The following is a 226,247-nucleotide window of genomic DNA, read 5'->3' on the forward strand; positions in this document are numbered from 1 at the left end:
AATTTCACTTTCAAGTATGCGCCAACGCCATGAGCTTTGGGCTTTCTATTTTCGCAGGTTAGCTAAAGTCGGACCCGGTCCAGATCTAATGGTGAAATACAACTGCTGTCTCAGTAGCTAACCCGTGTCGGCTCGGACCCGAGCGTTGAGCCGCCTGCAGTCATTCCCGGTGTTATCTGCCGGATTAAAGTCTGGCCCTCTGTACGGCTCGTCACACAGATATAAACAAACACACCACAAAGATCTCCACAAAACATACACTCATCCAGCCAAGCGTGCGGTGGAAGGCAGCCACTCGCTGGAGTCCAAAGGGAATGGCAGACATCAGTTGGAGATTTACTGGTGGGATTTGAGCGCCCCACCCCAGCAGCCCTCAAATACTGGATGCCTCAGAATAGCACAGAATGCAGACAGCGACACAAAGTGCAAATAAAAAGTGACAAAATAAAAAAGGTTCATCTAACAGTTCTGCTGGATTGTCAGGAAAGTATTTTCACACTGTGTTACACCCAGTGGCGAACTAGCTTCCTTTTACACCTTCATTCTCTCTTCACAATCACACTCAGGAAGTAGTAGATTACAGAACACCTTTTCTTTGAAAAGATTGCCAGTTTTCTAATGAATCAACTTGGAAGACTGAGTTATAGCATCATAGGGCTTCAATAAGAAGAGAACTGAAAAAAAGCAAATTGTTTGATTTGGGAGGAAGAAGTAAAATGTCCTTTCATTTATTTTCCATAGCACTTGTCCTCAAGAGAGTCACTGGTGAGCTGGAGCAAATCCCAGCTGAGTTCATGGAACAGGCTGGTCAAGCCTGCGACAGTTTGAAGTCTTCAGTCAACCTGATTTGCATGTTTTTAGAATGTGGAGGGGAAACTGGATTGCAAAGGAAGCAAAGAAAATTCCTTAAATGCGCGGAAGGAAGAGCAAATTCCAAACAAAAAGGGACAAAAATTTCAAGGAAGATATCCTCAAAACATTTTATAGGCCTATTTGACAGCGACATGTTCACTTGTTTGTCCATTTATTGGTTAACGTGGAATCATGACTACAAGATATATGTATTTTTAATCTATAAATTAATACTTTAGACACAATTATACCAAACACAAAAATTCCATCCAAGAATAGCTTGAAGTCTTCAATCAAATTAGGATGTTATTTTTAGGTTGTTTTTTTTTTGATGGGATTTTCTCAAATATAGAGAGCACATGCAAGCCCGTCACAGGAAAGCCTGGTATCAAACCCTCTACCTCACAACTGCAAGACACCTGTGCTAAACATGTGATCGCAGTGCTCCCAGCAAACCTGCTGAAAGTTTTGACGAATGAGAAGTACGCATACAACAACTTTATTTACATTGCGATTTAAAACAGCTTTTGATGTGTACAGAAAATGAAAACGTCATAGAGAGAGAAGAAATAGCAGAAGCTAGGCTAACTGGTAGCTTATGAGGTGACTATGTTTCAGTTAGAAACATCATTTTTCCTGTTCAGCTGTGATACATTACTTGAAAGAAACAAGCGTGCAACACAATTCACTACGCTGCTTCATGCAGACAGCAAACATAATTACCCAGTGTAAATATTGAATGTAAATATTTGATATTTAATGCTATAAATATTTAGTGGTTTAGCGGTTCACAATTTATTTTTTTCAAGTGACATATCCAAGACATAATTCCCCTTAACCTGTGCAAAGCATTTTGGTATTTAAAAAAAAAAAGACATGCCATCAGTGTCTGATTTATTCAATTTTACAACCATTCAAACTTTATTTTTATTGGTAGACGAAAAAGGAAAAAAAAAAGTTAAGTTCCCTCTTTTGGACCATAAAAGAAATCTCTTACGGAAACAAATTAAATTTAAAAAAAAATAAAGTGTCAGATCTTCTCTCAAAATGAAATTACTAGAAAACAAAATACTTGTCCTCAGACAAATATTAAACATAAATCATCCTCTTTTGTGATCACAGTAGGAATCTGTCCACTAAAATAAGTCATTAACTTAATATTAATAATTGTTCAACCACAAAAAATAAACATAACATGTCAGACCTGTTATCTCAAAAAAATATATTAAAAATAACTATTTGTTCACAGAAAAACAAAAAACTTATAGTACAGATATTTACCTGAAATATTTTATTAATTCAATAAGTATTTTGAGAGGATGTTTGCATGTTTGTTTGTTTTTATTTAAAATCTGGAGAACCCCCTGGAGTTCCTTCGAGTACCCACAGTGGTACCAGTACAACCCATTTGAGAACCACTGATTTAAACAATATAACATTTATGACTGTATTATTATTGGTAAATTGGGCAGAATGATGTGATTGGCATCAAAATCAAACCTTATTGCACCTGACAAAGGAAGCCAACTGACAAGGACTACAAGTTGGTTAACACTATTGCAGACCAGCATCAGCATTCAATTTGGCTTTCGTATCTTCCCACAACACAAGCGCAGCGACTTAGCCATCAGTTTTGCTAACCATGTGACCAAGCGGGTAAACAGAAGGTGGAGATATTGATCTTAAATTAAGGTCAAACACTCATGCGGCCACTCTTCAATTACACTGTCCAAGGACTCCAAGTGCGTTGGAGATTGACAGATCTGAGAAGACTAGATTGAGATGGGAAAAAATGATTATCAGGATGACAGATGCCAAACGTCCTGACCAGTCTTGATAAATAATCAAAGAGCTTTTTAGAGTGTGTGTGTGTGTTCATGTGTGTGTGTTTTGTTGACTAAATAACTGTGACATGCAATAAACTCTCAATTTTTTAGTTTTTGATAAACGGCTCCCGTCACCGAGCGATTACATGACATGTCGGTGATGAACAGACTGGGGAATTGAAGTATGATAAAAGTTGGATAAATCTCCATTAGAATGATGAGATAAGACAAACAAGTGAAATAAGCGCTGGTAAAAAATAGCCAAATGCAAAACAGATTTTGTTGAATTAAAGAAGAGATACAAGCGAAAACATTTTGTTTTCAAAAGAAAATTAATGGAGTTGAAAAGCGATTGCGAGAGGTGCTTCTCTGATTGCAAATCAAAGTTCAATGATGTTAAAAAGCAAAACCAAAAAAAAAAAAAAAATCACAAAGAATGTTACAATGCAGCAATTGTTAAATTTTGAAGCAAGTTAATTCATAAAAGTGAGTACAAAGTAGATTAAGTGCAATTTAGCCCATAAGAAAAGCAAGTTTCAACCTAAATTTGATAGGACAATACATTTTGGGTCATTTCTACAAAGCTGGAAAAGTGTCGTCAGCGATGGACATAAAAGATTTAGCAGTCACAGAGGGTTTTTTTTTTTCTTTGTCTGTTAGTTGTCATTGTATTCGTCACTCACCGGCAGAGCTGGGCATTTCGTTGGGAATGTTGCTTTGTCACGGATGGCAGTTTGTCCAGCAAAAAATTGTCAAATGTCCACCTTGTGAAAAGGTGATGACAAAAAAAATGCGTAAAATAAAACAATGGACCAAATCATTTAAGTATTTTTCGGCTTGTAAAAATGGCGGACTAAAGATGACAAGAGCGCCGATGAATGACTACAAGCAAAAGTTTGCCAAATGTCCACCTCTGATTTTCTCCCTGTCCAACAGTGTACCGTATTTTCCGCACTATATGGCGCACCTAAAAGCCTTAATTTTCTTTAAAAAGCTGACAATGCGCCTTATAATCAGGTGCGCCTTATATATGGATCAATATTGAGATTGGGATTGGTAGGTAGGGAATGAAGTGATAAAGTAAGCTTTACCTGTTTCTTTTGTGTGTTTACAGTTGAACAAGGTTGCTCATATTGACATTGAGTTATTATGCTATTGGGAGTTTAGAATTATTATTTGAGTTATTATTGAGTATTACTATATTGTGATTGAAAAAGTTTTAAAAAGTCATTAATTGAGGGTGCGCCTTATAATCCGGTGCACCTTATAGTGCGGAAAATACGGTAATATATTTTCAAACTACTATTTAATTTTGAGTGTTAAGTTCAAACGATGTCTACAACTTAAGATGTAAGTTAGCATCGATGCTACTACCAACACATGACAATAGTTTTCCCAGTTATTCCACCATTTAAAGCTAGGGTTTCTAATGGTAAGTGAGCTGTATGAAAAAAAGCTTTGGCCCATGTGGAGATAACATTATACTATGCAAAAGGCATAAAGGAAACATACTGTAAATATCATACCAACGTTTACTGTCAAACAGCTGCTAACATGTTTATAGGATGCATCGTTGTAAACCCGAAGGAATAATCAAGATGCAAGTTGATGCGGTGATATAAGTTTGAGGTTTAGCTTTAGGTTACTGTGCATCTGACCTTGCAACTCTAGACTAATAAAACAGAATATTAGAATTCACGCAAGAAGCTGCCTTGAACTCTTTTCCATTACCAAACTGTCAGGATGTCACGGTGGCGTTAAAGAAGAAGAGGCGAGTGCCGTATGAAAGGAAGTCTATCTGTGGAGCAACACAATGAGAGTCACTGGAGCTTGAAAATAGAACTAGATTTTTAAATTCATATTTGTGACTGCTCTGCAATTGCAAAACCTTCTTGAGACTCAAAATGGAAAAAAAAAAGTTAGGGAGACAAAAAAAAAAAGAATGTTTTGCGAAAAGATGTATTCATGCTTTTATCCGAACATTAAATCTAGTTAAAATACTAACATTGTCTAAACTATTGGGGCAATGAATACTTTGTTTTGTGTTACAATAATAATCTGGGTGGTTAACAGAATATTTTTTTAAAGTATTATTAATGAAACTTTTGGATTCGTTTCTGTGTTCAGCCTAATTTAGAATTTTAGGAATTTTAAGGTGAGAAAGGATGAAAGCTCAACAAACAACCAATAGCTTTAAATATATTTATATCCTTCTTTCTTCTATTCTTCGACCAGTACAGTTGAGAGCAAAATCGGAGATTACCTTTTAGACCCCACGCTCAGGTAGCGCTTGTGTATTTGGGGTTTATTTAAGGGATGCTGGGATTTGGAGGGGGTGGGGGGAGGTCATTATAGTCCGTCAGCCGTCAGAGTGTGGGTCTCCATCTTGCTGAGTGATTGAGCGATACGGCAGTCACAAGCCATGCAGGCGAGTCGTACATCAAGCAAATACAAGCCACCTCCGCACGCCCCTGCATCCCCAAGGTGATATTGACTTGGGCTTGATAAAGAAGGGGTGAGAGAGAAATTTCTGCACTAAGCATGCTAACGTCATACTTGAATCGAAAGCGTGTCAATGGCTGTAACTGTACTTTTGTGTGCCGCTGCTCACAACTAAAAAGGATCCTGGACTCCAGGCCATATTAGATTAGGGAGTTATATTAAGATTCTGCGTGATTGTCATGTGAAAGAGACAATCTTGTGTCAGTTTCCTAATTATGTTCCCTCGTTTTTTGCGGTTAAAATAAGTGAATTCCATCAATTTGAACCCCCCCCAACAAACATTGTACGTACATAAATAAAGTGTTTGAAATGTGTCTCCTTGGAAACAAACCTTTTCTTTTACAAAGCACAATGTATCAGAGCATGGTGAGCGGCTGCTAACTCTCCCCACAGCCCAAAGCACTACCCAAACCCCAGCCCTCTTTTTTTTTTTTTGCTTAGCTGATTTTTCTTTTTAAATACTATATTTTTTCAATTTTTTTAACTAGCCAAATTTTTCTTTGTATATAAATTGGGCTAAAATATTTTTGCTCATGTTAGTTGTGGCTAATATGTATTCAAATACTATGGTTTTCTGTTGTATTCATTATGTTTCATGGTATTTTTCATGAGATTTGTTTTTCTTACACAACTTTTTAACTTGCTTTTATCACATTAAATTGAGGTTCATCTTATGACATAAATTATTAAGACATGAAAAAATCAAGTAAGACTGAGCTATGATTAGCGTTTTTTATTATCTGATGCAGTATTTTGTAGCATTAATTTTTTCATATTATGGAAGTATGTATGATTGCTTGTGTTAATTGTGACAAATCTTTTTGGGTGCATCATAACTTTTTGTATGTTTAATTGTAAATTGTAAGATTATTTTTTCTCACACTACAGTTTAACTTCTTTTATCACGCTTATTTGAGGCTCATCTTTTGTCAGACTGTTAATTATCACATGAAACTCTAGTAACAATGCTTCATAATGCTTGAGAAAGTATACATTTTTAAACGGTTAACTATAATTATATTTTTCTTGCAATACTTTTTAACTTTTATCACACTAAATTTTGACTCATCTCTTTTTAGAATTCGTAGTAAATGACCTGTTCACCTAATAACGGATTGCACTGGCTGCCGTCAGCAGCTGTAAAAGAGGTCGAGAAATATTTGGCACTTTAGGTACTGCTGCTGGTTTTCACTGCGGAACATTAGGGAGAGCAAACACAAAACGAACTCAAATAAAAATTTATTTCGAGAGCAGCAAAAAATGGTGTTGAAACAAAATGCAGTACATAAATAAACCCAAACATAAAACGTGAAACATTGACAGCCAGTGACCTGCGCCGTGCTGCCATCACTGGTATCCAGGACACAATGAGTTAGACTGCACCATGTTTCAAAGTGCAGTGGCCCCTTACGCGTTAAGCACAAAAAAAAAAAAAAAATTGCCATTAAATCTTGTGAAAAAAAAATGTAATGTTAATACAAAACAGCTAAAATTGTGTTTTGATTAAGTTAAAGTGTTAGAGGGAGACAAACAAATATAATAGTGAGAATAAATCAATGGTGCCAATAATTTCAGGGACGGCAGTAACAATTGCTGCTAATTTAGGGCTGTTGACGACGCATGAGGTGGGCGTCTGCAGACGCAACACGCTGTGAAGACTCGGCACATTTAACAAGAAAGATTTTCATGGAGTTCAACAGTCAAAATAGAGAATAAAAAAAATGAAGAAAAAACATTCTAAACTTTATACTAAACTTTTGACATTTTCAGCTGTAAAAGCTTAATATTTTGTTTGTAATTTTATAACAGTTGTTTTTAACAAATGTGTTTAATGCACATAATGGTTTTAAAAGCATATTTTCCAACTTGCTGTCAACTGAAAATGATATGTGCTCAAGGGTCAAGTAATGTTTTCTAGGTTTGGGCATGTGACACACAAGCTGAGCAGTGATTGGTCATTACCAGAGCCTTGAGCACATGTGATTCCATTTTCTGCAAGTGGAATAATGTATGATGGTATTATTCATGAATAAACATTAATTTGGGAATGAACTTAAATATAGAGAGCAAAACAAGTTTAGTGCCCCATTAATGCCTGTGTAAAGGTTTCCTGAGCTGTGGGACACAAGACAAATGACACCAATGTGGTTTAAGAAAACACTAACTCAGTTTTCCCTGTGAAGGAATACATTGACAAGATAAATAACCCAAAAATGTGAACCAATCCGTTTAATTTATATAAAAGCCTTCCCCTCACCGCAGGATATTTACCTCACCGGGGTTCTGCGGAGGACACGCAACTTCATCAGGGACAATGCTCACCCACAGCACAACTTGTTTGAACTGCTGCCATCAGGCAGACACAACAGAAGACTGAGGGCCAGGACTGCCAGGCTAGCAAACAGCTTTTACACACAGGCCATCCGCATTCTGAACAAATCCCGCACGCACTCATCTACCTCATCACCAGTCACTTTACAAACCCTGCACAGTGCAGGAAAGCTCCTAAATACGTCATATTTTGCACTGCATGATATTTTGCACTATCATCCTCATATCTATAGTCCAGGGGTGTCCAAAGTCGGTACTCGTGGGCCGCTGTCCTACAGCTTTTCCAGGTTTCTTTTCCTGACACACCTGATTCAAATGCAAGCTCAGCAGAAACCTGATAACGATCCTGATCATTTGAATCAGGTGTGTCAGGAAAAGAAACCTGGAAGACATGTAGGACAGCGGCCCACGAGGACTGACTTTGGACACCCCTGTATACACTTTCTTCCACTCCATCTACTCCATAATATGCTCAGAATGTAAGTCTATCCATTTATTAGTGATTCATTATTACTGCCCTTATTGCTCTATTCATGTTTTTTTTTCTTTTTTTTAATTGCCTACTTTATTATTTGCTCGTGTATGGAATTTGGTCTGTTCAGGGATGTGAACAGAATAAGAATTTTATTTTGTACTATGCCTATGACAATAAAACTCTAGAAATGTGATTATTTCACAAAGCTATAACATAACCTTGCATCCTTTATTAAGTCACTACTTTAAATCCATATCCAAAAAAAAAAGAAAAATCACTATTTGTCACACCTTACATATAATGTGACTCTGTACCCACCAGTAGCAGCAGCACTCAGTCAATGTTTTTTGCAACTCATTTCAAGTCAGACCATTTTTTTTTTCCACGATTGTACTGTCAAACCCGCTGCTCTCACTGCGGCATAACCTTCTGCTAGGCGTCACATTTTCTTTTCTTCGTTGGGGTGCAGCCAAGGCCGCGCAACAATATCACCTTTCTTGCCTCTACCTTGTCAAGAACCTTGATTTGAGTCTGCTTTTTTTTTTTTTTTGTCCTTTTCATTTCACACACCATCATGATTGTCCTTTCAAATAGCTTTGACCAGCATGGCTAATTAATATTTGTGCATTGCTTTAAATTGACCATAAATGGTTGAAATGTGTTCACTTTGTTGTGTTCAAGTTGGGTGTGACCTGGCAAGAGGTAGGCAGGGGTGCACATAATTGATTACCAGGACATAGTATTTGGTATGTACCCTTTCTTTCATAAAAAAAAAAAAAAAAAAAAAAAAAACTGTCATCAACATCTTCTCAGTGTCCCACTTTAGCAGCGCACCGTTTGTGTGCACACATTCAGCCTGCATCTTCGAAAAGTTTCATAACAGGACCCAGTTTAATGAGTCCAAGGATGTCAGAGGTAAATTCTCCATCAGCTGCAAAGTGACAACATAAACGATTTCTTTCACACCTTGAAAAGAATGATACGCAGCCCCGACAGCCAGTCCAAATCACAAATGTAATCCAACTACTATCCTCAGAATAGGAAGAAAAGAAATGCGCTTTATGAAAGGGAAGGACAAAACTATTACAAGGATCTTGCGTTTTTCCTGCGGTTTTCTCGCCATCTAGCATGCGGGAAGCTATTGCTTCCTGGTTGGCTAGTTTGTTAGGCATAGGTTGCACTATATTCACATGTTCTTTTTATACTTGTCAAAAAAAGGATGACTGAAACGTTTCAACCCTGTATCAAACGCACCAGTTTTGTCTGCACCACATTTAAGTGTTCTTCAAGCCACAATGCATCTTGGAGCAACTTTTCAGGGAGAAAAAAAAAATCAGCTCAGGCTCGGTTGTTGTTATGGTTGAAAATTAGGTAGACATGCAAATGCGCAAAGTGATGCATGCGACATCTGTCATGCATACGTACCAGTTTGTTTATCCCTAACTTTAGGCTTGTTTTTTTTTTTTCTTTTTAAATCACATCCTATTCAGCTTTTTTGTTTCAATTTCCACAAGACAAAGTTAATGGCATTCCAACCAAACATGAGTCATCCTTGGATAGGCTTGGATGTCCTCTACAGAGTACACTAAGACAGTGGTTCTAAAATAGGGGTACATGACATTTCAACAGGGGTTTTACAGATATGTCAAATCTAAAAGAATCCTGTCTAGTGACAGGCACAAAATCTTACTCTTTTCAAATTAGGAGATGATTAATTGTAACATGAGGTATAGTCATTTGTAATGCAATTTTTCAGCAGTCGTACCATAATAAAAGAAATAATCTTACACAGTCTAACTTGTGAAGTTGAATAAAATAAAACTTGATGTCCCACAACGATGTCGAAGTTTAATAAATAAGTTTAATACATTTCCACTGCCATGGACACAAATGCCCAGGCTTACCTGGCAGGAGGCACTGCAAAAGTCGCAACTTACATTTTAGAAAATGCAAACTTTATTGATGCATCACTTTGATTGGATTTATTTCATCTTCATCACCTTAATACCTAAATCAAAATAATCCAGCGAGCATGCTTAAATACCACACATATCGATTTTATGACTCAAAATCTCTTATCGGCCATGCAAGTTAGGATGTGTGCACAAGCGTGTTGAGCATGCCTGCCAATCAAATTCCTAGCCATCCGGACTCTCGGAAACAGATCTCGCCAAACGCTGTCCGAGATTTGCCGCTGTGTTTGTTCACCCCTAATTGCCTGCTGTCAAAATGTCTTGAGTGAGATGATAGCAGGAAATAGGACAGGGCATGCATGAACCTCATTAACCCGTCACTCAGTGCCGCAGATGTGGCAGACTGAAACATAGAGTTACACAGGAAGATATTAGCAGTGTCACTGATGAGGGGTTGTGATTTTGATGAAAATTGTTTATTTTGGCAAATGGAATTGCCTGTGAAAGAAAAATAAGATCACATGGTACTTTGAATGAGACAGGCTACCTGACAATATGAGCCCTTGTATGAATGTCATTGGAATTTTTTGGTTCACTAGCCACTGTAGTTAGCGATTTGCCAAAGCTACTAGCTACTCAGTTTTTTCACTTGAAACGGTTTTAATGTTGAATAATTAAAAATTAGATAGAACAGAATTAGGACTGGGCAATATGGCCAAAAAATAACATCCAGTTTCCTCAATCATTCTGGACGAGTCCAATTTTAATGGAAGAAATTCAACACAACAGACATATCCTTTGAATAATATTCATACAAAAATAATCAATACTGATTTTAAACTGATTTAAATGTACAGAACACTTAACAATGCTTGTGTACAGTTTGCTTGCTTATTTCGTCTTTATTTTTAGGAGTAAAACTAAGCAATATTTTGCCTAATTAACTCTCCAAATAAATTATCCCTTATGTACACTTACATTCAACAATACAATTTTGTACTTGCTGTCAAGAAAATAACATAAAATAATTCTTGAATCAAAGGAGGTTGTGTGCTGTAAATTGCAGGTTGTGATATTTACTGTGATGTTTAATCAGTTAGTAGTTATTATGTTAGTAGTAGTTAGTAGTTCTTATGTACTTACATTCGAATAATACCGGAACAGAGAACGAAATACTTTTGTCCAACTGCTAATGTGCAGTTCTAGTCATGAGTTAAACTGTCAGAATTCCTCAAATATTTCGAATTCTGACTGACTGACCCACCTTTTTATTACATTCTGTTTATTTTTTGCGCTTTTTTGAAATGTCTATTAGATTAGAAATGAAGAACAGATCAAAAATACAGAAAATAAAAGTTTTTGCCTGACCTTGCCCTTTGTTTTTCTTCTTTTTCAAGTGTGTGATCGATTGCAATGATAGGGTAAAAACCTTGGTGTATTACGGGATCAGACGCTCAATCGAGTTTCACATTAGAGATAACACATGCCGCCTTTTTTTCCATCTCAAAACTGCAAAGATCATAGCAATTCTCCCAGTGAACGATGAAAAGACTAATTCATGCTTTTGTCACTTTTAGATTAGATTATCGCAACACTCTTTCATTGCAAAAAAATAAAAATACAAAAAATCTTCAAGGTCTACAGCAGGGGTCACCAACTCCGGTCCTCGAGGGCACCTATCCAGCATTTTTTCAGTGTAACCCTCCTCCACTGCACCTGATGCAAATTATCATGATCATTTTGGTGCTCCTGCAGAGCTTCTTGATGAGCACATCCTATGAATCAGGTGCAGTGGAGGAGGGTTACACTGAAAAAATGCTGGATAGGTGCCCTCGAGGACCGGAGTTGGTGACCCCTGGTCTACAGGTTGTCCAAAAAACAGCGACTCCGCTTTTCACTTAGTCACTTAAGTTTGACCTTGTTACTCTTCACTGAATTTCTGTCCTGTAGTATTCAGTGTTATTCAAAAGTTTTACTCTGTTGTACTTATATAATATTTTTTCAAGTTCTTTGACAAAAAAGCTCAATAAACCCATGTATTATACTAGTATCATAAAAGGTTCAAAGTACAAATTCTGTCCATGAATTAAAATTTAAAAGCGTAACTTATTTCCCCTTGGTGAATAAAAGAAGGGCTGCAATATGAGAGTAAGCAATTAAATAACAAAGAAACGTCTCTCTAAATAATTGAAAATAAATGTCTCCTAAGATGAATTTCCTGAAAATCCAAACCTTGAAAATGTCATATTTTGCCAATGCTCAGAGAGGCCCCTGTCAATCATGAGTTTAGAATCGTTTTCCCTCATTCTCCCCTGAATAGCGCACTGATCATCAGCAATGATTTCACTCTGTCCTGATGCGCGGGGTGTGACTGTGACTAAATTAGTGATGGCCGCACTGCATCCTTAATGTGTAAAACACATCAGAGTATCACGATTAATGGCTATTAGCAGAATCTACATTGCACCTAAGCACACAGAAATTGTTCATTTCAGGATTGGAATACACGATCCGTCTTCAGTGTCCGTGTTTTTCCACGATATTTGCCGGTCAGGCTACTTTTTAACCATTACACGCTTCAACCACTTAAGGAGTGATTTCTTTTTCAACTTACTCCAAAGAATGGAAAGAATTTAAAAGGTGGGGAAGTTAGGCATCACCTCATCACCCAAAAGTCCAAAGTCAGCCGTCAAATTTGAAAGCCCGGAGCCACAGTACCAATTTACGGAGTTGCTGTTATGGCCATGTCGGAATGTGAAATGTGAATCGTGCAGCCTAAATGAGTCCTAGCGAGAAAATGAGATTCTTGGGCAGAGCATTAAAAATACAAAGAATATACAGCGAAGGAACCCAGAGGGTGCATATCACTGAGATGTGGGCTATACATAATGCACAAGGCTGAAGATGCCATCTCAAATATGGTAATAAGACACTGGAATGGGGAGGGGGGGGGGGGGGCTAGCTAATGGATCAGCACATTAAGTACACTTCTGCGAGATGAAGCAGCATAAAATAAGAGGGAAAATTTGCTGGATTGTTAATGTCGCCAGACTGAGCTATTTGAATTATTCTTTCATTATTTATCAGGACTCTCTTCATCTAAGTCACAAAAGTCAGCAAGTTTAATTTACAGTAACTAATTACATAAAGCGTTAAGTTGCAGAAAAAGCCGGGAATTAAAAAAAGAAAATGAATTCAATGATAAGTTACGTTTTGCTCGGCCAAAAACTAAATGTACGGCTTAGCGAGAGACGCTAATGACCCCATCCCAATGAGGGGGGAAAACTTTGGTGAGTGTCGGCAAAGGTAGCGGCTCGTTTGATGTTGCCGGGGTTCGTTCGAGGGCACGAATGTTTTCCAAACGCCGCCAGCTTTACCGACACGCCAACGTTTGCCCTTCACTGGGATGGGGGCTTAAAGGTTTTACATAGCTCGAGATATAAGTGGCTCTGTCTCCGTCTCTGACATCCAATTATTTATAGCGCTATCAAGATCACTTTAAAAATTGATTATTAATTAGAATTTGGAATTAATTGATCTCATTAATCTCACCTAAAATTAGCTGATTGAAACCCTTTTTTTAAATTTAGATCTATTGCAGAGCATTATTATGGCAGACCAATAGATATACGACAACAAAATTGGCTTCAATCATTTTTTTTTTTTTTCAACAGAACTATTTACATTCTGCCTGTCCTGAATGCTGTCTGAATCTCAATTTCGACCACCGGTAGGAATAGAGCTATTTTCTCAAATCGACAAATAATTAAAAAAATATTTAAATTAAAATATATTGTAATACAGCAAATACAGGACACATCTGTGTGTTGGATGCACCCTTGATTTTAGGATCAATTTTTGGATGCACCAACAGTTTGGTGACTAAGTAAAATCTATAGCAAAATTCTCATCTGTGTAAATTCTTGGTATTTTCTTGTGTTCATATCTGTAAGTTATATATTAGTTGCAGGTTAAATTAAGTGTGTTTCAGATTTCCCACATTGTGAGCGGTCAATGAACGTTGCGCCTGTGTAACGCTGAATGCTCTCAAAGCTCTTTTTCCTTTTCCTCGTGACACAACTTGAGTTCATTTTTCCATAAATACCCAAAGCTGCGCTTCCACCAAGTTTATGATTGTGTGTACATGCAAAAAACCACAAGTGATAAACAAGTCAGATGGAATATCTTTCCATCTTGTCTAACCGGTGCATTCCTTATTAAATCAGACACCCTAACTTTTAACATTATATCATTATATTATTGTTTTTCCAAAAATCTAATTTAACTAATAAAGTATGTTGTGATTTTTTTGAAGATTTTGAAGATTTTTTTTTAAGTACCTAGTAATGTTTTTCTTTAACAGTACTTACATTTTACAATGGCTCATATCCCAGAATTTGTGTAGTCCAACAATACTAAAACACTGGCTCTCATAAATCCAATCTGGTGTAAATGCAGAATGTAAAACTTGCATATTTGGTGCCTTTATATTCGTGAAGCAGAATGCCAAAGCTTACAATACTTTCATTCTCTAAGGAGCAGTATAAACTGTTTCACTGCTGATCATAAGTTAAGACGCTGCTGATAATTGCCTCTGAATTAACACGTCTGTGATTCAAGCCTCGCCAAGCTAGGAAAGGATGGGTGTTTGTTAAAGAGGACAATCAATATGCTCTTCCGTTTCACAAACCCCTTCTCACCTTTCCTGAGCAGATGGCTTACTCGAGAGAGAGCGAAATAATAAAATAAAATAAAAAAGACGCCAACCGGTAATCATATGTGCAATAAATGGTGCCGGTTATGTTCCTGTGGAGTGACGACAGATGGCGTGGTGATGGTCCTGCCTCGGAGTGTGTATGCTCATTTTAGAGACACCCTCACACTGCCCCCGTAGGGGACTTGTTCAGCACAGTGGTTGTCACCACCTATCGCCAAGGCAACTATCCAAAGAAGCCATAGATCACACTGAAAGTGTCTTTCATTGACATCTCACTTTCTTTGCGGTACACTTGCTATCGCGGGAGAGTTAAAGCTAGTCAAAAATTAAAGTGGACAATGTTGACCTCGGAATTAGTTTAGCGTTAATTCAAATGATCTGTCTGGCGTTCGGGGACTGGAATTGATCACGTGAGTGGTGCAAGAAGGAGCTTCAAGTGGTCCCGTTTGGCTCATTTTTGAAAATATAGTGGAACAAACATCCTATTATGAAGTCAAATCAGTGTCTTAATGACATTTTCAATCATTTTAATTAGCCTCAAATACAAAAGAGACAAGATAAGTGCTTCCATGTGAAAACGTCAACCAACAAATATATTCTCTGTTCGGCACTTTCTTTCTCACGCAAACTTAATGCCAGTGACGGGTGTCGTGGATCTGAACCTTCTGTTTGTCTTTTTACCACTAGCTATTACTGATGGGTGAATAAAGAGTAAAGTTCGTGAATATTAGTTAAGAAATTAGAAATTCACAAATTAATGTCAATGGCAATGAGTGAACATTGCCCCTCCCAACATGGGCGCCATTTAGACACTGGCTAGCTGGGTTGTTGCAGTTTAAAGATTAATATCTTTAATATAGATGGATGGATGGATGGATGGATGGATGGATGGATGGATAGATAGATAGATAGATAGATAGATAGATAGATAGATAGATAGATAGATAGATAGATAGATAGATAGATAGATAGATAGATAGATAGATAGATAGATAGATAGATAGAACGAAATAGAGAGCTCGATAGCTAGAAATAGATTGAAAGAGATAGATATATACATATAGAGAGATAGAGAAAGATACAGATAAATAAAGAGAGATAGGTAGACAGATATCTGAAAGAAATTATATCTAAAACATATTATGAATAGATGAATGTTTTTACCAGCACTCAAGAGATGCTAGCATCTGTTGTGACTTGTTTACGTAAAATGCTACGCAGTGAATGAAACCTGACACCCACACTTTTCCCTTCACTTGAATGCAGATTCAAGGTACTTTAAAAGTGGCCTTGGGTTGCATCCATATCTGATTCATTTATAGCCGTCGGCCTCATATGTGATATGATCGTAGCAATCCTTTAAACACCGAATGCCAGATAAGTTGCACACATCCATTAGCTGATTGGCATCAGCACTTCCATTCAAGGCTCACAATCAGCGCTTCATTGTTTAGTCGCTTGGCCACCAGCTAGTAATCATCAGTCATACCTGTACCAATCCTGTCCCACCCTCACAAATAGAACACAGCACGCTTTAGTGCCAGACAAAGGATGCTTGCCATGATTAAGTAGCCTCTCATCTGACACGGTACATTGTGTTGCCTGCCAGCCAAATCTGTGGCCCAAAGGAATCGTGACTCAAGTTGTGTTGATCACATATGCTTCACCCTCTTCTTTTTTTTTCATGTGGATCACACGTCCAACTGTGCGCAAACATATGGGAGTGCTTGTGTCTCAGAGTGTGTGAAGTCTGCCTTCGTTGTTTCTGCCTCTCGAGTCTTGCCTCCGATGAAAATCTACCAGACAACTGACAGGATAAACAGCTAATATATATTTAATAATATGTCTCTCACTTACATAAACTAGTTCAAAGTCAAACTTTTCTAAGGATGAAAATACACAAATGCCAATTCTGATGAGAGTGCACTTTTATAATCCTCTTTTTGTCGTTGCCTTATTTTCCCTTTCACACAACACCATTATGTACATTATATGTGAGTAAATGGCTAGTTGTGATAGGCCTGAATAAAAGTTTATGCATAACAAGGCTCCATCGCTGGGAACAAGAAGTTTTAAATGTGAACATCTCCGTAAGAATATTCACAGCTCCAAATGATATGTGTGACTTGACGCCTAACCCGAGTATAACAGATGATTACCTCACTCATCACCTGCCAAACTGCCTGCTTAGTTTTTAATCAACACGGACAAAAATGAATTTTTACCCACAATTGACAGGTTCCTTGGTGTTGATTTGGATCCCTCGTTATATTACTAATTAACTTTTTTTTTTGTAGTTCACTTTATTTAATAATTTACATAAAATACTGATTGTTGCTACTTTTAGATGCTCTGTCATATTATGTATCGACTGTATACATGCTCACAGGGAGGGCAAGTGGATCCATTGTTTCATGCTACACTGCCATTGCAGCATAATTACGTAGAGTTAATTGTAGAGCTGTATTGTTGTGAAATGCATGCAAACTTGTATGTAGGCAAACAGGTCATGAAAACCTTTTAACCGATATACATCTCATCTTTTAATGTAGTGTTTCTGTGCATATTTCTTACAGTGTGTTAGCCACTTCTCTTTATGTTTAGTTTGATAAGAACTTTCAACTGAGAGTGGTATCCAACAGCTTGGAGCTTTTTTGTATATATATATATATATATATATATATATATATATATATATATATATATATATATATATATATATATATATATATATATATATATATATAGTATAGATTTATATATTTATAATATGACACAAAACTCCCACACTTTTATACTTTTACCAAATTGTGCAAATTGTGAAACAAAAAAGGCCCAGCCCAACAGCAGCACTATACAATATATACACAAGAAGCAGCTCATTTAAAGAATACACTTCTGTAGTATACATAAATATGATATTATAGAACAATTGAGGTTAGTTTGCTGGATTGGCCCTTAATGTTGCATTTCCGTCCAACCTTGGGTGAAGAAATACATGACGGGCATTTGACAGATTTTAAATATGCATTTATCTACGGGCATACAGTATTTGATCTCTGTAGCTAAGAAGTTACAACGGCCAGAACCTGTTCAAAGAGATGCCATTCGCCACTCGTTCCCACTCTAGCTTAGCCAGAGTGCGGATCGATTGCAGATCGATGCTCTGCGGGTAATTTGACAAGTGCTTTCATCTGGATGCGGCCCAGCCTTCTGCTTTGTGTCGTCATTACCGATTAAGTCGATGCCCCCAGAAGCTGACCCACAGTGGAAGGATTTAATGACAACCTGAACTACAGACAATTCTCCTATTATCTCCTAATCTCTTCCCTGTCTCACCGCTAGTTGATGCCTCTAACTGATTCATCATTTTCACGGCTTCAGCTCCCGGGCCTTTTGTTTTCATTTGAAACGTCCAATTTCATAAACTGAAGGTGATTTGGTGTCTGTGGCATGCTGGCATTAGAGGTGAAAAGAGTAAAGTGAATCACAATATTATTGTAATTCTACTGACTGACTTCAAGAATCCCGGCTGACTTTAGGTCTAAAACGGACCACATCCAGTAACGGTCAATCACAATGCTATTGGCTATTTTAGACTAGATTACACCCTGACAATGTTAATGGTGTCTCCATAATGGTATACATCAATTTTCAGAGCATCCCAATAACATGCAGTGTTAAGATGCCAATGTGAAGCCAACACAGACTGTTTGAATTAGGACACACACAATCTCCTCTAAAAAAATTAATCCGACCCAATTGCAATTTTCAATCAAAATTGGAGAGAAAAAGATAGGGTTTAAATTATTTACATTTAATTTCTACAAATCCAGCGATATACAAAAGAAAAATAGATGCGTACACAAACACATTTTATAGTACGCAACATAGTCAGATATAAATGTAGCCTGTGCGGGATTTTCTGGTATTTGTTGCGAGAAGCTAACAAGAAGTTAATGTCATGTAACAATTTTAATGTCTGTTGTATGAAAAGATTTTAAAACGGAGAGCGAAAAGAGTATGACAGCAACTTGCAATTGAAATATTTTACTTTGTTGAAACCGCTTCTCAGCTACCCAAATGGAAACTCATAATTGGTGCAGGTGACCCAAATGCGAGTATAAAGAAAATGTGATCTGGATTTCCGCATTTGAACATATATTAGAATGTATTTGGGAGTATATTTGAACATATTTACAAGTATGTTTTAGGCTATGAGCTAAAAACATAGAATGTGTTTCCCATCATGGCATGGGATATTGTCTCGCGTAAATGCTAACCTGTCGCATTAAGAGAAGAAAAACTAGTTATAAAGTGATCAAAATAAAACTAGAAAAAAATTTGAACATTTATTAACAAATGCCAAATGTGTAAAATGTCAAGGAATTGTATTTTTTTTACCGACAATACTTTGCAGCATTATGGGGGAAAAAGTACTTTATTTATAGTATTAGTCTATTATAGTCCATTTATTTATTTATTTACTTTTGCATTTAGCCTGGAATAGCAGTGCATTGCAACCTATTCAAACATGTCAAAACATTTAGTCTACATTGGGAACTTCCCACTCCAAATAACACAGGGGAAATAGAAAAAAAAACAGATTTACACTTGGCTAGAGTATGTAAAATGTAGCATAATAGTTGCCACACAACCTAAAATATATATATATATATATATATATATATATATATATATATATATATATATATATATATATATATATATATATATATATATATATATATATATATATATATATATAAAATAATTTTTTTCTTAATATTTTCCCATCTTTTACTTTTACACCAGACCACCATTATGCCGTCAATCTCGAAAGGTTCCCTTAAAATCAACTTGGACTCATGTCAGAATGTCAATACATAAAGTGTCAAATCATAACACAAAAGAGTTTTTCAGCCTCCATTAAAGCAGTATGTCCCTGGCTCCGACTATACACCTTCCATCCTCCACTAACACTACTTTATTATTCTTTGCATGCCTTCAGAAAAAACAAAACACTTGTGCCTCCACCAAGGTCAGAGCTGAAAACTTGCATTTATGACCAAGCATTTATATCGCTGTTTCTACATGTTTCGAAACAAAGGTTATTCCTTCATCTCTTGGCTTGCCGTGGCCTTTTCCTGATTGTATGGCTTTGTAAAGAACTACTCTTTGAAAACAAGCTGAGCCATGAAGCAGGAGTGAAGATCTTTAAGGTTGTTTTGAACTAATAATGATCCTGTAATATGCATAGTGAAATAATTCTATGGATTTTTTTGGGGGGTTGTTTAAGTATATTCCAAGTATATTCCATATGTGTTGTCACAAACCTTGGAGAATTTTTTTCTCTGTATGCAGCACTCCATTTGTGGGCATTTTAGGGTATTTTAGTTGAACTGGAATTGTTTTGATTCGTATTTTCACTGTTAGGAAACTCATTTCTTTCCATCATTTTCATGCTTCTGTGTTGTATTGTTTACTTTGGGGGTTTCTCCTAATATTTAGTGTCCCCAGCCTGCTCAGTTCTAATTTCATTTTTTTGTTCTCGTTCCTGTCTGGTAACCACCAATAAATGCTCGTGTTTTTTTTGTTTGTTTGTTTTAATGCAAGTTGTAGATATTGCCATTACAGACAACACTAATCTTAAAAGCACATTTATTTAGCTGAAAGGTTTAACAGGTGAGCCACCTTTTGTATTATATTCTACCCAATATTTTTTGGAACGTAATCATGTATTCTACATATTGAGCAAATGATTTTTAGACTATAATTGCATATATGTTTTATCATATAAAAACACATTTCTTGCACACCTACACACACACTGACGACATCTGTAACCAGCAACAGAAATTAAGACGGGGAGAAGACATGAACTGTGAAACTAGTCTTTTTTCTTTCGTCAACAAATGTTTTTCCTTTCCCAGTTGAGAGAAATGTGAGTACCACCAAACAGCTCAAAACACAGGGATTAAATGCTGCAATGACTAAATGCAGCCATAAAAAAAAAAAAAAAACATTTTTACATATATTTGCCACTTTGGATGAATAGCAGCGGGTTTCCATGTTATTAAATGGGATTTTAGCTTCACACATCATTAGATGCAGTTTTCCTCAAAAACAAAGCTGAATGCAGTTTTCGCTCCCAATTGCTAAACACTCTGCCATGCACTTCCAGGGTGCTTTTATTCGTCTTTGTCATCAAGCTTCTGCCTCACTTGGGTGCTGCAAACAGCTCATGAATATTTAGTGAGGGGTGGACATACAGTTTCATTGTTACATAATTCCGTCGATCAGATGTGAAGAGACCGGGTGAATGTTGACTACTTTAAGGAATGTACTGCAGTAATATTTTTCTTGAATATGTAAAGCATAAATATTTTTCACACGATACTCTCACGGTTTTTCGCTTTTCACTGTGGGATTCCAGTCCCCATTAACTACAAAAAATGAGAGATAACTGTACTGTTTATGCAATGATTTAAAAAAGTTACTTAAAAAGACATCTTGAGTTACGATTGGTATGAATACACTCACTGTTCACCCCAAGAAACTTCCGATCTACTTAAGTCTACTTTTGAAAACTTTTTTATTTCTTAATAAAATTCCAGTTTGTAACGTAAGTTTGTAAAGTTTGTATATGAACGTTGTCAAGAGAGGATAGGCTACCCTACTTCAACAGGATAAAAACTAACACGACTAATGAATTGAGACGTGTTCATCTTTATACTGTAGCAATGTCAAACATGTCAAAGAATGTGACATTAATGAAGTTTTCTTCATGTCTTGCAGCACCGGATGGACAGTCTTCTTATAATTAAATCAAAGTTCCATACACTATAAGAGTTATCTGGTCAGGGTGTCCTCGTCCATCTGTCAGTCCATGTTGCGTCTGTCAGAGCCTTTTGTCTCTTGCTCTAGTGGCTCTCTGCGAGAGCGTCTGCCCGCATGACACAGTCTGTCAGACGGTCACTTGCCTTAATGGCGGCCGCTGTCAGATCAGTCCCAGTGTACACTGTCGGGCTCCTCTCCCATCTGTCAGCTCCGTCTTCGTCCGACTAACTCCATCTCCTTACGAGCGTAACAAGAGCATTCAATGATGATGGCGCTCCCAAATGGGCCGTTAACCCAAATGGCGCAGGCGGAAGTTGAATGTCATCTTCTGCGCACGTTACAACAACGATTAAAGAAAGCGTCGGCCTGTCGTCAGCAAATATGCACATTTTGATGCTATACACTATCAATGTAATTTCCACTGTAGTCATCTAAATTATTTTATAGAACCACTTGGTTGTGACACTTGTTTGTTCATACTTGTTAATTTTCATTGGAAAGCATCAAAAAGAAAACTACTTTATCAGGAAGGCACCATTTTAATGCAGCAATATCAGCAAAGGAGATAGTTAAGATGCAGAGCTTTCAAGTATTTGATTTCATAATTCACATTCAGTCAAGTCCACATTTTTAGACTGACAAAAACCCTTAAGTACACATTCACAAGCACAAAGACCTGGAAGAACACTTTCTCAGAATTATACAACGCTTTAGGAATGTCAAATATGTTCAAGGTAGTAACTTTAGCATAATCATCTTGGAGTTTGTGCTGTAGCTGTGACCTCAGCTTAAGGCCTTTTTTTATACGTACTTTCACGTCGAGCAGAGGGAAAATCACCATCATGTATATTGCAAACCGAACCAAAGACCAAAATCAGATCCTTCAGTAGAAGAGCCCAACATAGGTTAGCTAAGGTCTAACCAAAGCAAGACAGTCAAAATCCAAAGTTTCTGTGGAGCATCACCCACCGTGAGTTCTTGCTACAGTGCCATTCGAACAGCATGCCTACAAAGATATCCTATGGCGTTTGCTTTGTTGAGAGTGCAAGAAAAAGCAAAGGTTGTGGTTGTTGCTTCACCATGACAGCACACATGCTTACATGTTAGCAGCCAACAGCTTCTGGCCGGGCAGACTATTGTAGTGATTCACACTGGAAGCTAGCTTCATGAAGGGTCAACGAGAAAATGTTTTTAAGAGAAAGAATCATAGTTACACAAGAATTTAATATCTAAAGACACATTTGGAATGTCCTCTGAGATTTGTATCACACACGTCTGAATATTTCCGAAATCCACATGTAAAGCAATTTCACATCAGTCTCATGGTGTGTTAGCGCCTTGTGTTGGTGGTTTGAGGCTTCCTTTGACATCTGTGTCAAAGCCTTCTCCAAAAATTCAAAAAGCATTGATCACCATTTAGTTTTCTGTGTAAGGAAAATGTGCAGCATATCTATGGTGTTGCACGCTTTTTAGCTAATATAAAGTAACCTCCGGTAGCCCTAACGGTGGATTGAGTAAACAGTTCTGTGATGACGCAAACTTTGCTAAGATCAGAAACACTTGGAATGTGTGATTAAAATAAGTGATCAACAGACTAAAAAAAAAAAAAGAAGAAATCTCGCCTTAGGTTTTTTTTTTTATTTAAAATTCATAAATGTGGCAGATTACCATTCATTGGACAGACAATTCTCACATGCTCTTCCATTTTCATGTCTTCATTCCACTCCTGAACTTACCCTACAGTTCATTCCTATGCAAGAACATGAGCCTACCAGGTTATGCCAATTACAGGAAACCAGTTTCCTCTTCAGAGTGTTATTGACCTTTGTTTTCCAGTCCCTGACAAGTCAAGCACAAGAAGCCTGATGCATAAAAATTGATCTTATCGACATACAGAAAGCATAAAGGTAAAGATGAAAATGAGATTATGCTTTAACTGCACTGTCAATATAGAACCTGAAATTGTAACTTTTTAGATTATGGGAATTATATAATGCCCCCCATTAACAGAAATGCTTGATTTTGTGAATACAAATAATGGACTTTTTTTTTTCTAAGTACTCATTTCTATTTCACAGTTTTAATTGGACTTACAGTTGTTGCAACGGTTAGTAGGGGGGAAAAACATTTCATTGAACTCGTCTCATAATTTTTGAAATTATTCACTATGACTAAGCTCATTAGGAAGGTAAAAGCGGTCATTACGGTGAGCTCGCCTTTTCTTATTGTAAACAACCTTGTATTTTTCTTCTGTGACCATTGTTTTACTTTAAAACCATTGCCCCTGGATTGCATTAGAACGCATATAATTATGCTTCTCTTGAATTATGAGCCCGCGTAGAGGCGTAAAGCACGCACCTGCCGAGCAAGTATACGCGCTAAATCATTTGTGTGAATGCAAACTGCTCTGCTTTCTACTGCAGCAAGTTGAAGAAGAAGCTGCTTGGATGGAGGAGTGGGTGTCGTCATTTTAAAAGGCTTTGCAATCCTCATCATCGCCTCAGAGGGAAATGATTTTTGTCAGCGTGACAGCATATCACCTCTGCTCGCAGTTCAACAGAATAATAATGTCATGTTATGGCATGCAGGCGTTATTATGACCTTGGTCAATTTACCATAGGAACATTGTTTTGGATGGTTAGGGTTAATGAAGTCATAAAAACCTAATATTGCATTTGAAAAAATAAATCTAGACATGACTATGATATATATACATTCTAGTTTAATTAAGGACAAGGTAGTTCAATAAATATAAAAAAAACGAGATTAGAATACACTAACATTTCTGATACCAGGTAAATGGCGAACCTAGTTGTCATAAATATTCAAAATTGAATAATAGTTGAGTAGATGATTAAAAGTTGGGTCCAATGGACACACGTTGATTTGAAAGTATGCTTCCCTGCCAAAAATGATGCGTTGAAGATGCAGGCAAACGAAGTAACTGCAGGTTTATTGCACACTTTAAATTGTCCCAAGGTGTGATTGGGTGCGTGAATGGCTCTTGGTCACTGTGTGGCCTGCGATTGGCTGGTTACCGTTCCAGGGTGTTGACAGCCGGGATGGTCACCAGCAAGCCAGTGACCCTAGTGAGGATTAGCAGCTACAGATAATGGAAGGATGGATAATGCAAAAACGGATGGATGACATATTAAGGCAAGCACTTCACACCAATTCAAAATTAAAATTTATGTACAATAGCCTGGCAAAACATCTTAAGACCTAGACAAAAACATGTATGCTTTTCTTGAACTGTTCCTCATAAATGAAATTTTCAGCTGAAAACATGTGATTTCCATAATACATATGAAAATGATTGCTCTTGGGATGTAATGCTGAGTATGGATAAAAGAAAGAAAATCAAAGAGGCCAAAAAAGAAAGATGATAATTAATCACCTACCGCCAAGACTGGAGTGGGGGTAGACCATGGTTGCAACTAAAAATTTCATGCCATACATGTCAATCGCTCAATAAAATGGAAATGAAACCACCACATATTGTGAGCACAATATGCAGCATCTTTATTAAAGTGTAAATCATGTTGTCACAGGTGGGTGCTAGGAAACAGATGCATACCCAGCGACTGTCATGGGAAATGAAATTCAAGGAAAAAAATGAACAAATGGAGAAGAATCAGGAAAATAGTCAGGTACATTTTCAGTTTCCGCAAGAAGGTTTAATAAATAAACCAGACAGCGGTTTTAAACAACTGCATGTTGACTGCTATGTATTAATGGGGACAGGGGGGTAAAAATGGTCAATCTTAAAGTGTTTCGTGTTTGGAAACCGTGTGTGTGTGTGTGTTTGTGCATCTGCTTGGGGAGTGTGGAGAGGGGGTCATAATGACTTAATAAAAGCTAAGAGTATGAAGCTGAGATGGAAAAAAAAAGGAAAATACAAGATGTACTTTAAGTTATTTCAGTGTGAAAAAAAAAACTTTTTTTAAATGAAATCATGGTCCACAAATATTAGCATATCTGAGGCTAATGCTTTGTACAACTCCTTTTTGTAGGGGTACACATAATTTTTTTTGGTGAGTTACAATCATGAGTATCTGGACATAGTATTTGGTACGCACATTTTTGTTCAATAAAAACACTCGGTGTTAAAAAGTAGTAAATCTTGCACCACATTTATGTGTGCTTCAAGCCGCGGCACATCTTGGAGCCACCTTTCAGGCAAATAGAAATGGTTCAGCTCAGGCTCAGTTGTTGTCATGGGTGAAAGTTAGGTATGATGGTACGCATGCAATTTTACTCAAGTCACTGTAAATTTTTGCCATGTAAAATTACAGTATGCAAATTGAAAAGATGATATATTAGCAAATACTGTCATTTCGTACCTCCCCAAAAATTCTGCAGCTAAATCATGTAGGCTGCAACCAACGGAAGAAGTTAGTACGAATTACCAGAGCAAAAAGTTAGGATCGAGACCTGCCTGTGTTAAAAAAAAAATAAATCAAGTAAAGAAAATACACCATTATCATCAGAGCGGATATTATTCATTCGCTATTTATAAAGCCAAGTCCCATCATAATAATATGAAGGAAAGTATATCTTCAGTCTCAAAAATAAAACATTCAGACCGATGATTCAAAATGAAAATGATTACCTATAAAAATGGAGCATTTATTGAATCGTCTGGCATTTTATTGAACATAATGGAACAGATTTGGCCAGGAACAATTGCATCAGTGGCAGCCTTGATGGTCGCAAGAAGCCTTTAGAGAGCAACAGCAGCAGCATCCTTTCTGTCAGTCGCTTCTTTTCTTCCAAGTTGGTGGAAACGTGCTTCAAGGAAACAAATTTCAATTCATAAGAAACCCAAGGACCGGGGCAAATATAAAAGCAATAAAAGATATCCAGGAGATAGGTCCTATCTCCAGTCATCACAGTGCAAAGCATGCATCACGTTTTTGTCCTTGAGACATTTTCCCCTCTCTATGCGTCCTTCTAATACTTACCCCCGTGATATGAAAAACGTGATTAAACCTTTCACTGCTGGGGAAAAAGGGGTAGTGATTTTCCCAGAGTCATTATTTCAGAAGCTGTCGATGTAGCGGCCAAGCTATCCTTCGCCCTTACTAGTATAATTTTATTTTGCTCCCTTTATGCCATTTTGAGGGACGTTTTCTAAAAAGTGACTGGTAATAAATACAATAAAGAAGTATGTTTTGTCATTTAGAGTCTACAAAACAGACACCTTTTGTTCTGATAGCAGGTTGCATATATTCACCTTTTTTTTTTTATTGCCCCAGTATCTACAGTGGCGTAGAATCCCTGCTAATCAGCGTTAGCAATAATAGTGGATGCAGAACATCATCTAGCAATTACAAAACAGGCCTAAAGCCATGCAACATATCTGTACAAGTGATTAATCCATCAATGTAACTGAGTTTGCTTTAATCATTGAGAATATAGCGAGAGCAGCATAAACAACTTATCTTGGCCCCATCAGAATCAAGAACGGGAACAGGAAAGTGGTGTCCAAACGCAATCGTATATTAATATTGATTTTATAGTGGTATATATTTTATACTGGTACACATTTTTGCAAAATGCACAACGTTATGCTCTACCACCTTGAAATGATTTGCAGCGTTGCGTTTATGTTAGCAATTTAAAATTTCTTGACTCAAATGTGTTTGTGACCATTTGAATTTGAACTTGTTTCCAAACATTGCTTGATTGAATGATAACGTTAATCCCTTTTGTCCATTGTTGTGTCCATTTTGTCTCTTCAAGACTGCAAACATTTCATCCAAATACTTGAGACGTTGTCGCTTGAGTCAAACAATATAGACCAAAAACTGACATTCAAAGTAGATTCAAATCAATAGGCTTGACCTCAGGAAGATTTTAAATACAAAAAAAAAATATATCAAAACAGATATTCTTAGCCCACTTGGAGCAGTACTGATGTCTCAGTAGACTGCAGCGATTGGCTGGCCTAAAAGTTGACATAACTGAGGAATTTACTGTAAGTGCATTCAAGTCAGCTTGTCGACAAAAGTCGCGGAAGTGCAGTGTCTCTTGATACACAACGTTGTGGAGCGACCACGTCAAGTGTCTACTAGAAAGCCCGTTGTCAAATTTGCCGTCTTCATGTCACTTTGCATAACACTCCACACTTCAAACTGCTTCAGTGCTGCTGTTTTGGCTCAGACAGATTCAGTCCATTAATGTTTGTGTGTGTCTATGAACAAAGCAAATCATATTTCAAAGATTGCCTCTATTTACGAGGCATTTGTCACTCTTAAGGAGATGCGTCAAATGTAAAAATTTCTTCTCAGTCACCTTGCTTTTTTTTTTCTATGAGGATACACTTAAGAGACAGGAATTGGATGGACGGATGAGGGGATGGATTTATGGAGAAATTGGATTAAGGTTACAGTTCAGGGATTTGAGAAAGAGTGATAGAGGCAAAGGAAAAGGACAACACAAATGCTGGAAAGAAAGGATGGATGGATGAAACAGTGGAAGCGGGAATATGCCAGAGATGAATGCAACGGTGAGGTCGGCTTTTCTTGCCTGGAGCATTTATGATGGATGACGTGTTTTTTCTCCTCAGTGCTTGCTTCAGTATGTCACTGCTGGCTGTTAAGGCATTGGGTGTGGTGCTTACACAAGAAAAATCAATTGATTGATTGTAAGTGCCAAGATGTATTTACTTGAGAAACTTAGTTTTGCAGAAAACCACACAAGTCATGTTGATGATGATATCGGTGTTTTATATCACCGCCATCCATGGCAAATTAGTCCAAATCCTTAATCGAAAGATGTAAATAAATAAATATCTTTGCAAGGAGGTTGACACTGTAGACAGACATTTGCCAAGGCCAAATTTTTAAAAAAAGATGAACAAAAAAAAATATTCGAATACAGTGTAAAGTGCACATAAAATATGAACTCACCAATACCACCAACCCAATGGATCTCTTGTTTCGAGATCAAGAGATCATGAATTCTCATTGTCATATGCTAAGTAACCCTATGAACTATTAACAATTAAATGTGTATTCTGTTCACTTCCCCAAGCAGACTTACATTCCACACAATAGATATCATAATAAAGTAGGTAATACAAAAACTAATAGGGCAATAGGGCAGTGACAATGAAGCATTAATAAAGGAATAGACTAACATTTTGAACATATTATGGAGTAGATGGTGGAAGAAACTATATGCAGTACATAGGAGTAAGATCATGTAGTGCAAAATATGTCGTTAGAGCGTTCCTGCACTGTGCAGGATTTGCAAAGTGCAAGTGTGCATGTGGAAAATTGACTGATGATGAGGAAGATGAGTGCGTGAGGTATTTGATGGCTGTTAGCTTACACAGATGGGCTGTTTCTTACAAATTTTCTGATTTGTGTGTGCATTTTTCAAGTGATTGAAACGAATCTAAGAGAATAAAAGAGCTTTCAGATTGATAATCCAGAAAAATGAAATACTATAGTTTATTTCTTTGGGTACTTGATCCATGGACCAGTACCGGGCCGCAAGCCTGTCCTTGGTCTACAAAACAGTACAGTGATAAAAATCAAACAAGTGTTGCTTTGTTAATGATGTCCTGGTGGAATAATTGCTCAATCTTGTAAAGTTTTACAAATTTGCTCAAGTAAACACATATTTTCAGACAAGAAAGGACGTCATCGGCACTCAAACGAAAGTCTTTAAAACTACTCTCGTAGTACTGATAACGTCTTAATGCTTGTCAGTTTACAAAACGCTAAGCTCAGCAAAGTATTGACTGTCACTTTGGGAAAATTGAGAAATTTGCCTGTCATGTTAGCTGACGTTACAAAGTGGATTATTGCCACCCCCCGAGGAGAAAATCCTATTTAAGCCACTATCTATTTATAGATAGCGATAGCGCAGAGGTTCAGACAATGGGGAGGGAGTCAAAGTCAAATTCAGCAAGGTCATTTTCAAAAGTGAACATTTTTAATTGCAAATAACACCACGGGGTCCCATCACGTAGATTTGGAATCGTATGCTAAAGAGAGCGTTATTCAGCAGGGGTTGAGGGTTAAGCACCTACAAATGTACCTGTCCTATTTATTTTGAGGTCACACATTGTATTCTTTGTCATTATTCCATAAAAATGCAACGTAAGATGCCATACGCATCATCTAAAAAAGATGTCAAGTTTGTATTCACATCAGCTTCACATTGCTGCTCTTTCTTATGCAAAACATGCTTCACTCACTCAATTATACACCTGCTGCGTCTACTTATTCACCCATAAGAAGATGCCATTAATGAGTCCGGCTCCATCTTTTTGACCAGTTTGATTAGGTCTCACATAGCACATGCATATCTTTATCAATAATTGACTAGATTCCACATTACGGCGTTTGCAAAGTACAAGCAGAAAGCCTGTTGCGTGAGAGAGAATTCAATTTTAAGATTTACGCTCATTACCTGGAGCTGTATAGACCTCACCTCAACCACCACACAAAATGGTAAAATGAAAAGCTCACGAGGCTCCAATGTTCAGTATTACTACTGGTAAAATGGTTTTGTAATGATTCAAAGAAAAATTCCAATGGAGGGGTAATTTGTTTTAGTGGTAAGGCTTCTAGATTTTAATTTATGACTCACTAATAACGATTTAAATCTGTATAAAGCTCGTAACAATTGGTGACATATAACGTTTTGCAAAGCAGTCACCGTGGTGCAATTCAGCAGGTTGCATCATGTTGTAATTAATTTGCTCTTAAAATGAAAAGAAAAATGTTGTGAAAAATTTGTGTGTCATGAAATTAAAAAGCATTACCGTATTTTCCGCACTATAAGGCACACCAGATTATATACTAAGGCGCACCCTCAATTCATGACACGTTTTAAAAATGTTTCCATATAAAAGGTGCACCGGATAATAAGGCGCACGCTCAATTAATGACATATTTTAAAATGTTTTCGATCACAATATAGTAATATTCAAAGTAATAACAGTAACAACTCAAATAACTCTAAACTCTAAATCGCATAATAACTCAATGTCAATATAACCAAACTTGTTCAACTGTAAACACACAAAAGAAACAGGTGAAGCTTACTTTATCACTTCATTCCCCATCTACGAATCCCAATCTCAATATTGACCCATATAGAAGGCGTACCGGATTATAAGGCGCACCATCAGCTTTTTAAAACAATTAAGGCTTTTAGGTGCGCCTTATACTGCGGAAAATACAGTAAATTAGTTTCGCTGGGACCTGCAAACACTAAAAATGTCCCGTTTTCCCCAAAGTGGTGACACTTCCCCCCATTTGAGAACCACTGATACAAAGTATATCCGAGGTAGTACAAGTCATGGGGTAAATTAAAAGAGCGTAGAGAGTAATCTACATCCCCCGCTAGCAAAACTAGTTGCTTGTGTTTTGGGCAAAAGGTGCTCAGCCCATCCTGCCCCCAAGCTAGGCAAGCCCCCAGGACAAGCAAGGATTTGACTACGTGCAATGTATTCATGATGGAACGTAATAGATGCTTTATATGTTTGCTAAAATGGTGAGTAGCTCAAAATGTGAATCGCTGTGTAATTCCGCTTCCACCACAGCCATCCTACAATTGATTTATGGTACAATTTTGTAAGAACTCCCCCTTTTTCCACAATCAAACAAAAGATTGAGAAGCATTGTAATTTCTTTCCAATTTCAGCTGCTCTTGACTTTGAATACAGTGCTCTCTCCATATGGTAACTTTGAAAATAGCCTGCAACATTGATTTTATTTCCGTCAGAAATACACACCTTGTCAGCTCATAGCGGCCATAACGGATGTAGCAATTACGCCGCGAGCGGCACGTCACAAGAAGAAGTGTAAATTGTGTTAATTAGACATTTTTTAAGAGGACGATTAGTATATCACCCACACAACCGCTCACAGCAACTTCATTGTGGCCGACCTTCCTCACGATTCTAAGGAACTCTCTTGTGGGTCGTTTAGAGGTTACGATTCTCAATTGATTATTTTTAGACTTCTCGTGATTGTTTTCTAATATTCAAACAGCTTTCATTGGATAGCCAATGACCAGGCAAAGTGAATTTAAATGTCTGAAAAGCATGTACAGTACAGCACTATTTTATGGTTATTGATGTAAAGCATAGTGAATACTTGTTGAAGAATCTCAAAAGAGAAGAAAGAATTGCAGTCTTGACCTCTAGCTAGCAGACAAGTTTATGAATACCCGCTGTTATGCTTTGACTCGAGAGCACAAACTTAAAATATCAGGTGTATGGTGGCAGATTATTCATCTCACTCTACAAGATTCACTTCATCAAACAAAACAAGCATGTTTTTTGTATAAACATAGCGCATAATATTTGGCTACTAAATAGTCTGTGTGAAATTTGTTGCCAAGAGGCATAGTTACTCAGACAGTAATTTTGGGGGGAATAATAAACTTCTTCTGTGATTGAGGATCTTAAAAAAAAGTCAAACATATCTGGGACTTAATGTTTTTTTTTTTTTTTTTTAATTTTAAGATCCACATACTTAATCGTAAACATTTGATTTTCAGATCCACTAACATTAATGATGACCCTGTGTTTTTCACATTCATTAATACATCCATGATTTTTACTTTTTGTTTCGGTTTTTTTTATGTTGGTGTGTGCATTTATCATTACTTACCATTTTTAAATGTTTAATTCTGCTTGTGAGTCATCAAATGTGTGCTTGTCAATCAGTGGGCAGGTGCATTTAGTTATGAGACAAACATCATGCACACAGGTACTTAAATATTCACATGCCAGGAGGCAAACACAAGCAGTCTCCAGTTTCTCATCTAAAATTGGATAACGAAATACTAAAAACAAGCCTTTATTTGACCTTCTATCAAGTATTTAAGACAAATTGGAAAACAACAACAATTTGATTCGCTTGAGCTTACACTTGGAAGAACATCTTGTGTTAATTTTTTCCTCCTACAATTTGAAATCAGCAGCGGCCAAACTTACAAAAGAAAGCTTAGGAGCAACAAATTTGGGTTGTATTTTGTTTCCCAACTTGCATTGAAAATCCCAAAATAGAAGGTCAGATAAAGGCTAATCTATTGGTTTTTCAGTTTCTTAGTTCAAATAAAAGAACGGAATAAAGCGTGTTTGCGTTCAATGGCGAAAGCAGCACCGCCCCCCTGTGGATGGAGGTGGAACAGGCCTAAAGACGTGACTGAAGACCTTGTAAATATTTTGCAACAGTGTTGATCTCAAAAATTAAAGCACGTGGCCACCGAACCACAAGCGCATATTCGATAACTCACAAGCACAATTTAAAATTTGCATGTGGTAAGCAATGATGAATGCATACAAAACATGAACAAGTGAAAATCACAGTATTTGAATTTTAAAAATGCCAAAACACAAAAGGGAAAATCACGAGTGTGTGTATCAGAAAAACATTTAATTTGTTAATATATATGTGGATCTTAAACATAATTATCACGAAAAATTTTGTGAATTTAAAAAGATGAGAGCATTATGTTTGTGGATCTGAAAAAAAATCTGAAAAAAGCCGATTTTTGCACATCTGAAAAAGGTACAAATTGGGTTTGTTTATTTGAAAAACGTGAAAATTGCTGACAAATTTGTGGATGTTAGAACTATGAAAATCACAAATATTCTGGTGGATCTGAAAAAAAAATGAAAATAATGAATGTGTGTATATCTGAAGAACATTAACTTTGCCAATACATAGACGTATATGTGGACCTTAAACATGGAAATCAATGACATATTTGGAAATTTGAAAAAGAAAACATGAACATCACAGTCAGTGGATCTGAAAAAAACGTGAAAATTGCAATTGTGTTTTGTTGATATGAAAAACGTGAACATTGCTAGTACATTTGTGCATCCTAGAAATGTGAAAATGGAAATAATAGTGGAAAATAGTGAAAATCGCAAGTATATTTATGTGAATAATTCAGAAAAATCTCCCCATAAAGTACACGAAAGGAAAAAAAAAAAGCAAACAAAAAAACTTACTTTTGTACCATTTATAAAACATATAGACAACAACTTCTTGATGGATTGCTTTCCGTGTGCTTAAAAAAATAAAGTGAAAGAATCTCAAAGTGGCCCTTGCATCCTTCGATTTTTCTATATGCTGTCTTCGGAGGAAAAAGTTTTGCTGCTCCTGCCTTAGGCGATATCTCACTGAAAGATGACCTGTGATTTAATACTAAGCTCACTCTCTTATACAGTGGGTTAAAAGGACCCCCCCCCCCCCCCCCCCCCAGTTCCAAAGAAACCTTCAAACTTTGTCTTTGAGTTTAAGCACAATAACATCTGCATTCTGAATGAGCAACTGCTTGTTTGGACTTGCAAATTGTTAATGACAGGTAAGAGATGTACAGGGAGTTCTGTCCGCATTCTACCTTGAAACCGCTTTTAAGAAAAGCGTTTGTGTGAGTTTGACATGATTATGGGATGGGATGATGGCGATCAAGGCGCGGCATTCGCTTTCACACAACGCTGCACTCTGTGCGCATCACCGAGGGGAAGAATCCTACACGCTCTGTATATTAAACAGGCCTGTCACCTTTCAAACTGCCAATTGTGACATCAAGGTATTGTTAGAGCTTTCATTTTCTTCCTTTTTACAAATCTCAGGACTTTATTTGTCTGCCCTTTTGACGTAACGTCGGGTTTATCGTCTAAGTCCTTTCACCCTATTAGGCTATAATTTGGAAATGACGGCTTTAAGAGACAGGAAATTAGTGCCAACGTGTCCTGTGATAAGACAAGGCTCTGAGGAAATCCTTTCAGTGACATTTCAGTTGGAGCTTTCGGAATCCATGTTCATACCAAAGCAGAGCAGGTTTAAAACGAAGGAAAAAAATGGTTTGGATGAGAACAATTCAGTGAAAGCCACTGAGGTCACATCAGTGCTTCTCAAGTACCGTATTTTCCGCACTGTAAGGCGCACCTAAAAGTCTTGATTTTTTTTTTAAAAACTGATGGTGCGCCTTATGATCAGGTGCGCCTTATAGATGAATCAATATTGAAATATTGGATTCGTGGATGGGAAATGAACTGATAAAGTAAGCTTTACCTGTTTCTTTTGTGTTTTTACAGTTGAACAAGGTTGGTCATATTGACTTTGAGTTATTATGCTATTGAGAGTTTAGAGTTATTATTTGAGATATTATTGTGGTTACTTTGAGTATTACTATACTGTGATTGAAAAAGTTTTAAAATATATCATTAATTGAGGGTGCGCCTTATAATCCAGTGCGCCTTATAGTGTGGAAAATATTTTGAAACATAAAATAAATGGATAGCTATGACCCTAGCAGTCATTCTTCGTTATTAAATGTAACAGTGCTCTAATCTGTGCATAAACCTTTTAAAAAATGAAAACTATAAGTGCTCATGTTTAACAACCTTAAAGCTGCTGAAACACATGCATGTGCATGCGTTTCAGCAGCCCAAAATGGTCGTGAATGTAAGAAAAAAAACCAAGAAAGTCAATTTGTATGCTAACATTGTTTTTCAATGGAAAAACTTTGCCCTCGTCTTTCTCTGTGATTTCCCGATTATTGTTTTGCTTTTGTTCATCGCGAATGCTTGAAAAACATTCCCCAAAAGACGAGCCGGTTGACCCCTTGGGGTTTACGCTTATAAATAAATGCATCAAATCGTTCACTTTCCACATGCAAATACATGTGTGGTCTCCGCATGCAAAGCAGAAGTGTCCGAAAAGGCAGTGTGTCAGATTGCCTCAGACGTCCTCGGCCAAAAGAGGCAAATTGTGTTTCTGTGGAGGTTAAGCCCACCGGCTTTCGAATCAATCTAATTGAGAGAAAAGGCCTTTGCTGTCAAGCCCCCGGGGCTCTTTTAAACATCGCTCCAGTGCCAGCATTAAGCAGGCCGCCTCCCCGCCGCCTTCCCTCGGACAAATCCCTAAGCTGCGCCAATGATCTCGATGCATTTGGGGAGGGGGGCTTCGCAATGAAAGGTCACAGTATTCTCCGACCAGCCGAGAGGTAAGCGCGGTCACGGCTGAATTATGAGGTGGCACGAGGCAGGGCGAGGCAAAATTGCATGACAAGCCCTCATTGTTGGACGGCTCCACCGTTGAAATCTTATCGAAAGCAACTGCTACCGCATATTATTGCATCTTATCTTTGCATTTCTAATAGAGTCTCATACATGAGCCGGTGGCACTTATGGGAAGATTAGCAAAATGAATCAGAAATCCAAAGCCTCTTTTATAGTACCCCGATCCCCCCTTGAGTTTATCATGATAACATTCTATGAAAAGTGCATGCTAATTGCAAATATTGAAATTAACTAAGAAACTAAAAGTAAATAAATCAACTAAATAATTAATCTCCCTTTCAAGAGGGTAATCCTTTGCATGCCTCCAGAAAAGACAGTTTGGGCCTGAACTACAAAGTTTTGCAAGAAAGAGTGCATATTTGATTGTGCACACATACATCCGAAGGATGTCCAAACTGGGAACTTCTAGTATTGAGTCCTCTGAATGACAAATATCCATGCATAGTTTGTATTGTATTGCACGCGCCAAAAAAAAAAAAATCCCGGAAACAAAAATGAGACTTTAAGAATCACAATAAGGCATTTTCCCTTGTTTAGAAGATTTTTTTTTTTTAAATAAAGGGCACAAAGTGGTCATACAAAAGGGTGCCTGCTAATCCCGAAACTGTGCACTTTATCTTTTGTATAACTTCTCAAAGTTTATGAATTCATTAGTTTAGGAATTACGTGCTTTTCTTCTGCAACAATGAGCTTTAATTACTGCAGCAGAAAACATAACAAGTTCATAACAGAAGATTCAGGGTAAAAAGATGGACAGATTAAAAGTGAAAAGTCCACCCAACATTCAAATTTCAGCTTCATTTTGTTTTAAAAGGTTAGCAGAAAGATAGCAACTGGACAAAACCCAAGATGGATGTTGCTCATCAGTGAGCAGTAATAGCGGTTTTACTGTGAAAAAAAAAATGAGTAGAATAAATCCACCAAAAGGGGTTGAAAATAGGACAATATGTAGTTTTAGACTACATTTCAATGCTGACAGATTTCTCTCCACAAAACGCAGAGTTGCTTCTGTGCTCCTGTTTCGGTTAGCAACGGTGGTCAATCTTGGATGAAGGCAGCTATTAATTGTTTCAAAACTAACGTTTGCATTGGTTCGGGTTTAATATGTCATGGTGAGTTGAGTTGGGCGGAGGAAGGAACGGGACCCAAAAATGCAGGAGAATTTAGAAATATTTGGCTCAAAAAGGAAGTTTTAACAAGGGAGTGAGGCAGGACCGAACGGGACCAAAACTGGACAAAGTGTCACCAGATAGGTGGACCAAATCAAGCTAACGAGAACGCAGACAATACAGACAGACGCAAATGGAACAGAAGCATGAATAAAACCCCACAACAATAAAAGCCAACCAAACATGACAATTGAACATGAATGACATAAATGATGAAAACATATTAACTCACTCATAACCGCTGTCCCCAAGCTATTTCAGTGCACAATCCATACTTCGTTTTTTCCTCAGAAAGACTTTCATGACTTGCTTGTAGAGTTTGTCTTCGCGTTTCATTTCCAATAATAAATCATCTGGTATTGACATCGACGCCGATGCAAAAGTCGAATTTCCGTTTTGCTCTTCAGCCGTTGTGGGTAATTAAAAATAAATAAATAAATAAATAATCTTGCTTTGATGTACGCTAACACTAAGGTTAACTGGTTGAGCAACATGTTATTTTCTCTTTTCTTTTTTTTAAATAACTCTATTTAACCACTTCACCGTTAAACCTGGTGGACCCACCGCCTGTGAGAGTCTAGTTACGTCACGTGAGGCCTCTAGATGGCGATCTTATGACTCGATCGGCTCATGCAGCCGTCTAACAAAAATATGGGCCCCGCACACAATACGTCATTGAACATTGCACAGAAGCCTTTTATAGAAACTGGCGATACACGTTAGCTGAAATCTAATTGGCTAAAAACTACACTAAAACTGCAGCACTTGTAGGAGTATAACCATATGGATATAATAAGACACAAAAAGAATATGGAGATTTTTTTTGTATAAAATACCGTGTATATATTTGTTAAAAAATAAATTTAAAATGAAATTGACTTTTATTATAATTATTATAGTTTATATTAGTTATGATAGTGTCAGGTTATTTTAGGTCAGCAGAGAAGGCCTTGCTGGCCCTGACGGACCACCATTGGTTGCACAGGATTTGTTCACGCAATTTTTCGCCAAGGTACCGCATGTCCATATTTGCTGATATACAGCTGTGTCAATTCGCATAGTGGAATTTCATGATGTAAACATTGACAGTGAAGTACATTTGAATATTGTTTTACAGTAACAAGAATTGTTTGCTACATTTAATTGTTGGCAGCCAGTACTTGCTGCCAAACCAAATATTTTGTATAAGTTGAAAACTGTTGTTTATGCTCCAAGGCTACAATGGTGCTTTGTACCTTTTCGTAGTTTTTTTTTGTTTTTTCAAGTTATTCTTAGTGATTGGGATGACTCTAAGAGAGAGCACATAGCACTGAAAAAAATATTGCGCCAGGCTTCACTTTTTGATGAGAGTTCTCGATAAGTGGATTTTTGGATTGTATCTGGCTGCCGTTCAGACAAACAAACAGCAGCTTCGTCAAGGCAAAATCTAATGCACTTAGGCGAGGACATTAGGAAGACATCCTATTTTATTAATGTGGTCAATACAGTCCATTAGGCCACGGATTTAGCTGCCACAAAGCTCTTGCTCCTGCATTAATATCTTCCTCCTCCAACTCATGCTAATCTGTTTTTTTTTTTTTTTTTTTAAGGGTGGGACGGAAGGATAAGCTATATCTCAATACTCAAAGAGTTTAAAATCAAATCCTTAGGCTGATTATGCATATTACGCAGGATTCTTTTCCCATATTTCTTACACATACATATTTGTGCTGAGTTCTATTCATGAAACTATGTATTTAGGACCACTCTTAGTTGAAGGTTACTGTCAAAGAGAAGAGAATTACACATTGGGTATAGAACGGAGCGTCAGTTAATCGTTAATGGCCAAGAGGACAAACTCCAAACATCAATGAACGTCGACCGCCATGTCCTTCCAGACGTCCATATGGAAATGTGTACTGTATTGTTCAACATTATACTTTGGCATCTTGAAGGTCAATTTATCTTGATTTCCATTCTATGAAAATCCATCTATCCATTTTCTATCACACATGTCCTCTTTAGGGTCACGGTTGAGCCGGACTCCATCCCATCCGAATAAAGGATCAAACTTTTGCTAGTGTAATAACATAGTAACTTGGAGCCGTACTTCTTGTGTTTTTTTTATTTTATTTTTTCAATTCGGACAAAATTCCTCAGCCATTTATTTAGATACATTGTATTATTGTGTCAGGTAAAAATAAAGAAATGAACTTCAGTCATTTTCTTTAAAGAAGGCACAGTTCTAACACCTGCTGCATTTGAGACAAGTCCCACATTAATATAAAACATCGGCCATCTTGTCTGTCATAGATTCCTCAAACGTGAGATGTTCAAGTTTAGCTTAGCAAAAAAGCATTGGTTGGCTTACTCCATTCGCAAATGTGTTGCTATCGTTAGCTGTGGCTGTAGTCATAGCCGGGTGCTTTGCATTTATGTAGTAGGCCAAACTTGAGCAGGCACTATGGTAAGCGATGTCCTTCTGAACAATGTATATCACTACCATTATCAAAATGTGCCATCAGGGAGTTTTTTTTCTTTGTTTTGTTTTAATTAATTCTCTGATATGCTTTTGCATTTTTGTCCCAGAACTTGTCCTTCACCTGCCAAACACAATGACAGCCAATGTCCATTTCAGCCTGTGATTAACCTTTGTTTTCAAAATACCCCAAACCTTAAGCACAATCAGCCCAATTCATAAAAACGGATCTTATTAGAGTACAGAAAGCATAAAATTTGTAATTCAAAATCACAACATGAGTGATAAAGGCTTTAACAATGACCAACTGCTTGCAATGAATCCGTTATTGAGACCCTTACAGATTGTATTGTATCCCTTGCATATTTTCATCATTTGAATCTGTTCTTTTATGTCTTAAAAACATAAATTTCACATGACATCAAAATATAACGCAATCCCTAGGATCAGAAATGATACAATCAAGAGGGTCAGGGCTGCTTATTTCATACATACTTGTGTATTGTTTACAGATTCTCAAGTAATCTCAAGCGTTTCAGCATTCACAATATGTATGAACAAACCCCTAACAAAAAGGGATTACGTTAAAACCAAAACCCAACTTGAGAATGCTGATACCCTCGAGGTCCTGGCGGTATTAGAACACAACAGAGCAGGTTCCCAATATAGCTGAGGTTGTTTGAAGAATTTTCCCTTCAAGGGTTATGATCCATGGTGTCAGACATTTACCTATGACAGTAATGACTCTTTAAAAGCTCAGCACAAGTTTATTTCCTTGTCTGCATGACAAGGTCTAAGAAAAAAAAAATGTCTATCAGTGGGTCTCAACAGCACTCTCACAAAAGTACTATTTTGGGTGTTCCCTAAGATCACGGCAGCAGTCGTCTCTAGAATATAGTGCATGGTAGAGAATGTGTTATGTGAGAAGTGAAAGAGCTTCATTCTTTCCTAAATGAAATGTACTATGAGGTCAGGTTTTGTCTGCCAGAAGTGATGTAACTCTTTTGTGCATTGAGGTAAACATGAGGTTCATGGACAGATGTGTACTGAGATACAGCTCTTCGTTTATCACAAAGGAGTAGGAAAACAGAATGTTAATTCTTCATCTTATCAGGACATTTTCTATCATAACTGTGATATCTGAAGAACTACTGGTGCAGTAAACTGGAGGTTTTGATCAGCTTACATCTATCTTTAAATAATGCATCACTCACAATATTGCATAAAACTTAATATTGAGGAAAATACTGTACATTGTTTCTCTGGGGGCTTGCTAATATACAACATAATAAAACACAAATGTGACAAAGTAAAAAGTGAAAATAAAGTCAGAATATCACATTTTTAATAAATTAAAAATCATATTTTATAATGTACCAGGGGTATACTATGAGGGGTGTGTGTGTGTGTAATTTACAAGTATTACGTCAAATGGCAGAAACACAATCATTTTAAGTATTAAGTATTAGGTCCAAAATTGAAGTTGAAATAAAGAAAGTGTAAATATGCAAAAATAAAGCTGTATTTTAAGAACTTAAAATGCATTAAACAGCTGTGCATAGTTAAATCCATAAAATGTGAAATTAAAAGGGAAATATTCAATGCTATGCAAATAAATTCAAAATAACAAAACGGATGTAATTTTACCATAAAAGTAAAAAAAAAAAAAAAAAAAACTATTGAAACACAGCAATAATAAACTGGAATCAAAACTGGAAATCAAACAAACATATTTAAAAGCAGTTTTAATACGTTAAATAAAAATCTGAACCCCCCCCACAGAAACACACAAGAGGTAAATAATAAGGAATGAGTTTAAAATGCAATCATACTTTATAGTCTACCAGATAATAATCATATGTAAAAAAACAAACAAACAAAAAAAAACATCTAATCAATCATACTTAAGGAAGATTCACCATGCAAGTTTTTCGAATGTGGGATGAAGGCGGGGAAAACCCACACGGGCATGGGAAGAAGATGCAAACTCCACTCAGGATAACCAGAGCGAGGTATGAATAATATTATCCGAATCCAACAACAAAGGAGAAAAAAGAAATACAGGTATGAACTCAAAATGCGACCAAAACCAAATGTTTTGGGAGGCGGATTTCATGAGTATTAAGTTCAGATTTACAGAAATCAAAAAGCATGTGTAATTATGCAAAAAATAAAATATGCAAAGACAGTAAAAACATTACAAGAATACAGGTGTAATTTCACCATAAATAATATATATATATATATATATATATATATATATATATATATATATATATATATATATATATATATATATATATATATATATATATATATATATATATATATTATTTTTTTTATTATTTTTTATTTTTATTTTTTTTAATGAGTGGACATTCAGTCTCATCAATAAACAACCATTACTGCACAAGAATCATTCTTTCATATCATGGAAATCAAAATGTTATTTGGATAGTCAAAATCCCATAACTGACCAACCCCAGAAACCCTTTTGCAATAATTTGTCCAACTTCAGAAAAGGGTTGACTGGAAGTGTAAGAGCATGATGTCATTGGCACCCTTGAAAATGACCTCATGCCTGGAAGCATGGAGGAAGGGATCTCTGGAGATCCACACAGAAACAAGACTTTTCAAATGAAGGCTTAGCCGCAAAGGAAGTCAATATTAGGACTGGAAAGACACCGGGCTGGGAGACAGAGAGCTTCCGATTGTGTTTAACGACTTCGGGACCAAGCAAGAAAGATTGTCCGTGACCAGGGTGGTTGACATCTATAACACAATGACCCCACAAGGGAAATCACGAACGGAACATTTTTTATTTATCTTTTAACCTTAAGGGTAGTAAGAACAGACTGTTGACTGCTGACTTTCGTGTTTGGGGACGGAAGAATGGTAAAACCCCAGACAGTCTGGGCAGCCGGCGAGACGCCAAGCTAGTAGCCAACTGGCATTGGGAGATCTCAGGGACAGGAAGGGCCAAAATGAGAGCTTTCAGCTTGGGCAAATGGCGTTGGGGGGAAGAAGATTTGGCCTCAATTATAGTGACGACGGCTTTGACTTAATTATGCTGAAAATATTTGACTTTCTTGCAGCTCATTTGGTCCTTTGTCGATGGGTGCTCAGTTTGCTTTGTCATAAGTGGCCAGAACATGATGGTTTGTAATGCTCAGTGGTTAAAAAGAAATATTTTGTCTCTCAGAACTGTGCATGAAAATTAGTATAGGGAATACTAGTATTTGGTCATTTGAATGTGGGCCCAGGCCTCTTTGTTGAATCACATGACTCTCTCCATACTTGTATGAGTTTTCTAACGGTGTATAGCATTCCTTCGCCACTTCACACTTAATCTTTACCGCAGCGCCTACCTGATGTCCTGCAATAACACTTCAACAAGCACCGGGAGCAAGCAACAAGGGAGCGGAGTCTGCAGGGGTACAACTAAAATAGCCAAGAAGGGTGCAAAAGGCAAAGTACAAAGCAAAAATCTCTAAAATTTCTAAATCTAAATCTCTAAATTTGGATGCAAAGTTAAGCAAGTACCCCGATCAAACTTGCGACTTTACAGTTAGAGGACAGAGCTAACCTCTGGTCTATAATGTTCCTTGTGAACGTATTGACTTGGAGACAATATTATAAGAACATCAACAGCCCACTTAGCAAAGAGATATTTGTGTCACATGAGATAAGCAAAAGTGGATACTGAGATGCGAAACGAGAGCGCGAGCAGGAGGCAGGCAACGTTCCAGGCTGCGGTAACCTTGATGACACCCTTCATTATGGCTGTGCCGGCTGACACCCTGACAGCGGCGTGCAGCACCAGATGGAGGGGAGGGACACACACAAGCGTTCCCATCCTTTTCGCTTGACTCGTCCTTTACAGAGAAGCCCGCGAGACGGAGGCAAAAGTTGCCGGTCGGGAACCAAGCGGGAGGGTCGTGTCGGCGGTCCGGCTTTTTGACTGGCTCAGCTCCGCGAGGCCGCCCTCGTCCTTGCGCCCGGGCAGCAGGCGGCCTCGACCGCTGCTCGACCTTGCCATATCAAAAACCCAAGCCTGCTCTGCGTGAAAGCGTGAGGACCCTCCTTCCAATAGCCTCTCGACGCCTCCCACAGAGACATCAACTTCAGTATGCTTCATCATAAATTTAAAATTGGCCCCTATGGGGAGAAAAGGGCTCTCGTACACGACAGACAGCTAGTCCTTTAAAAAGTAATCCGTTTAACGTTTACTTAACTTTAGAGAACATCTTACAGAAAACCAGAGAGATTTTTACACAAAGTGCATGTCTCATACAACATATCCTACCAGCCTGTTCCTTTGCGTCCATTCGTGTCCATTTTGTCTCAGTGATAAATCAGAAGTAGCTGTATCCCACCCAAAACACACGGGATATCAATGGAAAGGCCAGGATGTCCTTTACCGAGCACACCGGGACTTAGTAGGATCGTTCAAATGAATCAAAAGATGTCGACCCAAAACAAATGTCCCATCTAGTGGAAACAAATGAATAGGCTGGGTCTCAGGAGGATTTACGTGGATGAAGTGTGTCCAGAAAACAGTTTTCATGAACGCTTCGAATTAGGGATCTATCGTTTTCCTCATTTTTCAAACTAGGTCTAGTTTTAAACTGGTTAGCACAATATTGAGGAGAATAAGACATTTCTTGGATGAAGCCAAAAGGAGAAACCAAAGCTGAAAAATGCAAAACTTTAAAAGAAACAGTCAAGTCAGATGTTTTCATGTCACTATAATTAATACAATCCTCTAGCCATCCTCTAATTCTGATAAGTCGAGTGTATATTTTAACTATGCCATCAAAAGGAAAAAAAAAAAAAAAAATCTGAAAAACAATTGTTAAAGAAGCAGCTGGCAAAATGCTTTAAAACACAGCAAAAAAAACCTTTTCCCTTTTCACCCCACTATTTGAGAAGCACTGATATTATATATATATATATATATATATATATATATATATATATATATATATATATATATATATATATATATATTTACACACGTCGTAACAGATAAAACAGTAAAATCTTGAAGTCGACGAAAAAAAAAAATTATATATACATATATATATATATATATATATATATATATATATATATATATATATATATATATATATATATAGGGCGGGGATGACCCCAGGGGAAAGTTTTTTTTTTTTGCAATGTTTTAAAGCATTTTGCTCACTGTTTCATTATCATTTTTTTTTTTTAATATATAGTACTGTATAAGTTGCACTGGGTTACATCACAATACATCAACGTCACCTAAGTTTGAAGTGAATTTCACTCCAGTTGAATCGCCTGAAATGATCTTAAGTTTCATCTAAAAAGTGAAACAAATGGTTTGATCCCCTTCCAAGATTCTTTGGATGCCACAGTGCAGAGAAGCTAAACTATCACTCATACAGTCAGTCCTTCCCGACAGTGGCGCGGTGCTGCAGGAAATAAAGTCATGGTGGACTGATCAAAGGTGGCATTGCCAGTTAAGCCCCTTTTTGAGGGCATTTGCAGCGAGCAAAGAGGGGCTGCCAAGCTTCTTTGTCTCCCTGGCAGCCACTTTGATGGAAGGTCCCCTGGGGTGGTTCACTCTTACTTACACGAGTGAAGAATCACATCAAAACGCATTGAAAGGGCGTTTGAGGGGAGGCCAGAGCATCAAAAAATAAGCCGATCGATAGGGACGATAGATACGTCGGACAAGAGATTGATTTTGAATGAAATGTTAGGAAAAGTATTGACTCGACTTCCCCTTTAAATATTAGGGAATTCAAAGAGAGTCGCGGGGGCAGGTTTAAACAACTTGTGCATCTTTCAAAGTAGGTTTTTAAAGTCAGGTGATTGACAGCACAAGGGATAGATTTGTTAAAATTTGATTTTTAATATCATATCAGAAAAAATTCAATATACAGTCGCCGTTTCATGTTGAGTGCATGCAGCTTAGTCAGCATTGATTTATTTTATTATTTTCAATGACTGGCAGCGGTGCTGCTTCCTGCCTGTTGGCGCCAACAGCAAGAGACTCACATTAAACCTGCCCAGTTTTGGCGGCAGATGGCAAAACTGCGTGTGCTCCCAAGGGGGGGTCAGCAGCCAGCTTGTCCTCTCCCAAGATGGCCAACTGGAATGTTACTGCTTCCGTGGGCATGGGGCATCAGATATCACGTTGAAATGTACATGTAGCAGTGGACATTTTTTGCAGCGATTGTTGGGGTTTCAAACAAGAGCCTCGAGCCGGAGTTAAGGTTTCAAATTAGGTTTAGGAAGGCGGGTACCGGCACCAAATATCGACCTTACATTGAGGTAAATACTCACAATTGCATCCGATTATCAGACACTCTTTTGGAACAATTTTAAGATCAGAAACTTGAATTTACTCCAGAAAATATTCATTTAATGAATTTTTAATGAAAATTCTATATTGGAATCTGGTTGTCTTTTTTTGAATTTATAAACTCCTAGAGACTTGATTTTTTTTTTTTTTTTCGGACACCGCTTATGTTTCAAGCCAGGCTTGTGCATTCATTGGATTTAAGGATATGATAATGTCTTACTAGTAATCCTTGATGTTTATCTACACACACAGACACACACACAAGCACACACACAGGCCTCAGCAAGTTTTTGTGTTGCGTACAAAATAAGGCCGAGCTCATCGATTAGCATCGGCTGAACCGAGCACCTTTCGACAATAAGGTGAGCGTGCCGTCCCGTTAAATTCCTTAATTACATTTAGCCATTCGGGAATCACTTAAACTTGCGAAAATGTGCCTGTGCCACAGGAGGTTAATTGTGCATTTAGCACCGAGAGAGCTAGCCTCAAACCCCAAGGACAAGCTTGTCCCTGAAACAGACACAAGTCCTTATTAGTAAAAGTAGCACAGTGACCCTTTACAATATAAAATAACTACTTTCTTGTCTTTGGACGCCTCTCGTCCCTCCCAGCTCCTTCGCCTTGCACATACTCGTAAACGGATGAATGCCTCCACGTAATCCTATTCCGCCCTGCTACTGTCCTTTGGATGAGAGGGGAGGGAAAGGACATAAAGGTATTCCTCTTTTAATATTATGCCATTTTTTAAGGAGGGCAAAAAAAAGACAATTGTAGGTTGGAGTAAACCTGCCACCCCCTCAAAAATGTACTTTTTTAATCAAGAGCAAATTAATTGGAACATGAAGCAACATATTCCTAAATTGAGTTAGTGACTCCTACCTCCACGTAGAATGTTGGGCACCTTCATTTTGTCAAATTTGAGAAAGATTGTCATGTGAGTCAGTTTTTTGACATTTGAAATAAGTGCACTTTATAGCGCAAAAATCAGAAATGACACATTCCCATGTCAAATCATTAAAAGCTTGCCGAAAAAAACAAAAAAAGTTTGAGTCCAGGCTCTCTACTCGTTATTCATGAAGCAATTTATTATGGACCATGTCATGTAGTAGTCTGTTATCCTGCTGCTGAAAAAAAAATGCCAGGCCATCTTTTGTTATTCTCCATGAACCTGCTCAAAACCTAATACAAATGTTCACTCTTTGTCTTGTATGATAGGAATTCATTTCCAATGTGTTTTTCACGAAGCAAAAAGTAGCTAGCTAGCTTACGGACGTCACAATCTCGTTTATAAAACAAATGCCAACTGAGTCATGATGAAATTCATTTTGGTCAATAGGAGGAGACCACTTGATGAAAAACGGAATACAGAAGCTTTTCAATCATCTAACATCATCCTGTTCGAACCAGAAATTAGCTTGGCAACATTCGGAGAGACAAAACGCTTTTGCTAGCAGTGCAACCTTGGTGGAGATCTTGTCTTTAGTTGTGCCTTTGTTTGTGTGACAGAGACAGATGCAGTGCCTCTCACAACATTTACCAGCAGAAGCTTTTCACTGTTTTTTTTTTTTTTTTTCCACGAGAGGCTTTCACACACTGAAATATAGCTTTCTGTTCACCGCCATCAATTTGGCCTGTGACTGTTGAGGTGAGGCGTTTTTGTTCACATCTCCTAAAGGTTAGGCGAGGCTGTCGGGCGTCGATATGTAAATAAAACCCCCCATTCTATCCATCACGTGTGAAAGCTGGGGCAGTGAAAGTTAGTGAACAGCCTCAATGGAACACACATATGATACACACTATGGAGTAATAATGTCAAACAATAAGAAACAATTTGTTTATGGGGCTCCCAGTCCCCACCTACAATTGCAAATATAATTATTATCTATTAAAATTGTATATGAATTGTAATTGTATACGAATTTAATCCGTTCTGGGGTTGGATCGTAATCGTCGCATGGCGGGCAGTATAAACCTATGCTAATTAGCTATTGCATACAAAACAAAGACATTTTATTTACTTTGACTTGAGCTACTTACAGCCATAGTCCCTTGCAAAAGTATCCTAGCCTTCTTCGTATTTCTTGATTATTCCGAGCTTTGTTTCCATACAAACCATCTTCTTACTTCTCCCTTTAACATCACTAGCAATCTTAAGACCCATGACTAAAATAAGAAGAAAATAAGAGCAATTACCTAAAAACGTCTGAAGAGGGAGACAAAACAGCATAAACACAGCCAACCCCACAGGTCATGACAGTTCTTGATGCCGTAAAGCGAGAAAAATGCTGTGAAGAGGGGATGAAAAAGCATAGTATTCCACTTCGTAAAGTGAAAAAAACGTAAATTAGAGATGCTGTAATCCGGGGGTCAACTGTATACCTTAAACTGTACCCTTGTAAGGGCGCTAATATCCCAGCTAGCCAAGATGGATTCAACCAGTTTGTACGTTAACCTAATTTCAATTTTCACGTTTATGAAAACAAAGCATAACTTTGTTTTGCTCATGGGTATTAAATCAGGACACTTGTCAGAAGCACCCTGGGAAAGATTTAATAGCTAGCTTCTGTCTTACCTTCACAAATGACAATGTTGCTGTTTGACCATTTGAAACATTTCCTAGCTAAAAATGTCAGCTAACTCCTACCAAAGACATACAATGAACCAAAGTTTAATTCGGCAAAAATGATAATCATGAGAGTTGTTAAAAGTGGTACAAGGTAAGAACATTTCCACGAGGCAGGCTTAAGCTAGCTATATCGTCTGAGCTACTTTTTTTAGATGCTAACACTTGCTGCGTTTTCTGTAAATTTGAAGGTTATGCTTATGTCCTTGACATTTATTTGTATTTCCAAAAGTCTTTTTTGTTTTTTTCCCCTTCAATGTCATGTAACAGTTTGTAACCAATGTCAAAATTTCAAAACTTTCCGAAATGCATAAAAATGAAGACTTCTCCCCCTGACAGATGACAAGGATTTTGTTGTTTAGGACAATCCAGACATAAGCTTTTATGATGAGGTAAGCACTGACAGCTTTTCCAAAGTTCCCAGCTAATAAAATTGAAAGCTTCCATTATGATCCATCTTAACGTCCGCTCAGGTCAACCCTCTTTTTTTTTTCCCCTTCCCTTCCAAAATGTAATCCAACCCTACAGCTGGCGAGGCTCAGCACATAAAACAAAAACACACAATGGTGAATCCAATAACCTTAAAAGTCCTGACACCATTACACTGTGTGTGCACAGCTGTCTGCTCAAACCTCAGTTGACTTTCGCACCCTGGGAAAGCATGAAAAATCATCAACTGTCTTGACACATAAGGATATTGGAACGACATGAAAAAATAATGGAAATGGAAGACCAACTTTACAAACTTTCAACCTGAAGTTTTGATATAAATGTTGTCAGAGAGAAATACAAGTATGTTACAGAACATATTCGAGACTTGACACATTAGAAACCCGCCGGATTAAATTAACCAGCATTTCTAACACCCCCCCCCCCCCCCCCCCCACCCCTACACGCACACACACGCCTTAATTTTACATAATTACATTTGTTAAGGTCATTCAAATGCATTGCTTGAATGAGTTAGAAATGACTTCTTTTTCTATACATTGCATAGAAATTAGTTTTTGGAAAAAAAATCAAAGTAAAATACAAACTTAGTGCAACGTGAATCAAGCATAAACACATATTTCAACTACTTTAAACACAAACACATATGACAAGGAAACATTGTCTTAGAACTACATTAATGAAATGAATTGGGCCACACAAAGCATTCTGGGGACCTTTTTTAAAAATAATATTTACAGTTGATACATGTTCATTGGGAATAGGTATGAAGCTCTTCCACTCCACATAATGACATATTTGCATGTGTGATGCTCCCCCAGCAAGATAAAGTTGGTGTGCAACTTCTCTTCTGTTCAATTCACATAACAAAGTTAGCAGAGTACAGGTGATTTAGGGTGTTAGTTAAAATCCTTGGTGCCAATCAGCACCCAGTGGTCTTTATAGGTAGCCAAATGTTGGACCTTCTTGTGTTAAAATGCAGAGTGGAAACATGTTATTCCACTTGCCATCATATTTTAATTAATGAGCCGATAAATTCGAATTTTATATTTTTTTCTATCAAAATAATAATACTCCCAACACGAATACAAACATGACCAAATATGACTTTTTTTTAATTCAGTCAGTAAAGTTCTGTTTATCAGTTTCTTAAAAATGTTCTAAATCAAATCTTGAAAATCTTTCGCAGAAATTCACCCTTTTCATTTGTGTCTACTGCTGTGTCGATTTAATCTCAGCAGAATTGTTAATTGTAAAACACTAACACACAAGCCATTGCAAGTCTGGGATGTCCTCAATTGAGGACATTAGGACTTCACAGAGTAGCTTCAATGAGTGAAAAAAAAAGTCGAATAGGAAAAATAAAACCAAATGTCCACTACAGTGGAAAAAAAGGAGGACATGATGGACTGTCACCTTTTTGCTGAGGTGACCTTGCTTAGATTTTGGCCAATTTCAGGTCCACAATTTTTGCTGCATGCCATGGACGGTCGTGGCAATTCCATTTGGTGAAAAAACCTTGCGCATTTCATGTGCTTTCATATTGAATGGGCAACATTTGACATATGGAAGCAAAAGACTGCAAAATATGCTTAACAGCATTACATGTACTTTCATGACATTTTGCTTGTCTTTTCATCAGATTAATTCCAAGACAGCCAAATGCCCCAATACGGTTTTGGCACTTTTTTGTTTTTTTTAATCAAAATGAATCCAGGCTATGGACTATAATATTACATACTTGACTATGGAGAGTCGTGACTACATTATACTGTTTTTGTACTCATTTTTGGCCAGCAGTAGCACAACAATTTCCTGATTTGTAGCATTCAAAGCATTCTACAAAGGACAAAGAATAGCCATTAAAAAATAGAAAATTGTTTGGCATTACAAAAGATTAAAATTTAAAAGAATACTCAACAATGCTGGCTCAAAGTTTCCCCAAAATGCAACGTTAGTCTCAGTGTTGTGCTACTTTGCATTTTGGAAATGTTGTGATGCCTAATTTACTCCCGTCACAAACGGCTTAGTTTCCTCTTTGTGCAGCCATTAAAACGAAAAAAAAAAAGAAATTACATACAGCCTTGCTAATACAAAGTTTTTACCGGGAAACGACAACGAAACTTGAAGTCACTTCATTCCTGACAACACTTTGCATCCACCATATTTTTTAATGCTAAATGCCATGTTATTTTTGTTGGGAAAGAGGCTCTTGTTGCTGTCATAGCAACTCATTAGACAAGAACAACAGCCTTAAGGTGTTTGTGTTGAGCGTCTTCAATTATCAGGAGAGCTGGCAGCCAGCTTGTGCGGAATTCCTTTCAAGACAAATGGTACCTAACGAGTGTGTCATCCGAAGCAAGTACACACGTGCAAACAGTTAACCTCAACTGTTTCGCTCTGATGCCCTTTATTTATCTACAGGTTTGCCTTCTTCCCCTTGAACAAAGTGGGATCTGTCATTATTGTCCCACTTTTTACTCTCTCAAATATATGACTTGACTGCTTCACTATTGCCTGCAGGCTTTCGGGTTCTCTTGTGCTCTAAAATGTTTTGGAACGCAACAAGCAGAACTGATTGGTTGCGTTGGCAGAAAGAAATGAAATAAAGCAGGAGTTTGGAACAACATTTTTTTTTCATTCATTTGTATTATGGGATAAACACCAGCATGCCAGCGACCCTAGAAAATTAATGAATGCAAATGCCCTTTTCAGTCCCTCCTTCATTTTGAAAATAATGTTTATGTATGTATGTATATGTGTATATATATTTTTTTTTAAGTTAGTCTTGTATGAATATTTTCCTGAAAAAATAAAAATAAATAAAAAAATGTATATAAAAAATATATAAAAAAAAGTATATTAAGTATATATATATAAATATATATATATATATATATATAAATATATATATATATATATATATATATATATATATATATATATATATATATATATATATATATATATATATATATACTGTATTTTCTACACTATAAGGGGCACCAGATTATAAGGTGCACCCTCAATTAATGACATATTTTAAAACTTTTTCAATCACAATATAGTAATACTCAAAGTAATAAGAATAATAACTCAAATAATAACTCTAAACTTTCAGTAGCACAATAACTCAATGTCAATCTGACCAACCTTGTTCAAGTGTAAACACACAAAAGAAACAGGTAAAGCTTACTTTATTGGTTCATTCCCCATCTATGAATCCCAATCGCAATATTGATCCATATATTAGGCGTACCTGCTTATAAGGCGCACCATCAGCTTTTTAAAAAAAAAATTAAGGCTTTTAGGTGCCCCTTATAGTGCAGAAAATACGGTATATCTTAAAGGGACAGTGTGTAAGATTTAGTCCATTTTTTATTAAAAAGGAATACATTAAATGATTAAATGAATTTCAAAAACTTGCAAATGAATGTGTTCTTAATGACCAACAGACCGTACACGCACACACACATGTAATATACTGTAAATAATAAAATATCCCTAAAATAACCCTAAATGTACATGAATACCTGTTTATATAATTACATGTAGGAATACATGTTTATATAAGTACCTGGAATACATTTTTGGACTCCTAAATAAATGTTATAACTTTAGCCTTGAACGTTAGAACAGCTTTCCCTATCCACCAACATATGTGCCAAAAGAATAATAGGAAGATGTTTATTTATCCTCAGAGGGAGATGCATGAAGCGACTAATTGAGGCACAGCGTCTATTTGAGGGAAGACATTTATCAGACGCGAATGGAAACAACTCCTCCCCCATGAAAAAGGGAATTGTCTTTTTCAAATGATTCAAATAGATGACACACAATGGCGTATAGAATAGTAGGAAAGGCAGCAATTGATTAGCTCACTAGGTGACATCTATTTTGCCCATTTTTTTCTTCTTTCATCCTGAGTCGGTGACGCACTTGGGGACTAATTGGGGCACAGCATTTACTCATGAAAAAGCAATAGAAAATGAGACTTTCAAACCAAATAGCCATTTGTTTTTTTGTTCCCATGTAAAACAGGCCAACATCTATTTTCTTAAAGTGAACGTCGGCGCCGACGACTATGTAGGCCACTGCACCTATTCGTGGATGTCATGTATATGGGGGCAGATTTGTCTTGAAAAGTGGGAGGGAAAAAATACAGAATGTCAGTTATCAGATCCACAAATGCAGTCTGAGATTTTCTCTTACCATGACATGTCATCCATAAACATATAGCGTTCTGTAAAGTATTGAATAGGAGTGAGGCACATTAATTTTCCATCATATTTACCTTCTCCATCCACCAGAAGACATTGTAGCAGTATCCATTTAACGTGAATGAACCATCTCATTTGTTTAAAACAATGGAAATTCAAAAAATGGAAAATGATTTTCCAATGATTTCAGATTGTATAATATATAAATATAAATGTGCATATCAATAGGGTACGTGGTGGTATTTTTTTTTTTACTCCTCTAGATCAGGGGTTCTCAAACTTGTATAAATCTAGACATTTCCAAGGACCCCCATTGCAAATGTTTGTGGAAACAAAATTACAAATAATAATTTAAGCCCTTTTTATTCACCAACAGATTCAATATGACAACACGTATATTTTTTATTTTTCCGCTATACTGAAGTTTAGACATTAAAAATAAAACTGCAAATTGTGTGTTTCCTTATGACAAACTGGGTCAATTTCCAATTACTTAGTAAAAAAATGCATTATAAAATAAAAGACCACTTTAGCTTTGTTGGCTCTATCGCTTCTAGCAAGCAATTGTAGCAAAACACAGTTGGACGAATTTCAAAAGTACAACATTTTGTACTATATATATATATATATATATATATATATATATATATATATATATATATATATATATATATATATATATATATATATATATTTTTTTTTTTTTTTTTTTTTTTTTTTCCTACTGATAACACAAATTATTTCACGGCGCCCCGAGTGTCCACAGACCTTACTTTGAGAACCATTGCGCTGGATGGTGATATTAAAGACAAATTCTTGTGCAATGTGTATTATTAAATTTCTGGATCTTTAAACCAGGTGTGCATGTAAAAGACAAAAAAAGAAAAAGATTAAAAATGGTTGATGAGGCTTCTTTCTCCTATCCCTACAGCTTGTTGGGTCAACTTGACCCCATTTTATTTTATACAAAGAAAAAATTTGGTCCTCTTTTGACCCCATTTTTTTTTTCTATTATAAATTGTCTTTAAACTGGGCAGATTTTCATTATAGTATGCAAAAACAAAAGGTAAAGACTTCTTCAGTCTAACTTTCAAAAAGTAATGACGGGCTAAACTGGCAAATATTAAGTCAAAAAGAAATAGACCTACACACAAAACATCCTCCATTTTTTTTGTATGTAAGACGGCTACTTTTGCTTTAACTGGAGTGGAGTGCTCAAACGCTTAAACACAATGGGTTGCCTTTAAAGGCACTTTTCTCACTTTCTTATCCTTCCAACTAAAGACTGAATGGATGCGTGACTCCATGAAGTGTATGACAAAGAGTTCTAAGAAGCCTTTTACCAAAAAAAAAAAAAACCTCTCGGCGTTAACAATTGTATTAATTCCCCCTACTCAAGTTTATTTATATAACCCTTAGACACAAAAGAGTTTCAAAAGAAAGCACAATTCCACAATTCACAGGAATCAACAGCATCCGTCGTCAGGGCAAGGAGGAAAATATGTGAAATAAGAAGAAACCTTGAGAAGAGAATTCAGACTGAGTGATCTTTTTTCCAAGATGACCAGGCTTTAGTGTTGAATACTGTTAGTGATAGAATAGTTGTTAGTGATAAAATAGCTTCAGACTAAATGTGGTTTGCAAACGCATAACAAAGCAACACTAAAGAGCTTGTCAACGTTCTTAAAATAATTTGATAAAGTGTGAGGAGGTTTGTATCGCATTGACAAGGCAATTTTCAAGTGGGTGGCAGGAACCCGGTCACACTAAAAAACTACAAACATGGAGACCGCTATAAAACGCGTTTTTCCCCATACGTTACAAATATGGCAGTTGATATGATTGTCGATTACTGCTGTCGTGGCAAAAGATGCAAAAACAACTGAATAAAAACAAAAATATTTGTTCGAGAAGACCAAAAAAAAGAACAAAAGAGTAAAAAAAAAAAAAAACCAGGATCAACAATAACTTGGCGTTCATTCTGAGAATGAGTGAAGATGAGTAGAGATTTCCAAATGATGCTGTACCGGTTCTGTTCATGTTGAACAAATAAATACCATATTTTTCAGACTACAAGCCACAACTTTTTTCTCATGATTTGAGCCCTGCGGCTTATAGTCCAGTGCGATTTATGTGCAGTTTTTTTTTTTTTTTGTAAGCCACTAAGAGGCAGTTCAGCAGTAAAACAAATGTGTGTATCTATCTGTCATTTTGTGGAACAACTATAAAATTGAACTGAAAAGATGGGAATCAAAGGCTGTTTTCAATAAGGTTTTTTTTTTTTAATTTACTATCAAAAAGGTGAAATGTATAAAAGATTTTGGATACGTTTGTGAGGTGTATATATATATATATATATATATATATATATATATATATATATATAGAGAGAGAGAGAGAGAGAGAGAGAGAGAGAGAGATATGTGCAATGTGTTTCCTAATCTAAATACAGCCAGCTGGAGCTCAGGATTTCACAATGCTCTGCACTGGTTCTCATGGGAAATGTAGTCTTCTATCATTCAAAACAGTATGGTTTTTTTTTCCCTTATTGCGACATAATAATAAACAAAACCTGAAAGTTTGCTGTTAGTTGTGATTTAAACATTATTTTACTGTATAGAAATACAGAACCTGCTGACTCCTTTGTTATCATCATGTAACATGACATAAAATCAAGTCATCAAATCAAAAGAAGATTCTTAGCTGTGTAAATATTTTATGAGTAAAGTACAAATCCTTTTGTAATGACTGGAATCTTTTAATACTACACATGGGACAAGGAAACAACACTGCCACCAGCCAATCACAGGGCTCCAATCACTCCCAAGGCCATTCAGTCTTGTAATGTAGTTGCATCAAAAAAAAAAAAAAGTTGAAAAATAAATCGACTCTGCCAAATATTATTAAATATAGCATTTTAATGAGAAATAGATTATAATATGAAACATTCATTGAAAGAAGCAGATATGACCTCAACCAAACAAGAAAGAAAATAACATTACATTGGCAAGGTATTAGGTGCAAAGTTCTTCTCTGGACACATTTAATGGATACATGTAAGCAACACTACATAGCATGATGCGGGACGCATAAATGACTGCCATCAATTAGGTTCTTCTGTAGACACTGCAAAAAGTGGACATTTGCAAACACTTTTTGCTTGGGCGCAAACCTTAAAAATACAGTTTTTCACGCATAATGCATTTGGAGGTACCCTTTTATATTCTCTTTAAATTTCAACATTGGCTTTAAACCTAACTCACATGATGTGAAAAAATAACTACAATTTTGACAGGTTTATGCATAAGCAATCATATTTGCCCCCTTATAAGAAGTTGGTGAGGTATCCCTACGGGGATGAATAAAGTATCTATCTATCTATCTATCTATCTATCTATAAAACAAAATAAACACTATAAACATACTGTTTTATGGACCTTGCAGTGGCAGGACAACAAAAGTAAACAAGATAAAAGATCTTGATAACGTAAACACGGTAGCGTAATGTGACAGACCTCACGAGAACCACCCCTAATTAGGATACTGCATCAGGGTAGTACTAAAATGTACATAGTAAAATTGGGGACAAATTTAATGTTTGCTACGAGCAAACGCTCCTTAAAAGGAGATTGTCATTGTTATATGTTGACTGGTTTTAAACATGTTAAAGGGATAGATAACAGGCACTTATATAATGATAATTATGAAATTAAATCAGAAGAATTATGTGGTCATTTCTAAGAAATTGTCTGATCTAGTGCCGATGAATTAGGGACTATTATGCACGTCTATTACAAGAGTAGACGAGGAAATCAGGCACAAATTCAGCAGTAGCACAATCGTAACTGTGAGCTTTGCCCAAAAAAAAAAAAAAAACTAAAAAAGAAGGACTTCTTGAATAACAAAGGATGACGAGTCAACGGCTTTCAGGGTCGTAAAAGTCAACTTTAGCCAATATACAATATAAAAGATGATCAGTTAGCATGCAAATGCTTCAGTTTGAATCTCACACTGCATTCTATCATGACCTTTTTAGCATGCTATCAAGCAGAAAATTCGTAGTGGAATGAACAAATACGATATTAAACACAAAAAACCTTTAATGTTAACAATGAAACGTCTCCAAAGTCTACCGTTTGTAATGATATGTCACATGTAAAAGGAACTTTTTTTATCATTAAAATCAGTGCCCATTGTGTGTGTGTTTTTTTTTAGGTCCAATAGTTTTAGACTTGTTTGTAGCCTTGCTAAATTTTGTTTTTATGAAATTAGTGGTGTCTTACCCCAATAACACGTAGCTAACGCTGATCTGTGCTCGCACTGCTTAGGTTTCATCTTTGACATGAAAATATGGACCAATAGATTGTGACCACATAGTGAAAGATTCAATTTCAGTTTTTTATGCTTTTTAGTTCACTGTACATAGAGGCACAATGTGCGGAAAATTCGAGGTCAAATTTTTTTCGACAAATTTTTAAACCCCATAGCTCCAGCAAACCCTATTTTGAGAAAAATGCAAAAAAACAAACCTTCAGAGCAAATTATTTAGTTTTAGCCTGTATTTCATGTTTAAAAACGGTAAATTTAATTGAAAATAGAAGAGACACCATTTCATTGTCTTCAACATCACTTCTCCTATTGGCCCATACGCATATTTAGTCAATTTGTCATCTCAAAATTGTGTGTCTTCACTTAGCCTACCTGCCAATTCATGGGCGAAAAAAATAAACCATCGTGGGGGCAGTATTTTCCAAATTGTGCTCAAAAAATCTGAACAACACAGACGCATTTTAGCTAGATAGTTTACAAAAGATTTAGGTGGTAGTGTAATTTCTGGGTATACAAGCAAATACAAGGTCAATTTTATAACATATGTCCATACAAATCCTGAAATTGTGATGCGGGAGGGGTGAGCGGAACTAAAATTTGTAAATCCAGGGATGAAAAATGCGCCTCTGCAATGTCCACAAGACTCAATGTCACACATAATAGTAAAGCAGAGATACAGAGCAAAAGAACCAAAGTAAAAGTAAAGCAATCTGGACATTTGTTTTGCGTTTTGGCTCGGATTTTATATATTTCTTTTTTTTGTGCCAATAGAATAATAAAGACACCAGATCAACAGATTTCACCAGCAAGACAAATGGGAGAAATTGTCCAACAAATAGGTTTTATATACATCTGGGATAATGAAAAAAAAAAACAAAAAAAAAACCACATAAACCCAGTTGGGTAGTGCTTTAATTTAAAAAATAGGTAGTTGTGAAAACTTTCCAGATTAAAATATATTTTGAGATTTTACATTTGAATATTTGTCTTTTCTGCGGCACAACATAAAAGCCCAGTGATTCGTCAGCATACTTTTTTGCTGCGCTCTTGTCTCAAATCAACTGAGCGAGGAGCAAATTGTGTTCTAGCGGTGGACGACGTCTATGGCTTTTAGTCAACGTGCCCGATCGACGAAAGGTGCCCGAGAAAAAAGCTCCACAAAGCAGCGGTTACAACATTTTTACCATTTTTTTTTGTGTTTGTTTTGTTTGTGTGTTTTACGCAAAGCAGTACAAAATGAGCATTGACTTTGAAATCCACGACTATGTTGCACTCACGCAGCGGGAACGTTACTGTCCTGTGAAACCACACCAAGGAAAAAAAGAAAACACGCAAGTAGTACGGTGAGTTGAAAAATCGGACACATTCAATTATCAAGCCCCAACGAAAGTAAAACGGCATGTGCTGACACACACACATCCGACCACAACCACTGTATATGTATATATATAAACAGCTGGTTTTTTTGTTACTTGACGTGACTATCCATTATGGGCCTGCTGCGTGTGCCTTACATGTCAGAATAACGACGAGTGCTTCATAACTCACCGACTCGCCGAAGGTTGGAAAAGTAATAAAGACTCTAGAATAAATGTTGGCTACGCTATAGAGCTGTTTTTAAATTCTGAGGGTGTATATAAACATTTTTCATTTGCATGTTACCGGAAATAAAAGGATATCTGGTCTGCCCGCTTTTTTTTTCGTGTGTGAAAAATGTTTTTTGAATTTCCCAGGTAAAGAACAATGGCAGTTTCAGATATATGCTTCCAATCAAGGCCTCTTTATCACAATTTTTTTTTCCCGCTTTTTCTCTCTGACAAAGTTCTTTGGAGGAATGACAGACATGCTTGGACAGGTACGGTAAAGTCCTTTTACGTTAGTTCCGATCGAGGCCTTCCTTTCACCGATGCCTTCTCCGTTTTTTCCCTCTTTTTCCGAAGTACGCTTACAAAGTTTGAGTTACATCAAAAAGGCATAAAAGGTCCAAAAAAGGAAAAAGGCAAAAGAAAAAAAAAAAAAAAAAGGAATAAAGAGCCCACCCCGGAGGTCCGGTTCTTTTACGGGGGCTTTTCCGTACGGTCGTGTCCTTACGTTGCCGTTTAAAAGCGATCAACACAGTTTTGCAGTCAGGTGGTCTGATTGTTTTAGGATCTCTGTGCTGTACATGTCCAAGGCATGATTGACCCGAATCATCTCGCTGTTGTTGAGCTTGAGCCGATGCTTCAGCATACAGGAAAAGAGGTCCAGCTGGGGTTTCCCGGGCGCGGACGGAGGGGCCAGGCGATTAATCCGATCCCGTATGTCCAATAAGAGGAGCATGACGGACGAGGACGAGTAGAACTGGCTTCCCTGCGTGTACGACTGGTTGACCTGCTGCACGGCGCTGCGGAGGAGGTCGGCGTTGAAGCGCAGGCTGTAGCCGAACACCTGGATGTCGGATATTTTGATGTAGATCTGCCGCTTGTTGGGGTCGGCCAGATCGACGGGGCCCGTGTCGTTGCGGAGGCCGGTGGGGATCTTGGCTCGGCTCCTCAGGTAGATGTGCACGGTCTCGAAGAAGGTCTTCCAGCGGTTGCCCAGCAACAGGGTCCAGTTGAAGCACTGGCTGTTCTGCAGGCGCACTTTTTCCCAGCGGGGGTAGCCGTGCTCGCCGAAGGGCATGCTCCAGCCTTCCGAGTGGCTGCCGCTGAACGGGTTGACGTAGACGAAGAACATGGGGTCGATGCTGCTGTTGCGCATCTGGCAGATCTTCATGGACAGGCCGATGATCATGTGGAGGTAGTCCATGCGGTTTTTGTTACTTTTGAGCGTCAGGGACATGCGCTTGCGCCACCGCGGGTCGAAAAAAGTCTCCAGGCGGATCTCGTTGCTGATGAACGTGGTGTGGATGTACAGACGCGAGTCCATTTTCTGCAGCAGGTACTTAAGTTCCAGGTCCTGAAAATCCAGGTCCGTCTCAAAGCTGATGAACTGCTCGCTGCGCTCCGAGTCCACGTTCTGGGGCTCGCAGCGGCCGCGGTACAGCTTGTAGCCCTTGTTGCACGAGCCGCACTGCGAGATGTTGGCCAGGCTGCACATGGCGCAGCTGTTGTTGCCCCCGATGACGCAGGGGATGGGTCGCTGGCACAGGGTGACGCCCGTGTGGCACACGCACGTACGCTGGCTTTCCAGGAAGGTTCCCCAAAAGCCGTTTTCGTTGCAGTAGAGGAAGGACTGGACCCTGTTGAGCCACTGCATCACTGACCTTGTCGGGAAAGACAGGACAATTGGCGAGAATTAAAAGTCAGTGAAGCAATTTCCCCCTTTCGTTGGCCAGCTCGGCCTGATGAAGGACGAGGAAAAACAACAACAGAAAATAGCCTAAATTTCTTAAAAAAAAAAAAAAAAAGTAAATACACAAATTGGAGTTTTAAGTTGTAATATCATCATTGAGCATTAGATGGCAGACATGGTCGATTGTGCGTCAATCTTGTTTTGATAGGTTCTTCCAAAATTTCAAATCTAATAAGGCTGATGAATTTGTTGTTTTTTTATTTTTGCATATATGGAAAGGCATGCAGGACAAACAGTACCTCAATATGAACATTTTGAGGGAGTTGGATGTGGTTATTTTGTTGTGTGCTACGGACTGTTTGTTGCTGGGTTGAGCTGAATTGGATTTTATACAGTACGTACATATAAACAATGAGAAATGAATTATGAGGAAAAAGTACATTTTTGGAATGAGAAAGAAAAACAATCCGAGAGGCGAGAACCGCTGGAATGTGTTGAAGTTGGAAAGGTGTGACGCGGTTGAGAAATGTACAAGTAGTTGACGACTGAAAAGTAGAGTACGAAAAATGGTGGTGCAAATTATTGGTGAAAATGTCGGTTTTAGGAATGTTTGAAAATCATTGTCAAGCTTTTACTTCAATGACATAAACATTTTGAATAGGAACACTACGGACTTTAAATCAGCCCTAACTCAGATTTTGTTGGTGAAGAATCTGCAATAAGGTGTTGAAAAGTATAGAATTGTTTTTGTAGGAATTGTGGAAAGGTTAAAAATTGACTGAGCTGAACATTTAGAATTTTGAACGATAACATTTTCATGAATTCCCCATTTTTGCAGTGAAAAATGTTGAATTGTGGCAAAACTGCAAAAGTTAGAAATGAGAAAAATAAAACCCCGGGAATCATGATGTATTGGAACATGTTCAAGTTGGAATGGTTTAAATCAGTCAAGAAATTGATTAGAAATAGAATGACTGAATTAAAAACAAATCAATCACTCTATAACCTGGAAACATATGCTAAAAAACTATAAAAATACGGTCAATAAAAAAACGGACATCTTTTGCCCGTTTTGTCTCTGAGGGTCAAATTCTTTGAAAACTCAATGTGAAAGGGACGAGAGAATAGGACGTTCTTTCCTCTGTTACAAAAAGGAGGAGTTTGGTTATTTCCCTCAGGTGGAAGGTATCACTTGCTATTCTTAGCTCGTCTTCGCTTCCCCGCAAGCATCATTCCCTGTCATCTTGACAGTATGGGAACCTCGTTTCTGAAGATAGGAAATGAATTTTGATTATTATTATTATTTTTTTTTTCCTGGAGGTGAGAGTTGGTCAAGGTTAGCGTGACATGTTAATGAACCCGAGTACTAACTATGATGAATGACATTGCATTGTTAGCGGACCACAAATCCCACCCCGAGCTACACGGCCAAATGAGTTTGAACGTGTCACCTATGGAGAACAATGGAAGCAGACTGAGCTGCCTAACTTTAGATCCGTGACATATCGCTCGCGGAAAAACGCGAATTTGAAGTTGCGTTCAGGAAGACATGATAAACTATGGCTTGGTCTCAAAACAATAAATTAAGAATTCATTAGTTGTCATTTAATCTGTGGGGGAAAGCCGGTCCGAGTATTAAGTGCTGCAAAATGTGTGCTGGCGTGTCAAGTATAAAACAAGCAAGACTTTTTGCTCCAGGTTCGTTTTGCTATAGAAAATTTCAGTGCAATGCAAATGCAGAAAAAAAAGAAAAACATTTTGTATATTGTAATAGGGGGATTTTTCCTTGTATGAAGAAGTAAAATGAAGGGAAAGGCTTCAATGCATGGATTGGAGGGTATTTTTGCACATGCAGGTTTAATTGGAGAGGGATTTTACTGTATCTGTCTATCAATAACTGCTCACAAACGTGAGCACACCTCTCACATTTGCACATATTTTTTATATCTTTTCTGGTGGTGTCAAGCAATTAAAGAAATCAAGATTAAGATCTAAATTAATCCGATTTTTTTTTAAATCTCACCTAAAAATGAAAAACGTTTAAAAAAACTGTTTTCAGTTATTTAAAGTGGGGTGTTTTCCAGATTAGTTTGGCAAAGAGCTTGCGATATTAACATCTTGGTTGCTATTGTTAGCTGAGGCTGCAGTTGGGTGCTTTGCATTTATATGTTAGGCTAAACTTGAGCTCTTTACAAAAATGCATATCACTCAACCTTCATCAGAGGTGCCCTTGGGCATTTTTTGAATTTAAATTTGCCATTTAGTTGTCCAACAATTCTGACATAGTCTCCCATTTTTATGTCTTTATTGTGTTCCTTAACTTGCCCTAGACACACAACAGGAGCCTATCAGATTAACACAATGACAGACAATGAGTGTACAGTTAAGGATGCGATTGAACCCTAAGCCTTCATTGCAATTACACTGAAGAAAGGAGACTCTAAAGTAAAGCAGTCAATGGTGCTCGTTTAACTGTAAAATATGTTTTCACAATTTCAGTTTCAGCTATAATATCTAATAACATCAGAGGTGTGAAAAGAATCACACATTTTAGAAAATCTAACTAGACCCAAAATATAAGTGGCTCTTATCAGAGGAGCCATATATACTGTATATGACATTTTATTGCTTTTTTCCTCTTGGCTCAGCTGAATTTTGCAAGTCCAATTTTAATAATAATACTGTTTTGGCTGACGATTTTTGGCTTCTTTGCTCTGTTAGTTTGTACTCCGGACTGTCCTTGGCGTCGTCTCAGAGTGCCTTCAAACCGGCTATGGGAAAATGCATTGCCTTGGAAAATATTCATTTTATCATATCCGCATCATTATCATTTTGGGTCTGGGCAGACTCAAAGTCTCATGGTGCTCGCCCTAGCCGTATGTTTATCTGTAATTAGGATGGGAGGAAAAAAACATCAAGCTCCAAGGCAATACTTTGGCCAAAAGCACACAGTTGTTGCGCCAGGTATCTGCTGTTGACAGATAGAGTGGGAGTGTTGGAATAAATTGTCTTGAGGCGTCAATAATGTCGCTCTTGTTTGACCGGCAGAGTACAGATTCCGACCACACACACACACACTTGTTGATTTGTATTAGCAACGGCACCCAAAAAATAATGCTAATTAGCAGGCAGACGGTTGAATATGCACATAAGCATGAATGTGTCTATCTATTTTGGTACTAATTGTGCATTTGCATGGAAGTCTTAAGCAGAGGATTTGCATAATGGTGCCATGACGGGGCACAGCATCGCTCCAATTAGCGACTGGAGATGGGACTGATACTTGCTATTCTCAGTTCACCATGGATGGCTGTTGTGAATGACAGGATCCAAAAAAAAATGCTCATTCATTATAAATTATGATTTCTGAAGCTGTAGCTCTGAACCAGCACGAGTGGTACCGGAGAACCACTGGACTCATGAAGATTTCATGTATGGCTCTGCTATGTCGTAGTTTCTGAGAACACAAATACATCACGTTTTTGGGTCTCTTATGATCTAATGTGCAAGTCATTACTGATTTTAGTTTGAGGGATGACATTTAGTCAATAAGCCAATATTTGACCATAAACTGGGAAAATAGACTTGAAAACTAGGTTTGGAAAAGTGGGAAAACAAGATATCGTATTTTTTTGATATTTTGATTACATGTAACTGAGAACTTACATCTTAAAGGGACGCTGTAAGATTTAGACCGTTTTCATTAAAAAGAAATAAATGGAATCATTATAGATGTCAAAAACTTGCAAATAAATTTGTTCTTAATGACCAAAAGTAGGTTTTAAATATAATCATAGGTCTAGTTATCATTAAATGATATTATATGGGGGGTGGCACTCCTCCAGAGGCTGCTATGTCTGGTATAGCTGCACACAATGGGAAATGCAGCACCTCCTGCTGTCCGTAATGAAAATTGGTCTAAATCTTACACATTGTCCTATATCCTATATCCTCCTGATACCTACCATATTGATTTAATTGGACTACACTTGGAAACTAGACTCAGAGAATGACGAAGAAAGTTCAACATGACAGCATGAGAGTTTGCCACTGAAAACCTACTGAGAAGTTTAGGTACTGTAAGATGTGAATCCTTTATCCGCCTGAGACCTGGCCTATTCATTTTGCGTCCACTGTTGTGTCCATCGCGTCCCAGCAAGAGGGCAAAGGTAACTGCATCCTACCCAAACATAAGACATCATTGAAAAGGCCAGAATGTCCTCTGTTGTGCAAACCAGGAGTTGGCAGGGTAGCCCCAATGAGTCAAAACATTTAGAGCAAAAACAAATGTCCCCTACAGTGGACACAGGTAAGATGTGATATGAACAAAGGAAAGTAAAGGACTTTAGCAAGTGATATGACACTAACATGATTGTTGGTCAAAATATCTTGATATACTTTACACTTTTTTTAATTTTCACTTGTGAAGGCAGCACTTCATCTCTAAGCTACTTAACTCATTCAATCCCAATTATGTATTTTTTTTTATGTATCTTTCTAGTGTCTTCGACGTTCAAAGCGAGGTATCATTTATCTGTATATTAGTACCTGGGATTCAATGACGTCTGTAAAGACGTATAAATGCGTGTTTGGGATTGAATGAGTTTATGACAGTGGTCAATTAGTGTAGCAGATTCATCTTTCAAAATCAGTGATGCAATTATAGTGCTTGCCTTATATGCCAGACAGTTTTTGGCCACCCTTTATCGGATAATTTGGGTCTGCAAGCTAAAATTCATTATTTTAGAAAAAAAAAAAGCAGTTTTATGAACTAATGTCAAGAGTGGACACGTCTCAGCACACTTGAATGACTTGTGACCCGAATATATTTGATTATGTCATCTTGCTGCAGGCAACTGGGTGACTTGTGCTATTTTTTTTTTTTTCAAGTGCTCCACTTTGTCTCGTTCTGGAGGATACAATGGCGATAATATCTAATTTGCATAGTTCCTTTGTAACAGAGATACAGTATCAAATTCACTATTCTTTATCTGTATCAGCTTCAATATGACCAAATTGCGCCCGCTATTTTTTTAATACACGTATAAAATGTGTAACTAATCAGAGGACCAGGAAAAAAAAAATGATTTGGAAGAACTTTTATCAGTTTAACAGTCTGTAATTTACATAAATTAAGGGCTCTGTTTCAAAGCAGAAAACCTCAAGGGAACTGACACATAAACTAATGGACATATGAAAGGCATAGAAACTTTTATTTTCAAATTTGAAAATCATTTCATCATTATTAGATCGAAATAGGGAGATAAATTGTTTTCGCCGCGTCGTCTAGCTCGCTTAGATTTGTTGTAGGAAATCAAAAAACAATCAAGTGGGCTCGACGTTGTTTATTTCCGTTGAGAATACTTAGCTTCTGAGCGGGGCTTCAAAGTTAAATGAGCACAGATTAAATGCGTCATAAATTCCTCCCAAAGAGAGCCGACTTAGATCAGCAGGGAAAAAAAGTATCATCGACTTATAGTTATTATTTTAAATTAAACAGAAGACTTTTTTTTTTAAACAGAGATTAATTGTGAGGATTATTTTTTTCTGATCTTGAGTCAGGACTGACGGGAAGTTTAACTGTTAGAGTAAATGCGAATTTAAAATCTATTCATTTAAATGGCTTAGTCACTTTGAATTTAAGAAAAATGTCTGAAACTATAAGTTATAACAAGAAATCGAGCGTTACGGCAAATACTGAATTATACGATTGATAATTATAGTAAATAAGCATTGTTAAATTACTATCATTGAAACATACTTTTTTCTCTCAATTTCATGTCTCCTTTGGTTGAAATTTGCCCATTAACATTTTTGCCTTGCTAATGAAACAAACGTAACAGGCATGTCAAGCGAAAGGTTAATTTCGCCATTTTTAAATAAATGATTATTTTCAATATGTATTCATCTTAGGCAGAAGTGACCTCTACGTTCCACCCGAGCGACAGTGTCAAAGCAATTAGATAACCGAGTCATTATCACTTAATGAATATATTCCAATTCCATGCAGGGGTGCATTCCAATTCCATACATGTCAGGTTTTCATTATGAATAAGTAACGTATGAATAGTGTAGTAATATGTCTTGGGAGTAAGGGCAAGGTAGGTATCAATCATTTACACCCTATTGATAAAATGTTCACGCCAATCAAAAGCAGTGCGACTAATAACTGGGGACAATTTACGGACGTGGACATAAATCCTTTATTTGATCATATAATGGTTCCTGATATCGGTCATTGAGCAGTTTCGCTCAGTGCAACATTGACTTTTAACTACCGCGTTTTCCACACCATGCGCCACACCGTATTATTAGGCACAGTCTCGATTATGGGGTCTACCTCCGTACTTAACCCTTTCATAGGGTATGAAAAGGTGTATGCCAAAACATATGGTTAGCAATAAAAGGGAACGCGTGTAATGTTTTACGCGTGTAGTGTAATGTTTTACTGCTCCCAGCGTACGTACTGTACGTATTACGTCATGTTCTCTGATTGGTTTATCGCTGCTAGTATGCACCGTGTTTGTGTTCATTCCGTCATGTAGGCGCACTATCCATTTTGAGGAAAATTAAAGGCTTTAATGAGGCCGTATAGAACGGAAAATACATTGAACTTGACACAATTAGGAGAGTTTAAAACTAACCGATTACCGAAAAGTGGTAAATGTGGTAATATGTATATTTTAATAACTTGTTCATTTACTACGTACTTGTCAGCTGTCTATAGACTATAGACAAAAATATGTATATAAGGTCTCATAAAATTAAGCATTTTTGTCATAATTTAACATGAAGTAACACCTCTGCAAATGAAAAGTTGTAGTGTTGCCCCTCAAAACATTCATACAACGACATCGTTGAACACCGAACAGATTATGACATTGCAGATGTTCCATAAAATGGTAAATATTGGCAAATCACAATCAAGCAAATCAGATTGGCGTAAAGTCTGCTTTTAGCACAGGACATCTGAATATTCAAAGAAAATTAAGATGAATTGATTATTCAGGGAAAGCCACTTTGGACATTCTTCATATCAATTGATGACTTAAATAATAGATAAAATCTTGGGCAGAGCTTGATGGCCTCAGATCTCTTATTATAAGTCAAAAACGTAGACGTCTAGCATTGACATCAATAAGTCATTATAGAGAGCACATAATGTTCATTTCTTCTATAAATCTCTTCACATCCTGATTTGCATTTCCACTTCTTGACGTTGCCAAGCAACGTGAATCATTGCATCCGTTGCCAAGAACCTTTTGCTAGTCAGCAGAACATTAGCATTAAATCCTTGTCGGACAGCTTCACACTTATTATTATTATTATTATTTTTAATATCCCCTAAAGATGTACAGTAGTGTGGGAATGCTTGCATGGTCGGTTCCACATTCCAGCCACTGAACAGAATTCTCACAGCAACACTGAGTGAGCTAATGCAACAACAGCGAATCCATAATGACAACTTCTAGTCCCGTTGTGGGTTCTGATATGTATGAATGGCGGCGGTCCCTCACTGGGGATTGGCCTTGGTGTGCCTGTTGTCGGCATGGCGAGACGCTTTCACATCGTCGTCGTCAACTGCGGCCTCGCCAACATGTAGAAGATGTGCTACAAGACGTCCCTATGGAAGTGCTGTGGTGGTGGTGGGCACAAACCTTGGAAGCGCTTGACAGATCTAATTGTGCTTTGCTGCGATTTCCTCATTTACTGCTCAGCTTTTTGGGGGCTGCCAAGAGAAGGGGCAAGTTCCAGATTGCGCGAGAGACCTTTTATTTAATGGCACATATATGACAGCACTTTGAAATAGAAGTTTGACCGACCTTAGTGCCGTTCAAGCTCGTAGGAATTACATTAAAATGATCAGGCCCATTATGAAGCTCCTGCAGAGCTCGCTGATGAGCTAATCATTCAAATCAGGTGTCTTGCAAAGAAAGACTTGGAAAATAGGCAGGATATAGGCCATCGTGGACTGGTGTATGACGGTTTAGGATTGAGAGGGTTACCAGATTGTAACTCCATGGCACCAATAATTGTTAAGATTAAGATCTGTAATTACTTGATCTAAATAATCTCTAAAATGTGGGCGGTACAGCGGAAGAGTGGTTAGCACTTCCGCCTCATGGTTGAGCGACCGGAGTTCAATTCAAACTCGCTTGAGTTTTTCTTTGTGGAGTTTGCATGTTCTTCCCATGCCCGCGTGGGTTCTCTCTGGGCACTTCAGCTTTCTCCCACACTCCAAAAACATGCATTGAAGGACAAACTAAATTGTCCTTAGGTTTGATTGGGTACAGGGATGGTTGTTCGTCTCTTTGTGCCCTGCAATTGGCTGGCAACCAGTTCAGGGTGACGGGATAGGCACCAGCAAGCCAGCGACCCAATCGAGAATAAGTGGCTATAGAAAATGGATGGATAGATGGATCATCTCTTTATAATTTCACCTAATATTCTTTTTTAGAAAAATCCTCAACCCAGAAAGTTTAAATTTGTTAAAATAAGGTCCATTAAAAGATTGATATATGACAGCAAAATAGCGCCTTCAGTCATTTAATGTCCTGCACAAACTTAATTAGATACATTTGTAACCATTTATCTTATGACATCATTGAGACATATCCCAAGTGCTGGCTGCAACCTTTAGTTTCAACCATCAGGAGGAATGTACCATTTTCTTTTGTCAATTACTAAAAAAATTGAAAATAACATTAAAATAAAGCATTATCCTTCCAGTCCATCACAAGCTTGCTCAAAGGTAGGGTAGTATGTTCTCAAGTTTTGTTTGGCAAATCATGTCGCTATGGCATGCTACATTAGTGTCTTCGTGGCTATTATCTGTGGCAGCTGTCACAACTGGGTGCTTCGCATTTATGTGCTAGGCTAAACTTGGGCTAACTTGGAACTAAGTGAGCTCCTTAAAAATAATGCATATCACTCTACCTGTGTCAATGGTGCTACGGCGGCGCTTTTAAATTCTTTTACTTTTAATCCTTTAAAAAATAGTGTTAACAAAAACATAGTCTCACTACCAGACTTTGCACATATAAATAAGGGGGATGTTTATTTTATTTTTTTGCACGAGAGTCATCTCTAGGTTTTGTTGCATCTCCCCCCCAAAGCGCATGGCTCTAAAGCCTTATTAAAGCTATAAAAATAGCCTCTGGGTGACCATTTGGTAAGAGATGAGCAGCATAAAGACGGGGTGTATTTCAATCTAACTTTGAAGTCTGTGGTTCTCACGCATGGGACGGCATTTTTGAAACCGTATCGGATAGCAGTGTGAAAACTCATCAAACGATGCAATCTTCTAGAAACAAGTCGCGCCATTTTGGATAACACTTTCCAAGCCAACTCTTCCTTGCAGTCGCGGCACTAGTGACGGTCTAAAAGTGCTCATTTTCACAGTGCTTCAATGAATATTTAACCATTTCCAAGGTGTACAGTGATGCCCTCATCACAGAACACCGTTTCATATTTTGGGTTATTTGCTGTCATGTCAGGTGGTGGCGCACCCACGTAGTGGAGGCTCTCAAGCTGCAAGCGCAGCGAGGTGGCGGCAGATGTGTGCAATGACCTTTAGACAACACTCCCAGAGCCGCATTTGCTTTTATAGACGCCGACGTGGAACTACACGAGCGAGGTAGGCTTGTGCAAGCCTTGGCACTAAGTCGACGTGATGGACACAAACAACGCAGCCGTAACTCGACATCTATTATAGATGACGTCCACACACACTCGGAGGAGCGGCCATCAAAAGAAAAAGCGTGGAGGTTTTGCCTTTAAAATAGGTAACTGCCTCATCACGTCGGACCTTGGGTTTTTGGAGCGTGAAAAGTTAGTCGCGTTCTGTCAAGATTGCATTTCGACCCACCTCTCCCTGGGCATCTGGTGGTTGGGATTGTGGTGACAGCGGATGCTGAGACCGAAGAGCTTGCGGGCAGTGCGCTGGATCTTGAGCCGCTGGACCTCCAGGGAGCTCTGCAGGAGCCTGTAGCGAGCCTGCAGGTCCCAGTCGCTGCCCCACAGCAAGTGCACACTGTTGATGGGCAGGAAGTGAGTGGAGGGCAGCCTCTTCAGGAAAGACTTGAACTCATCTGTAAAAGCACGGGGAAAAAAAGGCTATGTCAAGTTTAGAGTTTGTTACAGTAGACCCCAACAAATCTTCCATTTCATGGTTCATGAATAATACTCCCCAAAAGTGTGCGGTGAGCAAAAATCTCATGTCAATATTGTTTGGAAATCAGAGAGCACAAACCAAATAGTCTGCTTTCATAAAAGATTGAAGAAATCAGTGAATACTTGTTGTTGAGATGTTCAAATCTGAATATTTGGATAACTTCTATGTACATTGACTACATCTATCTATCTATCTATCTATCTATCTATCTATCTATCTATCTATCTATCTATCTATCTATCTATCTATCTATCTATATATATATAATATATATGAGGGGTGCATGACAAGTTTAGAGTATCAGAAAAAGGATAAAATATTTGTGAACATTTATTTTTCAATATAGTCCCCTGTCAAGGGCTAAAAACTTTTATCTCAGTATAAAAGAACTTTTTTTTCTGTTTTGGAGCTGCATCAACGGTTCTTATACACGATGCTTAAAACTTTTTACTCACCCTTCATGTACGAAAATAAATATAATTAATTATTCAATAAATATACATATCTGAAAAGTGACGACAGTATGAGGATTCTGCAAAATGCCCTATCCACCGTGAAAATACACACAAATGCACTTAAAAAATGTTTTATAGCTAATTTTAAGTATATTCTGTAGTCAGACTTAATTTACATTACCACTGTCTCTGGATCAAGTTGATGTAATGCCTGTTGGGTGGAAGGCTTGAAATTTCAGTGTGTTTGTTTGTTGATGTAGTGTGTGCCCAGAAATTTGCTGGCGACCAATCCTGGGTTACCCCTCTCTTGCCAAACGTCCGCCAGAATAGTCAAAGCTACAGTTGTATGTAACATTAAATATACGGCACATAAACTGTAAGGAAAAAAAAAAAACGCCGACATGACCTTCAGTGAACTACGATAATCTAGCAAGCTGAAGGGATCCAAAGGCCAATTTATAATATGGCGATAACCTCCACACTCGACTCTCCATACTTCAAGACTGTGCCTCCCCACCCCACCCGCCATCCTCAGCGGACATTTCTTCGAGTTTTCGCCTCGCCTCGTCCTCCTGAGGTTTGTCAGATCTGCTTTGCTCGTTTGCTTCAAAGACACCAGAATCCTTCTCCTCCTCCTCCACTGTTTCTCCTCCACCCAGTGTTCACAGATGTCACATGCCACCCTCGACCTTTTGCACGACGAGCCGCCGTGGGGATGTCGGCCCGCAATTAAGAGTCCTCTGAATCTGGTGCCTTAAGAAGACCATTAGCATGTCAGTCCCTACTGCGGCTGCCGCATGAAGTATGCTAGGGAACAATGCTCCTTATACAAATTCCGAGTCAAAAACGTAGCTCTAAAAATGTTCTTGAGACCACTCACCGGAGTTCTCAAAGTCCTTGTAAGAGGACGCCCATGACTCGGCCATGCCCAGCATGGTGTTCTCCATGATCTGGATGTCGGTGATGGGACAGTTGCACTGGGGGTACTCGTCGGCACACTGGCAGATGCACTGGTTGTTGCGGCACAGGTATTCTCCTTCTCCATTACACATGATGTAGCTCAGAGCCGACTGGACGAATTTCTCCTGCAGGTATTCCGGGAAAATGACCTGAAGACCTGTAAAACACCAAAATGTGTTGATTAACGCTTTCAGTGCCAAGCGTTAGTGGAAATAGAAACGTCTAGAGGGCAAGTATTTTTAGCATTTTCACTCACATTTTAAGCACGACAGAATAGTGTGTGCTATGTCTGTGTAAATATGGGTGGTAACATATGAAAGATTGACTTCCATTCCTTACTCTGAATTGCATGTAGATACTGGCTATGTTATAAGTGGAAACACTGCCATCCAATGGTCACAGTTATCACTAGTTCTCAAGTGGCTTATATTAGATAAGCATTAGTCAAATGTCAGCTCCTGTCCGTAAAAAAACATATTTGACCAGAATTTTCATATTATTGTTATTACTATTTTAAAGGACGTCCATAACAGAACATAATAATGTAAAGAATGTGTATCACTTATCTTTTTACTTAAATGAGCCACTTTGATGTCATTTTCATTCGACAAAGTAAAATAATAACAACAATGTGGCCAAATAAATTATCGACAAAATACTTAGCATTTGCTGCTGAAAATGCCTACATGAGAATAATTTTTAAGATGCATTTTCTATTAATACAACCACAAACTTCAGACTTTTTTTTTTTTTAAACAAATGGTACAGCAGTTGTAAAAAATATTTTAAGAAATGTATATAATACATGTAAAACTAAAACATGCATAACAGTTAGACTGCTGTTTTTAATTTCGGAGGGTTTTAAACACGGAAAATGTCATTATACGTGACTAGAATAAGGATCGCAATCATCACGGATAAGTCTTATTTGTAGTTTTGAATAGTAAAAAACCAAAATGTCAAAATGTCACGGACAACTTCAAAGTAATGAAGTTTAAAAAGGCAAAGCGTCCTTTGGGCGTTGTTTTGTGTTGGGGCACTGGGTTATTTGTCTAAAGGATGCGCTTCAAAGCTTTCTAGTGTTCAACACGAGCTGTCACTTTGTGCTGGGGCGCTCTCAGCATGACAGCGTTCAGTTGTGATTGATGCCTCCCGTCGAGTATACTGTTGGCTTATGTCGCACACAATCACCCCCCCCGCCCTTTGCAGGCAATTTTCAGCCTGTGTTTGTGTTTCCCAGAATTAGCCAACTAAAGAGTCACCATATTTGGGAAGCAATTGATAAATTCCAGCTATGTCTGTAAAGGAGGGTGCTTTTGTTGTCAGTTATCTGTTATCTGATTTCCAAAGTGGAGCCCAAGAGAAAAAGCAGCTTTCAAATCCAGAGCAAAAAGGAAGGTATTTGAGCACCACTATCAAACATTGATATTGCAATCGATCTTATTTTTAGCCCTCATGATACTGCATTGATATGCAACAGTGCTTCAGTACTTCCGATTACATTTCAAGAGTAAATATGGTTATTTATTTTTGTCATTTGTTCTTTTCTTCCAAAATAGTTACATTACGATATCATCCTTACCTACTGCAATAACTAAATAGAAGAATATAAGACAGTACTGTAAGAAAGTATACTTGATTCCGACTTATAGCGTGAGCCGCTGATCCATGCGGTGCCTTTCTGCTTTGGTATATAAACTAAAGGCTAACAAATGGAAGCAGAAGTGCATTTCGACCCATCTCGCTGTCTCTCAATGTATCATTTTTGGACTCTGGGCCAATTGATATCTCTCAGGAGATCTCATAGAAATGAAGGTTGTGCGGCAGTAAAGCCTTTTTCTTCAATCCGGGGCCTGGAAAATAAATCCTCAGCTCTACAAGCCAGTGGACTGGAAAAGAACTAAATAGTTTTTTTCTCTCTTGCCCTTTTTGTATGGAACATTGGGAAAGCAATATACATATATTTTTTAATCGGTTTTACTTGAGCACAAACGTTGCCTCAGCAGAAAATATGCATGCAGGAACCACAACATCACATCAGAATGGATGATGAATGTTTTTTTTTTTGCCTCATTTTCCACTAACCCATTATTTTCACCCAAAGGTGAAAAAATTAATCAATTTATGCCGAATCAATGTAATGTAGCTGAAATGAAAAGGGAAAGCAAGGGCATTATTACACATTGCACACTTGAATAACTTGCTGATAAACTGTCAAATGGTGTCTCCGTTGTGTGCACACTTCAATTAAAGCTACTTATTTTCACCCACAAAAAATGTTAATGCAAAAACTAGGATGCTGAAAAGTTAATTAAGATCTTTAGCTTCCAACTACAGACGGCATGTTGTGCATTCTGAGCGGAACAATTAAAATTCCTAAAACCTGCTCAGCGACATATAAATACAGATGGTAAACCTGTGGGCAAGGCTATGTCTGTGCTAGTGGCTTTTCAAAAAAAAAAAAAAAAAACACACACACAATCCAGTTAGAAATCGACATATGCTCAATCAAATGCTAATGTAAATATGTAAGTAGCTTGCAAATAGTACATAGTTGAAAATACATTATGGCTAACAATAATCAAAGGAAATACACTTTCTATTTTCTCAAGATATATCGTATTTTGTCAAGTTAGAGGCGCAACACATCGACACACTCTCCTTTTTTTTTTTTAATATCGATTAACAGTTGAGGGATATTGATTTTCCAAATCCTTGGAATATCAGTCATAATGTTTTTTTTTTTCTGACAGCTTTTATAAACCAAACTAGTAGATGAGTTGTAATCAATTTATATTAATGCTTTCTCTACAGTCAATTTCATATAAAGCAAACTAGTAGATGAGTTGTAATCAATTTATATTAATACTTTCTCTACAGTCAATTTCATATAAAGCCCATCGTTTTAACAAATGTCAGGTTTTTTTGTTAAAAAAAAATTGCTAAGGTACTGTGTTTATCACAGGGTCATGTTCCTTAAAATAACCTCAATAACCGAAATCCACTGAATTTTTTTTTTTTTTTTTGCTTGTTTCCTTTCTGTTTTAGTTTGTTCCTTCTGATAAAAAAAATGAATACATAGAATATTGTTTTGGTTCGGTATGATTTATGAAAAAAAATAGGAAGAAATAAAGTGAGGCAAACCTGCAATAAACATGGTCATAAATGAACATCTGTGTAGGACAGATTTTTTACAACAGATAAATTTGCAATTTGTTGATGGGTCTGACTTAAAAAAGAGCGATGTAAACCTGCAATAGAAAAAAGTTATGGTCATGAATAAAAATCTGCGATAGAAGCCATAATAACCCAACAGTGATATAAAAGGGAAAATCTTACCTTCAATTCTTGGTTGTACTCAACAGTAGTACAATACTTTGCTTTATATTTGCATGACAGGAAGGAATTTTAAAATCTTATTTCAAAGACCGTTCCCTGGTGTTCTAATTAAATGGTAAGGAAGCTTTGCGGGAAGGCATTCCTGCAAACTGACTTTGTATATCCGTAATTAAAAAGTAAACCTTCCTGCCATCCAATAGCGTCTTTTTATTTTTTATTTTTTTATTACTAGTACATTTTATAGAGTTTTATGATGGCAACCATTTAAGTCTATTGTAATTATTTCCTAATGAAAAAAGTTACTGCCAAAACAGGAACGCATTGGAAGTCGAGCAGAATCCCGGAATGAGATTTTACTGTAATGTCTTTTTTGTTCTTTATACAGCTGCTTCCTTCAACCGCGCACTGATCGCTGCCCGTCAGCCGGTGGAGCGGGGGGAGGGGGTAGGGGGAGGTCGGGTTCTGGAAGGGGCAAAGTGGATGGATAGCTCACTGCGTGACCACAAAAGACTCGAGTTGCACGGGCCTGTCTGTGGCCCCCAGATCCAATATTCATTTAGCTTGATGTATTCCTGGACTTGAAACTTTAATGTGATTTGTGGGACAATCCAGATGGCAAGTTCACGGATCAACGCCGCTCACTGGCGGAGCCGGGTGCCAGAGGGGCCCACTGCACAATAACGCAGAGTGCCTACCATTCTCCTTCCACCGACCATACCTCACGAGCTGCGAGCCTCGCGTCAACATCCGTCACTTCTGCCGCTCTCCACTCTTTTCTGCTCGCCGACTTTGTCTCTCGTCTTTGCGCCTCTGTCCGACTTCATTACGCTCACTTTTGCTCCAGTCGCGCACCTCCACGCGGCCTTTGGCTCCCGTTCACTCCATCACTCACTCCTGTTTCTTCACCTCTCGCACTCTCCCCAACTACGCTCAATCACTGCGCATCGACTCAGTTACTGGAATTGTGATGTCTTGTCCTCACGTCCCCTGCTATGAAAACCCCTCAGCAGCCCTTGTTGTTGCAGCGTGACACAGACCTCCGCAAAATCTTGCGAATATGTCACCTTCACAATCACCTTTATTGTCAGGGCAAAAAAAAAAAAAAAAAACAACCTTCCTCAGACCCATGAACTCACCGACGCACAACGTACCAATGTATACAGGGATGCGCATGTGCGACAGAAATAACTAATACGTAATGTTGCGTGCTTCACTTTGGGCATTTGCGTACCCTACCTAACTTTCACCCATGACAACAACCGAGCCTGAGCTGAACATTTTTTCCTGAAAAATGGCTCCAAGTGGTGCGAGTTTTAGCACTCATTTTATCAGCTAGCGGACAAAATCAGTGTGTTTGATACAGAAATTTTCAGTCATTCTTTATTTGTCAAGTAGTAAAAGAGCATATGAATGTAGCGCAACTTATGCTAACATGATATTGGGGAAGACTTTTTGATGAAAGAAAGGGTGCGTAACAAACACTACATCCTGGCACTCAAGTGTGTAACCCACAGAAAAAATTAAGCCCACTGCTGAATATATCCTAGCCAGTTCATTTTTGTCCACTGTAGTGGACATTTGTTTTTGGTTTATATCTTTTGACTGGATTCACTGATTGGAGTTACCCAATTAAGTCCTATTGTGCTCAACAGAGGCCTTTTTTAATGATGTCTGGCCTTCGGTGGAATGTAATTAATGCTGCTGAGACATAATGGACACAACAGTGGACACAAATGAATAGGCTGAATTCAAATGCCCTTATATATTGATATAAATGTTACTGTAAATATTTGCCTCGTCTCAATAAAGGTTAAAAACACTAAATTGCCACCAGAAAATTGTAAAACTTTTTTGCCGATAGGTGAGGATTGATGTTACCTGTATTTGCTGCATTTGCATTTAAAGGGACAAGTGGGGTCTTGCATTAATTTGTATTGTTTCCAATAAGAAAATGTGAAACTAAGAAGCATCACTGAAATAGAATCAAAGTCAATGAAGAGGCTTAATTCTATCCCTTGAATGATGACAATGGCCATGAACTGTACTGTGACTTTGCCTTTCTATTATGTCTCCTTGTGACATGCACTATTTTTAAATGCTGATAGATGGAGGTTAGGAGGTGGGGGGGAAAAGGGGGGGGGGGCTTGTAACTGCAAAGCGGGCGCCTGCTCATTGCGATGCCACGTTTCGCCTCATAAGTCAGCGTTTCATTACAGATTAATTGACCATTGTGTGGCCCGCAATTTTGCAAAATAATCATTACTTAATCCACTGGTGCAATAAAGTGCATTTACTTGAATGGGAAGGTGAGAAGGGGAGTAGGGGAGAGGGGGACATTAAATGAAGATTGGAGGTTATCGTTATCAAACCCAAAGACCTCCGATGTGGATTACTGCCTCTTGTTTTTTTTTCTCGGTTGGGGAACGGGATCTCTGGTCTGCCTTTGGAGGCTTTAACCAGAGGGGGCATATCATCGGAAGATTTGCTGTGTCGGCCCATTTTGCACACATCTGTGCGGCCAAAGCTGCTATTTATCCACTTTTCATTTCTATTTCATAAGACTCTATGAGTGGCGCTGAAGCTCAGAATAGCACTTTTGGAAAACTTCCAGTCTCAGCACTTAGCACGCAAACGCTTCACAGGTATGCTGAGTAGATTATCGAAGATTTTCATAAATGTTCGCAGCAAGCAATTTGTGTTGTCAACCGGGAACATTGACCCACGTGATCCTAACCAGGGCGAGTAAGAATTGTGTGGGGCACCTATCTAAATATTTCCAGCTTCCATTTTAAGCAAAAACATTTAAAATGGAGAACAGAGTATCTTTGAGCTCGTACTGTAACTTTAGCTAGCCTCCGTTGCGTGATTCAGTCTTACACATCCTTCTAATGTATGTGGACATCTCTACTTATAACTTTAAACAAAACAATGACTAAAACGATCACCACGACAGTCTGGATTTGATAGACATTGACATCTTTCTCTCCATAGGCACTACCTATGTATTTCTTGAGGCCTTAAAAAGCACTTTAACAACCTTACCGCCATTACAAACTGATTAAATAGTAAGTAAACAACGGATTAATTACTCACTACGATTCAGAATCTGTCTTCTGTGGTGTAAATCAACCATTCTTAAGTCTTCAGCTATTTACGGAGCTGCGACAGAACAGAAGGAGAATAGATATTTCATGGCTGTTTCACGGTGTCTTAGCACTCTGCTCCTCCTTGAATTAAAAAATGGCGTTCGCCGTTGAGTATGACGTGTAGCGCGCAGGGAATTGTGTAGTATCTCTGTTGTAGCCTGCTTTCTAGCTATTACAACGCCAATACCTGTAGCCATTGCTGTGGATCCAGTAACTGCACCTACTCAAGTATGTTCAGAAACACTGGTTATCTGTAATCAAAATTTAAGTTTTGAATCAAACCGTGATCAACAACTTCTTAGAGATCTCATTTGGCTGTATTTATTGCCGCTGTTTCTGGATATGTTGAACTGTTGCGTATCTTGCCGGTGCAGATATTTCAAATTCTTTTGGCAATATCTGTGACATTTTCTAGTGCTTAAAAAAAGAAATAAATACATACATAAAAGTAAAAAAATGACTTTTTCTTAACATAAATCTTTTTTCTCCAATTCCGGTCAGCTGAAAGTGAAAGAATCTGGACATCCCTATTTGTATGTATTATAATATATTTACATTAAAAATACGACTTATAACACAATCTAGGAAATTTTTGCCCCTGAACTTTTAATGTCACTTCATGATAACAAATCATTAAATGCTATCTATTGTGGACATTGTTCTTATAATTTTAGAATTTGAAGGGTGCATGAATACAGATGTCCCAAACATTTTGATGACGATTAATCAGTTTTCTGACACTTCTTTTTCAACCTGTATGTTAAGTATTTAAGACCGTCCCTGTCAGCAAGCCTTTCTGCACACTTGACTCTCTATTAAGTAAGAATCAAATTAACATTAAACTGCCCCATTTTATTTTACCATCAACATGAAGAGCTAGCCTGGGTTCAGAGCCCCAGCACTTTCAACCTTGAAAAAACCATGACACAGAAGCACTATTGTGTACAAAAAAAAAAAAAAAACAAATCTTGGATACAACACCCTCCTAATAGGAGTGAGTTTTGCTGGATGTGCATCTTAATACTGTAATAGTGAAGAACATTAATCTCTCATGAATGGCGCTAAAATGCTTACTTGGTTAAATTGTTGACACCATGGCAGTAGTATTTATGTTTGGTGTCCCCGTGCCACATTCTGTACCCTAAAATGGTCTCATGCCGGCAAGACAAGGCATCATTGCTGATCTGTAGTTTTTAATCCTTGAGCTATTTTGAGAAAAGCGCATAATACATCTGATTAAGACACCTGGTAAATGATTTAAACTATGCAAAAAAAAATGCATGACGTCTCTTTTAACGATGCAGGTACATTATTGTTGGGAGCGTTGCAATATGCAAGTGGAAAATCCCGTTTGACGAAATGTAAGTTGTTTGTTTGCCATACAATGTGCAGAAAACTCCAGTTTACACCCGCCCACCCAACACAACAAGCATGCACTCTCCGACATAGTTAGGAGTTAGCTGAAATTGCCTGTTAAAGCATTTGCGAGATGGAGGAGGGCAGGTCTGTCTGCGGTGCTGGATGAGCTCTCTGTGCAGCCGACACACGAGTCACACAAGCGCGCAGTAAACGTGAAATAGTGAGGCCGCCTCTCGTCCTTATCCTCCGAGCGCCGTCTCAGTTGGCAATAGAGGTCTGTGTCATTTTTCTCGAAAGGAACACGACAACATCAGTGCGCCATAAAAGGCATATTAAAGGCACATTGCAAGGACTAAGTCCTCGAGTTATGCGAAACAAGAAATAGTGCCACATAAAAAAAAAAAAAATCATAATTTAAGAAACAAAAAATTGGGTTCATGCAAGGCAAGTTTCAAGGTAACAAAAATAATGGCATAAATTGAGTGAATACAGTTGCAATTACTTGAGTGTTAGTATGAGAGTTTTTCTTGTAATTTCATTTTGGCACCGTAGTGTTACAGTGGTGTTACAGTGGTTTGTAATTCTGCCTCACGGCAGTGAGGTTCCAGGTTTGACATATGTATATATATATATATATATATATATATATATATATATATACATATATATATATATATATATATATATATATATATATATATATATATATATATACACATATATATATATATATATATATATATATATATATACATATATACATATATACATATATATACATATATATATATATATATATATATATATATATTCCCTCCCAACATCGCGTTTTTCCACAAATATTTTACTCCGAAGATGAACAGCCATGCAGCGCACTGTGTTATGCATGATACAAACTATCATTGAATGTCAATGACTGTTTGTTTATCCATGCCCTGTGAGTGGCAAGTAAGCTGCGATATGGTCCAATTCTCTTTCCACTGTAATGAATACAAACAATGAATGGAAAACAAATGAGTGGATAATGTTAATTTCGAAGAAAATTATACCATAATTACTTCTAAGAATCCAATTGTAGTATTCGAAAGACAAATTTGTTCGAAAAATGTAAAGTGATCATTTTTATGTCGCGCCACGTGTCCCTGCACAGCTTGAGCGGATGAAGCTACGAGCACACACCCATGTCAGCACGTACGAAGACACACGTCCATACATCTCCGCGCCAGAGGTCTTGCAGAAACCACACAATTTACAAGGACCCCGGAGAATGGGGGTGGGATCTTGTCCGATGGCAAGCGTTGACGTTTCCGGAACGTCTCTTAAAGATACGACTGCTCTCAAAATGTCAAGATCATGCTGGCAGATCAAATGCTTCCAGTGACTGCAGACATTTATTGGTGCAAGTCAACATCAGATGATCTCCAGTGCACAAATCATTTTGCACATTTCGAAAGATGCGTTCGCAGTTGTTTCCGAATCATCAACTGTGATGTAAATGACAGTTAAATGAATAGATTTAGATCGTTTTGCCTTTCTGGCAGGCCTGATGATCAAAGGACAAGAGAAAAAACGGGCTGCAAATATTATGTCATGTGCATTACATTCATTTAAATAAAAAACATGTTTTTAGTTTTAGGTGGCCAACTATTTTCAATAAAAACCAAAAGTGGGCGAGCCCCCTACCCCAATGAAATGGCAACATTTCCAAGTGCTGACAAAGATGTGCACTTATGTAGGGATTCATTCAAGGTCACGATTGCTCTTACCACCTTCTTAAAACGTTCTGAAACAGTCTGAGTAGAAATTGTGAACATATCCCAAATTTCCTTGCGACACAAAAATACAATTACTGAAATACCACAAATATAAGACACACTTTTATTTCCAAAAATGAAGGGCAAAATTACAGTTGCATGCTATAAACTGCAATTTTGAAGACTAGATATCTTTTTCGACGCCATTCAAGGAAGATTGAGCTGGCAGCCACGTTAGTAAGTTGTAATGCACAGATGTGTCTTTTTATAGCGTTTTCTGACTACCATAACGGGACAAGCTATACGATGGATGTCGGTTGGCTGTTAGCCGCCACTGTGTGTTGCAGCTACAGAAGCTCTTGTTAGCTGATGTTATGACATTTTTCAATTAAAAAAAGCGAGCAGGCTGAACCAACATCCGATTCCATCCTTGTTCACACACAGGAATATTAATAAAACGGAGATGAATGTGGAAGGTCATGATGCCTGCATACATTGACAATAAATATCAATCATAAAATTGGTGGAACACGGATGGTGCGCAAGTTCGGGTATTTAGGGCAAAATGAACTCAAGCTGTGTCTCAAGTAAAAGGAAACACAACTGCTTCAAGCGCATTCAAAGTAACATTGATGAGGCGTTCGCTGACCGCGCACAATGTGGGAAATCTGAAACACACTTAACCTGCAACAAATATGTAACTAACAGATATGAACACAAGAAAATATGAAGAATTTACAAAAATGTGATTTATTCAGTTTCGCTATGGTTTTTACATTGTTGCCAAACTGTTGATGTATCCTATAAACAGTAACATTAAAAAGAGTGCATCTTATATACAGGGAATTACGGTAAAACTGTTTCAGACTGTCAGAATGTCTTCAGAACAACTTAAGGAAAATGATCTTGAATAAAACCTGACAAAATCAAAAGAGCCACTACCTTCGCCCCTCAGTGAGATATTGACTTCACAAAAAAGGACAATAAAGCCCCTACCCCACTGAAATGTGAACAAGTGTTGACGAAGGCATCGAAAATGTGTTATGATGAAACAGTCTTGTCTTTCATGAAAAACAAGACTTTTCAGAATGTCTTGGAAACGTGTTCTAAATTTCCTTACGGCACGAAAAAACTAAGAATTCTTTCAGAACAATTAAGACATTTTCAGAATGTCTTAAGAACGCTATAAGACCAATTGCGATGTTTAACGTAGCGTGACGAGCTCAAAAGAGCCAGTACCTTCGCCGCTAATGAACAACCTCCGCCCCTCAGTGGGACAAGGTCCTTAAAGGTCTTTAAAAATTTACAATACTTGTAAAAAGCTTGCATAAAATGTTTACATTGTATCAGATAATAAACATATAAAACCAGTCAAAGGTTTGGTCTCAAACACATTAATAGGTCAAAAAATACAAGCTATCAACTCTTGAAAATGAACAAAAGTAAACTGATAGTCCTTCCAGGTCACGAAGCACCATCGAGGTGACTGAGAAAACACCAAAATGTGTAAAGCTGTTATCTGGGCAAAAGATAACTCCTTTGGGGAATATGAATTATAAAACATTCTATTTCGATCAACACAAATATAGAAATATAACATTTGTTGTTTATTAAATAAGTCCATTAATATAAACAGGCTGCTGAAACTAAGCGGGGACTGTGGAATTTGAATATGGTCAAATAAAATTAAGGGTGCAGTTGTAGTTGAAGGTGCAGATATTTCTGTTAGCATTTTTATGAATATAATAATTCAATTAACAAGTACAATTCGGTGCACGGCCTTGGTGGAGTTTCTTTCACTGTGAAAAATATTTCACAAGAACTTAGTCTCGAGTTCAATTGGTGTCAAAATGTCGTTCGCTTCCCTTCAACTGGGATTGCAACAGTAATTTGCTGTCGCACATTAATGTGCCCTTTGTTTGTGTCTCCCGACTCCCGATTGACGCTGGAGAAGCGTTCGCGATATTAGCCGGAGTGGAATTTAAATTTCTCCAGAGACCCAAAGGTAAAATGATTCCATTGAAGCTCAGATGGAATTTGCGTTTAGTTAAGCGGTAGGGATTTTAATTGTTTATAAACCCTCAGCTGCGTTGGCGAGAAAGTAATCTCATTTATCATTTTAGTCATGATATCCTCTATGAAAATTGTGGCGTAAAATGCAATAGGGTGCAGTGAAATTTTGCCACGATTCAGCAATTATTTCACAGAAAGTCATCTATAATGCAATTGTAAACCGAAATAACGTCACATTAAAATAAACTTCCCTCGCATTAAGGTTGGACCATAATTTAGTAGCTGTGTATATTATATTACATAAAAACTCAATCACCAATAGCTGTTATTTCTAAGACTCAGCAGAAAGGGTAATTTTATGGTGCATGTACCAAATTGTATGTGTATAACCGTTGGATTTAAAATGCCATATTTTCATCCAAAACTTAGCTGCTAGATGAATAAATTGAAATGAGTTGAAATGAGACAATCTAATCAATTTTTAAGAAACATTTTGGTCTCATGATGTCAAAATTTGAACAGCATGATTGAGAACACTGCAAAAATGCCAATGAATGTATTGAGCCATTCACGGATTGTGAATTTTGCCATTCAGCGTCTTGTTCGAGAACAGCAAGTTGTGCAAAATGTACTGAAATGTCAGACAGGTTAAAAGGTTTAGAGAATGACTCATGTAAAGGTTTCAAGGATGAGGGTTTTGTAGGAGGAGCCTAGCACAGAGAAACAAGTGAAGATGTCTAAAAAGTTATTTTCAGAAAATGAAAAAGGCCAAAAAGAAATGTGAAATCATATTAATTAGCACAGTCCAAAAAAATCAAATATCAAAGTGCACCCAGAAACACACACACACACACACACACGCGCGCACAAGGAAACCAAAACACCAGAAACCGACACGACAAAGGTTATGATGGCAAATTACAGAACCAATGAAGCAAAAGCGACTGACAGAAAAAAATGACACAAAACATGAGACAACTGATGACACAATGAGGAATGCTTGTACAGGGCAAGTGTCTAAAGGGAGCTGATTGGTAGAAACGAGGAACCAGGCAGATAAAAAAGCTCAGAAAAAAAACAAAACACTAATGACCAAGGCGGAACATGACAAAATGAACACAGGGAACAGTTTCTGTCAGAGGTTGGTCACACATTTATCTAATTTTGAAATCAGAGGCCTCAAAAACTGTTCAGAACTTGTAAGTTTGTAAACTTAAAACTGGTGGGGCTGAAACAGCATATACAGGAAAAAGGTGGCAGATCTTGTGGTCTGGTGTCACAGCAACAATCTCCACCTCAACGCGGACAAAACCAAAGAACTGCTCATCGACACAAGGAGGCAGGTGGAGATACACAAACCACCATTATTCATCAATGGGACTGAGGTGGAGAGGGTGAAAGCCTTCAAATTCCTCGGCACCTACATCAGCGAGGATATCACTTGGTCCCACAACACTCGACGTATCATCAAAAGGTCTCAACAAAGAATGTACTTTCTGCTGAAATCCCAAATATCTCTAGTACCTTCTGTGGGTACTAGAGATATTTGGGATTTCAGCAAATATTCTCAACAACTTCTACAGATGTACAATCCAAAGTCTCCTCTCCACCTCCATCACAGCCTGGTATGGAAACTGCTCAGCAAAAGACAGGACGACTCTCCGGCGTGTGTTGAAGTCCTCACAGAGTAGCTGTGGAACAGCTTTACCCTCACTTCAGGACATTTACCACACCAGGGTTCTGCGGACGACACGCAACCTCAACAAGGACAAGACAAACCCACAAAACAATCTGTTTGAACTGCTGCCATCAGGTTGATGTAACAGGAGCCTGAGGACCAGGACTGCCAGGCTGGAAAAAAAAACAGCTTCTACCCAGAAGCCATCTGGATTCTTAACAAATATCTCACACACTAATCTGCCTCTTACTACATGCATAAGTAATATTTTGCACTATTTGATATTTGCACTATAGTATTAGCACCATTGTTCCTGTTGTTGTTTTATTGCTATCTATTGCTCCTCTCATTGCTATTTATGTATTGCTCGAACATAGAATGTAGTCTGCTGCTTGGGGAAGTGAACGGAATAAGAATTTCATTTTTTTTGTATATTAACATGATACATATGACAATAAATCAGCATTTTGCGGGCCACATACAATGATGTGGTGGGCCGGTTCTGGCCCCGGGGCCTTGAGTTTGACACCTGAGGTGTAGTTACTTTAACTGACAAAGTTATAGGGTAAATCCAAAGCTATCGCCAAACAAGCGGATCCCTAACCCTAACCAAATTTGAACCACTGGACTGTCAAGAAGACACGCTAGCCACTACTACCCTGGGTTGAAAAAGTGCTTGAACAAAATCAAAGGGGCATTAGAAAGGTAGAAAGCCATTAGCCGAGAAGGATCCAATCACTGTCAATACGACCGTCATAAATTAGAAGCAAAATAAAAGCAAGGTAGTTTGTCTTCCTCGACACATGCTTTCTCTCGCCAGTCTCTTCTCGGCGTTTTCTCAAGAGTCTATCTCGGTGGAGCCATGAGCCTATCGCGTAAGATTTATGAATATGTTCCAATAGCCTGAGCCAACAGTTTTCAAAGTGGTGAAGTGAAAATAAATTAAAGTGGCCCTGTAGGCTAGTCGTGAGCGGCGTGATGAATTAGATACTCATTGCGCTGTCGCTCCGTCGCCGTCACTCCCTTTTTTACCAGGAAGAATGCTGCAAACATTACAGCAAACACAAACATAGAAATTAATTTTCCTTCTTTAATGACGGACGTGTTGAGAAATTGATTTGAAAGCTTACGCCCAGCAAGCAGCATCCTTTGCGGAAAATCATGAGCAAACCGTTTTCCCCTCTTGGAATTTTTCATTTCACGTGACCAATTGCAAAGGATTGTGATATTCCTTCCGCAAATGATCACATAGAGTAAATCTTGAGAGGTACTGAAGCATCTCATGGAGTGCTCCATGAAACCGAAGCGCCGTATTGATTTCCTTTATTAAAACATGCGACCCTTTGCCCGGAGAGCCGATAAAAACGGGATCATTTTCAAGATGGATGGCTGCACACGGTTTCTGCTCAAACTCGGCAAAAAAACCTTCGGTACCTGATGAAATCTTCTCCGACTGACCCGCGGGTCAGCCTTCAATTGGAAGTGGTCAATCAAGGGTAAGTTTCCATTCGAGCTGCTACGGCTATAAATCTTCTCCTCCTGGTTCACTCTTGCCAACTGCAGCCTGTCATTTGTGTGTAAGCGCCACCTCACTCTTGTGTCACAATTTGATGTAACCTGTTCCTGGTGGAAGGTGGTTTTCTTTTATTTTTGTTTGATTTTAGAAAGGCGCTTGTGAAATGTGTTTGTCACACTGTAAAGAGAACCTTGATAAGGAGTTGGATTGATAATTCCGCTTCCCGGCTTTCAATTTGTGACAAGTGGTTTCAAAAAAGTGCATTTTTTTCAAGCCTTATTTCAAGGTATCAGTACCCACGGTGGCAGCCGAAATTAGGATGGTCCACTCTCTTGGAGCAATTTTACAATCACAAACTAGAAATTACAAAATGGAGAAATAGAAAACAGCTATTAGTCTCTTCATTTGGTGCCAACATTTGTGTCATAACTGGAATCGAAAGTCTAGATTCTCAAGACATAAAAATACGTTCTTGGCATTGAAAAAGGTGATTATAGAACTTTTTCAGGAAAATGCTTAATTGAGAGAAGGTCAGTCATTTTTGTTTTTCAAAGTATTGGAACTCACCATTACAGTAGATATTAGTATCAGCTGCATACTTTGAGCATTTTTTTTTTATCACAAATTAGAAAAATACAAAATTACCGTTAGTTAACTTCATGATTATTTAAAATGAAAATGCTACATTGGAAAATGTAGGTCTTCCTTTGGTCTGTCCTTATTTCTAGGTAACATTTTGTGTACTAGTGGTATAAGTACTAACTACCAGTATTGGTGACTACTGAACAACTGAGACAGGAAAACCTTGGTATACTTCTTTTCAAGTTGTTCCTGGCAGTGTATCACTGCGTAGCAGCTTGCCAACACTTTCTATTCCAACTTTTACGACCAATATAAACACAACATTCCAAAATCCTCTTCAATCACTAATTTGGGGTGGGAACAAATCACTTAATTATGCTAACATCAATGCTGACATACAGCATCTGTTGTCAGTATTTACCAGCGGATAGGGCTCCGTTACACCTGTATCTAGCATAAATTAGCCACTAGCTAGCAACTATTGAGCGCTCCATATAGCTGTGTGAGAGATGCACAATTGAGCGCTGACAACCTTAAACAGTTGCCGTTCCTACTGATCACATTTAACCAAACCGTGCTGGACTCAGATGCTCATATATATATATATATATATATATATATATATATATATATATATATATATATATATAATGAGTAATCCATGAAACAAAATTGCCAGCTGAAACATAAAGGATTTTTTGTGCATTGTAAAATATATGAAAGGCAGAGAGCCCAGGAAAAATGAAGATTCTATCTTGTGACCTCTCACGAAGCGGTAATATGTTCTGAAAATAGTTCCTGCATAATACCGTGCTCTCATGACCGCCTACGATGTCGTTACTGAATGTCGAACAAGCCCGAATATGAAACAAACTCTTCAGCGGCCACATTAAGTTGACACCAATAAAAGTCTTCTGCTTGATTGATCAAAGCCGCGTGAAATGTATTGTGAACAAAAAGACACACTTGCCGCGCCATCCTTAATTTGGATGATTTATCGGGAAAAAGGGAAACACAAGCTGTTGCTTTAATATGCCAACTATTTTAAATCTGCAGAGAGAAGTACGAGGACAGCGCTTTGGCTTTGATAGGCGGCTCCGTTTATGTTCAACTCCAAGAGCATATTCTCATCTATATCTAAGTGCAAGCAGGAGGCACATCCAGGGGGTGTCATATCCGCATTGTGTTATCAGTGGCTCGCAGCCTAGCCTGCTTACAAAAGACCGCGGGGACCACCAGGGTGAGAGAAAAACACATTTGCTTTTGAATATTCCAATGCTTTTGTATGTGATGTTCATCTGAAATGTCTCCAGGGTGGACGGAGAAGTCATTTTCCTACGCATGTTTAATTTGCAACTTAAACCTTGCATGCAGGGTGAATGATAGTAAGTTTGGCAGCAGTGATTTATTAAAAATAAAAAAGAGAGTTAATCTGTCTGTTGAAATGAGACTACAATCATAAAGCTAATACACAAACGAAAAAATAACAATGACTTTCAAGCGACAAAATGGCTCATTGAAAACTATTGATAATGTATTATTATATAAACTAATGCAATACGTTTTGTGAAGGTTTCAAAATTTCATTATTGAGGCCTTATTTAATTCATGCACGCTGCAAAATGATAACTGTCCGCTCCTAACAGTGTATACATGAGAGTAAAGTGATCCGGGTGTCTTTCGGGTCCAAATTTTCGAAACACATTATATTAGCGCTGAAACCCAGAGACCTGCAGTTTGCTCCCTATTCACATTATTTTTTCTAAACTAGCCCTATTTCTTCTTTTTTTTCCCCTCATTGTAAACATGTCTTTTTTTTTTTTTTTTTTTTTTTTTTTAAGGGGAGGTGGTTCAGAGTCAAAACATGCAGCACCACTTCACACCTTTTATTATTTGCTGCAAAAGCCCTAACGGTGAGATAAAAATAATGTACTTGTATGAACATGGGGGTTTCTTATTCAAATCCTATTGACATTTCAATTTGAACTTGTCTTTTCATATCTCTTTTCTCCAGTTCACATCATGAGTTTTAAAGTAATTCAATACGGAATAAATTATTTAACTTGTTCTATGTACAAAATATCGTCATAATTATAAAAATCTCACACGAACACAAAACGGTTCTGCCCTTCACCTCGGTGCAGGTGTTGTGGGTCAAAGGGCTCACTTAAGGGGCAGCCCAACGGTGGTAATTAAGAAGTGGAAGAATTTTTTTTTTGTCTCCTATGTTCACCTCCCATGTTCGTGTGAGGCTATGACCTCAAGATGGCTAACCTTTGGCTACAATTGCTGGTCTGAACATAATCGCATGACTCCATGAAGATGATTGTTTTTTCTTACTCAAAACTCAGAGTCAGGAGCAATCCGCTGGAAAAAACAACATCTCAAAATGTTCCCATTCGACTCTAATGCAGCTTTGCATATTCTCATCAGGTTGGAAGAGTTTGTGCGCGTTTTAGCCAGCTAATGTGTATTAAACTGTTAAATAATGAATGAATGAAGGAAATGCAGAATCTTCTTAGTGGACATTTACTTACTAGTGTGTTATTTTTCGCGCTTGGCATCTTGTGCAATCTGTTGTGGTCGCTCCTCCCAGTTGCGGTTGTTCCTGAAGGTTTCTTATTTTCCACAAGATGGGATTTTTTTTAGTTTTTCCTTCCTCCTTCAGAAGCTTTGTTCAGGGAATGCTGTTGTGTATTTATGATGTTCTGTTTGATGCTATTTGTGATTTCTATTCACCTGTGAAGAAGCCCTTTGAGACTGTAGTGATTCAGGGCTACTGTTTACAAATAAACTTGCCTTGACCGCTCTGTTGGTCTCCTACCCCATTCTAGCAAGAAGGGAGTTTTGGGAAAACAGTTGTTTGTTAGCCTAGTGCAGTGCTTCTCAATTATTTCTTTGCGAAGCCCCGACTAGGAAAGAGAAACCATTTCTTGCCCCACCCCATTTCACTTACCTTTTGGATATGAACTCAAGAAAATGAGAAGAGTTTAGGAAGATGAGATTTATTCTGTTTTGCTGTAGTTTTTACATAGTGTTGGTGTGACTATGCACTGTAACATAACAATTCTAGCTTCTTCATTGAGGTCATCCATATCATCTCATATCATTTAGATCAATTGGATGTTTCATTTGTTGGACTACATCTGTTGGATTCGGCATTTGGTAATGAAATGGGAAGCGAACAGCTATTGATTTTTCGTCCGAATCCAGCGTGACGCAAATAATGCCGTGATTGGCAGTCTGCTAGTAGGCGCGGCTCTATCCAACCATCCATTATCAGTAGCTGCTTATCCTCAGTAGGGTCGCCGGTGCCTATCATTTATGTCTAAATTTTGAGACAGCTTTTTTGTTTGGACTTTTAAGTGGTATGGGAAATGGATGGATGGATTATTTATTATATTTCTATATTATGCATAAATGAAATTGAGATGCATTGTAAGGTATTTAAGTTGGCAGTGGTGCTCAGTGCAGCAGTGTGTCAGTCGTTTTTCCTTGGATACTTTCCTTTATGTTGTCAAAAAAAGAAGATGATGCCTTTGAGAGCTTTTCTAAGGGAGGAGTATTAACTATAAAGACCAGCAACTCATTTTTCCTCAAAGAAAGGTAAAAAAAAAAAAGGCAGTGAAACCGCTTTAGGGGTTCAAAAGTTAGTCCAGATGGCCAAAGCTTCCACTTGGATTTTTCCTTCCGAGCCAAAGAAATAAAGCATCTGTCACTTCCTGTTAGATTAAATCAACTTCTTTTCCAAATTGCACTTAGAGCGCTGTCCAAGTAGTGGCTTGTAACCTTTCTTTCTCAAAGTGGTAATTATGCGCAGGCACGCTTTTGGTATTTTTGTCAAAGCCCTAATGACATACTTGGTGGCAATGTGGAAATCTATTCAAACACTTTCTCTCATGGAGAAGCTTCTTTCATTCCAACACCACTTTTTCCATCCGACTCTTGAAAATGAAGAAACCTTACCTTGATGATCAATATTTATGGTTTCGAAAAAGTCAAAATGCAGAAAGAGTGGCACTAGAGTTCGGTGATCGCAAAGCGAAAGCACTGCTCCTTTCCACTCTTCAGACATGGGCTTAAAATAAAGCGCGTTCCTTCTTAACAGAATGTCATTCTGGACCATTATAATCCTGTTGGATTCCAATCTATTGTGGCTTTCTGGGTAGAATACAAAATAAAGAATCTGTCTAACCTTGCGGGTTGAATCACCCCATCATAAATGACACAGCCGTTATTAAACAAATTCATCCAGCAAATGGTTGGTGAAAAGAGGTCAGGAAATTGTCAGTGACCTCCCAGTGAGGTCAGAATAACAACACAGATCTAAAGGCACGGTTAAAAATGCTGTTCAAAAGCTTTCGGCGGATCAACATGTGTTTCGTTCAGACCAACTCAAACAAAAGTCATGTGAACTGAGTAAATGAAAAGGATTAAGCTTTGCAGATTTTATGTTCCCGAGAGAAGAAATTGCTGAGGGGCGCATGTGGCCGGCTTAGAATGACACGCAAACAATATATATAGTCAGGATAAAAGAGGACTAATAGCTACACGAACACTGGCGCTTATGACAAAATGGGCGAATTAAATAAGTGGATGTCATTATTTCAGCGGTGCATACCTTCAAAGTGCTCCGCTGGGAATGGGCCTCTCTTTATGAGCTGTGCAAAGTGCCATCGCTTTGAAAACCATTGCCATGCTTGTTGATAAAATTAAACCATCCACTTCTAATTAAGAAGGCCTAAAGCGAAATTTCACTCCTTAAGAAAAAAAAAAGACAGAAAAAAAACATTTCAGCTGAAAGCTCAATAGTCTTGTCAAATTCAATGAGATTCCCGATACAGAAACACAAACAAAGTGAACATTCACATTCCACTGCAGGGTACAATAGTGGACAATAAAAAAATAAACCAAAATGTTGGATGGTAGAAACAAGAACCACAATTAAATACTTTGGTTAAACTTAATAATGCCAATGACTTCCTTAGGCCTGAACACCTGCAATGTAAGTATCATTGTTCTGATAAATTATTTACCAGCTATGGGAGCCAGTCAAATGGGTCCCAAACTATCCTCCCCAAAAAACTCACTCAGTTGTAAAGTGAAAAAATTAGCAACCTCAACAACAAAACTAACAATGAATGAAACCAAACTAAGTTGGCCATTTTGGAACAATCCCATTTGGAAACAGAAGGTAGTTGCGTACCTAAAAACACATTTTTTAGGTCAGTGGTCCTCAGCTGGAGGTACTTGAAAGGAACTGTGTAGTTTTCTTTTCAAATTAACAGCAAATTAAATGGAACATCCATCCATTTTCAAAAGCTGTTTATGCTCACTAGGCTTAGTGGCTTACTGGTGCCTATCCCAGCTGCCTTCGGACAGTAAGCGGGGGAAACCCTGCACTGGTTGCCAGCCAATCACAGGACAAAAGGAGAAATAAACATTCACACTCACAATCACACCTTTGGTGAAAACATGAGAAACTGAAAGTAAATGTTACGTAGGGAACGTTAGTTTTGCGTTTTTCTCAAAATGGGTTTCCCGAAGCTATTGAGTTAAAAAAACAAAACAAGATTGCTCAACCTACAACCATCAGAAGGTAAAAAAAAAAAAAAAAAAAAGATAAAAGATAAAAAAAAACAACAACGTTGTCCCGTTTTATTTGTCCGTAGCCATACTACGTCAGGCTTTGCCAGAACTTTGTCCCGGCATTAAACTCACGTCTCATTTGGAAATGAGTATTCCCACTCGACATTTTTGAACCATGATACATTGCGTAATCAAATCTGTCATCAACATCTCGGCGAAATATTCCTACATAGCGCGAGGCTCCTACTCGAGCGCAAAGCTTTGGATTCCATCAGGCGAGCAAGGATTTCAATTGCTCTTTTGACAAGACCACTTCTCAGATTTTTAGAGGACAAATAACGATCTTTCCGTGAAACTAAGAAGGGACAGCCGTGGGCGTCAGAATGAAAAATACGCGCCTTTTGAGAATCTTGGGCTGCTCGTAATCATCTCGGTAAACTGGGTTAAATCAAAAGAAGCAATCACACTGTTCAAATACTTGACCGCAGATTACACGGCGCTCCGTCCTTAACTTCAAATTGCATTTGTCGGCCCTCGCAATTACGTGTCACATTGTTTAAGATCTTCAAAGAACAAAACTGTTGGAGTGTAATTATTTCGACATGTTGTTAAAATAAATACCACAGTTGCGGCGCTACTGTGCTGCACAGCTGTGAAATTAGTGTTTTTTGGGTTTTTTTTTCGGAAGACATTTTCTCAAAGGTTTGTATCAGGGCTGTCCCTATAAATATTTTTAGAATCAATTACTCTGTTGATTCTTTGATTTGAGTGAATCGGATATTAATTTTTTCAGTGCCATGGATGAGAATTTGTCACGTAAAATGCTTTTATTTTTAATGGATAGGTGACACTTTTGGCTAGTGCTCCTATTACTTACCGTATTTTTTGGACTATAAGTCGCGACTTTTTCCTCATGATTTGAGCCCTGCGGCTTATAGTCCAGTGTGATTTATCTGTTTTGTTTTTATCAGTTTTTTTGTTTTTTTTTGCTAGCCACCAGCAAGAAAAAGTGTGTATCTGTTCAAGGTTTCAATTTATGGAACAACTATGAAATAGAACAAGTAAAGGCTGTGCTCAAAAAAGAATATATTATTAAAAAAAATATATGTCTAAATTGAATTAGAAAATGTATAAAATTTGGGGTAAATTTGTGACGTAAACTTTATATACAGTACACAGTATATATGATTTTAAATTATGTTTTTATGATTGTATATGTGAATTATGAGCAATGTGTTTCTTTGTTCACTAAAATAAACTAGCAAACAAAGGGAGATATAAAAAAGATGCTATTGAGGAATTAATTTCGATTTTGAACTGCTACTAAACTAACAGTATTTTGTTAGTGTTGAAAATATCCATCCATCCATTTTCTATAAATATGTTGAGACTCAACATGCAGGCATGTTCAGTCTATTAAAGAGAGAATGTTGCTGTTGGCAGACGATTTCCAAAAAATTAAATAACAAAATTAAAAAATTCTAAACTTCCATGTACCATGTATCTTTTTGCGTAAATATATAGTCCGGAAAATATGACATATGCCAATCAAGCACTGTTGTAATGTTATCTACATGTTATATACATACACAAACTGTTCTTTTGCCATCAAAAACACCTTTTTACTGTTTTTGTTTATGTTTTATTAGAAAATATTTTTGTCAAAGTATATATGTGCTTGATGTTACTCAAATGACCTATTTTCAAACAGTGATTACTAAAGAACGGAATAAGTTAGAATTTTACTTTCTTTTTCAACGTAAAGATTACAATCTAATCTTTCATATGGCAAGACTACATAGTCATACACTGAAATAAATATTCCGTCTGCCTCGAAAGATGCGGCAAAATGCTTGAAATCGGTTGGCACTCTTGGGGTTGCCTTTTAAATACCGCTTGCCACTGAAAGAGTTAAGCGCATTAGTTAAAATATTTTTGCTCATTTAGAGTTCATTATCCAATTATTATTGTTTATATGATATTGTACGTGACAAAAACAGCAATATTAACTAAAAGCGGTTGTAATCACCAACCTTTTTGAAACGAATTCAGTCAATGGTTTAGTTCTCAAGGAGGTAAAATTCACATATAAACAAAAGATTAGAAAGACTATTGAAATCTGAACAATCACGTACATTTTAAGTTAAACAATGGATTGACAACGATTGGGTGAGTAATACAAGAGTTGTTGATTAATTTGGTAATTGATTAGTTGTTGTTCAATCCATTAATAAAATAAACCACTCTTGGTTGTGTAATATAGTTAGCCTGCTAGGTAATGTCAGCTTCACATACTGTGGCTCCATTCCGCCATTAATAAAAGCAACAGTGAAATCAATTATTATAGACAGGTGCTTAATGATCTTATTAACTATGCGTGAATTTCCACCACATCTATTTTTGATTACCATACCTGTTAAAAAGTAAATTACGATCTGCGTTCTATTTTCCCTAGAAGCAATTTACTTCCTTTTGAGTGACACTTCAAACTTTCCAACTACAGCGGTAGAGAAGAAGGCTGAAATTATCTTTCAAGCCATTTGCCCTGCTCCATCACTTTGCCTTGGGCAAAGAGTATGATATTCCACCCCCCCAATCAAAAAAAAAAAAAAGTAGTAGGTCCTTACAAGTGGATTGTGAAATAGCGCGGCAATACCGCAATTACCTTTAAGATGTTCACTGCTAAAGGCTTATGTACAAGGCGTCACCGTACTTCCATTTTGAAAAGACAAAATGGAGTTCGCCCAGGTGTGTGTGTGTGTGTGTGTGTGTGTGTGTGTGTGTGTGTGTGACATGCCGGCTTTTTGTTTACCTTGAAGATGTAGCTTGCTCTCGGGGCTCTGCAGCAGGACGGAGCTAACCGAGTCCAGATTGTCGTAGCTGCTGCATCCCAACGGGCCCGTGCGTGTCTCTGTCACCTGTCGTGAGAGGGTAAGATTGACAAACATGTTGCATTGATGCGTATCATTTTGTCCAAGATGACGTGTGTGTGTTAGTGTTATGGATGTTTTTTTTCTATCAATATTCGGATTTGATATGACTAGAGATAGAGTTAGAGAAAAAAGGAATATTTTAAAATCAGCTCAGTGTAAATTTTCTAAAACAATTTTAAAAATGGTTCTAAAGTTATTGCTTTTGACTGGACTGAGTTAAAAGGAAGATGGCAAGAAAAATAGTGACATAAACCTGCAGGTTTTAGGTCATAAAAGGAAAATAAAAATAAAAGGAAAAATACCATTTCTTTTCAATTTAAGAGCCAATTAATTGGAAAATGATGCATCTTCTTGTTAAAATGTGTTGTCCTGACTCCTTTGCATTTTATATGGAAACATCTTGTCATCAAACATGCAAATTTCTTGCATATGGGTCAAAAATAAAACATGACGTCTGTCTTCTGGAGTTGCTGAATGAAATACGAAAAATGTAGTTCCAAAGTTAATACAAATGACACAAATGCTTTGCACCACTTATTATTATTGCGCCAATTCACATGGACTGAAAATAAGTTGAAAACTTTGGTTTAAAGCAGTGCTTCCAACCTATATTTTGCCAAGCCCACTCTATGGAAGAGAAAACTTTTCACCCTCGATGCACTGATTATAAATCTGATTAATTTAGAGAAAAATTGTATAAGTATACCAAAAACTTTATTCTGTCTAACATTAACAAAAGAAAAAAGCAATATAAATACATTTTCAACTGTTCATTTTTTACAGCGTTTATATGGGTTACAGCTTAGTCCCAAACTGAAAAAAATAACCAAGTGCAGCTGAGTGCCTGAAACTAAAAAAAAAATGATCACCTTGCATTCAACCCACTAATTGAGGAGCGTTGAGATAAAGGCTTAACCAGCCAAGCTTAAAACCGGCTGTGATTGGCTCCTTAGGTCAGAGAGCGGGAATCGAACCTGCTCTGCTTCTACGACAGGGAGCAGCATATGATTCAAACACATCCAATGCCCTTTACAACATGTTCTCCGCAATTAATAAAAGTTTTCTAATGGTGACAGTTTGGAAGACATGACTCCAAATCACCTCCAATTAAAAGGGAGACTTTGTTTTGAAAGTGCCATTGTCATGGAGAGATAGGGTCGTTATTTTTTAGGGTCACAAATCCATCCGTGTTTAACGGCTTTCCGGCGCACTTCTTTAAGAAAATCTACAGCAAGGCTGAGAACAATGACCATCATTAAATCTTAAAGCGTGCATTCAAGCCCTGTTCCGGATAGATTGGTGTAAAATGAACACATTGTTTGACATTAAACTACCTGGCGATGTGCCCTAACTCGCCACTAAGGATGGCCTTAAAACACTTTTATGAGGGGCATCCACCGCCATTTTTCTCAAATAAAAAGCCAAAGTCCATGCCAAACAGCTGAACCAAGAACGTCTAACAACGTCTCTTGATGCTCCACCCCGTACTGCCATCAAGAGGGAAAAATGGAGCTCTTTGGATGTGAAGAGCCTGCTTTTCATGAACAAGTTTTACATGGGCGGGCTTAGAAAAGGTCCTTAAAATTGTATGGGAGGGAAAAAGAAGTGGAGGGCTCCTGCTTGTTGAGTAGTCCCTAATAGCACCTTTGAAAGGTTGGTAGGGAAATATATGTCAAAATGCATTGAAAAGACTGGAGCCTCACAACCTTGACAAAACACGCTGCATTTATATGAAAAAAAACATGAATACGTCTAAAAATATAAACCTGAAAATGAGTTAATAAGTGGAATGTAACACACGTAATTTTTTACTTTTTGTATAGCATTTCTATAGCACCAGGCAGCAGCGATGAAAAAGAGGGTTAATGTGAAGGTAACTATAGAGCAGGAAATTGAATGTATTAATAATTCACTGAATGTAGATATAACTGTCAGAAAAAAAAAGTAGTTGCACGACAAAATCCCTTTTTAACTCGTTCAACTCAAAAAACATATTTTAATTTTTTTTAAAAGTCCAAATAATCAATACCAGGTACTTATAGTACTATAGTATAGGTACTTTTTTTTTTTGCAAAAGGATGTTCAAAAATTGGCCGGTGAATTAAGAAGAATTAATGATTGAAGTTCTGATGTATTTGATTAAATTAGATACTAATAGGATTAAAGTAACTGAGTACATTAGGTACTGACGAATTAAGGGTTACAAGGCAAGTAAGCAACACAGGAGCACCAGATCTTTGTCAAACTTCACTAAATTCCTCTTTTTAACCCCATCAATTCTTCAAAGCCACATGAGGCAGCGGTTTTAACTTCCACCAACAACCCAGGCTAAACGTAGCTCCTCCCTGGTTCATAGATTACTCTGGCTGTCAATCTGTATACCATGAATAAGACTTCCATAAGTGAATTTGTTAAAAAAAAAAAAAAAAAAGAATAGCTCAATGTATTCCAAAGTTAGTTTCTTTTTACATTTAAATTATCTAACTTGTGTCAATGTTGCCATACATTTTAATCTTATTTTTGATTCAGCATTTGACAAATATTTTTATAAAATGCCGATACCGTTAAAAACTAGGGACCAATTCATTCAAACCAATTTATTTGTAATGGAAACTTGGATTAAATTGAACACAAATGGAGGAAAAGTTTGTAAGTAGTCCATCACATTGGACTTTTTTTTTCTGTCTTTCATGTTGATCGTGCACCAGATGGTGTGCTGACATGCAAGAAATTACACAGATGTATTCCTTAGCTGCAGCATCAAGTCATTACGGCGGGAGGAGCGAAAAGCAAAAAATAAAATAAATAATAATTTTAAAAAAAATCAGGTTGGAAGGAACATAAAGAATGATTGCATTCCGGCATCCAGCGATCGTAAGACAAAGCCGTAAAAGCGGAGCGTTGTAATATTTAATTACTTTTTACTGGGATGGGAATGTCTGAACACATTGCAGTAAATGGGACGGATGGCTCATCTCAGGGAGCTCGATTGGCAGCAGTTTAGAAAAGTCGGCGAAATTGAACACCTGTCTTGTTGCTTTGTGCCATCAAACATCCTCCAACTATTCAACTTGTTGTTGCTTTTCGTACCATCCGCTTTTATCATCTTATTGAGAACATCTTCTGGTGCAGCGGTTCTCAAATGGTTCTTACTAGTACCCCTTGGTCTAAGTGAGGGCACTGCAGGGGGGTACGCAAGATTTTCTGGAAGTATCGACAAATCTAGATTGGTATGACAAGTATATTTCTTTCAAATTAAGAGCAAATTAATTGGAAGATGAAACAATGTATTGCTGAATTGTTTTATAAGGATGCACATTTGCATTCGTGATATGATTGCAATATACTCCAGCCAAAAATAAAACATATTTTGCGCTTTTTTTTTTTTTTTTTTTTTTGGACAATCAGTTTCTTAGCCAATCAGAAATGCCATGGACAGGTTAGGGGGTACTGGGCTGAAAAAATATTTTGCAGGGGGTACATTATAAAAAAGGAAACATTCTTTTTACTATATGAAATGTACTATTTCAATCATATATTATTAAAAAAAAAGGATAGGACAACAAAAATAGCCTATTAGTTGTATTTTGTTTCAATAAAAATCTTAACGTTTACATCTTGCAAAGGGTAATGTGACACAAAATAGAGCATTAAAGGTAACAAGCTACAAATGGTTGGTGAAATTGCATATTTCCGTAAGGGCTGATGCTGTATTACATGTGTCTCATACACTTATCTTACCACTAACAAATGAGAAAAGAAAAAAAAAATAGTAGTAAATGTCAATCTGATGATTGTTTGTGGTTCATGATACGATATTAAATTACTGCACCCTTCTGTCTATGGGCTATGAAAGTTTTGTCCTATTCAAAACAAGACGGCACTGGAACTTTTATCTCTTTTGTTTTTTTTTTAAATTTTTGATACACCAATGCATTTTTGCAACCTTTACCTTCTCTACCACATTTGTTTTGATCCCATCATTGGTTCAGGAGATGAGACATTTTACTAACTGTCATTCTTAATACAATATTCGTCACACCATCACTTGCGGACGTGATGCCAAAGTACCGCAATTCTCCTCAAGACATCGTTGACAGTACCTTAATGATTTCTCATAGCCTTGTTTTATGATACACGGTATTACTGCAAAATTGTTTTCAGTAAAATATCCAAAACTATCTGTTCTATATGATCATAATCCCACTGTTTGTCTTCAAAAGACCATCACTTTACAGCAGTGACTACCCGGTAACACTCCCAAGCTCAGTATTAACGAGGAGTCTGAAGCAGTCTGACAGCCTGTTAATACTCGATCTTGTTTAAGTGCAAATGAAGGCACTTTGCCTAAAACTAAACCATTGCTTGCCATTCTTCATTGACAAATCTACTTGTAAGTGTACAAACAAACTTTTGCAGGTGTCGCCAGTTAGCCGAAGGTTCTTTTGATCTCGTCAGGGTTTGTTTAAATTTCCTAGACGGTTGCTGGTCGTTTGTCTTTACATCCAGTTATTAATAAACGTTAAATATAGTCTATAGTTGGTTAAGTAACTAAATAATTTTGAATGTACAATTCGTAGCTTTAAAAACATTTTTCAGTTGCTGCTGACTAAAAAGTCATGCTCAAGACTTGGGTAACAACCAATCACAGCTCACATTTTGGTCATGTGATGTTCAAGATGAGCTATGATTTTGTGACCTGATTTTTCAACAAATGTTGGGATGGATCTTTGATCTAAAAGCGAATGATTTAAAAGTATTAAAGGAATTTTAAATGATTTTACCATCAAATAAACTGTAGACGAAATAATACTGTTACTATTTTTAATGCTTGGCTTTTGCCTTACCTGCGCTTCACAAGGTAAATTGCAACTTTGTCACTTTATTTGACTTTATTACAACATCCTTTTAAATGATATGAAATTGCATTACAAGTTTCCTTTTTCCTTATACAAAGTATTTATGAAACCATCATTGCATGATAAGGTGCAGCTACCATCTACATTTTTTCAGAGCGGTTCCATTTCGTGTGTCCTTTCAAAAGGTAATGTAGCATGCTGTTGTTGTTTATTTGTCCCTTGTGGCCTGCTTCCACCAGCAGACTGAGACACGTTTACATTTATTGTCACATACACATACGAGGCGCTAATAGATGTGCATAAACATGAGCGCAGTCATACACAGCTTTATGGATTAAAGTGCGGCCTTGATAATCTGCGGCAAATTTAGGAGAGCTCCACTCTGCGCCTCACTTCCTCTCTGAGCACACACCAGCAGATTATGAAAATGTGGAGTCGAACGTAATAAAAATACAAGGAGCAATCAAACGACTGAAGTGGGCCTTGGGGGGGACAGCGGAGGATTTGGATTATTAAGCGGAACACAACAGAGGAATCCCACTGGGGCGCCACCCCACCCGACTATATCAAAGCCCACCGTTAGGCAGAAAGCAGAGTTCTGGAACAGCCTCCATAATTGTCATCTGTCATCATGAAAATGATCTTCACGCTGTAAATAAAATGATGCGCAGGAGATCCAAAGTTTTCCCTCTGTCGTGAAGTAGCAAGATAAATAGTGCGTGTCGAAGTCCCAACTCGAGAAATAAAGACAAATATATATATATATATATATATATATATATATATATATATATATATATATGTGTGTGTGTTCACAAACACACACACACATGGACAGCAGGAGGTGCTGCAGGTGCTGCATTTCCCATTGTCCGTAGCTATTACAAACATAACCACCTCCGGAGAGGTGCCACTCCATGTAATATATTTTGATGATAACTAGACCTATGATTATATTAAAACATAGTTAGTCATTATAAACACGCGCATTTGCAGAGTTTTTGAATTTACAATCATTTAATGATTGATGACACTGTCCCTTAAATAAAAAAAAAAAAAAAAAAAATATATATATATATATATATATATATATATATATATATATATATATATATACACACACATAAATATAGTTACACAAGACATACAACTCTCGCCCTCATTGGTCGATGGTCACGCAGGGAGCCAATCATCTTTCTTGTAGGAGTGCTTGTAAGATGAGTGACAGATGACGCTTTCACGCGGGGAGGAGCAGAAAGACAGCAATGGCCATGAAATCTGTTACTTACATTTCTTTTTTTGTAAAACAATGGTGTTTTGAGTGTAAACTCTACAGCTTGTCATATTTGGTCAGCTGCAGGCTTCACTGTAAATCGATTTCCGGGCACCGCTAATACGAGGCCAACTGCTACTCAATGTGAGACTACAGCCAAGGGATGGAAAGGGAAATGATAAAAGTAGTTACTTTAACGGTTTAATAATTGAAGATTTATGTAAATATGTGTGCTGCAGTAGTTCAAAATGTGCATTTTCAAGAGGTAGTAGCTTGAATTGGTTGACATCTCAGAGTGTTTCCAAACATTTGACTAGTTTTGTATGTTTGTCATCTGATCCGATCTGGGGTGGTGGCAAATTTCCGTTTTGACTTCGACTCCCTCTCATGCATCGGTATTTAAAACAATCTGCTTAGATGGCCGTTGTGTAAGAGGATACTAAATGTCAACTGCAACATATCATAATATATGTTTATTGGCAAATGTGTACAAAGTGGATTTGCTCAGGCTTAACAGGAACAATGTTTTTAATTTGATGATTGCACACTTATCCTGAAATAAGAAAGCCAATGAGTGTCACAATTTGATTAGAGTTGCCCTATTTTGACCCACTTTAATGAGCACACCACATGCACTGTATCTACAAACGCATGTCAATGCTTTTCAATATTTTTTTTTCCTCTCCGCACACGTTGGCCTATTCACTCATACGCTCGACCTTTCCTGCGCGCACACTTTTAATTAGACACCAATTAAAAATCTCATTAGGGCCTCAGCCGCTTGTCAGTAAATAGCGAATTAGACATATTTGGCAAGGTAAACGCCAGGCTCTCGTCAGATCGCAACAAAGCGAAAATTTGCACATTCGCAACTCTCATTGTTTTGACAAGCGAACGCAACAGCACATGCTTACAATTATCTGTCATAATTGAAATGGTTCCGCTGGCGTGAAAGATCGGAAGTCTTGCACCTAATTAGCAACTTCTTTTTTAATTCTTTGTCGCAATGCATGTTGTGTAGTTAATTATACAACGATTTTGCTGAACAAACAGAATGATTTGACAAACGTAATTAAAGATGCAAGAAGCAAATAATAAAAAAAAAACATTTCTACCCACTATTAGGTGAATATGCCAACTGATTTGAATATTGAATTGTTTTAGCATACTTGCAAATACATCAGAACGTAGTTGCAGGCTAAATGCTAAAAACGTAGCATTTGTTCCCACCAATGTTGACACAAAAAAAAACCTAGCATCATGGGAAAAAATGCTGGGTTTTTAGCATTTAGATTGGAAATACATTCAAACATAAACACACAAATATTCAAATATGTTTTATGTTCAGACATAATTTCCATATGTGGTCAAAAGTGTTTAAATGTTTGAACATATTGTAACTAGGGTTCTAAGATACTTGTAAGCATGATGGAAACATTTTAAGGTTTACTCCACATTGGTGGCTCCACACCTCAGTAATTTCAGTTTGAAATCACAAAAACTACAATGCCAAAAGTCAAAACATCTGTATAAGGTTGGCGAAACGCCTTTATTTCACACCGCCTCCACGGAGGTCTTCTAATCTGCCCATCATTTGCCATTCTCTCCTAATGACTTGCTATTTCTGGCCAACAGAAAAATGAAGAGACATGCTCCTAGCTAATTCTCCACACATTGCGGTGTTGACGATCTCAGAGGATTTTTCTGAAAAGCCGACCTCTGAGACACTTTCATGGGAAAATCAAATTGATGTCGAGGGAAGTGTCACTACCTTGGAGTCTTTCTGCTGATTTTTATTTAATATTTCCTCAAAATACATGTGCCAGAATCAATTAGACAATCGCAACTTGTCCTCGGCTTCTATATTCATTTTTAAATGTGAACTATTGCAATATTATTTTTTTTTCATTCATGTTAACACATTTAATTTTAAATTCAAGATTTTTCCAACGCAGATAACTGAAAGCACTTTGGTTGGAATGTAAGGCTTTCATGTGGTTTCTTCAGGATTCAGCAAATTAGGAATTGCATGGATTGTAATGCCGTGTTTGGAGCATGTAATGCCATGTTTGGAGCAGTACAATTTCTTTTCAAATTAAGAGCAAATTAATAGGAACACAAAGCAAGTTATTGCTAAATTGCATTATAGTGACACATTACATATTGCTGAACAAAATATAAGTAATAAATCAGACATGCATGGCATATTACTATTTACAGTTATGTTTTTCTCCCCATCATGTATCTCAACCTTGTGCCAAGGTGTAGTGGTGAATAACTACTTCACAGGAGATTGCAAAATTTTTTTTTTTTTTTTTTTTGATAAGAACTAATTAGATATAGACTGGAAGATCTTTTGGTCGGATTGGTAAATCCTAATTTCAACATGGGTGTGTAGACTTTTTTTTTTTCCACAGAAAGTGACTCTTCCTACCTACTGTACCTTTTCTCATTTTCTCCACTCTATTTTCTATGTGCTAATTACTCAAAGCAGCTGTTACGGGCACACATACTCGTGCGTTTCCTGCTACTCCACCACCACCCACACAGCAGGAGCATTAGTGGCGAAAAAAAAAATGCATATTGAGCACTGGTGTAAATCAATCCATGATAGCTGTGTGCATAGGTGACCTTGTGAGGGATGCAGTCAAAGTGCTGCCTGGCAGCCTTGCACAAACCTCACGCCCGAATGCATTAACGACACACATTCACAGGGTTTTGCCACGTGTCCTCTCGGCCATGATAACGTGCGAGTGAGTGGGAGCCTACACGATACTCCTCATGCGCTCCCTGCACCGGAAGGTACTTAGAAATGCAAAAGGCGGTATTTGCTTTTCATTAATATACTCGGCTGGGTGTCTTATTGTTGACGCTAAACGATCGTCCCTCGCGACTGGAGTCCTGGGCGGCGCGCTCACCCAGGCACAAACAACTTGACGTCATTTATTTCTATCAGCAAGGAATGATATTGGACACAGTGGGAAGGGCTTTTTATTTCTTTCGCGGCTGCGCAGGTGAAGTCTGTTGTTGAGATTATTTTTAATTTTGTAATGCTTTTAATTGATGTCACAATCTAGACAAATGTCTTTTCTAACCCATACTAATGAATAAATAACAAATATGTCTACTTTTGTATTGAATCAATTCAACCCAAGAAAGTATCAAGCATATTTTTGAGGGTGAAAATAATCCCAAACTTGCAATCACCCTGTTTTATAGGCGAGTATTTCCCCCGTGCCGTCATTGCAACACTGCATCTGTCTGCAAGAAAGGTCAGTGTAGAAATTAGTCGTGTAAACATGGTACTGGGAAAGCTTCAAAGCAGATATTTTTAGTCGACCTAATTTTAGATTAACACCCAACTTGGTCAACTTTTTTTTCCACAAGCCCTTGCTATGAACTTTCCAGCTTCACAGAAGCCACGTCTGCTGTTCAAGCTGTGTATTTGTTCAAGACAACACCACTTTCATGGTAGACGTCAGTCATTACAGTCATTCGAGCACATGGCTTCTCCAGTTTGAGGCAATATGTCGTTTATGTATTAATGAATTCAGGGTTTTGCTGCTATAGGCACACAATCTGTACAGTCCACACTAAGTCCTTTTCTGTCAATGCAAAAGCTCTGGATACATGAATGGAGTCACACGATCAGAAAGAATGCCCATACTGCATGATCTCATTATCTCCTAACCCCGGGCTAGCTTGCTCGCGCATTGTTGGTTTACTGTGTTTGTCTCCGCGGAATCACATCTGGCTCCTTGCTACCTAACGGTGAACATAAGCTGACACAGGTGAGAAAAAAATCTCATCTCCCCAATGGAGTTATTCATCTTCTTTTTTTTGTCTTGTAGGACAAGTAGCGGACAAACTGTGAATGGTTGTTTAAAGTGACGTGCTTTCTAGCGAGTGCGGTAAAACAACGCAGCACCTGCGGCGATTGTGATGTATATGTCTCGGATGTTGATTAATGTTTAGATGACGGTTCAAACCTCCTCGGATATGTTGAGGACAGCGAGAGAGGCTTGATATATTCAGCCGGCCTCTCTATCACTTCACACTTTTAGTGGCAAGCAATTGGATAAGGTTCACACACATGCACACGCGCACACTCAGAGACGTGAAGATTTGAGATACGCCACAAGAGGATTTCACTTAATAAACGTTTCTCACATTTTCACTCAACTTTCTAATATCCTGTAATGACTTTGGCAGTATTCAAACAATTGCGGCAAGCTCAGCACAGCCGCAATAACAATCCGAATCTATTGTTTGTATTTTTCCACAGAAAGAGCTTAATGAGAAAGCACCTGCACAGATGTTTGCTAATAAGCGACTGATTGTTATGTCCTGCTGGCTGTCCTCATGCTTTCTCATGCCCCGTCATCACGTTGCCTCATTAACAATTTCATAATGGTACAATTCTTCAAAACGAAGACAAGGGGAAAACACATTTGGATACAGCATTTCCACCAATTGTTCTTGGGGGAAATTAACAATAAATTATTAAAGTGATTGCTATTTTACAATAGCAGTATTATACCGAGCGTAATGATGATGAGTGATGAGTTGTTATATATATAATATATAATACATAACTGACAATCAAGCAGCCACCGACAGTCCCAAATGGGTTTGAATGAACATTTATTGGTGTTCAAGTGCCAGGTTTTGTTAGGCTAAATCGGTGATCCCTACCAAAAAAAACGCCATGGCTGTTGTCGAACGAGGAGAAGTAGGAGTCCACATGCCAAATGCAGCAATAAAATAATGTACCACATGCTACATATGCCAACTTCAAAATAAACACAACAAATGTGGTGGGGACGTCAATGCAATAGCCTTATTAGACATTTTATTTTGAAGCTTTTACTCAAACAGTCAGTTCCTTTCCTATTAGCTGGACACATCAAAGGGAGCGGTAGACGTATGGTGCATTCAAATGTGGTCTGAAACTTCAAACTTGTAAATAGTAAAAGGCATGAAATGAATGAATAAATAATAATGATAATAATTGCATATTATTGTTTAATAAAAAATGTTGCTTCAGAACTCCACAAAATAAGAAAATTGCTCCTCAATTAACTTCTTTGCAACTCTGTAACTCCCCTTTGACAATGTCATACCCAGACTGACCCAGTGGAGGCATCACTGTACCACAAAGAATCCAAGACTTCCAGTCAAATGAAGAAAGAGTAGTACTCGCTAACTAGCTAGCTAATAAAATGATCAAAACTATAAAATTGCTGTTCAAATGAAGTCATTTATTCAAAAAATTCTCTGCCACTCTCTAACTCCCCTCCGACATTATCATAACACAAATGACCCAGCAGACGCAGTTTGGAACCACAAGGCATCCAAGAAAAAAAAAAAACAAAGGAAGAAAGAGTAGTACTCGCTAACTAGCTAGTGAATAAAATGATCTAGGCTGTTAATTGGTAATATGCATATTTCTGTGTGGATGTCCCCATGTGATCTGATAAAGAGTGATTGAAAAAAAGGCTTGAATGATAACTTTAGCATTTACTTTCATGATTGTTTGAATTTGCCAGGTGTTAGCTAAAAAAAAGATATTACATGATGCAAATTGCTTCTAAGGGAGACACAACACTGATTCAAAAAAAGATGTGGTGTAAATGTGGACAATGCATATAATGATGGAGGGGCTGGCTCAATAATTGACTTTTCTGTTGCATGGATTAATGGAGTGGACATGCTTTTTTGACGGTAAAATGGATTGAATGCATTAGCATTGTAAAAGTACTGCTGAGATTCACTCACGGACTAGCCAATATTTTTTGACTAAATGACTCCAGAGCCTAACCAAACATTTCATACATACACTTTAGATGTGAGGAAATGCCTTCCACAAAACCAACAATGATTCCCACTTTGTCCTTTTAGACGTGATTACCATTTAATCAAATTATTGATTTTATTTTTCGCGTAAAACTCCAAGTCCAAGAAGTCCAATTTAAACAATGTATAACTTTTAGGAACTTGATTTATGTGGGTATGGACTTGTTTTTGTTTTATTTTAGACAGAAATCTAGTCAAGAACAACGCTGCCTGTTGATGTATTTTCAAAACATGACTGTTCAATATTACAACTTCATTCCAGTACTGTAATTGAAACTATTTCATCCTCATGCTAAATGAAAATATGGACACTCTCCTACATACAAACGAGTTACATCTCAGGTGCCTGCTTGTTGGCTGAATTTGTTTGTATGTTGTTTGTTAAAAAAAAAAAGTCAGACGAAAACCAGAATGTAAATCAGAAAAAAAAAAAAAATCTGTGGAATATGTACTGTGTGCAAAATGTGTTTATAATGGCAACACCAACATTGGTGGCACAAAAAATAAGCTAAAACTAAAATTGTAACCAAAAAAAAGAAACTTCACACACATAAACTTCCTGATAAATTTGCTAGATATGCCATGCTTCAGTTCTATAATGAAACATCGATCTATCATCAACACACTTCTGCATTCAAAGGCTTAGAGCCAATGGCAGAATTGGCGGCAAACCATCAGTGGCCATCTTGCTGAAGGGGATTGTGCAGTCACCAGCTTGTGTCCGACCATTGGCGGGAATGTGCATTCATTTCCAAATGAGAGCATCTGCTGTCTCCAACATCAGATGGTAATAGTTGATGAATTTACATCAGCTTCTGTGTTTGGTGCAACTTAGAAGACAACAGAAGCATGAAGAACGAGAACAATTGTTTTTAATTGTGTACATTTGTTGCATCATGCATCAATGAGTTTAAAAGATATATATATATATATTATTTATTTATTTTTTTTTTTGCATACGTTTTCTTTAGCCGCTTAGTCGGCGTGCCCGAAGAGAACCCACGTGGGCCAGGGGAGATCATGCAAACCCCGCAGAGCTAGGCCAGAGAATTAGCAGTAAATTTGTGTTTGGTCTCTCATTTTGTTCTGAGCCATTGACACATTTTTTTTTCTTAATCCAAAATGTGCATTTCATTTGTTTAATGATGGATTCTCTTGCAATTACTGTTATTAATATTATTTTTCCAACGCATGAATTGCAATTTTGCAGATCTCAAGATGCTCAAATATACTTGATAAAAATGTCTCATTCTCCCTCTCATAGCCCTTCTAAAAATTTCTCAAAAGCATCCCCTGGAATGCTTGGGAAAAAAATGTGTAGACAGGATGTGTGCAATTGATTAGGAAAACAATTTTGATTGAAACTGTCATTTTTGGTGAATTCCATTGCATTTTGACTAACACTGAAGTGAGTTCATCCAAATAATACAAAATTAAAAGCAGGTATCATAAATAGATACCTGACACTAAATTAGAGAAGTTTATAGTAAAACTGTTTACCGTATTTTGCTGACTATCAGCCGTGGCTTTTTTCTCATGTTTTGAGCCCTGCGGCTTACAGTCTAGTACGGCTTATCTGTGTGTGTGTGTGTGTGTGTGTGTGTGTTTTTTTTCTGTTGTTGTTGTTGCTTTCTAAGAGATAGCCATCCATCCATCCATTTTCTATAAATATGTTGGGACTAAACATGCAGGCATGTTCAGTCTGTTAAAGAGAGGATGTTGCTGTTAGCAGGCAATTACAAAAACAATTGAATAACTAAAAAAAGTCATAAAATTCATATACCATCTTTTTGCGAATAGATCTGATGTTATTACTTGTGGTTTATAGTCCAGTGCGGCTTATCTGTGACAAAAATCAATTCTTTGCTCATATTTTGCTGCTGCGGCTTACATACCTGTGCGCCTTATAGTGCGGAAAAAATGTTTTTGTTTTTGTTTTTTTTGCCTACGCCATATAAAGCGATGAGAATTTGAAATATTATCTGTCTGTGAATATGGTGATGGTGAGTCAGAACATTTATAAAACGGATTGGACATTTGAGCAAACAGCTTTGACCAAAACAATGCGCATGAAATCCCAGCGGAACGAAATCGACTTGCTTCAACCGGTTTCCGCATCTACCGGAAAACGTCTCAAACATTTCGTCGGTATTGACACATGCTTTTCATCCTGATTGTAAGTTTGCACTGCAAAGCAGCTCTCGCAGCCACACTGAATCAATATTGGAGGAGCAAGGCCCTTGTTCCCTGTGTTTATAGATCCACGGGCTGGACTGCGCTTCCCCTGCGCATCCGCAGCACTTTTGCACTTGTCTGCGACATGAGCGGAAAACGGCTACTTCCGCCCTCGTTATTCATAGTCAAGAGCTTTTATAAGGCATATAAACTCAGATTAAATTTGGGTTATGTTATGTCTGCAGTAATACAGTTGGCTATGCATGTTTTATATTCGCACAGCGCTTACTCACCGTGATGTGCTGCAAAGCGTCTTTTCCTCCTCATTTTATAGGACGACTAACAGATAGGCTCACTGGAGTTTAAACCACGTGAGATCTGATTGTTTTTGTTCTTGTATTACACTGGAGGGTTTGATGTGTGTGCGATGGAAAGTAAACCAATCATACGAGTATTTTTGAAAAGTCAGTATTTAAGGGTTGTGTTCCCTCCACAAGAGCTTAATTCATGGATGTAAAAGACAACAATGTATTCTTCGGGACATACATTGTTTTAAGGTGTGTTACTATATCGAATGGAAATTACAGTCACCTGATGATGAAGTGCATATATTAATGAGATTTGGCTTCAGAAAAATAAAAAAAAATGGGTAAAGGTCTGTAATACAATAAAAGTATTGAGTCAGTATTAGTATACCATTTTGTTGTTCATTCACCACTGAGTTTTGTTTGAACAAAGATCATTTCTCTTCACATACATGACAACTCTGTAGCTAGAATGAGACGAACTTGACAGATAAGTGAATTCAACACGGAGATTTATTGTTGTGTTGTCTTGTCCTCCCTTCTTGTAGTTCCTCCCTCACTAGTCTTACAAATCTTCTCTTTTACTTGTCTCTCCGCACTCTTACAGACCACAAGACTGCTTTGTTAAGACTTTGAAGCTTCAAAAAAAGAAACCCAAAAGGACAATTTGTTTTCCAGACTATTTTATTGATCTCACTAAAAAAAAGAGAAATCTTTGAGTTTCATTTCTTTGAGCGTTGTTCTTCATTGTACATAGAGAAACAATACGCAGAAAACCCAAGGTTGAAATCTTGTCTCTCCTAGTAGATAAATTAATTTGTCAACATGTCAGCGAGAAGGTTTAATCATTAACAGTAAAACTCCTCTACCCCCAGCGTGAAAAAAAACACACAATGAGTCCTTTCCCTCTCTCTTACTACCGCACTACAACGAAAAATCCCCCTGTTGCATGATAAAAAATGTTTGTTCTGCATTTGCCTTGCACTGAAATTCACTACAGTGAAAATAAGCCTGCAGCAAAAGTCTAGCTTGGTTTATGCTTGATGCGCTGGCACGCGTTTTACAGCACTTTAGCCTCGGAGTTGCTTTCCCCCGCAGTTAGGCGATATTCTACCGGACTATAGGTGGCAGTAAATGCAGTTTACAGCATTAAAACAACAGTATTCAATACAGTAGATTAATAGTAGATTAAAACTATCTAAATCCTTCCAAGCGTTTTTTTAACAGTCATATCTTCCCTACGTGGTGCTCGCCAGGAGTTGTTTACCGTATTTAGGTCACGGTAGTCCTTTTCATCCGAATCATAAAGGTGTTTGAACTTCCATAAGCAATAGTTTGTACGCCATGTTTTCCGCTCGTAAAGAAATTCTGGAAGGTACGAGTTGTGGAATATCCGGCCTGCGCAAACTCTGCGCGGAATGGCAATTTATGAATTTCTTTCTTTTTTTCAATGTGGGCTAGGTGGATGGTTTTGTTTTGAACATCAGATTGTAGATTACACAATAGGTTTTGTATGTTTACGTCCGAGACATAGATTCATATAGCGAAAAGTCACATGTTGTGAAAGTTTTCTTTATATACATTCTTTTATATACATATTTTTCAACATGTAAAGTTTAAAATTGCATGATACAGGCCTTTGAACAATTGCGGGTTTCTGCAATGTTTGCAGCTAAGTGGGATATGCACTTTATGGAATGAAAATATTTGCAACATCCACAAAGTATCTCTTGGAAAATCAAACTGAACTGTTGTATTCCGCCAATCAGTCCGATGTGTGTTACCGGTTCTCTCTAGGATTCAAGTAGCAGAAAACACACACCATAGGAAGCTGCTGTGATCTGCACACAGCTGTGTTTTGTCTATCCGCACATGGCTGCCGCATAAGCCTGTTTAGAAGAGCAAGGGATATCCAGCAGGAGTTGCAAATGAGTCATTACATCCCGGCAGATGCGACGATATCTGGGATCCCGAGGTGCCGTCTACTAAATCCTAGCGCTGTGCCCTCGAGCAGTTGTTCCTAAAAAATCAGACAAGCCTCACCTCGTGACATACGCTTCACATCTGTCACACTAGACAGACAAACGCACTGTCCACTCCACATCTCGTCTTGAGAGCCATCCCGGCCTTCCCCTGACATCGCTCGCAGTCTTGCCTTCCCTCGCAAACTGACTCAGCAGCCACTGTCAGGTTTGCTTAATTTCGCCTCGCTCCATTCGTCGCTACCTGCACTCTCATCCGCCGCGGCGCTTTAATCCTCTTGTCACTCACCAGCCCCCTCCCAAAAAAAAAAAGATAAGGACGTGAATGAAGGGCCGGGATGTGGAGTTGAGGAGGAAGGTCGCGGTGCAGTTGCACACTAAGCTACTAACGGCATATCAAAAAGGCTTCTTCAGGCAAATAAGCAGGAGAAAAACAAGACGTTTCAAGTTCTAAGTGAAGTGAATGGAGTCCTAAGTGCACTCCTATGTTTTTACAAGGTCACATCCAAGCACATTGGCGAGCTTTTCCACAGGGTACAAATGTGGTGATTGAAGTTTGCAAAGGGGCGAAACAAGTCCTGCAAATGTTCGGAACTTACACCAATGGGAATTTCAGCAGAGGATGTGAAGAAAATAAAATTTGTGCCGGAAACCACTTTTAATGGAGTCACACTCAAAAATAGGGTGGAACTTTTGTCAGTCTGTTGGCCTCTTGATGTCAAATAAAAATGGCATTGCAGTAGCTAAGGACTCAGGTAACAACCAATCGTAGCTCGCCTGTTTTCTGAGCTCTGTCTCTTCCATCCTTTAACTTTAACAGCATTGACGTCTTTCACGGCAATTACAGAGCTGACATATAACTCTGGTTTATGATTGCTAGACACAAATGCCAAACTGGAGAATTTGGCCAATCTCAAGAGTTTTATTGACATTAGTATGGTATTATTATACCACACAATGACATTCTTATTCTGTTCACTTCCCAGAACAGCAGACTACATTCCATGATCAAGCAAATTATAAATAGTGATAATATAACAATAGAAGTATTAGTGCTAATGATATAGTGCAAATATCATGTAGTGCAAAAAATTAGCGCAAAATGTTATTTATGCATGTCATAAGAAGCAGATTAGTGCATGAGCACTTTGTTAAGAATTCGGATGGCTTGTGGGTAGAATCTGTATGCCAGCCTGGCAGTCCTGGCCCTCAGACTCCTCTAGCATCTACTGATGGCAGCAGTTCAAACAGATGGTTTTGTGGGTGTGTCTTGTCTTTGATGACGCGTTCATCTGAATTTTTGAAGACCTCTTTTTTTATGAAAAAAAAAAAAACCCAACAAAAAAAACACACCCCAGCTACATATAGAAGATAGGGCAAACCGTAGACATTTATCGCCTGTTTGCAAGTTTCCCAGCTAACGTGTAGACAATGCCTGTTTCCTCCACATTTCTGTTCAACCCTTGCGTGGTATTTTCTACTTTACAAAGTAATTTCATTTCAAAAGAGAAAGCATTGGAAGAAGACACTAGGGAGCTAAAATTTCACCCAAATGGTGACAGCATGTGAAAATTCAACATGGCAAGACCACTTAGTTATCACAGTAACAGTGTGTTGGGTAAAATGCTGCGAGAAAGATGTGAAAAAAAATGCCTCAAAAGTTGTCAAAATACAGCAAAATGGTTAATGTCACAGAGCATAGACAAACAGTAAAAAAAATGTCTTGAAAGACACTTTTCAGCATCATGAAGGTTTTTAACGCGAACGTTCTTGATTCCTGTGAGCTTTTGTGACTTTTACCATTCGGAACGGGATTGAGGGATTTCAAGACGAAGTAAACTTTTTTCCTTCCATGTCACCCCATTTAGCTCAGCGCTGGTGATTGAAAAATTTCAAGTGATTTATATTCACAGAGTGCGATTACAAGTAGCAAGGAGTGCGACATTTCATTTTCTCTGTGTTTCGCTCTATTTCTACTTTCATTCCATCTAAGAATTGCGTGATTGTGGGACTTTGGAAAGCCAAACAAGTCTAAATAATTTGGAGCGCCAGGGCTTGAAATAAACAGCTTGTTGTTCAGTGCTTGTATGGGTCACGTACTTCCATCGAGCACTGATTGTGTTTACTTGAAAGAAAAAAAAAAGAAAAGAATTCAGTATTAGGTGTCGTTTGCTTGAGGTTTCTGTCTACCTCAAATAAATTGGTTTAATGTATAAATGATTCATTCCATTCTTGGATACATTTTGTGGTAAATTAATTTGTATAGTTCGTGGTGAATTATGTGAAAATGAGAAAAATCCGCATAACATCTGGCCGACTGACAACGGGTTCCCGTCGAAGAGACACAGGAAGCCACCCTGCTAGAATAATTCATCCTTTTGCCGTGGCACAAGGAACTTTAATACTCATGGTATTGCTTTTCAAAAAATAAAAAAAATAAATAACTAATGTACGTGCCGGCAAGGTCATGAGAGAGGGGCGGCCTGTTGTTCTGAAGCCCTGGGCAGTATTATTTATTCAACATAAGCTGCATGCACTGCAATATTGGCCTTTCCTCACATTCGGCTTCTACCTGTATAACGTGTGTTATGTATGGGATGGTAGTCTTCATGCTCGGTGTAATGAATTGCAATGAGTTATTTTTAGGTTTGCTAACCGTGCAAGAACAGTTAGTTTCATAAGGAAATATGAAAACACCTGAAACTGCCAACTATTATTACTACAACTACTACTACTAGTCATAAAAATAATTGTAATAAATAGAAGATTAGTGTGAATGAAAAAAATAGTTGGTAGGTTTCTCAATTATCTAAGAATTCTGACTATTATTCTTAGAATGTAAAGTCAAAATTCTCACTCGAAAGCATGTGTCAAACTCCAATACTCGAGGGCCGGTATCCTTCATGTTTTCGAACCTTTTCTTTCAAACGGCCCTAATTCAAATGATTTGAATCTTTTTCAAGCTCCTGCAGAGCTTGCTAATAAGCTGAAAAAAATTTGAATCAGGTGCTTCGGGGAGAGAAAACCGGAAAACAGGCATGATACCGGTCCTTGAGGACTGCAGTGCGACACCTATGCGCTAAAAAGCCTTATATATATATATATATATATATATATATATATATATATATATATATATATATATATATATATATATATCGTATTTTCCGCACTACGTGCACCGGATTCTAAGACGCACCCTCAATTAATGACATATTATAAAACTTTTTCAATCACAAGATAATAATAATAATAAGAATAAGAACTCAAATAATAACACTAAACTCTCAATAGCAAAATAACTCAATGTCAATATGACCGACCTTGTTCAATTGTAAACACACAAAAGAAACAAGTAAAGCTTACTTTATCACTTCATTCCCAATCTATGAATCCCAATTGCAATACTGATCCATATATAAGGCGCACCTGATTATAAGGCACATCATCAGCTTCTTAAAAAAATTAAGGCTTTTACTTATAGCGCAGAAAATACGGTGTATATATATATATATATATATATATATATATATATATATATATATATATATATATATATATATATGAACCTTAAAGCATTGTAATTAATAGCTTGTTGAGAGCATGCTGCCTTGATTATTAGTGGCCGACAAACCTTGATGGCATTGGTGGAAATCTGGATTTCGTGCAGCTTCCTCATGGTGCCGTCACGGTCGATGAAGTAGGAGGAGGCCAGCTGGTGGAGGGCTTCCACATTTTGAGTGGCGTTGGCGAGCTTCCTGTCCAGCTTGTTCTTGGCCAGGTACATGGTCAGCGCCTCCTCCCCTACGAGGGAATATATAACGTCGGTTATTACCAAGCATGTGGACTTTTAACATGCCTTGGTTCAAGTGGCACAAATTAATTTTTTGTACGGTATCCAGTTTGTAAATGTGCCATGGAAGCTTTGGTCTAAAAAAAAAGAAGTCTGAATAGAATCGGAAATTCATACAATAATTCTTTAGCTGTAATCTTTCCCAAATGAAGGTGATAATATATTTGAGAAATTGACATTTCTAAAGGCACACTTTAGCCCAAATATCATCTTTGCACATGTTTGTACAGTATTTCCTTTGTCATTTTTATGATGTGGATGATGATTTAAGACAGGTAATGACCGTCAGTTCACGGCTGTAAATTTTCTGGTGCTAGTGGGGGTCAAATTTCTCGACCTCCTAATGTGTTTGAGACTATTTGATTTTAAAGGTTTTCAAAAATTTTGACTGGTACTGTACTGGATAGATTTTTTACATGAGGATGTAATCGGAGCATTGAGACTATTCTAAATTGAGCCTAAGTGTCGGAACTTGACAGATGTGATTTACTATGTCTACTAGATGCTTTTCAATCTGGATTGAACCCTGTTTAAGATTTGATTTCAGAAGGGAACCAATCGATAAAATCGCAAATCCTACAAGAGAGCGAGAAAAGAATAATGTAGAACATAGTGATTCATTTTTCATGCTATATACAACGAGTTTAAAAACTGTAAAATACAGAATAAAGCAGAATATTGTGCTGTGAAAGTTTGTTTTGCGTTTTTCTCGATACGTGGTTTCCAGGACCTATTTAGTTAAACAACTCATAGAAAAGAAAACGCATACCAAGATTTGGACCTCGTGTTTTGGGCACATTGTTTCTGTATGTACAAGAAACAAACAAAAAGCACAAAACGGAAAACCGAAAATGTCACCAAGACTGCCTGTTGATTATTCTTATCTAATTCGCTGCTATTGATGGCTGTTGACGTCAAAGGTCTATTTTAACTGGGCTGGCCAATTCAGTGAAAAAAGGTGTCCATAGCCATCAATGGCAGCAAATGAGTTAAAAATGGTTACATATTGCTCTTTGAGACGTCAATGGCTCTCGGACAAGGAACGGAAACGTGATTTGTGACGGAACAGAAATGATGAACCATTCCGAGGGAATCAAAAGAAAACTGCTGTAATCTCTGAAATAATCATCGTAGTCCTCCTTATCTATTAGAGAAAAACAAAACAACAAAAAAGACGAGCAACATTTAGCCGCAGAAACCGGATGCCCCACTTTTCCAGGAACAAAACCCGACACGTTTGCTGCTTTATCCCCGGTTGGCATCTGCACAATCGCCCAGAAAGGACCCAGCTTTACCCTGTCGAGATGGAATTACTTGTGAAAGGAACGGCGTCCATACAGGCCCTGTTTGCAAGTGCTAGGACAATGCCGTGACAGAAATAGAAAGTAAACTGAATACATGGCTATTCCTACGATTTTCTAATCACTTGAAAGGAAGCACGAGGAGCATGTGCTGCCTGACTTGCTTGTTAGGCTGATGCATTGTGCGCGCTATAGAGAATGTACCCACATTATTATCGTGCCACGAGTTTCTGTTTTTGCGGGCATAAAAGGGGGCGGAAAGATTCAGCACATTCTTGCGGCCAAGCTTCTTCTTTAATACTTAACGAGTGCAAGGTTAGATGCATCCATTTTGAAAATGTGATTTCACGTCACGTAAATTTGAGCAATATGTCATCTCAACTGATACAGAAAAAAATGCACACAATGAAAAGAAATAAGGTGTATGTAACCTTGTTTTTGTTGGTTTTTCGCTTATATTGCACAGTGCCCCCCCCCTCTCTCTCTCTCTCTCTCTCTCTCTCTCTCTCTCTCTCTCTCTATATATATATATATATATATATATATATATATATATATATATATATATATATATATATATACAGTCAGCCCCCTGCTTACGAGCATCCTGATTTGCGAACATTCCGCCTTACGAGCGTGGATCAGGGAGAATTTTGTCCTCCGCTTACGAGCAAACCTCTTGTCTTGCGAGCATTCCGTCAAACCAGCCATTGAGTATGTAGAAATGTTCTCGCCTAACTGCGTCAATATATTCAGCAGTTGCGTCATCTACAATCATTAATAGATACTTATGGCGGTAACGTGAACGCTATTGGTCTTACAATCTCACACTGACTGTCTCACTCACGGTGTCTAAATATATTACCATTTAAGTGTAGTGTTTGTACAGCTAAAGGGAAAAACAGCTGACATGAAATTAAATGTGCCGATTGCAGGACAAAGAATTGTCATTGGTTTAAATGTGTGTTTTTTTTTTAATTAATTGTCAATACATTCCAACCGTTTAAAAAAAAGTGCGAATAATTATCAGTCAGTCAAGGAGACGCCAATATGCTATTGGTCGATTAAGGTCACCCGGTCTCACTCACGGAGATGCTATTGGCCGGCGTCACACGTCAATCACAGAAATTCCGATATGCTATTGGCCGAACGCCTTTATCTAGCTTGATGGGACAGGATGGAAGGAAGTAGACAAAATGAGTGAAAAACGGAATGTTTTGAAGACTTTGCAAACTTTATCTGTTAGACATAGCTTCTAAAATTACTAGCAGCGGTAAAGGAAGAAATAAGAGGATGATGTTTTAGTATCTCCGTGATTTGCACCATGACTGAAAGAGTTACTGTAACACTGTAAGACCAATAGCCTATATGCGTTGCCGTATTAACTCAAGAGGTTAATCTCTGCACCCTATTACGGGTGATGATACAGCGCCATATAATGGTTGCTAGACAAGATTGCATGTCAGGTTAGTCGGCGATCTCCCGATATGCATTGGGACAGCGTCATTGTTGCAATTTTGTGAGTTGTAACCAAAGGTGAACTGACGCTCGAACAAGCCATAAGTGTGTTGCCTAGTAAATGCAACACACACAACCACCTCTCCGCTTCCACCGTGCTCAATTCACGTCGGGAAAAACAGTTGACATGAAATTAAGTGTGCCGATTGCAGGACAAAAAATCGTCACAGATTTAAATGTGTTTTAATCAATAAGATGTCAATACATTCCAACCGTTTAAAAAAAAAGTGCAAATAATTATCAGTCAGTCAAGGAGACGCCAATATGCTATTGGTCGATTAAGGTCACCCGGTCTCACTCACGGAGATGCTATTGGCCGGTGTCACACGTCAATCACAGAAGTGCCGATATGCTATTGGCCGAACGCCTTTATCTAGCTTGATGGCACAGCTGGTTGGGATGGAAGGAAGTAGAGAAAACCCTGACTGAAAAAGTTACTTTGACACTGTAAGACCAATAGCATATCTGATTTACCGTATTGACTTCGAGCATTCATCTCTGCTCATCTCTGCTTATCTCAGCACAAGTCACGTCTTTCCAAAGGTAAAAGTCATTTATCCTTTGTATTTGTTATTTAATGCAACTGTACAGTAGATTATGTCACTTAATATTAATTTATGTATACAGCGTGATGATTTTACCTAAGGCTTCTGCGCGCGTTGCACGCACTCACGAATTAACATGTTTGGATTGCCCGCTATACGAGCAATTCGAGATACGAGCGTAGCCGCTGAACGGATTAAGTTCGTAACCCACTGTATATATATATATATATATATATATATATATATATATATATATATATATATATATATATCAGTGGTTCTTAACCTTGTTGGAGGCACCGAACACCACCAGTTTCATATGCTCATTCATCGAACCCTTCTTTAGTAAAAAAATAAAATGATTTTTTTTTTTACTGGCGCACGAAATGTATTGTGCATTAATATCACCTTGTTCGAATAAAAAAAACAACACGCATGGCGGGAAATCTCAGAGCAGGATGCTTTCAATGACTCTGCCCACTAACTGCAGACTAGACTGAGGGGTGCACCTCTGCGGCAGAGGCTCCACCGAACCTCTGAGACCGAGAACCACTGAAATATATATATATATATATATATATATATATATATATATATATATATATATATATATATAAAAAATTACATGGGAGCCACCTCGCTCTGGCCTTCAAGCAGAGTTTGCATGTTCTCCCCGAGCCTGTGTGGGTTCTCTCCAGGCACTCCGGCTTCCTCCCACACTCCAAAAATATGGATGGCAGGTGTATGGGTCATATTAAATTATGCTCAGGTGTGACTTGGCATGTGAATGGTTGTTGGTCTGCAATTAGCCGGCTACCAGTTCAGGGTGCCCCTGCCTACAGCCCAAAAGCCAGCTGGGATAGGCACCAGCAAGCCAGCGACTCTTGTGTTTGACCACAATGCTCAAGATGAGCGTAAAAGTATTCCTTGTCAGTATTCTGTCAGGCATTATGTCAAGGTGAGTTTTACATGAGTGAGCTTCATTTTACACTTACAGTATGACTAAGAATTTCATGCTAATTTGAACAAATCCATGCTAATGCAATCGTATAGTGTTACAATTTATTAACAGCGGTTAGCTTCTTTTTACACTTTGATTCTACGACTTGTGTAATGAATAACGATACAATGTTTGTTTTTTTTGTTTGCCTGCTGCTTTTCCAAAGAAAAACACATAAAAGCCCAAAGGAATAGTTATAAAAAAGTCCACATTACTTGAAACAGCACATTCTCGTAATATATAAGTGCACTCTATAATAATAAACATTTATTCTATCTTGTTTTTCACAAAATTTAGTACGGCCATTGGTGGACTGTATTTAAAAGAGTCGGAAAAAAGGCTGTAATCCAACGACGGCTCAAACACGGGGTGTGAAATGTGAATGCACTGAGCCATAACAGGCCCAAATATTTACCCGCCGTGCGGCAATCACCGGCGATTTGCATGTCATACATTTGTTTGTTGACACATTCTCAAAAGGTTTGTGCTTTGCTCATTCTATGAAACATCATGTTTATCCACATCTCATTCCGACGAGCGCGAGGAGCAAACAAGCGAACGGCCCCCGTTCAATCCCACGGGCTCACGTGACCTCGCCTTTCCAAGACCGCGGTTCAACAAAAAAGGCAAATGCCCGCGGTCGGGTTGGAGAGCGTGTCACGCATATTCACGTTGGCGACACCCTTGAATGCTTTATTCGTCCCCGGGGCGATGCATGCGAATTGCTCACTTAACTTGTGGCGACCGGGACGAGCAGTCTGGCGCCTGGTTGGAGTACAAAATCTTGTCGCACTCGAGGCCCTGACACTTTACTCAAGCTGGATGAACACAGACGGACATTCAGGCCAAATTTGAGCGTTTGGATGTCTCCAAAAGACGATCCTGGTCATGCTAAGGTGTGTTAAATATTATCATAATAAAAATTAAGGTGTGTACTTTGAATCATTTTCCAGGTACCTAATTTTATATTTTATGTTTACTGTACGCTCTACATCTGATCATAGAGCACATTCCTGTACTTTTAACGCTATATATTGTCAAAATACGCTATTTTCAACCTCAATGGGTGACAACACGTGATAAAAATAAAACAGATGAAAAAAAAAAAACAAGGACAGCAGTGACATGGAAAGATGTCAACCAGAAAGCAGTAACAATGATGCAACTCAAAAAAACTTGCTATATTTAGCCTAAACCTAGATGTGTTTTTTGCCAGCTTGAGTCAACATCTAACTGATAATCTAATCAATCAATAATTCGTTTTGATGATCCATGAATGATGTAGAGCCCTAAAATTGTCATAATGTTGAGAACGTCAGCCTCCTAACAGTTCAAATCTACTTTCTTTAATATTTCATGAAACAGACTATTATCGTTGGATTTTTTTAGTAGATTTTATTTTGAAGGACAATTATCAAAATGTTTGCCAATTTTCTGACTAAACTTGTAAACTGGATCATGATGCAAAAATGCATTTACTGCATTTTTAGAAAAAAAGCACAATTTTTAATCAACTCATCCGATTCACTGAATAATTTTTGAAATATTTATTGGTTACTGCATTAAAACTTACCATCTGTAAAACAACAAAACATGCTAAGACTATGAAAAAAATGTAGGTATGTGAATGTTTTTTGTTGTATCGTATTCCTGCTTTCTTTTTTAATTAAAATTTTGCCTTTTCACACAATCATGTCTGCTTTCTCTTTTCTGATTAAATCTGCCATAAAAACCGTCCCTCAGCAAAGCTAAAATGAATTTTAAAAAAATACAAACGTGTGTACCCTGCTTCAATTGTTCTGCTGTGCACTAATAATGTTCCCACATTAAGTACTTTATAGTAAGCTACCGTTGCATGAAGCTTCATAAATATTTGTGGTTATTGCCTCTACTCTAGCAATAAATTACTACTACAGACCACCTCGCTTGCCCATAATCACAATTAATGCGCTCGGGCGGACTTTTGGTTAAGCCTTTTAAAAACAATGTAGTGTATCACCTTTAAAAGCCCCCCACTAAGTAACAATTTGCATATTTTTAAAATGTATGCATGTTTGTTTGAGGATGTCAACGGGGGTGTAGAGTGCAAGTAGAGTTTTAAAGTAATGGAAACGCTAGGGCCCTGCATTCCATGTTAATGTTACATGTGTGGATCATTTTATGAAGACGCATTTAGCTAAATGGTGACGGAATGCATGGCACTAATCCAGTGGAGAGGGGCTAATGGATGTTTTTTTTTCTTTTTCCCATTCAGTCAAAAGAATATGCTTTTATGTATAAAGGCATAATGATAAAAAAAAGTGGGCGTTAGGAAGCATACAAAAATACTTTGGCAATATGTAATTAGAACATTGTAAAAATGGATTAATAGCTTCACCAGGCAAGCATCGCAGTATTTTATAAAATACTTTCAAGGAAAAAAAAAATCCAATGTTGTAACCGTAGGTCTTGAAGCCATAATAATTTCTACTGTTTTTTGTTATGCTCCGGACTAATTCAGCGCAGTTGAAAATCCAGATAACAGTGAGAGCATTTAGTTTTACCCCTACTGCCTTATTTGAACACAAACAAAAAATCTGCAATACAGTAGAAGCGTGAACATTAAAACCCAATATAGCGTGCGAACATTGCTGTTAAAATTCAAGACCTCTCTTTTACTTAATATGACCAAGGAGGTGATAAATATGAACTCGGTTATATCCTTTGGAAAAATTGCCTATTCATTTGTGTCCACTGCTCTGTCCATTTAGTCTCAAAAGACAGCAAGGTTAACTGCATTCCACCCTAAAATATGAGCCATCATTGAAAAAGCCAAGATGACCGCCACTGAGCACACTGTAACAGCATAGCATCAATGAATCAAAGAATACTGGCCAAAAACTAATGCCCACGACCATGGACACAAATGAAAACGCTGGGTCTTAAATGAGGTTGTCAGTCTTACCATATACAAAATTTTCAATGTTCAATTGAACTTTTCAACTCAGGCTAAACTCAAGTCTTCTGTAGTCTAGATCCATCAAATGCATGTAATTGAAATACAAGAGAGATTTTAAAGGAACAATGTGTAAGATTTAGACCATTTTTCTTTAAAAATGAATGAATTAAATGATGAAAAACATATTTTAAATAATATGTTTTACAGTGTAGGTCTAGTTATTATGAAATTATACTACCTGAGAGGTGGCACTCCTCCGGAGGCTGCCATGTTTGTTATAGCTACGGACAATGGTAAATCCAGCACCTCCTGCTGTCCGTAGTGAAAAAAGGTCTAAATCTTACACATTGTCACTTTATTAAGATTCCTGCAGATATCAGAAAATCTAAAATAACGCTTAACAGAAACTGCATAGCGAGCCGGTAAGTATTTGAAGTAGGAAGCAACTTATTTCCAAATTGTATAATAGTGAATAATTTGCAAAATGTTATATGCATTTGTTTTGTTTCAGGGTATACACTGATGCACATTGTCATTAGTGGCACAATTTTCCGGCAGATGAGCCAGGAATAAAATATGTCACATGATCAATCTTTCACAGTTACTGAGTAAAATACGCCTGGAGCTACCTCTATAAATGTAACTCAATGGCACGGTTATTTATTTATTTATTTATTTATTTATTTTCCCCTGGTTCTGTGATCCTTAAAATACTTTGCGCTGGGTAGTGGGTTTTTGACTGAAATTCTGAAAAACGATGAAGAACCACTGATTCAACAACACTTCCACCAATTATTACATTGACTGGCCAAGGATTTGCCACCTTCTGGTATCAACATGCAACTACAACAAAAAATTCCACATCAAACACAAATAGATGAATTTTCAAATAGAATGTTACAGATGAGGGCTCCCTGTAATTTTCTAACTTCTCAACTAAATTCTCAATGTACACTGTTAAAACACTTCTTATAAGTAACCTTGTGTGTTATTTTTTCCAATTCTATGATCTATAAATACATTTCACATCAAAGGGAAAGCACTGAAAGAAGACACTTGGGAGCTGAAATTTCACCCAGATGGTGACAACGTCAAAATTGAACATGGCATGACCACTTAGTTATCACACTCCCAAGTGTGTGTCATCCCTTGGCTAAAATACCGAGAAGAAAATGACTAAAATTGGTGAAAACGCTGCAAAATGGTTAGATGAGTCTCTACCCCCCAAAAAACTTGAATTGTTGAAAACACTTCTAACCGAAATGATCAAACCCCGTCTTGAGCACTTCAAGCTGACTGCAGATGAACACAAACACCCGAAGCGGTGAGCAACATGACAAAAAGTAGCAGCGAGGAGCACTTTCACCAAATTCTCCTTCACATCCCCACAAAATCAGTTGCAAAAACACTCCCCCGCGACCCCAGCCGAGTCATTTCAATAAACCATTTCTGCGAGCGTGCCGCTGAGCGCGGAGGACCGTCGCAACGCAAGCACCTCAGATCCAATCACAGGTAGCGCGTTTACGAGAGGGAAGCGGAATGAGCTCTCGCTCTGGCTTTCTTTCCCCTCGGCCGGAATCTATATTGTGCTGCTTGTTGATGCTAAAGAAGTAATCTACTTGACAACACGCTTGTTCTGTTCAACAGGTTCGGCGCTCCGAATCAATCACTTGCGTTTAAGTTCCACTGTGTGACTTGTCAGATAAATGTCTTGCTCTTCAGAAAATGTAGGTGTTATACTTGTGCGGATTTTTCCTTAACGGAACTACATAGAACATTTCATATATCGTTACATAGGGATCATAGTGAGCAAACGACATGAGTGACAGATGAGAGGTGTTTAATAACTTGACCGACCGTCGATGGTGGGATCTAATTTGGTAAAGTGTGTGTGTGAGGTATCCATCAGTGCAAATGGGGGTAAGGATACCCCTGGGGGTACTCGAGATTTTGAATAAAACAAACAAACATGCTAAAATCCTTTAAACGTAATTATTGAATTCATTAAATGTTTCAGGAAATTATAAGTTCATAAAACAGATGTTATGTTCAGTAGGTTATTCAAGTTCATTATTTTTAAAAACACAGGTTCTCCCCCAATACTTAATGGTTTGACCCAACCTGTCACGTGCCACCTCTCGTTACCTGTCAAGTTGATAATGTATTTTTCTGAAGAGATCGCTACTATCATCCCTTGCCTTCATTGAAAATGAAAATCACGTGTTAAATGTCCTTACATAATCACAGCTTAGCTTGTGAACGTCACATAACTAACAGCTGAGCCATGATTGGTCATTACACAAGTTTTGAGCAAAGGCGATATCATTTTCAGTCAATGTGAGTAAAAAATGTGTTTGAGGGTATTAACTTGATTTAATTGTTATAAATTATTGAATTATCAAATTAATTGTTCACAAAACAAGATCGTACCACTGAAAATGACTAAATAAGTGGACTATCCTTTTAAGAGCACAATAAGATGACGGTAAGAAAATGAGAACACAAACGGAACAGAACACGAGGGCATCAACAAAATGCAAAGAGACCATGTAACACATAGCGTCTCAGAATAATTAAATATTTCTGTAGGTGCTGCCACTTTGGTTAGCAAAGACGTTAGATGTGTTTTATTATTATTGAACGATAACACATGACAATGTTTGTGTTTTCCTGACGGTAAAAAGTATCAAAATACAACAAAAAAATTGCCTGGCATAATTCAGTGCTGCTGTTTTTGTTAGCAAATGGCTCATAAGTAAGTGAATGGAACACCCAGTTATAATGTGGATCACAGTCTACGGGAGCACCGGAAACTATATGTCGCAATATGGTGCACCTGAAACAGTTTTAACTCCAGAGTCTGAAGATCCGCCCTCCACAGTAAATGTGACAGCAGAAGCTACCCACCATTTATATACCGGCCCGATTGAGCAGTAAATCCCTCGCTACTCAAAAAGTTCTCTGGTGGTAGAAGCACAGAAAATGAGCGCTGTAAAGTAGTCTGCGAGTTTCTGTTCTCACCCGCTAAGAGCATACAACAGACGCGCAGAACATTTACGTGGAGCTGTTTTCATAGTTTTGTCAGTTATGACTACACTTTACAGGGGTTCCGTTTTAGTTGTAGGATCTAAAGTGGCAAAATTCTTTCAAGTCTACGCCTCTCAGAGCAGCTGTCAGAAGCCACCGCCATCTTTCGGCGGGAACTTTAAAGCATTCAACATCTGATTGAACCTTCGTTTTGGGTCAGATAAAGTCCAAATGCTCCAATGAAGGCAAGACACTCAGTAATTCATGAGTATTTATCGAAAGACCTTAAACGGACTTTCATTCATCCTATGAAGAGATAGCTGACTTTCATATTGAATTTGTTGAATTATAGTATAGTTTTATGAAATAGTATTATGACAGGTGACAGCATAGCATAGAGTACTTTTGACTACAAATTGTACTGAACTGGTAAACTTGCTAGCATATTTTTTTTTGTATTTTTTCGACTGTAAAAGTGAATACCGCAGTGATTATTGGAGTTATCGTTTTTTCATAATTTTGTTCATTTTCAAGAAATAATATAAGCTAAACATAAGTGCATTTACCAAGTCACTTGGTAACACAACTTGCTAAAATGAAAGGAAAAAAGAGTGAATAAAATCAACAATGTATTTGAAACAAATTCGAAACGATGTTTTGAAAGGTTTTCTTTACAGCAATATGTTCTATGTAGCTCACTTATTCCAAACACAACATCTTGATTAATATCGTACTCGTAGAATATAAATTAAGCAACTTAAGTACCTGTTTTTATCTATTTGCCGCTTGCTGCCAAATGAAAAAAAAAATCACGGTTGCTAAGAGGTGATGAAAGAACCAATCGTGGCTCAGATAGTGAACGTCACAAGACCAAACCCAAAAAACAGGTGTGCCGCTTCAGTCATATTCCCAAAAAATAGATTCAATTGTATTCTGACATTAACAAAATAGTTTGGAGGTAATGCTCATGTACAATGTAACATGGGAAGGAACACATATTTGAAAACGTAAGCGCCATTTGACTTGATGGAACAAGGCCAGCAAAGTGAGGGCCATTAAGTAAATACGCCGCATATGCACCCAGGAATATCAAAATATCCTGCAGTTTCTCTATTTCGATTTGGTCCCATGTTCCAGTCAAATGGGCCAACCTCTAATAGCGCTTTTTACACTTGACCAGTGAAATTTAAGTTGCCTGTGAAAATTCACTTCTTCCCTACCCTGGTGTATAATGACTCTTGAGAGCATAAAAGTGTAGATGGCCGTACAGAGAATTAGCCTCTTCTTCTTGATTACTAGCCTGCTGAGCACCTTTATTGTCCTCTATAACTGTGTTCTTTAATGGGCAATCCCACTGGTGAGATTGTAACAAGTGTATTGACCTGCGACTTGAGGCGAAAAGGGCCTCAAGGTTAAAAGCAATATTTGGATGGTTTGAATGTAAAAATCAAATCAAATGCCCCAAATTGCGTCGGTGATTATTTGCTTACGATAGAAATGATCAAAATGATGCACGAGATAAACATTTCCTCACCTTTTTTTTTCCCCATCATCAATAACAAACATTTTGATTTGTGTATATATATATATATATATATATATATATATATATATATATATATATATATATATATATATATATATATATATATATATATAAGATTATATAAGATATATATAAGATATAAGATAAAAGATTTGTTTTTCAACACTTCCACTACTAAAATAAAATAGATAAATAAATAGACATTGTTATTATGGTAAAATCAACAAAAACCTAAAAACACAATTGTGAAAAACGTATCTATACTTTATGATCCTATTTAAAAGCAAATAAATAAAACAAGTACATTTTAATGCAGTAATTTTGAGCTGTCCTTGAACACATCATCTGCAATTGCCTTTCAGACAAATATGCATATCCTATGTAGCAAAGATGATATACATAGGCTATAAAATGGTGGGCTAATCAACACCCCTTGCAAAAATGGAACTGTTATTATTTTGTGTGTATCACTGGGATTATTATTGTCCACATTTTTTTTTTCCACCTGTGGTAAAATCTGCTGTCTTACCTCCCAGTGTGGCAGAGATGAGAATGTGCGTCCCATATTTTTTAATGATGGTATGGATGAATTGCTGCGTGGTCGGTCTGCGACCCAGCAAGCGGACGCTGCGCTGGAACTCTGGCATGAGCGGAACGGGGTTCCGGATCAGGTCCCGCCTCTCGATCGCTGTATTCCTCACCTTCCAACGTGCAAATTCCCTGAATATGACGAAACAAAAAACAATTGTCAGTAAATAAATGAATAATTAAATACAATTTAAATAATGTTGACTAAAAGGAACTAAAATAAAAACATGCATTTGCCAATGCCAATTCTCTGGTTTTGACTAGTTTTAAGTTGTAACATCCCCATATACTACTAGATGGCATACATGGCTTAATCGTTCTTAAAGCAGGCCATATACCCCAATGTGAGTAGGCTATGATTTTATTTTTTATTTATTTATTCATTTCGAGATTTAGAATGACATTTAGGAATACCGAAGGGCCAGTAAAGAAAACTCATCTTTCTACCGAAAATTCTGTCTGTCAGAACTTGGACTTTAAAGAAGGGAAAACTGAGAAATAAAGTCAGATTTCCTCCTTTTAATTGAGAACCCTAAGAATCAAGTTTAAATTCTGAGATAAGTGAAAATACAGTCAGAATTCTGTCTTTCAGGTCAGAGTTCCATTTTATCCATCTTTCCAATCAGAACTGACTTGTCTGAATTTGTAGACTAATAGATCAGAAATCTGAAGACGAGTTACGACTTTAATCGAGAGTCAAAGAATTCTGAGGTCAAACCGAGAATGAATTCGGAATTCTGAGATGAGTGAAAATCTTTCCAAAAATCTTCTTTCAAATATCCCTCAATGCATGGAAAACCACTATCCTAACCCAACAACAAACTGTTTGAAGCAAGAATTAATGAATAAATAAAACTCACATTCAAGGAAGACACAAAACCACAGAACAGCGGAACTTACATCAAATGCAAGAACTTGTTTTGTGCACTTATATACATAAACAACTTATCTTAAAATTGTAATATTATTGATGTTTACATATACATACTAGTTTTTTTGCAGTACGGGAGAGAATTATGGCCGATTGTGATATAAAACTTGAAATGTAGTAAGAGCCTTTATTTTGACAAATTGTCCTTTTGTCCTACATTTGGTTAGAAAACATATGCTTATATGTGGCCCCACAATAGCCCTGATGAAAAATTGGGGCCCCCTCCAGCATTACTCATTTCTGTCTTAGTTCACCATCAGACTTTTACCCGCGTGCAAAAACAGTGAATAGGGGAGTTTTTCCGCAAATTGAATACGGTGATTCTCCGCACAAATAGATTATCTGCAAAAGCTGAACACTCTCAATTGCTTACAAACCTTGCACTTTTTGCGTGGTTCAAAACCTCAAAGAATCCAAAACATCCGAGGACCAAAGGTCAAAGCAGTACATCGGACGTATCATTTCCTATATGCAAAACTTTTCCTTATGCTGACAACAATCACATTTAACAGGAGTGGAAAACATACAAATGTATCTGCCAGATCGAGCTTACAAAATATTTGCGTGGGAGCTTTGGCGCCGTTTACTCATGAGACCGGCGAGACGCACGTCAAGAAACGAGATAGAGAAATCTCTGTTACTCCGTGGCAGAGCACCTATAAGCCTGAGGATAAACGTGCCAGGTTTTCTCCAGCTGTCTGCCATGCTGAAGCGCTAAAGCAGACGCACTGTCATTGAGTCAATAGCTTGCGCCTGGCATATTCAGGAACTAAAGCGTCTAAGCATGATTAGGCATTCAGGTAAGAAGCCGCCATTGGATGGAACATTATCTGTCTGGAGAATGTGTGAAATGGCGCACAACATCAGAATTTTACAAGTATACAGAAGTGAGCTTTGCCATTACAATTTTTATGATTGTGTATTTTGTGTCATTCTGAAAAAAAAAAGATATGCTAATCCATCATTACCATCAAAGGCTCTGCACTTTCACCGGTTTTAAGTTTACGCTGAATGAAAACAATTCAAGCGAGTTCCTACGAGACTAACTACTGCTATTTGTGTGATTCATAATTTCTTCATAGCTCCAAACCAACACATTTTATTCCCTTTTGAAATGTACAAAACACAAACAGCACATCCCACTCATTTACTGTTGCTGCATTTTAATTCTACCAACATATGCTACTTGGCGTGTGTGCTTTTGTGGGGGAATAAGGACATGAACAACTAAATACACCGGTAGACTCTGGGTCTGGGGAAAAAAAAGTTGACCAAAATAGGTCAGTCGACTTAAAAAAAAAACTTGACTGAAAGTATCCCAAAACCTCTGCCTGTTTATTTCACCATTTTGTAGATGAAACCTTCATGCAGTGTTATAATGGGGTCAAAGGAGAAAGCCTCACTAAATGGTACAATTTGGGATGGGTTCTGATTTGACAAAAATAGTGTTCAATGACCGCAAAGTGAAAAAGGCATGCCACCGCTGTACAAAAAAACAAACATGCAATGACTATCTTGACATTCGACTCCATGCTGATGCTACATGTGTGCTTAAACCACATCGTTTTAATAACAACCGGGCTTCCATTAAAGACAATATTAGCATATGGGCCTTCCCAAAATCAAGGGATCTAAAAAATCTAAATAGCAACTAGAGCTGTATAAGAAATAGCATATCACTACAAACTGCTCTGTTTTTATGTGATCAAATGTTAACCACTAAAGTGCAGTCAAACACTAAACGTGCCCAGTCTGCTCGTCAAAAAGAGGAACAGAGACATTATTGACCTCGCAGTAGCTAACAAGCAGCTCCACTCTCAAGTTGATTTATTGTTGAACTAGCATCTGTAAATGACTTTCAAGATACTAATAAATGTGTAATGTACATATAGCATTATGTATGTGTGAATTGAATGGTTGTTAGTGTTGACCTCAAATGTAAATGCTAGCAAGCTATTGCTAACCAATTAGCACAGGCCGATTTTGTTGGTGTCTAAAAAAAAAAATCATACATATAGAAGATAATGAATAATAAGTAGGTCTATCTTGTCACTTTAACTCATGTTCAACCTTAGTAAATTGTTATGAAACAAAATGAAGGGAGGGGGATTATGTTATCATTTGGAGTTTGGATGAGGGGGGGGGGGTATTCAAATAAGAAAAAAGAAATGATAGTGACCGCCTAGTGGTCAAAATTAGAATACAGTAAATGAACCAGAGATGTTATTTGGAAAATAAAGTAGTACCTGAATATATCTGTAACGGTTATATGTAACAAAAGGCAAAGGTAAAATAATAGTAGTAAAAAATAATTTATAGCAATTAATTCTACCATATTCCATTCATGAGACAGAGCAAGCTCTAAAACCATTGGTAAATCAGTAAAATGGTGAAACCAACAAGGTTCTTTCTCCACGCCTCCGTATCTATAGCTCACTGTCGTCAGATTCATTTGGCCGCCAGTTGTTATATAAAACCTTAAATGTCGGCCATATGCGCGCCAGCCCTTGTGCCCCAGATTAAGCATGCCAGCAGATGGAATGGGGAGACATGATTCAGTGTTTTACTCTACAGCTCCAAGACCACTTTAATGACCTATCGCAGCACGTAAAGAGGAGACAAATGACACGGCGGGCTGCATAGGAGGGAGAAAATTGTAACATAGGTGATCATTGCTTTATGGCGTTCCTGTAACTCATGGGGGTTTACATTGCATTAATGTGTCACATACAGATTTTGCAGGATGGCGAGTGTAAATAAATGATCTCATTCAATCACATTGTAAATGCTCAGATCTCACAGGAAATCTCGTATTTGTGCCAGGAATTTTTACGGTAACGTTTCGCTCTTGGGTCGTTTCCCAAAAACCAGAATAAGATCAGAGATCCTTTACAACGTGCTTCTATTTTGACCTACAAAAAACGAGCGACGCATTCATATTGTAGCGATGTGCAGGCGTTTACCTCACTTCACTCGTTTCAAAACAAAAAAAAAAAAAGGAGCGCTTGAGTCGTCAAAGTCACAAAAAGAGGAAGCTCTGATTAGCTAGGAAGTTTTGGCGATGAAATATTGATGGGGAAAAACGCGGCGTCTCGTGTCTTTGAGCTACGTCTGTGCTCGTTAGCGGCGCTCTAGTCAACAGCTCACGAATGTGTACTTACAATTAGCCAAATGCAATAACGATGAAATAGATTTCATGGAAAAACATAGCGATTTGGGTCTGCATTATACATGGATCACTTTAATGACCATTTATGGGAAAAAAATGGTTCATTTGGAGACAAAAAGATCTCAATATGAACGTGCTGAAATATTGTTTGAGTTCCGTTGTCTTTTTTAGGCAGCGTAATTTCGTCATGGCAGGTTAGCTTGAATTGTTTTTCTTGTTACGGATGAAGCTTTTTTTGTTTCTGTTCATAGCTAGCCATGTTAGCTTACTTGGCTTTCTTTCCCCAATCTAATTATAAAATAAAATGAAATCTGAATACATTGTTCCCTCATTTATTGCTGGGGTTACAACATTTTCGACGGAGAAGTGATTTTTTTTGTTGTGTGTCTTTTGTTCAATATATGATTACCATGAATTTCACACCATAATCCGCTACTTTTTTCTTACGCTTTGAACCCTGCGGTTCATAGTCCAGTGCAGCAAATCTAAAGTTCTTTTACTAGCCATCGGGGGCAAACTTCTGGTAGAAAAAGAGAGACAGAAGACGCTATCAAGTATTGAATTTGAGTCGGAACTGTTATTTTACTCACCAATTATAAAAATCGAGATTTATTTTGTCTGGTTTGACTTCGGACGAAAACATATTTAAGACAAAATAGCGAGCTAATTCTCTAATAGATATTGTGATAAATAAAAATTCATGAAGTGATTTTTTTAAAATAAAATTGCTGTGTTCTGACTGCTGCTTGAAAGGAATATGGTCTTAATGAAAACATGCGATGCCGCAATAACCAAACCGCAATGTAGCGAGGAAACACTGTACTGTGTCCTACTTTATTGCCACTACCACAAAATCAAAACTATTCTTTATTCCTTTAATCATTTATTATGTTTATCCTTTGTCAAAACACAGCTTTGACATCATCCAGATTTGTAATGCAGTTCTACATGTGTAATTGTACGTCCACAGAGCCATGAACATCTATTATTTCGCGGGATATTTTGTTCATGTGGAGTTCCTTTTAACTCCTCCTTTTTAAAACTTCAGACTGTGACACCGCCGGCCTTTATGACGACGTCTTGTCTGCTTCAAATAAAATTGGTTAGAGTTCTGATAACCTTCATATGTTTATAGCGAGATGTCACATTTTGCTTTGCTTTGTTTCATCATAAATGAGTGTTGTTTTCCTCGAGTGAAAACGTCGTTGTTTTTCCAGATGAAGCCCAGGTTGGAACTGTCCAAAAGAAGCGCTTTGATATTTTTATTATAGCAAGTAAACAGGAAGATGATTTTTTTCCCCCCCTTGAAGACTCACTTTTTTTTCCCTGATGTTTTCTTGCAGGCTTCCAGAAATGTTGGCTTTGTATCCTGCTGAGCCATTTTTTTCTTTTTAATTGGTTGGAGATTTTCTCGCACTTAAGTTGTTAAAAATGTTTGTCACACTCATGCTTGAAATTGAAGTTGATGTCTTCGAAACTGATTTGTGTTTTTTGTAGGTCCGGGCACACACAATCGCATGCTGCAATGTGGTGCAATGTGCTGCATTGCCCAAACTATAATCCTTGACCCACTCATCACAGTTGCGGAGCTACATGGTGGTTAGGTCACCCTCTGGCCGCCGCATATTTACATATAAACTGCACCATTGTTTTTATTCTGAGCTTTTTCAATTGAACACACCCAAGGGAGCTTTTTAAGGCTTACCGTTGTAATGAATGAATACACAAAAAATGACTTCTCAACACCCGCAAGGACATCACATATGGGTGAACACAAAAAATAAATATAAAGGGAAAAATAAATAGTAATAAAAAACAGTGATCCTCGATACAGTGAGGCAAAACTAGTCTGGAGCCCTCCTTTAATGGAAGGAAGAGCGGCTAGCTAGCAATAGCTAGCTAACAGGCTAACCCTCTCAAGGCAGATGTTGCAGATTTGCAACAATGAAATGATAATCCCTAACCTTTCCGCATTAATATTTTATGAGCCATTTTTTTCTCGGTTAAAAAAAAAACAAACAAAAACATTTTTCTCTTGATTTATAGTCCAGTGCATCTTATCTGCAGGTTTTGTTTTTGTTTTGTTTTGCTAGCCATGAGGAGCCACCAAATGTGTGCATTTGTTCAAGATGTCACTTTATAGAACAACTGTAAAATAGAACTGAAAATATGTGAATTCAATTCAAATAAATACAGTTAAGAACTTCTATATACGATCTTTCCGAATGAGACACGATTTTTTTTTTTTATCAATGTTTTTTGCTGCGATTTATATACCAGTGCATCTTACTATCCGAAATAATAACAATTAAGTTAACCAAGGCTAACTAATTTCTTTCTCTTTCCTGTATTTTACCTGCAACTACACAGCTTTGTCATGTTCACTATGAATGGCGCAACCCTAAAATGGCTGCCGAAGCCCACAATTGGAATACAGCAACCAAAGAATGCACTTTTGGATAAAGGGCCCAGCTGCAAATGCATCATGTTAGTTATTTAAAGTAAAGTGTGTTTTTTCCAATTATTTCTGTATTCTACTCATTTATTTTGAAAAACACGCTGATACACTTCAATCTTCCTCATTGAATCATTTATCTCCCGTGCTTTCCATCAATACCACATTTCAATTCAGTGAAGAGAATACCACATTGATAAAGTGTGGAGGAGTTCCTTTTCACCACGCTCCATAATTGTGCTTTTGCATGAAAAGCAAACAAAGAGAAGCCAAAGCGGGCATACTAGTCCTGCTACAATGTTGCCTCATATTTTATTTATTTATCATTTTTATATTTGTTTTGCAGGGTGGACATGGAAGAGAGATTGCAGAATTCACTTAAGCGAAGCCTAATGAAATGTAAATCCTAATGGAATTGGCCGCGTGGAGTGTATGCGTTTTGTGCGCGGGTGTTGAAAAGCGTCCACTCTTCCTGTCACAAAACGAGACGGCATCGGGTTTCATGCTTTGATGAGGGATGAACCTTTCATTTTCAGCCATTTGTTCCACTGCCTATTTGTTCAGGATGACTTGATTAATACTTCAAATGCCCCAAAAGGCGGGTAAAATAACGACGACTTCGACTCGGGCTGTCGTCCGGCGCGACGAAAAAAAGTATACATGACAAAAAGCTTCGGCGATAGAAAAACGATTTCCGACACGTCGAGCGCAGGAGTAGTACTGTATGGATGACGGATTTGCATGAATACAGAAGAAATAATTAGTGACTATCAACAGTCTCATCACTTGTCAAACTATTTTTACATGAAAAGGTTATGTTAATGGAACGCTAGTACGATTAGTACAAAGTGTGAATCTTGAAAGATGACGTCGCCCATCTAAAATGTCCTCATAATGCAAAGAAGGCTTCTTTTTCCCTTTTTTTTTCTTTGCTTTTAGGAGTCTTTTCTGCGACAAAAAAGCTAGCAAGCTAACTAGCTAATGAGCTAACAATGATTTCACTTTTCTTCGGATTTCTATTTCTTATTAATATAAAACTAAAATATTTAAAACAAAAAATAGCTAACTAAGATACTATGTGAGTGTTTTTCCATTATTAATTGCTTAAAGTCACCTTTTTCAGGGCATTTAAAAATTAGGCTAACTTGCCGCTGACCTGTTTCCTTTTCATTTGATAGATGCACATATTGCCTTTACCTTGGATTTGTTAAGGTGTCAATCAAAAACAATACCTTACTGGAACATCATCGAATGAAGCATATATATATATATATATATATATATATATATATATATATATATATAAAACGGTCCTCTAAAAAAACTGTGACATTCTGAATCCTTTTCACACAGTAGTTGTGGAACTGATCCAGTCGCTGAGTCAAATGTCGCAAATAAGTCAAATGCCTCACAGCCGAACAGATGTTTTAGTAATCTGCATTATACATCTCTTTTGTCTCGCTAAATTACAGCAAATGAAGCAAGCCAACATCTGGTGCTTTCCCTTTTTCATTTTTTTTTTTTTTTTTAACATTGCGTTATTATACATTATACTGCAATTCTCTGAGTTGGCGTTCCCTAGAGGGCAGTAATAACGGGTATTGCTTAGGAGGAGATTGCCGTAATCGCCGACCTCTCGAACTCCCGTTCCTGCCAAAGTATTAGGCGGCATCCGCAAGAGGAGAGGGGGGGAAGGAGACTTTTTCATGTTAATAAGGAAGCAAAGTCCAGCCATAAATCACACCGACAGAGATGCAATTGAAATGCCTTTGTGAAATTCCTCCGTGAAATTCATCTGGCAAGAAGTGTTCCAAATATTATAGAATGCATCTTAATCATACGCTACAGTGCGCAAGGGGAAAACAATAGGAAGACACACACAGACAGCGCCAGAGAGGTCGGGTGTTATTGCGCTTGACCTGAGGTGTTTGCTTGAGCTTGATTTATATATTTTTACTTTGGTGCTGTCGTTCTGGAAAAAAATACAGCAATGGAGTTTTTCTCATTTATTTTCGTAGAGGTGTTATAAACGAAGCAAGAGATAGCATCAGTAAACATTGAGGCAGGCAATCGGAGTGACAGGCAATATTGCGAGTGGCCTTACATCTGTCAACACACAAGGCGAGATGTGTCTCGTTACCTAAAGTTCAAAGAAGCAATGCTGTAAGAATTTTATATTGAAATGTTTATAGAATAAAATATGACAAGAACGCTATCACGAGGGGACGTATTATGGAAGAGTGGCTTTTTATCAGGTGGATATAAGCAGAGGGGATTCATATGTACCTGTCCACTGATTAAGTATAAAATTAAATATGTGTTATTTAGATAGTTACCCCTCTTTACAGTCAAAAATTTCATTGCTTTTATGGCCAGTTTCATAAACAGGCTTTATAGAATTCAATTAATGTGAACATAAATGAACATTTTAGCCTGGCTTAAGCCTTGTCTCAAAAGGAGTCCTAAGTTTTGAAATCTATTTTATTTCATCTCTTTAATTTTAATTCTCGGACTATCTTTTTAAAAATAAGAATAAAAAGTAGAATAGTTGGCAACTTGAGGGACAATTGCGCAGCTTTCTTTCATTTTCATTAGTAAATTCATGTTTAATAAGTTTCTACATACAGTACAACCTGCAATGTGCTCATGTCACAACTACTTTTGGCTGGTCTAATAAAGAGTCTACTTTCTGTCACCAAATTGACAAGTGCACTGAAGGTGAGCAATAAAAAAGCCAGATTAACCAGTCTCAAATGATGAACACTAAACTTGCCCTGTCTGTCGTGAGAATTAAGATGCTCCCAATTTTTTATCAGTCAAAATAGGGCACCAAGGGTTAAATAATATACTATAGATTTCGATACAATTCAACCTTTCAACTCCCACACGTAAACCATTTAAAGAATACACTGTCGTGAAAAAAACAATATTCTATAATTCAATCAGCATTTTATCTGTTTCTTTTTGTATTTATTTATCTAGAAAGCTGGATATCTAGCAAGATAGATTGCAAGCTAGCTAGCGAACTAGAGACTATAGATTTCTAGCACGCTAGCTAGCTAAATACCTAGCTAACTGGAATCTATGCTAACTAAATTGCTAGCGAGCTAACTAGAATGCTTGCTAACTTAATCGCTAGCTAGCTAGATAGATTGGACAGACGGACGGATATTGCGTGTTCTAATAATACTTTAGTTGTCAAAGATCATGCTCATATAGTCATCAAGGACACTTGGTGGGTGTAAATGTACAATATGACAACTGCTTCACAGCCTCCACTTTTGAAAATGAGATACATGTCATATCGTGCTCGAGCCACTTAGCAGGTCTCCTCTGTGCGAGCCCCCGGAGATGAGAACAAATGCCTGCAAGATATCAAGCTGCGTTTCCTCTTCGGGTTTGATAAAAAAAACTCTTTTTATATACAACATATACTTTCTTCCGAGAAAAAAAAAATCCAATTTAAATTATTCAGTTGCTTTTCTTTCTCAAAGTTAGTTCCCTCGAAATGCATCTTTGGCCGGTTTGACCTTAATTTGGTTTTATGAAGCACAGCAGGTCGGCAAAATTTTCTCTGTGCTTCTAACACACATACACATTAAATTGCTAACATCCTCTGCCTTCATGAATATAAATGGGCCCAACGTCGAAACATTAAAAACACATTTTGGGGTCTCAAAGTCACTGTTAGAGAGGGCTCCGGATGCACATTAGGCTCTTCTGTGATTCTAGGATATAATTAAGAGCTATAGTTGGTCAAACATTCATGATTTCAATGCTTCTGTTCTACGTACATGTTAGCATTATTCCGAGGTCAAAAATTCAAGCATGAGTCTCATGACGTGCGTTGAAATTAAGACTGAAGCAGGCTATGATAAGCAAATCCCATTTCGAGGATTCACATAAAACGAAAAGAACATTTACAGCGAGGCAAGAAATGTAACTTGGAATTTTGAAGCGTCACATCATTTTTCTGTGATTTTGTTAGTTTCAGGATGTCATTCAAACTAAACTTCAGTGCTGTATTTACTCACGTCTGCACAACATTTACAAAGAGGACGTGTGAGACTTTTTTCTGTTTTATGCACAGGTTGTGAATTTTGTACAAGCTATGAATGTTAATTTGAAAACAAAACTGATTTCAAATCTGTATAAATTGTTGTAATGCATTGTCTGAAAATAAATTTGTTGGTTTTATTATCGCAGTCATTGATTAAAATGGTAATCATCCAGAATGACCAGAAAAAAAATCATGTTTTTGCCATCTTGAATTTAGAATGCAAATATTTTGTCAGAGACGTAAACTCAAACCGCAAACTCAAAAACGCTAATCGGAAGACTAGAAAAATGTCATTCAATTTATGGATGTTGGAATAGGAGGCTCATACTTTTAAATGATCTGTCATTGCTTTTTTTACGGGGTGGTTAAACTTTTGTTAAATTTTGTGTTTCAAAAGGAGTTTGAGTTGAGTGCTCTTACTGATCCTGGTCTTAAAAAAAATGTTATTGAAAATCCTTACATAACATATCAAGATTAAAATATAAATTATTAAATAAAAGAACTTTTTTTTTTTTTTCCTACGGGGATGTTGATGCAAGTCCCAGACATCTGTTAACTGTTTTACCATTGTGGCCCAAAAATAAACAAAAAGATAAATGAATAATTTAATAACACCTACAATGTTGTCCTTGAGCCTTCAAATACATTTTGCTCAAGTTTGAAAAGCTCCAAATTAATTGCTCATTTATAAACTTATAAATATTGAGCGCGTTGGGGGATACTTTTTTCAGCCACCTGCCTGTTTGTCTTGTTGTTTGCTGCGACCTACACAAACACTAAAAAAAAAAATAAAAAAATCAGACTCCGAGCCTCCTACAGAACATCTGACTCACTTGTACATTCCGCAAAACTGTGAAAATGTCGGACATTGTTATGCTAGATTCTTTATGTTCGAAATACAGAGCGTGGCAGGTTGCCTGCTGCTGTAAACAGCATTTACTTTCAAGTGTGATCAAGCTAAATGCGTTTACCAGCTGCCGTGCTGAGCTGAAGGATGTCCGGCCAGTTATTTAGTTTTTTTTGTCGCTAGGTGGCAAATTTCTATTGGAAAATGAAAAGGTAAGAAAAACTACTGTGTTCAGCAGGGAAGCAATATCATTACTCAAATGCCACGTGAACGTTGTGGCACACAGAGCAGAAAAAAATCTTCAGCATTTGATTTCCTTCACGAGTAAAGCAGAATTCAGCGGAATGTTTAGTACGACATACATATTTTCACCAATCTGCACCAAGCATTCATCCTCACAACTAAGAACAATTTAAAGTTTTCAAAACTCATGCATGTTTATTGAAATAGCGAATATATTATTATGTATGTCCGAGAAAAGCAGAGATTCTTCCAACTTATGTTGTCGTATATATTAACAAGATATTTGCAATTTCTGGGGAAATTGAGTGTGAGTTTTTTTTAAAAAACGGCATATTTTACCATGCTTTTAATTCTATAACCTTTATTCTATTTAGTGTTCTTATTTAATTAATATGCACCAACTGGAGAAGCATTCCCAATTTTATTAAATACCAGCAAAACAATGACAATAAACACAGTATATTCTATTCTTTGTTGAGCATTTAAAATTTGTGATGGGAATGATGAGAATTTCTTTTGTTGAATGTGCCTTTGAGAATGAATAATATTTTTTTGTGGATACTTATTGTGGCAAATGTTATTTACCGGGAATAAATAGGGATTTTATGTGAGAATAAGTGTAAGTGGATTTTTCATGGTTTGAACCACTACCTTTTAAAACATTAAAAACATTGATCAAACAATGTTTCTGACAACATGAAAATAGTGGCCATGATTGGGAATGTTTTTATCAGGCCAGTCACAAAGTCAGTTTCATCCAACTCCTCACTTGCCGTAACTTGGACCTGATTTCTTGATATCTTTCTTTCAGTGGTAGTGCAAAAACATTCTCGTCTGCCCTCCTGCTTTGTTAACCTCGCCTCTTGTTCGCTAGAACTTGGCACCTTTAGACTTCACCCCGAAACCTCGCCCGCATTCGACTCGCCTGGACCATTCATCCACAGATTCATAAGCATTCATCACGTAAATCTGCCTCTTCTCTTGCGTCCACTCTTCGGTCATTCTTATCGCACCAAACTGGAAGGCTTTCACTGTTTCAAGCTTCCCCTTATATTTCAAACTCACATTTTAACACAGCGGAGACTGGCCAATTAAATTGGAAAAAAAATAGTAAAAGTATATTAACCAGTAGAAAAATTATATAACATTTAGCTGACTTTTTTTCTAAAACATTGATCATTGTTGTGATTTAGAAAAGAAGTATTGTTGATGAGAGCAATACCACCACCTGGTGGCGTGGAAATGTGCTTACACCCCGGAATACTAATGAAAAAGAAAAAAGAAAACACAAAATAAAATTGAAAATTTCATCAAGTGGTTCCATTCATTTGACCCATCTCCATTTAAGGTGATTTTTGGACTCATAATTTACTCAGACAGAATTTAAGGGTTTTAAATCTGCAATGTTGTTCAAATGTGTCCATTGTTGTGGAAATGTGTTTTTGGTGTGTCGCTGTGAACTCAGTTCCTTGAGAGAGTTGTATCTGGCCTCTTTTCGATGTCTCACTACTTATATGATTCGAATAATCAGGATCGGTATCAGGCTTCAAAAAACTTGCTGATACGGAGTTCCCTTCCCTTTGTTCACTTATTTTGACTTATTCTACCTACCTTCCTAAGTTCTAGTGTGCTCAGTAGAGGACAATGACGACTTGTTTGGATGGGATGCAATTAAGTTTTTAATCTTGTTGAGGCAAAATGGAGAACGCAACAAAACACATGAATAGGCTGGGTCTCAGGAGAATATTGAAAAGGTTCTATACTTGTCATATATAGTACATGTCACTGGTACTATAACCACATGCTAAAGTGCCGCATTAATTTCCAACAGAGTGTTAACAAACTCATAATGTCATATACAGCATTTAAATACAGAAATGTGAAGGATGGCGTTCAATAGGCGACTTTCACAGCCGCGGATTAAAGTGTCAGCGCACGACACATAAACTCCATTAACTTCATGGCCGGCCCGACAGCTTTTTAAAAATATTATTACATGTACATTTCAGATGCTCTTTTACTATATTAGACAGATTAAGCGGCTAATGTGAGACGACGTCGACAGCGAGGCCGACGTCTCCTCCTCTGAGTGCTGGCTTGCTCTTGTGGAGATTGCCACAGTCTCGCGGGAGGGTGGCAACAACCCACGCGGTGAATTAGTCGCCGCTTAACCCTGGCACTTTCCTTTTCGCCTTCCCCTGTTTCATCGCTAATTAGCCGCCCCCTTTCCTTGTTGACGATAAGTCGGCCTACAGCTGGGGCTTTTTGTCCACAAACGGGAAGTTGCGAAAATTTTACTGCAGATATATATATATATATATATATATATATATATATAAAAACTATGTGATTGTGCTTGCAATAACAGTGACGTTATAATAACACTGCAGTCTTCCTTATAACAGGACAGATGGACCGACGGACCGACCAACCCCAGCCCTGTTTCATGCTAAATACAACCAACCTGCTTTCATGTCTCCATCACTTACTGTACCCCCCCCAACACACACAGTTTTAGCAACTGCCTGTCCCATCTTCTAATGGCCTCATCGGACACCAACCCCCACCGCTCCCTTTTGTATTCTTCTATTCCTCAGTCTGTTTCATCCATCCTGACTTCCTGTCACCTCGCCGCTGCTCTGTCGCTTTCTCTTCCCGCGGCTACCACCGTAGTACACCTGCTGAATTAAACATGGCCGCGGCAAAATTGCAGACTCCATCAAATCAGCTTTCCAATTACAGACCGCTCATCCTAGCTAATGCAATACGCCGATTCGAGACAAATGGTGCACCTTGTTGTAGTCGGCTAAGGAAAAAAATAAAATAAAAGCATGCAGTCAACCGAGGGGAAAAATGAAAGAAGGAAAAAGAGTAAATGTTCAAGTGTGTTTGGTATAAAAAGTTAACATCAGAGAGCACAGCAAGAGAAGTTTTTATATGTAAATGAGAAGTGCGGATAATTCATTCAAGGCTCATCTGCGGACTGATTAGGCATAATTAACAATGCCGAGGAAATGTTCTGTTAGCGCGGTGCATAATATGCTTGTATAACGGCATATGTCACAACATATTGAATCAAGCACCTGGGCAGCAGGAGGCGCATTTCAATATGTGTCGTGTGAGAGGGATCCATTCTTAAAGCTTCAGGACTCCATGGCGAGAGCCGTCATATACGATGGCGAAAACATGAAACAGTGGTGAGCCTTCTCAGGAGTGGCCGGCATACTGAAATCACCCCAAGAGCACGGCAATGACTCATCCAGGAGCTCACAAAGAAACCCAGGACAACATCTAAAGAACTGCAGGTGTCCCTCACCTCAGATAAGGTCAGTGTTTATGACTGAAAAATGGTATCTATGGTTATGGCGTTTCAAGGCAAAAAAACACAGCTGCCCAAAAAGAACATACAGGCTCGTCTTACTTTTGAAAAAAAGAAAAAAAAATTATGATTTCCAAGACTTTCAAAAAATATTTAATTGATTAACGAAACGAAGGCTTAATTTTTTGGGGAAGATGTGTCTTGTTCCATCTAACAAAAGGCATGTGATTGCGTGACGGTTTGGGGCTGCTTTGTAACTTCAGGACCTATCAGAGAGTACATACTGTTAAATTTCATTTAATTCTCAATATTTTTTAGTGCTGTTGTAACGATAAAAAAAGACGGGTTAAATAATTAAGAGCTAAAATGACATTCTAAATGAACAAGTTAAGATACATTGTGATATTGTGACAAATGCAAATTCTACTTCACAGCTTTCAATTTTCACGTTCAATTTTCAGGTCCCCATTAACCGTGAAAAATCAGGGAACAATGTATTTGTTATTCACGTATATTTACCACACATAATTCTATTATTTCGATGTGTAGATATATGAATTTCATATATTCCCATTGTGAGACAAAAGAGGGTTTATTGTACTCTAAAAACGCCTATATTTAAAAAATCTACACAACATACAAGCGAGGAAACTTCCAGAGAAGTTCAATTTAAGTGGACTTGCATTTTTTTGTGACACGTCAACGCCGATAAAGTCGCACGCAGCGACTCACCCGGAGCTAACAATGTGCAAATGAGCAGCTTAACACTTTGACCGGCGATTTATGCTAATTGCTAGCCACTGGCTTTGGGTTTTTGATTGTCACTGTGATCCAGTAATTAAGTCTGCGACAACGGAGTTGCTTAAGGGGGTGTTTTGGGGTATCATCATCATCGTGTTCTTAATTATATAATTTTAGACAATGCATTGCAGTTTTAATTCCCAAATGCAAGGGATGCTTCAAAGCGGAGGTTATTTAATTCAAAGTGAACTTGTAAATAAATTTGACACGAGAGGGGTTTAACTTTCTCAAATACTCGGCCATTTAGTCTGTATGTGAGCAGATGTGAGTTTGGTTCTTTTGTTCGACTGTGGTTGCCATCATTTTGTTTTTGTGCGTTTGACTATTTCTTCTGTTTAACAAACCGCTGACAGTGTATCGACGAATTCTGTCTCCCTGTTTTTTACTTACACAAGCGGTAGCTTATCTATCGTCAATCCTTGCTTCTCAAAAAGAAACGTTCCCATTTCTCATCCTTTTTAACGTTTGTTTTTAAATAAAACAACCTACAAAACTTGTTTTGTATGTGAAGGACAACATTATTAAAATGATCATTAGCCTAACAGGTTTGCTAGCGTGACGCTCACATAAAATGGGATTAAAAAGCATCAAAAGTACAACCAATGGGAAGACATACAAATTGAACAATTGGATTTTGCTAATAATAGCCATTGTCGGGTTCATGCATGCGACCCATAGGAGGCAGCACATTACGTCTAATATTTGCAGCTTATAAACCAAAACCAGTGAGCTCAGTCGATCGAATTTTACCATGCTTCGTATTGATTATTGATAAACATGCAATTTGTCTCTCCCTGTGGCAAGCTCTCAGTAGTGGACGTGTGCCAATGGTACCAATGTATGATTCGTTTAGCAATTCAATCTCAACAGCCTGTTTTGCTCCGACTAGAATCGCTCATTCTCCGACTTGTACTCCATTATGGGCTACCAATGTGTTTCATACGATGCTCTTTGTTTGTTCCATCTCAGGTTCTCGCACGCGCCACGCCAAAATCCAATATAAATGCAAATCCGGCGGCCATTAATGCATTCTGAAGGCCTCAATCCCGCATTGTACTGTAATCAAAGACGCGAGGTAGAGGATGTTATTTAGACATGAAAAATATTTATGAAAATGCACACTTCTGATTGATTGCTCTCTTTGAAGCGTCTGCCGTCCAATCCGCTAAATATGCCAGCGGCCTAATGACCTGCGGAGAAGCATAAAAGATATCAGATATCAAATAAAGCAACCAATCTTTCTCTTTATTTAAAAGCACACTGTTTTCAGTGATACCATAAAGGAGGAGGAGTATAATCTACTGAGAGGAAAAAGCTTATTTAAAATGGAAAACTGGGCCAATGGATATTTCACTGCACCGTTTTCAGGGGCTTACAAATCCTTCCAGATCATATTTATCATCATGTTAAATTATAGAATGAAAATTGCCTGCACATTAGCAACGATAGCCGTGTTCAAACCTATTCTATTCCATGCTTTTAATTGGGATTCTTATTCTCTGTAATTAGCTTCATGTTAGACCCATGCATTGCCTTGACATGAGTTGTGACAAAATATGGATAGTCTAGCCTAAAGATTGTTCTCACTCTGCAGGTATAATTATGAGGTCAAGTAATTATGAGGCCTTTTAAGAGCTTTAATATACTTAAAAAGTCTTTTTTTCCCAGTTGCCTTGGCAATTCAGGAGGGAAAAAATGTGCATCCATATTTTTTTTTCCTACAAGAAGAGAACATTTCCCTAACGGGTTGCATTGTGTGAGATTGTGTAGAATAAAATGTGCATGTATACTTTTTTTCCCCCCTTTAGCAATATTTGTGTACCTCTGGGTTGTTTTGTTACTTAATAGCACCTAAAAGGAAATTTAAAAAAATGTCAACCACGATCCTTCTTTATCATAATTCGATCTACTGAAATTTATATGATCGGGTCCTATTTCTCATCATGTGATCAGGATCTGTACATCGCTTCTTAAAAATGCACCAAACATGTGTTAAAGAGTAATTACGAAAACTGGCTCTGTGACAAGAAACTCGGGTATGAAACTGAATTTCATCGATTGCTAACGCATTTGATCCGCTTATACGAGGAACCGTAAAAGTAACGTTTAAAACACGGGAAAGTGGTATACGTCTGTTTTAAAACCCACTGACTTTGAAGATATTTTATCAAATGTAACCTACCGAAATGCAACATGAGTAAGTATGATTGACATGAAATCCAACATGATAATCATGACAAGACACATAAAATTCAATAAATAAACTACGTGAAACGTGCAGGCATCAAAAAGTGCTGTGATGGCTGTTCACTGCAGTATGGCTAAAGAATATAGATACGTAAGATTACGTAAAATTACGTCTTTGGGATTGAATGAGTTAACTGTGGCATTCAAACAACTTATGCAGAAGCTATGATTGTTAAGTTTACGTTAAAACTGATTTAAAAGCAGTATACATTATTGTTGTGTAAATATTTACCACAGAATTTTTTTTTTTTAACAAGTGAAGCATTTACATAAATGTTTCTCTGGTTTATTATTTCAATTAAAAATTGATCAAAATCATAATCATACAGAATTACTGCTCAAAATTTAGATTTTAGTTTCTTTGGCCATATCGCCCAGAAATGTGCTCAGCAGCTTAAAGATTACAATCGACATTGTTGATGATTATTTCAAGCCTGGGAATTTTTTTTTTTTTCCCCATGATTCTTAAGTGCAGGGGGAGAGAATAATTGGTGCCCTGTGGCTCCTCGCTGGCCCCCTTCAGACAGCCACTGACCTTTTCAGAGAAAGAGACAAGAGGCTGGCACCTCCTTAAGCTGTGTTTATCTTCGGAATTAGGCGTTGCGCCCACGTTATTAGAGATGGGCCGGATTTGTTTGTCACTGATCAGGTTGGCATTGTCCGCGCGCTGTGCCTCGAGAGTAATCGTTTGAGATATGAGACGCCAAGGAGAAAAATGAAGAAAGGGGGAAAAAAAAGAGAGGATGGAAGGTTTTTGTGGCTCTGCAAATCTGATTCGACCGCTTTCCACCTCGAAATCGCCGCGGCCGACAGTCTCCGGGGAAATTGACAAAGCTATTCAGTGCTCATTGGCGCTTAGAGGAGAGCGCGCGCTGTGGTGGAGGCTTCATTCCAGCAAAACACTACAGCAGCTGAGGCCCTCGTTTGTTTCCTCAGCGCTGCTTGAGGATGCACTGATCTGCTACTCCAACACACAACTAGCACCACCAGTCAATTTGCACCGGTGGGTTGGCCAGTTGAGAGTGCTCATTGCAATTTGTTTCCATGGTCGTGGTGTGCATGCTGACAGCAGTCATACTGAGCAACAAAGTGTGAAACACAAACCTTCATTTTGTTTGTTGACTTCAGCTAATTTATCGATGATTGCATCATGTAAGCCAGCCAGCACTCATTGCTCCAGAGATGTGTTCAATGGCAGTTAGTTACCATAGTTGTCATAATGGCCAACACCAACAAAATCAAGTAGTGTTGTGTGGATTTTATTACGTACTTTTGATCTAAGTATGTGTCACTTTTACCATTGACCATTTTGATCACAATATTCATTCCCTTATTCAAAATCAATGGCAGGATCTTCCAATCATCAGTGTTTGTAAACCAGTAATTAGCATGCTAGCCAATATCCATCCATCCCTCCATTTCCTATAGCCGCGTATCCTCACTGGGGTCGCTGGCTTGCTGGTGACTATCCCAGCTGCCTTCAGGAGCAGGTGGGGCACACCCTGAACTGGTTGCCAGCTAATTTCAGGGAACACAGGAACAAACAACAATTCACGCAGCCAATCACACCCAAGGACAATTTAGGGTGTCCAATACACCTGCCATGCATGTTTTTGGAGTGTGGGCGGAAGCCAGGCACAGGGAGAAAAAGCAAACTCCACACAGAAAGGCCAGAACAAGCTGGAATTGAACTCGGTACTTGGCAGACAATGTAACCACTTTTTCACCGAGCCGCATATTTAGCACCAATGACAGTACAGTATAATCCTATTGTCAGTGTTTGTGAAACAGCAATTAGCATGCAAGCTATTACGCATAAACACATTATTTTTGTTTTAATATTTGAGTCAAGATTTGCAAGGTGCCTGTTTTTTTGCATCACCCTTTATGAATCAGAAAGTAGCCTGTGATACTAACAACATAAGAACAAGCTTGGTGTTTTGTATTTTCTTCAGTAATGCTGGAGCAATCTATTTGTTTTATACTGATTGATCGCTGTGCCTGCTCCAGATTCAATATTTATATGATTCCATAGAGCATTAATTCTCATCCGCTAAATGGCTACATCACTAAAGGAAATGCGAATTTGCGAATTTACGTAGAAGTCAACAAAATAAAGGCATGCAAAAGTTTGCAAGGAAATCACTAGAACCGAACTCTTCAATGAATTATGTCATGTTCATGTTGTTGTTGTTTCTTTAAGCATTCTGTGGTCCCATCTATGAAACAGGAAGTGGTATCTTATTGCACGGACATTGTTTTTGAACACCCTTGCACTCTGCTATCTCTCAGCTTTCAAAGCCAATTTCCAAACATATCACATTTACTCGATTGATCGATACGACTTCAAAACTTTAACAGCTACAGATTAAATTATATATTGCTTTGGCAGATGAGAAAATCCCCCAAACTTTTTTTTTTTTCCATTCAACTGCTTTGTAATAGGAGAAGGCGTACCCCGCATTGACGGCTGAATTTAAAGCTACAAATGGTTTGTCAAGAGGAGACAACACCAGGGGCATAGCAACATTTCCCAATGTCTCCCTCCGTGCAAACAACATCTGTGTTTTAATAAACCCATGCAGAACTCTGCACCCTGTCTGCCGAACGTCAGCTCAGAAGTCTCACCTCCGAGAATCGCATGCCGGGCGCAACAATCCTCGCTCAAGTCGAGAAACATATTATGCAAATGTCTTGTTTACTGCTACGTGTGACAATGCAAGGGGTAAGAAAACCAGAAGGCGAGCAGGCAGGCGCTGTGGCAACCTTCCAAAAAAAGTGAGTGAAACAGTCAAAATTCAGTTCAATATTCGGACTCGGGTGTTTCTACGCTTTGTGAGTTTGCAAGCGACAGAGGGAAAGAGTACGTGTGCACCAGACTTTGAGATGCAGTTGTACATGAAATAAATTAAACTTTGTTTACTTTCAATTCTGTGTGTAGTCCTACAGATATTGATTATATTTTAGCAAATGTGTACTCATTTGTCAAGCGTCTACTATTAGTCTCATTAAATGAAAGTAAATTGTAAGGGCTTTGACAACCATACAAAAGGCATATATATATATATATATATATATATATATATATATATATATATATATATATGGGGAAATGTTCTTTTTTTTCGTGCAATGTGCACAGAGAAACGTGCCAAAAAGCAAGTCGAAATCTCATTTGTTTTGTTTTTCCTATAACTTTCCTATAACTTTGTTAACGCCCATTTTGGGAAAAACGCAAAAGAAACTTTCGCAGTGTGATATTCACTTTCATTTTAAGCTTTTTGACAGTTTCAAGCTTTAAAATATTTGCATTTTGGAGAAAATTGCGTATAAAATGCGGTTTCACCAAATACTCACATAAATATCGCATGGTAATACCAAACGATCTCCTGTTTGTGTTCACGCTAGATTGTTAATTTTCATGTAGTCACCTTCCATCTAGTTCTCATGGACATAATCTCCTGGGACATCTGGCCTCGTGGGATTTGTGTCTCGTCTTTAGTAGCTGATTACTGCATGTGTGTGGATGCTCATCTCTGACGATTGGCATTAACATCTAAATTAAAGCAGTAGGTTCTTTCGCCAAGGCTCGGTCAGCTCAGGAGATCATCGTGACCATCTTGTACGTAATAGCCAAAGTTATTCTTCCTCCGACACAGCCCAAGTGTCCTTTTGCAAGACCTCGAACCCTTCAGAGCTCCTGACGAGCTGCTTTGCACCTTGCCATCATCACCGGCGTGTGGATGTGGGCGTGAGTGGGTTGCATAAGAGGCAAGGCAATGAAATGCTGCGAGGCGCTTTTGGACTTAAGGGCTATAAAAATAGAGGTATAAATGCCCTCTATTTATGGAGGGTGTTTCGGCATGGTAAAGTCCACGTACTTTCCGATTGTTATTCTGCCTGTCAGAAAAAATATTTTTTTTTTTTGCGTTCAAAGTAAGCAAGAAGCCTCATCAATTTCTAATAAGGAGCGACAACACGCTATAATGAAAAATGCATACTTAGTAGGTTAAAAATGTACATTCGGCTTTTTGCAAGTGCTATCTGAAAATAGTGCGCGGTGTCAGCGAACACTCACCTATAAATTTTATATCTGGTCGTGAATCCTTGGCGGAATCTATCCACAAAGGACAGATAACTGCGTGAGTGGTGGAACGGTCCGCGGTCGGAGATGAGCCAGTCATACTGCTTGGCGACATGTTGCTCAGTGGCCAATTGGTCCTGGCGGGAAGACTGAACTGTTATATGGTCCCATATAAACAGGAAGCAGATGACCTCAATAAACCTCCAGTTCATGCTTTTTTTTCAGCCGCTCTCTGTTCATTCTCGCTCCATTATGTGGAGACCTGATGAGGGAGAATAAAAGAGAGAAGGGGAGGGAATGTGAAGAGAAAGACAATCATTAGATGACAATGTGAGCCATACATGAGGGTAATTGTTCAAAAAAACAATAATGGTGCTTTCACACGAGCGCCCTGCAATTCAATCGGACGTCATAAATGACGTGCAACGGAGGAGTCCTCGCTTGAGCATGAAAGCAGTTAGCATGTTAGCTTTAGCTTTACGGATGAGATAACAGTGTTAAGAGGTTGAGATTGTTGCTCTGGTTCAACAGTGCTTGTCAAGTTGATTAAGTATTGCTTTTTTAAATGTTTTTTGTTATTTTAAAAGAGGATGCAATTTTTGGCATACATATACAATTTTTATAATGCTCTTATTTATAGTCACTGCTGCACTCGGCATTCACCATCCACAATAAAAAAAAAATCCATGAGGCAAATTTTGAATGAATTGATTCTAAAAAATGCAAATTTACACATATTTGTGAGCCCCTTAACTTTACAAGATTTGAAATTTGCATCAAGCATCAATAAAACTGACAGCCTTGTGTCAATATTATTGCTCTTAAAATGCCAAGTCATTATAACACCACATATGAGTATGTTTTTACAAACTATTCAGGGCAAGGCTTTCGGGAATGTCTTGGAAAAAAAAATATATAAACAACTGCATTACAGTTTACACATTCAGTTTTAGTTCTGAGCTTCATGGCAGAATACAGCAGCAATAAATCCTTAGTGTATTCTGGAAAGTGAATACATAATTTAAAAATCTTACAGGCGGTGAATACAATGAAGAATGTATTGTCACTTGAGCAGATGAGAATATGTACAAAATTTTGCTCCTCCGAACACTAAAATACAAGACGTCCCCGTAGTGTAAAATTCCTGAATTAATATTCTCTCGCAAGTTAAATTAAGCTACTTAGTTAACGATAAAAGAAATTACAAAAAAAAAAAATCGTAATCGCACCAATAGAGCTGTGCCCCTTGGCCGTGGGAGGGGATGGCCGACAGAGCGCTATCAAGTGAGGCTGTGTGAAATCTTTCCTATTTCATGCTTTATTAGACAATAACATCGTAAAAGAACAGACTAAGTATAATGGCCGTAATCTGTTCCCACTAAGTAGATGATGAACAACTCGATACCTAACATTAAATACCACTAACACACTTAGAATGGGATTGCACATCACTCTTTGATAGCACAATTAAGAAATATCCTTCATCATAAGTGAAAAAACAATACTACTATTTTAGGTAAAAATTCTTCACATACATTGCAGTACTGCAAAGGAAGAGAATATTGAATTTGCTATCAAAAGAGCCTTTCAGTTGTTTTTTTTTAAGACAATACATGTTTTAAATATACATCTTTTGACACCAGAGCGATTACTTTTCTCACTCTTTAAACGGAACTTTAAAGTTCCTCATTCAAACCGATATTACTTACTAATAATGTCCTTTTTTATTTTTTTTTCCAAGTAATTAATTAAGCACTAAAGTAGTAGATGACTTTATTACTTAAGTAACTAAGGTAACTGATTACTTTAGGCACTTACTTTAGGTATTTACATGCTAATCAATAACTTGAGGCAATCCAGCACTAAATTAATCAAATACTTTTTGTATTTAAGCGTTGAAGCAGTGGTGTCCAAAATATAGCCCGGGGGCCATTTATGGTCCACCATCCATATTTTGCGGCCAGCAGCGTATACTAAAAATACATTTTGACATGACCTGAAATGCAATTTATATACAAGTAATGACATTATGTCATGGTAGACAGCATGAGAGGTGTACAAAAAATAAATAAATACAATAAAAATATTTTTCCTTATCAACTTTGACAGAGCAGCAAAAAATTGCAGAATTATGGGAACTTGGAATATAGCATCCTTTTGTTCTGATAACCATGTATTCAATAAAAATCTTTGATGAATATATACTGTAGATTTATACAGAAGTCCCGATGGTTTGTACAGCTACTATCCATTTTGTAACTGATGACGGTTCGACGAGCTTGACTGTGGTGCACCTAGGGGCTTTGAAATTTTAGGTACCAACCGCATCATTTCTCTCTTGAATCCTCAAACCTCCTGGCGTGAGTACATTTACATTCATATGGTCACAGGATGAGAATAAATCCTCCCGTCTTATTTCCACAGACACGATTCTGTCGGCGCATTAAGATCTTTATACCTCCCGCTGCCTTGAAATGGTGTTCATCCCATGCCGCGTTTTCTGCAGATAGTTGTACAGCATGACTCTTTAAACCTTGCTTTACAGCCAGGTAAAATGGATGCCGATTAAGCTAACACTGCCGCTAATATTCATTGGTGTAGCGTGCTCGCTTCCACCTCGAATCTGCATTTTTTATATATAATAAAAAAACTGAAATGAAATGTATACACTCAGTACAAAAGAAAATATTATGGTTAATATGATTGGCTGCTGCATCCTCTCATTGTGTATCATACGGTACGATACACAATGAGAGGAGGCTCCCGCCGCACATTGCAGTTGCATTTGAGTTTTAACATTATGCAATATGGCCAAAACGGTTATTAGCGCATACCTACTTCCAACACATTAATAATGAAATAATGTTTGGCAACCTGTTCAAGTTCGAACGTGGGACATTTTCAAAAACCGTGTGAAGAAATAACAACTTGACCCAAATTCTTGAGTCATGTGCTTTTTTTGGTTCCCAGGGGGTGCTACCGGGTGAGTTTTGGGTACCACTAAAAATACATTCATCAGGATACACAAGATCGAGCGGATGAATATACAGTGATTCCAAGTGTCCGAAATATACCGTGTTCTCCGTGTATGTTTTCAGTATTTAAAAAAAACCTCTCTGGCAATTACTTTCACAATGAGAAGCAGTGATACACCAAGGGCACACATCCAGCAGGAAGTATGCCACGTTGGTATCCAAATAGTGCTTTCCTTGCTCCTTTGAGGACCGTTGTTAGATGTCGGCAGGGTCTTTCAATGCCATCCAAAGGACGGCCAAATTATCTGCAAACCTGCAGGACACCTAGATGGAGGTCATCTAACTGAAAATCGCATCCACGAGTACAGATCAGGGGGTAATAAAATGTGGCTGCAGGATGGCACAATATATATATATATATATATATATATATATATATATATATATAAAAAACCTGTTAACTCATATGTTCTGCCTTTGAACCTCTAGCTTTGCAACCAAACATAGAGGAAGGAGCACACAGCATGAGCACACTGACAGACAAAGATAGCGGTTTATGTAGTTTTACTTAAAAAAGAATTTTGATGGCACATTGGTATAACGGAAAAAAAAAAGGTGCAAAGCCAAGATCAAATATCTCTGGCGTACCACAGGAGCTTGCAAACACTGCTAAAGTGACTAAACCTCTAAGTGAGAAGTTTTGAAAATTGCTTCTTTGTGAAGACTACAAGAAAAAATGTTATAAGGATGAGTCCGATTCAGTGATGTTGTTTCAGTAGTTGTCTTTCATAGAAGACAAATAGTATTCAAATACCTAAGAAAGCTATCAAAGCAGCTTTTGAAACAATTAAAGACTTTACGTCAATTCTAAGATTTTACCCGAATCATCTTTCGCAAGCTTTGTAAAAATAGTTGTTGAAGAATGTGATTATCGTATTTTCCGCACCATAAGGCGAACCTAAAAGCCTTCAATTTTTTCAGGAGCTGACAGTGCGCTTTATGTTCCGGTGCACCTTATATAGCAAATAAACGCGAAGTTTTCATTTTTGCGGAACGAAGAAATAAAATATCTTAGTCACCATATAAATTGTGCCATTTTTACTCCTGTATATCAGATATAAATGTATTTTTTCCTATTGAAATTTTTATAAGACACTGTTTGAAATTTTGATATGCTTTAAAGTATATGCTCCAGTTTTGAAGCAATTTCTATGGGGACAATGTGCAAAAACGTTTATACAGTTTTTGTAAAAGAAAGCACGATTTTATAAAATTAATCCAGAAACAGTTTTTAAACGAACAAAACAACATATATTAAGGTTTTTGATTGCAATTTGATTAAAAAGATTTTAGTTCAACAGAATCATAGTTGGAGCCATAACTGTAGCTTCTATTCTATGCGCCTTATAATCCGGTGCGCCTTATATATGGAAAAAAATGGGCCATTTGCTGAAGGTACGCCTTATAATCCGGTGTGCCTTATAGTGCGGAAACTATGGTAATTTGGGAAAACTGTTTTTCCTGAACATTATACGTATTTACGTTTTATACCATAATGACATCTTTTTTCATATTTGTTTCAATGTTTTTACCTAACTAGGTAAGAGTGTATAAACAGCCCTTCTGCACCCCATTTTGCTTTAACCAAGAATTAGTTTACTTCCACCCAATCGACCTTACTCTTAATTACGCCCAATGCCCAACACACAAACAAAAAACTATGACCACAAAGTTTTCAACATTTTCATCTTCGAAATCAGTCTGTTTGAGAACATTAAACAGCCCACTTAATCAAGCACGCTTCTGTAAATATTGATCCATCGATTCTCTCTGTTTGCTGTTTTTTTTTTTTTTTTCCCCCCCAGCTCCCGTTTACATCCCGAGGCCAGATTTGATATGCGTTTCACAAAACAGCCTGGCGGCATGTTGTAAATAATGGCCATCTTGTGCTGTTTGCAGATTACAGCTTTTTGCAGAGTGGATTAGCAAAGACGAGAGGAGACGGCGAAGAAAAAGTGGAAGCTGCACTCAGTGGATCGCGTTGAATAAAAAATAAAGGAGGGAGGATGTCTGCTTCAGGAAATCAAGCAGACAGGACAAGGGAGGGCTTGTTTCCTCCGTCGCCTGTCTTAAAGCGGCCCTATTCATGAGGCGTCTCCTCCTCCATTCAGGTTCATTCAAGGGGATTCAATTTCCATTCTGGTCCCGTCACTCGCTTTGTCAATCAATTCCCATCTTCTCCCCCTGTGTGCCCGCCTAAAAGTGTCCCTCTTTATTCCAAAAAACTTCATCAGAATTGCCTGACTTGTTCTCCCTATTTGAATTCTGAATCCCAGCCGGGAGAAAGATGAATGGAGACTGAGTTCTTTTGGGGGATACAGGCGAGATACCAGGGATGCCGGAACACTGGCTCCGCCCCTGTTTTGAGGCCAAATGATTCCATATTTTGAGGTTCCTTCCTCAATCTTGCTCCATATTACACAGGAGTGACGGTGGACATAAGCTCCCCAGATGGGCTTGGTCTGTGTGTGTGTGTGTATATATATATATATATATATATATATATATATATATGGTTTAAGGCAGCCATTTTAGACATTTTTTGGAAGAAAACTGAATATTAAGTGCTAATATTTTATCTTGATGCTAAATCGGTAACACTGTGAATGTTTTTTTTCGTCATTTCCCGTGGACAATGGAGAATTTTCCTTTGACAACAAAGGCACTAGAAACTGCCAATTTGCATCATTTTGCCCAATTGTACGGCGGCTGACGGTGCAAACACAGGAAGGAGGCTAACAAACAAGCAAAATGCAAAAAAAAAAAAAAAAAAAAAACAGGCAAAAAGGATGATTACAAAAAAGGAAATACATTTATAACAAAATAAATAGCAAAGAAACAAAACGTATTCTGTCCTACCCTTTGATCTTTACATCACATCAAAATGAAAGCATTGAAAGGAAGCTGAAATTTTACCCAGATGGCGACTTGTTTAAGTTACCACTTAATTATCACATTACCAAGAATGTGCCATACCTTAGATAAAATACTGCAAGAATGATGTGGAAGAAAAGTACCCATAAGAGATCAATATTGCACGGGGGTTAAAAGAAAAAAAAGAGAAAAAATGCAATCACAAAAAATGACAGGCAATTCTTTTGTTCATATTGTTTTTAAAAGAAAAAAAGAGTAAATGCAATCACAAAAATGACAGGCAATTCCATTGTTAATATTGTTTTTTGTTTATTTTTTAACAGCTTTTTTTTTGGTTTCGCTATTTTCATCAGTTTGAATCTTGGTGTGTGTTTATGTTTACAGTTTTGAGTTTGCTTTGATTTTGTTTTTGTGATTGCATGTAAGTTTTTAGCAGAATTTTACTTTCAATGCGTTTCCATTTTTGTATGCGTGTGTTTTAATCATAGTGTGATTATTTTTGTCATTTTGCACAAAAATAACAGGCGGTTGTCGCCTGAAAGTTTGCTTTTATTTTATATTTGTGATTGTGTATCTGTTTTTTGGCAACGGTTTTCTTTTGATATATTTTCTCTGTTTGCAGGTTAATTAATCTCAATGTGTTTTTTGTAATGTTGTTCTCTTTTTTTAGTGTTTGCTTAATTGATTATCTTTTGCGATTTTTATTTGTTTGTCTTTCGATGTTTTAATCTTGATGTGCTTTTTTTAACCACTTGTTTTGTGAAGTTTTGTGTCCATTTCATTTTTTTTTTATTGCTCTGTTCTTTTGCTATATTTTACCAACGTGTTTGCATTTTTTCCAATTGTTTTTTGCCTCATTTCTGTGCTTGTAACATTCTGCCCGTTGGAGTGTTTGCCCCCTTTAGCCAACGTACATTTGCTGCCAAATGTGAAGCACGGAGAAAACACTTAAGTGTTAATCCATGTGTACATATAGAGCAGGGCTCACCTACATTTTTCAAACTGAGGAACTAGGAAGTCTGTCATTTTGGTTTCAAGTGGCCATTGTGCAATCATTTTCTCAATTCAAATTTTCTAAAATTAACTTCTAACCATGATTGAAGCACATACAGCATAGGTAACCAACCCAGTACACGAGGGCCACTATCTGCGTGTTTTTGATGTTTCTGTCCACCAACACATCTGATTTAATTGATTAGCTCATCAGCATGTTCAGCTGATCATTTGGTTATTTGATCATAAGGTGGGTTGGAGGACAGAAGTACCAAAAATATGCAGCATAGTGGCCCTCAAGGATTGTGTTTGGACACCCCAGAGATAAAGTTGACAAAGGTTTACAATACTGTGAGTCTTTTGACCCAGTATAAACCACTAAAGTCCAAGGTTAATGCGCCAAAAAGTCAGCCTTGCTGATAAAACAAACAAAAAAACAGCATAGCAGCCAGGTAAAACAGCAGCAAGAGCAAAAAGAATAAAAAAAAAGAAAAAACACCAACCAAGATTCAAAAAACTGAACTTCCTGTCATTGGGCAAGCCGCTCAATGAATTGAGCAACCCTGTTGTGCCTGTCTTGCCTCGCAGGGCCAACGGGTTGCTGGGGCTCTAGTAGGAGCTACAGCCAGTAAACACATAGTTTCATTTGCTCCTCCTCACATTCACCCTCTAGAAAATTCCTCACATTGAACATTGAAGGACAATCAACTGAAGGAACGCCTGTTGTCCAATAATTGCAAGACAAAAAAAAAAAAGTCTCAGTGGTACTTCTTGGTGGCAACGTGCCTTTGGAAACACAAAAACATTCGCTCGTCGGCCGACGTAATAACCTCAATGCGTCACCTCTCAAGGGCCCAGTTGAGGGGATAACCCAATGAAAATCTGAATTCCGAGAACGATGATCGCACAGTTCGCAGGCGTGTGCGGAAAGGCGTGGTAATGGTCTGCCACTTGCAATTGCCGGGAAGAAACAGCTCGAGGACCAGCCGTGGCTAACTTCATTTGTACTGGATTCCATATCCCACCGACCCCCCCCCCATCACAGTCTCTAGACATGGTCGCTATTTAAAAAAAAAATGGCTGTGATGGCACCCTGACCTTCACAAAACATGGCTGAGCAAGCAGCACACTTGATAATTAAATTCCCCTGGCTGGTCAGCAACCAATCAGCTCAGCTCAGAGATCAATGGCCGATTTTAAAGAGCAAACTAATTCACTAATGGTCACAGTTATTCCAATTTACCTGGCAGCAGACTTATTACAAAAAGAGAAGAGAGAGGGAGGTATCCACTGCTAAGTTTTGGCCATGAATGCGTCGCTGCAAGGCTTATAAGATTGTTGCCCCCCCCCCCCCTACCAGCGACGGCACACAGGCAGTTTATGAGATGGTTCTTAAAGGCGGGAATGTCTCTGTCATAAAGCAAACTAATTAATAAGATTTCAGAGACAGCGTGAGATCAATCGCTTATGGATGCGCTGGAGCTGTGTGTGTGTTTTTTTTTCACTGTTATGCAGATAAATTGGCCACCACAAAGGCAGTAAAATATCGCATGAGGGGAAAAAAAAAAACCTAATTCATTTGCTCCGTGAGAGAACTGGCAGCAAGGGAAATAAAAACATTGCCAAGCTTTAATTATTTTTGTTCCTCAAGTCTATTACTTTAGAACCAGAGCTTGTGAATGAAACAAGCACTCAACGTTACAGTTCTTTTGAGCTGACAATCAGAAATGAAGGTCGAAGGATGCAGCGACTGTGAAGCTTATTGAGTGACTATGGACTGAGTCTAGCACTCATATACCGTATCTTGAAGTATGATGCTTATTAATCATCAATGCACTACTACTACGCATGTAACAGTCATGGAAAATCTACACCAAACACGGAGGTTACACGGTACCGATGGACCTTGTACAATGCTGTTTATACTGGGGAGTGCATACAGAACAGTGATGATGCATTATGACATCAGTGTCTATTGAATTCGTCCTCAAACAAGGAAGCTTGTACATTGATGAGAAATGATGGAATTTCTACAACAAATTATGAAGAAAAAAAAATGTACAATGAATTTTACAGCACAACCATTGATTATGAACATTATAGAGTGACTTTGGTGCTTTCCCACCTAGCCAGTGACTATGGAACTTGCACAACAAATTGGGCTCTCATCCAGAAATTTTGGATTAGAGATGAGACAGCAATTTAGGGGATTTAGACAGGATTTAGCTGTGTGCTAAATTACTGTGTTTGGGACTGCATTGAGCCTCGCTGTATGTTCTGGCAGACTGAGCTGATGCATCTGGTAATTTGGTGACAGAAAGTAGACTGCCTTCAGCATAAAAATGGAGACATGGTTAAAGCATCTGGAAATGTTGTGATAAAATGTAGACTTTAATTTAGATTTGCTAAAACCAGGTGTACCATATAGCCCACATGGCGCAATGCAATTGTGGTAGATTTCAAGGATGTGCAATAATTATCGAACCAAAAATGGTAAAGAAAAAAAAAAGTCACATACTGTAAATTACAGTATGTATATATACAGTATATGTATATATACAGTAATTTAAACAGTAATTCCCTAAATTTTAACACTATTTACTAAGGAGCCAAATTTGATTTCCCCTTCATTGTGTAAACGGAGCAAAACTCAGAGGCAACAAAATGCCTTTTTTTAAGAAAAAGTGAAACCGATTCCTTTATTGCTGTGGTGAGTATCCACAACCCCCTTCGCTAAGGCAGGTAAACAAAGGTATTCTCAATGTTTCAGAAACTCCAATTTTGGCAAAAACCCGATCTCAACAGTGATCTCAACTTGTTTTGAACAGAAATCCAAAGTCCTTTCTGTCCAAGTACAAGACAAAACCGGGTTAAAATGCCTGTGACGCCAAGACGGAAAGTAGTCCTGAGCTTACTATCGAGAGCAAGACAAATCTCAACAACATTACACTACAGCTCATCAGCTATGTCTAAAAGTATAAAAAGGACAGGTACATTTCTCATAGGGTTCTGGGTTTGCGTGATTTGCCAGCAAATCCGTCAGTGTCGCCGCTTCACGCAACTGCGGCTGCCTCACAGATGAAGATTGATCATTTGTCAAGTCACAAATTGGCTTTCAAGTGCTTTCTCTAATTACCCTGTGGTTTTATTGATGAGAAACCACTGACTGTTTTCCTTGGATTTACCTCAGTGGGCACAGGCATGTGTTTTTTTTTTTTGTTTGTTTTTTTTCGTTGTTATTTTATTATGTAGTCACTCGCCAAAAATACATTAAGGGGAAGGACATTAAAGCGAGTCACCCTGACAGATTGCAGTCATCTGTTCTGCTGGAATAATGTATGATGGGAATGTGCGCGAGCAGATTCCTTTCCCTTAGCGGAGTCCAATAATGCAGCGAGAAGAGCCCCCGACACGATTCCAAGCGGCTCCGAGGTTGTCGATGACAGGTGCTCGCTGTGTGACTCCTCCGTGCTCATGCATGTAAATGTCAAGCGATGTTATCTACTCTAAGCTAGCACACTGACCCAAAAGGTGCTCACCGAGGGAAAGCATGATCACAATGATGTTATCACACAATAAGAGCATGATAATACACTGAAAAAAAACCTACAATACAATGAGGGATACAGTATCTTGCATCATTCAAGGTCTACGTCAGTAAAAGCGAGAAAACACAACTGGCCTCAAACGCACCAATGCCTTAAAACTAGCGCGTATCTGTACGGCTTACGTCAATAGAAATATAGTAGTCACAAAGTTGAATTTATTCATACAAGTAATTCACTCTCAATAGGTTATATCTTATTGACGTTTTTGAGAAAAAATAACAGTAAGTTAAAGAAATCACTTGCGCTCAGGTAAATAATCACGGCTCAGCTTGGGAGCATCACATGGCCAAACCGAGAAAACAGCTGAGCCACAATTGGTCATTACCTGAGCTTGTCATTTTCAGGTGACAGGAAGTGGCAAAAAATGTTTCAATATACTATAATAATTGTACGTCAAAAATAACGAGGTGATCAAATTATGTATATTCCAAAAAAATAACCATTTTACTGCTGAAGAATGGGTTGCATCCTTACAAAATCTCTGACCGTTAGCCACGGTTTTCCGCATAAATCGAGAGGTAGGGAAATTCACTCGAGGTGTTGCACACCATGGACTCAATAGCTCGGGAATCTCGCCTGGTTATCAGCATGCATTTACTAAACAAGGGCGAGGGAAGTTGAGTCGGCGCTACTTCACAAGTTCACAACGTCCAGAAGGACACAACAAGACTATTGCACTGTTTATCGGCATCGGGTAAATACCTCCAGCGTGTATTAAGCGGGCCCCCATTAAGACTCAGCTCACCTCAGCTCCCATTAACACTTTAGCATTATTACCGGACGAATAAGACAGCCGTTTCCAAGGTATGTCCCCATTGCGACTGATCCGTCACCCTTGGTTGGTGTCATAATGTATTCATGTCTCACTGCGGGTGTCGCCTCGTTGGCTGCGATGAAAGCGTTGCGAGGCGACTGTGAAGATTGCAGCTGAAGTGAGGAAAGCTGTTCACAGAAAAAAAGAGCATCACCTTATCAGGGTGAGGCCGTGTTTTGCCCGTCCTATTCCTGTAACCGGGAGAGGGAATAAATACGTGTCGTTTTGTCATTCCTGGGGTTTTATCGGGAAATGACGCCAAATCATGTCTTTGCCCCCGCCGACTCATCTCTTCCCGCTTTTACCGACAGATGTTCATATATCACAAGGAACTGTATGAAATGAAAATAAAGGGGAAGAAAATGGAGAACAGCTGCTGCCTTCTCGAGGGAGGCGACCGGTCGCATAATGTGCGGAGAGGTTTTTGTCCAGCTGCGGCGGGTTTATTTTTGCACTTGCTCTGATGAGGTGCCATCCCTGAATCTAGCGACCTCATTTCTTCCCAATTTGCTGTTTACTTTCCAATTCGCCCGCCTGACGAATTACTAATGAGCAGACTTGAGAGGCCGACGGTTTCCCGGGCGAGCGAAGGAAATGAAGTGTTAAGCGTGTGTCCTGCCCGCTTTCACTCTTCCTGCATTCAAAGTCGTACATTTTGCGGAAATGAGAGGGAATGGGAAGAACAAGCGTAGGGGCTCGGAGGGTTCCGTAAGTCGGCTAAATCTGCCGAGACGCATGGCAGATGCTTCCATCCCAGTGACTCCCATCTCAATTCCTTTCAGATTAAGAACTGCGAAGCGAAACCGCGCCGTACTACCAGTGCTTTGTGTCACCAATATCAATATCGTAAAGGCTGTTTTCAACTGTGCCGGGCTCAATGGCAATCACAGAAGGTACCAAACTATCTGCTGCCAACAGGCGTATGGAAGCCAACTTTGGAATCAAACAGATGTGCCATGTCAGCTCTGTTAAATATTGTGACACTTTGTCTGCTGCCAATGACTTCAACCACAACAAGAAGGGCGCACAGTAAACAGAGGACATCCAACATGTGTTGCATCTCTATTAGAATGATACTTTTTGGCCACAAATAATTTGCTGCCAAGAATAACACATTAGTTTGTGAAAGTTAGTCAACAATTGCACCATCTGAAGGGTTGCAAGCTCCAAAACAGAACAGGAGAATCTTGTCCATCCTTTTATCTGCAATCCATTTGATTGTTGTATTTTTGTTTTTCATCAGCCTGCGTCACATACCAAACTCGGAAAACCGGTGAGCTGTAATTGGTCATTACCTGAGCCCTAACCCTGACGTTTTTATTACAGCCAGCCAGCAGCATTTTTGGCCTGAATGCTAACTCTCGCAGCTAAATAACCAGCAAAGCTAACTGTCCTGGGACCTTATAAGCAATGTAAGTACAAAGATATCCGATAGAAAAACTGTGTCGGGTCCCTGATCTGGCACATCAAGATGTAGGGGGTGTGGCCATATTCCCCATTTCTAAGGGGCATTTTGGAAGATTTTTTATTTCTTTTTTTGATTGTGTCCCAAAAAAAATGGATGAAATTAAAAAAAACAAGCTGAGATATCGCCGGTTTAAAAAAATACTAAAAAAAAACAACAGATTAGTTAAAAATGGACCATCCAAGCCAGACTAGTAGGGGTGGCTTGGCTCATATATGTTTGCAGTCTTCAAAACTGATGACAGTGACACAAATGAAAATAAGAAAAAAAGCATCTATAAAAACTATAAATATGGATAATGTAATATAAGATAATGTATGACGTTGGAATTGATCACCCAGCATGCCCTGACAGACTCTCATTTTAAAAGCTCAGAATAAATGGGAGGAAGAAGCTGCCTCATAATGAGAGAGCAGCGGCGGCCTAATTATAAATACAGGTCATGTTTTCCCCCTCTCATGATTTTTCGATAAAATGGCTCTGAGCAGCGAACGGAACAGAATTACAAAACTAAATTGTCTATCAAGACGTTTGGCGATTCCGACTGGTCTAACCTTTTATGAAGCAAACACACACCGGAGAGAGAATAGAACAATCATATATGAGCTGTTTTTTTTTGTGTTTTTTTTTCCCCTCAAGGTAGGTAGAGAAGCCAAAAATGTGTCTCAAATAATGATCGCGGTAGTTTCGATTAATATGTTTCAAGATGCTCTGTTTGTCTAGTGAAATTGAGTCAAATGTCACGTGAAACCGAGTGAAACAGAGTCATGTGACAGGAAGTCTAACTCATCAAAATACATCGTCCAAGCAATAACTTGAAATTGTAGCAAGCAGAGTGTAATCCAGTGTAACACTACAAGTAGTATTTCTTCTTGAGAAAACTATTCAAGTAAAATTCAAAACTATTTAGTATTAAAACAACTTCAAAAAGTTGAAGTGGTTTAGAATATGTGCTTTGTTTACTTAGGGAATTATAGTACATCGTAGCCAATTCCTACCTTATTATGTGCTGATTAATTGGTTTAAAAAAGTGAGTGCGTCTTGAAATAACCCCGGGCCGTAGAAATGATAAGATTATAAAATTGAATTCATTAACAATAAAGCATTCTGTGTGGCTCCACTAATTGAAATATGCAATTTTGATTATACTGTTTGTGGAAAACAAATTAAGGTCCGTTTTTATCTATCTCAGGGGGCAGCCATTTTGCTATTTGCTGTCAGCTCAAAATCACATCACATAGGTAACGACCAATCAAGGGTCACGCATTTGTTGCATTTGTTGGCATTACTTGAGCTTCGAGCACATTTTTCAAAACACTATAATTCGCCAATGTGCCTAATTTAATTCATATGCGTATATTTTTCTGTTGAAAATATATTTAAAATATATTATGCAAGATTTAGACCATTTTTCATTCAAAAGGAATAAATTATATGATTATAAATTTCAAAAACTTGCAAATAAATGTGTTCTTAACAACCAACAGTATGTTTTAAATATAATTGTAGGTCTAGTTATCATTAAATGATATTACATGGGTGGTGGCACGACTCCAGAGGCTGCCATGTCTGTTATAGCTACAAACAATGGGAAATGCAGCACCTGCTGTCTAAATCTTACACATTGTCCCTTTAAAGTTGGGTCAAATTGATCCATTGTAGCTGAGTTGTAGTTGAGGTATTTTTAATATGAAAATAGATGACATCAAACACATATCTACACACAACTCAAGTTTCAACCCTAGTTTGGTATTTTGGTTTTATGTTGAAGACATTTTACGTCAAAGGGAGGGCATCGGAAGTCACTAGGAAGCTGAAATTTCAAAGTTCAACATGGCACGACCACTTAGTTATCAAACAACCAGGAGTGTTCCATCCCTTGACCGAAACGCTGCAAGAATGACGTGGAAGTGAATGACCCCAAAATGGTCACAATTCCGCACAAAGGGTAAGAGAAAATAAAAAGTCAAGTTGCCACGGCAGTTCCCTCGGAACTTGAGCACATGGCTAAGGATGTTTCCTGATAGAAAGATTTGTCCACGTATAACAAGACGCGCTGACTCACTGTAAGTAGTTTACTTCTCTACTTGACTGCAAATCGATGTGATAGACGGAACGTAACCTTTTTCTGTGCTGCTCCCATTGTCTCGTTCCCAGATGGTAGCGCAAACAAACCATCTGGCGCGTCACTCTACATGAGCCCGGCAAATATGCGCTCCATTGAGTCTGAGAGGTTGCACAAAACGGACATAGGCGTGTCAATCTAGATTGCGTAGATCCACGTAGTATGGAGAAATCCTTTATTTCTGCACCTTATTTCACTTGCTCTTCCCCATGAGGTTATCCTCAGTGAGAAACGCCCTCTTGATATAGGTTAGAGGAGCCATTTCGAGTGTTAAGATTGGAAATAGAGTGCTCTTGACCTCCTGCCTTTGAAATTCTCCCACCGCCATCGAATTCCTCCTCCCTCGAGTTCTCTTTTTTTTTTTTCTGCAGCACAGAGACTTTTGCCACAGGGCTCGCGGCTTCACTTCTCTCCTCCTTTCTTTCCAAAATGGACGGGGAAACAAGTGCTAGCCTGTCATGTTGCTACAAATAACACTGCGCCATGTTGAAGATGCTCGTACAACATTGCAAATGTAATTTCTCAAAATTTCCCACACTCGCAAAAATGTGAAGGATGATTGAACGTCTGCGACAAACTTGCGATTCTTTTCCAGTAACTTTTAAAGGCAGCCACATTTATATTTAAGCTTCTTAAATTAAACTGGAAAAAGGCTCAACTCTTTATCATTCTCTTGCCAAATCACAGGACTGGTCAACACATCCGCTTCCCTTGCGGAGGTCGTGGATTTGAATCCGGCCCAGAACTTCCTGTGCAGAGTTTGCATGTTCTCCCCGTGCCCCTTTGTGTATTCTCTAGAGCTTCGGTTTCCTCACACATTTCCCAAAATGTGCATGGTAAGTATATTGTACAGCCGAACTTGCCCCTTGATGTGTTTGTGAGTTTGAATGGTTGTTGGTCTACGTGTGCTATGCGATTGGCCAGCACTTTTAGGGTACCCCGGCTGCAGCCCAATGACAATGAGGATTGGCACCAGCAAACCCGCGATTTTTAGCCATTCATTTTTAAGAGTAATATAAGATGAATTTGACATTTTGTTTGGTTGTGTATTATATATACAGTCTAAATCAATATCCTTGGCAAATATAAATATTTTTACGGCGGGACATAAATTATTCACTTTTGGTATTCGTGTCATGCCCATGAATAGTGTATGATTACAGAACGTCCGTCTGTTTTTAGCCACAAAGAAAATATAAATCAATAACTGGAATGTGCTTTCAATGATCTGAAAGTGCAAGATAAAAGTCTTTCAGGATGTAAGATGTTAACTTGTCAGCTATGAGCATTCCCGTAATTCTGCAAACCTAGTCCTGCCTGGCTTTATTTTTAGCACTAACATGATCAAGATTGTTGTGCAGCAAACTGTGCATTTTTTTTTTCTGCTAACGACCGCGCGAATGTGCTGTGTTGCTTTTTCTGCGCCCTACATGGGAGATGTGGCGGCATGCTGAGTGTGCACGTTGCCAGAACACGATACAGCGCCGCTAAGCTTCACCTGGGCCGCTTTCTCTCTGTCATTACCACTAACAACAGTGGCTCCATCAGCGTAGGCTGCACTCACAGCATCTGTGGGAATATAATGCTCTTGAGCTCCTTGTGGACTCATGTCAATGCGCACTGGCCGCCCTCTAAGAATTGATCGTTTGGAATCCGCTAAATCTATAACATGTATGCAGTATGTGAGCATCCATAGGCAATCGGTGAAGCGGCAAAGACGAAACATGCGGTTAACTCTAATTCCAATACCAAAGGAGAATGAAATAATCAAATACTGTCAACATAAACGAGGGTGTTATTTACCTAACTGCAGATGAAGCAAATTGTGGATCAGGAGCAGGGGCCCTTATTAATCTTGTGTTTACAGCTAAATTAAAGAGGACGTTTATGGACTGAACGCAAGTGAAGGCCAAACATGTCGTCCTCGCATAACATAACATCATTTTCAATTCTGTGCAGGCAACTTTTGTGAATACTTCACCGGGGACCAGGCGCATTTTTTAGTAACCTTCATACTACTCGAGCATCGAACTCCGGTCTGCGATGGCTTGCGTTCTGCATGTTTTCCAAATTTTTTCCCTGCAACACATCTGATTCAAATGATCAGATCATTATGAAGTTACTGCAGCGCTAGCTGATGAGCTAATCAATTGAATCAGGTGAGTTGCAAAGAAAAACCTGGTAAACATGCAGGCCCTTGCGGACTGAAGGGTGACAATTTAGGAGAAAGAGGATTAAACAACAACATGATATTATGAATAATAATTATTGTCAGTATTATTATTATTAACATTGTCATTGTTGCCAGTGTCATTGTTATTATTACAGTTGTTAATCGAACAGAATACATTTATTTGCATTCTGTTCTATTCTATTCTGTATTTACTGGAGTAATGGCATTTCAATCTGTAGTTGTTCGAAATGTCTGACTGCATTTGAATGCACCATACGTCTTGTCCTAACGTCAGCAGCAACTGAAGACTTGGAAATCTCATGCTAATCTGAACACAACCATAGGGGAAAAAAAAAAAAAGAAAAAATTCAAAATAAAAGCTTAATGAGGTTATTGCATTGATGCCCATTTATTATTTGGTATGATATTTTTAAGTTGGCCTTTATAGCGTATTAGTGATGTATAAGTCTAACAAAACCTAGAAACTTTTGAACACAAACTGCCGTTCAAATAAACCCATTTGGGACCTGGCGCTTATTATATATATATATATAATATATATATATATATATATATATATATATATATATATATATATATATATATATATATGTGTGTGTGTGTGTGTGTGTGTGTGTGTGTGTGTGTGTGTGTGTGTTATACTGTTGTCAAATCTGACAGAATTCCAAACAATTTCTACTGAGAACCTTTCATCGCAGAGTGCACTTTGAGTGCTAAAATGACATTTTGGCTTTAAATAAAATGGGTTGATTTGTGGGTTTTTTTTTTTTTTTATTCTTAGTTCTGACACTGTGAATCCATTCGTCTCCTCTTTTCTCCAAGGAACAAACAGCATATAGCATGATTGAAATGACTCCACTTGTGTTATATGCTAAAATTAGAAGAAGACTGGCAGGGTGTGCTAGAGGTTCTGTTCATATTGAACAACTTAGTTTTTTTTTGTTTTTTTTTTTTTGTGGAGAAAAGTGCTTGAGTTTCTTGCCTGGTTGAAAATCAAAAGAGATAATGGAACTCACACTCCAGTCTTGACTTTATCGCCGTCGGATGATTTGCAATGCGTAAACATCCCAAAAGCTAAACACAATTCGTTTTTGTCTTGATTGTGTTTTATTATTGTTCAAAGTCAGCCCATGGGGCGAAACATGAAAGCCGTGCAATTTCATGTGAGAACGGTTACATGTTTTTTATACACCGAAGAGGCAATTTTGGAGCAAAATTGAACAATATTACCCGGCTATTACGGTGTATTTCAAAAGAAACTAGAGTTTCCAACTGAATTAAAAGAAATTTTAAGGGCAAATCCAGAGAAACAATACATATATATTCACATTAACCTAAGATTTTTTTTAAGAGCTGCCAGGCAACTTTATTTATGACATGCACCAAGTGTAAAACTTGGAGTCTGCTGGAATGCAGACAAAATGATTCAGTACATAAAGAAAGATCTTAAAAACCGTGCAGGTAACTTTAGTACAACGTACAAAAAATCATTATGGTGTGGTCAAATCAGATGAAGAAAAGTTTAATACCGTTAATATTAGTTCTAGATAAGATTTTGTATTAGATTAGAAAAACTGGGTGAAGCAGCTAACAAATTTACTGAAAGTATGTTGCACAAAAAGATGGCGATTTGTCCCAGTGTTCTCACAAGCTAGGCTCATGACTTATCTAAAATATTACATCGATGCAAGGGTCAAGTTTTTTTAAATGTCAAGTTTTAAGTGGCGTAGCATCAAAAACGTAACTGACAAGTATACTCGCCAATGGCAGTGAATAAGTTGTGTGTAGCAGTTTTTTACTGTTAATTCATGTTTACATTTTGTGGTAGGTGCTGCTGAATTGCTTAGTAACATTGTTAAGATGAATTCAGAAAACTGAGCCTCTATTCCACTGAGTAGTGAAACTGTTCAATGTTCAATGACACAAAAGTTCAACAAATTCTTTCAAGACATTCTTCGGACATTCCAAAGCGGTCGTAATGTGTTTAACTTGTCACAAGGAAATTTTAAACAGGTTTGATTCTGAAGCTATTACAAACACGGGAGCCTCCGGAGAAGTGCCACCCCCCACGCAGTATTATTTTATAACTAGACCTACGATTATATTTCAAACATACTGCTGGTCGTTAAAAACGCATTTATTTTTTGGCATAAGTTTTTGACATTTCTAATCATTCGATTGAATCCTTTTTCATGTAAAACGGTCTAAATCTTACACAGTGTCCCTTTAAGTTCAGACTAAAGTTTGAGATCATTTGTATGGATTTTTTTTTTTTCCTGATGGGAAAAAGAGAAGCATCCATTTGTCTTTTATTTTTGTCCGGCTGTCCAAGGCTCACCTTTGGGATTTTAGAAGAACGTGCCAGAGGTCCCACACATTCCCCTTAAAAATCATTGCACAAGGCCAGTGGGGTTTTGAAGTCATATAATTGCACTCAACTTTTATCCTTTGTCAACTTCCATTTCTCCTTCAGGCTCATGTATCCCCCAACACATTCCATCTCTGTCACCCCAATTTCCCCTGCAATACAATTCAAACACTTTGGACTTGTAATAGGTGTGCTACATGATGACCATGTGTCAAGATTAAAGAATGGCTACTCCGCTTCCTGACAGGAGAAAATAGCGTTCCTATAATTACTGATAAAACCAGCACACTTCCTCCTTCCTCCCCGTCCGCCTGGCCTCTGTGTCAGTGTGCAGGGCTGAGTGATTTAAGCCGAAAATGGTCCTAGCCGGCTACTTCCTTGGCAGTGCTGATATTGCAGTTTAGTTGAGGGAATTCAGGGCCAATTGACCGGCTTTTATTCACCTTCCAATTGCCGACTCTTTTGAAGTGAGGCCGCGCCGTACCCGAGCCGGGCCGCCTCTCGCAAAAAGCAGCTCGCGCCGCGACAAATCTCGCCGACACTACACCCCTCTGAACATTCGGGAACAGCCCTGCCTCGACATCCTGACACTGTTGTATAACCGGTAGTGGCTGCACAACAAAGCGCAGTGGGTCTTTTCTCTTTTTTTTTTTTTCCATCTTTATGCTGAGTGCTGCACGTGCGCGATGCTTTGCCAAGACCGGAGCCCTGTGATTGTTTTTTAGTTGCCTCAGCAGCCGCGGATGGAACTCCAAGGTGAATGCTGTCCGACAGCATGAGGTGCTTGCACTGCGACAAACCTCAAGAGGCTTTCAACAAAAAAACACTGTATAACAAGCTACCTATTGAGAGACTTGTTATTCATTCATCAATGAGCTTCTCATGGCTAATACTTGGGGCAGCACAGTAGACGAGTCTTTCAGGGTTTAAATTATTTTCCCTTGAGCTTTTGTGAGTTTTCTAGTGATGGCAGCGCGGAGGAATAGTGGTTAGCGTGCACGCCTCACAGTTCAGAGTTCAATCGCATCTCGCTTCGGTTTAATTGTATGGAGTTTGCATGCTCTGGTGGGTTTTACCTAGGCTTCCTCCCACATTCTAAAATCATGCATGGTAGGTGTATTGAATGCTCTAAATTGTCATTAGGTGCGATTGGGTGCATGAATGGTTGTTTGTCCCTGTGGCAACCAATGGATGGATGGATTTTGATGCACCACAAAAGCTTCATGAAGCACTAGTGATATTTGATTCCTCTAGAAGGCATTGTAGGTTCAAAAAAGGAGGGGTAATTTACTTCATTTCCACTGTAGTAGTGTTTATTTTTAAACCAAGCGTATCACCTAGAGGAGTAAAAAAAAAAAAAATTCCCATCACTACTATTTTCCCCCAACCACCAGAATCCAAATATCCTGCCACAATGTAACTATTGTAGAAAACCAATTAGCTCCCGCTAACCTGCGTATAACAACAAGAGAAGCAAAAACAGATAGATGGCTATACCTTACTTATCGTGTGTGTACTCTCATTTGGCAAAGAACGATCAATCGAATAAATATCTTCACATGGTCAAAATAATCAGCAAACGACTGATGAACTACATGTTTGCGGTATCTCAATAAGATGTCTGATATGATTTCGCCAGAATACCCCATGGAGTTTATTCCCGTTGTCCATACAGTTTATTTGTTTTAGTTGTGTTCAACTCCTGGGTATGAAAACGGTTCGAGTAAACCAATAAAAGCTGAGCTTGTCAGTCATTATAGATTTGGCTATGTGGCACATGCAGTGCTTAAATCAGCAATTGTTAGCTAATGCTAGCACGCGTTAACATAGTGTTTGATATCTTAGATCAGCTCTGGATACTGTCATATTATATGGCGCGAAAAATTCTCCTTCCTGAGAAGTAACTTGAGTAGACACTAGCTGGCCTTCACTGTTCCAATGCGATGCCTTTAATGTATTGTGGGTTTTGCAGCTTATTATACCACAGTGAACTGTGCTTTTTTGCTATTCACAAATTCCCTAATTTGCATGTATTTTTCCATGGAACCTATCCTTGGCTATTTGCATTTTTGCTCTTTCCGTAGCACCCAAAGATGACACAAGATCCCAGCGGCTGTCAAAATAGCTCAAGCTAACAATTGTTTTTGCTTGACATCTTTACGCATTTCAAAGGCGGCACTCTCAGTTTCTGTGCATGTTTTCAAAAGCAAATGCAAGCCATTGATTCCAAGGCTAATGTGAGATGAATTTAAAATACGACATACCGGTAGTTTTTCGTATATTTGCAGTTGAAATTATAACCATTTTAGGTGGCTGCGTAAATCGGGACATTTCTTGTGTATTTTATTATTCATTGATGTATTTTTCTGCTTTTTGCAGCCGGTCAAATTGTGGGGGTGTATTTTACTTTGAAGTGGAACCAAGGCGAGCAGTCAAGTACAGCTGGCATTAGCATGATAATGTCTACTTCATCTTTCTCATGCATTGCAGTCGCAACTAGCTGAGCCAACATTGCTGTGCCCTGAGCTTTTGTAGAAACATGCTCATTTATTCAGGAGTCGTTGTTGTTTTTCTGCTACTTCCCTAAGAGCCTGTGCAAAGGCATGACTTTGCATTTTTACCAATATGCCGGCTATTTTTGTGTCACTTTATCCAGGCCAGAGCCCACTGCAGCACTTAGTCTCCGTTAGCTGTTTGCTTAGACTCTGAACCAAGAGATGACTGCAGGTTTTTTTTCGATTTTGTGTGCGAATGATCACCTCAAAATTGCACCTCATATAATACACGGAATTAACACTTGCATGGAATCGTCGGTGCTCCATGTGGCGAAAAAAAATTGGACCTCCAGGAAACACGACTGAGGATAGTAGCGGACAACTCAAATTATATTTCCTGTGTGACACTCTAACCTTGGCACAGAGAATGTTCATGGAGAGAAAAAAAGGGAAGAGTTCAGCAGGGGGCCGTTTTAAATTAAGGGCTCAGTGCGACTTAAAAATGTTTTTATAATCTTGCGTTAAGTCCTGAACCTGTCTCGTAAATTTGCCGCACCACATTTATAATTCATTGCAGTCCGCAATTTCTCCATCCCCAGCCTCAAGTTCTATAGCTAAATATTCAAGGCTGAATCCTTTTTTCGCAGAAGCCATGCTGATGGCTGACCTCACCCTCGTGTAAGTAAACCAACTTTTATCGTTCGGTTTTAAATTATGTAGATGGAGCGCATATTTCTTGTCCTCATTAGGGTTGTGTGTGAGCTGGAGTCCAACCCGGCTGACTTTGGGCAAGAGGCATGGTGGATGGACAAATTGACAGTCTTTAGTTTACTTGACTGAAAAATGGTCACGACCAATTCAACATATTTACAATACAATCGAGACTACCAAGTAAACTGGACCAGTCAAAAAAAAGGAAACTAATTCAAATTCAAATGCAGTCATTAAGAGATCAAGAATTCCAAGCTAGTCACAATTGACATTACGCAGCAGTGAAGTGAGGAAAAGCAAAGCTAGGAAAAAGATGTTCGTTTTGAAGAATCGAAATGACGAAATCTGTTTTAACTGTTTTTTTTTTCTTACCAAATAATTCCATCAATATTTTTTCGTAGTGTCAATGGCTTAATTACATTCTAAAAACAGCAAAAAATAACCACAGGTATGAAAAAACAAATGAGTTAAAAAAGTGATGACACAATATATAGAATGAAATATAATAATAATGAATATAATTGACCCAACTTTGTAAATATTTTTCTTCAAAACACCCCCCCAAAATTAGCCATTTTGTCCAAGACAACCTAAAAAATTGCATTTTGTGGAAGACAACCCAGAAAAATAGGTCGAAAAACACCAATTATTGGGTCGTTTTTCACACAAATAAAATATATATATATATATATATATATATATATATATATATATATATATATAATATTTTAACCCCAATGTAAATCTATAATGTAGGACAATATGGAAAAACTGAAGGTGTTTCCAAACTTTTGACTGGTACTGCATTTTTTTTAATTATTGTTTTTTTTTATGTTAGGCATGTAATTTTTTTCCACATTTCATAATCATGCTATATCCATGGTTGAATAGTTTAAATCATCATCTAAATAATAATAATTTTTGTAGCTTTCAATTAAAGTCCTCACCCTGAAGCAAGTCTTGTTTAAATGCAATAATGCCAGAGCCCTCAGGTGATGTTTGCCTTCCAAACACGTCCTGTTAACATTTACATGCAAAATAAAAAAAAAAAAAACTAACATGAGTGGAGCTAAATGAGCAGAAACAAACGGGTGTCCATTGTCAAGTCTTTTTTCCTCGTTAATGATTGATTCCTAAAAGCAAAATTCACACCAAATGATAAAGTTAAAATAAAAGTAGAGATGTATGAGAAAATGTGGTCGCTATCACCATAGCAACAGGCAAGGCAGTAACATTTGCTGAACACAAATGTGCATTAATTGCTATGCAATCAATGCTCCCCGCAGGTTAGCTGTGACAGGATGTAGTTACTGAGCTCCAAAGTTCAATTCCAGATGTGCTAAAGGCGCGCCCATTGAGAGAAACACTCACGGAAATAACACATTTCACTGTCATTTAATGTGCGCTGTAGCAGTTTTTTGTTTGTTTTTTTTTCCCACCGCAGCCTCTCTCAACATGCACCGAATAAACGACATGAATGCTTGGCGAAGATGTCAATGTGGTAGCGGTGCAGGTGCTTAGCAATAATACACTGAAGAAACAGTGCATGCAACTTGTGGGAAAAAATATAGATATCTATTTTATCGTGAGTGTGTGTGTTAGCAATAAAGCTGGACAAGTAACTTAATCTGTGATCACATAATACATTAAAAAGGTGGAATGTTTGTGTACATTTTGGAATATTTAGCCGGACAATGAGCGCTATTGTCGCTGCATAAACTGTTAAACAATCAGTCAATGAAGGTCATCTAGACAGTTTGTCTAGTAATTGGCCGCTCATGCCGTGCTAGCATGAAACAAGGACCACAACGAGAAGCCCTACTTTTTTTAGCTTTGCGCTAAGCTAGCTAGTATTACAGACATAGCTTGGGTGGAAAAGTTTAATAAAGGCAAAAAAAAAAGAAAAAATTACCCTGAGTTCTGCTGTTTTCCTCAAAGTTGAAATGAATGATTTTAAATTACCGTATTTTCCGCACTATGAGGCACACCTAAAAGCCTTATTTTTTTTAAAAAGCTGATGGTGCGCCTTATAATCAGCTGCGCCTTATATGGATCAATATTGAGATTTGGATTCGTAGATGGGGAATCAACTGATAAAGTAAGCTTTATTTGTTTCTTTCATGTGTTTACAGTTGAACAAGGTTGGACATATTGACATTGAGTTATTATGTTATCGAGAGTTTAGCATTATTATTTGAGTTATTATTGTTATTACTCTGAGTATTACTATATTGTGATTTAAAAAGTTTTAAAATATGTCATCAATTGAGGTTGCGCCTTATAATCCGGTGCGCCTTATATATGGAAAAAGTTTTAAAATATGTCATTAAATGAGGGTGCGCCTTATGAACCGGTGCACCTTATAGTGCGGAAAATACGGTAAAATGAAAACCCTTCTTTAGATTGCTGTGTCTAAGTTAGCACGGTGGCAATTCAGGATTGAATATTTATTGCAATGTTTCTCAAAAGTGAGTACGTTAGCCGTACTAATATACTTTATATAGATACAGTATACGCACCCTCACTATATAATACAGTTATTATTCTTATAACATTTCCACCTGACTTGGTTAAAGCCTCTTCCTCTCTCATCGCCCGCAAACATTAGCGCCTCTTCAGGCTGCCAATAAATCCTCTCCCATTCTCATTTCTGCCTCCCGAGTTGTTCGTTTGGGCTCACGTGTTCACAAGCTGTGACAGATAACGATTTATCTCTGGCACACAACATCCATTTTGGTGTTCCTGGAAATCCCGTTTTAATTTCATAACTGTACAGTTTTTTCTTTTTCTTTTTTTTTAAATGTGCGGAGTTATGAGAGATTATGTGAAATATTAATATGAAGATACTTAGTTGCACAGAGCAGCGCCTGTGAAAATCGAGATATTTATCTTCAGAAGTAGTAGTATATCATCACTGTAATTTATATAATTCAATTCAAGATCACCGGCAAATTACAGCTCCCAAAGTAGGAATTAAAACAACCACACACCTCTCTGGAAACGTTTCATTAAAGGGGGAGAAAAAAAATGATGGAAAGCCTCATGAAGGAAGGATTAATGGCATTATTTTTACATCTCTAATTAATTGGCAAGTGAGTTGATATTACTGAATCATCTGTATAATCAGGGCCAAATTACAACCTCCTTAGTCGTTCTGCATTTGAAATTATGATTGCAACTATGGGCTGTATATAGAATAAATAGTCTCTATTCAATCAAATCTCAAACATGTAAAGGCTTTAGCTTAATAACGAAAGTCTTGTGATCTTATCAAGTTCAGCTGGATAACAATCAAGACCAGAAGGTCTGATGTTAATTCACATTTATTGAATAAGCTTTATCATTTATCTTGATTGGTTGACAGGAACAGAATGATGTTTTCAAATTAAAAGCAAATCTATTGGAACATAAAGCAACTCAATTGAATTGCTGAATTGTGTGATAATGAAAAAGTCGCAGGAATGAAACAGGTGATGTCACACAATCTATCCTACAGCTGCATGCTAAAAACTTTTTTTCCATAATGCCCTGTTTTGTACCCCATACCCTGGGGCACTATGAGAAATAATGCTAATGTTTTAACATTTAACATAAATTGAGACGTGTTTGGCTAGTACGTTTAGTCGTAGTTGCAAATGCGTTTCAACCTGCCTGCAAATATGTTCCAAAATATGTTTAAAAACAAAATATGTTTAAACATTCTTCCAAAAACATTTGAATGTGTATATCTGCAGGCTACGTGCTGAAAGTGTCATGTTTTTTTTTCCATGATGCCATTTTGTATTGACATGCAGGTGCATATCCCGTGGCCATTTATGATTATTATGGAATGGATGGAAACAGAAAAAAACACATGGTGAATTGATCAAATTCCAACTGCCACTGTGGCAAAAATGCTCTCAAAAATCGTTCATCAATAGTTGGAGCTAATTATGTGTTTTATTACTGTTAATTTTGCAGTAACTGGCATGTTCAAGTTACTTGTTGGATATTATTTTGGCGACAATTTTGAAATTCCAGACTACTTCCTATACAACTTTTAAAGGTGATTAAGCATATCCAATAATGCATTCAGTACTCTAATTCAACATAAAAACGTTGTTATTGGGAATTTATTATAATTAGGTTTATTTGTGTTTATTTTGATTTATGAAGTGCAAGACTTTTATTTCCTAATTCCAATTATTCCTTCCTGTTGTTATATAGCTTAATTTAATCCATTTTACAATGCAAGTCCACTCCAGTGCGTTTTTTTCATCAGTATGTTTGTTTGTTGGCGGGTATGGAAGCGCCAAAGGGGGGTCTCACACAGGCGGCATTCCAGCTGGGAACGTCATTGCTCATGTATATAGAAAGAAGAAAAACAGCTTTTGGATAGATGGCCTTTGTTGTAGCACGTAACAAATTGCAAGTGTTTCTACTGCAAGTTCATTGTTCATTTTGGGGCTTGGGGGGCAGCTGGAACGAATGCAAATGTGGCTCTCAAAGAGGTGTCGCCTACTTTGAAGGGAGAATGAACAAGGGTATAGCTGCAGAAAGTGAGCCAGGGAGAGACAGGGACCATATCTGACTCTTCAGAGGAGCAATTGAGCACTGTGGAAGTCTCAAAAATTTATAAAAATAAAATGTCTCTATTGTGATAATTTCCCGCGCTCGCCCGGGCTCCCAAAAGGCTCGGCGCAGACTTCAGTTTTCAAACCGCCTTTTTACTTGAATGGCGCGCATAGCTGCAATTAGCTACCAGACTGAGATTCTTCACGCGCTCAAATTATTCACAGGCTGGACGAATTTGTAGTTCAAGCTAGGTTTTTATGTCTAACCCTCTGGCTGGTAATGACATGGGAAAGTATGACAAAGTTCTGCGCCGGATAATTAAAACTATTGCCACTGTCGAATGAAAAGGAAAAATACGATTTTGAAATAGGATTTAACGTAAAAAAAATTGAAATGTGACTTTCCTACAAACACAACTCTTTACTATTGATGTCTGATACAATTTTTTGCCAAACAGATTGCAGTTTGAGTACTCCACTCCAGTGGTCACCAATTCTGATACCATGTACCGATACCACTCATACTTTTGATGCTAAATTCAGCTCTACAAAAAAATGACAGCTATTTTTTTCTACAAATTTCATTAAATTAGAGGTTTCACGTTCCGATTTTACTGATCAGATATTGATATCAGATATTGGTCCCATACCAACCAAAAAAGAAGCATTGGATTATGTTGGGCCACATGTAAAATCTTTTATACTGGCACTCACATACAAGCAGTTAGCTTTTTTTGAAGACTGCATTTTCTGTTGCCAACAGTATTTTTTTTAAACATCAAATCATGCTTTGTTTTTATATTGGTATCATATCAGAAAAAAAAGTTGTAGAAAAGACATCATCCCTACACAGAATGGCAATGTTCTATGTATATACAGTATAGTTTGTGATTGTAACACAGGTTTAAGACATTTTTTTTCCTGTAAATCTCCCATTGGAAATGCCCATTATGAGTTTAACATATCACATTAAAAAAAAAAAAAAATGCAACACTTCCTGTCTTTTTTTGTGGGTCTAATCATGGTAGAGCTACCCAATTAAACTCATGCGCTTAGGGAAAGCAGCTAGCCCTAACAATATTGTAAAGGGGAAAAAAAAAAAAAGACGGGAAAAAAAAAAGGCAATTTAAAGACAACTTTCTCGCTAACTTTGACCTTTACCCACAACAAAAATGACACCACTGCTATTACTAAAATTTAAACCAGCTATTACGCTGTCAAAAAACAGCATTTTAAAAGGTCCTTTTTACCCATCATTTCCAACCACAAAAAACGATTAAAATGAGACCAGGGTATGACTAATTCCTTGCTGAGATGTCTTCATTGACTCAGCTGCGCCAGCACCCACCCCCCCAGTTCTTGTATGTCATTAAGTGACCCTGATGTTTTTCTGTCTTCTGGTCCAAAAAATGCAGCTGACAAGACATTTTTTAACACTGCTCACATCCGAGAGAAATTATCAGGGTCTGAGCCACTGAGACTACACCCACATAGATAATTATGAATTTTTATAAGGGTTTTTTTTATTTTATTTCTTTTTAATCAAGGAGATTGCTGATTTTGTTTGGGCCAGTAAAACTTGGCACTTGCTTGCAATTTTGGCCACCAGGGGACGCCACTCTGAGGTGGTCAATTTCTCCATTTGCTAGTAGGTCCAAATTGTTGTTTGTTTTTGTTATTTCCCGAGAGCCAGTTGCCAATTGGCAACATCAATTTCGCTAAACATAAAATCTCTTGAGGAACCATTTTTGATATTCAACAGCAAGGCAAGTTCCAAATTTGAATTGGAGCTAGGTCGGTCACTTGAATGTTTTTTTTTCACACTTTAAAAACAATTTGGGGTCAAGAAAAGACCGACCCAAAAATGAATTAATTTGTACAAGACCTCCTAAAAAATGTGTTGTTTCGTATAAAACAACCGAAATGGCAGGGTCAAATTGACTCAAATATTGATTCAGCAATTTTTTTCACTCATAATTTGGTTATATTTAACCAAACTGGTTTTAACGGGTAAAATTCTAGGTCAGTTATTTATGTTTGGTTTCTTTTGTACTGAGATGAATCATAGTAGTATTTTTTTCCCCACCAACGACTTATCAAGTGGTGGCACCTCGCTTCGGCCTTCCTGTGTGGAGTTTGCATGTTTTCCCCAAGCCTACGTGGGTTCTCCGACTTCCTCCCACACTCTAAAAACATGCACGGCAGGTGTATTGGTGTCAATGTGATCCAAGTTGGTTCTGTTCCGGTTGTTGTTATTAATATTATTATTGGCGTTGCTATTATGACAACTGTAAATGTAAAAAGAAATGAACTATAATGGCAATTGTAAATGTAAAAATAAATGTTGATTGACTTGTTCAAAACAACTTATTTGGGGGAAGGAGAGGAGAAAGGGGGTGCAAAATAACCCAAAAGTTGAGTCAAATGGCCCAAAATATCGGGCAGTGGTTTTTTGAGCCAAATTGTACTTTTTTTTTGATCCAACTGTTCCAACTGTGGAAATCGCCACTGACCAGCCCTGACAAGATTCCTTGAAAGAAACCATCTCCACTGGGTCATCTAAAAGCCAAGACCCAAATAAAGCTTGGAGCTCACGCTGGCATTTTCGTGACACGGGGATCCTTGTGAACACGATTACGGCGCTTTGCAAATGGAAAGGCCACCAGATCGAACCAGGCATTGCGACTAAAAGGCGGCCGCTTCTCAGCTGCAGGGAGGCCAAATAATAATCACAGGATGTATTTGCTCTGGTGTAAATATAATGCCGTCTCATGCGACATGAAAAAGAAGAGGGAGGGAGGGCAACTCCAGTCTGGAATCGCTCCGGGGACCCATTTTTCCCAACAGAAACCGATTCTGTGGAGTTGATATCGGGGGATCATTAGCAGCCATCTCGCCTCGGGCCAGATTCCTGACACCTTTAGTGGAAAAGAGCATGAGCTCCCCTCGCAGTGAGCTGGTGGAACAGCACGATCAAGGTAAACTTTTAGGTGAGACAACTTTCTTCTGGTGTGCTGGGTTATAGTTCAAATGGCTTTTGTGAGCTTGTTTTGTTTGATTTAAAAATACCTGAAAAAAAGCTGTGCGTTTCTCTTATGTTTTTAGGTTGGATTTGACTCTTGAATTCATTTGAATGGAAAGCAGAATGTTAACCCTCACTCTGAACTAGGAGAGTCTGTATTGATCAAAAATACCCTTGCTCTGTTTTATGTACATGCACCCATGTGATGATAAAAACAAGTACAAACAAACACACACATACCGGTTTCATGTATACAGTAAATACAACATACATATACATATATACATATACATATATACATATACATATACATCTATATATATATACATCTATATATATATATATATATATATATATATATATATATATATATATATATATATATATATATATATATATGGTTTACAAAAGCATGCTTTTTTATGTCCAAAAACAGAGATGTGGCACATGTGTGGCGAGTGAAAATCCGTCCTAGAAGCATGGACACAAGCAAGTCGTTTGCACCAAATATCTAAAAAAGGCTCACTGCACTCCACAATAACAATGCTGACGACGCACGTATGTATGCATATAAGGAGCACGTAGGCACACGCACAGGCACTCACCTAAATCAGACGCTCCCCTCCGAGTCTCAGCCCCCCCGTGTGACTTGCGCGGCCAACAACTTCTGCTGGAGCATCCGGCGCTCGGCGATGGCGATTCTTCTGCTGCTGATGCTGGATTGCGGCTAATTGGGCAATCCTGGCAATCCTTTTCATGCTCGGGGGGGATGAAATCCAGGCTGGGTCGCTATAGTGCACACAGAATGAGAAGAAGAAGAAAGTCCGTCAGGAAGGAGCTCTCTCAGTGTGTGTGTGTGTGTGTATGCGTTACTCGCTGGGTCTATATCGTTCCTGTGGCTTCCTGTCACACAGCGGCGGGCTTTGCGGTTGGAGAAGGTGTGTGCGCGTGTGATGTGAAGGGTGGGAGGGAGAGGAGGCTGTGATGCTCAGACTGGAGGCGAGAAAAAAGGGGGAGGGTCCATGCAGACGGCAAAGAAGAAGGGTGGTGGGGTTTGCGGACCGGATGAGGTAACCGAGGGGAGGGGCGGCTGCTTAGGGTGGATGAGGACAAGAACCTTACCGTTGAAAATACTTACATAGTTAGAGTTACATTTGTTATATTAGGAATATTCTGCGGACTTTAAGTTGCAACTATGTGTCCTATTATGCTTTCGATATTGTCGCAGGTAAATGAAAAAGCATTCACTGCCAAAAACACATCTTTGCTGAGTATTTTTCTTCCTCCGACATATTCAAATAAGGGAGTTTCGGAAAATATCTTGCATTGAAAGAGAGGTAATGTACATCAGTGCCAGAAAGTGAAAACATTTTGTGCTCCCCCACTCACCGTGGTGACTATAAATGAGATCAGTATCTAGATTATTTGTGTAAGTATATTAAACCTAAGATTGCATCCTTTTTAACATTAAAAAAAGAAAAATCTATAATCGTCTTTCAAAAAATATCTTTACTTTTTGAAGGTTTTATACAAGTTACAGTTTAGTTTGAAATAAAACGCCAAAGTGTATAAAAATAAAAAAACGCTAATCCAAATTTAAACTAGAAACAGTTTTGAACAACTGAAACATTTATTGCTGAGAAATATTAAATATTCAATCAATAAACAATTATAAAAAAGCTGATGTCTGTATGTTCACTTGGCGCCTCCTGGTAAACAAAGCAGAAATGGACCCAAATGAAGAACATCAGTCATAGAAATTGTTTTGTTTTGCAAATTGGAGGTCAATACATACACTGGCTGAGAGCTCTATAAATTAGCAATTAGCTATTAGAATTACCAAGAACTGACTGGCTGAATTGGATTGTCAGATATTTTGTATGTTGGACATTTAATACCATTGACTTATTTTACCTTTTTTCCTGAAAAAAATTACTTTAGCATCAGAAAATATCTGGCATTGACAAAGTTAATGTAATGTAAAATCACAAACAAACACACACACACACACACGCACATGTTATGTTTTGATGATGTGATTATCATATGTAAGCAAACCATTCTGGTGCAGCTTCAACATCCTCACTGTTCTTTTTTGTCAAAGAGACCTAACAGATGGTTTAAAATGAAAGTTAAGATCCGAATCAAAGTCTTAGCTAACAAGCTAACAGCTAGCAAAAAAAAAAAAAAAAAGCTGATGTCTGTATGTTCACTTGGTGCTTCCTCTTGATAAACAGTACCAAGAGATCGACTCAAATCTAGGGTAACAGTCATAGAATTAGGTTTTATGTTTTGTTTTGTTTTGTTTTGTTTTTTTGCAAACTCATGGTCATTACACAGGGCGGTTAAGTTAGCTAGTACCTTGTTAAGTCTAACCAAGATCTGATAGGCTGGATCAGATCGGCAGGTAGTCTGCAATTTAATACCGATCGGACTAATTGGGGTCCTATCAAGCTAACTAGCAAGTTTATTATAAGTATGTAATAGATATTAATAAATGAAGAGGATTATTTAAATTAGACCCTGCTGGCGTTAGCATGAGAAGCTAGTGTAATGAAAGCACAAAATAAACAAATGCATTAAAAAAATGTACACCCATCACAGAATATACAATCATCAAAAACACTAGTGATTAGCAAGTGGCGCTAACATAGCAGTCAACATGTTTATCCTGTGTTTATTTTTGTCTAATAGCTCTTAGCTCAACATTTTATTCATGCCATTGACAGAAAGTCCTTTTCAAATGTTTTTTGTCCCTAAAATGCTTTAAGTGTTCTTTCAAAGCAGCTAGCATCAGAAGCTAATGTAGCATCACAAACAGGTGGACCGACTCACACAGTTACAGAAGGTCCTCATGAAAAGCCATTTTGGTATTAAAAAAAAAAAAACACTAACAAATCCGGATTTCTTTGACACTGGCTAAAAACTCGAGATGTGTGCTATGATGCTAAAGTACATTTATTTTTTTACATTCACGTCAGTTTTTTCGCTGAAAATATTGGTCCAAGTCGCTTCAAGACGTCAAGAGGTCGCGGCGTGTGGATCACTAATTAGAGATCCAGAAAGCAGAAGGTGTGAGATGTTGAGGAGGCGGGTAGGAGTCACACTCCTGTGACACGCGTGGGCTGTGTGGACTTTTGCAGCAATGCGAGCGAGAACGTCTGAACATGACACACTTTAACAAGGCGCGCACTGAGTAGGAAGTCAAGAGGGAGTACGAGAAAAAAAAAGAAAAAAAAGACTTGTTGCTGTCCTAGGTGCTGAAGTCAAATTTCGAGTGTTGCTCAGCCCTCATGTCACAACATTAGGTACACCAGAATCAAAAACTGATGGTAGATTTCAGGTTCTGATTTTGAGATTTTTGTGATTTTTTCAAAATCAAAATTGTATTATTGTTCAATTTTTAGCATATATGGCAAAGTGTTATTTGTTGCTGTCCTTGGTCCTGAAATCAAATTTCAAGTGTTGCTGAGCATTCAGGTCAGTAGTTAGTTAGTTAATTAAAACTAATTAATGGTTATCACCAAAGTGGTTACTTATTTAGCTATTACTAGAGGTCACAGTGAGCGAGTGAATGAGTGAGTGTGTGAGTTTGGTTAAACAAAATGTACTGTTTATTATATAGTTAAAGGTAATATAACTACACATTATGACTAGTAGGTTGTATAACTGAAAACTATTTTGTATTTACTATTAACATCACAGTGGTTAGTTAGCTAATTTATACAGAATGCAGTCAGTTAGTTATAAAACTAGAAACTAACCAATGGGTGTCATCACAGTGGTAAATTAGTTAATTAGTAGAGAATTAGTAGAAAATACGGTTAGTTAGTCAGTCAGTCAGTGATTAGGCTCGTTTTAAAATGACGTGATTGGTATCAGGGCATACCTAATTGAAAGTACTGAAAAAAACTTGTGAACAAATCACTTGAACCACTTGAATCACTTGAACCTTCAAAGACTTTCCAAATCAAATTCTAGAGCAACATATCACACATGGCATTGTTTACACTGACGTAAAACAACCCGAATGCATACACACAAAAGGTTTATGCTCTAACTTAACATGCATCCAAGAAGTAAACAATAATGCATGAATAATCAATCTTGATTTGAATTCGAGTGTCCTCCAAATTACTTTACAGACTGCCACCTGATATCATTTTACTCATGTTCAAACTTCAATTATGTAGCATAGTTACCTCATTTTTAAACAAGCCATCCTTTTACAGGAGGTAACATTCACAGTGGTTGTTTTTAAAATGGTTTTCTGTTGTGAACTCAAGGATGTGAACTCGTTCCCAATCCGTGATTTCGATGACGTCAAATTCACACTGACGGGATAAGCAATCAGCGCCTTTGCACCGCAGCCACTTATCTCATATTGACGCGTGCCACATACATGTCAATTCTATAATTGAGATATCTGCTTCTATGTTTTTCTTTCCTCTTCACGCTGCCGTGGCGTATAACCCAATTGCGACACTTGACAATAAATGGGAATTGCATCACTTGAACCGTGCAGTGTGAGCCCAGCCTTTGGATATCCTTAAAAGCGAGGTTTGAAGACTTTTTTTTCTGTCAAAGCTATACTAAAGTGAGAATATATGATGACTTTTATCCCCTGCTTGATTAATAGCACATATGGGGGTCTTATATCGCCCACGGGGTTGTAGGTTGCCCACCCCTGATCTAAAATGTCGGCTCGCAGAATAGCTCACAGTACTTAAGAAATGTATTGGACCACTGAGACCTATTGTCCCACATATACGCACACACATATAGACTAATATGGCATTGTGAAGTATTTGAATGCAAATTCTTCAAAGTCTGCTAGGTTTGTTAAGCATGGTAATGTCCCAGAATATGCAAAGATTTAACTTCAAAGAATAGCTCTTTCAGTAATCAAATTAGCGAGGAATTTCTTCTCATCTTGACACCTCTGTGGGGAAAAAAAAAAGAAAAAAAAAATCAATGAAACTCGTATTGCAGGAATTTGTAGCGTTGGTTAATGCTATCCGTGACTGGCACTCATTTAAAGTTTTATCAAATCCATTCCCACTATCGGATAAGAACACGTCTCACATACTGCCTTTTTTTAATGCAAAACCATGTGGATTTAATAGCGTATTGCTGAACATGCAGGGATATGAATTTCTAGTAAGTGATTTATGAGAAGCATATTCATCATTAATTAGCTGCTTAATGGTATGCATGTTAGTAGCTTTTAAATGTAGCATATTAATCTTGGCAAAAAAAAAAAAACGTAGCCTTAGATGTTGAGCTCGGGCGGTCAAAATGTATTTTTCATTAATTGATGCGAGAAATTCACTCAGGAATGTATTCATTCATTAATTTATAAAGTCAGTGGCAATTTCCTATTCATAATATCACTCATATCTGATACCTATATAAAACACTAGTATATGGCATATACACCCACATTGATATATATATATATATATATATATATATATATATATATATATATATATATATATATATATATATATATATATATATATATATAATACGTTCAACACCAATAGTTTGCAGCTCTAATCTGTTAAGATTCACTTTTTTTTTCTTATTCACCAAACATTCCATCTAAATTAGTAATATTGCTGGGCTAAGTATGAGTTGACGAATTCTGGAAAAAAAAAAAAGATTTCAGAACAGTTCCAAAGATTTTGTCAGTTAAGATTGCATATAGGAATGATTAAATATATGCTAATAATAAAGTTAAAAATACAATTGAAAAATTTGAAAATGACTTCTGATTAAAATTAATTCACTATTATTTTTAGTTCTTAAAACATACAAGTCTCAGATTTGGGTTCTATCAGGGAAAAAAAAAAAAAATCCGATATCAAATATTATAGTATTTATGCTACTGAAAAGATTCAGAGATTTTTATTGTCACATGTACATTAGAGAACTATACCACACAGTGAAATTCTTAAATTTTAAATTGCATACAATAATATGTAATTTGGGTAATAATACAAAATGAATAGTTTTTCTTGGTTAGAGAAAAGAATACACTAATAAATTGTATGATATTTTTAGATAGAATTTTTTTAAATTAAATTTAAACTATGCATATGAGCAGACTATTTTACTCTTTTAAATATTAGTGAGATTTTAGACAAATATCTCCCCCTTTGCTTGATGTGAGGAAGTGACATCCAAACCGCAGTAGTCATTTTTATTGGTTAAAACAGCATATTTGTGGTTTATTAAAAAGTGATCAGTGGGAATGGCAACTGTGTCACTTGAGTCATTTCCATTTGTTAAACTGCCATTGCAATGTAACCCAAAGGCTCTCGTCAGCCTATATGGTGAAGATTAGTGCTGCTAGCCGCTAACGCTGCTGCCGTTTTTAACTTGACTTCTTTCTGACAGTATACGGGGAATAAAAGTATAGTGACTTATAGAAACATTGTTTAAAGAAAATATGTTGTTCAACAAGTGTCGAGACACTCGTTCATTATCCGGACACATTTACGCATTCCCCTGGTAAACTTTCATTACATTTGCATTTTCATTTCCGAGCAAAGAAGCCCTTTGACGAACATCACCCACACAGCCGATCGTGCATGTTAGCAGATTGTTGCGGTCGCTCGACTTGTGCACACAATGCTACGCTAAAGCTCACAAGTCAAAACGCCTACTTCTTCCTCCACAAATCGACAAAATCACTTCACTTCTTTGGTTTTTGTTCCAGGCGTTACATAACTTGGATATTCATTTACATATAAAGGCATCAACCCATCCATTATCTGGACAACATATCGTTCGAAGTGTATTTCTATTAAATGTAATAGACTTACAAAAGGGCTGAGCAAGCACGGCTAGTTTTCCATCACTTTTATATCCAGCACTTGGTGTCCAAGCGTAACATTCTTGTGTTTATCCCCACATTCAAATGGCCAAGATTACTTTTAATGACGCTATCTTTAAGGTGATGGATGCAGTCATTTGTGAACAATTTTCCGTGCATTGAATGCCATCTGTTCCGGCTGACGGAATCCTTTCCGTCGTCTGGAGACTATTTCAACGTTGATGTTTTTTTTTTTTTTTTTTTTTTTTTAATAAAAACTGGTAGTGGACATAGTCCTGCTCAAACAATAAATTTGTTTATAGCATTTATATACTGGTGAAATCCAAGCATTTAAAAGGATACTATGGTTATTATCTTCAGAGGTGTTCTATATCAGTAAAAAATGACATGAATGGATTAATTTATAGTCAACAAAAGGTAATAATTCATGTATAAATGATGATATTCATAATGAACATTATTTGTTGGTTGCTGTTTTCAAATATCTCATGTAAAAATGTTTAATGGAATCTGTTTAGATTTTTAAAAGTCACCTCTTATAAACTATACCCAGAATCATATTCATTGAAAAAGGATAGACAGACAGACAGACAGACAGACAGACAGACAGACAGACAGACAGACAGACAGATAGATAGATAGATAGATAGATAGATAGATAGATAGATAGATAGATAGATAGATACATAGATGCACAAAGTATTATTTAAGGAATTCTCAAAGGTAAACTAACATTTTTATAGAAAGAGCTACAAACTTCAAAATTATTTAGGCATTTACTTTAAAAGGCTCGTCTTTTTAATCAATTCCAATGGATGGTTTTATTACAAAAAGTAGCATTTAGTCATAACCCGTTTTTACACTTGTATTCATTTATTTTTGCCTCGTTTATTTTTCTATTGTAAGGTTTGTAGAAGTATTTGAAACATAGCTGAAACTTTTTTTTTTTCAAAAATCCCAAATCATTGAAAGCCTATTCAATGAGCCCAAAAAATAAGTTAGTACATGATGTTTTTCACACACTGCGCTCATATAAGCTCAATGGTCCACTTGTGCAAGACTGGCAGAGGAAGCTGGCGAGTGAGGCGCAGCATTAAAGCCAATGAGGCTAAATGGACAAATGGTGTCATTACTGAGTCATTAGAGCTCGGAGACGGCGCTGACATGTGACAATTTGCCTTTGCTTATCGCCCACGTCGAATGTCCCAGGGATGGCGGCGTTTCATATCAGTCTATTGCTCATGCATATTCATACACCGCACTCATTTGGAGCCAGTGTTCGATGATACTTCATCATCATTGGATTCACATTAAAAGGAGTGGCGGCTATGACAACATTCGATATGATTGGGTTTTAATTTCTCCGCCGAAAAAGGTTTTTGCCGTGAAGGATTCGAAAGCATATAGTTGAGGTGGGAAGGGTGCGTCAACGTCTTCATGCTCTCAAGAGCAAACCATCAATCACTCCAGCAGGCGGTATCAACACCTGTCAAAGTTCGGATGTGCATGTTGGCACTTAAAAAGGTTCGGTTTGAAGCTCAGGATACAATGGGTGTATTAAAATAAGAGTCGAAGAAAAAGATGTCCGAAATATGTACGTTTTTATCTATTAGGAACTTAAAGGATTAGAACCGAACTGTGATTTTTTTTTTTAATGCTTTAGAATATTAACAATATTCCCCAGATTTAACTTTAACTCTGAAGTCCCTTATATATATATATATATATATATATATATATATATATATATATATATATATATATATATATCTCCTGTAGCCTGCGGATTCTGAGTACTGCAACACGTTTCTACTTAACTTAAAGACACATTTGTCTGGCTTGTTCAAACGTTTCAAGAGGACGAACAACTATCACCATCCACCAATGCAGAGTTCCAAGTGCTGCTAGCTAGCGGCTAATTTATGCTAGAGGCTGCGCTGAACTCTGAAAACGAGCACCATGCAGCTAAATGCCGATGTAATTACATCATGTTTTCCACAAAGTTGCATGATTGTTTTAGTATTGTATGTTTAGTTTTGACATAACTGACAAGTGTCACAGAAGTGTATTTTCTACTATTTTACTACTTCACATTTTGTCTGATTTGCAACTTTTTTTTTTCTTCCAACAAAGCCATAGCTCACTTACAAAATTCCAGTTGCTAGCCATCTTAAGCACATAGCAACGTTTCTCTGCCTTAAGCAGAAACCACAACTTTATTTGACTAATGACTTCCATGCAAACTTTGGAGCACACTGAGAATGAACTTTTTTTTTTTTTTTTCCTCTCCAGCATGGTTGCCAAAGTCTTGTGTGCAAATCATGCAAAGACACTATCATATTCCCTCATCACTTCTTGTTAGAAGAATTAACGAGCCATAAGCTCAGTCAATCCTGATTTACATGGCGCATGTTTCTTCATGCAGCTTTTGAGGTATTAAAATCAATTAAATATGAACATATGACATATGACAACACAACGTGATCCCGGTGTAATTTTCTCCAAGTTAGATCGTCAAGCTAAGCTTGGCTTCATGTTTTCAGACACCCAGGCAGCTGGTCTGCCTGACGTGCAAACATTCATGTCAAAAGTTTTACGAGTTTCTGGTTTAACATCTTTGACGCAAATAGTAGACTTACTGTCGACCAAATTGGATGTTTTTTTTCCAAGTATGACTAAATCAAAATAAAATGATCCATGATGACATGTTCTAATGTTACTTAGAATTTTTATTATACATGATATAGACCTTCACTCTTTTATATATATATATATATATATATATATATATATATATATATATATATACATATACACACACATATATACACATTTATTTATTTATTTATATATATTTTTACAACAAGGTAGTGGTAGCCAAGCATTTGACAGAAATCTTGATCAGTTTATAGATTTTGTTTTAAAACCACTAAATGGCAAAAATATATTTAAAAAAAAGACTTCTCATGTTCAAAATCCCTTTCCTAAAACAATCCACCTTTTTTGCTTTTTTCTACAACTGTTTTTCTCTGAATATTGTATAAATGTTTGCCAGTATAATCATTGTGTCTTTGTAACTCCATTTATTTCTCTGTTCCAAAATACAAATACACTGTATATGATTTGGTTTAATGCACAACTTTTGGCGCCCGACTCCCCACTCGACCCGCCGACGATAAGATTATTATCTATGAAAGTTGTATGAGTACACCTAAACCTATATACTTTAACATTAACGAAAGAAAAAAAGCAATACAAATCAACTCTCAACGATGGTTAAAACATTTTTACTGCGTTTATACGGGTTACAGCTTAGTCTAAAACTGAAAAAAAGAACCAAGTGCATCAAAATGCCTGAAACTAATAAAAAAACGATGACAATTTTATTTTTATTACAAATACACTTCAAATGACAAAAACAAAGCCCTTTTCCCTGGGGTCATCCGCACCTCCTCAGGGGAGCCCGCCCCACAATTTAAAAAGCACTGGTGTGAATTGCGTACATTATCAATCTGCCACCGGCCCAAAGTAGCATAAAATTCCAGAGGCTAAATCAAGCCGTAATGATCACACCTTTACCTTAAGGCGATTCTTGCTCCTAGCTGCCCGCAGTAGCACAGAACCCCTCACTAGATTGACAGGCCGCTAATGGCCGATCTCCGAGGCCCAAGCCATGGAGGTGTCTCTACCCGGTGTTAATACACGTTGTCGCGGGAAGCCCGTGACATTGTAGCCAGACCTTTTTCGCTGCCGCGACGACAAGGGAGAAGACAGATGTCCAAATAGCCCGAAGGTTCATCACTCACAAGGATTTGTTTGGCGTGTAGGGGTCGAGGAGGGGCGATGCGCGGATGAGTAAAGATGGCACCGCTCTAGCCTCTCTGCTCCTCTAATGAAAAACAAACTTATTGGAGGGGGGCTGCTGAGTAATGGTGGCCTACAGACAGATTTTCAACTTTTTCTTGAAGTATTGCCTTACTTCTGAGGTTGACCCATTGTTTTGCCGATGTCAAGGGCATCTTTGCATTAAAACTACAAAGTGGAATCCACGCTAAATATCAAGGTATAGTGGAAATCCAATACACTCAAATATGGCTGATTTCCTTTTTTTTTTTTTTTTCAAGGCACGATTGATCTGTCCTGACTTTGTTCATTTTAATTTTGGAAGGATAACACTTCCCCATTCAATATTGGCAATGATTTGAGGACAAAATCGATATTGGCAATGTGTTAAGGGCAAACTAGAAACTGCATCTAAATTGTTTTTTTGTACAAAGGCACTTCATTGTGTAAAAAAATTTCAACAAGTTTTAGTATTAGTATTAGTACTTTTTAATGCCGTAAAATAAGCATTTTATTTTCATTTTGGAATCAAGAGCATATGAATTGGAACTTGAACTAACAATGTTGAACTGTATATTACTTTTGCAAAAATTTGTAGACCTTTATTTTGTTAGGTTTTATATGGATGTGCGTTGCCTCTCGTATCGCTATTTTCTACCAGAGGAGGAAGAAATAAAATTTCAGGAATTACCATTACCATTTCAAATGTAGTTCTAGTTTAGTAAATTAGACACGGATATCAGAGCAGGTCTTTATTTATTTGTGCTATAAAAATATTTCACAGGGGGGTCTTTAAACAAAAAATGGTTCTTAGACCTTTGAAAAACACGTTTGTTTTTGGGAATACAACGTAAACGTACACAAGAAATGAATAAATGGACTGATAGAGACATTTCTCTTTTTTTTCAGCCAGTAGGATCTTTCCCAGTGCCCTTTAGTGGCCTCTAACATCGGTACCGCAAATGTAGGGTGCCAAAACAAAGCATTAAAAATACTTACGTTTAATAAACTGAATGATCATTTACATACATATTTGCAGTTTGCATAATAACTGCCATATGTTAATGACAAAAAAGCTATTTTTCCTACTGTGCACAGTTCAGTAAGCAGGAATTTGCATACGCAAATGCATCAATTAAAAGTGAGTCTGTTTTATCTTGCAGCCACTTTTAAATTTCCATTATGACAGCCAGAATCACCTGAATGTTTTGCTGTTCTGTAACATCCCCATTCACAAATCTTTTAATTACATCACTTCCATTTTGGCTCTAATCTAAAAAGACTTTTTTTTTTTTTTATGCAGAGCAACTCTAAAAAAAAAAAAAATAACAAACTTCCAGCTTTTCATTTCAATTATGCTTGCTCTGAGGCATTCTATATTTTCTACGTAATTGTCCAAAGGCCAGATGCACGCTTCAAGCTCATTTGTAAACAACATTTGTCACGAGGGCCGATCGCTCATGCTGCTCGCGTTTACCGAAGTGACATAACTCATGCTAAAAGCACAAGTGCCCTGGCGGAATACCAGCATGAGCAGGTGTTGAGGGAGGGGCATACGGAGGGGAGTTGGTTCCAACTAGAGGTCGGTCCTCCAACTGAAGAGCGACAGAGCGGCAGCCGCTATCGATTCTCGACCCAAATCTGAGCCTTTCCACAAACGATAACGCACGTTCAACCGATGGTGTGCGCTCAATCGCAAACAAGCCAACAAAGGCCACGCATTACAGATGAGATGAATCCCCGCGGACGCAGCGTTTTGAGGCGGAATGGCACAAACAGCTTATGTTAATGTTTACGTCGTTATCGGCGATTATCTGCTCGAGCTACCGTGTATGTTTACCGCGGACCGGCCTGCTGTCAGCAGAGATAAAACCACGATTATTTCCAACACACCGTCACGTGCTGGAGTGTTGACTCAGAGCATTCACCTGAGCCATCCACATCTTATTAGGATTATTATTTGGGTTATCAGATTATTTGTGATTGATCAATAACAGTCACAGGTAAAGCCTTTTTAAATATTTTTTAATTTCTAACCATGCCATCAAACTCCTCAACAGCCACCAGTAGTATAATATAGCTCATAATATCACTCTCAAACATCTCATAGAGCTGCGACAATCCCAAGACCATGCACCTGAGCTCTGATTTTTGTTTTGCACTATTTAATATTTACGGTTCATACTTGTGCTCTGCTAAATATCTTTTGTTTATGCCTAGTTTTTGACTTGACTTACAAATCCTTTTCTACGAAATTCATGTGGACAGCAAAGTAAGAATTTCATTGAACACTGCCCATGACAATAGACACTTAGAATCTAGAATTTTTCTGCATTAGACTTCTCATGCATAAGTTGTTGGGGGTTTGAAAACATCATGTTGGGAAGATGACGCTGTTCAGAAGCAGAAGGAAGGCTTGGAAATGGAAGGGCATGTGAAAGTCTTCATTTCCACAAACAGTAAATTTAACTTTAATAACCGCCCAGACAACACTGTTCATAAAGGTAGATTGATATGCATTCTTTGTAATAAGCAGCTCAAGTTTAGCCTATCACATAAATGCAAAGCATCCATCTGTGACTGTAGTCACAGCTGAGCCATATCCAGACTAACCTCGCAAAGACACCACATTTGAACAAGGATGTGACAAACAGGATGGACCATGTTTCATGTCAATGTTCATATTTGAAGTTAATATTTTTTAATTATTTGGCAAGTGACATATAACACCATTACCCCGGATGATCAAAACTAGTGGTTTCAGCCTGCAATTGGGACTAGTCTCAAATTAGAAAATGATCCATTTTAACTGCATCTGTTTAGATCTGTTAAAGAAACAAAATTACTGAAGCCACTTTTGTCGCTGTATATAAATCTTTCGATCTGCCACAAAAAACACAATGTAGCTAAAAAAAAAAAAGAATGTTAAGGGTTTTGGGGGGAGAATTTGAAAGGAGATTTAAAAATGAATTTGATTAATTGATTAGAGATCTGAATTTATATCTATTTTTTAATCAACATTACATTCATCCATTTATTATTATCTTTATTAGTATTATGTTAGATCTTATTGGAACAACTGTGTCTGTAAACAGTCTCTTATCAGCACAATTTTTGACTCTGCCATTTTAAACTCACAAAGCCAAAAGTGCCGACTTCTACATTTTATCAAGTGGTGCAAAGTTTAAGGTCAAGGACTTTAAAAGATTTTGTCAGGTAATCTCTCCACATGTGACTAAGTTGCACCCAGTGCTCAGTGTGTGGTTACCATATTTTTAATTGCCCATCTGGCACAAAAAGATAGCACAGTGCGAGTGCACGTCAAATAACTTCATTGAGCAGAACACTTGTATATTAAAAGTTGAAAGACTCCTCAGCAACATTCAAGTACTGGCTGAGACTCTAAAAAGTTTGTAAAAAGGTTTACAGTGGAGTGCTACTTGACTTGAGTGCTGCATCTACCAGTGGCAGTGTTATCAATTAAAGCAAAGCATAAAAAATACAAGTATACTATATAAAACTGCATAATATGTGTGCAGTTTGAGTCTGAAACATTTTCATTCAGAAGCAATATAAAAAAAAAAAAAAAAAAAATATATATATATATATATATATATATACATACTGTATATTATATATATATATATATATATATATATATATATGTGTGTGTATATATGTGTGTGTATATATGTGTGTATATATATGTGTGTATATATATATATATATATATATATATATATATATATATATATATATATATATATATATATATATACATACTGTATATATATATATATATATATATATATATATATATATATATATATATATATATATATATATATATATATATTAGGGCTGTCTATGTTCAAGCTAACTTTGCACTTAAAAAAAAAAAGTACATATGCTGCCACACTAGCTTCATATGCTTAAAAAATTATTAATTAGGGCTTCTCTCTACCACCTCACATAAACTCATTCACCTCTTTGTTCCCTCTCCAGGATTTTTTTTGAAAGAGCATCTGTAACATTTGTAATCATTTTTTAATGAGATTTAGAATTTTCTTGTTTCCCAGCTCCGGGCACTTTGTGAAACATATTCCACTTGTGATACTCTTTGCATTTGACTTTATGATCATTTAATCCTTTTGACAATTCATTTCATTTGTTGAAGCTCGGTAAGTTTATGTTTGCGGAGAAGCCAGCCCTGATAAGCCAACACTTTAACTAATGAGGATGTAATTTAAGTTGTGATATTTTAATTACTTGTTGTAAAAAAAATAAATAAATAAGAATATTAATAAAAGATGGAGGTGTATAAACGGGAAAGGCAAGAGTCAAATGTGTAGCATAATTCAAAACAGGGCCTCCGGTATATTTTTATTATTAATTAAACTTTTTTTTGTTCATTTCTCTCTACATCTTTGTATCAGTGATATTCCTGACTCCTCTAAGGCACAAATAATGAGCTTCTGTTGGGAAAAAAGTGCTCCAAGATGTTGCGTTCTCGCTTCGATTCATGCGGCTGGCACTGGAGAGAAATTCAATTACTATTATTGGCAAGGTTTGATTTCCTCCCCAGCAGTGTGAGGTGTTGCCATATTTTGTGTGGCCAGCCCAACTGAGTCAGCATACAGCCAAACAAGGGGACCATTAAAAAAAAACAAAAAAAAAAAACACTCAAGGCCATCCAGATAACAGCTGATCAAACTATTAATCAAACATTTAAAGTTATGATTCTAACAATAGGTGAGCTCATTCAAAACATGATGTACAATGGAAAATGCCAAGGAAGAAAAAAGTTCCTGTCAGCAAATTTCACCATATGCAATCAATGAAATTGAATACATCTATCACCACCCTAAATCCTTTAACAGTAGGGAAAGCGTTTTAAATAATATTCAACACTTTTACGTGTCCCACAAGTGTAAAAAGATATCTACTGTTGTACATTATAAATACAGTACATAACAATAAAACGGATGACGAAAATGACATTTGAAATGTGATGGGTTTGTAAGTGTGTGTAGAAGAGGCAAATTGAAACGTTGAATGATATGCTGTGAAAAAGTGTTGACATTTCAAAAAATAAGTATTATTGCTTCTGTAGACTTTTAAATTATGTCTAGACAACTGGCAACATAAATTAAAAAGATACACATAAAACGACCCAAACAAAGTTCTCTGCATGTATCACCAATACACCAGAGACACCTCAAGACAAACAAATGAACTGCATTCATATTATCAGCTCCTACAATTCATATTTTTAATTCCGAGGGTTTAGAAACTTTTAGGGGGGGCTTGGAAAGGATAAGACTATTCACAAGGTACCACTGTATACTGTACTCATACATATATACAGTGTATAAGGGGTGGCAAAGTGGCATACTGGTTAGCACGTCTGCTTCATAGTTGAAAGGTCCCGGCGTTGAATTCCAGATTGCTTTCCTGTGTGGAACTTGCATATTCTCCCTGTGCTCACATGGGTCTTCTACGAACACTATTACTCCCATATTTCAAAAACATGCTTGGTATGTGTATTGAACACTCCAAATTGCCCTTAGGTGTGATTTTGATTGGGAATGGTTGTTGGACTCTTTGGACTCTGAACTGTGAGGCAGACGTGCTATATATATATATATATATATATATATATATATATATATACATACACACATATATACATATATATATATATATATATATATATATATATATATATATATACATACACACATATATACACGTATATATATATATATATGTGTGTGTGCGTGTGTGTGTGTGTGTGTGTGTGCGCCTCCAGGTTTTGTTCCATCACTCCACCACTGCCTTAGCATAACAAAAACGTCAGATAAAGTGTGTCATAAATATTGACATTTCATTGAGACAGCGGCAAACTGCACGCTTCTTCAACACACCACATCCGCCATCAGCTTTTCCTCCCTGAAGCAGATACAGACACAAAATCATAAACAAACACAAATACACACACACACACACACATACACAGCCAAACAAATAGAAGACGCTGTTGAAAGGGTATACAGTGGTGAGAGCGACACTCAACTCAAAATAGTGGCTGTCACAAAGAGACGTTTGAGCTGTTGCTGACAGTGTGGAACGCAGACAAACACCACGTAGTCATAAACCTCAACAGTGGTACAAGCACTCTACAGAATGTACACAATACAAATGCTGGAGGTTAACAGAAGAGCGCCGACTAGCAATATGCAGCTGACAAGCTAACAATTGACCCGAAAAGGCCAAGCTACAATAAATGCAGTTAGGCAATGACTAAAACCTTTCGGGTAGCCTCATACTTTGTGTATCAAACTATACATTCATGTCCTGAAGCCAGGCTCCCGCCATGACAAAAAATTACTCAAGACAAACACCCATTGTTTTCCATCCAAGACGGCCATTTTGCCAATTGCTGTCGACTGAAAATGACATCACAGCTGCGCAGAGATCGGGTGACTACCAATCACAGCTCAGCTTGAGTATGTCACATGACAAACCTCAGAAAGCAGGTGAGCCATGATTGGCCTTTAACTGAGCAGTACAAGTGTGACTCCTCAAAAGAAAAAAAAATGTGCTGAAAAGCCAACTTAAAAAAAAAAAAAACACACACACAATGGACATGGTGATTTCCTATTTTGAAGTTTGCCTTTGCGGCCTTAGTTGTTACCAGCAAGCTTCATTTCTCCTCACGACTCCGTTTTTATTGCCATCAAATCCCGTCCCTGCCAGCATCAACACATAGCCATTATAAATCATCGTCAGTCATTGATAAAGGACACTCATAAACTGCTAGTCAATTAAACTGTCATTGTACAGTACTGCACAAGTATCCAGCTTCAGCACTAGCAACTAACTATATGATGTATTCGGACATTTCAAATTCAGGCAGTAAATGTGCGGAATTCACTGTCAATCAAATCATTTTCAATAAAAAATGGATTTAAATGGAATTATAGACCCAAAACATAGAACCGACTTGTGAGACAGAGTCATACCCTTCCCAAGCAATTGTCATGTCATTTTTTTAGCAGACAACAAGTGGCAAAAATGGCTGCCGCCAAAATGGATGAAATGGGGTGGATTTATTTTTGCCTAACTCATAGACCATTAATGCAATGATATTCAAAATGCACGGTTTAGACAAGTGGGAATGGATTGAAAAGTAAAACTTTGGGCTTGACTTCCTTTTCAGTGAGCTCCATCATGTTTGTGGATTTTTTTTTGAACCCTTTAAGGCCTCCACAGCCACTTCTTGCTGACGTTTTGTGCAACTTTTTGGTTAAACTCCGATCTTTACAAGAAGAGAGCGGTTCCACTCGACTGCGCGAATAATGAATGTATAAAATGTGCCATTGTGTTCCAAACAGGAAGCTTGTTTGGGTTTTTGCCTGAGGCTCTTCTAATCAGAGTTGCTTTGTAATGTCAAACTCATCACCTCCGCCCCTTAGCATCCCTAGCGAGGTCTCTCCGATAAAGACGGTGGGGGCAGTATCCTAAACGTGAGTGATGCCTGGGACGACAGCTCAATCTCATAAACGACCGGGCACGGCTTTAAGTTATTGAGCTCGGTCGGCGGGATCGCCAACGGCCAAACCACTTCATCACATGCGCCAATCTTCCCCCAGCTCTAATGTAATTAGTGTGGATCTCCTCGACCCTGTTTGGTCTTGTGCTGTTTGCTAAATGTAATTAGAATAAACAAGCATTAAAATTAAAAGAAAAATGGACGACGAAAAAAAAATTGTGACAAGAACGGCTTCCTTATTACCGGAGTGACTGAAGAATCATGCACACTCCAATTATCCTTGAAGGGAGGTTATATTAACTGGGGCTTTTTCAGGTGATGCTGCCAACTTGGTTGCAAAATGTTGACCATGTTGTATATATATATATATATATATATATATATATATTACTTTGCTATTCTTCAGTCTTTCTGTTTTTTGTTTTTTTTTTTTTTTTGGTTGGGATAGAAAAAAAATGTAGTGATGACCATGGTATACCCGCACGGTGCAACATTTGATTGAGAGCAGGTTTGAAGCCGCAACAACATATTGAAAGGAGGCAGCAAGGCTAAATCACATGGTGGAGCTATATGTAGCAATTTGTAAGACATACAGTTGCAAGCAGATTGAACCGCAGGATCATTCAGTCTACAAATCATTCAAGCAAAGCCGATAGAGATCGTTAGGAACTGAATAAATACTTGGGTAAGGTGGTTGGATCCATCATCAAAACATATAATTTGGTAGGTGGTCTTGCACACCAACTGATGTGTGTAGAAGCAAATATTTGTGCGTATCAAGGTTTGTTTTGACCAAAACTATTAACAGTCTGATTGTCTATCTGTACGTGTGGGGTCTGTCACAGATTTAAACAAAAATGCATTTTATTATCTATAAAATCCTTGCCAGCATCCGTCCTAAAGCCGCATCCCCAATATGCTGTAAAGTCCTGATTAGCGATGCACCAATAATGGCAACAACAACAAAAATGCATTTTTTTTTTCCATACTGTGACTTTAGGTTGTGTGTAAAGTTGTGACATGCAGGACAATTCTTTGCAGAATTATTTTAGCTTGCTCATCTAGTCATTGTCAAAAATCAAGATTTGTTTGTTTTGAATATCAGGTGCACATGACAATCTTAACAAATTTCATGAAATATGCTTTAGCATACAATGTCATGGAATGGATTTATATATATTGAATACTGACAAACGAGTTTCTCTTAATTAAATTGCTGTATATGGTTAGAGTATTGAAAGGTAAATCATTAAAATAATCGGCAAATATTGGCCATTAGGTTATTTCATTTTGGCCAATGTATGAATGTTGATAATCACGCCCTAATGCAGCATTGGGAAAACTACGGCTCTGGGGCCATATGTGGCCCATTAAATTTTTTAATAGGGCTGATGAACATGAAATTATTAGTCAGAGGGAGAGTGATGATGTTAAATCCTGAATGAGAGCGGATATATAAGTGCTTGTAATGCCTTTGTTGATTTTCTACTGAAATTAAAGCACCTTGAGATATTTCACATTTTTTATCTTTTATGAGGTGGATTATCAAAACACTCCATCTGCTCCGGGTCAAGCCCTTTTTGTCGATTTTTAGAAGCAGTTGTGGCCCTCGAGTCAAAAAGTTTCTGCTGCTGCGATCGGTGAAAAATGGCGTGATTTGTAGAAGAATTGAATTAACAAATTTGCACCTATTTGAGTTTTGTAATGGCAGAATTTGTTTTTGTTTTTGCAGACATCAGGAAAATTAGAATACTAGTCATTTTGGCCTTTTTGTAATGTCTCTATGAGGTATGACCGTCTCAACCTCCATAAATCTTGGTCATCTCAGTCTCGATACTTTCCAGTCCGCATAACGTCTCGGGTGGTTTTCTCTTGACCACAACAATGCTGATTAGAGCGCTTCTTCGATTATATCCGAGTTCATCTCCTCAGGGGTTGTTTATCGCATCCAAAAAACACTCATGGCTTCCACCTCCATCACCTCAAAAACCGCACTTATTTATTTTTTAACGGCCCACAAATGTATCGGCTGGCAGCACGGATTTAGAGGATGACATGCACGTGGATCCACCTCCAACACAAGGTCAAAAGTTTGGATCATTTGCTGCACTTACTCGTGGATCGCATTTTTTTAGGGCAATCAATAAGCGTTAAAAATGGCCGAGAAGCTTATCGGAGTCCAAACGACCTACGGTTATAGCGTGTGAAGGGGAGTGCGTGAAAAGTGTTGTGTCAAACTGTTTTGCATGAGAGTCTCCAGGCATGATGCTGGAGGGAGCTACACTAGCTTTGTGAGCTATTAGTCACCTCATACATTAAACACACTCGAGCGCAAGTTCACTAATGGATGAAACATGTAAATTCCGGTCATATATTGAGTCAATGGAGTCTTCTGAACGCATCATCTGGAGCAGTGTGCGCAATCGGTACTCTAAATGGTACTTTACAACAACACAAATAACGATGAGTATGCTTGTGCACCGACTGTTAAGTGAGAGACGAATGAGGTTAGGTGTTGCTTGTTCACTAATTGGCATGTTAGGAAGACCGAAAAAGATACGGTTGGTGTTCCTTCACAAAAATTAGAAGAGAGAAATTGCGTTGTGTTCTGACGCCCTTTTGAAGAAATCGCAGTGGCGCATAGAAAAGTGAAACTGAAAATACGACTATTGCAATGTCAGGAACGAGAATTATTGCAACAGGTTAAAAGTACCGTATTTTCCGGACTATAAGCCGCACCGGTATATAAGCCGCAACAGCATTATATGAGCAAAAAAAACAATTTTTCTCACGGGTAAGCTGCACTGGACTATAAGCCGCAGGTAATAACATCAGATCTTTACGCAAAAAGATGGTACGTGAAGTTTATAATTTTTTTTTTAGCAATTTAATTTCTTTAAAGCAACATCCTCTCTTTAACAGCCTGCATGTTTAGTCCCAACATATTGAGAGAAAATAAATGGATGGATATCTGTTAGTTAAACAGCAGTTCAAAATTGAAATCAATACTTCAATAGCATCTCTTTTTGTCTCCCTTTGATAGTTCGTTTTAGTGAACATACTGTAACACATTCTACATAATTCACATTCACTCATAAATACATAGATAAAATCAGATAAAATTTGATAAAATTATGAATTAGTTAAATTATTGTTGGACTATGAATCAACTATTATAAGAAAGTACAATGATTAGAAATTATTTAAAATATATATATATATATATATATATATATATATATATATATATATATATATATACTGTATATATCCACTCAATCCCCTCATTTTTTCAGTGTATCTGGTACAAAAAAGTGCTGAAGTGAACAGAAAGCACACAGCAGTGAAATGAAATACGTGTGCGTCTGGGTTAGGACATACAAGAGTAAACACTGTTTGGTTGGACCGTTCCGTTGGGAAATGCACACAATTTACACGGCCTAACAAGCAGCGATTACTTTTGGGACAGTCACCTGTTTGGCTTTCTTGCTTTTTCCATTTCCAACAGAAGGGGGGAAACATATAGAAGCGTTTGAACAAAGTCATCTTTTCTCCTTTTTGTGTATGTCTTTCCTGTTGACAACAAACATTTGCCACTGTCTCCTGAGAAATTCAATTCTTGCCAAAATAATGAACAGAAACGGTTGCCTTTAAATCAATAGAGTTTCAACCTATGACAGAGAACCTCAAAGGATATCAATGAATAAATAGTGCATTTGCTGCTGTATAGCCAACAGGCTCATCAGAGGAACAAAGCCTTTAAAAGAAAAAAAAAAAACCTCTCAAGAAGCAAGGACAAGCTGATGAGCAAAGTTTCAAAACAATTGTGGCATCCATTTACTAACCAAGTTTCTGGGTTTTGTTGTTGTTCTGTTCTGATTACAAATAAAGTCATGAAATCCCAAAGTGTTTTTTTTTTTTCTTTTTAAAAGTCTATCCAGACATCCTGTCCAATCCCAGGTACATTTTTACTTTTCAATTTTTTTGTGTTTGGCTAAAGGAGTAACTAAAAATGACTAGTGCTACATGAATTAAGTATTAAAGTAATCCATGATCTCAGATAATTAAGTACAAAAGTAATCCATTCATACATGAAAGTAACTTAATTACTTTAGAGGGGAAAAGGTATTAGGGTAAATTATTACTTTACATATTTAATAACAGAAAGCAATTGATTACTTTTAATGGATAAAGTAGTAGATTAATTTAGTACTTAATTACCTATAATAATGGACACTCCTTTTGCCAAGGATTTGAAAAAAATAACTTAAAAAGGATCTAAAAGTCAGTACTCGGGACTCAATGTCTTTACTCGTTAAAAACATATATAAAGATGTCTTTGGGACTGAATTACTCAAGTTACTCAGTCCTAAATCTTACCCGTCAAAATCTGTTACCCACTGTGCTATTTCACTAGAAAAATTAAGTCAGTTTGGAGCACTCGATTAAGATGTGCAGTTAGCCCCCAAAGCTCCGCGCGACAATTTCACGTCAGCCGTAGTTTGATTTCATCCTCGTCGCCGAGACTATCCGGCTGAAATACAATCCTTAGCAATAACTATTGTGTCTTTGCTCCTTGTTGTGAGCTTGATCTCAGCTGACTGGAGCGTTCCAGCTGGGATGCGACACTTAACACCGTGTGACCCAAACAATTTGCAGCTGTCCTCCGGTCCGCGCCGGACCGCTCGGGACCCCCGCCGCCAACCCGCCTTTGCGGTACGAATCGATTTTTATGATCCATCCCTCCCGCACGCCTCCCTGCGCAATCAGTCTTCATCACGGTGAGGTGCACGTCGCGCCTCTGCGCTTGACAGATTAAACCTGGCACACTCGGCGGAGATTGCGCCTCCCCCGCCTCACATCATGTAGAGAAGGGGGGGGGGGGGGGGGGGGGGGATTACGAGAGTGATTTACGAGGCAACATAATTGTTATTGCATTAGTTGAATCATACGTCGCTTCATTCGGATCACAGAATGGAAATCATCTGCACTCCTTTCTTGACTTTGATGCCTGTCAGAGCATCACGTTTGCTCAGACAATCGGTGGCCATTTATTCAGTATCCCTTGCTGTTGACTGGGAAAAAAAAAACAAAAAAAACTGTAGCTCAGGGTTGAAGTAGTACTATACTTATTCACTGTATTATTTTTTGGCTGTAAAAAGTTATAATGTGGTTGATAATTCATTTGATAATTATTTTTTGCATACAATTAATATGGCATGTTGCCACTTACGGTTGATAATGGGCGATAATATCGATACGAATATAATAATTGTTTTATTTTTTTTTTAATCAATCCGCTCCTGAGTGGCATTCGTATCATGATTTTGGTCTTATTATTGACATGTGAATCATTTCAAGGGCTTCAAAAACACCTCATTAAATGTTACAAAAACTGGAGGCAGAGAAGGAGGGCAAACGTCAAAAACAGAAAACTTTATGATACCAAGATAACATTTACTTCGTTTCCATCTTTGTAGTCAAATCTCAGGCAAGCGCTTGTATGTGTTCCCGACAGGCGCAATAATATCTGAGCAGCCATATTAACGAGCAGTAGAATCGCATGTTACGTTTCATTCAAATGGGATGAGATTTCAAATTTTGTTTTATATCATTTTGTTTTGTTTCTTTCATATGCTAAGTAATTTTCCTATTATGAAGGGGAAAAAAATACCCTTTTAAGACACAAAACCCAGCAGTAGAAAATATCCTTACATGCGTTCACAGCTGAGCTGTGAGACCTGAGAAACCCTGGTGTAATTTTCAGTGGAAAAATGGCCGCATGCTGATATAGATAAAAATGGGTGGTAATTTATATTCCACAAATCACAATATTAAATCTGAATAGCATGAGTAGACCACAGAGACTGCTTTTGAAACATTTTAAATGATGAAAATTGTTGTTGCTGCAAGATTATCTCGCGTGATGTCTTTGTGATGAGCACGATGAAAGTGATTTGTCCCTCTGATCAAGGAAGCAACAACTGCAAATGTTATACAGTACCTCTATATAAATATTGTAAATATTTATGACCTTATGTTTGCAACCAAAACAGAGTGAGTTTCATCATTAGCTCCACCATTTTGTTTACTACCGCAATGTAGTTACCAATTAAGCTAAATGCCAGCTTTGCCTCTTATATTTCTTCCGCGTCTACTACTTTTCTTATTCTCTGCGTTTTCTGACAGTTTGGATGCCCCGTGGCAATGCGCTGCCTCTCACAGGTCAGTCTTGGGAAGATGCCAGACATCTGCTTTGGAGGCCAGGCAAGTTTATTTGTATAGCACCATTCATTCCCATGCACATCCATTTTGCTTTAAAGAGGCAAAGAAATAAACGTTAAAACAAGGTTAAATGAACTGTGCAAAATCTAGATCAAATCCTAATGTAAAAGCAGGCTATAAACAGGCTTAAATCGCTATTAGTTGAAATGAGTGAAAAAAAAATATTTTTTTGAAATCATTTTGATTTTGGACAGACTTATATGGAGATGTTTGGCATGACAACATTGGACCATGTGTGCACCATCTCCATGGCCGAGGACAGATGGACAGCCGTTAGGACAGAGCAGCAGTGGTTCAACGCGGCAACAATGAGACATACACTCTTTTTCATCGATACAATTGTTGGCCCTGCTTGAAGAATATCAGCACTTCAACCTTGAAGTTAAAATATATATATATATATATATATATATATATATATATATATATATATATATATATATATATATATTTATATATATTACGACGCCGTTTGAAATATGTAAAGCTTTGCGCCTTATAAATGCATCTGCACTTTGCATTGGGTTAGACATTATCCTTATGATACAATATTTGGATCTACATGCACATACTCCTCATACATGCACTAATAGTGAGCCTATTTCCTGTTGTGATAGCAGTTGCTATGCGGTTGCCATGGTCATGTATGTGTCACCTTTTGCCATTTAGATGTATTTATCGCTTTTGTCGTACAAGGTCTGTATTTACTGTTGTGAATCGTCCATTCTTTGATGTAAAGGTTGCCCAGTTACCCTGAACCATGGTTCTTTACTTCGGCAAAAAAGATTGATGTCTGACAGCATTAAACCCTTTCACATTCTTTTTTTTTTTGTTTTGTTTTTTTTTGTTTTTTTTGGGGGGGGGGGGATAAAACTTATTCTATATATTACTTGTTTATAAGTCTAGGATACTTGGACCATTTGTTAAAAAAAAAAAAAATCCCACTTCCATATATTAAGTTACAGGCCCTAGGATTTTTTGTCTTTTTGTCCTATCAGTATTTTATAATGATATTAAAAAAACATGCCAGAGAAGTGAATAGTAAAAATTGAAAATGCCAACACATAGTAATCAGTGTAATCTATAGTAATACACATATATAGCACATATTATCAATAGTGTATAGTGCCACAGTACTAGATCTTTAATTGATGAAAAATTGTACAATGCAACCTACCTTTTTGACAGTAAGCCCAGCACTGGCTTCTTGTGTATTGAAATATTGCTAAATGCCACTAGAATCAGTAGAAATGTGTCTAATGAACTGCTGGGATGCTATTTCATGTTTTTGCTACTATTCCTACATCCGCTGCGATTTTTTGAAAAGCCGTGATGGGTGTAAAAGGGTTAAGCTATAGTGTAGGTTCTCAGTGATATGTCAGAACATCAAGTCAGGCGCTCAAGCAGTCATGTAAAGGTGACTTTCAGAGTCTAGTTTCTGAGTCTATTTTCCTAATCTGGTTTTAAGTTTCTGAATTGTTGTTCAGAGTCTAGTTTCTGAGTCTTGTTTTCCCCAAGTACTGACTCAAGGTATTATGTTGGATTTTTGCTAAAAAATCATTTCTTCTTCTCCACGTCTTTGTCCTGTCTGCTTCTGGGTCCAAATCCTCCTCCTTACAGGACATTAGAAATTGTTTATTAAAGCTGACTTTTTATTTTTTCAAATTGACGTCTGATGAATCATTAACATTATAAATCATGTATTTAAAAAGCACTTACTATTCAGCATTTTGTGTGGGTTCAGCTATTGAACACTATGCTTTATAAAGTAGCAATAAATTAGATTTTCAAGGCTGATTTTGTCATAAGATAGTAACAACGCAATCGTCGAGCAAGTAACAGATGACCTTATTCATGATGAGTAAAAAAAAAAACATTTACAATGAATTACTAGAAACTAATGATTTTCATGTCAAAAGTGTATACTTATTATTGTCAACATTTCTTATTGTTTTCCCAATTTAAAGGAGTTCCTACATGTCGACGTGCAGTCAACATTGAAAATAGAAACGCGCAAATGCGTCTCAAAAAAACATTACTTTATGGATATTTTATCTAACGGAAGTTTGGTCTCTACAGTATACTAGAGAACAGGAGCACTTTTCTCTGTAGTTTGGACATGTTTATACTGCATGATTCAGTGACTGATGTATGTGGTGTCTTTTTAAAGGGGAAAAAAAAGAATGCAGGTTGACAGTTGTGAGAGGGTTTCGGCTCCATCGCGTCTCTAGAGAACTCGGATGCTTTCGAGCCCTCAGAGCACACTGCCGCATTTTTAAGAGAAGCATCTGTCATGAGCTTTATAACTCACAGCAAAGCTTGATCTAGCATCCTCCTCCTCTCTTCTCGCCATCCTATGTGATTCTTCACACTCATGAATGATCCTGCCTTCATGGTGGCGACTCCGACGGCCACAGTGGAATGCCTTTGGGTTGGAGCCAGGGTATCTGCACGGGCCTGTGGGAATGCCTCTGTTTGTTTTGACAAAGAACAAAAAATAACCTGAAATTTCTTGGACTGAAAGGCGACAATGATACATCACTATACCAGTTGGTAAGCATCTGAGTCACAGAATCAAATAGAATACAGTATTGTGAGGCCCCAGCTGTAAATCAGCAACATTTACATGAGTAGCATACTAGAATAATAAAATCAATGATCAAAGTATAATCGATGAACAGAACACATTTAAATCAGACAATGAGACTAATTACAATGTGCAACCGCAGTAAATCTGTTGTACTAAACATGAATACAAAATCATACGCTGTGTGTGAGGAATGCAGGGGCGTGGTTACCATCGGCAGTTTGCCGAACAGCTGACAAAATGAAACCCCGCCATATGCAAGCCCCTTTCCACGGATACGAATCGGTGCATGAAAGCCCGTGTCCAACTGTGATTTATATATACGTAAATAAACACCAGTATGACCAAGTAAACATGATGATGGGCGGGTACCGAAACCAGGTATTATATATCAGGCCAAAACTCAACCTTATTTCAAGGTATCTTTAATGGTAGTGGTCCTCTTGTGGCTGCTACAATCAGGAGCTAAAAGGTATGCTTGACTTACAGCTAGCCATTAAGATGCAATTGCTGTAACTATACGGAAATAAATAAAAAACGATAAAAGAGATCTCATTGACATTAATAGAAAACACCATAACTGAATGTGTATTATGAATCATTGTTGTTGTTGGTGAAAGTAGCTGTTACAGTTTCCATAAGAGAAACTGTAGACAAAGAACACAAGCTTGGTCGTCAAAATTCGCATTTTTCTTGGACCACACCATTCAGAAGAGAGCTACTCTCCTTTGGTTTTTATTTCTTTCTCAAGCAGGGTGTGGTTTACAAACAAAGGAATCCACTTGCGTACAAGTACAGTAACTCAATCTTCCAACCAGTCTGGTATCGCCCACTCTCATACAGATCATTCAAACATCTCTGTTCTTTATCTCCACTAAACAGTTTCAAATCACTGTTCTCTTTATCACATCCTTAGCGAATACTCCTTATTGAATACATAGGTTATATGTGTTTAAATGAGATCACTTGTGTACATTTTTCAATTTGTATTAAATGTACGTTCAGAATTCATTCAAGATTTGTCCCAAAGATTCCCAAAGCTTTGCTTAACATGAAGGCAATCAGCTTGTTTGTTTCAGTTCTCCAAAATTAAAAATCTGTAAGCCCCTATCTCATTGGTATTAATGTTTGCAAGGTCAGCGAAGGTAGCGGATGTTACGTGTTAGTCAACGGTCGTTGAAGCTCGCAATAGCCCGCCTGTACTGTTCTTGTTACATGGAGATTTTGAAAATGTTCACACTAAAAAGGAAAACATAACAGAACTAACAAAAAAACAACAAAACTCCAGATCACGATCATACTACGCATATTGTATCCATCTGTACTGGACTGTAAATACGAAAAGTGGAAGTAATAGTCAACACCATTGAATGTATCAAAACACAGTGTATACTGAACATGTTCTAATAAATATCGGCAGGAGTGACTTCATGACATACAAGTACAAAAGATTACGAGAATAGACGCCTTTGCTTGAGGCATTTTAACACTTGCCATTTTAAAATCTCTTATATTTGGATTTAAAACATTCCACATCCTCCATTTAGCATAATTGGAAGCCATGCCCTTTTGATAATGCGGGATGCCCTTTAGTAACTGGCGTCGGGGGTAATCCTACCAATCAAACGTTCAAATCAAACAGGTGCATGGCTGATAAAGCCTACTTATAGCTTTAAGGGTGCTGACAATTTGCAGATTGTCATCAGAAAATTAATATTTTTGGAGGCATTAGAACCAGTAATAGAAATGAGTTTTGCTGGAATCGCTGCGTTTTATATTATGTTAAGTTCTTTGTTTTTTTAATTGAAAGCAAACTAGCATTTAATTAACAATTGACCAGAAGGAATGAGTTTCATTGACTTGTTTGCAAAGGGACAACAGTCATCTGTGCTGGTGTGCCTCAGTGCTTCACTACTGCGAGGCCGACTGCTTGGTTATCGGCAAATATTGCACATGGGAATCGATGATGTCAGTCAATAAGCTGACTTCTTCAGAAGAAAGGAATGGATGGAGGCAATAATGGGCCCAAAATGATGACAAATTTGTGTACATGACATGGTGAAATCAGCTGGAAAAAAAAGCTGTCTATTTCATTTGGATGCAAATGATTTAAGATTATGAATGCTGTTATTCTATAGTGATCAGATCAAGGGCTTCAACAGATTTGATCACCCTGAGACAATAGACTTCATATTGAGACTACTTTCAGCCACCAAACTGTCAGGTGTCCTCAATGGGCCGCTTGGAACACTGTGGCTTGTAGGCCAGTACAGCGTAGCTACTTTTTGGGGGTTTTTTTACGAGCCACCAGGGGCCTTCTCCATTGGATTCTGTGAAATTAGAAAAACAAATTCAAGACCATGTGATTCCTGAGGGCACAGTAAAATTTTTGCAGCCGCTGGACATCAGTGTGAATGGAGGGGGTGAAGAGGAAGACGATAATACAAAAACGTCTGGTAGGCTTTCAACCAGGCATTTAACTATTGCAGTACTGGTGCAGTAGTCTAACAATCCAAGCATGTCTGTATTATGTTGAAAAATATGTTGGTGCTGCTCTTATTTCTAAATGTGAAGGCATGTTCAGTTGGTGTTGAAGGCATTATTGTACAGTAAACGGGCAGTTTAAAAAACTAAATTAAATTTAAATGTAAAAACTTTCATGTACTTTCGTACATTTCAGTCTGCAATAGATTTTCTGTTTCGTTTTTGTTGTTGTTGCTTATAATCAGGTGTGGATTAAAGTCAGAAATGTAGTCTAAATTATATGAATTTACGCCACATTTTCTTGTGATGTTTCATCTAAATAATATATAACAGTAATTATTTGTTTGTATACCTGCTGTGCAATGTCAATAAAGACATTGCATTCTATTTCAATTTTTTTAAAACTGATCAGATTTTGAATTAGTACTTTTGCATGAAGATCAACAATCAGTAAAGGCAGCAAAACAAAAACAAAAATATGAGTGCTGCCCATTGAGTGTTTTCTGTGGCTAAAAAAAAAAAAATAAGAGCACAGCAGTGGTAAGAAAAAAAAAATTATTGCATTTCTTGCAGACATCCCAAGAAAATAGGTTTTTGATTGCTGTTGCTGGACAAAAAAACAAGTAGCTACTGCTGCTGCTGATGCAGTCGCGAGGTGGGCGGCCAGTGGACTTTTTGCTCGCTTGCAGAGAAGTGCGTGGGTGGGGCGCAGCCAAGGTTGGAGCAAATAGGAGTGTGTAAACACACACATATAGATGTCATTTTCATCATACAAATTCCTCCTCCACAACACCCTCAAGCAGTTAAGATTAAATGTATTTTAATTGCTCATAATTCTTCATTTCCCACTTATTCGGACTACAATTTTATGGAGTGTAGTCCAACCGGCTATAGCTGATTGTCCTAGACAAAAAAAAAAAAAAAAAAAATATATATATATATATATATATATATATATATATATATATATATATATATATATATTATGCCAATAATTGTAACTTCTAGAATTTACTAGATATTCAGATATTTTAAGTAGAATGCTACAATGCAGTGATACTATAATTAGTTTGCAAATAATTTTGTCCTCACCGTGATTAATAACCTTGAAAAAACACAAATATTAATTAAAACAATACAAGAGTTCTTCAGTTTTCCCTAATATGTAGCTGTCAAAGTAGTCATCTTGTTTCGGGCGCCTACCGTTTCATTTCATGAATGATAAAAATGAAGATAGTCTGTAGATTCAGAACATGATTTGGCACAAACATCCGAAAGATTTAAATGGATGTGCCTCATTATTAGTCCAAACTGATATTTCATGTCTCATCTCTGTTGATGGCCTGCTTGTGTAGACTGCTGATGTGATACTTTTTTTTTTTTAAAACCAACTTGGACTCACAGAAGTGGCTTCAAAGCCTCCTCTGTGCATGTGTGTAAATCTTCTTTATGTATGAGTTTTTGTGTTTGCATAAACCAGAAAGTCCGCTCATTCATCAAGGCTTCACCGCTCACCTTTATGAATAATGTCAGCTTTTGTGCATCCCGCTGATAGCGTCGGCACGCCAATGCAATAGTGTGCAATGCAATGGAGCTTTAAAGTTGGTCATTGAAAGCATTTGCGTCAAATGGAAGCCACACCTGCAACAAAAAAGAGACGATCAAGACACTACTCAAAATGTGCCATATGTAGCATATAATAAAAGTGAACAGAAAATATTGTAGGAAGGCTAAAGAGAAATGCATACATATGATAGCTGCTAGCTGTAGCGCAGTGATGAGTGCGCTCAGACACGTTGTCCTGGCAAATTCTTTTGGAAGTCTTTAGGAAGTTAAAAATAATAATAATAATAATAATAATAATAAATCATTCAATGAAAAAAATTGGGAACATGCAGGTAGCACAGGGGCGCAAGGACAAATGTTGCTAACTTTTATTCACCCATAATCCGTGACTGATGCTTTGAGATACAAGTCTAAAATATTCTGAAATCTGACTTAAATTTGAAAATCTGAGTTATTGGTCAAACATTTGTCATGTGTTCGCAGGGAAAGTTTGTTGAACCAGTTACTGGTTAATTTAGTTCTAAATGGTTTTTATTTTAGCATATCATTCTAGCATATTTTCTTCTCAGCAAACCTGCCATGTCCCAGTTTGTATTTATTTAATTTTTTTTGGGGGGTCAGCCTAATAGTACATCACTTATTAGGTAAAACGACTTATTTTCACAACGACAGAAAAAAATTGCATAACTCTCACGCAAGCTTTTAATGCACAGTATTATGTAAATGAACCCAGCTGTTGAATCAGTCACAAAGCCAAAACGACAAGCTCACACGTTCTCGTACATAACCGACTGAATCCTTTGTTATCTGTTTAGTTTCACACGTAATAGGTGGGAAGAGACTCCACCGACCAACATTTTTCTGTGGATGTATTCACCCTCAGAGGTTCCACTGTAAGCATTTTGAATTGCATATTCAAGTGATAAAGTAGTGGTTGTCATAGCAATGGTTATCAGTAATCTAATCAAAAAAAAATATCTTGTCAATGGAGGCCAGATGTTGGCCAAGCAGTCAGAAACAAATGCGGGAATAAAATTGAGGAGTTAATTAAACTAATTCCCGCAGAGGAAAAAAACAGAGCAATTAATGGCTTATTCGGTTGATGGGCAATTAATCTACAATTATAGAGATACATGAATTGAGAGAATTAGGCAGATGTGTGAAAAGGGTCTTGTTTATGGAAGCCCAATAATTGAGAATGGGAAGTAACAGTGTTGTCGAGTCCGTAATTAAAACACACGCGAGCCGAGCTGAATGCATTTTATGTTACGGCTATTAGCTACAGACAGGAAGCAGTTTTAGCTCCCCTATTTCCCACTTCGCTGCCCGTCACTGTTGCCAAATCATGGCAGGGTTTTAGCAATCTAGCCTAGGCAGGCCGCTCGCTTTACGGCGATAAAAGGATCGAGCGTGTCCAGGAAACGCACGCGCAAAGCAGCGAGCAACTTTGTAATCCTTTTCAGTTCAACCGTGGCAGTTATTAACAGCATTTTCACAGCCAATTAATATATTTTTCAATAATTTGCCTGAAAGAGACGCCAGGTTCACAGAAGCAAGGATATGCATTTGGAGTTTTCAATGCAAATGCATGTGGGTCATTAAAGCTGAATTTTGGAAGTGTAAAGGTATGATGTTAGAACCTGCATCCAATTGTATTGCTCGTGTTATTCTTAACAGTAGAGGCTTGAAACAAAAACAACATATATTTCCAGAATACTGATCAAATGGTGTCATCCATCCATCCGTCCATCCATTTTCTAGAGGTGCTAATGATTTGAAAAAATGCAATATTAAAATGAATAACAATAAAGAAGAACAAGTAGAAGAATAGTTAAAATCTGAAGAATAACAAAAACAAGAACGAGAGAACAAGAATAGCAAACGCTAACCTTTACAGTCTTCACCTAAATCAATTGTCATCCAACTTAAATTAGTAGATCATATCCTTTTTTACAGTCTAACCTGAATTTCCTGTCTAAGAGCCAATCACCTTTCGATCTACTGGAATAATGTCACCTATTAGCCTGCATCCCAGACAGCTTTGCTCAACAATGTGCAAGCGATTTATTCATTTGAATAATTTTTAAAACGCAAAATAACACAAAAATATCATGAACTTAATCATACGCATTGATTTTTTTAGTTTAGGCCTGTACAATGAATGTGCTGAGCATGACTGTGTATAGTATGTATTTTAGTTCTTGAAACCATGACTGAGACTTAGCACAAACAGGACTTCCTCAGCCATGCTGGCTACTTTCAATGAGGAGACACTTTTCCAATTTCCACTTTCTTTCTTAATAGAACCGATTGTTTTTTGAAATAAGACATGCTCTTTAGCAAAAGTCAAACTAGGAACAAATTCAAATGAATTTGGAATTTGGTGGTTCAATGAGTGAATTTGGTGGTTAAATGAACAGTGGGTGCAAATTTCATAGTTTTATAGTAATTAAGTATAGCAATAATCACATTTAACATTTACCATTGTCAACCACAAACAACGCAGGACAATTGATCTGTTGCCACCGATTTATATTCTAATGTGAAGAATTACTGATTATTAAATGCATGAGATTCGGTTAAGAAAACCCAAAAGTCACTTTTTCTTTTTACAGACACCTATTTATAAGCGCGCACACAATAAAACATCCTTTTATGGACTATACTCAAGGCTTGCATCGTGTTGCACTTTGCATCTATTTCCAGAAGCAGGTGTTTGCCACCACCTTCGAAAAGTGAGGACGCCATATGTGCTTGGCAACTTTCCTTCAACAGCCGCAGGTGAAAGCGTACAAATTCACTCAAAACCAGGATTTCAAGTGCGTTGAACATGAGGCGGCTGTTCTCTTCGCCCCTTCTCCAGCTTCAGGATACGGTAGAAGAGGAGCTCAAGGATGCACGCCAGATGGACAGTAGGGAGGCAGAGTTCGCCTCTAGCCATCGTAATTATGTTGCGTAATTGCACAGATAATGAATCAGTGTGCCTTGGAGTCAAAACAGTCCATGACACACAGCAGGAAGGTTTTTTTTTTTCCACCATCATCTGCAGGAAAAAAAAAAAATACAAAAAATAAAAACCTCCTTGTGCTTGACTGTATTACCAATGCAAAGTGGCAGCAGGCTACGTTGGCGAGCTGGTTGGTACAACACCATAAAACACATCCATGATGGCTTTAATTCAGCTTTGTATTATATTAGAGGGCATAAACTATTGTGAAAACGGATGCCTATAATAGCATGCAGGGCAGCCAGGCGGCGTAAAACCTCTTTTATGGGCACTTACTACTCAATAAAAAAAATAAATAAATAAAAAAATACATGCATTATTGTTAATACTGTAATAAAAAATAATCCTTAAAATATACTGTATGTGAGAGTTGAATGTCGATTTGTGGAAAACAACTAGTCACGAATTGCATTTAATAACTCACTGTTATTGCAAATGGTAAAGTGTACTGTAAAGCCCAAGTGGGCCGCTGATGTAATACAAAGCCAGTAGTTATGGGTCCAGACACGAATCCCACGAGACAAAATGTCTCACAAGATTGAGTCCACTCTAACAATGTTTTGTTAATAAGCAGACCGCAAAAAAAAAAAGAAGGACCTATTGTGCAAATGTTAATTTAAAAGAAGAGCCCGGTTCATTTGTCAGCTATAATATTGAATAATTTTAACAAAATGCAAATAGTCTCTGTCTTATATGGCAATATTTCAACATCTATTTCTTTACGGTTAAAAAGTTAAGAAAATTGAGGTTTCAATACCTGGTAAATAATCTTTTTTGCTTCATCCAGACCAGATGGCCCCCCACCCCGAAAGAGAAAACCTTGTAAAAAAATATTTAAAAGTTGTTTAAAAATAAGTTTAAGGGAAAAAAACATTACAATAAGTTATCCCATATTTACTTTTTTTGTATTGCAAAGCGGTGTAACCCTGTTTGAATCATGAAAGAAAAAGTTGTCTGTGAAAGGAGTGAGCATGAGATGGCTCATGCAGCTTCACGAAGAAAGGAGCCACCATGACCTGACCACAGGACGAAAGGTCTATTGATATGGCAGAAATGTTCTTGAAAAAGAACAAGGCAGCACTTGTTGGAACTGAGCACTGATAGCACACACGCACAAACACACACACCACTATCATGTGCTGGTTGTCGCGTTGCTGCCATGTACTCCCCTAAACCTTTGGGGCGACAACATTTGTAACTCGGGGGTACTCATCAATAAAAACAGGATCCGATGGGATGTGTTTCCGGGTAGTAGGAAAATGTAACAGTAAACACATGTCTTTCCTATCTCATCATGAGCAAAAATAATTTAAAGTCTCTTGTCTTCTTTCCTTGTGTGTTATTAATTATTCTAAATTGACTGAACCTGACAAAAACGGAGCTGTCATTTTTTTTTTTTTTTGTGATATCGTGATTTTTGCTCGACCCATGCCTGATCACAAGTGATTTGAAATAATCAAAGTATCATATATTTCTCCAGTATTTCTTACATTATGGCTAATGTGAAATAGCAAAGTTCTTACATGAACATGTAGAATTAAAAGGAGAATATACACTGCAATTACACAATGTATGACAAAATACTTTGACAATGTTTTAAAAAATGGATGCAGAGAGAGACATTAAAATGCTTGCAAAGAAAAAAGAAAATCATCATATGTTTTCTAACAAAACTTAACTGTATCAGTCATCTTTAGGCTGCCGGTACCAGCTGAAAACACAGGGTTAACCTTTAAAAGGATCTTGTCAATTTGATCAAAACACTCAACATTCCCGCTCACAAAGACACTCCAAAACTAGATAAAAGACATTGAAGGAGATGGAAAAATAAGTCCATAAATTAGTGTTCATGTCTGAGTTTCGCTGCAAGTTAACCTTGTTTATCTGTTGAGTGTTTTCTTTTTTTTGCTTTTGATTAGTCTAAATTGAATTTTTGTTTTATACAAAGCAATTTAAACAGACAATGAATGACTAAATGTAAGTTGAGAGTTGTCCTTGTCAGAAATTTGACAGTTGTTTTACATTTAAATTAAAAAAAAAAAAAATCAGCAACGTAGATAATTTAACGCGCGTGTCAGGAAACAAAGCCAATCATTAATTCAACGTATTTTATTTTTTTAAACTCCCAAGTTCACAATTCAAACTGTATGAAGTCTTCAAGCTCGATTTTTGTGCCCAGCGTAAAGCTGGCACAAGGTGGGTTGAACTGGGTGTTGCTATTTTGCAAGGATAGGAAATCCAGGTCAAGAAAGTAAAATACCTGCCACAGTTTGGCTTTAGCCACATGTGTGGCTAAACCCAAACTGTGGCAGGAATTTTACTTTCTGGACCTGGATTTTCCATCCCTGTATTTTGTCAGATTCACACAGCTAAGCACTATAAAAACAGGCTTCGTAAGTGTGAACTTATTTCACTTTTAGCTATGCACCAAATCAAACAAATTCTGTAGAGTGATCATTAAGATATTATTAAAATAAATTTACATATTGGCATTTCAAAGGTTTTCTTAAAAAATGGAATCAGATTTATTGGCTCAAAACATTTTTATGAAGTGGGGCGGGGCAACATAGCCTAAAAATGAAATCTCCATTTTCTGGATAATTAGAGGTCATCAACCCAAAACACAATTATTTGAAGATTGTAATCAACTTGAATGTAAACCTAACCTTCATAGCTTGTGTACAATGTACCTGAATGTCAAAATTAACTCATTCAACCCCAAAGACGTAAGACGAGGTATTCAATGCTCATTTGTTTTTTTTATTTTCAAATGTTATGACGAAGTCAGGTCAGAAACGGTCACAGAATGAGTCAGTGGCTCGTGACTTGTAAACTACCTGGCCAGCAATCTGTAACTTCTGTATCGAGTTCATCGACTTTTTAGTCTTTCATTTTTAAAATGATTAATTAATTGACGCAATTCAATTCATTGCCCAGCCCTAATAAGACAAATCATGTTACGGCAACATATTGATATATATTTTTGTCAGGCTAAATTCAAGAGCCATAAGTATTTTATTATTCCATTAGAAACATTCTCATGAGAAGCGGCTCTTGGACTTTGGCAGGTGTTCTTTGCGTAGGCCATCATGCTCGTCGTTACAAACAAAATATTTTTTTGCATCGTGCGCACGTTTGTGTTGTGTTGCCAAACTCTTGTCAGCGTAGGCGTACACTGTAAGGGAGATTGTCTGCCAAATGTTTGTTTTTGTTTATTTCCTTGCAGCTAAAAGCCAACTTTATCGTCTTATTGGCTGCATGGCATCTTGGGTGCATTCCGTGTGATGAAAACATGAATTCCAACGATGTGCGTGGCACATCCGTCATTTCATAGCTAAGTGATGGACACTGCTTAAACTCGCGTGTGGGAATCAATCCTCGTTCGAGACGAAAAATGCGCTTGTCATCAGCTCCCAACTGTCATAGTGCTGGCACCTTTATTGTATTTATTTGACTTTTTGCTTGGCTGTTTTATGAGCGTCTCATCCATAGGACGGTGAAAGCAATAAAAGCGCAGTGGAGCTCTTTCTGGGTCATATTGGATGAGATCCAAATGAGTCACGTAAAAACTGTGCAAGGGTACACACATGGAGCCGTGTGCCCCGTAATATAAGCCTTGATACTATACAATACACATTCACACGCACACACACACACACACACATTATATATACAGTGGGCCCCCGGGTTACGAACTTAATCCGTTCAGCGGCTACGCTCGTATCTCGAATTGCTCGTATAGCGGGCAATCCAAACCCATGTTAATTCGTGAATGCGTGCAACGCGCGCCGAAGCCTTAGGTAAACACGACACACTGTATACATATATTAAAATTGAGTGACAAAATCTGCTGAACACTTGCATTATATAATAAATACAATGGGCAAATAGCTTTTACCTTTTGTAACGACGAGACTTGAGCTGGGTGTAAGCAGAGTGGGGCAGAGTCCAACGCTCAAAAGTTAACACGGCGATAGGTATGCTATTGGTCTTACAGTGTTACAGTAACTCTTTCAGTCAGGGTGCAAATCACGCAGATACTGAAACATCATCCTCTTATTTCTTTCTTTACCGCTGCTAGTAATTTTAGAATCTATGTCTAACAGATAAAGTTTGCAAAGTCTTCACAACATTCCGTTTTTCACTAATTTTCTCTCCTTCCTTCCATCCTGTCCCATCAAGCTAGATAAAGGCGTTCGGCCAATAGCATATCGGCATTTCTGTGATTGACGTGTGACGCCGGCCAATAGGATCTCCGTGAGTGAGACCGGGTGACCTTAATCGACCAATAGCATATTCGCATCTCCGTGACTGACTGATAATTATTCGCCCTTTTTTTTTTAAACGGTTGGAATGTATTGACAATTAATTTAAAAAAAACCACACATTTAAACCAATGACAATTCTTTGTCCTGCAATCGGCACATTTAATTTCATGTCAGCTGTTTTTCCCTTTAGCTGTACAAACACTACACTTAAATGGTAATATATTTAGACACCGTGAGTGAGACAGTCAGTGTGACGTTGTAAGACCAATAGCGTTCACGTTACTGCCGCAAGTATCTACTGATGATTGATGATGTCGCTACTGTTGATTTTATTGACGCAATTAAACGATAACACTTCTACATACTCAATGGCCGGCATGTCGAATTGCTCGTAAGGCGAGAGATTTGTTCGTAAGCGGAGGACAAAAATCTCCCTGATCCACGCTCGTAAGGCGAATTGTTCGTAAATCAGGGTGCTCGTAAGCCGGGGGCTGACTATATATATATATATATATATACACACACACACACAACCACCATATTTTCCACACTATAAGGCGCACTGGATTATAAGGCGCACCCTCAATTAATGACATATTTTAAAACTTTTCAATCACAATATAGTAATACTCAAAGTAATAACAATAAGAACTCAAATAATAACTCTAAATTGTCAATAGCATAATAACTCAGTCAATATGACCAACCTTGTTCAACTGTAAACACACAAAAGAAACAGGTAAAGCTTACTTTATCGGATCATTCCCCATCTCCGCATCCCAATCTCAATATTGATCCATATATAAGGCGCACCTGATTATAAGGCGCACCATCAGCTTTTTAAAAAAACTTAAGGCTTTTAGGTGCGCCTTACTGTGTGGAAAATGCGGTATATATATATATATATATATATATATATATATATATATATATATAAGAATATCTGGACACACAAAGAAACACAAGCCAAGGTGTACAAGATGAAGAAATGTGTATAGTATCTTCTCAAATGCTCTTATTTTTCTTCACGAACAGGAAAGAAAATAGCTCTAACTCAGTTCATAGTAGTTGCTACGATTAACAATAACAGAGTATAAGGAATTTGAACTCTGTTGACAGTTAGTGTAGACTGTGTTGAATCTACACTGTTCTGTGCATCCAGGTTTATGCTTCAGGGGTCTGCTTTTTTCCATTCCCATAGTCTTTCACTTGGCACGTGTATAAATGTTGATGAAGAAGATTTGATGGCATTCATTTTAACGTAGCTTTGAAAAAAAATCCAACCAAAATCCCTGCCATTTTTTCCAATGACGTTTGCATTGATGTTAATGTTTTGAAATCAATACATCATAACACACTTTAAAAAAGTTGAAATGTGTCTGTCTGTAGATGCCGGGGAAACTTATGCGTGAGTACGTGTGTGTGCAGGAAAAGCAGCCACTTTTTTATGAAGCATATTGCTTCGAGCCATGTTGAAGAATAGATCTTTTGTGGTGATTTATGTATGATCTGCTACTAAACTCCTGTGAGAGTAAATTATTTTTTACATTTCGTATTTCCAAGTCTGTAGACAAGCTGATGCTTAAGGTGTGTGTGTATATTATATATATGAGTGAGAAAGAGAGAGGGGGAGAGAGAGAATCTGAGTATCATAAAGTCATTCAAATATACAGAATATATTGTACGTGCACCTAAACTTTTGCCCCCAGTTATTTCCTGAAATTATTAAGCCAACATAACAAAAGCAAGATAATGCAAATATGTTTATTTGGAGATGAACCATGCTTCAAAAACTCTCTGATGATAGCCGGGTTTGAAAAAAAAAAAATTAATGGAATTTTCCTGCAAAAAGGAAAGACGAGACGTATCTTTTAATTCGGATAGACCTACACAAAGCATATTAAATGATAAAAGGGCGGATAGCGGGAGTCGCATATCCAGCGAAGCTCTCTGAGGAATCAGGCCACGATCTGACGTCTGCTCCCTGATGAAGCACTTGAGGACTAATACTTGTGAAGCATGCATGCATTGCACCGTGAAATCTAAGCTCACCTCATTATAAACGTTGCTCACTACAAAAAGGTAGCATGCCTTTTTTCAAAGAAACAAATAATAGTAGTATGAAGGACGGCAACAATTGCAAGGATAAGACTGAATAGTGTATTAAAATGTACATATGCGCGGAAACAATATTCTGATTATAATTTGTATTCATACTCAATATATACTGCCGGGCCAATCGGGTGCAGCTTTTGTTGCATGACTAAGGAAACTGCAACTAGTAGGTTTCACATGCGACAGGATTTAGAATGCTAATCTGTGCCAACAACGTACTCAATGCAGCTCTGCTTACCAGTTTTAAAATTGAAGCAACGGTGTTGCAATTATCTCAGCCTTGCACAACATGTTTTTGACAGTACATTTTTTTAAAACCCCAAAGTCAGTGGTTCTCAACTTTTTTTTCACTGATGTAGCCCCTGTATTTTTTTTTTCAATTTTGACTATAATATAAATTAATAAATAAACATCTGTGCCTGATTTATTGGTATTATAAAACTCTGGAACTATATTTGTATTGGTATCTTTAGGTGTTTCTATACAACAACTCCAAAAGCCAAATCCATGTGTCAGTAATGATAATGTGCCTCTGTACATCCTGTAATTTTGCAAAGGAGTCGCAATAACACAAGCTAGCAATAGGCAGTGTCATGTTCCTGTTAATTTGCTCTTAATTTGAAAACAAACCTGCACTGTTTCTGGCATTAGTGACAGTGTGTTGATTTTTTTGCCATGCAGTAAACTAATTAGACAATGCAAAAACGAATGGGAAAAAAAAAAAACATGTTTACTTGCACTACACTATTTCACTATTTGTGAAGTTCTACTCCTTTGGGTAGTTCCATCAAAGATGGCACCAATACAAGCTGAAAATTTCAGCTCCCAAGTGATTTTTTTTTCCCATTGATTCTTTTATGATATCATAAAAAACAAAACAAAAAAATAATAAATTCCATACTTTGTAACATCATGCCACAAGAGTTAAAAAAATGAAAATTGTTTTATTTCCCATTAAGCCCCATGTACCTATAATATCAAGCTCAATTCATTGTTTTTTGGCCGAAACCTCATAATATTTCATGTCAGTACTGCTGTTTGCAAAGTACCCCCAGTTTTGTCGATAAAAACTCCATCTTACATTATAAAGGCTTTCTCCAAAGGTTTACAATTCGCTGCAATCAAAATCAGAATGCTCTGCACACTACTCCATCCCATATACAGTACAAATGCTCTATAATTCCGAACAACTCCAATCTTATTTAGAATATGGACTGTAGATGGGTTATTCAAGTTCATGGAAGCGAATATCAGCGATAACTTCTCGCAGTCAAAATGATACATGGAACCTGGGAACCTGGCACTGCGCCTGGCTAGAAGTCAGAAGTGATAGTGCGGGTTAGACACTATGCTAGAAAAATCTATAGGGGAGCATTTTCAAGTTCACTGCATAGACTTTTCATGAACTGACTTGAGTGGCTACAAGAGTGTCTGACAAAAAAAGGAAGGCAAAAAAAGGAAAAAGCCTGGGATTTTTTTTTTCTTTTAACCTGAGGGAACATTAGTGTGTACTAAAGAAAGGCGGAATGTAAAAGACAGATAAACATCACGAGCGGCGGGTATGCGCGCATCCCCGCAGCCAGTCGCGCTGTCATAACACTGATTAATGTCACCGCACGTGACAAAGTGAACGGCTGAAACAAATGATAAAAGTCCCGTATAAATCTGTGTGGAAGAGGCTGTCTGGGACTGTCACGCTCTCAAATTTGACGTTGCCAGCTGAAGGATTGTGAAGGGTAAATACGGTGCGGCGTGGAGGACTCAAGATAGGAGGAAAGTGACTGACAATAGCCCCGCAAGAAAAGCAAACGCGACACATTTATCTCCGCTTGTAGAAAATAAACAAACAGCACTGGAAGTGAAATAAGCAGCAGAAGTTTAAAAAAAAAAGAAGAAGAAGCTGGAAGAAACGAGGGAGGTCATTACCGCGGAACGTCTCGACAAGCTTGGGCATCGCTACTACGCTGACGATGGCGCAAGACTGCTATTTCTTCAAACGAAGAGCGTAAAAGCCAATTAATCAGGAGTTTAACGGCAAAAGATTTGATTTAATCTCCCAGAGGAGGCTACTTCATGTCCAGCATTGAAGCGTGTCAGAGTTCAGGGCTTTAAGGGATTGCGGCACAGGCTTAGCGTGTCTGGACAGGGACAGTTATTGAGTGAGCTCGTCCTTGGGGGTCGGACAAGGGCTTACGTGACGGTGACAGGAATGACGCTGGCAGATGCCCCCGATCGTGTCTTACAGTGTGTGTGGCGTGGCAAAAGGAAACGGCGCCCTTTAAAAAGGTGCTGGTCCACTTTGACAGCTTGAACATAACAGGACCTTTGTAACCCTAATCAGTAGTTACATGGCCTACATTAGAGGACGACCTGACACCCTATTGTTCGCTTAAATGACTCTACGGTGGAGCTTGAAACATTGCTGTGCACAAATGTGAAGTTGACGGACCATAATGAAAAATCAAAACTAAATAATCTTGATGCCTCCAACCTCAAAATTCCAAGAGACGTGTAGTCAATCACGGACAGATAGGGCCGTGTATTTACTGTTCTGTCGACGTATCAGTTGCTATGCAGTGACGATTGTCGTTTAGTTTGCTTTGTTTGCCATATACAATTGATGTCTGACAGCATTTCAGCTCTACGTTCCGTGAAATGTCAAAACGTCAAGCTTCTTTCCTAGTTTATCTGAGTCTAGTTTCCAAGTCTAGTTTGATTTAGTTTTCCCAAGTCTAGTTTCAGTCTGATATCCCAGTTTCTTTGGAATCCCCAGGTAGTTCTGTTAAACTTTTGTGAATAAAGATTCTACATCTGCACATCTTCTGTCTGCTTATAGATGAAAGGAAAAGGTTACTGCAAAAAGGATGTTGTCAGACCTTAGTCTCTTCTCTAAAAAGGTTACTCAATAAGGGCTAGGGGTGACTTTCGACCAGAGAGGTGCCTTAAAACTGTGGTAGTGAGAACTTAGATAGATCCTTTTCAAACACTGATCTAAGAAAACTTGTCCGCTCGCATGATCACAGTACAGTGAGTGAGGAACATAAAGATTTTTTTTAACCCTTTAAACAGAGATATGGTCACATTTTCGAATGGTCCAGTGCAAGCGAGATCTGATCAAACTCTACCTAAAGTATGTGGCACTAATGTTTAAAGTAGTATGTGTGTGTGTGTGTGTGTGTATATATATATATATATATATATGGGTCAACAAAGTATGGTGAAGTGTTAGCTCATTTTAAACAGTACTTCCCTCTCATAACTGTCCCGAGGATGTCAAATTTCACAAATTTTCTGAACAAACATTCATAATTTTGTGGATCAGTTTATGCTGTGTTCATGATGTAAAACACGAAGTGTACAAACTTTTTACTTGGCTGACACTGCAGCATCTGTGATCCCATCAAACTATTTTATTTATTTTTAAGAACAACTGTTACACTGCACCTGTTTGGTTTCATTTGCCCTCCCTACACCACAAACGTGCAGTTTCCTTTTTCTCAGTCTTTACAGCATCAACCTCTTGAGCAGCGAAGATGTGACGGACAACAGAAGTGCTGTTCGGGTGCCATCAAAACTCCACTGATGTCAGTCCATGTGGTTAATGCATGCACGGACTGCTTCCATATGCTCACCTGTACAAGCGCATGAAGACTGACTAATGATTGCTGACAACCGTGCTTCTGTTTTTGCAGTCGGAGATGAATGCAAATCTAACTGCTCTCTTTCAGTTAATTCACCCTTTTGTATGAACCTCTTCCTATGATCATACAATTCTCTGACTGTCTGTATATGAGCCTTGCTCTAGCACTGTCTCACCCACAGCAGCATCTGATTGGTTAGCTGTGCAAGAGTCACGACCAAACAAAAATCCCCGAGCCTCTATAGATAGGTTTGTTGTATATTCTATTATATTGATACATTCCGGTTATATTCTCAAATAATAAAGCCCAAATGATTTTTCTGAAGATTTTTTCCTTATTTTGGGATGTTCCATGTACTAATATTGACCTTATAAGCCACCAATTATCAATCAACGTGTTTTTAAGCACACAAGTGGGCCACTATCGGCCACTAGGTGGTGTATCAAGACAAGCAATGGAGCCATATAGCAATACTATTTTTGCATATGTGAGTTATTGAAAGGGTGCAGTAATGAACAAAAATTAGTAGGATTTTTTGGGACACTCCATCTTCCTCCCCAATCATCGGTGGTGAATTTATTAGAAAGTTGTGTTGTCGATAAACAAATTTAATATTTTTGCATGATTGATTTGAAAACTGCACGCTTTTAGACTGTAAAGTACTGCATTTTGAGCACTGTGTGGCAACCAACTAGAAAGAACATGATTTATATTATATGACAACCACAAAACAAGTTGCGAGTCAACCACAATGATGTCAGCATGGAAACAAAATCATTTTAGCAAAAGACATATGATTCAATTATTCCTCCCCCTTCACGCCGTCATATTAATGTGCAGCCAAGAAATAAATATCTTATCAAACAAATCATGAATCTAATCATTCTATGTGGGACCGAGAGGAAATTAAAGCTGCCTGGAGATAATTAACAGAAGCTGAACAGGTCAACGGGCTATCGCGGCGCCATTAAATATAC

The 226,247-nt window shown here is 37.7% G+C and overlaps 1 protein-coding gene across 2 annotated transcripts; it reads right to left on the reverse strand.

Moving 5' to 3' along the window:
* Positions 1 to 55,694: 55,694 nt before the first annotated feature.
* On the reverse strand, positions 55,695 to 182,019 carry brinp1 (BMP/retinoic acid inducible neural specific 1). 2 transcript variants are annotated; one of them, XM_088435645.1, is made up of 9 exons: positions 181,949 to 181,971; positions 181,681 to 181,864; positions 150,813 to 151,080; positions 128,604 to 128,794; positions 115,981 to 116,150; positions 95,776 to 95,881; positions 71,908 to 72,144; positions 70,267 to 70,489; positions 55,695 to 60,369 (listed from the first exon to the last, which is right to left on the reverse strand). In XM_088435645.1, the coding sequence occupies exons 3-9, from the start codon at positions 151,028 to 151,030 to the stop codon at positions 59,235 to 59,237; spliced, it is 2,280 nt and encodes a 759-aa protein (XP_088291771.1). In that variant the 5' UTR covers positions 151,031 to 151,080; positions 181,681 to 181,864; positions 181,949 to 181,971; the 3' UTR covers positions 55,695 to 59,234. The 2 variants fall into 2 exon arrangements, with proteins under 2 accessions (XP_088291771.1, XP_088291770.1); XM_088435644.1 differs by having other exon boundaries at positions 181,681 to 182,019.
* Positions 182,020 to 226,247: the final 44,228 nt, after the last annotated feature.

Source organism: Hippichthys cyanospilos, chromosome 15, assembly GCF_059441005.1.
Source record: "Hippichthys cyanospilos isolate Australia breed blue-spotted pipefish chromosome 15, RoL_Hcya_1.0, whole genome shotgun sequence".
Classification (NCBI taxonomy): Eukaryota; Metazoa; Chordata; class Actinopteri; order Syngnathiformes; family Syngnathidae; genus Hippichthys; species Hippichthys cyanospilos.

What these genes read in the sequence shown, in the direction of transcription:
- brinp1 (XM_088435644.1), bottom strand. Translation starts at nt 151,030, where the DNA reads ATGAACTGGAGGTTTATTGAGGTCATCTGCTTCCTGTTTATATGGGAC. An exon ending in CATCTCTGCCACACTGGGAG is followed by an intron (nt 116,151 to 128,603) that starts GTAAGACAGCAG and finishes ATTCCCTCGTAG; the next exon opens with GGGAGGAGGCGCTGACCATG. An exon ending in GAGCAAGCTACATCTTCAAG is followed by an intron (nt 72,145 to 95,775) that starts GTAAACAAAAAG and finishes GGTGTTTTACAG; the next exon opens with GTCTTCAGGTCATTTTCCCG.